This window comes from Gopherus evgoodei, chromosome 1 (genome assembly GCF_007399415.2).
Source record: "Gopherus evgoodei ecotype Sinaloan lineage chromosome 1, rGopEvg1_v1.p, whole genome shotgun sequence".
In the NCBI taxonomy this organism is placed as follows: Eukaryota; Metazoa; Chordata; order Testudines; family Testudinidae; genus Gopherus; species Gopherus evgoodei.
Genome location: NC_044322.1, coordinates 299539714 through 299791907, shown reverse-complemented (window position 1 = coordinate 299791907; position 252194 = coordinate 299539714). Strand labels below are relative to the sequence as shown.

The 252194-nt window shown below is 42.0% G+C and overlaps 2 protein-coding genes across 2 annotated transcripts; both read left to right on the top strand.

The window, feature by feature from the left end:
- The first annotated feature begins 30675 nt into the window (after window positions 1-30675).
- Window positions 30676-67564, top strand: RAB3IP (RAB3A interacting protein). The gene is made up of 12 exons (XM_030548750.1): window positions 30676-30790; window positions 35021-35296; window positions 35524-35785; window positions 42826-42921; window positions 44059-44063; window positions 46275-46347; window positions 46753-46956; window positions 50592-50714; window positions 54636-54748; window positions 57035-57134; window positions 57236-57305; window positions 67206-67564. Exons 2-12 carry the CDS (start codon window positions 35046-35048, stop codon window positions 67286-67288), a joined length of 1380 nt encoding a protein of 459 aa, XP_030404610.1. The 5' UTR covers window positions 30676-30790; window positions 35021-35045; the 3' UTR covers window positions 67289-67564.
- Window positions 67565-72359: 4795 nt separating this feature from the next.
- MYRFL (myelin regulatory factor like) lies at window positions 72360-142300 on the top strand. Its single transcript, XM_030549459.1, is given in 27 exon segments — window positions 72360-72430; window positions 76696-76768; window positions 78897-79039; window positions 82773-82803; window positions 82806-82842; window positions 82933-83194; window positions 84429-84511; window positions 86443-86593; window positions 92091-92286; window positions 101853-101929; window positions 103111-103221; window positions 104051-104141; window positions 108341-108541; window positions 108916-109024; window positions 110486-110595; window positions 121152-121315; window positions 121982-122045; window positions 124770-124855; window positions 125524-125595; window positions 125689-125735; window positions 125841-126002; window positions 132732-132791; window positions 136293-136380; window positions 136654-136728; window positions 138925-139033; window positions 141701-141775; window positions 141871-142300. Coding segments are annotated over 27 exon segments (2835 nt in total). The 3' UTR covers window positions 141958-142300.
- The last annotated feature ends 109894 nt before the right edge of the window (window positions 142301-252194 follow it).

The following is a 252194-nucleotide window of genomic DNA, read 5'->3' as shown; positions in this document are numbered from 1 at the left end:
TATTGCTCTCCCTCAGGGGTACCCTCCCCCAACCCCGCTCCTCCACACCTGAGAGAGGCAAAAAGAGCTCTGCAGGAACCCTGCTAGCCGAGGCTACTGAGGGGATACAATGATTCAGTGCATCCTCTACCAAGCTGACAATACCCTTTCCCAGACACTACTACTCATATTTTAGGCAAGGTTGGTCCCCTAAGGCCTTCCTGGTTCATGGGAGGTAGTGCCACTCCAAAATTCCTGCCTAGTGACCTTATCACCAGAAGCAAGCATGGTCCCTTCATGATTTAGCCTCATTATGCTAAATTTTAAAATATCTCGTATTGGATACAGCTTTTCTGCTTTAGATTATCTCAGTGATTTATACTCATGTCATTAACAGCAGATTTCAGGTGCTCACTAAAAGCTCACACACTATAGCAGGGCTGTGAAAGCAATCACAGCACCGTGACGATCCATCTGACCCTGTTCCCACCAAGGACTTGTTATAAAAGTTGACCAAAAGCATATTTAATATAATGTTAGGAAATGCCTTCAGCTTTCAATGGGTGAGGGACAAAGCCTGGGGCTTCAATGTGCGTTTTGCCTGAATAAGGGAGAAGGTGTCCCTCATTCAGTGAAAAAGTGCTGAGCCCACATAAGGATGCAGAACATAGTAGTTTGTTTATGGGTGGAATGTGAATAGTATGTGTAGTGATTTATCTATGCCCTCAAATTTGCAAGCGAGAGAAGGTGAAATTTCTGCAAGGGTTTTTCCTTTTGTTTTTTCATCTCTGATATGTGAATACCAGATTCTATGGTAAGCCACAAGGGTGGTCACAATTTATTAGGTTAAACCAAGTTTATAGTAAAATCTCAAAATCCCTCAATAGGGGACAAGGACCTCCAAACTACTGCCTTCCACACTGCAAAACACCTATAATGTAAACACAGAAATACTTTGCCTTAGTATCTAAGGACTGAAATAATGTCTCAGTTATCAGCAGCAGAATACCTTGTAGCCAATTAAAAACTTGTAGTCTTATTATTAGGGAGCGTTAGTTCAAATGAATGCAACATCAGGACATGACAGATTGGTAATACTTTGCTCAAGGTATTTACACCTCAGTATCACACTCAGTTATTTTTATAAGGTGTCAGTGGCCAGATAGGAATCAGGAATTCTATTCATATGCATTGTACTCCTGAAAGAGTAAATAGAAAGGTTGGATTTTGCTAAGTATATAAATTATTTCACATTTGCAATGAATATTTTAACTTTGTCCGTTCTCTGATATCCCTTGATAGACCTCCTCAGCTATTATAATTGCAATGATACCCTGGAGTGCACAGTATAAGCACTTCCTTTCCCGTGAGCTTACAAATGAGAGAAGTCCCACAAAGTTCTCATCTGGGTAATCCTCCTACTAGTGCACTGCCCTAAGGGCAGCTCAACTTGTATTAGCATCACTAGTGTACAGGACATGGAGATTTTACCATCAAGTGCTCTAACTGGCTCTGAACAAATCTAGACAGCACAGTGGTAAAAATGCCTGAGCCCATACTAGCATGGTCACTATTGTTACCAATGGGGGAGGTAAGAGAGGCACTGCATAGGGCACTAAACTGGGACCCTGAGGAACTCTGCCATGTGCCAGCTGTTGTGATCTTGGGTAAGTCATTTCTACTTCTACTGTCTTCCTCTTAAGTTCTTCAGGGCAGGAACTAATTCTTACTCTGTGTTTGTATAGAGTGCAATGGAGCCCCAGTCTTGGACTGAGTCTTGAGCTGTGAATGTAATACAAATAATGCATAATGATAATGTCCAAATTCATCCCAGTGTAAACAAGGCCAGTGGGTTTCTAAGTATCTGAGGTTTGAGAAACCTGAAAGAGTTTTCTCATTGGAAAGGAAAAGAAATGACTAAAATCTGGGGCAAATTGCAGTAGCAGAGAACAGCAGCTGCTGTTGATTTTTCTCTGAATAAAACATTTGGGTTTTTTTTTACATACAGTCACTTGCCATTGGGATTACTGGCTTTATAGAACTCTTAAACAAATTAACATAGGATAGCTGTATAATTAAGCTGTCCACTGACTCTTTAAAATGAATATGTAAAGAGCTGCCATGAAGTGTAGTAGTCTCTTCAGTGAGAGGGATTGAAATAATTAAAAGTAATTCCAGTAAGAGAGATATCGCAGTGCTTAGCACCACTCACTGTGGGTGGTAGGATATACTTCAAAGTAGGCTGCTTTATCTCCAGCAGTCATATGGTAAAATATGTCAGAGGATCACAAATGTACTCTGTATGCAGGATAAAGTCTGCTGTCTCAATACGGTAATTGCTAGGGTACTGTAACTCCACGTGAAGAAACTCTTTGATATGTGATGCCCTTTTAACAAAATACACTTCATTTTCTAGTCACCAGTGCTGACTTTGGTGCCTTGATAAACATTATGCTTTTAGCCAATAGCATTGTTGTCCATCATGACAACTCCTTTATTGCCCTAGGACACCCACATAGAGGAAACGCTACACTGGCATAAGAAGCTGACATATGGAATGTGATACCAGAGAGGCTCCTTCTGTCTCTGGTGATTCGCCACAGCAGAAGACAGGTGGGGAGCTTGGAGTGAAGAGAGTCATCCAGCTGACACAAAGCACTAGGGATTGACATCAGAGAAGCAGTGGCTCCCCTCTGTGCCAGCAGGAAGGGCAGCGTGCTTTGTCTGACTGCTGGGGAGAGACTGACTGGCTCCAAGACACTTCTGTGTCAGCTGAAATCTCCTAAATGAAATACTTTCTGGGGAGAGGACGGCATCCCTTTGGACTGAAGTTTGCCTCTGAGCTATTGTCCTCTGTAACTCCCAAGTGGCCAAGGTCCCCACTAGCTCTCTCTTGGCATACAGTTACTGCTCTGGAACTGTGAGATGGTAGTGTGTTGAGGCTACATGGGATTATTCAATTTACTCATTGGCTCCATACCTAGGGTGTCAGATGGTTTTGAAAACCTGGCCCCATTAACATCAAATAGGCATTTTGATTCTGACTTCAATGGGGCCAGAATTTCACTGCTGGTGTTTCCTCTCACCAGGCACATCTGTCTTCAGTATTGACTGAGTCTGGGCAAAATCAATATAAGCAGGAATAAAGGAGTAATATGCCCCATATGCCTACCCAATATATTTTTCACATGGTGTAGAAATATGTTACTTCTACTAAAATTCTTACATTGATTAATGGATCTCATTAGCGAGGATTTTTACTTCTGCTGAGTATGACTCCACCTTTGGTACACTCATTGTCTGTTCTCCTTTAACTTCTCCTTTTGTTATGGTCCCTAGCGGTCCAGCAAGGCAAAGATGGTTTGTCAGGGTGCAGAAGTAGACACTGACTCAGCTGGTCTGTCTCAATTGTTTACACTGTAATTGTTTGCAGGGCTGTCCCCAGGAGCCTCATGACTGCAAATGGAAGAGAATGTTTGATTTTGAAGAGAGAGTGGTGGGCATCCAGCCAGCCAAGGTAACAGCTTTACCATCTGCACCAAAGTTATACATCATAATAATCTTTCAAGGTTGATCTTGCATCTAAACAAAATAAATGAGGATCCTGGGTATGTGTGTGTGGGTGGGGGGGGGAGGGGAGGAGAATCCTGGTCCTGGTGAAGACAATGGCTAAATTCCCCTTGACTTCAATAGGGCCAGGATTTTCAGCCTATGTTTTCTGAGAACATCCAAATGCTATTAACAGTGCTTTCTTGTGCACTGACAGAAATAACATGAGCCTACATGCTCATGGCAATGAAAAACATCAGGAACAGCAAACACAAGCTCCAGATGACACTTACCTGTAAGGTCTTGTCTAGACTAGGATTTAAAGGTGTGATGTGAACGCATTAGCTAATTCGTGCTAACATGCTTTAAGTCTAGTGTAAAGAAGACATACTACCTTCACATGGGCGACACTGGTCAAGTTAAAGTGCAGGTAGCTGAAGCTTAGACTTTAATGTCTCCACTTTAGCATTTGTTTATATTTATCATGTCTACATTACACTTGGACTATGTTAGGTACCTCAGATGTGTAACAACACAGCTCTTACTGTGCTCTGGATAAAGCCTACAATACTGAACAGGCCACTGCAGAAGGAACTGTTTTGAATCCAGGGCTTGATTGTGCTCTCGTTTACACTGATGTCAATAGAGAGTAGCTCTGCTGACTTTGCAAGACAGCCAGGAATTCATGGATTATTGCTTATGAAAAGCATTCACTTTCTTTCATAAAAATGCAGCTAACTATCTACCCATTTGCCTAATATTACTCATTTGCATACTGGACCCTGCAAAATCTTTAAGCCACTACAATTCTGTTAACAGTATTTTGTATTGAACTATATTGAACCTTGATAACTATAGTTTAGGCTCCAAATATATATTTACTTTTCCCTAATATTCTCTTTATGATTCAGTAAACTGGGTTAGATTTGAAATAATAGAATATTTTTTCATCTCAGAAAATTTGTATTAGTATATTCTGTTATATGAATACCACTAGTGTATATTTATATTACAGTTAACAGTACTTTCCCAGTATTTTCTCAGTTAATATTTTGTGGGAGAAGTCTAACAGAGCCATAAATTGACAATCCTTTATGGCTAGGATGCTAGGTTTTTAGGGGGAACTATTAAAACTGTTGAAAATAACAAATATTAAGAGCTTGTTCATTTTATAGAAACCCCTAATAATTTACAACAGAAATAACAATAAATTGCAATGTTAACGGGTCACCTAGGCAAAACTAACAAATTATTAACTCTTTAACTTCTTCATTTTCTTTGGAGTACCTTTGATAGACAGGACAGTACATGAGTGTTAACAATGAGATGGTATACTTCCCATGTCATTCATAGTTGTTATACCATGTCTGGCATCTTTACATTTTGGTGAGATGCAGCAGCTTTTGCTGAATTGTGATTTATCTGTTTAAAGGCATTCAAAGAAAATACCCTTAAATTTGCTCTGTGTGTGAGAGAGTGGGTCTGCACTGAGCTGCACTCTCACATCTTGTTCCACTTCATAGCTAGTAAGTAGGGAAGAGAAGAAAGGGATCTGAGGAGAAACTATCAACTGGGAGAGAAAACAGGAGGAAGAGTGAACCAACACGCTCCAAATGCACCCCTTCTTTCTTTTTTCTACAGACAATCCAATCCATTTGCTTTCAGCATCTACTGCAAGCAATCAACCCTCTCCTATCCCCCCTCCATCCCATCTTCCTGCAACTCCCCTCTTCAAATAAAAGCTAAACAACATGACACTGTATTTTTAACATTGGGTCACAGCAAGGGAGAATGTAGTAACCCTAAACTCAGAAGTCTGAGTGCTACCTAAGAACTGAAATTTTAGTCTCTCAGCCTTTGTCTATATTAGGCGTTGGGCAAATAATTTCCATTGCTAACACTTTAGTTTCTGCTGTTTAGTATTAAATAATACTTATCAACTCCTTCAAAAGAAGCAATAGCATGATACATTTATAGGCACTGCCAAACAGTATCAGAGCAGTGCTTCATCTAGTTCATGTTCTGTCTCCAAGAGTGCTCAGTACCAGATACTTCAGAGGAACGTGTAAGAAACTCCATAGTGGACAATTGTGAACTGACCTGCTCAGAGAGAGGAAGTTTCTTTCTAATCCTGGTCAGGTAGTGATTTTTTTTATGCCCTGAACAATGAGAATTTATCTCCTTTATACTTTTTTTTATCCCTGCTCATCAATTTGGTTCTCTTATCCATATATGTCTAATCCTTTTTTAATCTTACTAAGCATGTGGACGCAGATCCCCAAAGTTATTTAGGCTTCTAACCTCTCTTTGAAGATCTGGGCCCAGACATCCATGATGTCTTGTGTCAATGAATTCTATAAGTTAATTATGCATTGTGTAAAAAGTATTTCCCTTCATCAGCTTAAAATTTGTTGCTCTTCAAGTCTTAACAGTTTGTTATAAACACATGAGATTCCATTGCTGGGCTAGACTGGGACAGACCTGTCACTTTTCTGAGACCATTTTAGCTTTCATTTTTTATGATGATTCCAAATGTTATTAAATGGAATCGCTGTTGAACAGAAGAGTGAGTCCTCTATCCATTCTTATCTTTTGCAAGAATGACTTCCATAGCTGATGAATGGATTCCATGGTTCCAGTGAAATGTAACTTTCACAGGTGGTTATAGTCACATTGGAAGAGGCTATCTCTTAGGATGTTAGATTGCATCCAACAGCTGAATATTAGAACAGAGACCTAGAACTAGATTTTATATTCAGTGAGAAGCTAGTGCAGAGAAAAGTGTGTTGGGGAATGTGCTCCCAGTGATGTGTGATGCTATGCAGACAGGCTGCTGCATTTTGTACTAAGGCATTTGATTCCTTTTCTAGACAGGAGTTGCAGTAATCCAGCCTGGCATGGCATCTGTGCGTGGCCACGGATGATAAGATGATAAGATTAGGCAGGATTATGTGGCCATTTGGAACTGGGAGTTGGTATTTTTTGCTTCCATGGCTATTTGGGCAATCAATAACACTGAGGAATCTAAAAGGACTGCAAAGGTGTGGGCTGACTTAACAAACCAGGTGTGAATATGTTATAGGGGGATAGCAATTATTGGTATCCATTGGGAGTAAGCAAGGTCTGAATGAGCTCTCCCCTGACATCTAGTTATGAGCTGTGGGGTGGCGGGGGTGGGGGGGCGTTAGGAGAGGAAGACTTCAGGGCCAGACTATATTTACCTGAACCTATTCTACTTAGATAAACAACAGACAGAGCTGTGTTGCCCAAATGATCAATTTTGGCTGGTGTTGGGTTATAATTCACCTTTGTATTGAATGCTGGGGTAATGAAATGTTGTTATCCTTATTGCACCAGTAAAGAGTAGCAAGACCATACTTAGCTTGTTCTGATTGAGGGGGTCACCCTCAACTGAACTGAACTCACTAAGCAGGGAGTTCAGATCCCAGATCCCGTGGAAAGGAGAGAGGGTGGGGACAGGAGGGGAAAGTGATCAGGAACAGTCAGCATGGATTCACCAAGGGCAAGTCATGCCTGACTAACTTAATTGCCTTCTACGATGAGATAACTGGCTCTGTGGATAAGGGAAAAGCAGTGGACATGTTATTCCTTGACTTTAGCAAAGCTTTTGATATGGTCTCCCATAGTATTCTTGTCAGAAAGTTAAAGAAGTATGGGCTGGATGAATGGACTATAAGGTGGATAGAAAGCTGGCTAGATTGTCAGGCTCAACAGGTAGTGATCAATGGCTCCATGTCTAGCTGGCAGCTGGTATCAAGCAGAGTGCTTCAAAGGTCAGTCCTGGGGCCGGCTTTGTTCAATATCTTCATTAATGATCTGGAGGATGGTGTGGATTGCACCCTCAGCAAGTTTGCAGATGACACTAATCTGGGAGGAGTGGTAGATAGGCTGGAGGGTAGGGATAAGATACAGAGAGACCTAGACAACTCAGAGAATTGGGCCAGAAGAAATGTGATGAGATTCAACAAGGACAAGTGCAGAGTCCTGCACTTAGGATGGAAGAATCCCATGCACTGCTATAGAGTAGGGACCGAGTGGCTAGGCGGCAGTTGTGCAGAAAAAGACCCAGGGGTTACAGTGGATGAGAAGCTGGATATGAGTCAACAGTGTGCCCTTGTTGCCAAAAAGGCTAATGGCATTTTGGGCTGTATAAGTAGGAGCATTGCCAGCAGATCGAGGGACATGATCATTCCTCTCTATTCGGCATTGGTGAGGCCTCATCTGGTGTACTGTGTCCAGTTTTGGGCCCTACACTACAAGAAGGATGTGGAAAAATTGGAAAGAGTCCAGCAGAGGGCAACAAAAATGATTAGGGGGCTGGAGCACATGACATGAGGAGAGGCTGAGGGAACTGGGATTATTTAGTCTGCAGAAGAGAAGAATGAGGGGGGATTTGATAGCTGCTTTCAAATACCTGAAAGCGGGTTCCAAAGAGGATGGATGTCAAGGTTCCTTCCCCACTCTGAACTTTAAGGTACAGATGTGGGGACCTGCATGGACACTTCTAAGCTTAATTACTAGCTTAGATCTGGTATCACTGCCACCATCCAGAATTTTCAGTGTCTGGATCATTCTCTTTCCCCCAAAAACCTTCCCCTCCCTGGTTAGCCTTGAGAGACTCCTTCACCAATTCCCTGGTGAGTCCAGATCCAATCCCTTGGATCTTAAAACAAGAAGAAATTAACCACCCCCCCTCCTTTCTCCCACCAATCCCTGGTGAGTCCAGATCCAATCCTCTTGGATCTAAAAACAAGGAAAAATCAATCAGGTATTAAGAAAAAGGCTTTTAATTAAAGAAAAGAAAGGTAAAAGAAAACTCTCTGGGAGAGATTAGCATATCAGTTACTCTCACAGACAACAGATTCAAAACACAGAGGATGTTCCCCGGGCACAAATTTAGTTACACAAAAAAATATCCAATTTGATTCTACCTCTAATTGCATAAGATAGGTTACAAAGAAATAAACATAAACCTATTTATTCCTTTCTAAAACTTACTACTCTGACAAGAGGCTGGTTCCTTGATCTTTTTCACTCCGGCTGAAACTGAAACTCTAAACAAAGGAAAAACTTCCCTCCCTCCTTTTGAAACATCTTGTTCCCCCATTAGTGCCTCTGGTCAGGTGTTAGCTAGACTAGGTGAACTTTTTAACCCTTTACAGGTAAAAGAGGCATTAACCCTTAACCATATGTTTATGAAAATGCATCTAGACTGTTCTCAGTGGTACCAGATGACAGAACAAGGAGTAATGGTCTCAAGTTGCTGTGGGGGAGGTTTAGGTTGGATATTAGGAAAAGCTTTTTCACTAGGAGGGTGGGGAAGCACTGGAATGGGTTACCTAGCGAGGTGGTGGAATCTACTTCCTTAGAGGTTTTTAAGGTCAGGCTTGACAAAGCTCTAGCTAGGATGAGTTAGTTGGGGATTGGTCCTGCTTTGAGCAGGGGGTTGGACTCCTGAGGTCCCTTCAAACCCTGATATTCTATGATTCTATTACAGGTATTTATGCCTGGCAGTGTGGGCTTTGCCTAAAAGACATAGGCATCATTTGACCCACCCCTCTCTACTGTTTAAAAACAGAGCTGATTAGGCTCAATTCAGAGTCTTTTGTTCAGTGATCGCTAGAGCAGAAATAACTGATAATCAGGTCTAAGTGCTGAAGCCTTAGACCTTCTGTGAGACAACATTTCTGTGGAAGAGACTGTCCAGCCTGCATTAGCAGTGAGGTTCCCCCTTTAGCTGCTGAAATCATTGAGCGGAACCACAAGAGATTGACTCACAGAGGTCACAGTAGAGAAGCAGGTGGCAGCAGAAGATGACTGGGCTGGACCATCTGTGGTGGAGTAGATGATGCCACTGGTGCTGGAACTATGGTCCCCCACCCTGCACCTCCTCTTCCCCTGGGCCCCTGCCTGCTGGGCAGTCCAGAAGCTGGTGCTGGCCATGGTGAAAGCTGCCCTGGGAGCCCAGGTTGCTGTGGGGAACCCTGGGAAGAGGGCTGTGGTGTCCCAGAGCAGCCCCCACCCCATGTCCCTGCCCCCTGTGGCATGCTGCCTAGGGCAGGTGGAGGGTCCTGGGCTCCCCAGGTGGCTCTTACCACAGCCTGGCTCCAGCTTCCAGCCTGGCCAGGGGCCAGGGCCTTCAGGGGAAGAGAAGGAGCAGGGAGTGAGGAGGTCCCATGGCAAGAGGGGGGCTAAGGCCCACCTCAGCCCCCAACTGGGGAGAGGCTGGCACTGCTTGCAGGCGCTACACTTCACCTGATCAGCTCCACAGCTGCGAAGTGTAGCCCCTGCTGCCACCCTCTGCATCTGCCCAAGGCTACTATGCCCATGTTAAACAATGGGCAGGCATGGCCCTCCCACTTTTAAAAGTAGGGGGCCGAAGCCCCCCTGGTTCTGTAACCTCTACCTCCCACCCCCAGGTGAACTCATGTGAACTCATGTGAACACACCTCTGAACTCTGGGTCTTCGATGACCAAGAACAGCAGCGGTAAGTGGGGTGTGGTGGAAGGAGAGGGGAGTGGCATGTTAAAGGAACATTTGGTTGTTGGACTTTCACATTGTAAGGTGAGAAATGGAGGCAAAGGACACTGCCTGATGTACTCTGGGTTGGGAGTTTTGCTCATGGTGAGATGTGTTGGATCATGATTGTGGTGTTTTTCCAAATTTCCAAATGCCAAAGTTTCCTTTCCACTTTTTATAAAAAGTTTTCTCTGCTATACACAGACTCAGTGCTTGCGAGAGGGGAAGTACGGCCTCTTAGAGGTGCCAAGAATGGTTTTTAATTTTCCCAGATTACTGGGTGGGGACTCGAGCCAGTTCTGTGTTGTATTGTTAAGAGGGACCCCTAGATTTTGAAGCTTGCATTTTTTGCTGCCAACCCCACCTGGCAGAAGGGTTACAGGAGTAATGCAGTTTGTGGGAAAAAACCCTGATTTATGGGCTGTACAGTTCTGTTGGGCAGTGGGGCTATACATTGTTACAGAGTCCACAATCAGGGAATACACCAGTCCAAGGTATATTGATAAACAGGTTCCTGTCAAGGTTGGTAGCTGCACCATCATTTTACCAGCAGCAGCAACTTGGCTGATTTCTGTTTACAATGAAATGTGTTAATAAACTTTAATCTTTCTGACTGTGCTGAGACTCAGCCTATGATGAAATCATATCACATAAGAGCTGTTTTTAAACAGATGTTTAAAAACAGTTACTGGCTAATTTATTTTAATTTGATAATGCATCAAGAAATGCATTCTTAGTAGTTTCAACTTTAACCACATTCATTACATGCTATGCAATATGTAACTGTCTGATTGTTTCTGAGGTGTGTATAGATAGCAAAATACAAGAGTTTATTTTTACCAAAAAATTCTGTTAGTGATTAATTTTTGCTCAGCCAAATATCTTCAGAACTGTATTGTCTTTTATTCTGTTTGCAAGCTAATTAATCTGGTTCAGACTGCAGATTATGGTGCCAATTATAGACATGTCAAAGGATTAAGGACTATAGGATTACTTCTAGTGACACTCAATAGATGAGAATGTAAGAAAGAAAGAGGTGGCTTGTACTTTCTACTAAGTATTCTGCTTCCACTGTGTAACATCTATTATACAACCATGTTTTTTTAATCAACTTTTCCCCTAATGTGCCCTCTATCTTGGCTGACCTATGTTCAAGAAGCATTGACTGGATTCTGTTCCAATTAATTAATATCAGTGAATGAGACTACTTGGTAAGGGTTTGCAGGATCAGGACCATGTACTTGTACTCTTAAAATCCAGTATCTCTTTCTCTGAGGCCCACCTTTTTGTAACCCTTACACCCCTTTGAAACCTACGGCTTAGCAAATACGTGTCTCCCGCCTTGCAGGATTTCAATAATTTGTAGATTAAAAAAGCTTAAGAATGTGACCCAAGTAGAGCCTAAAGACTCAGAAACTAGAGGGCAAATAAAAAGGCACCCCACCACCATTTTCCTTTTTTTAAGTCAATGTGTGCGGGTTAGCAGTGCACCTTCGGCACTGGGTCTCCCTGGGAGTCCAGGGGGCTTTGACTCTTTAGTCAGTAAGGGTTTGTCTACATTGCAATTTAAGCCCAGGCTCAGACTCAAGCTTGAATCCAGAGCCCCCTTCTGTCTATACACAGGGTATGTCTCCACTGCAGTGCAAAAGCCCAGGGTTAGTAGAACTCAAGTTAGCAGACCCTACATTTGTTAATTTAGGGTTTGAGCGTCTACAGTAGTTTCTAACCCCAGGTTAGGAATTGTTGAACTCTGGGTTCCAACCTGGGGCTCCAGCATCTACACTGCATTATGAGGGCCTGAGTCCAACCACCCATATTCCAGGCTTCCTAGTGTCCTCTCAAAATGTGGCCACTCTGCACCACAAACAAAGGGCTAGTGTGGGAAAACTTGACTGAGCAGATGACATAGAAAGTCAGCCCATGGGATTGTGGGATACTTTTGGCAGACTCCCAGAGCAGGAGTCCTGTGGGGCTGCATCTATACTGCAAAGAAATAGGGCTTGAACCCTCAGTTTCGAGTTGACTCAGGCTCAGAACCTCCACCCCTATGGGGTTCTGGGACTCAGGATCCAAGTGCTGGGTTAGCATGATTTGTGTGTAGACGGAAGGGGAGTTAGGCTGGGCTTACATTATAGTGTAGATATACCCACAAATATTTCAGACTGGGGCTCAGACCCTAGGACCCTGCAGGGCTGAAGGATCCAAGCCCAAGTCAAGCCATGATCCAGAGTTCAAGCTCTATTGCTTTGCAGTGTAGACACAGCCTGCTGCACTCCAACTCGGGTTCTGCGAGTGTGCCAAAAGTATCCCATAAGCCTGTGGGCCAACTTTCTTTGTCCTCTGTATCTCCACAATCTCCAGTTGACTCCAGTGAAAACTCTGGGCATACAGCCGCAGCTCGGTGAGTCAGCGTGAACCCTTCCATTGACTTCTGACCACTAAGTTGAAAATACACTATCCAAGAGCCGTCGGTGTTTGCAATGGAGACTGGACAGAAAACACTTCTTGCAAAGTGCACTGCTTCATATTCAGGAGCACAGCCAGATTTTGGTAAATGTTTGGCATGAGGCCAGCAAAACTGTGGACTTTAGTAAGAATACCAGCAATGACCACGCATACCAGCAGAAGAAATTGTCAGCACTGCAAATTTACTGGACTGGTGACCAGTGCAGTGAGTAAATCAAGCAGCTCAAGAGTGAGTGCAGAAAAACCAGGGACCAGAGCTGCACGCTGGGCAACTCGCCAACATTATGCTGATTTTATGAGGAGTTTGACTGGGTGCTGGGCACTGCTCCCTGTTTAAAGCCAAGAGTGGTACAGGATGACCTGGTCACCCAGGATGGGGCCTTTCTTTGGGACTGATGGGAGCCAGCAGCAGGCATCGACTGAGGACAGTGAAGTCACTCAGTTGCTGAAACAGATCCTGGAGTAGGCTTTGGAGCAGGAGGAGAAGCAGCAGCACATTCTGGGTCCAAACTCAGAGGAGCAATTTGATTCCCCCCACACCCCACCCATTCCTCCCTAAGGAACAACCTGCTGTGGAGCCTGCAGCAGACACAGAAGGGACAAAAGCTGGCCCGAGCCCAGTAAGTTTCTGGCTCCATTTTAATGTTTATTAATTCAGTAATAGGAGGAATTTCTGCTCTGTGAACCTATGCAAAATTTATGAGAAACTCCAGCTTAGTAGCATGTATCCACTAATGGCAGTTTGTATGCCAGCACCTTGGCACCTCCCTCTCCATCCCCCATCCCCCATGAAGTTCAAAATGGTGACTGGGAAATGCAAACAGTAAAGAACACACTGAAAAGGCACAGAGTTTAGATAGGGCCATTCCTGTTTCTTAAAAATAATAACCTTGTATTGCCATGCCTGTAAGTATGATTGCTCTGTAACCAATAAACGGTCTAGTGAGCTGCCTGGAATTAGTGAACCATACAGAGAAGTAGAAATGTGTTCCATTTACAAATCTAGTTCACTTCAGATAGAGGTAGTCCATGTAGTCCATAGGTGACAAAATCATTTGTGTAAAATATGACTGGGGTTTGGAATCTTGTCCAGAAATGTGCCAGGGAACAAGAGGAAGGCTGTGGAGTTCTGCATGTTTGCATTCAGCCATAACAAGGTAAGCCATGTGGAAGTTAATGCAGCATCCTCTTGATTCTTTCATGAAATCTGACCCAATCCAGGGTGCTAATAGCTTTTAGAAGCAAGAACTTCAGATAGGTAGTTACATTTCAGGAAAGGGTATATTCCCAGGGCTACCACCTTGGTCACTGACCAGCCCTCTCCACTCGTAGATGTGCTAATCAGTCACTATATGTTTGAATACTTTGGTTGCATAAACTGCATATTTCCTACCAGCAGCTTGGAAGAACATCTCTCTTTGCCAATTGGGCACCACAGGAACTGCTATATCCTCCAAAATGTGGAAGACCAGAAATAATAGAAGCAGCTTTTGTATCCTGATGCATGTCAACACCCATTGCCCCGTCCCAAAACCCAAATAATTCTGCTATTTTCTAAAATTAAAAAAACAACAAGCCAGCTTTGCGTTTTTAACTTACTGTTGCTTCTTTCACTGAGATTAACCAGGCTTTATCCAGGGAGCTTCTGTGGTCTGAAGCATCCCTCTCACAATATACTGAAGTTCAGTTTGTAAGAGTATAATTTTATATCCTTGAAATTTCACAGGGATTTTTTCTGTGCTCCTGCACTGAACTATTTGAGACAATAACACTCTGTATCTTGTCCTGTTCGGGTCCCTTGACCTCTTCTGGCTCCAGTACCTCCACAGCTTGCCCACACTGCAGCACAAGTCTGGGCCAAGGTACCTTCATGGATCATTACAAGAAGAAGCACTTCCTTGACGCACTTATGGTTGAAGTTCTGGGAAGGGCAAACAAGCAGGTCCAGTTCCAAAGTCAGAGGGACTTAAGCTAGGAAAAACATGCGAGAGGCAAGAGGAAAGACTCGGGCTGTTTGTACAGCTTGAGGACAGAGTTTCAGCACAAAAGCAAGCACTTGCTTCACAGTTCCTGGAACAGTGGCTATGGGACGAGGATAGAGCTCAGCAGAAAGAACTGTCTGAGCAGCTCATATAAGTAATGACTCCAAGAGTAGTGGCTCCTGCTGCTTCACCCACACCACAGTCCAAGTTCCTGCACACTACCCTGTGCTGCAGTCCAGAAGCAGTTTAGAAGATTCCATGGGTGGATGGCCCCTGGTGACCCTGAGTAGCTGGGCAGGGCAACCTTGCCCTATGCAGCTCTCCATATTGACTATCTTCTCTGTGGATGCCTCCAATCCTCCTGCCAAGGGAGTGGCAATCAGGGAAAGAAGAATGGTGGCCAGGAGATGTGCCAGGGTGGGAGGTTTCTGTCTTGTACATGGTTTCACTGTTTGCACTTGTTCATGAACTTTGGTGTTATTTTTTCTTTTCTGTAAAGATCTGTTATTGTTTTTTTGGTTGTTTTGGTGTATTGGTATTAATGGCAGCTGGCCTGCCTGGGAATGGGTGATTGCTGCACTTGGTTATAAATATAGTTTATTTAATCAAGAAAGTGTATTGCTATCACTGCTTCATATCATGCAGTGTATTCAAAATAATAAAGGTAAACACATGATCAGGGACAACTAGGAATTAGTATGCAAAGATTATCCCTCAATATAGTAATCTATAGCAATTCATACTTCAATCACTTCCTTACGTGAATCCATATTGTGAATAACCACCATTCTCCTTTGATAATTGGTCATGTCATTCATAAGTACATTGCATTGCATTAAACTCCCCCCCATCCTGAAGTACTGACAAAACACAAACAGTGAGCCCCTCCCCACACAAGCACATTTGTAAAGGTACTATTCCCCTCTTCCATCAGGCCATGCAAGTCCATAATGTGGGAGCACAAAGCAACCCTGACTTCTTTACCCTGGGTGCATCCAGCTCCAGCTGTGGTGGGTGCACTTTCTGGCTGAGGGTACCGATTCAGTGGCCCCTTGCTCTCTAGGTCCATTCAGGGGGAAATGGCTCACTTCTGACTTCACAAAGATTGTGAAGAGCACATCAACCCGCAATAATGCAGATAGCATTGATGACATCGGCATCCAAACGGGTCTGTAAACATCTCCAGTGGAATTTCAAGCTGCCAAAAGCAAATCTAACAACCATTCAACAATTGCCGAGAATGTAATTAAACTGTCTTTTACCAGGGCCTCTTAGATGAAGGTACAGTTTCATAAGCAAGGCAAAAGTTGGTATGTGGGAGCCCCCAGAATAACAGTGGGGATAGTAACTCCATTTATGGCAATGTCATTTGGTGGGAATAGTGTCCCAGTCAATTCATGAATGTAGACTCCTGATCAGAAAAAAACCCTGGCATCATGATCTTTCCTAGTGCAGCCCATGTTGACGTTCAGGAATCAACCTCTGTGGTCCATGAAGGCCTTCATAACAATGGAGTAGTACCCTCTGTGGTTTATGTACTCCTTGAGGAGGGCAACTATGGGTACATGAGTCCCATCAATGGCCCCAGCACAGTTTGAAAACCTCATTCTTTCAAAGCCAACAGGAATAAATTTTATGCCAGCCACTTGGGATAAAACCACAGTCCTGATTGCCTCAGAAAGTTCTGCCACCACTTTTCCCACAGTTGATTTCCCAACTCCAAACTGGTTGGTAACAAATCTGCACAATCTGAGATAGCCAGCTTCCAGACAGTTATAGCAACTTCTGGACCAGCAAGGGTGGCCTCCTGCAGGTGTCTTTACACTGGAGAGTGGAGGCAATCTACCAACAAAGTTCAGAAATGTGACTTTCTTTATGAGAAAGTTCTGGACACACTACTGGTCACATGATGATGTGAGCCTACCAGCCTCTGCTTATGGACCCACACCAGTCTATGTAGGGGGCATCAGTGGCTATACCAAATATCATGCGGAGCATCAGGGACTGCAAGTCTGCCATGTCAGGGGGTTCTTCTCTTCCTGCTGCATCATAAGTTATCAGATGCCTTCAATGAGTCAGAAAATGCCCCAACATGTCCACCATTGAATCTCATGGAAGCTATGCTCGTTTCCCAACAGGAGTGAAAGCACAAGCAAGAGAAGTTCTTCAAAAGGCGCCTCCTACACGTTTCTGGCTCTGGTAGCTGAGAGCACACACACCAAAATGACTGCGCAGTAGGATGTATTGGTGGCTGTTCAAAATTCCTGTCACATGCAAGGTGGACAGTCAAGTTTTCCCACAGTTCATCACAGTCAAAGGGCTAGAGCAGCCACATTTCAGGAGGGCTCCAGGGCCGGGTTGGGCAAACTATGGCCTGCAGGGCACATCCTGCCCACCAGCTGATTTTATCTGGCCCTCGAGCTCCCACTGGGGAGCGGGGTCTAGGGCTTGCCCTGCTCCTGCACTCCAGCCAGGTTCGGGTGCTGGTCTGCGTGTGCGTGCCGTGGCTCTATGCGGTTCCTGGAAGCAGTGGCATGTCCCCCCTCCGGCTCCTATGCGTAGGGGCAGCCAGGGGGCTTGGCACGCTGATCCCGCTTCAAGCGCAGCCCCCATAGCTCCCATTGGCCGGGAACTGTGGCCAATGTGAGCTTCCGGATGGTGCCTGTGGACGGGGCAGCACGCACTGTGCAGAGCCACCTGGCTGTGCCTCCACATGGGAGCTGGAGATTGAACATGCCGCTGCTCCTTGGAGCTGCTTGAGGTAAGCACCGCCCAGAGCCCACACCCCTGCCCCAGCCCTGATCCCCCTCCCACTAGCTCCATCCTCCTGGAGCTCCCCTGCTGACCAGCCTAGAGCCCTCAGCTGACGTGTCCTTCCTGCTTCCCAGACCCGGCAGGTCCTAAGGCACCAAGAAGAGACTCCACTGCAGTTTTGGTAGGTGGCACGTGAGGAGCCCAGCTGCCAGCACGTGGCTCAGTGCAGAATGGGACCGGGTACTGGCCAACTGGGCCAAGTCACGTCCCCCTCTGAACAAGGTTTTAAAGGGGGGACGGACGGTCGACACTGGACCTTTGGGTGCCGGAACCTTTGTAGACGTGTGTGTGGCCTGGCAAGATCAAAGTGGCGGAGGAATTAATAGTTAAATATCCCGCAGCGTGTGCACGGGTCTGCCGAAGCCCCAGAGAGAAAATGCTCAATGGAGGGTTAACAGTCACTCAGTGCAGCGGCTCCACCCCGCTAGCCCGGGCCCCGCCTGGCAGGACAGACAGAGCCTCGGGCACCAGAACGTCACAGTGGGCGGGTGGGGGAGGGGCGGCTGCTCTGGGCTGATCCCTGCCCCGCGCACCTGGCCCCTCCCTCCCTGGCCAGCCCCGTCGGGCGGTGTGTGCGCGCGCGTGTGGGAGGGGGCGGAGCAGGGGGAAACGGAGACTCCGCGCGCCTGCGCTCTCCGCGCGGACTCGGCGGAGCCCCGCCCAGCGCCAGCCGCTCGGTGTGGAGAAGCTGCGGCGCTGAGGAGCCTCCCGCGGCTCCCGCGAACGGCCTGGCGGGGCTCGGCAGGTAAGAGGCGGGAGTGGCTGGTCCCCGGTCTCTGTGCGCGGGCTCAGAGGGAACCGTCTCCCTTCCCTACCACCTCGCGCAGGCACCCAGAGTCCCTCCCCCCTTGACCCGCACAGATCCCCCTCGGGCACCCAGCGTCCGCCATCCACCCCCTGCCTCCCGCACAGCCCCCCCAGCACCCACCTCCTACACCCCAGCACCCACCCTTGCCCGCACAGCCCCCCAGCACCCACTCTTGCCCGCACAGCCCCCCAGCACCCATCTCCTGCACCCCAGCACCCACCCTCGCCCGCACAGCCCCCCAGCACCCACCTCCTGCATCCCAGCACCCACTCTTGCCCGCACAGCCCCCCCAGCACCCACCTCCTGCACCCCAGCACCCACCCTCGCCCGCACAGCCCCCCAGCACCCACCTCCTACACCCCAGCACCCACCCTCGCCCGCACAGCCCCCCAGCACCCACCTCCTACACCCCAGCACCCACTCTTGCCCGCACAGCCCCCCCAGCACCCACCCTCACAGCCCCCCAGCACCCACCCTCACAGCCCCCCAGCACCCACCCTCACAGCCCCCCAGCACCCACCTCCTGCACCCCAGCACCCACCTCCTGCACCCCAGCACCCACTCTTGCCCGCACAGCCCCCCCAGCACCCACCTCCTGCACCCCAGCACCCACCCTTGCCCGCACAGGTCCCCAGCACCCATCTCCTGCATCCCCAGCACCCACCCTTGCCCGCACAGCCCCCTAGCACCCACCTCCTGCACCCCAGCAGCCACTCTTGCCCGCACAGGTCCCCAGCACCCATCTCCTGCACCCCAGCACCCACCCTCGCCCGCACAGCCCCCCAGCACCCACCTTCTGCATCCCAGCACCCACTCTTGCCCGCACAGCCCCCCCAGCACCCACCTCCTGCACCCCAGCACCCACCCTCGCCCGCACAGCCCCCCAGCACCCACCTCCTACACCCCAGCACCCACCCTCGCCCGCACAGCCCCCCAGCACCCACCTCCTACACCCCAGCACCCACTCTTGCCCGCACAGCCCCCCCAGCACCCACCCTCACAGCCCCCCAGCACCCACCTCCTGCACCCCAGCACCCACCTCCTGCACCCCAGCACCCACTCTTGCCCGCACAGCCCCCCCAGCACCCACCTCCTGCACCCCAGCACCCACCCTTGCCCGCACAGGTCCCCAGCACCCATCTCCTGCATCCCCAGCACCCACCCTTGCCCGCACAGCCCCCTAGCACCCACCTCCTGCACCCCAGCAGCCACTCTTGCCCGCACAGGTCCCCAGCACCCATCTCCTGCATCCCCAGCACCCATCTCGCCCGCACAGCCCCCTAGCACCCACCTCCTGCATCCCCAGCACCCACCCTTGCCCGCACAGCCCCCTAGCACCCACCTCCTGCACCCCAGCACCCACTCTTGCCCGCACAGGTCCCCAGCACCCACCTCCTGCACCCCAGCACCCACCTCGCCCGTACAGCCCCCCAGCACCCACCTTCTGCATCTTCAGACACCCACCCTCACCCACACAGACCCATCCTCGCCCGCACAGCCCCTCGCCCCAGCACCCACCTTCACCCGCACAGTCCCGTTCCCCCCAGTACCCACCTCGCCCGCAGAGTCCCATCCCCCCAGCACCCACCTCCTGCATCCCCAGACACCAACCCTCGCCCGCACTGTCCCCCCTGCAGGCGTGCTCACTCCCCCCTTGCATCCTGTAGATACTCATCACCCACCATCCCCCTGGATACCCAGCACCTACTATCTATTCAGCCACTGGCATCCCCTAGACACCCAGTCCTCTGAACCCCCAGCATTGCCTACCTATCTGACACCCAGCACCCATTTCCCCTAGCCCCATGTATCCCTCAGACACCTGCCCCCATTTTTGATTCCTTCAGAGCTTCTTGTACAGAGTCCCACTGCGCCTGTACCAGGCACCCAGCAACCATAGCTTCCTGCAGCCCCCATTAGCCTGGCCATCACACTCAGCCCCCCACCCGCACCCTGGGCCCAGCAACAGCACTCCCATCAAAGCCCTGTACCTGTATAGATCCCCCTTCCACCCCTAAGCAACTCCGACTTGGCATCTACACAGAGTCCCTGCATGCAGAGAGAACTAAGGGGTTGTACTGAGTGCCCTGTCTTCCTCCCATCAATACCCATGACTTCTTCCCCAGCAGCATATGTGTGTCTAACCCAAGCCTCCTTTCTGAGACCCGCCTAGGCTCCTATACCTTATTCTCTCTGTATGACCCAAACAGACCCTTTCCTTTTCTTCTTCCTAAGCAACCCCTTGCAGACTCAGCACTCACATGACACGAGCAGCAACAGAGGCCTCTTTCTGCCCTTGAACACTGACTGCTTCTGTTCAGAAAACTGCAGTTCATACAAACACCTTTTCTCCCCCCTCAGTTAGAATGTTTCATTTATGCCTCTATTGTGCCATCAGTTATTCAGCAGAATTTCCTACTGGAAATCTGTAAGGAAGACTGCTTTAATACTGATTGCATGCTATAGCCCATAGCTCAGGTCTTACAATGAAATTGTGTTGTGTGTGTTTGGGGCTGGGAGGGATAACTATTCTCTAAAGAAACACATTATTTGCCTCTTTGCATTCCTATTTGGTGTCCTGTGGGTCTTTGCTGACAAGTTAGTTGATGAGTAAAGCTATCTTGTCAACTGGAAATCCAGTTTAAAAAAAAAAATTAAAAATAGTTTCAGGTGCAAGCACCGAAACTCTGTTATACACCTGTTGTATAAAAGATCAAACAAACAAGGAAAACTCAATCTGACTACAGAAAGAACTGTCAAATGTACAAAGTAAATAACCTGAAAAAATGAATGTTTTTCTCTAATATTAAAGTAATCATGCTACATTTAGCATGAAACCAGCCAGCCACTTTCTTTTAAGTTGATGGGGTTCCTTGAAGTTCTTGCATATTGTTTAACATTCCAGCAGAACAACAAAATCAAGACATAGAGGAAAATGAGTGAAATTAGAGGCTTAATTTTTGTTGTTTTTAACAGTAGATGAGATACGCATATAGTAGTAGTTCTGCTGAAATTGTTTTCAAGCATTAATTTCCGCAGCTACGTCTAGCATTAAAGCCAATATAGAAAGAGAGTTGCTGTTATAAAAAGTGAAAATCAGGCTTGTTGTTGTTCAATTTGGTACTGAAACTTTGTCCTTGAAATTCTGATCTGAAGCAGCTCCTGGCTTAAAGTGGCAATCTTGAGGTATTTAAAAAAGTGCATATCTGCTTTCTTGATATTTTCATTGTGTGTTGTGATAAAGATTGTTGAGTTGTTTACAAAGTGTTTTTGTTTGCAGAAGAGAATAGCTGCATGTGATATAGAGGTTAATACCATGTCACTATAAAATCCCCAGCACTATTAAATAGTGAGGATTTCAGTTAACCTCAATTTCATAATGCAGTTAAGTTGGCGCAAAAAGAACAAGGCACAGATTTTGATTAAACTTCTGTGTAGCTCACCACTTGCAATCAAATATTACAGTAAACCTTTCAAAACACTTTCTGATACTGTACTAGTTTCATAAGAATTATGACAAATATTCATTGGCAAACAGGCATCCTCCAAGGGGCAAAATCCTGAACCGTTCTGTAGATGGAAAATACACAAGCACAATAATATTTTTCTCAGTTTCAAAGTGTTGTCGTTTTGTTTAGTTCACAGTTGGCACGTTTTTGTTCACTTACCTTTTCTTTGTATTGTTTGATTTGTTTACTTTAGTCACATGATTGTGTCTCTTTACACAGTCTTAAGGATAGTGGCCTAAATGGCTAAACCAGCTCTAGAATTTGCAGTAATTATGCAATTAATAATCAGCCTCTTTTTAGAAGCAGAAGTAAACTTTGTTGTTTTTTCATTTAGAAGTTTCTATTGACAGAGATCACCTGCTCAATTGTATCCATATTACTTGACAAAGTAGGAGACTGGGACTATGGGGAAAAAACTGAAGCCTGGTTAAGTATTAATATCCTGTTAATACTATGTTGCATTTTATTACATGACACATACTGAAGTGTAGGTATTCTGAGTGTGGCCACATCATGCCTTTCATGTTTTTGTCTCATTTAGCAAGGTTACGCTTCCATTGCACTAGGTTAATGTTACCTTGTGTGCAAAGTAGACTAAATAATTTACCATTGTCATTATGCTTTTAAGAAATAATGTGCACACACCTTGCAGCTGACACCATAATACCCAGCATTCTTAAAATCTTGTTACAATATATTAAAGGGTATGTCTATACTGTCCGGGTTACAGCGCGGTTGTGGCAGCGCTGTGATGTGGACAGTGTAGACATGCTTTATGGCTGGGGGATAGCGCTCCTGGTGATGATAAACAACAAAAAAAATCCCACCCCAAACGAGCCTGTTGAAGTAAGTGACAAAAATTCCACTGACTTCAGTAGCAGTGGCATCAGGTCTAAAATCTAGAAAGTCGTGTAAAGTTGAGAGGAGAAATAAATTGGGGATTGGTCACATTACTTAAAATAAATGAGTATTCACAGTAAAAATTGAGTCAGTTTAGAGAAGGTTTCTTAAATCTTTGGCAGCTATATGTTAACTGAAAAACAAAAAAAATCAATTTGTAATAACATTTCAATTGATTATATCCAGCAAAGTACTGGTTTCCACTCTAACAAAAGATACAATAAACACCAAACTTTAATTTATGTGACAAAATATATATTTTAGGTTTCAGAAAAGCTTCGTGAGCATATAGGTGCCTGACAGTCCTAGAATCTTGCATGTTACCTGTAACTGTAGTATTCAACTTTTCCAGAATCAAATAAGATTTTTCAAGTTGTTCTTTTCACATCTTGTTTTTATTAAAACAATTCCATTAATAAGCTTTGTAAAATCTACTATTTTAAACAAAATCTTGTTTTGAAGGGTAAAAAACACCCAGTCTGTTTCTTCTAAAGAATGTGAAATATTAAGTGTTCAGAGACGCTACATAGAAAAATACATTAAAGAATATGATTATACATGTACTATGTGATGCAGGTAGCAGAAGAAATATCATTGCTGCCCCAAAATTGAAAGTATGTGTTTTTTCACTGGTCTTCAGAATAGTGTATTTTTTTCTAAAAGCTTCTTAGTCACCTATTCATTGGGCACTGTTATACAATCATTCTCAAAGTAAAAATGAAGAATTTGGAAATAAGTTCCCCTCGGCCCTTTCCTCACACCCTACCCTCCCAAAATCATTTCTGGAAAATATTTTGCTGCTACTTTTAGAAAAGGTGATGTGATAGAACTGAGTGTAAAAGGTAGTCTCTTCAAAATTTTATTGTCGCTAGAATATCTAGTAGCAGGATGTTTTTATATTGCAAACAATTGGGAGATAAAATGTCTCAGTAAGCGATCTTGAAAGTCTGACTTTTCCTAATTTGTTGTATCATGTGGTATTTAAGTAAGGACTTAAAATATAGCTGCAAGCCTTTTTAATTCCAGCAGCAGGAATTATATATATATATATATATATAATCTCATTGTTATATTATGAAATGGCAGTAGCTAACAAATTGCGTAGGGGGACTGAGGTAATGGCAGCCAGGAACTGTAATTTGGGGTGGATTCGGATGGATTGTAGGGAGATAAGGAAGTAGTGACCCAAACTTTGCTGGGACTTCTGCTACTGAAAAATTCTTAACCATTTAAAAAAATCTAAAGATATTCCCATGCAAAATCTTAAACTGGATTTGTAGAGAGAGTAAGTATTAGTTCCATTGTAGGTAATAAAAAAGAAATAGTTAGAAATCCAGGACATTCAGAGCTAAGTTTGAACTTAGAACCCAAGCATTTGAAAATACAGTGAAGGTCACCTTTACAATCTTATCTCTGCTCCGTAGTGACACCTTGAGAATTAAAGAAATAAAATAAAATAAACCGAGGCCGTGTCTGCATGAGCAATGGATAAATGTAACTTACATCCACTTTTAAACAGACTTAGGGTATGTCTACACTGGCAGAGTTACATCTCTGGCAGATACAGCACTGCTCAGAGAGCACAGAAGGAAAACCGCTGTTGTGTGTTCACATTGTCAGCTACCTGTGCAATAGTGTGTTCACACTTGTGGCACTTGCAGAGATATTCAGAGTGGTGCACTCTGGGCAGCTATCCCAAAGAGCATCTCTTCCTCTTCTGCCACTAGGAGTTGTGGGAAGGCGGAGGGGATTGTGGGGCATTCTGGGTCCTGTCCCAATGCCCTATGATGTATTGCATCGCATCCCAGCAAACCCTGTGCTTCTGTCCACATTTAACGCCATCTTTCAGCAGTTTCATGTACTGTGCATTCTGCCTCTTTGGTCTGCAGGAATGGATCCCGCTCTGTTGACCAATATGCTGCTCACTCTCACTAACACATCATGAGTGGCAGTGGAGTTATTCCTTAAACTGCAAAGGCAAGAGGAGTTTGACATTGATCCCGCCACACGTAGTAGCTATGATTCAAGATTGCTTGTGGCATTCATGGAGGTGCTGACCACAGTGGAATGTCACTTTTGGGGTTGGGGAAACAAGCACTGAGTGGTGGAATCACATCGTCACACACATCTGGGATGACAAGCAGTGGCTGCCGAACTTTTGGATGAGGAAAGCCATATTCATGGGACTGTGTGATGAGCTCACCCCAGCCATGCAGTGCAAGAACCTGAGAATGAGAGCTGCCCTATCCTTGGAGAAGCGAGTGGCGATTGCAGTGTGGAACCTGGCTACTCCAGACTGCTACCAGTTGGTTGGTAACCAGTTTGGAGTGGGAAAGATGACCGTTGAACTCATATTGATGGAAGTGTGCAGGGCCACTAATTGCATCCTACTCCGAAAGACCGTGACTCTGGGCAACGTGCGTGAGATTGTGGATGGCTTTGCACAAATGGGCTTTCCTAACTGAAGGGCAAGAGATGGCATGCATGTTGCAATTCTGGCACCAGACCACCTAGCACATTAATCGGAAGGGGTATTTCTCTGTGGTTCTCCAGGTGCCTGTGGATTTGCGTTTCATGGACTTTAACGCAGGCTGGTATGGAAAGGTGCATGACGCGCACTTCTTTCGGAGCACTGGCCTGTTCAGGAAGCTGCAAGCAGAGACTTTCTTCCCGAACAAGGAGATCACCATAGAGGAAGTTGAAATGCCCATTTTGATCCTGGGAGACCCTGCCTACTCCTTAATGTTGTGGCTTATGAAGACATACATGGGGCACCTTGATAGCAGTTCAAAGAGCGGTTCAAGAACAGGATGAGCAAGTGCAGAATGACTGTGTGTGCTTTTGGCTGTTTAAAGGCCTACTGGTGCTGCCTATAGGGGAGACTGGACCTGGCCAGTGACAATATTACTATGCTTATAGCCATGTGCTATTCACTCCATAATATTTGTGAAGGGAAGGGTAAAAGCTTCACTCAGGGCTGAACAGCTGAGGCTCAGCGCCTGGAAGTTGAATTTGAACAGCCAAAGATGAGGCTATTAGAGGGGTGCAGCGCAGGGCCATGGGGATCAGGGATTCCTTGAGGCAGCAATTTGAAGCTGAAATCAACTAATATTTGTTGTTATGCTTGGAAATGCAGTGCTTGTAATGCTAGGAGGTGATCGTGATTGGTGAAGACGATGCACTATGAAGGTTTAAGAAAATTCTGTTGCTTTGCAGGGCTCTGTTTGCCTTCAATTAATGGAATAAAGATTGTTTTGGTTTGAAAGCAGTTCTTTTATTAAAAAACCCAAGGAGAGAGACAAATATAAAAACACATCAGCATTGTGGGTGGTGAGGGAAGGGAGGGTCCCAGGATGGTTAAAGATTTTCTTCTGTCCAAGTATCATATGCAACCTTGCCCTTTAGAGTTCAGTGCAGTGGGTACTGTACTTTTGCAGGGCTAAACTGCAGAGGGATGGGTGTTGAGTGCAATGGGTACTGGAAGTTCGCAGGGCTGGTCTGTGATGGGGCAGGAGTGGAATGCAGCGGGTACAGACAAGCCAGGAGGTTTATAAGAGTGTGTTGGCAGTGTCTGGGGGTACATGGGAAAGAGTTTTGCAACAGCGTTTGTAGAGGAGGGCGGGCGCAGAGCTGCTCGGGTTGTAGAGCTAGTATTGCATGGCACGTGTGTGCTTGGCGCTCCATAACTTTTAAGAGCTACTCCATGGCTTCATTCTGGTGCGGTGCATTGCATTCTTCTTTTGGTCCCTCTTCTTACTGTCCCACCACTCCTTCAATTCTTGTTTTTCGGCCGTGGAGTGTATCATGACATCACGGAGAAAGTCCTCTTTAGTTCTTCGTGGCCGCTTTCTAATTCTGTGCAGCCATTCATCTGGCAATAACAGAGAGGGAGGCTGGGCTCCCAATTTCATACCTGTGAAGCCAAAATGCAACATTTTACAGAAGCAGTATTGTTTGCAACACACAGACCACTGATTTAGTGTTTTAAGACACAGCCCCTGTTCACATACCTGTCACTAACTGGCTGACCCCAAACAAGTACACATGAGCCACAAGACCCCCAAAATGGGAGTAACTGCAGGGGCTGGGGAAAGCAGTGTTCCAGGACCATACTGTGCACTGGGCACGTGGCTCTTGGGGACAGTCAGCACTGTAGGGGGCGGCCTTATAATCGTTACAGTCCCCACGTTTTCCGTAGGCTGTGTTCATTATGGAAGATACTCGCTGCTGAGGGTGAACAGGGAATCAAGGGAAGGTCTTGTCCAAGATTGTGGCTTCTGCCCTGGCCCTTATGTGGCTTGCCTGTGTGCAGCAATGGTCTCCCCCCCCCCCATGTGACGGCGGAGTGGCGTGGGGAAGTTACTCTTAATGGGACAATAATAAAGCAGCTGTGGCAAAGAACTTGCAGCAGCGGATTGCCTAGTATCTCCAGGAGAGTTTTGTGGAGATCTGAGGCAGATTCCCGTGAAGTGAGGGAGTCAATCAACACCCTGTTCTGCTGCTCAGACTAGGCATGTGGTGGTACATGCATCATACAGACACAAGCCTGCTTTCTGCAACCCTCCTGCCCCCAACAATTCGCTTCAGCAATTCCCAAAATCAAAGCCACTTACCAGAGGCCTCCTCTCCTGTTTGTGCTTTGCCAAGCTCTGACAGCTGTGACTTGCTAGCCTCCTTCAGGATAGAGAAGAGCTCCTGACTGCATGAATCTCTACCTCCGAGTTGTCCTCTGCCTCTGGATCTCCCTCCACATCCTCGTCCAAGATTTCCTCCTCCTGGCTCGGTCCACTCTCAACTGGCACGTGAGCCACCAAAGTATCCAGAATGTTCTTTGCAGTGGAGGTGGGGTCACCACTGAGTATCACATCCAGCTCTTTGTAGAACCAGCTGCTTGTGGGCACAGCACTTGAGTGGTGGTTTGCCTCCCGTGCCTGGTAGTAGGCATTCCGCAGCTCCTTCATTTTGACCGTTCACTGCAATGTGTCCTGGTCATGGCTCCTTTCTGTTGTGCATTGTGAAATATGTCTGTAGGTATCATAATTCCTACAGCTAGAGCGCAGCTGAGACTGGACAGCCTCCTCTCTCCAAATGCAGATTAGGTCCAACAGCTCGGCATTGCTCCAAGCGGGGGATCGCCTGGTGTGTGAAGCAGGCATGGTCACCTGGAAAGATGTGCTGAGACCACCACACGTGTCACTGAGCGAACAGGAAGGTGATTTTCAAAATTCCCAAGGAATTTAAGGGGTGGGGCTCATGACTGGTCACCTGAGGGCAGGGCAGTAGAGTTCAAAGTGATGACTAGAGTGGCAAGAACAGGCATTGTGGGACACTTCCTGGAGGCCAATTGCAGCACTATAATCGACCAAGGTGTCTACACTGGCACTGTAGCCCCAATGCAGAAAGCTGTATGCCTTTAATCGGAGTGTTTTTTTACAGCACTGCAACTGCGCAGTTTCTGCACACTAAAGTGGCTTGGCAGTGTGTACACCTCTGGAGTTACACTGCAGAAACGGCAAAGAGTCCTGTGGCACCTTATAGACTAACAGACGTATTGGAGCATGAGCTTTCATGGGTGAATACCCACTTCGTTGGATGCAGAAAGCTGCTTTACTGCACAGAAGCTTGCCAGTGTAGACAAGGCTTTAATTAAACAGTTGTAAATCCCTATCTGGACACTCTTACTTCAATTAAACTAAAGAAGAGAATGCCTGGTTTAAATTGAAATGAGAATGTCCCCATGGGGGTTTGTACTAGTTTAACTAAAAAATATATAAGTTTTAAACTAATTAAAAAAACCTATATAAATAAAATTTATGCAACTTTCTTGTGTAGATAAGGTCTGAGACATATTAACCTGTGTGTTCTGGACAATTAATCAGTGATCACAAAATCTTGAAGACCTTAATTGTACAGTATGTGCACTTAATTAGGCCACCTTCATGGCCATTCACAGTCCTCAGAAAACGACAAATTCTTGATTAGCCCATTAGAATACTGAAGACAGTCATTCCCCCTTCAATTCTTTGTGATAGAGCATAAAACGCATATTAATATCACTAATTATGCTAAATAGTGTTTGAAACCTTACTTGTTTAGCTTACCGAAAAGAGCATGCCTGTCTAATATAGGGCTAATTTCAGGCATGTTGAAAACTAGTTTTAGTGCAGAATAAAAAACCTTCCGGCAGAAATAAATTCTAACAAATTATCTCTCCAAGACATTATTACTTATGCAAAAGAAGAACCGTGTGGCAATAATTGTGCAATGCTTTTAAACATACACGTTTCTTTTTGAAAATGCTAACTAGAGTTGACTTTCCCTCACCAAAAGCATACTGAAGTGGTATTTTTTTTCTTCTCTCCTATATTTCTTTCAGTTAAATAGGTAGCAACAGTGTATGGTTTTTGCTGTTCTATAGGTGCTCCTGAGTGTTGCAGCTGGAATTTTTGAAATACATGGAATAAAGAGTGAGAGTTGTGGCTGTAGGGCTTCCTCCAATGTAAAGACACACATCTGAGGTCACTCTGGCTGGTACAGAAGCAGGTTGCTGTAATTGTCTGGAAACTGGCAACCCCAGACTGCTTCAGGTCCATTGCCTACCAGTTTGGGGTTGGAAAGTTGACTGTGGGTAAAGTGGTGGCAGAGGTAACTGAGGCCATCAGGCATGTGGTTTACCCCAAGGTGGCTGACGCAACATAATCCGGAAGTAATTGCTGGCTTTGAGAGAATGTGGTTTCCTAACTGTGCTGGGGCTATTGATGGGACTCATGTGCCCATAGTTTTCCCTCCTCAATGAGCATGTAAGCCTCAAAGGATACTACTCCATTGTTACCCAGGCACTAGTGGACCACAGATGCAGATTTATGAATGTCAGTTGGGGTTTTACTGGAAAAGTTTATGGTGCCAGAGTTCTTCACCACTTGGGAATCTACATTCATGGACAGGCTGGGATGCTAGTCACGTTAAATTACATTGGCTTAAACAATGTTGGCTGTCTCCAGTGTTGTTCTGTATTCTGGGGGACCCATTGTACCCTCTTTTGCCTTGGCTTATGAAACCATACCCTGATTTCAGAGCCCTTGGCCAAAAAAAAAAAAGGTTTAATTACTCTCAGCAGGTGTAAAATGGTTGTTGAATGTGCTTTCAGCAGATTTAAATCACATTGAATGTTTTGCAAACCCATTTGGATGCCAGTGTCATCAATGCTGTCCGCATTACTATGGCTTGCTGTGCTCTTCACAACCTTTGTCAAGTCTCAGGAGAGCCATTTCCCCCTGAATGGATATATTGCAGTGAGGGGATGCTGGATCAGTACCCTCAGCCAGAAAGTGTAGCTACCACTGTGGGAGCTGGTTGTATCTGGGCAGCACAAGTGGGGAATGCTTTGCATTCTCACAGTGTGGACTTGCATGGCCCAATGGAAGAGGGGGAATAGTACCTGTATGAATGTGTTAGTAGGGGAAAACTAGCTCATTTATTTTGGAAGAGTGGTATTTGGAAGGGGGATTGGGCTTGATTGCTATGCAATGTTAGTCTAAATGACATGATGAACAATGAATTTGGTTGGAGGGGACACAGTGGCTGTACAGGTGGAATTTATTGAAATGTGAATTGCTGTAAACACTAAATAGAGGAATACCATTTGCTTACTAATGCTTAATTGTTCCTGAACATGTTTTTAGTTTTATCATCACCCCTCTTCCCCCCCCCATGCGCGCACGCACACACTAAAGGGCAGGAAATAGTGAATACCAGACACAGTCCTCTTACTGCTACATGTCCCCATGCCCCACATTTTTCTTTCCCTTCTTTACATGTATTCCCCTCACTTAGTGGTGGGGGAGAGAGGTGGAGGTTTTCATCAAACTGAGGTGGAAGAAGGAAGACTGCATGGTGTTCAGTTGCCCTGCCCCAGCTACTCGTGAGTCCTAGATGCATGGGCTGCCCTGACATGGAATTGTTCAAGCTACTGCTGGAATGAGGGTATGTTGCAGGGTGATCATGCTGAGGTATGTGGGAAGTAGCAGGAGCTGGTGCTCTTGCAGCCATTATTGACAGGAGTTGGTGAAGCAGTTCTGTGTTGAACTCCTGTCTTCCTCCCTTACCATTGTTCCTGTTCCAGAAACTGCTTTGCAAGTGCTAGCTCCATTGCTGAAACACTGTCCTACACCTGGGTGACAAGCCTGAGCCTCTCCATCTGCCTGTCAGCATGCCATTGTTCTTGTCTCTTCGTCTTCTTCAGGTACTGGACCTGCTGGTCTGCCCTCTCAAGAACATTGACCATAACTTCATCACGGAAATGCTTCCTCTTGGAACAGTCCGTGAAGGTACATGGGGCAAGATTTTGAGTTCCTGAAGAACAGCAGGCAGTATAGATTGAGGGTCCTGAAATAGGACAAGAAACAGAGAGTCATTGTCTAAAGTAGCTCAGTGGAGCAGGACAGAATTATTGTGAAATTTCCAGGACATAAAATGTAACAGTTCTAAAGTGAACCAACACATTGTGAAGGGGATGCTTCGGTCCTCACACTGTCTCTGCATGCAGCCTTGTTAATTGCAGTTATAGAAGGGCAGAGACAATGGTAATTTTAGAATTATAACCTTTTTTCTGTTTCATAAATATTTCATAACTAATTACCATTTGGAGTGGGTGTGTGTGTATAGCACCCTTGCTGCCAAAGGCTTTTCCTTTCATTTCAGGCCTTTTATATTTTGGAAGACATAAGTATTCTTGTGGTGCCCTACTGGCAGTGGGAGATGTTATTCCAAGCTGCAGTGTGTGCAGCTGAAGTATTCAAATGAATAATAACTGAACAGCACATTTGAGTGGAGTGGGCTAGTCAGCTATATGGGGGCCTGAAAAATACACCTGTCCCTGCAATGTGACTGACTATCTGGAGTTCCTGCTTCAAGAAAAGTTTGCAGCTGTCAGCAGCCAGGATTGGGTCAGAATTCATGAGGGAATTAACATGAATTATCCTGTTATTGCTGCATAAAAACACACTGAAATCTGCGACTTTACTACATCCCACACCGAGCACAGTTCTGGGAAAAAACTGCCCCCACACCTGTACTTTGGAGAAATGATTTTGTGACCTGCAGAAATTGCATGGATCACCTCTAACTGAAATGGACTAGGTTTGGAAATGGAATCCTGTTTCCCAAACACACACATGCAGTTCACTAATTACTGGTGGCAGTATAGACCCAGGAAACATGATTGCAAAGTGGCAAATTTCTAAATAATGAAAGGAAAACAAGAATGACGCTAGCAAACCTTGGTGACTTAACAGTTAAAATAACCTTTACAGTTGTTTATGAATGTTTGAAATTCCAAGTCACTGTTTTAAACTCCACATGGTTGGAGGAAAGGGAAGAGGGAGAGGGAATGCCTTGGCATTGTGATACAGTCTGCCACTAATGGCCAAATGTTGGTAGCCAGGGCTTACCATTTTTGTTTCCCTCCCATTACTGTAATAAACTTTTTGAATCATACGTTTACCAAACTCTGGAGTGGCTTCTGTTTCCATTGGATTCTCTGCAGGCTCGGCAGCCAGTTGCTCCTCATGGGGTGGGGTGGGGTGGGGCAGGGCAGTGTCAAACAGCTCTTTTGAGTAGGGACCGAGAATTTGTTGTTGGTCCTGATCCACTGTCTGCTCTGGGACTGGTTTCATTAAAAGAGTCACTTCATGCTCCTGACTGGGAGCCTGCTGCTGGCTCCCATCAGTCCCCAGACTGGATTCAAGGGCCAGCGGGGCACCATCCTGGCTGACAGTTCGTCATGAAGCATGGTTGGCTCCCTGCTGGGTGCAGTGCCCAGGATCTGGTCAAAGTTGTCATAAAATGGGCACCTTGGCGAGTTGCCTGAGCTGCAGTTCTTGTCCCTGGTCTTCCAGCACTTGCTCTTCAGCATCTTAATATGCTCCCTGCACTGATCATCTGTCCAGAAAATCTTGGAGAGCTGGCAGTTTTTAGCTATCTGCTGGTTTGTGTGATAGTAGTTCCTTTACATTAAAGTTTTTCATACTTGATTAAATGGGAGTCATGGGGCAAGGGGATTGACATACAGAGGAACTGGCAGGACTGTTGCTCCCATTTCGCTCCTAGGCCATATTCTCCACTTGTCTGCCAATTGGGCATGTCATTCAGTCAATCGTTCTCCCTTTCAGTCATGCAGAGGACTTGCCTCCCTCCTTTTTCTGCTTATTGAAATAATTGGGATGCAAAGGAGAAGTGGGGAGGCAGAGTGTGCAGATGTGATTGTGGAAAGTTTAGATTGGCTTATTGAGGAAAGGGGGAACTGAACTGTGAAGTGGTGGGTAGGAGAAATTGAATTGACTTATCAGGGTGGGAGGCAGTGGCTTTGGGTATGTTGTGGACATCTTTCAACTGGTCTAGTAAGTTCCTTTGTATAGGTGCAGGGCAGATTTTTAGTCCCTATGTTTGAGCTTTTAAAACGTTATCAGAAATCCACTGTCACTCTAATGATTTCAGTAGCAGGAAGCTGAAAACATATTGTTGAAATTTAACCTTGAAGAAAATGGTCTGTACTTTTGTCAGCTTGCTCCTGCCCATCTTTTCATTCATTAATCAAACAGGCTTTATCCTCAAAGTACATTACTGGAATATTTTATGATCGTTCAGCATAAGTGTAGAAAAAAGAAGGTTTTTTTTTTTTTTGCCAAAGAAATTGCTTACATGGGAACTTAAAAATAAGCTGCTCATGTTTCTGGTACAGTAGAGAAGTTGTAGATTTATCGTTTACTCTGCTTACAAAAGGAACACTGTGCAAGTGAGGGGATACTACTATTGTAGGTAGCTCTAAATAACACATTTCTGCAGAAAACAGGAGTACAAAGAGGTCCCATTTAAGCCATACATGGTCCTTAGTGTGCATTGTGTCTGGGATTTCCTGCAAGACCTTTCTGTGAAGTAGCGAGGGCATACTTAACACAGAAACAGCACAGTGAAGCCTTTGTGTTCAGGTGCAGGAATGTTTTAGGGTTATTTTTTTGAAAACTTACCTGGCAATGTATTTAAATAGCTAGTCACATTAGGAAATTATCGATATACAAGCATCCAGCACAAATACAATACTGGAGGTAGAAAACAGTTTTTGAATGAAGTTTTAAGTTTTTTCTGTAGCATGTGAAGTTCCCTCCCTTTTAACTCTCTTTTTAGTAAATGGATCAAAAACTGATGCAGTAACTAAATTACTGCAAATGCAAATTGCTTATCTCCACCCTGGACACTGTCCTCACATTATAATAAGTATTTAAAAAAATTCACAAACTGGCTGCAAATGTAATAGTAAATATATCACATGATCTTTGACTGTTATAAACCTCATCTCTGTGTACTTCCTCTCTTGCACCATCCTTTATCATTTGTGGTGCTGTCTTTTTAAATTGTAAGATTTATACTGGGCAGATTTTTGTCTATAAAATGCCATATATGTCTGTTGTTTAAATGCTATAATTCTTTCCCATAGTGCTATGCAGCTACATGAAGAGACGTAATTTATATTGCATTTATTTATGCTTATAAACCATAGGAAAAATCTGTTTGCATTTCCACCACTTTCAGAGGTGGTCATGTAAGTACTTGGCACTTAGTTTTTCTCTCAAGTTTCCAAATTGAACCCTGAAATGTAGGACCCTGACTTTTACAAAGGATTTGGATACCCTGTGAAATTTCTATAAAACTGGAGTTACCTAGTTGTATAGGGCACATAGTCTCCCTGATTTTATGCTGAAAACAAATTGTCTTAGAACCTTTTCAATTCAGAATAGTGAATTTTCACCTTATGGTGAATGTGGGGAAAATGCAGAGATTTGTGCATGGCAGTTTTATTAGTATTTTACCACTTCATAGTATTACTATTTATTTTGTTTATCTTTGGGTTGATATCTTTAGCATATTATATAAATTTAAAGGTTCATTTGGCTGAGTAGTCCCATTGGCTGTTTTTGCCACTTGAGTGAGCTATTTCAGGAACAGGCCTGTAGTTTAACAAACCATGGAACTTTGGGAGACTTATTTAATGCTACACTGATTGGAAATACTTCAGACACTGGAATATGAGCTATCTTATGTTCCTTTCTATTTTATTGTGATCAAAAAGTAGACTACTGATCTAGGGTAGAAAAGAGAGGTTTTACCTAAAGCTTCCATTTTTCTCCTGTAACTTCTGTTCCCTACTCCACTACACACAACCTATGTGTTCAGCACATTTGTATAGCTTTACAAGACACCTGCAATCTAGTGCAAGCTGACTTCATTGTATAAAACAGAACACACATTCAAGTTCCCATCACTCTGGTAAGCAGGCACCTAAAGCTTACTTCTAAGCCACCTGCTTTTTCAGACATTCTGTCCAGTGTTTGAGTAAGAATGGATTGCTTGCATTTGAAGTTAATAATGTAATATATAAACTTTTATTCTTTACTAATTATTTGCTTATTTAATTCAGGGTTTCATATGATGAGGCTTTTATTATGGCCAGTGACCCATTGGAAGGCTTTCATGAAGTGAACCTAGCTTCTCCCACTACACCAGATCTTCTTGGAGTGTATGAGCCAGGGTCTCAGGAACCAACTACCTCACCCAGCATAATCTACCGCCCACATCCTTCTGCTGTGTGCTCTACACCTATCCAGCCCAATGCATTAAATGTTTCTGACCTTCCCACACAACCTGTTTATTCATCTCCAAGGCACCTAAATTGTGGGGAAACATCAGGCATCAAGTAGGTTATTGATGATGACTAACATCTGATTTATTTAAATGCAAATATTGTTAATTTATTTAAATGGTTTACATAGCATGTCTTCAGTAAAATATTATGATATCTTTAATATCTGTGTTAAATTATGCTTATAGTGGCCACATTTAACAGCAAAACTGACATTTCTAAAGACTTATTCCTCTTAATGTGTGTTCTTATTTAAATAAAGAAATGTCATTTCTTTCCAGCATCAATGTTACAGACACGGTTCCTTGTTCTACCTCTGGACCCCAGAGTGGGTCATCCAAACACAGTAATTCCAGAAAGGAGAGCAATAATGCAGAGAGAGAGTATTTGCAGGGTGCTACACTAACGGATGTTTCCGAAGGGAATGAAGATATTTTTGGGCTGAGTACAGACAGTCTATCTCACTTACGGAGCCCATCTGTACTGGAAGTAAGAGAGAAAGGCTATGAGAGATTGAAAGAGGAACTTGCAAAAGCTCAGAGGGTAAGATTTGTTTTGTTGTTTCTCTGATGATTTCTGCTTGCCGAATAGAGAGAGATTTGTACTGTCATGAAATTATGGATCAGAAATCAAACAGTCTGGGTCCCCCACGTTTTGCAGGATTATCACTACATTATTTTATGTAATCTGATTCTGAATATCTGCAGCGATAATGACTCAAACCTCCTCTGGTAGAGTGCTCCAGTATTGATTCTCTTCTTCTTCTTCTTCTGAAAATCTTTTTCTGTAATGTCTAAATTAAAACATTTTCTTTCCTTAAACTTAGGCCATTCCTCCCTTCTGAGAATAAGAATACTTCCCTTCTGTTCTAGTGTTAACTTGTAGATATTTATAGACACTGATAATGTACCTCCTTGAGGCTTCTGTCTCTCATAAATGTAGTGTGGGAGAGTGAAGTGGGTATTCACCCACATAAGCTCATGCTCCAATATGTCTGTTAGTCTATAAGGTGCCACAGGACACTCTGCTGCTTTTACAAATCCAGACTAACACGGCTGCCCCTCTGATACATAAACGTAGTAGATGCCATAGAAATAGAAATATTGTAGAATACAGGTTTTCACATACTACAATGATGTATCATAAGATGCATGTATATGAAAGAAGAATAAGAACACTAGTGGCATTCTTCACAGTACCATTATGCCATACTTTGAATGGAATGCTGTCTTCTGTCAGGTAGAATAGCCTTGTTGCTAAAGTGTGTGACTGGGAACCAGAACATCTGGTTTCATTTTCTTGTTCTTGCTGCACACTGACACGTAACCCAGAGCAAGTCCTTTAAATTCTGCTTCTGTTCCTTATCTGTAAAATGGAAGGAATACTTTTTTACCATGCAATATACAGAGAAGTAATTCATTAGTATTTGTAAAGGGCTTTGCCTTCATTGGATGGAAGGTGTGCTATATAAATGCAAAGTATTATTATTTATTGTATTAACGCCACTGTCTGTCTTAGCATTGCTAGTTTCCTGGTGGATGTTACCCAGTTTGTAGACGTGCTGTCTTTTCCCTCTCCATATTTATTTGTATTTAACCCATCTTGCGACATGTTTGGATCAGTCTTCCTGAATGCTTTTCCCTCTTCAGTGTTGGATGTTGTCATTAATTCTGTCAGGGCTGAATTTACCCCTTCATTGTGATGTTAATGTAAATTTTAAATATGGATTCTCATATGTTCCTAATATTGATATTTTTCTACTAAATAATCACTCTTAGTCAACTTTGCATTCTTTGCTATGGTGTTTTATTTTGTTGGAACTTGGCAAACAAACCAAAACCAAAAAAATGACTGTGGTTAAGTTTTTGGGGAAAGTCAATCACTGTCACCAACCGGTTCTCAATTCATTGTAGTTTTCTAAGTTTAAAGTGCCACTTTACAGAAAAACCCCAAAACACTTAAAAGTACACAGATGCATAGCTAGGGTTACCTAAACAACTTCAGCATAGCCCTGGTCACTATGAGAACAAGCAGAAAATCTGAGATAGTTTCCTCAATTTCAAAACTTCCCGGATAGGGCTAACATCAGCCTAACTATCTAACAGGGCCCAATATTCATGTATGTATTTGAATATACCTTCTCTCTCATCTTTTTGAGACACTGCTGGGGAAGTTATCACAGGAACAGGGCATGTACACTGTTAGTGTTTCTGGACATAGAAAATCTGTTATGCTCATGATTTGGATGGTGGTGGAAAACCCATTTCTTCCCTCATAGAGGCCAGACATTAGTCATTTCTCAAGATGCCTGGCACTATTAGCAAGGTTGCAAAAAGAAAATATCCTAGAATTTCTGGGGGTCTCAGTGACAGTTATGTTTACTTGCTTCCGTCTAAATGAGCCACCACATCCAAAGCTGCTTATAAGATTGGGGGGATGTTTGTATCTGACATAAGAGCCAGGGTTGCATTCAACTTTATTCTAGATATTTCTTGAATTCAGATATCCTAAAGCATCTCCTGTCCACAGATTTTTCCTCTTGCAAACTTAATTTTGTCTCAACTCTTTGTGAACCTCCTTTGAACTCATTCCTGCTGTTTCCACTTTCTCTTTCTAATAATCCTTAATTTTATTCCTAGTGGGTGTCTCCTGATAAGGAGTGTTGGAGTTGGTAGGAAGGTTGATTAAAGCTCTCTAGTTATTTATTGGAACTAGACTGTATCTTCTTAGATTTAAATGTCTCTGGCACCAATTTAGTGCTGCGATGTGGTGCATTCCATAAATAAAAAAATACATATAACATAGCAATATAAAGGACTGCCCATCCCTCCATGACAGATAAACAGTCACCAGCAAGTATAATAAGAATTATATAAAACACAAACCCTCAAACCCACCCTTTCCTAAAAGCTGCCTTAAAATAAATAACCATTTTGCAGCATATTCAGAAGGTCAGCGAAACCAGGCTCAGGTGGCCCAATGCAAAAAAGCAGTCTTGTAGTGAGAACTTGAGTTGACTCAGTCTCATCAACTTCATACTGAAGATAACGGGGATATGGGGTCAGTCAGTGCAAGTATGCTTTCACTTCAACCCCAATGGCATCTTTTGTGTGGGCTGTCCAAGTTTGCAACTCATCAGCCCATCTTCCTTCATTTAAAGCAGATATCAAGAAACTCAGATGATGGTTAACCGAGCATGGTCATTTCAAGACTCACTGACTCAGTAAACTTGTACCTAAGGCCTTTTGCAGTGATGTCTTTATACACGTATATTATTATATCTGCCAACCTCAGATAGAGGTGTTTGTCAAAAGCGGTTAAGAAAATAAGCCAACCACATTTAGATGTCATCCAGATGAATAGTGACCATGTCTTGATGTATTGCATTCCCTGACCTGTTGGAGAGCACCAGAGAATGGCTTCAACGGAGTTCCTTTTGTTTGTTCACCATCTTAAGTGATTCACATCTCAAAATTGTCTTTTGTTGGGAGCTTATCTGGAATATCTGATTATGCTGTAGCATTCCAAGGAAAACCAGACTTCCCATAAACAAATGAGCGCTGAGAGCAAGCCTCCTTGGTCCTTAAGCAATTAAAGGTGAAGTGCAGATCCTGGTGGACTATGCTGACATACTTTATCAGTAGTATATATGTGGTACTATATTAACACTTTGTTCATGAGGATCTAGTCAGGTAATAAAAACACTACCGTTGCTATCTATCTCCATAGGGAGACTATTTTTTTTGACTTTTGTTTTTTTGCATGCAGGTTAAAAGTTTGGGTGAAATAATTCCATAGTAATTTTGTGAGTTTTCAGGTTTAAATTAGTTGATTTTCTCTGAGGTAGCTTAACTTTTTTTTTTTTTTTTAAAGTAGCTACATGGGGACTGCCACTAAACCAGCTGTCTCAGCTTGTGCTTTTTATTTCTCATTACTCATAGCTGAGTATAGCTAAGTCTTCAGTAACAGCTTCAGACATAAGAAAAGCTTTAGCATCTGTCTCGATATCTTTGCTTTTTAAAGCACATAATGCAAAATATTTAGCTTGTTGACAATGTAATATATACTGTATATGTTCCTCCTAAATAACAGCCTGGAAACTTGCCCAACAGGATTTAAGATTTGACATGTCTAGCCAAACTTCTAAGAGCAATAGGCAATGTAGGGTGTCCTCTGATTTTTTGTGTATGTTTCAGTAACGTAGCCCAAAACTGAATTCATGCTTGGACAACTTTATTGTTTAAATAAGTTTACACCATAGTCTTATTACTTTGACAGCCTACACTGATTCTTAAAAAGGCAGTCTTTCCAATCACCACAAGCTGAACAGTTAAAAAAATAAAATAAAATAAAATAAATCCATGTACCTACACCACAATATTTTAAACTTTTAAAGTGACAGAATTAACATAAAAGTGGGCAAAACTAGTTTTACCTTTCAATGTGACTTTAAGATAATGCTTGACCTAATGTTATTTTAACTTCCTTTTGAGGCTTACTGATGCATGTAATGTTTCCTTTACAAACAGTGAAGTTGAAAACTAAGTGCTGGTATGTTCCTCTCCATTGTAGAAACATATGAGGCGTGAATATTCAACTCCGGATCAAACCTGCTTTTTCCCTTCTTCAACTCCCCTACTTTTCCTCGAGAAATACAGTTAAACAAAAAGGAACATGAGTAATATAGACTTGCTGACCTTCAGTGTTGTCTTCCCTTGGGTTTATTTTTCTGTTTAATTCCTTTATTGTACTTTGTTTCTCTCCTTTTATTTCCATGGTCTTCCTCTTCTTTTTCCTTTTTCTTTCTGTTCTCCCACCACAAGATGTGCATCCGTCTCCCTAGCCTCTTTCATTTTTCTACACATTCTCTTTGGGAAAGCTAGCTGCTTGTGTATGAAACAATAGATATTTAGTTGGGAGATACACCTTAATTGCTGTGCCTTTGCATGCATAGTACCTCTCAAATACAATCTTTCAAAAAAGTTAAAAGGCTACAGATCGGAAAAACAAAATGAAACTGTCACACAAACAAACCCAAATAAACACAGCTCCCAAATAAAATAAAATCTACAAATTCCAAACTAGGTGGGCTTATAAGTGTGCCCTGAGTTTGTCAACTTTAGTTTCCAGAAGCAGGATATTAGAAAATTTTGCTGCCAGTGTTCTCCTAGGAATTGAGACCAAGAGCTCAGTTTAATGCTACAAATGAGATGTGGTTTCCCATGACTATGTCCAAGGGTGTTTAAGCTTTTGAAGACAATTGAGAACACCTTCAGTTGCTTCCAGAACTGTATAGGAAGCCAATGCAGAGATTTGTGCATTGGTTCTATGTCGTCTTAGATTTTGGCCCCCAAGGGAGTGCGAGGGTGGGCAGCTGAATATTCTGGGTGATTTTCAAGGGAAGCCTTAAGTAGAGTATATTAGAGTATTCCCTTGTGGCAGTGGCAAAATTGTGACTGGCTGAGTTCTACATCATAGTGGAGTGACTGTAGCCTCGTGTCCCACTGTGGGAATGTAGGGTGCTAAGACCCAAAGCTGTAACTTGAGAATTCAGGAACAGTGATGGCTTCAAGAATACCCCCATTTTTAAATATCTGAAAAAACACATTACCGTGTATTCAGTGGTGCTTAATTTTATTGCTTTCATTGAATGTCATGAGTAGGGTAAGCTGATGATTCAAGCCTATTGAGTGTAAACCCCACCAAAATATCACACGCATATAAAGTGATGTACTGTGGAGTGCAGTGTCATATGCTCCTATTTGGAGACTGTGGGATACCTGGAGGCTTCAGTAAAAGTGGCTGCCAATGAGGTAGTCTAGCTCTATGTAACATGGCTGAGGGCAGCAGAGGGAGGCGGTATTACGTAGGGAATACAGGTATCAGTGGAGCTGTTTCAGTCACATGCACATCCTCCCTGCTACCTCTTCTGCTTTTCCAGACCCATCAACAAGTGGGGTGGAAGGATTTTTGAGCCTTGTGTTGGTGTTGGATGTCATAGAAGGGAAAAGAGTTCTGAACCTGGAGTCTTGGATAGGAGAGAGCTTAGAGCTGAGGTGGGGGTAGTTCTGAGCTATTGCAGGTTAAATAGGAAGATGAGGGCTTCTTGACTACGGAGATAAATTGTTTTGTCGGGGTGTATGTGGAGGTGCTTCTGAGTTGGTGAGAGTTGGTTTGGAGTGAGCTGATGTAGTCTGGCAGGCTGTGAGCTGGAAGGGGGCTGGGTTTGTTTGGCACAAACGAGTGCAAGGGAATTGAGAATCAATTGGTTAATGAGTTGGTGTACCTGGGGAATGGTAGATTGAAAGAGGAGAGATTGTGATAAAGACAACACCAAAGGCATTAAAGTGACATATATAGTGTTTTCTCCTCCCCCCGCCCTTTCATGTAAAAGATCCCAGGTTTTCATTTTGAAAGGGCCAAGCAGTGGGGGGGAAGGATGAGAGTGCTCCCCCTTTTTTTTCTTCCCATTTCCTCACCAACCTCCCGTATACCTATCAAAACTCCAAACGAAGTGTTTCAGTGTTTCACTTTGAAAACATGATCAACCTGGGCACTGTGGGAGGTTGCCACCTGCAGCACTACCACACTTGTTTTGGGCTCCAGCTGTCGCTGTTCCTAACTGTATGCAGTATTCTAATGTCAGGAAGGACTGGCAATAGGAGGACTCTCTTCTGAGCTTTTCCTTCCATTTATAAAGTATATTCAAGAAATTTTGGACCATATTATCATTTACACTAAGACTTCTTTACACTGCTTGGCCCAGTGTTAAGATCTTAAAGTAGGAGTAAATGTAATTTATGCCCACTTGACAATGTTCTGGAAGTGTAAAGGGGCCTATAGGGTCTTAGTGTAAATAAGATTAAGCTTCCCACTTGCCAAGTTTTAATGATATAGTAGACAGTTATAAGTAGCATTAAACTGATTTGCTTTGACTGCATATTGCTGCCTTTACAAGGAGCAGGGATATAACTAGAGTGTTTTGGAGTTAGCTAGAGCTGTACTGTAAGGCAGCTCTCTGGAGACAAAACTTTATATTAAAAATATATTTAAAAGATTCTGTGAGAACTGGGACTCTTCTTCAGACAAATTTTTTCTTTAAATGTAAAGAAAATAAAACATTTCTTTAAATTAAAATAAAAATTTTTGAAAGGTGTGTATTGACTATACAGCTATATCAAGCACCAGTAAAGGCAGTACTCGTATTGTCACAATACAAAAGTTGTGAATTACCAGACCTTATAGAATTCTTTTGTATATTCTCCTTTTGGTTTCTACATTCTGCTTCAGTGAATGTAGTCTTCTGTATTTCAGGAATGAAGCTTTTTGTACTTTAGAGTGTTTTGGAAACGCATATTTAGCTTAGTTGTATTTTTAGATCAGCCTGACAGGTTGCCATATAGAAGGAAGTACTAGGTATACATATACAGCATGAATGTTATTGCCTCTAGTGTTAAGTTCAATGTTTTGAAAGGTTTTATTTAGCAAAGGTTATCTGTTCCACTGATTTACTTGTGGCAGAGCTTTAAAAGCCCACAAACTACATCATTAAGTTAGAATAAATAATGTTCAATTTTCCATAGGAGCTGAAATTAAAAGATGAAGAATGTGAAAGACTTTCTAAAGTGCGAGATCAACTTGGACAGGAATTGGAAGAACTTACAGCTAGTCTGTTTGAGGTTTGTTTGAGTCTTTGCTGTGATATAATTAAAGAAGTCTGGGCAAGGTCTGTTATGTAGCATCAGTACATTGTACTGTGATACAGAAAAATCAAGCTTGCAAAAGAATTTGTGGTCTCAAGGCTTGGGCCTGTTGAAGTGGAGACTTGAGAGCAAGAAATTATATAGCTTTACATGTATCTGAGAGAGAGACCTCATTAGCCTTGTTAGTCTGCCTACTGCACCCAAATGAGGGATGTAAGAAAAAATAGACCAGAAAGCTTAAAATGTCATTCTTCTCTTTTGTATAACCATTTTCTGTCAAAGCCAGATTATCTGTGTAGAAGATTGCATAAAAAAAGTAAATTTGGGACCACAATGAGGGGGACAGAAAAATGAATGTTCCTGTTGGAAGTGCAGTATAACTCTTCATGCTTCCAGCTTTTAGATTTGCGGCCAGGTGCGTTCCTCCCCAAAATTTTGAAATAAACCTATTAAATATACACAGTTATTGTTTATGTGCATTTGTATAGCCAGTCAATATAGAATCTGGTTGCACAATCAGAAGCATAGGTATCAAAGGGGATCGATCTCTAAAGTTAAGATAAGAACAGTGGTGCCATCATAAAGAGATGAATTTGTGCTGTCTCAGGAAACCATTCTAAAGATATATTTATACTTAAGGCAGCAACCAGAGACTAGTATCATTTTCAAAAAAATGATTTTTAAAAAAATAAGTTTCAAAAGAATGAATAGATACTAGAAGAGTAAGGTAGGTGTGTGTGATGGCAACGAGAAAGGAGAGGGGAAAAAGAGAAATTGGGTAAGTATTTCGCATAAAAATAAATACCTCTGAAGCATTAAATTGATGCCATGTCACGGCATCATGAAAAAGTATATTACTTAATCTGTATTTGATGTGCAAACATGAAATGTAGGGCATTTAGTAACTATTCTGTAATGTGTTTAAGCTTTTAACACTCCCAAATGTTAACATACCACTGAAGTTTTACTTCTATGATTACTTCACTAGGGCCCAGGGCCCTGATCCTGCATTGGGATCCACAAGCCTGGACCTTTGTGTCTATGCAGAATCTCATTGGTTCCTTGGGTCATTGAATGGGCACAGGGGTTTGTACTAGTGTAACCTATGTAGAGGAGAGGTAAGTGAATCTACTTACCAATTCTATGCTAAGGCGTTCCTCTCTCTGACGTAAAGTATTTATATAGACCATGAATTCCTATCATTGCAAGAGACTATAGCTGGATTTTCTATAGGAACCATCTAAATACTAAAAGCGGAAATTATAAGAAGATTCACTTCTTTCTCATCTTGGGAATCCAGTACCAGTCTTTACCATCAGCCAGTTATGTGCGCGCACACAATTCATATTTTTAAATTCCTTTTTATGAATAACACTCCAAAGGATAAACGGTTACAGCACCGTGTTAAAATGCATCCTAGCTAGATGAATATCACCAACTAGAGATTTTGTTTCCTTGAAATGAAGAATATAACACAGGACCTAAACCTGAAGCTACATACATATATATAAATTCATACAAAATAAATGGGGATTCTGACAATCGGAGATCTTCTGCCTTCAGAGAGACTCACCCTGAGTATTATATTGACAAGTAGGTAAAAGTAACCAAGTAGGTAAAAGTTTAGTTATCCTATATAACCAACTATTTCAGCATCCAAGCTATTGCGCACATAAACTTCAAATAGAAAGAAAGAAAACTTGATAATTACCGCAGTTGTTAGGCTCACACACTGTCTTTGGTTCATTGATGTCCTGAAGACATTTGGCTTCCAGTCTACAATTCCTTCTTAATGGTGTTTTCCAGTCTAAATCTTTTTGACTTCTGTAAAATTACAGGAAATGGCACTGAGATTCAACCCAGAGATACAGTGTGGGTTACCCCGACAGCTCTATCTTCTCCCTGCAGGGCTGGGTGGGATCTGACTGGTGCTCCAAATGGCTGCGGGTTTTGTAACTCTAACAGAACTCACTACTGATTAGTTTGCCACCTTGTCTGGGAATGTTTCCATATCAACTCAGAGCGAGTAGAAGCAGCAGCTGTGTAATTACAGCAGTGAGTGTGTTTGGCTGAACACCATGATGTAAGAAAAATAAATGGGGGTTACCTTAGTGTATCCCAGTGCAGGATCCAGGATTTATTTTGTATAGTTGGGTGTGTGTGTTACATCCCAAATATTTAAATTGTAATAATATGACAAAACTTGGTTTGTGAGATGCATCCCTGCTTGGAAACGTTATGGTCAATGTTTATCTACCTGTACAGATTGTATAAATGTGTGTTCTTATTCCCGCATGTATCTGTTGTGATTTAAGGTAATCTTTTAAACTCATAACTAGAGCTCTCATGTAAGCCAAGGGGAGCTAAGTCATTCTTGCTTTAATGATGTATTATTTTTTCCTTTATTTATATAGCATCCAAAATGTGCTAGGTGCTCTACAGGTATAAGCTAGGTCCGTGTCCCAAATAATTTATAGTCTAAATCCTTTGTGTTGATTTTCCATGGCACCAGTCAGTCACAGCAGTTTACCCATGTGCAATAAATTGCTGAAATCAAGGCTTAAATAGAGGTATCATACAGACAAAACGATGGAAGGAATAGAGGAGAAGGATGTGGGTTTTTGTTTTTTTTTGTAAATCTTACCCCCTTAGCTCTCTTCTATTTCCCTTTATTAGCAGAATCTTGCTTTTTTACCTGGATTGTTTTTAACACGTTTGTATTTAAATTTTTAAAATGTAATTTATTAATCTCTAGCCTAATATATTTGTTTGGTTTTTGCATTCCCAATTTCCTGTTTAATTTATTAGACTTCATATATTCATTCAATGAGCCTTTTTCATGCGCAAATTAAGATTATTGAGGTTGGTTCTGCTGGCAGCAGGAGAGCAGAAGCAGGCGCCTTTGAGTTTGAAAGTGTGTCCATGTTGCTTCTCTTGTTGTGGTTGTCTCTTTCTCAAGAGAGGAGGGGGTCTTCAGTTGGCAGCCACCAGAGCTTGATTGGAGTTTTGAGGTCCTCCCAGGTATAGTGCTTAGGGATTGGCTGCTAGGGATTTCAGTTGCCCAGTGTCTGGTCAGGGCAATGATATGGGGCCAGCTGATCCCCTTTGTTATGCCATTACGGAAGTAATAGGTTTGTAGATATTTTGAGTTAACTATTTTATTTCAATTCCATGAGACATTACAAATCTTACTCTTTTTATATGTAATCTTCATGAAGAAATGGGGTATTATGTCATTATTTTTAAAGTTGACGTTTTTTCCTGGATTTTGTGGGGTGGCTATTTTATGTGAAACATGTACACTACAAAAACATTTGTTTTATAGGAAGCACACAAATGGTGAGAGAAGCTAATGTCAAACAAGCTACCGCGGAAAAACAATTAAAAGAAGCACAGGGAAAGGTGAGTTTGAAAAAAACTTATTTTCTGTGCATTTTATTATAGTGTTTAAATCCAGAATTGTTCATGGGTGAAAAATGTAAAGAGGATCCTCACTTGTGTAAACCTATGCTAATTACTGAATTGTTCTGTGCCATCTACATATACTATCTGTAAATGCTGTAGGGCTTGTCATTGGATTTTTCCAGCACAATGTTGAATAGTTGGCAGTGGACACAGCAAAACAGCATTGCTACTGCATATGGTGCTCTAAAGGTGTACATATTGCTGTTCTTTATGCAAATCAAGACAATTACTTTTAAAATATGGATACTGAATGTATCTAACTGTATTGCCAATTAACATTTATACCATGCCATAATGTGTGCCTAGGCTGCAAGTACTTAATTGTATTTTTTCATTTTCAAGATTGATGTCCTTCAGGCTGAAGTAGCAGCTTTGAAAACACTAGTACTGTCCACTTCACCAACATCGCCAACTAAGGAGCTTCAGTCTAGTGGAAAAGCTCCATTTAAAAAAGGACATGCAAGAAACAAGAGTACAAGTAGTGCTATCGGTGGCAGTCATCAAGACCTCACTGCAGTGCAGCCAATTGTGAAAGACTGCAAAGAGGTAACAGTTCAAAGATTGTGTTCTTTTTGGCTAGTGGGATGTTCATTAATGTTTACTGAATTAAAAGCAATTTTATTTTCATTCCCTATAAAATTGTGTATGGTTATGCTTGTGTTTGTAAAATCTTCGTGTAGCACTGATTGCTTTGAGAGATTTTTCTGTTAACTTCCGTTTCATCTTGGAGTTCCATATCAATAGCTGGTGAATTTCTGAATCTTCCTGTTTACCTTTAAATGCTTTCTTTGGGGAGAAGACTCTAAATATTTGAAATATTTTGAAAGATAGTTACCTCTAGTATTTTCTGCAAGAGTTTTTAGACTGTCAGCTTTTTTTGTTATACATTTGAAAATGTATGGGACTTGGTTATTTTCAGGCCTTTCTGCACTATTGGGCATAGAACTGGGGACAGTCAGACTAACACAAGGTAAAGTCAAACTATAACTCTGAAATCTAGTTAATCTAAAAAAAAGAGTTGAAAGTAGTTTCCTATACCTGCTTCTTAGTCTACTTGCCAATTTTAATTGTTTTGCAATTACTATAAAAATGTTTTTCTTTCCCTTGTTGCTGTGCAAGGGGATATACAAAATGCTGTTATTGCACCAGTATATTTTTAAATCGCTGTAGTAATATTCTCTAATCTTTCATATATTAATAATCTTAGGTGCTGTTTGTAAAAATGGAAAAAATATTCAAACAGAAGTGTAATTTAAATTGATTGGATCCCTTTTAAAATTTTGTTCCATTATAATTCACTGCTGACCGGATGAGCGAAAGAGTGGGGATAGAAGAGAGAGACACATTCAGCACCTAGAAAGGAAATGAATAAGGCACTAAAAGTACAAAGCAGAAAGCCAGATAAAAGAACCAAGTCAGGAGCATAATGAGCGCTTTTCAAGTCAACGCGGTTTCTTTTAAATATTGGATGAGGAGGGAAACTGAGCAAAATACAAAAAATAAATGCAGTGTAAATAATGACTGTTAGATTTTAAAAGTTTGAGTAAACACACACACAAATTATGCTTTTTTTTAAGCGCCTCCCCCCCCGTCCCCGTGTGACTCTTTAAGGTATTGATAAACCATTCGTTTTCTCATACCTGAGAATTTTTCTTTTGATTGAGGCTATGGGAAATGTTTCTTTAGGGAACAGAATACACTTACTGGGTTTCATTCGCACAATCAGATTGGTGGCTTAGCAACAAGGGTATTTACAACCTGGTTTAATTGAGATAGCTGGCTTTGATTATATCTAGGTGAAAGTCTAGTAGAAAATTAAATTGGCTTGCCTAAATTCTGTTGGTTTTTTTTTAAAATGGATTACAGGAAATGGTAAAATGGTTAAAGATCAAGGAAAACTCTGACACAAATGAATAGACTAGAATAGTGTACAAGAGGTTAATATACATAAACTAATCTTTTGAGTTTAGTCAATCAGGATTGTTCTAATGTGAATTATTTTTCCTCTGCAATGCCTCATTTACATAGAATATTTTACAATAAGGTTTAAATTGAGGTTTAATCATATTTGCTTTCTAACAAGCATACTATAAAATAAGCATCATTAAATTCTCAGTTGGGTGTGTCTGCTTGTCGAACATTACTTTCCTCTAGAACACCCACCGTATTCATATTTTCTGAACTCTTGCTCACTCCATCTCACTAAAACAGGTTCTCTGCTTTCACAGTCCCTAATTGTGAGGTGGCCCAGAAAGTACAGCATTGGGCTTCTCTTCTTTTTCTCTATTTCCAACTGTTCCTGTTTTCAGTCCCCTTCAAGTTTGTCAGTGAGGTTTGGTTTTGTTTTCTCAATCATAACTGTCATCTGCCATCCTGTAGATGGCCACATCCCCATCTTATTTATTTAAATAGCTTTCATCCTTCCTCACCTCACAATCCTCGACCCTCTTCAGCTTTCATGCTGTTAACCTACCAATCCAGCTCTTTACCTCCTGCTTCACATACACTGCTACCTCGATATAATGCCACCCGATATAACATGGTAAAGCAGTGTTCCGGGGGGCGGGGCTGCACACTCTGGTGGATCAAGCAAGTTCAATATAACACGTTTTCTCCTATAATGCAGTAAGATTTTTTGGCTCCCAAGGACAGCGCTATATCGAGGTAGAGGTGTACCTCCTCATTTGACCTTTGACTATGGATTAATTTACAGACAAAACCAAGACCATTCCCTTAATCTTCGTTTATATTATGAGAGTAGTGTGCAAGGCCCTATGGAGCTAGGCACTACACCAACCTATAGGAAGACATGGTTCTGGCCCCAAAGAGTTTACAATCTAATATGATGACACAAGTGAGTGTAACAAACAGTAGGAGGGAAAGGGGATGAGGGTAATGGTAATAAGATCACGAGGTTAATTTGGCTAGCTAGTGACATCTTCATAACTTCAAATCTAAAAGTGTTTTTTCTTTTCAAATAGAAGTAAGTAGTTAGACATCATCGGTCCTCTCTGGAACTCTGTGTATCTTTTTTAATTTCATTTTTCTGTAGGCATGTGTGGCTCTTGAAGGGTTTGTGAGGAGAAGGTAGTAGCTTGTGAATCAGTTCAGGGAGGGTATTCTGTGTGTTAGGGAAGACTGGTTTGTAGGACAAAAGGACAAGTGGTTGATCCATCCTCAACATCCAATTTATTTGTTTCGCTGCTTCTTCTGTCTCCTTTAGTGCTCCTGCCTGTCTATAAAATACCATTCCAATCCCACTTCATCAAGAAACTATCTTTCTCATTCAGAGCTCTCATAAGCATGTGCTCCATCAGTTCCACCAAGAAGTGAATTAATAATAAAAACTACACCAGCTCCCACCCTTTCCCCAAAATCTGATCAATTATTTCCCCCTCACACTTTCCCCATGCACCTTGTCTCCTCTCCCCTCAAAATCAGCCACTAACATGATCTCATATGGTTTGGCTCCATGCTCCAGTAATGCTGTGTGGTACCTGTGAAATCATAGCATGAGATATGCCTAGCGAAGTGAGTGAGAGAATGGAGGTTTTGAACTGTGAAAGACCTCAAATGAAGAATAACAGTGAGTTTAAAATGATAGGCTGAATTCTTCTTCTCTTACATTAAATTCTTTAGATATACAAAGGTATTTTTTATTTACTTTGCTTTTAAATATAACAACACACCACTTAGGGTTGGTCGCCTTACAAATTTTTCAAATTCAGAAAACAAGCAGTGGACAGACTGAAAGATGTAACAGATACACGGATGTAAAGGAATTAGTAACTTCTTCCCGTTAAACAGTTGATCTTGTGTTGCCAAGGGTATCCTGACTTCAAGACTTCAATGACTTGCCAATTTCCTCTCTTGTCTCATTTTTTAATATTTCAGTGCCCTAATACTGCAGTAAGTTCAAGGTACATGAAACAATACAACTTAAATTGCTTATTTTTGTATACTTAGGTAAAGTAGAGATTTAAAATTAAAGTATGGTTAATATGCAGGTGCTGGAGCTTTAGAATAATGTGTAATAATGGTATTGATTCTAATGCTTTTTGATTGAAATGCAGGTATTATAAACTGTTTAGTTTTAGCACAATTGCTGTAATCCATAAAATTTGTCACTAGATTATAACTTTTTTTTTTTTAAAAAGTATCTTTCTGGATTTGTTTGTTAGGCTGACTTATCTCTGTATAATGAATTCAGATCCTGGAAGGATGAGCCGACTATGGACAGAACATGCCCTTTCTTAGATAAAATCTATCAGGAAGATATCTTCCCATGTTTAACCTTCTCAAAAGTGAGGTAATATTTATTCTGTCTAAATGTTGATGCTGGCTTTGTGTAATGTACACAGGTACTTATGGAATAGTTGTTTGCACATGTTTTACTCAGTACCTGAAGGCTGTAAAAATTATTTCTTCACATAATTACATATTATTTAACTATTTGCCTCATTATAAAAAATTGCACTAGTCAAAATTAAGGGCTGAAGCCTAACTTAGAGTGGTGAGATGTTGTACAGCAGTGGTCACCAGCCGGTAGATCGTGATTGTCTGGTCGATCCTGGAGCCTCTGACAGTCAGTCACAATCTCCAGTCGCTAAAAGTTGAACAATGTAGTGGGGCTAAGGCAGGCTCCCTGTGGCGGCATGGAAAGGGATCTCCGCGCACTGCTCTTGTGTGCAGGCATCGCATTTGTAGCTCCCATTAGCTGGGAATGGGGAACTGTGGCTAATGGGAGCTGTGGGGACGGTGCCTGCAGAGAAAGTCAGCGTGCAGAGCCATTCCCCTGCCACAAGCACTGCAGGATGTGCTGACCACTTCCAGGAGCCTGCCTTAGCACTGCTGCACTACCACCCAAGGTAAGCACCGCCCCGTGGGAGCCCGCATCCCTGAGCCCACTCCCAGAACCTGCACCCCAGCCCCCAGTCCTGAGCCTCCTCCTGGAGCCAACACCCCAGACCCCCTCCTACACCCTGAATCCCTGTCCCAGCGCGGCTTCTCTCGGAGCTAGCACCCCATACCCCTTCCTGCATCCCAGCACTCTGCCCCAGCCTAGAGCCGCCTCCTGCACCCCAACTCCCTCCCCAGAGCCCACACACCCTCCTGCACCACAAAATTCTCCCCCCTACCCAGAGCCACCTCCTGCACCCAAACTCTCTCCCAGAGCTTGCACCCTCACCCCTTCCTGTGCCCTGCCCTAGGCTCAGCTCAGAGCTCTCTCCCACATTCTGAACCTCTCCGCCCTAGCCCAGAGCCCGCACCCCCTCCCACATCCCAAGCCCCTCCCCAGCCCTGTGAAAGTGAGTGAAGGTGGGGGAAAGTGAGCAGTAGAGGGAGAGGGGTGGAGTGAGCAGGGTGGAGCCTCGGAGAAGGGGCAGGGTAGATCCTGGTTTGCACTTCAATTCAAAAAGTGATCTTGCGTGTAAAAAGGTTGGAGACCTCTGTTGTTCAGGGTCCCCCTTCCCTACCACTGTCACCTTATCCAATACTAACTTGCAGTTCTCTTGCTATTCCGGATATGACTCTTTCAAGTAGAGACTCTCATTCTTCCCTCCCTCCTTCACACTCTAATGTCCTCAGGAGTTTGGGGATTGTGTGCTTCTTATCTTACCAGGAACCTTTTACTTTCTCTCTTACTTCTGCCTTTATGTAGATTGCCAGAAAGGCCACAGTACCCTTTACTTAGCAGACACATGTCTCTTCTCTCCCAGTCTGTCAGAGCAGCAAATAAAGTAAGGCTTTGGAGCAGGTAACCAGGGCTATGGTGCATTCTACTTTCTTTGAGGAGGGAACCTTAGACAGAAGGGCTAAGGTCAGAGAAAGGTGAAAGAGTTGGGAACATAATTGATTTTGGATTAAAACAGTTGTGTGAATTTCACCTTCGTTGATTTTTTTTCTACACTTTGAATTTTCATTTGTTGCTGTAAATATTTTCCTAGCCTGTCGCTTTGATCATGACATCCCTTCACTAGCATCCTCTTCTGTATCATATCAAACCTAAGCTACTTGTCAGTACTTTCAAAGCCCTTCATGGCCTATCCCCACCCTGTCATTCACTACCAAGCTGTAGATACTTACCTCTGATTGGCCTATGATGCCAACCTCCATAGCTCATTTGTTAATTTTCAAACAAGCACTTTTGAGCTTTCTCCAATCCTGCCCCATATGCTTGGGTTGTGCTCCCCGTAAACATCTGTAAAGCCATTTTACTGTTCTTGTTCAAATCATTCCTTAAAATGATCCACTGGTGATACCTATACTTGAAAATGGCTAGGCTAGGCTGCTGTTGTGCTGCCGCAGCGTACCATGCTGACCAACATTGTCTTGTTTCCTTGTATTTCCTGTTGGTTGGTCTGTATTCGTCTGTTATTTCCTGTCTTATGCCTAGTTTGTAAGCTTTGTCAAGGCACTGTCTTTTTTGTGCTGTGTTTGTACTGCAGTGGGGGCCTGGTCCATGGCTGGAGCTCCTAGGCACTATGATAATTTAAATAAGTAGAGAAGTTACCTTTTTATCATACAAACCATTTTTATTTTTCATCCACCAGATAATCTGTGTAGAACTGATAGCATGCTTCTCCCTTCTGTCAAACTGGGCTTTGCAGATCATGGCCAGATATATTTTCTCAGTGCCTTTTCTCCGGTTTCTGCCTATTTAACTTATTCCATCTAGAAGCCCCTAATACAGTTTAATTACAAATACTGTTAGTTGATTCACTGGACAGAGGAGACTGTACAAGGATAAAATATGCAATCCCTCCTGTCCCAAGCCTTTTCTATCAATTTTATAGAAAGATGGAGATACAAATAGTTCCAAATGAGTGTGGTGAGATCCAGAGTTTAAAAAGAGAGAAAAAGAAAAAAGGGTAATAATTCTCATGTCTCAAGTAGCAGAGGTATTTCTGCTTTGGAAATTTGTATGTTGTACAGTGAAGACATAAAAGGGACATACATTTTGATTCCTATCCTCCTCTTTCTCCTCTCACCCAAAGAAAGAAACACAATATTTAATAGTAAATTGTAAATGAGATCAAGGCCTCGGGTGGGACAAAAGGGATGGAAAGCTGTTGTAGCCGGTAAGCAGCCAGTGTGTGTTTGCTGTCATGGGGAAATTTAAGGCTGGTTCTGTGCATAAATTACACTGTACATGGAGTGACCCACTTTTATTTTCCTTTAAGTATAACCAGAATAACTGAATATATAAACTAAATGGTAACTAGATTAAGTTGTGATGTCTGCTTATTTGATTAATTGAAAATTGCACATACTTGAATAGTTCATGTTGTATAAATTCTTGCCTGTATAAATATACTGTGAACGTGAACTATTTTATTCCTTTCTTGGGGGAGGGGCAAACAAGGAATATTCTATTTAAACTAATTTAATACTGTATTCTGTGCGTTGATTTCTAAGATACCCAAAGCAGAATAACTATATATACACGGTAGCAAAGAACATTGATACAGAGTAATTTTAATAATACAATTAGGAGTTTAGTGGAAACCATTGAAGAATAATCCTTTAATGGACTGTATTAGCCAAATAGAACTGTTGTGTCTATTTAAACAATCATGTGGGCTGAGACTGAGTCACATGCAGTTTAGTTAGCATATCTCCAATATGTAAAAGCACTTTAAAACAATGAATCAGGAAAATGAGTTAGGAAAGAGGTATTTTAATCTCTGCTTTATTATGTTTCCGGAGGAAAATATAACCAAGCTTGCTTTGGCAACATTGATAATCTGTTGTTTTTTAGGTATTCTATACATTAATCAGTTTTTATTCCTTCCTGATAATCTTTTAAATAATAGTTGGCTTTAAAAAAAACGTAGAGTCAATGTCCAGATACTTGGACTGAAACACTCCTTGCTTAAAAGAATGTTTGATTTCAGCTGAAGAATAATTTCACTATTAGTCAGTGCTTGAAAAGAAAACAAACTAGACCTTCTATTTTGGTTGTTCTAAATGCAGTTACCTCACAGCTTGGAGTTCAGGGTTATTTGGAAAGGAGCCTAGGAGTTAGGACCTTTTGGTTTTATTTACATTGACATACAGGGCAAATTCTTAACCCATCTGTCATTCAGTTTACCTATCTGGGTAGGTGAATTTGCATGTATAGACTTTGCTTTGATTAAATTATATTTATATACATGTAAACCTCATATTACTTGGATAATGCCAGACTGCTTCTAATTAGTTTATTTGCTATGCTTTTGTAGTTGGCTTCAGCTGTTCTGGAGGCTGTTGAAAACAACACCCTGAGCATTGAACCAGTTGGCCTGCAGCCTGTTCGATTTGTGAAAGCTTCTGCAGTTGAATGTGGGGGACCAAAGTATGTTAAACCAAATACTTCAGTCATATGAGAGGCACAATATTTTTCATCTGGCTTTTGATGGAACTGTTGTAACTGTTACATGAGCCTAGTAAATTTGATTATCTGAACCTTTTGTTTATGGCCTCTGCATCTGGAATATTAGAATGCTATGCTGAACTTTGTTAGGGGAAAATAAATGAGGACAGGGACCATCTCTTTGTTCTGTTTGTACAACACCTAACGTAACGGTGTCCTGGTCCATGATTAAGTTTCCTAGGTACTATGGTGATGGTAATAATAATCCCACATGTAAAACACAAGCAGAATAACACTGCAGGAAAAGCCTATAAGAGGAATTTAAGAATCTTTTGGTACTTTACTTAAGTAAGACACATAAGGAAGAGTAATATTTAATTCATTAAAATGATCCAGTCCTTGACTTAAGGCTTCAGTTTTCTCTGCTGCTCTTTTGTGTTCTAAAGCACTATCTACACTTAAACAAAAATAACCGCCCCCCCAAGGACTCTTTCCTGAAGAGTGTTTGATCTAAAATCAGCTAGGTAAGTTACATGCAATAAGTTAAATTGCAAGAGCCTGTGAACGTGAACACCGTGACTACCCCCTGCAACTCCCTTTTGGGTTAGGACCCCCCAGTTTCAGAAACACTGGTCTCCCCCAGGAAATCTGTGTAGTATAGGGTAAAAGCAGAGAAAAGACCATATTTCATGGTGGGAGACCAGATTTCACAGTCAGACGCGTTTTTCATAACCGTTAATTTGTTGGGGCTTTTAAGTTTTAAATGAATTGTAGTGAATGCTCTTCTCTGTTATGTGACTTGATGTGTTTTATCACCATCAAAGGCTATCTCCTATTTCCATCAATGGAATACATGTCACAGTGGTTTATCTTTGTCCCAGAGCATTGGTTTGAGCTTCTAAATTATTTTTAGTATATTAAAAGGACTTGTATAACCATAAGAACATAGCAGGAGAAATTTTCTAGCTTTTGAAATCTTTCCTCCTCTCACCAAAAGCTTTGCCAAAATTGAGATCAGCTAGTCTGAACACTGAATGTATACTTTTTAGATAAACACAACAGAATATTTTAGCTATTATGCTTTTAGTTGGTTTTGTTTCATTTTTTAAAAGAGTGCGGTTCTTCTACTTCCTGATTTTGGATAATGTAGAATGGAAGGGAGAAGAGCAAAAACCTTCTCAGTCCACTACTCACCTTGCCATAGGAACCTAATTTACCTGTGAGATGTGCAGTTACTATGCTGGTAGATGCTGCAGAAAAACCTAAAACTTTTTTTCTAGTATCTATGTATATGTATATAGTATATATACATATATATATATATATATATATATAGTATATAATATATTATATAATATATATATATATATCAGTTTTTTCCATCAGATAAAGCTGAAGATGAATTATTCCAAATTGTAAATACCCCCTTTTCTGCTGCTAAGGAATGTGGGCGAGACTCCCTTTAAACTTAGTGCCTTCCCTTAATTGTTTAGCGGGATCACCATTGGCTAACATGACCCTTCCCCTGGGACTCAATGTGTTATATCTGTCAGCATGCTGATATTCAGATGCACACAAACAGTGGGCGGGGGAGGGGGAATGGACCTGGTCATTTAACCCTAGTTCTCTGTAGAGCAGCCCAAAACATTACTGTCAGGCTTTCACTTCAGTCCCTCTATTCAGGATTTTTATAGTACCTTGACTACAAAGTGCAATATAAACTTCAGCATAAAAGCAAAAATATACATCTTACACAAATGTTTCAGATTTGAGCAGTGTAACAACATAAAAGATCAGTGCTTTAGGACAAATAAATGTAATATCAAGCACAAATCTTTAACTGATTTTTAAATAATTGAGAATTCAAATATGATAGCATATTCCACAGATGAGGAGCTCTAGTGGACAAATCCTTAACTCATTGTTTCAAGTTACATTCGGCCAACTGAAATGTAGTGAATGAGGGAATATATGGCTAAGAATGATCAAGTTTGCTCAGCTTCTGTCTTAAGGGTCTTGAAGTTAAAATTAGTAAAATTTAATGGGGCACAAATGTAAAAACAGAATAGTCGTTGTACACCATAATAGTTGACAACGTAGAATAGTAATTGCAAACTACAAATCAAGAGGCTAGAAGGGGAACTTATGCAGCTATTACTACATATTTTTGTTTAAAACAACTAAAATAGCATCTTATGTCCTAAAACTTGCAAGCAGTCAAGTTTCCAAAATGCCATTTAAAGCAAAGTAAGCAAATTAATTTTACAGGAAATGTGCACTCAGTGGACAAAGTAAATCATGCAAGCATAGAATCAAGTTAGGGGACTCAAGCAGCTATTACTATATTTCTCCTTTTTGCCGATACAGGGTAAGTATCTACCTTTATCTTGATTTCATTTTGAGCTCACATTGTGTTTCCATGCAAATATGTAATACATGAGAATAACCTTTTATTTTCCATTTGTTTAGATCACTTCTGTGTGTAATTTTTTTACATACATTCGGTATATCCAACAAGGGCTTGTAAAGCAGCAGGATGGTAAGTGAAGAACTGTAGTTTGGTACAGATGTAAATATCCAGTTAAATGGTGCATCTGTGTCTAAAACATACCAAATATTCACTTATTAACAGCAATAGTGACATATTACAGAAAAGTCCTGTGCTGTTACCTGTATACTAGTCATTACATTTAGGTGTTCTCATACAGTATTTACATGAACAATGGTTGTTCTGTGCTTAGGGTGTAAAAATATGCAAGAGAAGAAGATTGCAATCTCTTAGCCAAATGCAGATAGCAGTGGCTAAAAGCATATTTTCTATCAGAACATCATGAAGCAGTCTGCTTAGACCCCCAGTTTACAATGTGGATGATAAACAATGGGTGAATTCTCCAGTAAAGGGAACTGATGATATTGCTGCCATTTCCTCAGGCTGTTTTCCCTGAACTGCCAGCTTCATTCTTGTCTGAACTGAGTTTTGGACAGCTAGCTCTCCATCCAAGCTCCTATCTAGGTTAGTAATTAGGAAAGCAGCTCATCTGAATTATTCAGTTCAAGTAAAATGGATACATTGTACTGGCTATGAAGACACTGCAGCCCACAGTTTAGATTTGTAAAATTTTAGAGAGAGATTTTGCAAACTTACTGCTTGTTTGGAGTAGGCTTTGAGCTTCATTTTTTAAGTGCACTAATCTTGCAAAGTTTCATGATTGATTTTTTTTTTTTTTGTCAGGAGGGAGAGTTATGATTATCTAATCTGACTTGCATAGCATAGATGTCACAAAATATCATCCAGTGATGCTTGCCTCCAGGCCAATAATTTGATTGAATTAGAGCATATCCCTTACAACAGTGGCCCCCAAACTGTGTGGCACGCCCCCCTAAGGGGATGTGGAGGAACGTTTAGGGGTGTGTAGTGGGGCCTGGGCCAGCTTCCACAGGGGGTGGGGAGGGGAGCTATATCCAACCCCACTCTGCTTCCAGCCCCAGCCCTGGCAACCAGCTCCCAGCCCTGTCTGTGGGCCTGTTCTCAGCCATTGGCTCCAACCATGGCCCCAAGTGCTGCAGTGCTGGCCCTGGTGCCCGACTGTGGCTCCCGGGAGTGCGCAGACTACGTGGGGAGGGGCGCAGACAAAAAAAGTTTGGGGACCACTGCCTTAGAAAGACACACAAACTTTATTTAAACACATCTGGTGATGGAGAATGTACTATATCCCTTAGTAAGTTCCAATGATTGATTATCCTCACTTAAAAATTTGCCCTCGCTGTTAAGTTTTGCTAATATGTTTGATGCATGCAACTTTTTTTAAATAAAAAAGTAAATAACATCATGGTTCAGGATTGTCTGCACCTTTTACCCTCTCTGTCTCTGAGTGGACCCCTTCAAGAGAGCGGTCTCTTGCCTTCCCCACTCTCAGGGTGGAATCTTGCAATTCTCCTACCTTCAGACTTGTTCCTGGGGCACAGTGTCAGCTGTGGTTCCTCAGAAGCCTGAGTGGATTTGAGCCCTAGTGATCTTCCTTTTGAGAGCTGTGACTACTGTGAGAATACACAAACAGCCTGTTCAAAACAAAGTACTGTTTAATCTTAACAGCAGGAATGAGGAATAACAAGAAAAAGGGTTTTCAGGACCAGTCTGCATGCATCTGTCTTATCTAAAACCTAAGTAGGTCCAGCTTCAGACACCCCCATCACTGCTCTGCACCCCTGCAGTCTCTTGCCTTCCTTTCTCCTGAACTTCAGGGCCTCAAGATTTGTAATCACTCCCAAGTTCTTTGTTTCTCTCTCTCACTTGGAGTCTCCCAGAGGTTTCAAGCTGAAACCTTCCCCACCAGCCAGACTGCTGATCCCAGTATGGTGGAGATAAAACTTGAGAGGATTTGACTCCTGCATTGTCTTTTTAAAATATCAGAAATGTTTGTCTGCTTTCCTGTCTGGGTACAAACTAACCCATACCTAAATTAATCCTTAGTAATCATATAGCAAACACAATAACAATCAAATCCATATATGTAATGTATAATAATCATAAAATATTACAGGCAGCCCCCACAACCTTCACAATCAATTAATTTTCTTTATCAGAGTAAACTTTGCCTTGTGCTTCAGCTGCTAAATGTTCATAGCTAATAATATAGATGCTTTTCAAGAAATTCCCATAATTGCTTGTTTCCATTCTTATCTCTAGAACATCAGTAATGTTGATTGCCACTTCAGTATATTGGCAGCAATATGTTGGATGTGTAAGTTGTCACTTCTTGTTTACAATGTGACCTGAAAGTGAGAACAGGGGTTCTTGTGGCACTGTTGTAGCTGGCGTTGCAAGATATTTACGTGCCAGATATGCTAAAGATTCATGTCCCTTCATTCAACCACCATTCTTGGGGGCATGTGTCCAGGCTGATGACGGGTTCTGCTCAATAACAATCCAAAGCAGTGTGGACTGACACATGGTTATTTTCATTATCTGAGTCAGATGCCACCAGCAGAAGGTTGATTTTCTTTTTTGGTGGTTCAGGTTCTATAGTTTCTGCATTGGACTGTTGCTCTTGTAAGACTTATAAAAGCAAGCTCCACACCTCATCCCTCAGATTTTGGAAGGGATTTTATTTTCTTAAACCTTGGGTTGAGTACCGTAGCTATCTTTCGAAATATCGCATTATTACCTTCTTTGCGTTTTGTGAACTCTGCTGCGAAAGTGTTCTTAAAATGAACAACGTGCTGAGTCATCATACGAGACTGCTATAACATGAAATATATGGCAGAATGCAGGTAAAACGGAGCAGGGGACATACAATTCTCCCTCAAGGAGTTCAGTCACAAATTTAATTAATGCATTTTTTTAATGAGTGTCATCAACATGGAAGCATGTCCTCTGGAGTGGTGGACGAAGCATGAAGGGACATACGAACGTTTAGCATATCTGGCATGTAAATACCTTGCAGTGCCAGCTACAAAAGTGCCATGCAAATGCCTGTTCTCACTTTCTGGTAACATTGTAAATAAGAGGAGGGCAGCATTATCTCCTGCAAATGTAAACAAACTTATTTGTCTTAGCGATTAGCTGAGCAAGAAGTAAGACTGAGTGGACTTGAAGGCTCTGAAGTTTTACATTGTTTTGTTTTTGAGTGCAGTTATGTAACCAAAAAAAAAATCTACATTTGTAAGTTGCACCACTTCAAGTGATTGCTCATGTGTATTCCACAGTAGGTGTGCGTGCTCGCCACGTGCACCAGTGCCGGAAGTTTTGTTTCCTTAGCAGTACCCATAGCGGGGGAGCACCGCTGTGACCTCTGGAGTGGCGCCTCTATATCGCGCTATAAGGGGAGCTGCGCACTCCCCCCATCCTCAGTTCTTTCTTGCCGCCAGCAAAGGTAGTCAGAACTTCGTGTTCCAGCATTGCTGCAGCTTCTCTAGTTACCCTTAGTAGTACAGTTCTTCAATAGTTAAATAGTTTCTCCTGTTATGCCCCAGGCTTCAGTCATGCGACTCCTGTCGCAGTTCTATGCCAAGAAGTGATCTGCACACGCAGTGTCTCTGCTGCTTGGGCGAGATCCATGTAAGTGAGCGCTGTAGGATCTGTAGATCTTTCAAACCACGGACTAAGAAGGAGAGGGACATTAGACTTATGCTCTCCTAATTGAATCAGCGCTGGCACCGGCACGCCGAATGGATTCGGCACCTGGCACTGCGTCTTCGGTATGGAGCAAAGTCCCCTCCACTAGCCGGCTCTGCTCCCCTTCTAAGAAACAAGAGAAGACTCAGTGGCGCCGAGAGAAAGATAGAGGTGAGGCCAGACCCAAGCCCCTGACTTGCGTTGAGCGGAGCAGCGCGGTCCTGTCTGCGCGTGCCTTCCCTGCAGAGAGAATGCCGTTGACGCTGGAGGTCGCGCGTGACATTTTAATCCTCCCGGTACCCGGGGCACTGCCTGAGACAGGACCCTGGTCTCAAGGGAAGCCGCCACTGGGAGAGCAACAACTCTCCCCGACGCGGCACACTCCCTGCTCTGAGGACCGTTCGCCGCCTCCCTTGATGCAGTCTTCCTGCACCTCATGCCAGCCCTCTACCTCGCTTAGGCTAACCAGCTCGTTGCCCATAGGGGAGCCTCGGTGCTTCTCTGCGCCCCGCAACAGGGAACACAGGCACTGGGATAAGCGCACCGCCACTTCTCCTCTCGTCAAAGATACCGAAGCCAATCCTGACGTCACCTACGTAGATGCTCCGGTTCGAGTTCCCGCTCTACCAGACATCACTCACGGGACTCCTTTTGTGATTCACTAGCACCAAAGCGTCATAGCTCCGGCCACCGGGGCGAATACAGGAGCAGCACCTCGGACAGGTTCCGATCTTCGTCCTCAAGGTCCAGGTCACGTGGACGGCACCGTTGCAGGCACCATCGCTCCTACGGTACTGTGCGGTTGTCGGCGACCTCTGCATCGGCACCCAGCCGCCTGTTTCCAAGTCGTGCGGCTCAGCGAGAGCAAACTGCACCGCCCGGCACCCAAGTTGGTCAGTGGTACGGGACACTGTGGCAAGGGCAGTGGTGTCAATGGGCACTGTGGCTGCGGATCCCCACCCAGGTGAGACCCCACTCGGTGGCCCGAGTGTCTCAGGCTCCTTCGGCCTCCCCTCCATGACAGAGGGAGAAAACAACATGTCCCGAACTGACGGCACCACGCCTGGACTCTGACCTGGGGATTGACCCACCGGTACCGTCCGACGTCCTAGGCTCTGTGCCAGTCCATTCGCTGGTGCCAGAGGATGCCATAGTGGCACTGCTGCCCGTCCCACAAGAGGACTTCAAAGATTACCAAGAGCTCCTCAAGCGGGTGGCGTCTAGTTTCCAGCTCCAGGTTGAGGAGATGGAGCAGCCATCTAACTCCCTTTTTAATGTACTGTCATACTCGGCACAAGGCCATGTGGCCCTACCTCTCCACCAAGGGGTAGCCAGTATTTCAGCTACCCCGTGGCAAACCACAGCTTCTTTGGCCCCCATCTCCAAGAAAGCAGAGAGGAAATACTTTGTGCCAGCTAAGGGTCACGAATACCTGTACTCCCACCCGGCACCTAACTCTCTGGTGGTAGAGTCAGTCAACCACTGGGGATATCACCATCAGGCCGCGCCCACTCCTAAGGACAAAGATACCAGGAGATTGGACATGTTTGGCAGGAAGGTTTATTCCTTGGCGAGTTTCCAGTTCAGGATGGCCAATCACCAAGCCCCTTCCAAGGGAGCTCAGGGCAATATGGTTAGTGTGCGTAGCTTTCAGGGGGCACCTTCACGGGAAGGTGGTCAGAGTCCTCACGGACAATAAAACTGCGATGTATTACATCAACCGGCAGGGAGGAACACGCTCCTCAGCCCTATGCCTGGAAGCCCTGAGCTTGTGGGAGTTCTGTATAGCCCACGATATCTCCCTGTCAGCCTTCCACATACCCGGCATCCGCAGTGTGTGAGCCGGTCACCTCATCAGGGTTTTTTCCCACCAGTACGAGTGGTCACTCCACTGGGAGGTTGTCCTACAGCTGTTCCGGGAGTGGGGGTTCCCCAGGTCGACCTCTTTGCAACCGACCAGAACCGATGCTACCCCCAGCTCTGTTCCAGGGGAGGGGCAAGAAGAGGGGCGATCGCGGACGCTTTCCTCCTTCAGTGGTCGGGACAACTTTTCTATGCCTTTCCACCTTTCCCCCTAATAGGCAAAGTCCTGCAAAAAGTAAAAGCAGACAGGACGTGGGTCATCCTCATAGCCCCAGATTGGGCCCAACAACACTGCTATGGGACCCTCCTGCAACTCCTAGCAGCTTTCCTGTGGAGGCTGCTGCTTCACGCGGATCTCCTCTTCCAGGAAGGGGGATGCCTCCATCCCAGCCTGGCTGCGCTTCATCTGACAGCATGCTTACTCCGTGATTAGATGAGGAGGAGGGGAGGTGTTCAGAGAATGTCAACGAGTTCGGTTGGAAAGCAGAAAGCCGTCCACATGACGGATGTACCTGGCCAAATGGTCTAGGTTCTCTAGGTGGGCGGAGGAGTGGGGAACTTCCCCATCATCTGCACTGCTCCAACTCATTCTTGATTACCTCCTGTCCCTTAGAACCCCAGGGCTAGCTCCTGCCTCCGTCAGGGTGCATTTGGTGGCCATATTGGCCTTCCACCCGCCAGTACAGGGCCACTCATTTTTTTTCCCCACAGTATGACCTCCCACTTTCTTAAGGGCCTGGATCATTCATTCCTGTGTGCTAGGTCCCCCATGCCGCAATGGTATCTAAATCTAGTGTTATCCTGCCTCATGGGTCCTCCCTTTGAACCCGTGGCCACGTGTTCCTGGTCTCACTTGTCATGGAAGGTAGCATTCCTTGTTGCTATCACATCAGCCAGACATGTCTCGGAGCTTAGGGCCTTGACCTCGGAACCCCCGTATACTGTCTTCCACAAGGATAAGGTCCAGTTTCGCCCACACCCCGCTTTTCTCTCAAAGGTGGTCTCCCCCTTCCATATGGATCAGGACCTTTTCCTACTGGTACTCTGTCCTAAGCCCCATTCCTCCAATGAGGAACGCTGCCTACGCACGCTAGATGTGCATAGGGTGCTGGCTTTTTACTTGGACCGAACCAGACCATTCCGGAAATCCTCACAACTGTTTGTTGCATTGGCTGAACAGATGAGGGGACAACCGATTTCCACTCAGTGCCTTTCCTGCTGGATCACCTCGTGCATACGTGTGTGATGATCTGCAGGGGTTCCCCCACCACCTATCGTTAAGGCGCATTCTATGAGAGCTCAGGCCTCGTCGGCTGTCTACGTAGCTCACATCCCTATCTAGGGCATATGCAGAGCTGCCACATGGTCCTCTGCCCACACTTTCTTTGCATTATGCGATCATCTCCCAGGCTCGGGATGACGCCAGGTTTGGTAGGGCGGTACTGTGTCCCAGAAACTCCTACCCACCTCCATCAGATATAGCTTGGAGTTACCTACTGTGGAATACAAATGAGCAATCACTCGAAGAAGAAAGGACAGTTACCTGTTTCATAATTGGTGTTCTTTGAGATGTGTTGCTTAGGTGTATTCCACATTCCGCCCTCCTTCCCCTCTGTTGGAGTTGTCTGGCAAGAAGGAACCGAGGGTTTGGGGGACTGCACAGCTCCTCTTATAGCGCTATATAGAGGTGCCACTCCAGGGGTCGCAGCAGTGTTTCCCCCCTACGGTTACGGCTAAGGGAAAACCTTCTGGCACCGGTGCATGTGGTGAGCACGCACATCTACTGTGGAATATATCTGAGCAACACATCTCGAACACCAGTTATGGAACAGGTAACTGTCTTTTTCACGACAAAGTGATTGCACTACAATACTTGTATGAGGTGAATTGAAAAATACATTTTCTTTTGTTTATAATTTTAACAATGCGAATATTTGTAATAAAAAAGCACTTTGACTTCAGTGACAACACTGACTTTAATATATATGAAAATATAGAAAAACATCCAAAAAAGTAATAAATTTCAATTGGCATTCTGTTTTAACAGTGCGATTAAAACTGCAATAAATCATGATTAATTTTTAAAATCGTTATACATTTTTTGAGTTAATCGCATGAGTTAATGGTGATTGATCAACAGCCCTAGTAAATTTACATGAAGACAACCTACTTCTGAGGCTATGGCTACACTAGAGAGCTTATAACAGCGTTGCTATAAGCTCTCTAGTGTAGCCATTCTAAGCCAGTGGGAGAGAGCTCACCCGTTGACTTAATTAATCCACCCTCAATCAGTGGTTGTAGTTATGCTGGCAGTAGAAGATCTACATAGTACTTTCTACACCAGTGCTTAGCACAGTGTAACTTATGTCACTTGGGGTGACTTATTCACACCCCTCGTGACATATGTTATACCAACAAGTGGTAGTGTAGACTTAGCTTAAGTATTGAACAGGTTCAGTGCAAATATATGTAATGCATATGTCACAGGTTTCTGGTAATAATAATTTAAGGAAATTGCAGGAAGTATACTTGGAAAATAATTGGCCTTAATTTTAAAGCAATTGAATTTAAGAGGAGGATATTGTTCTGCCCAAAAAAGCTTATATTTATCTCAGTTTGTGATATAATGCTTGCCACAATACTGTGAAGATTAAAAGACTGAAAACTATTTGAAGGGGAAAGATTATAATAGATAATATTGGAAACATGTTCCTGTTTACCTGAATTGTTAATGTTTAACAGCAGTTCTCTGAACTCAGTATTTTGGCTTGATGTTTCAGCTACATTACACTTTTAGGAAAAAAGTATTTATTTTTTATATAAATTGGAACTGTTGCTTTATGCAAATATTTTCTCAGATAATTTATACTATGAGTAAGGCGAATATAGGCTTTTATGGTGGTCATCCACATACTGTACTATATGCTTCTTTGAACTGGTGCTATTTTTTATTTTAGACAAAGCTATATCTTAAATTTCTTCAAGAATTTCTGAAAGATGGGGAAAACATTTTACTTAGTTTTTAGTCTTAATTTGAGCAACACCTTTATATTTACTTACAGTCAGGACTATGATCCTAAGGAAAATGATGTAACAGTGGTGTCTTTTTTGTTTAACCATATAATTAATTATGGTTGATTGTATTACAGTAGCGTGTAGGAGCCCTAGTCATTTACTGTACTGTCTTGTGGTAGGGGCTATACAACAGAACAAAGACTCATTTGCTAACATTTTTCATACATAATCGTACATTTTTGATGTTACTAGAACTGGTTGAAAAAGTGTGTCTGGGGGGGAGAGGAAGTTAGTTTAGTTTTCATTCCCACATTTTGAAAAGGAACACTTTTTAATTATCCAAAAACGTTGGTTTTCCTTCTTCCCGTCTGTTTCTCCACCTTCCTTTTTTCCATTTTGCCGCTAAAAAAGATCCCCTCTTTCAGAAGAAATAGGAAAGATGGAAATTGATTAAACTGAAAAAAGCAGCTCAGTTTTTGTTCCATAATTTTTTTTAAAAGGGTGGGGATTCCCCACAATTTTAATGGAAATTTCTGATTTTAAAGGCCATTTTTAGTGTGAAGATATTTTCATATGGAAAACTTCAACTTTAACATCCAGTAAAGTGAGAGAGAAGGTGGGTAGGATGATATCTTCTATTGGACCAACTTCTGTTGGTGGAAGAGGGAGACAAGCTTTTAAGCCACACAGAACTTTCTTCAGCTCTGTGTAGCTGGAAAGCTTGTGTCTCTCTTCCACCCATGTCTCTCATATCCTGGAACCAACACAGCAAACAGTATCCAGTAAAGTGACTAACACATACATATATGACTGCCAAACCTCCATGTTTTTATGGTCTGGTTGGGTACAGTGATGTCAGCAAGGTTGCTATAAGACTGTTTGTTTTAAAACTGTTCATAAGGATTCCCCAGAAGGAAAACCATTTCTGGCAATAGGCACTCCAGCAATTGAAGATGCAGAGGGGTTAATAGTTTTAAGCCCTTTATGTGGGGATTCAAGGTTTCCTCAATGTATTAGTATTGCACATAATGGCAAGGCCTCTGGACTAAATATTTTAAATTCTTGCCTTTTTACATCTCAGAATTCCAAAGATCACTTAAGAGCTCTAAAATGCCTTGTTTTCAGGCTGCCAGGTCTCTCAGATCTGCAGTTACAAAGTGAATAGAAAGCCCATTCCTGACTGGGATGACTTCTGTCGATTGAAAGGATGTTTAAAAAAAAATAAAAAAATGAAAAACATTGCATGTTCCTTTGTGCAAATAAAAGGATGGGATTTTGAAACTGGTGAAATTAGCTTTGAAATTATACCACTTTGTAAAATGTTTCTAAAGGTGAAACTTTTGTTTGGATGAGGTAGCCTACATATCTTAGTTAAAAATCATGAATAAATGAGGATGGAGATTTTGTTTCAGTTACTTTTTTCTACGCTTTTTCTATTTTGTACAGCGGATCAGATGTTCTGGGAAGTTATGCAGCTGAGAAAAGAGATGTCATTGGCAAAACTTGGATATTACAAGGAAGAGCTCTAATTCTTTACAGTCTGGCGCATGCGTGAACTTTGATATGGATAAACTCTAAAATGGCTGAAATTTTTTGTCACTTGATATTTATTTCCAACAAGTGGGTCCAAGATCTTTTCTCCTTTTTGCAAATTGCACTAAGTTCTGTGATTGTTTTAAATTCTCCTATGCTGTGTATGCTTAGATATGATACTTCAGTTGAACAAAATGTGGCAAGTACTAGTTATTGTAATTTACAATTGAAAACAAAACCTCTGATTAAATAAATGTTAGATTGAAGATGTTTTTATTTTCTGTTCTGTATAGTTTATAATGCAAAATGCCATGTGAACCATCACCCCCCATCCCCACCACCACCGTAGTCACTCTAAACTCTGTAGAGTTTGTATGGTACTGACCCTTAGAAAAGAGTTGGTTGAAATAATCAATTTTTTGAATAGGTGAGTAAATGTCTCTCATATACACTTCTAACTTTCCCATCACTGCAGTATCTGGGCATTTGATCATCAGTATAGAAGGAAATATCTAAGAGGATTTGGGGTTCTCCAAAATTTTTTTTAAATGTTGCCCTCTCCCTACATTTCTCATTTATAGATTTGTAGAGTTTAAGTCCAGAAAGGTCCATTAGATCATCTGGTCTGACCTGTGTATAACAGGCCTTTAGATTTCACCCCTTTTATTGAGCCAAGTAACTTGTTGATTAAATCCTAACTTGTATTTTTGTTAAAGCAAATCTTCCAGAAAGGCATCCAGTCTTGATATGAAGACATGAGAGATGATGCTTTCTCTCCTACACTAGAGACCTTTACTACCCAGTATAAATTCCTTGAGAAGGTACTTAGCCACTGTAATCAAGTCACCTCTCGATAAACTAAACAGATTGATGTCTTTAAGTCTCCCACAGAAGGCATTTATTTCAGTCCTCAAATCATTTTTGTGGTTCTCTTCTGCATCCTCCTCATTTTTTTAACCTCCTTTTAAAAATATGAACATCAGAACTGTATGCAGTATTCTATGATCTGTCTTCCCAATGCTATAGACCAGGGGTAGGTAACCTATGGCATGCGTACCACAGGCAGCACACAAGCTGATTTTAAGTGGCACTCACACTGCCTGGGTCCTGTCTGGAGGGCTCTGGATTTTAATTTAATTTTAAATTAAGCTTCCTAAGCATTTTTAAAACCTTATTTACTTTACATACAACAGTAGTTTAGTTGTATATTATAGACTTATAGAAAGAGACCCTCTAAAAACATTAATGTACTACTGGCATGCGAAACCTTAAATTAGAGTGAATAAGTGAAGACTCGGCACACCACTCCTGAAAGGTTGCTGACCCCTGCTATAGACAAAGGTAAAATCAACTCCCTTCTACTCACTATTTCCCTTTTTATACATCCAAGGTCTGATCTACACTGGGGGGAGGGATCCATCTAAGATCAGCTACACTTTTCTCATAGGTGAAGTTGCATAAGTTGATGCATCTTAGATCAAATTAAAATTACTTACTTTGCATCCTCGTGGCGCTGGATCGACAGGCTCCCCTGTCGACTTTGCTTCCATCTCTCGCACTGCTGGAGTTCAGCAGTCGACGGGAGAGTGATCGGAGATCAATTTATCGTGTCTACACTACACACAATAAATCGATTCCTGATAGATCTATTGCTACCCGCCAATCCGGGTACCCCAAGGATCACATTACCCCTTTTTGCCACAGCACTGCACTGGGAGCTTGTGTGTCCTTAAGACTAGTTGAGATGGAAAAACAATTGTACTGTGTAGTATTCTAATGGGGGATATGTTCAAGTAGCTCACCTCTAAACTTTACTGTGCCAATTCTGCTCAAAGAGACAGTGCTATGGTTATCAGTGTTAGATTTCTAATTTTTGTCCTACTCATAGCCACCTTCTGGTCATGCAGACTTTCTTCCCACCCTGTCCTTCATTCTCTCTGCATTTGTTTTTCCCTTTTTTCCCCTATATTAAGACCATCCAATCAGTAATTCTTTACACATCAGTTTCCATCAACTGGCATTGCACATGTAAATCATTTCTGCACTCCTTAGATGAAAAATTAAGATTAGCAAATTTCTTTCTGTTAATCTCCTCACATGTAGAACTGTTTGCAAAGGAAAACTGAAAAAAGATGATCATGGCTCCTTAAGAAAATGCTTCTTTGCTCAAGTGCCACTTTGCCTGCTTTTGCCAGCAGCAGACACCTGATCAGGATGCATGGAACATGGCCAGCACTGTATAGCAGGCTTACCACACATAAGCACTTTGGGAAAAACCGTAGCTTGTTTTTGATCCTGACAGCAGCTGTTCATTTACAAATAAAAGTATATTGGTGGGTAAATTGATTATCAAATTAAAATAGAGACAAAAAAGCTTATATTGCTCAAATTATAATAAGAGCACTGAAGTAGTAAATAGCTGTTTCATTTTATGAAATTCCAAATATACATAGTTTCCAGGTGATTTAATCACTAAATATATACTTGCAAAGATATAATTTTGCACAAAAGTAAACTGAATGAGTTGCAAGATTTAATGGAATAAATGTGCATAACAGTATTTCAGGAAGGGGTCTGTATGTGTGTTGATGTCATTCCAATAGTAAAATACCATTTTTTCCCAATCTCTCTCCATTGCCCAGCAACATTCTTTGAAACCATTGGAGAAAGGATATAAAAAGAATCCTACCACTGGTCTGTGGTTTTCACTGTAGAAAAGCTGGATGAATTGTAACATTCATGTCAAAAGGTTATACATATTCTGTTAAAGGCAATAATAGCCTAAAGTTCTCGTTTAGTTGTTGCTATTTTTCAGTAGTTATCACCCCCATTTCATGGGTTATCTTTCTGTGCTGTACACAGAAATGCTTGCGAAAGGCATCTTTGAACTATCATTTATTTCTTATTTTGAGTATTTGAAAGAGAAACTTTTCTGTTGAAATCAAACCAACCAATTTCCAGAATTCTTCTGTATTCTTGTAACTGAATTATACCTGATACCTAAAAATGCTAATTTACAAACTGATTAAAACTAATGCTCATACCAACAGAAACGCTGTTTTGGTATCTGGTACCTGTGTAGGCACAAAAGGAATTTTATCTCTGAAAGTTTATCCATGTGCACACTTTTTTTTTTGTAGCCAAGGACTACAAAGGTATACCCAATGGGTTCTTGCTTCCATGAGGGCAGTGACCCTGGCTATTAGTCTGGTCTCAATAAATACCACTCTTTTAACACTGATCTGCTATCTCTTGTCTTGAGTTTGCATTTCAACTTTAATATTCCAAGCCATGTGCCTCTTGGAGTTACCCACCATACATAGATATGGTCGATTTTCAATTAGTCTTTGGGGTGAGATGGAGCAAATCTTGGAGTGCATACAGTGTTTTTTCTATGTACATCAAATAAATGAGGAAAAGGTGGACTGGTGTCCGTGCCCTGTATTCAGGAAATCTTGGGTCAGTTCCCAGTTCTGATGCAGACTTCTGTGACTTGGGCATGTGGTTTAATTCTGTGCTTTAGTTTCATGATTGTAAAATGGGGATATACTTTCCCACAGGCATATGGTGAGGTAATTCATATTGATGAAACTCAAATATTATGCAGGGAGCCATAATGAAACATCCAGATAATGCACAATTACGGTAATCAGTGGTGTTTCCTATTACATTTGATCATATCAATTTTCATCTATAGTACTTACTCATTACACAAATGAACAGTTATACAGTGTGGAGGATGAATACAAGATAAGTAATTTTATTGCCGCCTTGCTTGGCTATGTGTAGCTAAGGGCATTACTGGGGGCAACGGTCCTTGAAACAAGGAAGAAATTAACTACTCTTACATAGTTTTCCCACATGAAGTAAGGAAAATATGCCTTCTACAGTTTCCTCCTAAAGTCTGTCAGGTTCTTCCCTGCATGCAGTAGGAAGCTTTGAGTCCATTGCCTAGCATAGTTTTGAAAGAATCACTTCCCTGGGGCAAAGACAATCTACTCAGACATGTTTTTAGCAGCAGAATGACCTGATTATGAACGTGTTCAAAATACATCAGCTGGAAAAGAGGACAGTGCAACTGTTTCACAGTCTGATGTCCCTAAACTTGTGAAGGAAAAAAAAGCTTCTACCTTCTTGTCATGGTGTGGTGGGAGAAATGAGGCTCTGCAGCAGTTCTTTGAAGGTAAGAGTACAGTTTCTAAGTAGCTCAACAATTCTGAAAAGTTATTGTCAAATGGCATGTGCGTCTTAAGACACTTAGTATTATTTTTTTATTTGAATTTTTAGTTTGGGGAAGAAAATATGTGGAAACACTAAATATCCGATATTTACACAGCAAGTTCCATTAACAGGATGCAAGAGTAAATGAGGACTAATGACATGAGCACTGGAAGGATTCCTCTATGCTCTCCTTTATACAGCAGAAATAGAAATAAAGGAAACCATGATCCCCAGGAGTTCCCAGTGATGAATGGCAGGGAGGAAAATACCAGGGAATGACTGGCTCTCCTAGCAAATGTCCAGAGCTGTTTGCCATATCCTGAGGCTTTACTTTAATGTCCATGGAGCTTGAGAACCATTTCTCCCACCACAGAGTAGGAGCCAAACCCTGCTCAGCATGATGTGTTCTATTGAAGCTGACTGAACATTTCTTGGTGTCTTTAGTCCTCTCCCTTGGACTCTTTTGGGAGGCTTTAATCTGACCTTCAACTTTGTCTAATTTTCTTTCAGTAAAAACTTCTTGCCAGATGTCACACTGATTCATCATCAGTCAAACCTCACTACAGTCTCCACCTTTCCTCTTCTCCATACAGTTAATATGCATTTTAATATGGCCAAATGTAAATGTATACCTCTAGGAACAAGAACACAGACAATACTTATAGGATGGGGGGCTTTATTTGGGGATGTAGTGACCCTGAAAAAGATTTGGGGGGGTCATGGTAGTTAGCTGAATGTGTGTTCCCAGTGCAATGCTGTGGCCAAAAGGGCTAATGTGATCCCTGGGATGCTAAATGGCAATTTGAAGTGTGAGTAGAGAGCTCATTTTGCCTCTGTTGGCCAACGATGCGACTGCTGCTGTATACTATGTCCAGTTCTGGTGCCCGTAATTCAAAAAGGATGTTAAGTGGGGAGAGGTCAGAAAAAACTACAAGAATGATTAAAGGATTAGAAAACATGTCTTATAGTGATGGGCTCAAAGAGCTTTGTCTATATGGCTTAACAAGAGTACTTACATGGGGAACAAATAGTTGGTAATGGACTCTTCAGTCTAGCAGAGAAAGATTTAACATGATCCAGTGGCTGGAAGTTGAAACTAGACAATTTCAGACTGGAAATAAAGGTCAATTTTTAACAGTCAGGGTAATTAACCATTGGAATAATTTACCAAGGGTAATGGTAAAGACTCCATCACTCAATTTCTAAATCAGATTGAATGTTTTCTAAAAGATACACTCTAGGAATTATTTTGGGGGAATGTAGACAAGTGGACTCACCCCTGTGGCACCTCCTGCTGGTGACTTTCTGGGAATTAGCTCGGTCCCAGCCCAGAGCCCCCTCTGCAGGCCGGTGATCCACTTGTCCTCTGCTGGCCCCCGTGTCCCTCCCTGGACCCTGGTGCCCCTTTAACTGGGTCTCCCCCCTCCCAGGGGAATCCCCACCCCATTATCCCCACTTTGCCTCAGTATTGGCTACTCTGCCCAGTTCATTGTCTAGCCCCCACGCCCTGGGGCAGACTGCAATATCAGCCACTCATCATAGGCAAAGGGGTTTGGCTTGGCTGCCTTTACCCACCCTCCAGCTGCCTCTCTGCAAGCCCAGTACCTCAGAGGCCTAGAATAAGGCCCTGCAGCCTGGGAGTTGCTGGCCTAGGGCTTCCCAGCTCCTAAGGTCTTTCCTCATCCCTGCCTTCCTCTAGGGTCCCCTGAGTGAGTTCCCAAGCAGCCAGACCTGTCTCCCTCTCCAGTCCATAGAGAGACTATCCTGGCCTTCTGGCTTCACTGCCTCTTATAGGGGCCTGCTGGGCCTGATTGGAGCATGGCCACAGCTGAGCCCACTTTCCCCAATCAGCCCAGGCTTCAGAACCCCAGCCTACAGGCTGCTTTCTCTAAGCCCAGCCCCCTTTCCCAGGGCTGCTTTTAACCCCTGCAGGGCAGGAGCAGGGATCCACCCTGCTACAGGGAAGTATTATGGCCTGTGTTATGCAGGAGGTCAGATGACATGATAACAGTACCCATTCTGGCCTTGGACTCTATGAATATATTTCCATTCTTTGATTTCTGTAATCCAATAAACCTAATTTCTCAAGTCTCCTAACACTGAATGCCACCTGTTCAAAATGGTGGTTCAATTTAGATGATAGACAAAAAACATGCTACTTCTTCCTTTTTTTTCCTTCCCTGATTTTTCACTTGTCAAAAAAATTGAATTTGAATGGCTGGGATATTTGTTCCTCCACTGCATAACTCAGATGTAAATACTCTTGATGTGAATTGGACCTTAGTGTACTATAAAAAAGCCTCATCCAATACATTAACTTATTTAATTAATAACTATAGATCTCCCGTTACCTCAGTTTATAAAAGGAACAAAGGAGTTCATACTATTAATGTGAATCTGAGAAAAAATATACTGCAAATGAAAGTTAAACTGTTTCTTCTTTGCTTTCAGAAAGATTTAATTTTGCATTAAACAGACTGGTGGATTTCTAACAACCTTGCATTGTACTGAGTAACTGTTAGATACTTTATGAAAATCAGGCATTTAATCTGGGAGGTCTGTTCAAAAACTATGTCTAAGCATGCTGGAAGTAACTGCAGAGCACCCTGTTAACATCACTTCCAAAGCAAGGATTTAGGAAGAACTATGAAGCACACACTCGGTGACTTCTGTGGAAATGATAATGCAAGCAATGGAATCTTACCCGGGCGAATTCCAGCAGCATTTTAGCAGGCGCCACTTCTCTAACTATAATCACTAAGAGTTTTAACCCTTTAAGTATACTGGATGTATAGCAGGTGTTCTGAGAACTAAATGAAAGCTTTATCTTACAATTAATGTCAGTAACAACACAAATTTGAAAGATGTTTCCTATACAATATTTGTTCTTATAAGTAGAGTGAGTTAATAGCATACCATTGTAATACAGGTGTCAGACAGAGCAGTGCTGTAAAAGGCTGAAAATCATTTTCTGGCCACAGTCACATAGTATGAGTCAAGGTTACAAACAGCTTAATAACCTTGCATATGACAAGAGTTGGTGGTTCAGAGGCCAGTGGCTAGTTTTAAAGCCACAGGTAAGCACAAATTATGTTAAACAATTAAAAAAAAAAACCACCAAAACAAGACACTCCAGTCCAAACATTTCTTTGGGGACAGCAAAAGAGGTCAAACACCAAGTGATAGATATGTAGTCTCTTTACACTACTAAAATTATCCTCAAATACTATGGTAATGGTTGCAGAATAGATACCTACAAAGCAAGTATGTTAGCTGGATTTGCTTCAATTTAGGGTAAGTTATCACACTCACTACATATGAGTCAACTACTATTCTGTTCTTTGTAGTATCTATTCTGCACCCATTACCATAGTATTTGAGATAATTTGAGTAGTGTAAAGAGACTACATATCTATCACTTGGTGTTTGTCCTCTTTGCTGTCCCCAAGAGAGAAATGTTTGAGTGGAGTGTCTTGTTTGGTGGTTTTTTTTTAAAAAATTGTTTAACATATCTGTTGTATGTGTGTGTTAGAGAAGGCAAGGTCAAGAAATACACCTTTCACTTGGCAAGGAAAATGGTGAAGTTTTTGATGGTCCTTAGTTCCTAGGGCAGTTCATTGCACAGGCTCAGACCACCTCCAGAGAAGGTCCTGTCTCCCGCAGACAGCTTTACGCTTACTGTTGAGAGTTCCACTGTGCCAGAGGAACTGCTGAATTGACCACTATCTTTGTCCAGAGCTATAGGGAGTTTTCAAGTTCGACCCTGGAGCACTTGAAGATAAAGACCGAGACCGTAAACTGGATTTGAAATTCTATAGGAGCCAGTAGAAGAGAGCGAGGACAGGTCTGATGTATTACAGCAGTCAGTCTGTGTTGCTCAAGAGAGTGCTGCAGCATTTTGACTATTGGAGTTTCCTAAGCGGTGAAGGTTTCATGCCCAAGCATCTCACATTGCTGTCGTCCAGCTGAGAAGTGAAGAAGACACGCATAACGGAAGCCTGGTCTTCATCTGCCAGAATGGGTCTGACTTCTGCCTAGGCAGGGCTGTGGGGTTTGGAACATGTGTTAATAATATCATCCGGGGGATCTTATAATTTCACATACAATGTTGCCACACACATTTTATTAGGACAATACTGACCAGCAAATTATGAGGTTTCCAATGATATTTTACAAGGCATACTTTTGTACAAAGATTATTACAATGGCATGTAGGGTGTGAACACATGTATTCCATCAAATGCAAACTTTTTTGTCACTAATGTAAGCAGATATTATTCCAAACACCTATGCACCATTTTTAGGTCTCTTCAGATCAGTGTTGTTTCACGATTGCTACAAGAGTGGAGTGGCAGAAATTTTAACACAATTTTTGCTAGGCACAAGTTTAAAGAGAAAATATTTCAGTGTTCACAGGTGGAAATAAAGAGCAATTTCGACTTGGATGAGAGATTGGAAAATGAAAAAACCAAAGGATGATTGAGGCAAATCTTTCCTCTAAACAAGGAAGTCTTATTTGGGACATATTAGAAAAGGAGATATCAGGTTCACCCTCTGAGAAAATACAGTTGAGGGCACAATAAGTCTGGGAGCAGGTACCTTAAGACCTTGTCTGTCCGTTTTAAAGGTTCATTTTTAACCTGTACAATGAAGAGGTCGTAAAAGGTTGGGGGTTTTTTTTTGGTTTTTTTTTTTGTTCTTTGAGTGTTTGCTCATGATGATTTCCATTTTAGGTATGTGCACGCCCATGTGCACAGTTGTTGGAGAACTTTTGCCTTAGCGGTAGCCATAGGACCAGCTGTGGCACCCCCTGGAGTGCCACGCTCATGCGTTGGTACATTAGATGCCAACCCTATGCCCTCTCAGTTCCTTTTACCGGCCGTGATGGTTGGTTGGAGTGCCTCATCTTGCCATTTGCAAGAGCATTAGCAGTTCTGCACAGATCTTTGCTATACCTAATCTGTACATAGTTAGTCTTTGTAGTGTTAAGTTAGAGTACTTAGAGACCTGTCTGGCACTTCGTCCCCAGCAGAGCATGCCCCACTCGCCTGGCTTCAAGTCTGTGCATCATGCAGCAGGCCGATGCCAATCAGTGACCCCTACGACAGCTGCCTGAAGTGTTTTGGGGGAAGCCCATAGGAGGACAAGTGTCATATTTGTAAAAACTTTCATCCTCGCACAGCTTGGAACTGCCCTATAAGGTCTTCAACAAGGACAAGGTCCAGCTGAGACCGCACCCGGCTTTCCTGCCCAAGGTAGGGTCTCAGTTTCATCCAAGCCAGGGACATTTACTTACCAGTCTTCTTTCCAAAGCCGTATAAGTCAGAAGAGGAGTGTAGACTGCATGCCTTGAACTTTAGGAGGTCACTAGCATTCTACATCGATGGAACCAAGCCATTCATAAGTCTGTGCAATCACAGTGGCTGACAGGGATGAAAGGTCACCCTGTATCCACCCAAAGAATTTCTTCTTGAATCACCACTGCATCATCTACTGCTGGCTGCTACAATCAGTGAAGGTGCCGCCCCAGCAATTGTCACCACCCACTTGACCAGAGCACAGGCCTCTTCAGTGGTTTTCTGGCCCAGGTGACTATCCAGGACATCTGTAGGGTGGCCACTTGGTTGTTCGTCTATATATTATGTCCCACTGCATACTTACCAGCAGGCCTGGGACAATGCCAGCTTCAGTAGGGCAGTACTGCAAGCCGCGAAACTGCACATTCTGATCCCAACTCTGTAGATACTGCTTGTGAGTCACCTAGAATGGAACTGACATGAGCAAACACTCAAAGAAGAGAAAAAAGAAAAATCTATCTTCATAGCTGTTCGTCAAGATATGTTGCTCACAGTCCATTCCATTACCTTCCTCCTCCCCTTCTGTCAGAGTTGCTGGCAAAAAGGAACTGAGAGGACGTAGGGTCAGTGGTGCCTAATATACTGACGCATGAGCGTGTCGTTCAAGGGGGCACCACAGCCAACCCTACAGATACTGTTAAGGCAAAAGTCTCCAATGACTGTGCACATGGGTGTGTACGCACCTAGAATAAGAATGGATGTGAGCAACACATCTTGAACAACAGTTATGAAAGGTAGGTAAATATATTTTCTGTGTGTTTACCATACTTGAAATGTTAATGATTCCCACTAGGGTTTTGCTTTTTAAAATTTGACTGTGGTGAAAGAGGGAATGTCGATCACACCTCTTCAAACTATTCAAACTCTTCCCTATTACCTGTTGTGCTGAGGACAGTAAAGCTGGGATTCTGTAGCAAACAGAGGTAACTCTATTTTGGTAATGAGCGAGTGATTCCTAAATACACATTTCATAAATTGCTTTGTGATCACGGAACATAGTAGTTGTTGGAAGTATGCTACAGCTGGGCGCTGGCAGGTACGTAGAAGGGAGTTGTGTAAACTGACAGACGCAGATTTGGGTGTTGGGCAGTTAAATGATGTCCAAAGTTACTAGCAGAAGTCATCTCAGGTTGAGAACAAAAAAAAGGTAGAGCAGAATGGAACTTAAGGCATAACCATTTACACATGCAGATGCCTAACGGTGTTGTCCATGCAGCCTTATTTACACTATATTATTATAAACCCAGAAAGGCCACAAGTATTTTTAAAAGTAAGATTGTTTATCGTTCTAGGGAGTTCCAGCTGACTTTTTGAAAAAGACCTTGTTAATGCTATAGACCTTATAATCATAAAATCCATTTATAGCATCCAGTTGCTAAGCAACGAAGGACAAAGTACTGAACCTTTTCCGCTCATTGCTAAATTCTATATGTTAGTGTTTTGGTTTTGTAAGGAAAATATCAGGAAGACAACACCTACCATCAGATTTCTGATATTTTGTTCTATTCTACAGTTAAACCAATTCAAAGGAAAGTGGATTTTATGTATTTCAAAGTGTTTCAAAACAGTTTGACAGCCCAAGACTAGTAAATGGAGTAAAATATTAGAACCCCTGATTTCTAAACTAGATGCTTTGTACTGATCCCAGCAAGCAGATGACTATGAAATGAAATAGTCTTCAATACCTGCATTTTAAGGTGCAAAATATGGACCTACATCTACCTACCTTACACTTACGTTTCATTGAATGATATATGCAAACAATGGTTCTCAAAGTGTGATGTGAAGAAAACTTCTCATGTCTAGGGCTGCTCTGTCATCTCCCACTACCTCTTTCATGCTGCCAACTGCTTTCCACTTTTCCCATCCCTCCTTTCCTACTGGGGCTAGATTTGCACATGCAAGCGTAGCCCTTCTATCATGTGCATGAGGGTTTTGTCTGAAGGCAGGGGTGATGTGGTTGTCTTTTATACACGTGAGGAAGGGGGCTACAGCATTCTGCATGTGCTGGAGTCTGGAGTATTAGATCTGGAGGAACCATGGGCTGAATATCAATCTTTCTTTGTTTTTAATTGAAGGGCAAGATGTGCATGGAGCCCTGGAGAATCCTATGGTGGATACAAGTATGTTGGAAGAATTCCTTGGCAGTGACTTGGAATTTGGAGCCTTGTATGTATTAGCAATGAGAACTGAACTTGTTAGCACATTTCTTGGGTTCTGTTATCACAACATTGCTACCATCTGAACACAGCAATCACACCTCAAATCTCATTCAAATCTGTGTTCTACAGAAAGTAACTTGATCAAACAGGAGCCCTGATCCTTTCTTGAAGCTATGTGTCTTGAAAATAGAGAAAGAGATGGCAATCGAAGCATGATTTTCTTATAGGTACAGTAGGTTTAAAAGGTGGATGATACTGAAGGATAAGCTCATTGATAACTTTCACACTAGTTATTGTGGTAATGTAAAGGTGTCAAACATATTACTTTTTTTGTGGATAAGAACAACTGCTTCCATCCTAATGTCCCTTTCATAATTAAGAAATGACTGATTGATCTTTTAAAAAATAATTTGTAAATTACAATGACACACCATCCAATATTGCATAACGGAGGACAACTTACTATGGACCACAAATCCATCAGACCGTAAAACACAGATAATTCATCCAAGCTGCCAAATGACTGTCATTTAATACAAAAGATTATTATTCAAAGCCTGAAACCTGCCAACCCCTGGTCAAAGAAAGTTTGGGGGGGGGGGCAGGACGGTAAAACCTCATGCCATTTCTCATTCTGGACATACACATGCACTGCACAGATTTACAGTGGGCTAAGTAGGCTATTACTGACTCATTTTCATTAATCAATTATGAATAAATTTTATCTTAGTTTGCAGGCTGAGAAAAAATAAGAATATAAGGAATGCTGCACTTGGACACGTCTCATCTTAGTTTTTAGTATCACTAAGCATATAGAAAGAACCAGATTACAAATTATTAAAATGCCTTTAAAATGAGACTTCACTTCTCATGACTATATTGTATTGCCAGTTAACAGGTTAAACAGGAAAAATCTACTACTACCACATATCTACTACATTAGATATAATATTATATACCTGTAGATAACTGCTGTATAATCATGTAACTCTTTGTTATATAATGTGCAAAATATCAAATTTATCAAAATAAAATGTATTGTATTTTGGGGGCTTAACTGATTTTGCACTATAATGAAGTGTAGTAACGTTTAATTATTAGATTAACAGTTCAATAACTATTCTTGTCAAATTTCTGTAACATTACAATTATCTGCATTGAAGCATAAAAAACAAAATGCAAAAAATTAAATCTTTCAGAGAAATCCATGTAAATCCACATAAAGATCCTTGGCATATTTAAAATACAGATAAAAGAAATTATACGCAATTCCAAGAAAAATAAAGTATATTATAATGTTTTCTGTTCTTTTTTAAAAAGAAGATATTAATATTAAGAAGGAGCAAGGATACAACATTAATACAAAAGACATCATGCATGATGCAGTGAATATAAACTTGAATCTACAGTAGTTTCCTTCCTCTTTCAATGACTGTTTACTTTCCTTCCTCTAGTAGTGTTTAAAATATGTTGTTGGACTTCCATCTGAAATATTTTAATCGAAAACAGAAATTAGGTGGGTACCTGAGGCACTGCTTCAAACCAGGAAACATGCATACAGTATATAGAAGGGAAGTTAAAGACTTTTATAGATTTACAGTTCAAATTTTGAGGCAAATCAGTTTCCTAACTCTAGTTTGTTAAAAGTTAGAAAACAATGTTTAAAACATTAAATAGTGTTTAAAAGCTCTAGAAATATATCCTTACTCTGAAGAAAACTTAAAATGTTCTTCATACACTCACTTATTAAAGGTCATTCACCAAGTCAAATCTAGCCCAAAATGTAGGTTTTATAAATGTGACATTTTATAAAACCAAGAGCAATAGAATGTGGAAATGCACCAGAACATGTAAATGAAATGGACTGCAAACAAAAGTGAAACTGACTTGTCTTTCAGAGTGTGCAAACTGCAAACTAAGACATAAAAATTTAAACAGTAAAAATAGTAGAATGTAAACTGGATCACTGAAACTCTATTTTAATCATAAAAGTGTTTGCAATAGAGGTAAGGGCATTTTTGTGTTAATATTTTTAACTTAACAGCATCCCTTTAAATAATTGCTTTCTATTTAACCTCCAAGAAGGGCAGCAGGTGTTGTACAAACAGTGCTCCTCCCCCACACCCACTAAAAAAACTCCTTTGCAATTAGCTTTCTTTTATTAACCTGTCTATTTATAAATCCTAAGCATCAATTTCTCAGGCAGTGTTTCAAAGTAGAGATTGAGGCTGAAATTTACAAAAGAGCCTATGGGAGTTAGGCACCCAACTCTAACTGAATTTCCATTTCTATTTGGATTTAAACAATTCCTACCTTTAAAAGAGGGTCTCTTCCAGTTCTGGGTAAATGATAATGTTATTGCATACGCAATTCCCTGTCTTGGGCTCCTTTGAAAGTCCCAGCCGGAGTGTTTGTGTGAGAGCTCCCTTTTGGCCAACATCACAAATTGAATGGGGGTGGGGGAGGCTTCTGCAGCTTGAAATGAAGAGACAACCTCTTAAGCTGAGAGCTGTAACAGACCTCATGTTGACTGGGCACACTGTAGACACACAATACACTGGCTAGTGGGTTACACATGCAGCTCTTATCTTTATAGAGGCTGGCCAGATAGCAAGTATGAAAAATTGGGATGGGTTTGGGGGGTAATAGGTGCCTATATAAGAAAAAGCCCCAAATATCGGGACTGTCCCTTGTGGAAGTAGAGAAAGGGATAAAGGGAATTTGAACATAGAGATCTTAGTCTCGCTTTATTAGAGTCAGTGTCAGCCTTACTTTGTTAGCCTGACTCTTGCTCTATTCCTAGCCTCTGGCTTGTTGGTCCAAACTCAGTGAGGACTCATTTTCTCCCACACTCTATAGAATCAGTACATCTGGTCACCCTCTCTTTACAGGCCATTTTTATGTAGTGTGATGTCAAAGACTGGCTTGCATGGTTATGAGTCTAACAAAAATATCATTTATAATGTATTTTAATTCATTCAGATTTCTAAAATGCAACCGTAGACACCAAGACTGTTCTGGGCAGCTACCCCTATGTCGAACAAAGTGGGAATAGGGTTTAATACATGGTATGAATAGCTGGTCTTAAATGATGAGGTTACACCGACTTTTGTGGTTTTGCCTCAGCAGGGCTATGTGCATTTAAAAAAAACCAAAAACCAAACCTCTGTATTCCTGAGCATTTTGGAGGCTAGCTATGAAAAATACAAATATTGGCCCCCCATTAAGGTCTTCCAAACTGAACTGAAAAATTATGTGGGGATGAAAAATGAGTCCAAATAGACTGCCTTGGGGCTCTGAGCAAAGCCCACATCTTGCCTGGAAACCCTACCCTGAACTCCCTCTTTCCCAATGAGCTTGCAAGGGCCTAGCTCTAGTGTCTATTTTAATCAGACAAATACAAATTCAATCTCCTTCCATTGTATCCCATGCCCTCTCCTCCCCACTCTTCCTACTTTGCATCTCTTAATTTCCACAGTGCTGAAGTTCTGGAGGCTAAAGCATAAACCAGAACAAATTGTCTAAAGCTGATGCCCAGTATCTTCATCAGCAGAAGGTATCTCCCATCCAGAGCCTAGAGAGAGAGGGAATTTTAAATTTTTATAGACAGGCCAAGCCTTTAAGGCTACCAGGTCCATATGTTATGAATTACTCATGTGGTTTGAGGTAGTTAAAGATTGGCTTATGGTTATTATGCATTTCTTTTCATAATGAAATAAAAATATCCTTTTCATCTCCAGGCAAAGTCAGTTACCAGAGTCCCCCGCCAGATTCAGGGATCAGAGCCATATTCTCCACCACAACTGAAGGGTGGGTTGTGTGAGTTCTAATCTTACTGTACTATTAGCATTCTTTCTATTCTCTTTATGATTGAACTGTTTCATTTGTTATTCCTTGCAGGTTTACATTATGATGCCTTTAGGGTCCACTGGACTGGCGGCCCGTCACTTTCCTTCCCTTCTGCGGGGGCACCCGATACATTTCCTTGTAGATACCCTAACAGTTTCTCTGACCTGAGCACCAATGGACATCCCGGCAGTGTTCCCCAAGACGCTCGTCTCAAGACAGATAATGCCGTGTCTCCCTGGAATACTTCTATATCCTCCAGCTGTCTGGGTTTAAATTGTTCCTACGTTCAGCCAAGAGCCTCTCATAGTTCTGGGTAAGGTATAATTTTATTATGTAGGAAGGAAGGCTGATACAGAAAAGGGAAGGTGGCGTAGCTACTTTTAAGAACTATATGGTTTCAGACTGGAAAGAACCACATGTAGGAAAAATCCCGAGGGGTTACAAGTTTCTCCACATGGTGGCTCTGTTTATACGTTTATGGGATCTTTATCAGCTATTCTTTAAGCACCATATTTTAAAGATTAAAAGTCAGATCATAGAATCATAGAATCATAGATTATTAGGGTTGAAAGGGACCTCAGAAGATCATCTAATCCAACCCCCTGCTCAAAGCAGGACCAATCCCCAACTAAATCCCCAAATAGCCCCCTCAAATCAGAACCAAAAGCAATCAATTCAAGATAAAAAGTTACAAGGTTAGAGAGAGGTTGTAAGCTAATGAGTAGCTGGGATGGCAGAAATATCTGTGGTATTTTACAAACACCCATTTAAGGGATTTTATTTTCATGAGTTAACATTCTGACATGAGGCATGAGAAAAACCAGCTCATTTTACTTGTGTGATAAAACCAAATACTCATTATATACTTGATATGATTTTCAGCCACCAAAATGCGTTGAGTGTTTAATAATAAAACAAATAAAGATTAAGGCAAAATTCCTTTCCCTCAGTCCCTAATCAAAATACCTTGGCAGGCGGAGGAAAGGGTAACCATCTCCCAGCTTGCGGATTGGAACCTATTTTGGCCCCCTACACCTGTCTAGGTGGCAAATAAAAGGTCTCAAAGATCCGTATAGTGTCAGATCCTCCAGCCCTGTCTCTTCCCACATGTAGAGCTAAACTCCATGCTGCACAAGAGGTGCAAACACCCTGAAGGGCTCTTCATCATATCCCCTCCTCCTTATATAGCAGAACCACTGCAAATGGCCTTTTTCCTTATCCACGGAGGAGGGAACAGAGTTTGCCCCTGCTTGACTAAACCCATTCAAGAATAAGGCTGGGATTTTAGTACAACTGGTCCAAAACAAATGCAATCTCTGTGGTTTGCTGTGTGTGTAAAACTTGCTTTAAAAAGGGTGAATTCCTTGGTCACATGGAATAAAAAGGATGCTGGTATTTAAGACCAAAAAGCACAAGTCACTTAATTCAGTAAAAATAAAGCAGAATCAGGACTCAGGTGAAAATTCTGTTAGAAATCAGGAACTTGGGTGTTATCTTATAACTTTCATTTTTCTATGGAGTAATAATGTACAATGCATTTTTTTAAGTATTTCCCTGGCATCAGCTAAAAAGAGAAGATTGTTAGACGATGCCACTGATTCTCCACCATGGACTAACAACTCGCAGCAGGGTAAGTGTTTCAAATTGTTGACAGGACATTTTAACAGTCACACTAATGCTGGCTCAGAAAAGATAACAGTATTAAACCTGGAACGCTCCTTCAAACAATTCTTTTTGCTGTTTTTTCAAAAGTGAGGAACTATCTGTTTTTGCAGGTTACAGATGAAGCTTTAAATGTTCACACTCACCGAGTGCACTCATCAGCCAAAGGGTTCTCCTTATATGCATGAGCCTGTGGAACATAGGAAATTCTGTACTCTCTTGACCTAGCTGACACAAAGTCATCTAGGACATGGAAACCATCTTGGGTTAGCTTAACAGGTGATTAATGAGGGGGGCAGAAGGAAGGAAGAGAATGCATTTCAGCTTCACTTGTCATCTGATTTGACAGCTCCCATTCTTCTGTAAAATGTATCCATATAGGGGTCTGACAAAAGCGCTTTATTGTTTTCTCCCCAACATTAATATAATTCAGGGTTTTATCATGATGAAAATGCTGAGTCTATAATAGTCCATATGTAACCAAAAGACTCATTGGGCTTCTACAGGAATTAATCAACATTGGCATATGAGGTTGTATGTGACCAAATAGTTAGTTCACAATGAACAATTTATCTGATGAATTGAAGCCTTTCAACGAGAAGCTTGTATTTAGCTGTGACACTGTTGCGTAGTTTGAAAGCTTGTCTCTCTCACCAGCAGAAGTTAGACCAATAAAAGATATTACCTCACCCACCTTGTCTCTCTAATATCCTGGGACTGAGACAGCTACAACAACACTGCATAGTCAGAAGCCTGTCACTCTTTCAGATTTATAAGTGATTAGAAATTATTTGATCAATTTTTGTGGTGATTTCTTCTGTCCACTAGTATATGGATAGACCAGAAAGCTTTCTTTAAGTATCTGTTATTTGAGCTGTGTTGGTAAATTGTGATTGGTCAGATGAGTCACACGGTATTGCTACTGTTCCTGATGGAATGGATAAACAAACAGTTGTGTATGCTTGCATATGTGAATTTAAAATGTGTTTTAATAATGGCGATACAGCTCTGAAATTTGCTCTCCTGCAAACATTTATGTCAGTAAAAATCAGTGGCTCAATTTTAGTGTACTGTGAGCATGCAAGGGGCTCAAATATGGCAGAAGGAAATTAGTTTAAAAATCGAAATGAGTAACCAGAGAACATTGTTTGTTTGTAGTATTTACCCAGCTGTCTGTCAAAAACACAGTTATTACAGCTAGGGGCTCTGGGCTGCAATTATTTCAACAGTGCTGTGCTCTTTCTGTCACACCATGGTGCCTCAGGCCACATATGGGTTCTTGGATTGCTTGCACACTGTAATGTACTCTATATTCTGGGCTGCACTCAATTTGTCTCCCACATGAAGTGCTCCTCAGCCTTCATGACATGTGGAATATCTCAAGCATCAGCGTTGACCCTGGCTGCTTCAAGCTGGTGTAATTGGCAGCCTGGGATGTTTCTCATTATAAAGCATTAAACAGTGATTTGGCCAGCCAATGAATGGCTGATTGTTGCTTTTATTTTTGCTGCGGAACTAAATATTTGTTTGTTTGGACTGGTGGATTAATTTAAGCTTATTGCAAGTGAGGTAACTGATAATTCTGGTATTTCTTCTTTCTTTGCTAACTTGTGTCACAAAATGATTATTTCAAAAGTTAAAATGCTTAGCGAACAAATGATTTTTTTTGCCATGTAACTTGTTTTGGTAGAAGACTTTTAAAAGCAGTGCTACCTGAGTGATATCTTACAGAGCATGAGAGGTAAAAAACCAAATGCTGTGTGACAATAAAATAAGACAGGCAAATATTTTTGGAATAGCTACAAAGGAAAACCATTATTTTTATTTACTGGTCTTCTGCAGTGTTATTGGCTAGCCCTGGCATGTAGCAAATAAACTATCACTTTTGTCTCTTCGCAGTGACAATAAAGGACTGTGGCACTGAAGTGCAAGAATATGACAGCGATGGACAGAATGTAGTGGCTGTGGACAAATGTTATCAGGCTCTAACGTGGCAGCCATATCAAACTTCTCACTGGAGTGATTTATTTAACTATAGTTACGAAAAACTGTAAGCACGGATGTTTACACTTGGATTTATTTTGGTTTGCATTGAGCTGCTGAAATGAATGGAACATGTAGTTTTCAGAATGAAATTGGAGGTGGGAGAGAGGGGGCATGTGACAGTCAGAAGTGAGGATGAAATTGCAGAGAGATCTGATAACCAGATTTTAAGGAATCACTGAATGTTCATGCCAAGCAGTCTGATATATTTTTTTTCAACACAGCAGATGGACCCTAAATCAGGTAGATTCAGGCATGAGAACACTTCCAAGCTAACTTAAATAGATTTGATTTTTTTCCCCTCCTTTTGGCAAAACAGACTGGAACAAGTAACCATTGTACATACTGCACATTGCCTTCCCATGGCTTAAGGCCTTGTTAATGTAGTTACTTTTGTTACTTTGTTATTGGCACATGGGTGCTTATAGCCTACCCTACAAGGTTTTAATATTGTGCACCTGTTTTAGAGTTTGCCTGTACAGACACAGAATTTTGCAGCAGCGACAAAAGGGGGGGAAAAAAACCTCCCCAACATCAGCACACCACCTTGGGAAAGGTCACTTCAAGTTCAATCCCCCCTCAATCCCCCGATTTCTGTGTTCTAGTATTCAGAGAACTTTTTTTTAGCAGAGGTCCTTCCATGTTAGCTTGTTTATCCCCCCAGGGTTGAAGTAAACAATTAGTCACTGTGCACAGTAGAGAAGCCTTTTAAGTGCTAGTGTTAGCTTGTATTTTCCTCCAACTCCACCCTCCTCTCTGCCTCCAAAAACTAAAAAACATTTGGCAAAAAGAACACTTTCCAAAAAAGGTTAATTTGGGTGTATCCTGTTCAGCCCTGAACACTAGTGTCTTCCATTTATGCACACACTGCACTGTAGCAGCAGTATGAGGTGTGGGTTTGGTTTTATTATTATTTTTTTTTAACACCACCCCACTCTGAAGGGACTATCTTAAGGGTGAGCCAATAGTTCAACGTCTCTGCCTTTCAAACCTTGGTGCCTTTGCTGGGAAAGCCTACAAGCCTCCCAGTCGGTTTGGAGAGGTGATTGTGGCCTGGATACCTCTCCATGTAGAAGTGGCCTGCCACATCCAATATATTGCATATCAGCTACTGATCAATGGCTACATTTCATTTGTGATTTAGAGGTGATAGTCTCTGAATGCAGTTTTTTAATCCCCGATATGTTCAAAACTTAAAACTGATGTTCTAGATGCACTTTTTTTGGAGCATTATATCAAGGAACAGATACTATGATGATTACCATAAAAGTACCCAAATAGATACATTAAGACCATTATTTGGAAAATGGATTATAGTATCACTTAGGGGAATTATCATCTTTTTTTTTTTTAGTATGGGTCCGTGTTAGTAGTCTTTCTCCCTAGATGCACTGTAATTATGATCTGCGTACAAAATTTCTCTGTTTCCTGATATTATATCCTGTTTGAGTCAAAAGAACATTAGTATTATCACTGCTAAGCCTAGATAGATTGTTATTGATCCTAAAAAAACTTAGTTTCCTCTTTTTTTTAGAATTTTGTTTCTAAGAAAAAATTACATATTCTTTTTACCATCACAGCAAATGGGATTCCATTCTGAAACATGTTGTCTCGAGTGCCAATTTGTTCTTGTTACAAAAGCGAAGATGAGTTGGAGCTAAAATTCTAGATCTGAAAATTCCCTTGTTCTGGGAAAGTTTAAATCTGAGCTGTGCGGCTTTGGCTTATTTCTATTAAAAAAAATTCTCATAAACTCTTAAGTCATGAGTTAAGATTTTCAAAAGTAACTGCTGATTTTTGTGGGCCTCGGTTTTGGGATATCCCATCTGAAACCCCTTAAAGTGGCCTGAGTTTTCAGTGGGTGGATACTTAGCACTTTCAGAAAAGATGGCCTCTTTATGGTGTCTCAGTTTGGACACCCAAAATTACTAATTATTTCTGAAAATTCTGGCCATTGAGAGTTAGTTTTTCAGTCTTCAGCAGTCAGAATATAAATGCTAATTAAAATAAAATCAGGTGGTGATCCTGCAAACACTTAAGAATGTGCTTAATATTATACACATTAGTAGTCACATTAAGTTCAATGGAGCTAGTCATGTGTGTAAAGTTAAGCACATACATACGTTTTTCCAGGATTCTGACCAGTATATATTCATGAGAAATCAACAGTCTTAACTGCAGGAACCCAGTTCATGTAATCTTAAGCTCACGTGATCTGTGAAATGAATAAACTGCCTGGAGACTTCAAATCAAGAAAATGAGAATAAATCTGTTTGTTTTTAATTCCTAACTACAAGTACAAAAATTAGGAGGAGGAAAAAATAATTCAGTATTTATTTAGGGCAGCCATTCTGAAACTGTGGGCTGGGACCCCAAAGTGGGTCACAACCTTGTTTTAATGGGGTCACCAGTGCTGGTGAGGCCCGGGGCCAAAGCATGAGTCCCACTGCCCAGGGCTGAAGCCCAAAGGCTTCCTGCCTGGGTGGTGGGGTCAGGCTTCAGCTTCAGCCCTGGGTGGCTGGACTCAGGTTCCAGGATCCTGCCTGGCACTTGACGCCCTTGGGCTTCAGCTTTTCCCCCCTGCAACTCAGGATGGTAGAGCTCGAGCTTTGGGTGGTAGAGCACCTCGCCTGGGTGGGCAGGGCTGAGTGGGCTCAGGTTTCAGTCCCCTCTCATGGGGTCATGTAGTAATTTTTGTTTTCAGAAGGGGGTTGTGATGCAATGAAGTTTGAGAACTCCTGATTTAGGGGAAACAGAATTATGTATTTATAGAAACAAAAACCCTAATATGTTTATTTTCTAGTGCAAAAATGTTTACAACTCCCTTTAAATATTTAAATCCATTAGTTAGCAAACTATCCCCCACTTGCTGTTTATCTATTTAATTTGCTGCTGCTGCTGCTGCTAAAGGATTTTTTTACAACTACATTTTAAATAGATGTATAAGGCATTGCTAGTCAGTGCACTAGAAATGGCCTCATGTCATGGCTGGTTGCCTTCATAACACATGTACAGGACGTGGGTCCTCCAATGTTTTATGTGCATGATTATCTTTTTTCACGTGAACAACTTTACTGACATTAGTTGGACATGTGTGGAGGACTTGAAGGATTGGGGCTCTCAGTCTGTGATTTAACTCTGTGGATCAGATTACACCTCCCCCTAGATGAGTGGGAAGAAAGGTATGAGAAAGCATTTCTCTTCCCCACCATACACCTTGGGCCAATGCAAGGCCCTCCCAGTGCTGTGAAAGAAATACTGTTGTGTTTGCTAGCAACCTAGGTACAGGTGTGCTGATGTCAAGTGGGTGAGCAGGGCCATGGCCCAGACCCCTCCCCTCCTCTCCTGTACTCCAGGAGAGTTGCACTGGAGGAGCACTGTCAACATTACAGAGACATAGACAAATGAAGCATGCTGTCTTCTCACACCAGCACACCAGCAGTCTGGCTCCTCCCCAACTGCACCGTGGCTCAGACTCATAAGAAACATAACGGAGCCCTAGTTAGGCAAAGGAAAAGGCTGACCACCCTCAAATCACAATAAAATTCTTTGCAAAATCAGGCCTAGATACTCCATGTGTTTCTTAACTGCTTTATGAAGATGTACCTGGATACAGTAGGTAAGAATCCAAATATGACAGTATTCTTCAGAATAACCTTCAACCCAAGTCATTCCTCTTGGGGAAGGGAGAGCTGTACTTCTATTTCTTAACCTGTGTCTGCATTTAAGCAAATATTCAGAAATTGCTTTAAATCATCAGCTTATAAATTGGCATTGCCCTAACATAGAAGGAATTTCAAAATTTATATAGAGGCTTAAGGAGTTTCTTCAGCGATGATGCTTTTAAGACCTGATATATTTGTTATGACTTACGTTAAAAAATAAGTGAATTCAGAAACAATATGATAGTTTAAGAAGCCTTTATAGCTTTGCTGTCTATGCTAGAAAAATCTATGATTAAAGTTTTTACAAAAGATAATAAAGTACTTTATAAATCTTTCGTAAAATCTTTATATTAAATCCTTCCAACTTATAATGAGCAAATGAATGGATTAGTCTTGAAAAGCTGTCATTAGTGGCTGTGTTGATGAGGGGATCCATAGTGGAATTTGATCATCATCATCAAATCTCTCATTAATGAAGAAAGTCTTTCTTCATATCAGGAAGATTTGCCATGTAGTCCTTCAAGCTTATCAATTACTTACATCAGCAAACTGCAACTATTGTCTGGGATGGTGATTTCGCTGGCTCTTTCTTGAAGATCTTTTGACCCCTTTGCCTGATGTTCCCTGAATCAGGGAATATAAGGACAGAGAACTTGTCTCTCTCTAGCTGATAAATTATCCCTTCCACTAAGTAGAATAGGGTTCCGTTACTTTTGCTATAAAACAGTGCTTTATAAAGATCTTTCCAGAGTGCATGTGTCAACAGTTGTATGTTTGGCCTGAGTAAAACCCTACTGCATTTCAAAAGCTACTGTGAAAGTGTTTGGCTGTAGGAATTCCAGAACAAAGCAAGATGTCTACTTGGCTCATCTGTATGTCAATAAACATAATACATTTTCAGCTCAGTTACTTATAGTGGTGCTTCTTGAGCTCTGGGAATAAATTTGTAAGCGAGAATTATGTAAACTTCCACCACTCTTAACCTTCATATATGTAAGGTGCCAGAGTAGAATTATGAGTCAATTTAAAAAGAATTCCTATTCCTACCCATATGAAGATAAAAGAAAAATACACATAGATCTGTTGCTCGAGATTACATATAATCCTACTTTAATTTCATCAGTAGGAATCACTGTTGCAAAAAAAAGTGAACATCATTCTGGGGATGTATTAGCAGGAGTGTTGTAAGCAAAACACGAAAAGTAATTCTTCTACTCTACTCCGCATTGATTAGGCCTCAGCTGGCTTATGGTGTCCAGTTCTGGGCAACACATTTCAGAAGAGATGTAGACGAACTGGAGAAAGTCTAAAGAAGAGCAACAAAAATGATTTAAGGTCTAGAAAACATGACCTGTGAGGGAAGACTGAAAAAAATTGGATTTGTTTAGTCTGGAAAAGAGAAGACTGAGAGGAGACATAAGTTTTCAAGTACATAAAATGTTACAGGGAGGAGGGAGAAAAATTGGTCTTGTCTTCTGAGAATAGGACAAGAAGCAATGGGCTTAAATTTCAGCAAGGGAGGTTTAGGTGTCGGACATTAGGAAAAACTTTCTAATTGTCAGGGTGGTTAAGCACTGGAATAAATTGCCTAGGGAGGTTGTGGAATCTCCATCCTTGGAGATTTTTAAGAGCAAGTTAAACAAACATCTGTCAGGAATGGTCTAGATAATACTTCGTCCTACCATGAGTGCAGGGGACTGGACTAGATGACCTCTTGAGGTCCCTTCCAGTCCTATGATTTTATTATGTATTTAACTCCACCCAAAGGAACATGAGCAAGGTTTGTCACTAAAATGTACATTTGCTTACTGCAGCTGTTCTTTATTCTTGTTTTTGTAGCCCTGATGTAGGATACCACATTGTCACAGACAAAGGATTTAATTTTTCAACAACAGATGATGCTTTTGTATGCCAGAAGAAGAACCATTTCCAGATCACAGTCCACATTAGTGTTGTTGGGAATCCAAAATATGTCAAAACCCAGCTGGGGTTGAAACCTATTGAAAAGTTTTACTTGAAAACTTTTGGAATTAAGGTAAGTCTCCCTGTGCTTTTAATTTCTCTTCATTATAAGTATGTGATTATCAATAGAGCAGAAGGAATAGTGCAAAAAGCATTTGCAATCATTTGAATAAAATACAGAATTAATTTAATTACTGTTCACCCTTTTTGTTAGTTTTTTGGTGATTGATGGGGTACGTCTACACTACGGGATTATTCCGATTTTACATAAACCGGTTTTATAAAACAGATTGTATAAAGTCGAGTGCACGCGGCCACACTAAGCACATTAATTCGCCGGTGTGCGTCCATGGTCCAAGGCTAGCGTCGATTTCCGGAGCATTGCACTGTGGGTAGCTATTCTATAGCTATCCCATAGTTCCCGCAGTCTCCCCCGCCCCTTAGAATTCTGGGTTGAGAGCCCAGTGGCTGATGGGGCAAAAATCATTGTCGTGGGTGGTTCTGGGTAAATGTCGTCAGTCATTCCTTCCTCTGGCAAAGCAACGGCAGACAATCATTTCTCGCCTTTTTTCCCTGAATTGCCCTGGCAGACGCCATAGCACGGCAACCATGGAGCCCGTTCAGCTTTTTTTTTTTACTGTCACCATATGTGTACTGGATGCCACGGACAGAGGCGATACTCCCGCGCTACACAGCAGCATTCATTTGCTTTTGCATGATAGCAGAGACGGTTATCAGTCGTTCTGTACCGTCTGCTGCCATTGTAAATTGGCAATGAGATGACGGTTATCTGTTGTTCTGTACTGTCTGCTTCTATCATGGGTGCCCCTGGCTGAGGTCAGCCAGGGGTGCAAAGGCAAAACTGGGAATGACTCCTCGAGTCAATCCCTCCTTTATGGTTTCTAAAAATAGAGTCAGTCCTGCCTAGAATATGAGGCAAGTGTGCTAGAGAACCAGTGTATCAGAGAGCACAGCTGCTCCGTGCCAGATCCCGCAGAAATGATGAGCTGCATGCCATTCACGGGGGGTGCCCCTGCAACAACCCCACCCATTGCTTCCCTCCTCCCCTGTGTCATGAAGTTATAAAGAATGCAGGAATAAGAAACAGTGACTTGTTAGTGAGATAAAATGAGGAGGAGGCAGCCTCCCACCACTATGTCAGTCCAGGCAGGACATTAAGCGATGCGGGGAAGAGGAGGCCAGCATGCTGCTGCTATAACAGTCCAGGCAGGACAGAATCTTTTCTTTACACAGGAAAAGGAGGGGGCTGATGGAGCTCAGCCCCCAGTTGCTATGATGAGGACGGTTACCAGCTGTTCTGTACCATCTACTGACTGGGAATGACCGAGAATCATTCCTATTTTCACCCAGGGGCCCCCGTCCAGCCTCACCTGAAGCCAGCCAGGAGCACTCACGGGTTGATAACAAGGACGGCTACCAGTCCTACTGCACCGTCTGCCACCGGGCAGGGTAGAGGAGTGGATACTGCTCTTCACTGCTGCAGCATCACGTCTACCACCAGCATTCAGTAGACATAGGGTGACATTGAAAGAAGTCAAGAAATGATTTCTTTCCCTTTTCTTTCACGTGGCAGGGGAAGTAAATTGACGATCTATTCCCTGAACCATGCTGGACAATGTGTTTGAACCTACAGGCACTGGGAGCTCAGCCAAGAATGCAAATACTTTTCGGAGACTGCTGGGGACTGTGGGATAGCTGGAGTCCTCAGTACCCCCTCCCTCCCTCCATGAGCGTCCATTTGATTCTTTGGCTTCCCGTTATGCTTGTCACGCAGCACTGTGTAGCCTGTAGATTTTTTTTTTCAAATGCTTTGGCATTTCGTCTTCTGTAACGGAGCTTTGATAGAACAGATTTGTCTCCCCATACAGCGATCAGATCCAGTATCTCCCATATGGTCCATGCTGGAGCTCTTTTTGGATTTGGAACTGCATTGCCACCCGTGCTGATCAGAGCTCCACGCTAGGCAAACAGGAAATTAAAATCAAAATTTCGCAGGGCTTTTCCTGTTTACCTCGCCACTGCATCCGAGTTCAGATTACTGTCCAGAGTGGTCACAGTGGTGCACTGTGGGATACCACCCAGAGGCCAATACCGTCGATTTGCAGCCACACTAACCCTAATCCGATATGGTAATACCGATTTTAACGCTACTCCTCTCGTTGGGGAGGAGTACAGAAACCGATTTAAAGAGCCCTTTATATCGAGATAAAGGGCCTCGTAGTGTGGACAGGTACAGCGTTAAATCGGTTTAACGCTGCTAAAATCGGTTTAAACGCGTAGTGTAGACCAAGCCATGGAACGAGCAACATTTTGTTCATCAGGATATGTTCAGATCATGAGATTCTTGAGCATACTTTGGCAGATGTGTGCTGAAGGGTGTAATGTTTGTACAGCTATCATGATAACACTCATTTCCTTCCTGTTGGTTTGTCATCCAATCAGGGAATGCAGACGGTACCATGTAACTTGGGTGGTCAATCTCAGACAATGAATTAGGATTAATTGAAAAAAGTAGTTCACAAAAATGATACAAATCGAATTCTATTCCCAGACAATCTACATACAGAAAAAGGGCTAACTTGGTCATTATAAACAATTTAGCCATCTTGATTGATCAAGTTTACTGTATACATAAACAGTGCAGGGGTGGAAGGAGGGTACATGGTTTGGGTGTGGAATGACAGTTTAGAGGAGAATTTCTGCAAAACAAAACAAAATTTAACCAAGGTCTCTCCAGTCACTCAAATGGGACCCAAAATTTCATCTCTCATCCTCAGATGCCTTTTGTGTATAGCAATGCTCTTGTATTCAAGTTCCCCTCTTTTTGGAAGATTTGCTCTAGCTTTTATTTACCAGAAGAGGGTAGTAGTTTGAAATATTTGTATAGGTATTTTTACAGCATAGTTAATAACTTTGCTTTGCTTCATGCTTCTTAGAATGCTAATGCATAGTTAACTGTGGAACTCACTGTCCCATGGCATTATTGGAAAAAGAGCTTGACAGGACTGGGAAAAAGTATAGGCATGTCTAAAAAGAATTTCTGGAATTTTCTGGTTAGTATAAATATTCATAAAAGATATCCACACTCATGCATCAGGACATAAACCAACCATTAACAACTTGGGATCAGGAAGAAACTTTCCCCTTGAAATATTATTGCATAATTTTCCATGATGGAGGCTTTACGCCTTCCTTTGAAATGTCTGTTCTTCTTCGAATGATTGCTCATATCCATTCCAGTTAGGTGTGCGCGTGCCACGTGCACGTTCGTCAGAAGATTTTTACCCTAGCAACACTCGGTGGGTCGGCTGGGCACCCCTGGAGTGGCGCCGCCATGGGGCCAGATATATATGCCTGCCGACCCAACCGCCCCTCAGTTCCTTCTTACCGCCTGTGTCGGTCGTTGGAACAGTGGAGCACGGCTTAGCTGATCTTCATCTCCCTAGCTTCTCGTAGTTCTTTCATCGTTATTGTATATATAGTTCAATTTTCTACATTTCTACTTAGTTTTATTAGTTCTTTAACATAGTTATTGTGTATAGTTAAGAGGGGTTGGAGATTAGCCCTTTCCCCTCACCCGGTGCCGGGGCCCATGCCCGGTTCACTGGGTTTCAAACCGTGCTTGGCTTGTCGCAAGCCGATGCCAACAGGAGATCCTCACGACTCCTGCTTTAAGTGCCTGGGGGAATCCCACCTCGCAGACAAGTGCTGCATCTGCAAGGCTTTCAAGCCGCGGACAAAAAAGGAGAGGGACTTTCGTCTCAAACAGCTCCTGATGGAGGCAGCCCTTACTCCTCCGCCCTCGGCACCAAGCGCCAGACAGTCTGCACCGGGGAGAAGTGCATCTTCAGCACCAGAGCGCACCGGCACCGTGAAGGCCCCTCGGCACCAACCGTCGCCGGCCCAGAAGCCTGCCCAGCACCGCTCTCTCTCCCCGTGGGTCAAGAGGCACAAGACTCCTGCGACTCTTGGGCCTACGTCGCAGTCAGAGCAGTCAGAGCACCTCCCTAAGTCGGACTGCTGCGGCACCGACAACTGCCGCGGCACCGACAACTTCAGCGCTGTTGATTCCGGCCTCACAAGAGCCGTCGAGTCCGGTGCCTGACAGCTTCCCGGCATGCGCCGTGGTTGAGCTTATTGTTCCCTCCACGCTGGAGACATTCTCTACGGCAAGGGAGCTGATTGCCCTGACAGAGCCTGCGCTACCTCAATCCCCGGAACCGCCAGTGCAGGTTATCCAATTAGTGGGCAAGCCTCCCCTGATGAGACCATCCTCGCTCGGCACCGCTGAAAGGCACTCGTCACGATCGAGGTCCCACTGGCGTTCTCGGTCCCGTCACCGATCTCAGTCCCAACGCCGCTCGCAATCCCAGTACCGATCTCCATCTCGGTACCGGTCGTACTCTTGGCACTGTTTGAGATCACGCTTTCCGATCCGATACTCTCGGCACCGATCCAGCTCCCAGCATTGTTCACAGCACCACACCTCTCGCAGCCGCTCTCGACGTAGAGCTTCGAGGTCCCCGTCGACCTCCCAGCACCGCTCCGGTCGCAGGTCCCGGTCTCATTCCTGGTACCTGTACGGCGCCCGGTACCGTTCTCCAGTGCCGCGTGGAGATGGATCAACCAGACGCAGAGACCCTTCCCAAGTGGTTTCAGCTCCTCCGTGGCCGTCTCGCCATACTTCAGTATCATCACACCCGGACAGTGCCTCCTACGCACACGACCATGATTCGGATACACACAGCTGAGTCTTCCAAGAGACCCATGGCCCAGACCAGGGACCTCATCAGTGGTCCTTCTGAACCCCTTGGGCATATCACCAAGCCCAAGGTAGACCCACAGTGACATCACGCTCCATTCCATCGGAACACCGAGTGCCAGAGGCCACTGTCAGCTGCCCCCCTCCTGTGGGTACGGACGAAGCTTCCATCCACGCACCGGACCCTCAGGTCCCACCGGTCCTTGACATCCCCCATGATCAGGAGACCATACAGGACCCACTCGTCCCGGGCCTTTCGTCTTCCTCTTCCCCGGATGAAGCGGTGGAGGCGGGCCCGATGAGGATGTCCCTGCTAATTGACCTCAGGGCACACCAGGACCTCCTGAGGCGTGTCACCCTGAATATGAATCTGCAGGTGGACGAGGTTCCGGAGGTTGAGGACCCCATGGTAGATATATTGTCGGCGGATGCACCAACTCGAGTGGCCTTACCGTTCATTCGATCGATTCAAGCTAAGGCAGATACCAACTGGCAGTCCCCAGCATTTATTCCGCCCATGGCCAGAGGAGTGGAACGGAAGTACATAGTGCCCTCTAAGGGGTACGAGTACTTATACGTGCCCCCTGCTTACTGGTTGTACAATCCGTAAATGAACGGGAGTGCCATGGCCAGCAAGCCCCTGCCCCAAAATCTAAGGAGTCTAGGCGTATGAATTTGTTGAGCCATAAAATCTACTCCACGGGGGGCCTCCAACTCAGGGTGGCGAACCAGCAAGCCCTATTTAGTAGGTATAATTACAACACATGGGAGGCGGTAGGGAAATTCATAGAGCTGGTCCCGCAAGACTCCCGCCAAGAATTTAAGGCACTATTGGAGGAAGGAAAGAAGGTGGCGAGAACCTCTCTCCAGGCCTCACTGGATGCTGCCGATTTGGCAGCCAGAACTGTGGCCTCTGGAATCGCCATGAGGTGTATATCATGGCTCCAGGTGTCGGGCCTGCCACCTGAACTTCAGCACACTATCCAAGACTTGCCATTTGATGGCCAGGGTCTATTCTCCGAGAAGACAGACCCTAGATTACAGAATCTGAAAGATAATCGGGTGATTATGCGTTCGCTCGGGATGCATACATCACAGACTCAACGAAGATCCTTCCGCACCCAACCTCAGCGCCCTTACCCCCCGCCTAGACCAAGACACGACTTTGGCAGGCGGCGAGGTCGTGGCAACAGCAGAGGACAGTCTGGACCTCAAGGGGGTCACAATAATGGTCCCTTCAAGCCAAAGACGGGATCCAAACCAAACTTTTGAAGGTGCGCCCAAGGGCGATGTACCAGTTGTCTCCCAGGATCCTTTTCAGTTTTACAACTGCCTTTCCCCTTTCCTCCCTGCGTGGACCCAATTAACCTCGGATCGTTGGGTCCTACGCACAGTAGAATTCGGATAGCACCTCCAGTGTATTTCGCCCCCCCAACCTCCCTCCTCGTCCCTCTTCAGGGACCCCTCTCACGAGCAATTCCTCTTGCAAGAGGTACGGACAGTCCTTGCCATGGGAGTTATAGAGGAGGTACCGAAGGACTTAAGGGGCAAGGGGTTCTAGTCCCGGTATTTCCTAATCCCCAAGGCGAAAGGAGGCCTCAGGCCTATCCTAGGCCTGCAAGGACTGAACAAGTTCATGAAAAAGTTGAAGTTCCGCATGGTATCCCTGGGGACAATCATCCCATCCTTGGATCCAGGAGACTGGTATGCCGCCCTCGACATGAAGGACACATATTTCCACATTGCCATTTACCCTCTGCACAGACGGTACCTCCGGTTTGTGATCAACCATCAGCATTTTCAGTTTACGGTCCTTCTGTTTGGCCTCTCAACAGCCCCTCGGGTATTCACAAAGTGCATGACTGTAGTCGCTGCGTCCCTCCATCATCGTTGAATACATGTCTTCCCATACCTCGACGATTGGCTCATTCGGGGGACCTCTGAGGCCCAAGTCACCAGTCCTGTCGGCATCATCAAGGACCTCTTCATGCGACTAGGCCTAATGATCAACATGGAGAAATCTACTCTGGTGCCCACACAAAGAATAGAGTTCATTGGGGCCATCCTGGACTCCAATCTCGCAAGGGCCAGTTTACCACGACCCCGATTTCAGGCAATAGTATCAATTATACAAAACCTTCAAAACTTCCCAACAACTTCGTCTTGCACTTCTCTCGGCCTCCTTGGTCACATGGCTGCCTGCACGTTCGTGACCAAGCATGCCAGACTATGTCTGCGTCCCCTTCAAACTTGGCTCGCCACAGTTTATCGCCCAGGCAGAGACGCCATAGACATGGTAGTCACCATTCCCCCAAGCATCCTAGGCTCCTTCGACTGGTGGCTGACGCCCTCCCTGGTGTGTGCAGGACTGCCGTTCCATCCACCACAGCCCTCCCTGTCCCTAACGACGGAGGCGTCATCTCTCGGCTAGGGTGCTCACCTCAGACATCTTCGCGCTCAAGGCCTTTGGTCATCTCAGGAGCTGGCTTTACACATAAATGTCCGAGAGCTAAGAGCAGTCCGCCTGGTTTGCCAGGCGTTCCAGCAACATCTACAGGGCCGTTGTGTCTCAGTGTTTACAGACAACACAACGGCCATGTACTACATAAACAAGCAGGGAGGGACACGATCTTCCCCCCTTTGTCGGGAGGTGATCAAACTATGGGACTTTTGCATAGCCCACTCGATAGACCCGGTAGCATCCTTTCTCCCAGGAGTTCGGAACACTCTCTGGCAGATCAACTCAGCAGATCCTTCCTGTCTCACGAGTGGTCGATTCGCCCGGACATTATACATTCTGTCTTCCGGAAGTGGGGATTTCCCCACATAGACCTCTTCGCTTCCCGTGAGAACAGGAAATGCCAGAGGTTCTGCTCCTTCCAAGGTCTCTCCCGGGGTTCGATCTCGGATGCCTTCCTGATTCCGTAGAAGAGCCAACTACTTTACGCCTTTCCACCATTCCCGTTGGTTCACAAGTCCTACTAAAGCTCCGCAGGGACACAGCTCGCCTAATCATGATCGCCCCTGCGTGGCCCAGGCAACACTGGTACACCACGTTGCTCGACCTGTCGATACCCAACCCAATCACCCTGCCTCGTCATCCAGACCTCATAACTCAGGACCACGGCAGACTTCACCACCCAGACCTGCAGTCACTTCACCTCATGGCATGGCTCCTGCGTGGTTAACCCAGTCAGAGTTACGTTGCTTTGCACCAGTGCAAGAAGTACTCCTGGGTAGCAGAAAACCTTCCACTCAGTCTACGTATCCGGCCAAGTGGAAGCGTTTCTCCTGCTGGTGCGAAACGCAAAATGTTACTCCCATCGAGGTCTCGATCCCCACCATTCTGAACTACCTCTGGTCTCTCAAACGGCAGGGCCTAGCGGTATCATCTTTGCAGGTGCACTTGGTGGCCATTTCTACCTTCCACCCAGGAGAAAGTGGCCACTCTGTGTTTTCACACCCTATGGTTTCCAGGTTCCTCAAGGGCTTGGAGCGCCTATACCCCCAAGTATGCCGCCCTTCCCCTACCTGGGACCTCAACCTAGTCTTAAACAGACTGACGTCGCCACCATTCGAGCCGTTGGCAACTTGCTCACTGCTATACCTGTCCTGGAAAACAGTTTTCCTCGTAGCTATTACATCAGCCAGACGAGTCTCCGAGCTTTGGGTGCTCACGGTGGACCCACAGTATACAGTCTTTCACAAGGACAAGGTGCAGTTGCGACCACACCCAGCGTTCCTCCCTAAAGTAGTATCGGCTTTCCGTACCAATCAGGACATCTTCCTTCCGGTCTTCTTCCCGACGCCGCACTCTTCATGACAGGAACAACAATTGCACTACCTAGATGTCCGTAGGGCACTCACATTTTATATCGAATGGACGCAGCCCTTTCGTAAATCGTCCCAACTCTTCGTTGCAGTGGCAAACCGAATGAAGGGCCTACCTGTCTCCTCCCAGAGGATCTCCTCTTGGGTGACGGCGTGCATCCGCACTTGCTATGACTTGGCTCATGTTCCCTCAGGCTATCTCATCGCACATTCTACCAGGGCTCAGGCTTCATCTGCTTCCTTCCTGGCCCATGTACCAGTCCAGGAAATATGTCATGCAGCTACCTGGTCCTTGGTCCACACCTTTGCGTCGCATTATGCTCTGGTTCAACAGTCTAGAGATGATGCAGCCCTTGGCTCAGCAGTTTTGCATTTTGCTACATCTCGCTCCAACTCCATCGCCTAGGTAAGGCTTGGGAATCACCTAACTGGAATGGATATGAGCAATCACTCGAAGAAGAAAAGACGGTTACTCACCTTTGTAACTGTTGTTCTTTGAGATGTGTTGCTCATATCCATTCCAAACCCGCCCTCCCTCCCCACTGTTGGAGTAGCCGGCAAGAAGGAACTGAGAGGCGGTTGGGTTGGCAGGCGTATATATCCGGTGCCATGGCGGCGCCACTCCAGGGGGCGCCCAGCCGACCCACCAAGTGTTGCTAGGGTAAAAATCTTCTGATGAACGTGCACGCGGCACGCGCACACCTAACTGGAATGGATATGAACAACACATCTCAAAGAACAACAGTTACAAAGGTGAGTAACCGTCTTTTATTACTAGCTATAGTGGGATCCATGAGTCTGGATTAGTGAAGCATTGCTCTGAACAGGTGGCAATTCCTGTCACTATATATGTGGTTCCACAACAATTGAGAGAGTTTGGTTTTCTAATTAATTTGCATATTGACTTTTGGTCTATTCTCACTACAACCCTTTATATTTATTTGTGAGAAAATTAACCTTTTAAAAGTGTAACCAGTCACGCTTTAAAATTTGTACTTGAAAAGGTTATTTCCTTTTAACTATAGGTGGACGCCCCAAATCAGATAATCACCATAGAACAGTCTCAGTCGGACCGAAGCAAAAAATCTTTCAATCCTGTAAAGTAAGAATTTTTTCCCCCTCCCCATTCCCCTCACCAGGTATTGTTGTTTCATGGCAAATAGATGGTAATTCTAGGCTTCTCTTACTAACAGAAGTTGGTCCAGTAAAAGATACTACCTTAATCACTTTTTCTCTAATATCCTCGGACCAATGTGGCTCCAAAAACACTGCATGTCATATAGATATGACATAGAGAAAAACTGCCACATTAAGTTTCAGAAAAAGTTACATCTCCTATTCAAAAATCCACAGCAGTGAACTCTGAATTGGGAAGTGGGGGACAGATTAGCTTGTAGCCTTTTCTGCCATGGTTCTTTTTCTAGCTACCAAGGGATAGATTCTCAACTGGTGTAACTTGATGTAGTGTCACTCACACTGAAGGAGTAACATTGATTTACACCAGATGAAAAGTGAATAGTTGGACTGTTCTTTGTCCATGAAAAAATGTTTGATCAGATCATCATTACATGCAATGGTGGACATGAAAATGCAAATTAGATATAGGTAAAAACAAACAGGAGAGAAATTATGGTTTAGTTAATCTGTTACTGTAGGTTGAATGATATATGGTAGTGCCCTATATTAGCAACAAATACCCATGTATGGTCAATGGGCCTACTATCTGTGGCTATTGGTGCAGAAATCATAGAATATCAGGTTTGGAAGGGACCTCAGGAGGTCATTTAGTCCAACCCCCTGCTCAAAGCAGGACCAATTCCAAATAGATTTTTACCCTAGTTCCCTAAATGGCACCCTCAAGGATTGAGCTCACAACCCTGTGTTTAGCAGGCCAATGCTCAAGCCACTGAGCTATCCCTTCACTTAGTAGATGAATGTTACTAAGACCCCAAATATTCCCACCGTTGGTTGGATACTGTACATGATTGACTACATTCACCCCCTTACTGACCTATCTGACAGGATGTTGTGATGTATTGGTTAATGTGAGGCTGACGCGCTTTGGCCCCTAAGTTGAAAAGTGCCATAAAAGAAGAAACTGTGAAATTTTTATAAGTTGGAGAGCATTCCACATGTACTGAGGTGCCTCTGCTGTCAGCTCAGTAATATGCTTCATTTTTCTGATTTAATATAATCAGCTTGAGCAAATCTGCAGGACAATTAGAAGTGATCCAGGTGAGGGTAGTTGTTTGCCCCATAACTTGTTTCCTTTTTCTTTTTTAGACTTGATCTACCAGCAGACCAGGTAACCAAAGTGACACTGGGAAGGTTACATTTCAGTGAAACAACAGCAAATAACATGAGAAAAAAGGGGAAACCTAATCCTGACCAAAGGTAGCGTGATGGTCCTCTGGGAGCGGGGGTGTAAAGGGGGAGTGACCTGACTTATAATGAGGTAGATATATTTAAGTCAGTGAAGGTTTGTGTTGCCAACTCATGATTTTATCCTGAGTTTCATGGTCTTTGGAGTCTTTCTTAAAGACCCAGCTCCTGAATAAAATTATGTGAGAGTCTGTTTTCATTTTACTACCAAAAAAAAAAAAGTTTCTTGTCCTCATGGTTGCATCACAAAGCTGGAAAATATCACCCAAGTTATACCTTAACACCTCAGAAACCAGAATGCAAATAAAAAGAAACCTAGATATAGAGTTTAAAAGCTTATTTATTTGTAGCCAATCTCATGAGTTTTGTGGGGGGGCCTGATTCGTGATTTCTTGAATGGTTGGAGTTGGAAATACCGAAGTCTTTCTGTTGACTTCAATGAGCACTGGGTCCAAAGCGTATTTAACAGAGAATGAACTAAACGGAGAGTAAGAAGTGTTAATTTTCCTCCCATACTTCAAAAAAAGTTATGTTTAAAATACAAGATTTAAAATACTGAATAATTTGGCCAGAAAAATAGTGACAGAGTCTGGACCCCGAGGGGACGGGAAACACGGGACTGGAAGGGTTGTAGGAGTAACCAAGCTGATTGAAGCCTGGGTGAGACCTTTATGTTGGTAGACTGGCTACTATTATCAGGGCTCTGAGCTATGGCAGCATACTATTAAGACACCCACAATTATAAGGCAGGCAGTGACAGAAGCCCTTGCTGGTCAGGGGGGTCCGCCTGTGAAATTATTTCAGCTTTCTTGTTAAATCGTTGAAATTAATTTCATATTAGATACTTCATGCTGGTGGTTGGACTATATGCTGTCAGTCAGGACCAGTCGTTTTTATTGTCTGCACATGTCTCTGAAAGGATCATTGTGAGGGTAGGTACACGTTTATTTGAGCCACATTCTTATTTTCTTTTCACAAAGGAGAATGTCTGGGTTACTGTTGGGCAGTGTGCATTTTATAATTGTTTGTAGTACACATGGTGATTTAGGGATCTTAATATTTTTGAGGGCTTATTGTGAGGCTATAAATAGTTCTGTATGTGCATGTGTGAAAGATGGACACGTTTTAAGAGGCGCACATGTTGAGAAGGGAGTGAGAAGACATGCAAAAATATGGGGAATTTTCGAAGGCTCTTGGATTGTTTTTAAATTATGCTCAGCTTGTAATCTACAATAGGCTCCTGATACTTTTGAACAATTAACTTCTGAAAAAGCGTGTGTGTGTTTCACATTTCTGAAAAGGAATTTAGAGTAAGGGACGTCTTTGGCTCTGTCTCTTGAATACAACATTTAGGCCAGATCCAGCTGGACCCAATTCTGCTCATTTTTACACATGTAAGGAATCCTTCTAAATAGGACTACCCATGCGAGAAATGTCTACAGGATTAGGCCCACAAGGGGTAGTGTCCCCATGATTTTTTGAGTGCAGTTCTATTTTCTGAAAAGTAACTCAAAATGGCATCCTGAAATTCCATATTTACTATCTCCTGATTATTTTTGTATCAGTTGTGCTCAGGTTACAAATAATAAGTTCTAGCTTCCAGGCCTGCAAACTTTCTGAGGTTGGGAGTCAAAAACTTCCCAGGCCATGCCTCATCCCCCACGTCAGATATTCTGCAGGCTAATTTATGCCCTTCATGACATCTGTGCAGTCCCATTGTTTTCAGCGGGCTTAATACTGGAACTTAGTAAACAACTGCCTTGATGAGGTGCAAGTTAGGATAGAACCCACAGCACATGTTGTAATTGTGTTGATTCTGCAGGGTTAAAAGGGGGGAAAACCAGTGAATCTTTATTTTCTCATTGTATTAAAATACATTTGACTCTGAATACACAAAAGGAGTAGATATGCTAAATAGAAGCTATTTTTTTATAATTACCATCGGACTGCACTTTAAAAGGAAAAGTTCATGTTCTCTTCTGTAGAAATATTGAGAATTAAGTAAGATGAAAGAGAACTGATGTGGAGCTGAAAAAATAATAGATTTTGCAGTTCACTGTCAATGCCAACAAAACAAAAACTGATTTTGGCTGAAATGGAAATTATTTATTTTTTAAGTTTTGATGAATTAAAAAAAATTCTGGTTGAACAAAACATTTTGTTTTGATTTGGAGCATTTGTAAACTTTTTACAAATTTTAAAATAAAATTAAAAGTAATTTCAGACAGAAAAATAGAATCATTTCATTAAACAAAAAGTCTAAGTGGAACATTTGATTTTTTCCTCCATTTTTTTTCAAAATGGACAACTTAGCAAAATCGATGTGAATTCACTAAATGTTTGTTTCGCTGAATCTTCATTTTTCACTGAAAAAAGTTTTCACTGAAAGATTTCACCCAGCTCTAATTACATGTGCCACTGACCTATTATCAGAAACATTTCATGTTTTTCTTTTTAATTACATGCCTACTTCTTATTTAGTGCTTTTCATCAGTAGATCTCAGAGTTGTAGAAATGAGATCATATACACAGCTTTTATAGTTTTGTAGTATTTTTGCTGTGTGATACATGTACTTCATAACAATTTAATAGTTTGTAATAACTAGGCCTAGGTCCTCCTGTTCCCCCTTTAGTTGTGTGTGTGGGGGGAAGGGGAGGTGTAATTGCTGGAGTCTGTTCATTTTTGTTATAAATATTTTTTTTAATTGCCCAGTTGTTGTGAGCTTGGGCTGGGTGCTTGCTTGTGGGTGGTTGGAGTATACATTTCTATACATCAACTAATGAGATCTATGCTACTGTGTCTCTCCTGCAGTCTCCGTTTTCAGTCCCCTGCTTCCATGAATAATTCCAGTACCTGCCTCTGTTACTGCTCATAGTTTTTCCAGGCAGTAGCAGCATGAAACTCATCTGAGTCTTGGCAGTTTTTCTGTTGCACAGATTATTTTGAATAGCAGCAGTAAAACTGACCCCAATTCTATAATTTCATTTTGCTGCTGCTTGGTAAGGCAGAGCTCTTGGTGCGGTCTGTTCACAGATTCAGGAAGACAACTTCTTTTTTGCATCCAATTCACGTTTAGATCATTATCTTACAAACCATAAGGACTAGTATCTTAATTTTTGCTTTAAATGAAAGCTTATGATCTGCAGAAGTTCATGATTTGGGCTCCCACACCCACCAGGGGAAGCATATCAGATGACACTAGTGAGTGTGAGTAGATTTTTTATTTTTTTTTTTTAGAACTTGTGCCTATAGTGCCAGTCAAATAAATAAATGATTGAATGGACAAAAGTAGAGGACTGAGAATCTAAACAGGGGCAATATCAGTAAAAGGGACTATATCAGTGTTCTGGTCTGATATGTTTGGAATGGAAGGCAGGGCCATGTATATAAAGACATCGCTTACTGCAGTGTGGCAAAACTTACTGAATGCATTGTGATGGGAAAAGCATACACTCTGGTCCTCCATACTGCAGAGTTAAAGATTAAAGAACTACAAACTGAGTAGTGGTTAACAGGCACATCAGATCATGCTCTAATTGTGACAGTTAGAAGTGCACAGTTCTCTGTATCACAGATGGTGTAGCCTTGCGAAAACACAAGGCCTTATAAATGAATGCTGAGTTTTTGGCACATTGGTATTTTATTTAGATCTACATTTTAATGTCTGAATTCAGTGTTAATTTTTCATTTTTAATAAGGAAATAAACCAAAAAAAAAGCATTAGGATTTTTGTTCATTGAGTTTTTTTCTCTGAGAGCAAGATTACTTTTATTTGATGTGTCTAATCTAAATTAATAGAGTTCAGACAAAGGGTAGTATTTTGTAGAATGTGTGGACATGCTTATTTAGGGGTTCCTCATTGAAAATGCCAGCTGACTTAACTTATGAGTGCAAAAGTTATATGTATTACAGATGGTGACTCCTCCAGGAACTATGCAAATATGTTTGAATATGATGGAAATTTCCATGTCTCAATTGATAAATGAAAGTGGAGTTCATCTAGTAGCTTTGATTTGTTGCAGCTGCTGTTACGAAGTCAATTTATCTATGCCCACTTTAGTCAGCAATGTTATTACCATAAAAAAAAGTTAAGCCGTTAGAAAATCTCATTGCTCTATTCTTTTCCTGAGGCATCTTAATAAGGTTTAGGTTGTTTAAAGCACATAGGGGTCTTGGATTCAATACATTGCTTAATTATTGGTTTTTTTTGTTTTGTTTCTGGAAACACCCACAAGATGCTAAGTGCTTTTCAGGTATAAAAGAAGGCTGAGTCTCGGTCACAAAGAGCTTATATTCTAAAAGACACAAGCAGGCAAAGGGAAGAGGAAATTGGTATAATGTTGTTGTTAAAATAGCACTTCAGAGCCCTAGTCCTGGTCCTGGACCCATTGTGCTGGATGCTGGACAAATACAGAACAAAAAGATAGTCCTTGCCCCAACCAGCTCACAGTAAAGAAGTAGTAATCGGTCATTTCAAAAAATATAGTTGTGGGAAAGTTTTGTAAATATAAAAGTTATTCCTAGGTACCCACAACATGGACAACCATGTACCTTCAGTCTGATTTACAGTCCAGAGTAGGTGCATGTTGGGAATGAAGAATGCATGAATTCAAGCCCAAACCCACCTCTTATCTGTTCAGCATGGACTTCGGACAAAATACAGGGAAAGCTTCTGAAAATGGATAAAAAAAAAAAGATAAATCTCTATGTTCAATAGGTTTTTTTAGGGAATGGGGAACCTTTCAAGTCAGATGTGTTAAAATCTGCCTTTTTTTCTCTTGTCCAACGTCCAGTCCTTAGTGAGCTAGTAGGCCAGAAGACAGTTTGTTGGCAAATCAGAAATGATTCTGAGGTCTGATCGCAAACCTAGTTACTTGAAATGCTTTGAAGTTGACCATCTTCCTTAAGGTTATAGTAAAATATAATACAAGAAAAGGCTTTGCGGGCACTGAAAATGTTCTAGGTGGGAAACATTTCTTTAGAGGTTATCCATTCTGATGTGTTAAAAAAGTTCAAAAATGTAGTTTAAATGTGGAAGATTTGTATGGCATTTCATATTCCTTTGGTAAATTGGATAAAGCAATAGTAAATCCGTGCTACTGTATCTTTGACTGTAACACATTTTTTTAGGCATCTAACCCTGGGCAGTTTGAGAATGACAGTGATATGTTGTGGCAGCGAGGACATGTTCCAGAGACTGTAGTCTGTCATGGTCTAGTAGGAATTAACACAGATGCACCAGATGAAGCACTGGTTGTCTGTGGAAATATGAAAGTGATGGGGACAGTCATGCATCCATCTGACAGTCGAGCAAAACAGAATATCCAGGAGGTGAGTGCTGTGGAGCTTTTAAGGCATTTACGTTTACACCACAGTGCATGTATGAATTATCATTCTGACACACATGAAGTAGATTCTGTTATCTTAGACACATCGGAATGTTGGCCTTAGGAAAATGAATGCATTGCTGTGCATTGTGGAGCCATCCTGTTTGAACTGGGGGGGACTTTGAACTTGGATGAGTATGTGTGTCTGTAAATGAAGTGGTTTGATTGAAATGTAACTGGGAATACAAGTAAAAATAACAGCTGGTTAATGATGAATTGGGAGATATCGGATGGCAGCTGTGTCATGCTAGTTAAACCTTTGACGTGACTTTGATCCTTAATATTGGAACAAGTAAAATCTGGTCTTTGTGCAATTAGGTTGACCCAACTGAGCAGCTGAGAAGAATAGCTCAAATGAGGTTGGTTGAGTATGACTACAAGCCTGAATTTGCATCTGTAATGGGAATAAACAGTACCCATGAAACAGGTATTCAATCAACTCTCCTTCTGTTCTAATGTCTCTCATTTTATATTTGTATGTTGTATCATAATGATTAATTCCCTGGCATTTCAACCTCATTTTTAGGATCCTAAGGCCTCTTGCAGTGTTTTTCTTTTAAAACTGGTGAGAGTATATAGGTATCTGATTATGTGTGTATATGTCTCCATTTTAGTAAGTGCAATCAGCTGACATTGTCCATGCTTGGTCTCAGTCCAAAAGGGATGCATCTTTTTAAAAGCTTTAGCCAAATTGTTTCCACCATTTTTTGTATATTTGAGCATTTAAAACAAATCCATTTGATTATTTACTTGTATTACTATGGTACCAAGGAGCCCTCATCATAGACCAGGATCTCGTTGTGCTACATGCTGCCATACACATGTGGGCTGAAAATTTGCACTTAAAACAAAACAAAAATGTCTATTAAGATTTGGCTTCTCTGGTAAATCTTGTGGAGCTCTAAGGTCCAAGATAGGTTGAATACCTTCATGTCTCTTTTCCTTTGTCTAGTGATAAGTAACAGTCAGCATGGATTTGTGAAGAACAAATCATGTCAAATCAACCTAATAGCTTTCTTTGACATGGTAACAAGCCTTGTGGATGGGGTGATGGTGTGGTGGGGGGAAAGTGGTAGATGTGGTATATCTTGACTTTAGTAAGGCTTTTGATATTGACCTGCATGGCCTTCTTATAAACAAACTAGAGAAATACAACCTAGACAGAGCTACTGTAAGATAGGTATATAACTGGTTGGAAAACCATTACATAAGAACATAAAAGTGGCCATACTGGGTCAGACCAAAGGTCCATCTAGCCCAGTATCCTATCTTCCTATAGTGGTTTAGGGTGGTGAAGACTAAAATAATAAAAACCTGTAACTAGTGCAGCTTGAAAATTTTCTGAGGGAATGTTTCTCCATCAGAAAATGCTATATTGTCAAAATTGAAACATTTTGTAGAAACATGCCTAGATATGGGAAAAACAAGCAAACCAGAAAGAAGTATTCTGATCAATTCTTTCAATTTTTAATTTTATATTTAGATAATATAAAATACAAAGTCAAAACGGGAATAGAACATTTAGATTTTATTAAATGTTTTGATTGACCTATAATAATAACAATAATAATTAACATATTTTAAATTTTGGTTCTCAGGAAATTTGTTTTGTTCCATTTTGGAATGGAAAAAAAATTAAAATAGCAGAATCTCCTACAAAAAGGAAAATCTGGTTTCTGCACAGTTCGACCTGTAACTTTTAGGATAGACACATTACAGAGAATACAAATTACAATCTGACAGTAACAAAGAGTCCTGTGGCACTTTATAGACTAACAGATGTATTGGAGCATAAGCTTTCGTGGGTGAATACCCACTTCATCAGATGCAATCTGAGAGTAAATTATGTTGTGTTTTTTAACACTAATTTTCATTATTTTGCAAACAGGAATAATAGCCCAGGAGGTGAAAGAGGTTTTACCGACAGCTGTAAAAGAAGTTGGAGATATTACCTGTGAAAATGGAGAAAAAGTAGAGAATTTCCTCATGGTTGATAAGGTACATTATTGGTTTACTGCCATTCACTTATACAGTGCTATGGTACTGGACATGAAACAGAGACTTTAAGACAAGCATTTGCTACTAAATTTTTTCAAAAATGCAAAGTGCTTTTTTGCCCAGAATCAGCCATATAAATTTTGGCATTCAGAACTACTTTGCTTTTTTTTCCTTTGGGGAAAGGAAGCTCTGCTCTTCAACCATATTTTATTTTATTAGTCCAGCTGTAGGACTTGGTGAAGATCCTGGCTGTCTAGTAAATCAGGTTCAGTTTAATTTTTGGCTGATCAGCAAAAATCAATTTCCTTTTACTTAATAATTTGATAATGTACTGCAGAAACATTTTTAAGGGTCTTGAGGCAAAATGCATTAAAAAGGAAATTACAATTAAAGCAAGTTGCAAGTAAATAGTTCATCTGGATTCTTTAAATACCTGTCTGTGTTAGTCACTGGTGGTCTCCGGTGTCTGATTCAAAATTGCTGCCTTCAGTTCTCATTAAGGAGTCGTGTGAAGAAGTCTATGTGGACAGTAAGGGCCTGATCCTGCATGATGTTGCATGCTTGCGGACCCCTGCCCCCATGTGGAGCCCCATTGAAGTCAGTGGGGTTCAACATAGGTGCAGGAGTCTGCCCACATGGAGCTAATATTCAGGCCAGAACCTAATTTCTCCTGCCTGTCAGGGAAATCTTAGTCAGCCAAGAGAGTGAAATCTCATCACACTAACTGGATCACTAATTCTAAGGCTCAAAAATAAGTAAGAAACTTCAGCTGGACCACATATTTTGTTTTTGTCAAGATGCAACATCAGTCTTTCAAATTTGAATTGATCTCCCCCGATAGGTATTTGACTAAGAATTTTTTCTAATTAATTGAAATCTCAATATAATATGTTAATTGAAAGATACTTAAAATGAAGCGTTGCCATGTAATATTTGGATAGAGATGTCTTAAGATTGGCTGTTCTAGCTCTACTGGTATCACAACAAAAGTCTTTTGCATCAGAAAGTTTGGATTCATTTAATGGCACCTAAGAAGAATTAAGCACTTGTGGTATTTTACTTCACAAACTGGTAACTTTCTTATTCTAATTCTGTTGCTTTACACAAAATGTAAAAGCTAATTCTCTGTGTGGTGTGTGAAATTTCTCTCTTAGACTATGATCATAACTTCAAAATCCTACAATATGGAATGTGTGTGGTACAGAGAAATTAACATGCTTTAATGATGAAGATAATGCTGTTAGGTTTGTACTAGATAGTGTCCTGCTATATTCTGATTTGTTGTGTTTCATAAATGTGTAGTCATAAGCTGAATGTTGAATAGTCACAGAACAGTCACCCTTAGAAATTAGTGTAATCTCTCACAGCCTCTAGAGTGACAATATTAAAAAGCAGATCTTACTGTAGAAGGTGCTTATGTTATAGATAAAGATTTGTTCACATAAACCTGGGATTTGAGCAAAACTTGATTTAACAGGAAAAATTCTGCCAAAGTGAAATGAAAATTAGTAGCGGGAAGAGAACACTTATGCATATTGGTTGTAGTTATATTTGATCTGCACGACAGCATGGCTATTATCCCATATTCATTGTTAAGTATGTCATTTCAATTTTTTGTTCTATATTTTACCGAAACCTCAGATTGTGTGTATGGAATCCTACCTACCATTAATCAAACCCACCCAGGACAATGATCACCCATATGAAAGATCCATCAGGATTATGAAATATTCAGTATTACACTTTAAACCTGACATAGGTGAAGTAGCAGCCTTCTTAGCCTGTATCCGCAAAAAGAACAGGAGTACTTGTGGCACCTTAGAGACTAACAAATTTATTAGAGCATAAGCTTTCATGGGCTACAACCAACTTCATTGGATGTATGCAATAGAAAATACAGTAAGAATATATACACACGCACGTGCACACACACAACATGAAACAATGGGTGTTGTTATACACACTATAAGGAGAGGAGTACTTGTGGCACCTTAGAGACTAACAAGTTTGAGCATAATTGGTTAGTCTCTAAGGTGCCGCAAGTACTCCTGTTGTTTTTGCGGATACAGACTAACATGGCTGCTACTATAAGGAGAGTGATCAGTTAAGGTGAGCTATTATCAACAGGAGAGAAAAAGAACTATTTGTAGTGGTAATGAAAGTGGCCCATTTCCAGCAATTGACAAGAAGATGTGAAGAGCTGGGTGGGGGAGGAAGAAATAAGCATGAGGAAATAGTTTTACTTTGTTTCACCTATTTATATACCATATTAAGAAATGAGTTTACAAAGACAAACTTGAAAACAAGCCCTTCTTGCCTATGCTGTGGTACATATAAATGAAGTATGTGTCAAACTCTTGTGATAGTGGTACCTGTATGCTCTATACCTATATTCATGAATAGTGCTGGGCAAAATTGTTTGTCTAAAACAGTTTTTCAGTGAAAAATGTGGATTCAGTGACACTGAAACATTTAGCAAACTTGTGTCATGAGCAACTTCAGTTTTCTAAAGGACCATGCAAAGAGGAGACAAGAGGCAGAAGACTCTCTCTGATTCTTATTAATTGTGGCTTAAGTTCTTATGTTCCTTCATCACAGTGGTGATGGAAGCTGTAAGAAGTTTCATTCTTGTCCTTCACTGTGTTTGTGAAGTTCAGGCCAGGCTGACAAATTCAGACCACTCAATACTCTCCCCTCCGTAACAAGCTAGAGAGCATGTTCCACTGTTCCATTCCATTTGCGACTTGAAAAGTATTCAATTTATTTTGCAGAATAAGATTGGATCTGAACTAGTTTGCCTGCTTCTGTGAAAGCAACAAGGAGAAGATGGACATACAGAGCCAGCTCTTCCATTTAGGTGACTTAGCCAGTCGCCTAGGGCACTAGGATTTGAGGGGGCGGCATTTTGCCACCCTTGGCAGCAATTCGGCGGCGGAGGGTCCTTCCGTGCTCCGGGTCTTCAGCAGCAATTCTGCGGCGGGTCCTTCACTCGCTCCGGGACCCACTGCTGAAGTGACCCAAAGACCGGGAGCCGTGGAAGGACCCCCCACCACAGAATTGCAGCCAACAACCAGAAGCGCAGAAGGACTGCCGCGTAGGGCGCCAAAAACCCTGGTGCCGCTCCTGTGGACACACCATCTTCACTGGTGGAGTTTCAACTAGTTTGGTGTTCAGGTAAAGCTGTGGACTACGACCTCATACCTGGTGAAAACTGGGAGGGAATGTTCTAGCTTTACTATTGAAATGAATTGTTAATGCATTTGCTCTATTAGTTCAAGATGCTAACAACTTGTGAGTGATTGGTTGGCCCTTGGTCAAAAGCCATTGTTTAATGTTAGTGATGGCACCAATCTAACTACTGCTCTATACCAAATGTTCCTATTTTAGCAATGTTCATGGCAAGGCAGCTGCATCTTCACCTGGATTTTCTAACTTCCTGGATTCCTAACCATCTGCTTTACAGCTGTGTCACAGACCTGGCTGGAGTCTCCTTTCCAGTCACCAGCTGGACTCCTGTAAGGGGAATCCACACTTCTGTGTCCTTGAATCCCCAGGTGCTCTAAGTCTGACCTGAACAGAGTCCAGCCGCTGCCCTAATCTTTGGGTCCCTAGGCACATCTCCAAGTACAGACCTGTAGTCTAACGCTCCCTCCTGAGAGCTGGAATGCTCTGGCAAGCTGCCTAGCCATTCTGGGTGCAAGGCCAACCCTTCAGACTCACTTGTGCTTAGACACATCCTCTCCCAGATATCCATACCAGGAATGTGAAGCTTCTGGTTTACAGTTTAACCCGCTTTGGAGAAGTGAAGTAGTTGTGAAGCAGTTAACATGCAGAAATCCCTTGGCTCTGCCTGAATCTCTGCAGTCTTCCCATCTTTAGTTTCTTCCCATCTCTCTGGCCTGGTGTACACTATGAGTTTAGTTTGAATTTAGCAGTGTTAAATCGAATTAACCCTGCACCCATCCACACAATGAAGCCATTTACTTCAACATAAAGGGCTCTTAAAATCAATTTATGTAGTCCTCCCAGATGAGGGGGTAGCGCTGAAATCGACATTGCCATTTCGATTTAGGGTTAATGTGGCCACAATTTGATGGTATTGGCCTCCAGAAGCTATCCCACAGTGCACCATTGTGACCACTCTGGACAGCAATCTGAACTCGGATGCACTGGCCAGGTAGACAGGAAAAACCCTGTGAACTTTTGAATTTCATTTCCTGTTTGCCCAGCGTGGAGAGCACAGGTGACCATGCAGAGCTCATCGGCACAGGTAACCATGCAGTCCGAGAATCTAAAAAGAGCACCAGCATGGACTGTACGGGAGGTACTGGATCTGATCACTATATGGGGAGAGGATTCTGTGCTAGCAGAACTACGTTCCAAAAGACGAAATGCCAAAACATTTGAAAAAATCTCCAAGGGCATGATGGAGAGAGGCCACAATAGGGGCTCACTACAGTGTTGTGTGAAAATTAAGGAGCTCTGGCAAGCCTCCCAGAAAACCAAAGATGCAAATGGAAGGCCCGGGGCAGAGCCGCAGACATGCCACTTCTACGCTGAGCTGCATGCATTTCCAGAGGGGCATGCCACCACTACCCAAACCCTGACCGTGGATTCCGAGGAGAGGGTAATCAGCCATGGCTGAGGATTTTATGGATGGGGAAGATGAGGAGGAGGAGGATGACGATGACGACAAGCTTGCGGAAAGCACACAGGACTCTGTTCTCCCCAACAATCAAGATCTTTTTTTCAGCCTGACTGAAGTACCCTCCGAAGGCATTATCCTAGACCATGAAGCCATGGAAGGGACCTCTGGTGAGTGTACCTTTTGTAAATATAAAACATGGTTTAAAAGCAAATGTTTTTAATGACTAATTTGCCCTGAGGACTTGGGATGCATTCACGGCCAGTACAGCTACTGGAAAGTCTGTTAACGTGTCTGGAGATGGAACAGAAATCCTCCAGGGACATCTCCGTGAAGCTCTCCTGGAGGTACTCCAGAAGCCTTCCCAGAAGGTTTCTGGGCAGTGCATGGTAGGACACTTGACCACGCCATGCTAGTAGCAAGTAATCTGGTCTCTGTGTTTGCCAGCATTCAAGCAACATCCGTTCTTTACCTCACTGTGTTATCCACAGGAGAGTGATATTGTTCATGGTAACCTGGTTGAAATTCAGGAATTTAATTAAAGGGACAGAGGTTGCCATTCCTACTGGGCTGTTTGCCTGTGGCTGAAAAGAAATCCTTCCCTGCAGTTAGCCAAGGGGGGAGGGGGCGGAATTGGCGCTGAGCTTTTTGCATTTGGCTAGCAGGGATCTTCCCTGATACCAGCCACGCAGTGGGGGGAGGGATAAAGCAATCATCCCAGAGAATTGGATGGGGGAGGATTAGTTTGGTTTCTGCTGCTGCACGTTAACAGGAAAACCGCAGCACTCGATGGGCTTTGCTTGGTATGTGGGAAAGGAAGGCAGTGCTTTTATGAAGGCTGCAGAAGTCAAAAGACAATGGCTTACCACAGCCGCATGCAAGCCGAATTCTGTTGCCCGGACCTGCGTCTGTGAGATCTCTAACACCAAAGCCGCAGGCACTCATTATTAAGATGCAAAATGTGACCTTGTATTGAAATCACATGTGCTATGTAATGTGAATAGTGTTGCTCCCCGTGAAAGAGTGTAAGCATTGTTCTGTAAAATGTATCTTTTTAAATGCTTCTCTCCCTTTTTTCCTCCCTCCCGCAGCTGCAAATTTTTCAAGCCTCTCTCCTCCGTCCTGAAGGCTAGCTCAGATAAGGTGGTGAGAAAAAAAGGATGCGAGACGAAATGTTCTCTGAAATCATGGAATCGACCGACAATGAAAGAGCTCATCTGAATGAGTGGAAAGACACGGTATCAAAGTACAGGAAAGATGCCAGTGAATGTGAGGACATGGGGGACCAACGTGAGGACATGGGGGACCAACATGAGGACATGGGGGACCAACGTGAGGACAGGAGAGATGCTTGAGATGAGAGGTGGCAGCAGGAAGATCAGAGGAGGCATGCTGCAATGCTGGGGCTGCTGCGTGATCAAACTGACATGCTCTGGCATCTGATGGAACTTCAGGAGCAGCAGCAGGATCACACAGAGTGCTGCTGCAGCCTCTGTAAAATCGCCCTCCCACCTCCCCAAGTTCCATAGCCTCCTCACCCAGATGTGTAAGAACGTGGGGGGGAGGCTCTGTGCACCCGCCCTCCACCCCAGTGGACAGCCCAAGCAAAAGGCTATAATTATTTTGAACTTTTGAAGTGGCCTTTTCCTTCCCTCCTATCCTCCTCCCAAACCCCACCCGGGCCACTTTGTCAGTTCTCTCCCTCTTTTTATAATCAATTAATAAAGAATACATGATTTTTAAATGATAATGACTTTATTTCCTTAGAAATCAAACTGTGATCGAAGGGGAGGGTGGGTTGCTTACAGGGAATGAATCAATCAAGGGGGCGTGTTTTCATCAAGGAGAAACAAACAGAACTTTCACACCGTAGCCTGGCCAGTCATGAAACTGGTTTTCAAAGCTTCTCTGATGCGCAACGCTTCCTGGTGTGCTCTTCTAATCGCCCTGGTGTCTGGCTGCACGTAATCAGTGACCAGGTGATTTGCCTCAGCCTCCCAATGCACCATAAAGGTCTCCCCCTTACTCTCACAGAGATTGTGGAGCACACAGCAAGCAGCAATAACAATGGGTATATTGGTTTGGCTGCGGTCTGAGCGAGTCAGTAACCTGCGCCAGTGCGCCTTTAAACGTCCAAATGCACATTCTACCACCATTCTGCACTTGGTCAACCTGTAGTTGAACAGCTCCTGACTACTGTCCAGGCTGCCTGTGTATGATTTCATGAGCCATGGCATTAAGGGGTAGGCTGAGTCCCTGAGGATAATATAGGCATTTCAACATCCCCAACTGTTATTTTCTGGGCTGGGAAGTAAATCCCTTGCTGTAGCTGTTTAAACAGATTAAACAGATGACACTCTGTCATGAACCCTTCCCAGACATCCCACGTTAATGTTGGTGAAACGTCCTCTGTGATCCACCAGTGCTTGCAGGACCATTGAAAAGTACCCCTTGCGGTTTATGTACTGGGGGCCCTAGAGCTCCGGTGCCAAAATAGCGATATGGGTTCCATCTATTGCCCCATCACAGTTAGGGAATCCCATTGCAGCAAAGCCATCCCCTATGACCTGCACATTTCCCAGAGTCACTACCTTTGGTAGCAGCAGCTCAGCGATTGCTTTGGCTACTTGCATCACAGCAGCCCCCACAGTAGATGTGCCCACTCCAAATTGATTCCCGACGGGTAGCTGTCTCGCTTTGCAAGCTTCCACAGGGCTATCGCCACTTGCTTTTCAACTGTGAGGGCTGCTCTCATCTTGGTATTATGGCACTTCAGGACAGGGGAAAGCAAGTCACAAAGTTCCATGAAAGTGCCCTTATGCATGTGAAAGTTTCACAGCCGCTGGGAATCGTCCCACACCTGCAACATTATGTGGTCCCACCAATCTGTGCTTGTTTCCTGGGCCCAGATTCGGCGTTCAATGGCTAGAACCTGCCCTATTACCAGCATGATCTCCAAGGCACCGAGACCCGCGGTTTGAGAGAATTCTGTATCCATGTCCTCATCACTCTCATTGCCGCCTCCTCCTCTCCTGGTTTTTCAGGTCCTGATTCAGCATAGACTGCATGATAATGCACGAGGTGTTTACAATGTTCATGGCTGCTGTCTTGAGCTGAGCGGGCTCCATGCTCGCCATGGTGTGGCGTCTGCACAGTTCACCCAGGAAAAAAGGCGCAAAACGGTTGTCTGCCATTGCTTTCACGGAGGGAGGGGTGAGGCTGTACCCAGAACCACCAGCGACAATGTTTTTTGCCCCATCAGGCATTGGGATCTCAACCCAGAATTCCAATGGGCAAAAGAAACTGTGGGAACTATGGGATAGCTACCCACAGTGCAACGCTCCAGAAGTCGACACTAGCCTCGGTACATGGACGCACACTTCTGAATTAGTGTGGCCACTTGCACTTGACCTTATACAATCAGTTGCCCAAAATCGATTTCTGTAAAATCAGAATAATCCCGTAGTGTAGACATACCCTCTGTCTCTAGCTCCCTCTCTTTCCCTCTGGCCCCTGCACTATCACTGTCCTTCCCCTGTGTCTTCCCCATTGTTCTGCCCTCTCTGCAAATCTCTTGAGCTCCAAACAGTTTTCCTTCTGCTCTATTTTTCTCTCTGGGTTTTTCCTCTCCCTAATATTTCCTCTCTGGCCTTCATCCTTTCCACCATCCTACTTATGTCCCTCACTGCACACTTTACTTCCCTTGACTCTCACTTTGAGTTCTTCTTCTATCTGAGGGGCACTCCTAAAACTCTTCCTTTCCCCTGTTTTTCTCAGGGTTTCTCTTCTTACAGAACTAGATAAGTTGATGGAGGATAGGTCTGTCAATGGTTATTAGAATCATAGAATATCAGGGTTGGAAGGGACCTCAGGAGGTCATCTAGTCCACCCCCCTGCTCAAAGCAGGACCAATCCCTAGGCAGATTTTTACCCCAGTTCCTTAATGGGCCCCTCAAGGATTGAACTCACAACCCTGGGTTTAGCAGGCCAATGCTCAAACCACTGAGCTATGCCTCACCCACCCCTAGGGTGACCAGACATCCCAATAAAATTGAGACCGTCCTGATATTTGGGTGGTTGTCCTGATACTTTGCTCTGCCAGCAGCACTCAGCTTTTTTTTATTTTATTTTATTTTATTTTGATTTACTGGTGGACCCCCCACATGTGTCCCAATATTTTCTTCATCTCATCTGGTCCCCCTACCCACCCCATTCTACTCCTCCATAACCCCCAATCTGTTCTCTGCTCCCTACTCATAAGATTTCCCCCTCCTCTATTTCCAGCCTAGCACACTTTCTACTGCCTCCTTTTCTGTCTCCCCTTCTGCCTAAGTCAAGACTGGAGCTGAGAGAATGCTTCAGAAGTGGTTACAACATTTGTTCAAAAACAAATAACTTTTACTCTAATGGTATCCATGACTCCTATTATTCTCTTTCAGCAAACATTAATATGTGAAAATGTATTTGTGTAGCTTTCAGTGACTTTAATAGGAGATGGGGGTCTAAGAATGCAATATAACATTTGACGGTATATTGAAATAAGAGATTTGAGGTGTTTTTGTGGGACCTTGAGACTCAGTACCTCATCTTCAGTGAGGCACTAAAACTTTCATCTGCCCTTTCTTCCAAAGAAAAGATTCCTTTATTTTGCCAGGTGATTCATTTTTCTCAGTTTCTTGAAGCTACCTAGGACAGAGTCATGCATGATTTGAAGAGCCCAGAAAAAGCAGCTGCTTCATATCTCTGATCTATGAACAAGAGATCACATAATTGATTTCATGGTTCCAAGCACATGACACTGTTTTGAAGTTACTTGTCAATAAACATACTATAGTAATAGTTCAGTATGTGACTTACCATCTCTATCCTATCTCTGGTACATGGTATTTTCAATGAAAAAGATGCATCTATGCATGTTTCTCATTTCTGCATGGCTTGAACATACTGCAACAACTCACAAATCTTTGGTAGAGTAATTGCTTCATCCAAGTCTTAATGGGAGCATTCAGATTATACATTAGCATGGGAAGGCATTTTTTTCAAACACAGCAACAAATAGCATACTGTCATCCCCGCTCTTAGCACAGATCAATGAAAATTTCAGCTTAGAAATGGAGATGTGCAGGTAGTGAAATAAATACGTGCTACCCAGATGAAGGTGGCGCTAACCTTCCTAACAGAACTTTGGTACCGACGATGAATTCCGAGTGCTGGGATAAAATAACCAAGGTGTTAGAACTGCTGGGTTGTGCAATGAGCCAGCTGAAATGTCTGGGAGTTTACAAGAAGGTCATGGGAGGCCTTCTGGCAGAGTCTATGTAGTAGCATTTATCCCGTTATAGCTAAATACTTTTCTATCTCTTCCCTAGAAGTAGCACCAGGGACTCTTTCCCATCTCTCTCTCTCTCGCTCTCGCTCTCTGACTCTCTTGGAAGTTCATGTTTGGTTCACAGGATAGGCATCTGAGCTAGTTAGCCCATCCCATAGCTAACTAAGTCAATGAGGACATAAATCCTGGAGACAGCGTTAAACTGCAATGACATAAATCAAAATGTAGATGCTTGCCATGACACTTCCAGTGGCTAAGTTTCAGCAAAGTGTGAATTCAAGACAAATTTTAGACTCAGGTCGGCACAGTTCTTCAGCTCATTCACTATCTTTCTTGTATAAGTGCTCATATCCAATTTACCACAAATCGAACACAAGCACTTTCTCAACATAGCTAGCAATCCAGCAAAAGGATTTTATAGTCCCAAGCAGCCTCACATTTATTTTGAATTAATTTGTGTTTGTATCTAAAATGCTCAAACCATCTTTGGATGGGTGAATTCTATACACATTCTTGGTTGTTACATCTCATTGATTTATACAGTACATCTCTCTCTCCTTTTTTTTTTCTTTCATTCCTCAGGATCAAATTTTTATGGAGAATGTTGGTGCAGTTAAGCAGCTTTGTAAACTAACTAACAACCTTGAAATCAGGATAGAAGAATTGGAAGCGTGGAATAGAAAACTGGCCAAGCTGAAACAGATAAGCAGTTTGAAGTCAACAGTCAGTGAAAAGAGCACATTCAGGTATCCCAGGATCAATTCGAGAGAATTGTCTGATGATTCTGATACCGGAGATGATAAAACAGCCTGGGTGATAAAAGTTAGAAGTAATTTAGTCTGGTGGGGGTTTCCTTTCATTTCCAGGTACTCTCTTACTTCTGAATGTTGTAATTATTTTTTAATTCAAATCATGTGCACTCAAGAAATAGAAAAGCTTTGTATTAAGTCACTTCTTTTTTCAAAATTGAGTATCTCCATGTTTGAAAAGTGGCAGCTCAGTAGCAATCATTTCTGGAAGCTCTGCAGCCTAATAAAATAAGGCCTGAATGACTCCAGTTATAAGCCTGTAATAGCAATTTCCAAGTTAAGGGAAATCTACAAAAACCTCTTTGATGAAGAAAATCTTCCTAACAATTTGTGTGAAATTGATGAGCATTTCATATTTCCAAATCTCTCTTTCAATTTTTCTTTGAAAATAAATGTAGCATTTAATAGCATGTACCTGAGCAAGTTGACTAGTGCCCTTTGTTCCTGAAAACAAAACTATGGCCCCTCTGACTTTTTTGTTCTTTTAAAATGTTGCTATCACAAAGGAATATAACATTAAAATCCTACTCAGAAAACATCCCTTTTCCATTTATTACTGCTGAAACACTTGAATGGTAATGAGGGTTTTTTTGTATTTTACAGCAAATATAGTCGAGCTCCTAGTCTTTTACCACCAAGAAAACCAGTCCCTATACAACACAGTAAGGTGAGTGAAATGTAATATTGTGTATGTGTGTGTGAGTTCTTTATGAGGCTTAGGCCTAGTCTACACTACAGAGTTAGGCTGATGTAAGGCAGCTTATGTTGACCTGACTCTGTAAGCAGATACACTAAAATGTGACTCACACCAGTGTAACTCACCCATTATCTCCACAAGAGATGTAGCACTGAAGTCGATGTAGTGAGGTTGATGCAGTTTCAGTGTAGACACTGTGTTGCTTACATCAACTGTTGCTGCCTTTCAGAAACCATCCCATAATACCCAACACTGGCAGTTAAATTGTTGCAAGCGCTTCTGGTGAGGATGCACACTGCCAACGGGAGGAGTGTAGTATGGATGTGTAAAACCAGTTCAGATACTGCAGTGGTTGTACATCAATGTAACCTTGGTAGACTTAATTTTTTAGTATAGCCTTGCCCTTAGACATAAGTGGAAATGGACAGTGGTGGAAATGTGGTTGTTTTTTTTTTTAAACATATGTTAAACCCCATTGAAATGCATTTTTTCAGATTGCATGAAAAATGGTATTCATGCCTCTAAAATAGAATTACGTGAAATTGGAATTCCATTACCCTGTTTGTTTAGTGCAATATGAATTGCTTATAACCAGGACAAAGTGCCACAGAAGAGCAAGAGAACAAATCTAAGTGAATGTATGTAACAAAACAGTTAATTCTGGGGGGAAAACTGTACCCCTTAAAAATCAGGAATAGTTCACCAATGCAAGAAAGACATGAGGGAAGTTCTTCCTGGGATCTGAAATTTGTGGCTCCAATAAGAAGGAAGTGTGTATGAAGCCTTGTAATAGATCCTACCAATATATTTGAGTCTTAGTCTATCATCGTTGTTTGTGATACCTACTTACCATTTCTCTATGGCTCAGTGGTTGAACCCCCTGTATTGTACTAGCAGCAAAGAGTCCTGTGGCACCTTACAGACTAACAGACTTTTTGGAGCATGAGCTTTCGTGGGTGAATACCCACTTCGTCGGATGCATGTAGTGGAAATTTCCAGGGGCAGGTATATATATGCAAGCAAGAAGCAGGCTACAGATAACGAGGTTAGTTCAGTCAGGGTGGATGAGGCCCTGTTCTAGCAGTTGAGATGTGAAAACCAAGGGAGGAGAAACTGGTTTTGTAATTGGCAAGCCATTCACAGTCTTTGTTTAATCCTGAGCTGATGGTGTCAAATTTGCAGATGAACTGAAGCTCAGCAGTTTCTCTTTGAAGTCTGGTCCTGAAGTTTTTTTGCTGAAGTATGGCCACCTTAAGATCTGCTATAGAATGGCTAGGGAGGGTGAAGTGTTCTCCTACAGGTTTTTGTATATTGCCATTCCTAATGTCTGATTTGTGTCCATTTATCCTTTTCCGTAGAGACTGTCCTGTTTGGCCAATGTACATAGTAGAGAGGCATTGCTGGCATATGATGGCATATATTACATTGGTGGACGTGCAGATGAATGAACTGGTAATGGTGTGGCTGATCTGGTTAGATCCTGTGATGGTGTCGCTGGTGTAGATATGTGGGCAGAGTTGGCATCGAGGTTTGTTGCATGGATTGGTTCCTGAGCTAGAGTTACTATGGGGCAGTGTGCAGTTACTGGTGAAAATATGGTTTAGGTTGGCAGGTTGTCTGTGGGCGAGGACTGGCCTGCCACCCAAGGCCTGTGAAAGTGTGGGATCGTTGTCCAGGATGGGTTGTAGATCCCTGATGATGTGTTGGAGGGGTTTTAGCTGGGGACTGTATGTGATGGCCAGTGGAGTCCTGTTGGTTTCTTTCTTGGGTTTGTCTTGCAGTAGGAGGCTTCTGGGTACACATCTGGGTCTGTTGATCTGTTTCCTTATTTCCTCGTGCGGGTATTGTAGTTTTGAGAATGCTTGGTGGAGATTTTGTAGATGTTGGTCTCTGTCTGAGGGGTTAGAGCAGATGCGGTTGTATTGTACTGTGTTTCCTCCTTCAGGTTCCAAAGCTATTGTGGTGGGAAAGTTAGAACATGCAAAGTGTGCAACAGGAAGTCACAGATATGGCCGGGGGGGACTCCCTCTGTAACAGCAATGTTCACTGTATTCTGATACAGAAAAGAAAGTTCCATTGCACATGCACTGAAAGGGTTAAAGGGCGTGTGTTGAACTACTTTGGCATGTTCTTCTCAGTCTGATCCCTCTAGTCCTGCCATTTCATATCACCCATCGCTATCACTGGTGACAATGTGCGCTCACAGGTGATGGGACAAAGCACTCTGTATCCAGCACTGATGATCCTCAATCTCCATATTCTGAGATCATTTTTCATCCTGATCCAAATGTGCTTTCTTTCCGTATTTATATCAGACTCAGTTAAACCTTATCCTGGGCACATCCTGGAGGTTCCTCCAGTCTTAGATGTGGTTGCCATCAATTAATTTCTTTGGTTTAAACAAAGGGATTTTATAGGCGTTTCCTCCAGGGGTGAATATAGCAGCCAAAGAAAGCAGTATTTTCTGTGATTATTACCAATGCTAATCCATTTTGGGGACAACATTCTTTCCCTTTTCCCCATCTTTCCATTTCCCTGAACTAGTGACTTCTGTGATATTCCTGCCACCAGTCCATCAGGAGACATGGGACTCTTTTTTAGGGAAAATTTATTTTATTAGTTATTTATCAACTGACAATTTGTTGGCTACATATTACTGGGTATTTCATGTCAGCTTAATGCTTTTTTTCCTAGGTTTGTTTTTCTGAGAAAAAACATTCATGGTCCAACAGGATTTTCCAGATCACTGTAATAGCTTTGATTGCTGTTATGGCACTATGGTAAGAAATACATTGTCCACACATTTTGTTTCTTCTGTTGCCCCCACCTCTTATCCTTTCAGAAATCAGATTCTGGTTGTCCATAAACATTGGCTCAAAAGAAACATTTTAAATTAGAATTTGGAGCTCCTTGCAGTAACAGTTGCAAAAAATGAGCACAGTGTTTTCTCTTCACTACTAATTCTCTGTGTATGGAATATGCTCAATTTAATAACTTGATAATACATGTGCCTCTAAATGTGGCAAAGTCAGAATATTGTTAGGGTTGCCTGTTCTGTTTTTTTAGTCTAGAAATATTCTGGTCATACACCCCTAGAAAAGGGACAAGAATATTATTACTGCAGTGTCCTCAGCTAATGCTATAGTACTTTTGATACGGGAAAGTTGAGCATATTTTCTACTGTATTTACAAATGTATTGTTGCTGTTACCTCAGAGGAGCTCTTTTCCCACAATACAATACTTCAACCCATATTTGGAAAGGAAAACACAAAAAACTGCTGGGTCCTTATACCAGCTAAAGGCCTGATCTAAATTGAGTCAATGAGAATCTTTCTATTAATGTCAGTGGGCTTTGGAAGAAGGTTGTGCTTGCTGTTGAGATCCTATTAATACTGTGTGTGCATCAGATGATGGGTATGAATGTACTGACTAATTATCTTTTTACAGTGCCTTGACAATATCCACCCTCTACATACTTAGCATAGAAGAGCAAGACATTAGTCAAAATCCCATTCACAGGCAAGTAGAAAACTATTATGACTTCTGTTTCAATAAACAACTTCTGCAGACATTTTGTAACTAATTGTTTTTCTTTTTCTTCTCCTTCACCAGCAATGCTACAAATTCCATTACGCAGCCTCCATACACCACCGTGGCAGGTACTGTATCTGTTACTCTTCCGTATGATATGACTTTAATTTCTGTGGTTCTGCAAAAAGTCAAGAGACAAAGAGCACTATTGAAGAGTTTGTTGTTCTTTGTAGCACTCAGTAACAGCACAGCTTCTCCAACCATGACACCCAGCATTACAATCCCTGAAGTGAATTTCTGTGGCATCTTGCCTTGTGACAAGACCTATTGCTGTTCAATTCATCAAACACACAGAAAAACCCCAAGGTACCAGACAACGACGACAAAGGAGGAGAGTAAGTTGAAATATGAATTGCTATTACTGTTAGAGCTGGGCTGGAAATGATTTTTTCCTTCCTAGAAATTTTTTTGAGATTTCAAAATCAGTTTCCTGTTGTGCCCCAGGACAAAACTGAAACCTTTTGAAAGTTTTCATTAAAAAAAACAGAGAGCGAGAGAAAGACACACCTCAGAATAGCCAATAGCCCAGTTGCATTCAGCTGGGATGCAGGATCAAGTCCCTGCTCTGAATCAAATAGAACAGGGGCTTGAACCTGGATACCCCATATCCAAGGTGAATGCCCTATCCACCAGACTATTCTGCGGTGGGTAAAAACTGTATTGAGAATAAGCACTTAGGATCAAATTTCTAACGGTATTTTGGCACCTAAAGATGCAAATAGGCACCTAGTGGAATTTTCAAATATGATTAGGTCATTTGAAAATCCCAGTGGTCATCTGTCTGCATATTAAGGCATTAGTCTATAATATCAAGTTGAGAGCACTTCTTACTAGCCAGTTATACTTAGTTAATGACCCAAGGTGAAACTAGGAGCAGCTAAATACTTTAATAAGCCATCAGATACTTTTGACAATGAATTGACTGGAAGTGGTGGAGGGTGAAGTAACTCGTGTTAAAAACTGATCAACATGGCACAGTTCCGATGTGATATTTTCTCAGGGCAAGCATAGTAATTTCACTGCCCCAAAAGTGAAATATAAAGTAATAAAAAAGAAGAGCTTTCTCACCAGGTAGGATTTTCCAAGCACTCTGATCTTAAGAGATGGCATTCAGAGACAGTGCGTTGTACAATAAAATACTTGTTACTAAAATATGTTTCTTCATATTCTCTCTACTATATATATGGACCATAGGTAGTAGCAGAAGGTGGCAATTGGTAGCTGATGGCATTGTAACATTAAATGAGGCCCAACCTGGCAAATGCTCAAGACTTGATTTTCTCTTTACTCTTAGGGTTAAAGTTACACTTAAAACTGAATGTTGGTACTTTTAATCCCAACATTCATTCTCCTTTGTTCCCTTTTTGTTGACCTGAGGATTGGGCACTAACCAGTCAGGCTGCCAGGGCATGAATGCTTGCAATGACCACAGTGGTGTAGTCCCTATGGCCTGAGTTAAATGGCATGACTTTCACAATGTCAAGGCAGGGCTAGTGCTGCATCTCACACTGGCCCTGAGAGACCCGTACAAGATCTTTATAGTACTTCACAAGGGAATTCAGTCAGGAGAAAAGATTCTGGGCCTTGAGGTAAGGAGAGTCTTGTATTTGTAATGATCTAAAAGGAGCAGCCAGTACTGAAGTCCAGGACCCAGATCTGCAAAGGTCCTGGGTAGGCAGCAGGCCTTGACTCTTCTCGGCACCTAGCAGAGAGACCTGGTAAATGTACATTTAAGTTGTCTATATGCTCCATGATCCTAATTCAACTTCTATGGATAGGCTATGAAAATCTTGCAACTCAATATGCAATTTCAGTGGTGGTGACTCCTTGACTGATATTTGTATAATAAAGCGCTGTCCTTTATTGTTTTCTAGGGCTGTCAATTAATCACAGTTAACTTACGCGATTAACTCAAAACAAATTAAAATAATTAATCTTGATTAATTGCAGTTTTAATCATACTGTTAAACAATAATAGAATACCAATTTAAATTTATTATAAATATTTTGGATGTTTTTCTACATTTTCAAATATATTGACTTAAATTACAACACAGAATACAAAGTGTACAGTGCTCACACTATATTTTTATTACAAATATTTGCATTGTAAAAAAGAAAAGAAATAGTATTTTTCAGTTCACCTCATATAAGTACTGTAGTGCAATCTCTTTATTGTGAAAGTGCAATTTACAAATGTAAATTATTTTTGTTATATAACTGCACTCAAAAACAAAACAATGTAAAACTTTTGAGCCTACAAGTCCACCCAATCCTATTCTTGTTCAGCCAATTACTAAAACAAACAAGTTTATTTACATTTGCAGGAGTTAATGCAGCCCACATCTTATTTACAATATCGCCTAAAGTGAGAACAGGCATTTGCATGGCAGTTTTGTAGCCAGTATTGCAGGGTATTTACATGTCAAATATGCTAAACAGTGTCTCCCGTAAATGTAAACAAACTAGTTTATCTTAGCCATTGGTTGAACAAGAAGTAGGGCTGAGTGGCTCTAAAATATTATATTGTTTTATTTTTGAGTGCCGTTTTGTTTAAAAAAAAAGTAGCTCTTTCATAAGAGATTGCAGTACAGTACTTGTATGAGGTGAACTGAAAAATACCATTTCTTTTGTTTCTTTTTTACCATGCAAATCTTTGTAATTACATTATTTTTTAAGTGAGCACTGTACACTTTGTATTCTGTGTTGCAACTGAACTCAGTATATTTGAAAATGTAGAAAACATCCAAAAATATTTAAATAAATGGTATTCTATTATTGTTTAACAGTGCAATTAAAGCTGATTAATTGTGATCTTTTTGAATATTGCGATTAATCAAGATCAATTTTTTTAATCATTTGACAGCACTATTATTTTCAAATCATTGCTGTTAGTAAGAAAGTAGTGGTTCTTCTGATTCCAGCTGAACTAAGTCCTTTAAGAGTCATAGCGCAGCACAATACATTAAAAAGGACAGCCCTGAATGATTTGTATTACTCTGAAACTTGAATGAGTATCAAGATTTTCTTAATTTAAAATACACTAATCTAATTAAATAAATGAGAGAACTCGAGGAAAAAGAAAAAGCTGTCATCTCCATCTGTCATCGCCATATTAGATGATGAAAGCACATTCTTATAGCAGGAAAAAAAGATACACAGAGCAATACCTACTATTGGAATCTCATGCTCTAAATAGCATGAAGTGTGGATCCAAGAGTGAAAATCTGCTCAGCACACAAGCTACTGAAATATCTCAAATCTACAGCAAGCTTAATGAAGCTGAATAGATCTCCCAAGCGGATGGTAATAATGTCAGTAATCAACCCAATCGCAGAGAAAATCAACAAGCAGCTTAATGTAGTTGTATCTAAAACAAATAAGAAGGACAAGGTTGAATAGACCAAAAAGCTGAAAACTAAACCCAGGGAAATAATCAGGACAAAGATGTATTTTAAGGAGTCAGTTGATCAGTCTAAGAAAATAGTCACTGAAGGTTACAGCTGTTTGCACATACAATGGAACTGAATGCAAAATCCAGAGCGCATTTCAGTGAGGCTTTTCCCTGATGCCCACGTACACTCACACTTTGTGGGTACCAACAGCAGTGCATACACTCTTGGGTGCGCAGATGCTTTCAGTGCAGATCCTATCTAGGTACATCTCAGGTTTCCTTAAAATGAACAGTTGTGCTAGTGAGACTCAATTGCTTCAATGTTCAAGCACAGCAGAAACAAAAGCATGTCCAAGCCAGGCCAAAGCAATTCATAAAAAAAAGTCAGCAGATTTTCAGAGATTACATTTTATAGCATTTGCCTCCCTCTAGTTGAACATGGTCCATTTTCCCATTATTTCCTTAAATAGGGCTATAGTTCTTTGTTTCCAGCCTAGTAGTCACTATGCCTTATCTATTCATGCTAACTGTCCTGGGGAGGAGGGACTGTCCTTATTTTTTTTAACTAAATGTTGCCATTTCCTCCATGTGCTTCCTGCCAAAATCACTGCTCCTCATAGAGCTCAATGAGGGATACAGGTGTATTACAATTTTTAACTGCACATGCACCTATTAGTTTCCTTCAAATGTTGTCATTTATGGATTCATAACAATGTGCACTCATTAGATCAACATAACATGAGGTTATGATCATATTCAGTGTCTTTTTTCCTAGAAATGTGTTGAATGCTTTGACATTTCAATGAATACCACTGCACTTCTTGGTAATTTCTGATCCTCTGGAATGATGTTCTGTGCCTCCAAACAAAAAGAACTTTAACTAGAATCTTTTTCTTGCATTTCATTTTGATCCCACCAACAGATAGGATAAAGCAGTAATTTGGATGGATGAGGTAATATTTTTTTATTGGACCAACTTCTGTTGGTGACAGACACAAGTTTTTGAGCTCCGTGGAGCCATTTCTCAGGTCTGTATATAACTAGGGTGAATCAGAGGAAAAGTAGAAGACATGGAAACTCAACCCCATGTACCACCCTCCTCAAAATAGTGAAATCGAAGTTAAATAAATTTACCTTCATCCTACTTCTATGCATCATTCACAGCCTCCCTGGCCACACTATAGCAGACCTTAAGGTGGCCATACTTCAGCAAAAAAACTTCAGGACCAGACTTCAAAGAGAAACTGCTGAGCTTCAGTTCATCTGCAAATTTGACACCATCAGCTCAGGATTAAACAAAGACTGTGAATGGCTTGCCAATTACAAAACCAGTTTCTCCTCCCTTGGTTTTCACACCTCAACTGGGAGAACAGGGCCTCATCCTCCCTGATTGAACTACCTCATTATCTCTAGCTTGCCTGCATATATATATACCTGTCCCTGGAAATTTCCACTACATGCATCTGACGAAGTGGGTATTCACCCACGAAAGCTCATGTTCCAAAACGTCTGTTAGTCTATAAGGAGCCACAGGATTCTTTGCTGCATTCACAGCTTGTTAACTGAAAAGCCTAACGCTTCTATCATCTTCCATCTAAAGAATCCATGGTGGAACCGCTCCAGTGTTTCAGCCTGTGTACTGAATTTTCCAGCGGAGTGCTCTAAAGTAGAAGTAGCAAGACTACAGGGAGAATGTTTGGTTTTCTAGTGAGCAATCTGTCAGCTTCAGCAGAGGACTGAGAACCACTTTCAGAAGTAGTCTTAATGTGCACACATGCTGCCAGGGAAGTTTGCAATGCACTATCTAGATTTTCCACTGCAAAGAACATCAAAGAGGAAAGAACAGGAAGGAGGGGTGGGGTGGGAGACACTACAGAGAGTTTGTAGATTTAAAAGAATGAATGAGGAATAAGGTAACTGTGGTAGGAGGCAAAACTGGCCACAGTTATTCTGAACAAAACTTAAATTTCGAGAGGTGTTTTCTTCCTTGCATTTCATTTCTGTCATCTTGGGTCCTTAAACTTAACCCTTAAGACTTGTCCTGTGCTGTGGGTTTGCCACAGCCAGCATGTCCACTGCACCTCAGTGGACAGATTCTGTGCCTTAGACTAAAAGCATGGCAGTGGTTTTGTATCTTTTCCGCAGAGGCTGAGGGATCCTTTGCCTGTCTTCAGGATGGACGATGTAGTGATTATACTGTAACCCTTGTACATTTCAAAAGTGTCCTTATTAGAAAACAGAGACACAAACAGTTCGCAAAACATACCTAGAATTCCTTAGTCTGGTGCTGATAGAGTCAATCCCTTGAACTTACAGAGCAATGATCAATCAAGACGATGATCCCATTTCTAAATTTCTCTGTCAGTTTCTCTGTCCACACTCCAGAGTTAGGTCAGTGTACATCGAGCAAACCCTGTAAGTGTCTACACTAAAATGTAGCTCCTAGCGATGTAATTTGCCCACTACACTGACTTAATAACTCCATTTCCACAAGAGATGTAGCACAGAAGTCAATGTAGTTAGGTCGATGCAGGGTCAGTGTCCATGCGGTGTCAGTTGCTTCCATCCACTGTTGCTGCCTTTCAGAAACCATCCCACAATGGCCCACGTTGGCCATTAAATCAATGTTAGCGCTCCAGATGAGGACACGCACAGGACCGGCGCTAGGGGTTTGAGTGCCCTAGGCGCACAGCCATTTCACCGCCCCGCGCGCTGGTCTCTTGGCTCCGCAGTCGTGCCTGTGGACGGTCGGCTGCTCCTGTGGCTCCGGTGGAGCTGCCGCAGTCTTGCCTGCGGGAGGTTCACCGCAGCCGCGCAAGCAGCCGACCGTCCACAGGCATGACAGCTGCAGCTCCAGCGGAGCCGCGGACCACCAGACCCTCCACAGGCACCACTGCGGCAGCTCCACCGGAGCCGCCTGCCGCCCCCTCCAGCAAAATGCTGCCCCCTAATAATGCTGGCACCCTAGGCGATTGCCTAAGCCGCCTAAATGCAAGCGCCGACCCTGGACATGCACCACCGACACAAGAAGCGTGGTGTGGATGTGTAAAACCGATGCAATTACTGTGGTGGCTGAACATTGACATAAGTTAGCTCGACTTAATTTTGTAGTGTAGACTTGCCCTCATCCTTCTGTCCCTGACATACTACATCTCAGCTCAGTCCTTGTCCTATTCCTTATGTTCAGAGGCCTTAGATATTCCCCTTGTCCATTTTTATGTAGCCAGGTATCCATTTAGTCATTGCCATACTAGCCAGGAGGGCATCCTTGCTAATGATATCTTTACAGTTAGATGTATGCAGGTGTATTATGTTGGGAAGTGAATTAATATCTTTTTCTTTCCCTTGTACAACAGCCAAATATATTCCATACTTACTGGGGAAAATCCTTTCTATTTGGTTGTTTAATTTTTTCTTATATACCGTAGCATTTCAAAAGCTCGTTTGATTTTGTTGTCCACAGTTCCCTTGCCTCTGTGTGCACCTTGGTCTGAATGTAGCTGGTTTGCATTTTAAATTAGTCGGTCACTCATGGTACATGTGCCTCTGTGGTGGTCTGTCATTTGAGATAGAACGTTTTGCTATCTGTCTTGTGTTGATATTTTTCTGTCCATTTTTAACATTAGAATAGTTTGTACAGGGAGATCAATAATGTTGTCCCCTCCCACAGGAAACAAAAATAAAGCGATACAAGAGAGATTGATGGAAAAACCTGATCTTGGAATTGACTGTAAGTCCTCCATTTAAAAGAAATACTTTAAATACATAATTTATAAAACTTTTGACTACTTTTGTTTCACTTTCTGGTGGCCTGGTTTGGGGAAATTGCCTTTTTAACTGGTAGGTATAGGAAATTGGAGTTTTGGAATCTGCTGAACACCTGTGGTCCACTATAATTTTCTTGTAGAATTAAATTGCACAGAAGTGTTCTTTAGACTTTTACAGATCTGCCTGCAACCCCCTCTAATGATTTCTTTGTCTTAGCCCTGGGGATGATCTGCATAAAGGTAGGACCGCATATGTTGAACTCATCTCAGCTGAACTTCTCTTACGCTTATTTTCTCAGTCTACTTATTGAGCCAAAGGACTTGACTTCAAGTCAAATTAATGGAAGGTGTGTTATATACAGTTGTTTACCCCTCCCCTCGGCCAAGGTAAATGACAGCTCTCAACAGAGGCTATATCCTGCATGATGCTGAGTACTCTAGGCTCAATCCAGCAAAGAGCTTAAGCCACTGAACAGGCTCAATAGCAGCAAAGGGACCATGCGTGCTTAAAGTTAAACACATGCTGAAATGTAGGTGAGCTGGATTGTCAGCTGTTTGATGGTCCATCTGTTCTAGGAATTCCAGCACTGATGGAGACTAACTTGTGTTAGAAATAGTAGGAATTTTTGCAAAACTTCCTGGTGCAGACAAGGCTCTGGGCTCTTAACGTAACTGAAGGCTTCTCTCTTCATAGGTTGCACAACACTATCAGATCCATTCTGGATGAACGAATCATTGTGCTTGCAACTCATGATTGCAGATAGTATGAGAGTGCTCTCTGCCATTGCTGAAGCATGAAGAGCATCAGTGTTTGTGTTTAAGTTAGAGGGTGTTTTGTTTCTAGCAGCAGCTTGTTTAATAGAAGTCAGTGTGATCCACTGGAGAGGGCACTGGTATTCCAGTCAGGAGACCTGGGTTCTATTTCCTGGTCTGCCCTGGACTAGCTGTTTGACTTTGGCAAATCCCTCAGCTCTCTGAGTCTGTTACCCTCCTATCCTATGGCTTGGCTGTTTAGTAGCAAGTTCTCTGGGGTACAGACAGTCTCCTATGTTCATGTACAGTGCCTGACACAATGAGGCCCTGATCTTGGTTGGGGCCTCCAGCACTGCTGTAATACAAATCCTAATAAAGTGATGTTGTCATGAAGGGAAGGTTGCTAATGTACTAGTTCTTTAAGGGACAAACATGGTCAATCAATCTAAGTTACTTATACCATCTATTGCCATAGTATCTGAGCACTTCATGATCTTAATCCTCATGACACCCCTGTGAGGTAAGGAAGTACTATTATCCCCATCTCACAGGTGGGGAGTTGAGGCACGATGGTGCTAAATGACTAGCCCAATGTCATACAAGAATCCTATGGTGGAGCAGGGAATTGAGCCCACGTCTCCCAAGTCCAAGGCTAGTGGCCTAACCGCTGACCTTCCTTCCAGTCTGGTAACAGCTTCCTTCCTTATCCTTTCTGGTAGTCATCACTGTCACAGCTCAGAGCAACTGCACCTGTGTTCCCCCCTCGATGGCCCCGCAAGGGCATCCACTGTAGGCTCCAGGATCCTCAGACTTCACCTCTCTTGAGTAGAGACCTGCGTGTGTCTTCCTCCTGGTATTTCCAGGCTGCACAGTTCCCTGCCTGTACTGTAACCTCCCCAACATAGTCAGGCTGCCTAAGCCACTGAGAGACAGTAAACAGTGTAATTGCTACAGTTAAAAGTTACCCATAGCTCTCTAAGCAAGTGCTTTACTCTTACAGTAAAAGCATTACTGAGAAAAGATATTAAAAACAAAAGAACCTACACACATGCTGAGAAGCTTATCAGAGATTACCCCCTACTCCAGTAGTTCTCAAACTTTTGCACTGGTGACCCCTTGCACACAGCAACCCTCTGAGAGCAACCCCCTCCCTTATAAATTAAAAACACTTTTATATATATTTAACACCATTATAAATACTGGAGGCAAAGCAGGGTCTGGGATGGGGGCTGACAGCTCGTGACCCCCTGAGGGGTCCCGACCCCCAGTTGGAGAACCCCTGTGCTACTCCACGAGGGCTCTGGGAGGGGATTAGTCATTAGTCATTTTTCCTGTGCTCACCAGTTCATAAGAGCTTTCACTCAGGGCTTAGCTCCCCTTACGAGTTGGTAAGTGCCTCCTTTATCCAGCCGGGGCTTTTGAAGAGATCAGGAATAGGTAATCAGCCAGACAATAGGTTTTTCTTCGAGGTGTAGCTTCAAAAGGCTGGCTCTGAAAATGAGTAATTTGTACGCTTCCTGTTCCCAAGTATTTTCTAGGAACCCAACTCAACTAAAAATTCTGACCTGAGTTGTCCATTGTTTTAAAAGAGTTCTTGGAAGCACGTAACATTTCCCAATGTTTATGTTAGTCCTGTCACCCCTAAAATATAAAAATCAGATACAGATCCTAAACCAAGTTCAAACATCCGCAAAGTCTGGAGAGGTGGGTTTGACCTGGTATTTGAGTTCAACACATCCTAAAGAGAAGGAAGAGTCTCACAAAGCTGAGATTTGAATTTCCCAAAATCTCAGGAGCTAGAGGTAGAGAGGGGGATATTCTAGTGTTCTGGTTTGTGCTAATTCTAGATTTTAGCTGATCTATTTCTAGAACCACAATTTAATTGGTATGTAAGTGTATATGTACCCATGTTATACAAATAGGTTATATATAGAATCAAATACTTTTACAGAATTAAACATTTTCTGCAGAGATTCTTAGAAAAGTAATTCCATTCCATTCTGAATTGTTTCTCTAGGAAAAGGCAATGATTTTCAAATAAAGGGCTGGTGTTTCTCAGGTGTATCTGTGCATGAGCAGCTCCTGTTAAGGAAAATAAATATACAGTTACGCTCAGCAACTCTTCCTTAGATGCTCTGTTCTAGGAAAATGTTTCAATATGAGATGCCCAATACGTTGCCCATGGGATTCTGACATGTGACTTTTAGTTTTGATTTCCCCTTTAACTGTGGAATGAGGATAAAGCTCATCAGCTGAAGGTTTCTATTGCTGGTGACATTAGACCTGCAACAACTTCTACCATAGATGATAATGGGCTGGGAACTATGGCGTTAACTGCAATGTAATTACTGTCTTACCCCAAACTCCCAGGGCCGCCCAGAGGATTCAGGGGAACTGGGGTCTTCAACGGCAGGGCCCCCCCCCACCAAATCGCTGCTGAAGACCCACCCCAGGACCCGCTGCCGAAATGCCAGAAGGACCCCTCACCGCGGGTCTTCGGGGCACTTTGGCAGTGAGTCCCAGAGCAGAAGGACCCACTGCCGCCAAATTAATGATGACGACCCAGAGCAGAAGAAGCTCCAGGGGCCCTGAAACACTGTCATGGGGGCTCCTGCAGGGCCTGGGGCAAATATCCCCTCTTGCCCTCCCGCCTAGGTGGCCCTGCAAACTCCTGAAGTAATCCAGAAAAAAATTATTCCTAATGTTTTTAGGGATTGATACAACAATCAGTTCCATGCAGATTTTGGAAACGCAGCAAAAAATTGACCGTCGCTATTGTAGTAAAGGTCTACAGTGCAGGTGAGTGAAATATTTTGTTACATTTTATTAGTGTGATGAGGTAAGAATGCCATTAAGGTGGCATTGGTGCTTGCCTGTCCTTTCATGTGTTTTGATAAATATCCATTCAATTTTTCAAAGTTAATTGCAAATATTATAGTTTAAATGAGACTTTTTACTGCATAGTCTATTAAACATTTTTTCTTAATTTAGATATAATTTTCATACTCGTGCAGATAAACTTCATGAACTCTTTGGTGTTAATGTTGTCCCTTTATTGTTGCCAACATTTAGGTCTGGAAATTACAGCTATGTTATTCCTGTTAACAAATACACACCCATCAATGTAATACTCTCATTGGAAATCAAGTAAGTACAATCAATGCAAGTATGTCTATAGAAATAATGTGCTCTGGACTTTATAATGAAGTTGCTTCTGCTTGATTTTTCTGGACCACAAATGAAACTCATTTCTGTGCAGAGGGCCAGGACTATGTCTAGGCATAACTTAAGTTTTTGAAATAACTCTGCAGTGGTATGTAATAAATTGGGCTAGTGCCACTGCCAGCACTCTGCACCAGGATGCATTCTACCCACTGAGAGAGATGTTAAAATGTGATAGTCTTAGGCCCAAATCCTAGAGATACTTAAGCCCATGTGTTACTTTACTCACTGTGCGTAAGCTTTTGAAGGATTAGGGCCTTCATTTATTGTGATTTTCCTTAATATAGACAATTTTAATGAAGAGACTAGAAAATAGTTCCTGTCCTTACCTATGAGGCAGAGCTAGCCAACAGCAAAGCTCTTAGTCAGCAAAGGCTTCTTGTCTTGAACATAGGTCTAGTTCCGTTCTGTTCTCTCAGAAGTAACTGGTTCTTCTGCTCCTCTTCTTCAGCGGAGGCTGATACCACTCAAAATATTGGGAATGTTTAGTTCTGCCTCATGACATTTCACTACTCCAAGGCTGAGTTTTATGAAGCGAACATAACATGCTTTAAAGGCAATCTACTGACCTCACATATTAACATTCTTGCTTTTAAGATTAGTGTGAACATAACAGGACTTCTACTGAAGTGGCTGTGTATCATCTGAAGCAGTAGAAAGAAACCGTTAGTTTAAGCATATGCCTTAATAAACAAATGTTGAAGCCCCCTTACATGGCTATGAATGTGTCATGCTCATCGTTTCAGAAAATAGGATACTGAATTTATTTTAGATGCTACAGCTGTGTTCTCAGGTTCTTTTGCTATAAATGTATTTCAATGAACTTTCACTTAAAAAACAAACCAACCAGAAATCCACGTACAATCCGCATTTAATTTTATTATGTCCAAATACTATGCTCTTATTTCCACTAAATAAAATCAAGTGAAGCCAACATACATCGTTACAACCTATCTAGGGCACAGTATGTGGTATATGTATTATACACTTGTACAATTGCTGGGTTGTACAAATGTCTGATTAAAACTGTACAATCATGCTTGCCAGGCAAGCTCTTTTCCTCCTCCAGAAAAAAAAAAAACAACCTAAATTTCATGCCACCTTGCTGATTCCATTTTTCTGTCTCCTGTTGCCCTATCCAGCTTCTTCTGAGTCTTTGTTTTTTTCTGACCCTCAAGTCTTGTCACAGCCATCCAGGCTGGCAGGATTGGAACAGCATTATCATCTTTAGATACTTTTGGAAGAGGAGGGGGGCAAGGTCTTTTCTGTTGAAGGCTTCTGACTGGAATTCTCTCCCTGGTTGACCTGTGACCTCAATCAGGGCAAAGCACAGGATGTGCTTGTTCTCTTTTTAATTGTGTGCATGTTTGTGGACAGTAGGATTGTAATTGTTTGTGATGGTTCCTATTCCAATGAGTGTTTTGGGCTTGTCTTCTGTAAAGTTTTGTTTCCTGTCTTGGTATGGTGCCCAAAGGTTTCTGGCCCTGGGAAATGATAAACATGTAGTTATCGTTATTTTGGAGAGATCGGAATATACTAAAGCCTTTGGTAGGAATATCCTTATGTGTTGGAGAAGTTTGTATGCGGACATGGATTTGGCTTTGCAGTTAGATGGGCTGAACCAAAACTTCAGATGCAAATTCCCCCAGGAAAGAGTCCAGATCATGATTAGAGTTTCTGAGCATCAGAAATGCTAATTTCCTTCATTTTGGCCACTAGGGGCGTGTCTACATTGCAGCTGGGAGTGTGAATGGCAGCTCCTGCGGACATGGCCACACTAGCTGTACTCTCGCTAGCTCATTAATAATACAAGTGAGGTTGCCATGGCATGGGCTGCACAAGTGAATGTATACTCAGGGGAGTAAGATGGGCTTGTGCAGCCTCTGCTGTGCCATGTCCTTGCTTCTATTTGTAGCACCCTAGCTAAAGGACAGCTAGTGTGGGCATGTCTACATGAGCTGCCATTCACACCCCCAGCTGCAATGAAGACACGACCCTTAAGAATGTGTTTTAGTTTTTTTCCAGTGTATCTTTCAGTTCCATTGTTTATATTTTGGGGGAGGGAGGTTATCTTTAAAAGCAGCAAATTAGAACCTTAGATACTTTTTCTTTTTCTTGAAGCACTACGGAGCCATTAATCGTCTTTCAATGCAAAGTCACTTTTGGAAATATATGTTCCCATCAGCCACGAAACCGAAACAGAAGGGAGGCTTTCCAGGAAACCACCCAGGTAACACTTTTCTGAATTGCAAAGCTAAAATAAAAATCCAGGCAAACCCAGGAATACGTGTTCAATGTCCCCATGAACTTGGCTCTGAGAGGTATTAAGCAAAGAAATCATTTGTAACTAGTCTCACCCTCTGTCAAATCATTTGGCACTTCTCAAAGACATCCCTGCATGCATCTTTTTAAGACAATCCTGATACCTGAATCACATGGGACTAAGGGTCTCAGTGATACATTTTGGGATGTCTTTAGGAAGTGCCAGTATATGTTCTAGATGATGCGATAAAACTTTGAAAAGGTTAGTCAGAACTCATGTACAGAAGAGCCTACACTCAAGAACTCCACGCAAATGAAAGGGCAGCAAATGCAAGCCAACAAATCTCTAGGCTCAGTCAACTCCGCATTTGTGGATGCTTGAAAAATATCAATGAAAAACCGATAAAGATTAACACCCTCAAATTATTTTGGCAAACACAATAGGCCAAATTCTGCTCATAGTATAATGGTGGAAATCCAAACTAAAATCCATATTTAATAGAGTTAGTCTGCATTTCCACTGGTGTAAATGAGAGTAGAACTTAACCTGTTAGTGCAAATCAGTTTGCTGCTGCATATTGCAAAAACTACATTAATGATGCTTTAAGGCTCCCATTGGGCTCTTGTGAGGGTGGCTTTTTCCTGTCTTCATTTCTCCTCTGGCCTCTGTAGACTCACTCAAATATAAAATGCACATTACATTACCACTTGGGGAGCATGGATCATCACGAGCTTCAGAGCTAAAACTCACCATTGGTGCAGCTCCACCGGTGGTAGAAACCTATGGAGGAAGATGCAACACGATAGGAAGCTGGAGTGTTTGCCACTGTGACCACATGGTGATGAAGTCCCCCACCTCCAAGCTCCTATCCATGCTACTGCTTCCACTGCTAGTGAATTATGATTTTAAGGTGAAATCCTGGCTCCATTGAAAACAAAGATAAAATTACCATTTATTCAGTGGGGCCAGGATTTAACCTATAAAGCAATATAGAAAGAAGCTTACTGTGTGTGAGTGAGAATTATTTTCATGTATTCTCTGGGATGTCTTGGAGGGGAACAGAAGTTGTCACAAACATACCTGAACTTTTCCCACCATCCTAGCCAGTTGGAGGTCTGATCCTGCCAGGTGCTGGGCACTCAGCTTCAGCAAAGAGATGAGTGCCCTAAACTCCTATTAACTTCAATAAGAATTGAGGCAGCTCAGTGCTTCATAGGAATGGGGTTTTAATCTTCATTATACCTGCCTGGAAGTGTGTCTGCTAGTTTTAAAAAATGGTGGAGGTGGGGAATAAAGGTGGTAGAAAATTTGAAAACAAAATTCTAGGGCAAACCTACATGTCATGAACACTTGGGAGTTGTGTTTGGCCCACTACACACCTGATTTTAGCCTGTGGAACATACATGATCCTCACACCCTGAATTCTTAAGTGTTGTTAAATTGCTTACTTGCTGCTATGCTGATCAGCTGGAACCCTGTCTTCCTCCTCCTGCCCAAGATGACTTTCAAATGTCATTGAAAAAGGTGTAGGTTGCTGTGATTACAGCAAAATCATCAGGTACAAGTGAATGAAAATCCTGGGAGCTCTAACCTCCAGCTGTAATTCCAGCAACCCCTGAGGCTCGGAGTCAAATCCGAGGCCCACGTACGCATGTCATTGAGACTGGCTGCCGGCAAAGCTAGTCAGGCTTCATGTGTCAACTTGAAATTCACATCAAAGGACTAAAGCTATCTAGTTTGACCCACAGGTAAGAAGCTGCTTCCAGCAGCTGTAACAGTGAGTCATTCAAGGTTGGCATGAGCTAGAATAAAAATACTGCTATTGAAGTCTTTGTTTTCAAGCATATTCTCCTGAGAGTACAGTGATTAGTAGCCCAGCAGTCAGCTGGCCTCTGACCAGTTTCTGCCTAAAATTTATATTGTGCATAATACATATTGAGGGGTAGCTGGGACTTTATTGATATTTGTGATGTCTGTGAGGTACTTGAACGAAATGTGAGTGCCAAGTCAAACCATCATAACATTGTTCTTTCTGGAAACAGTGGGGTTGAATGATCCCTATACGATTTCAAGGAAAAGTGTCAGAGCCAAAATACATTACTTGCATTTGTATCTGGTGGAGTGTTACATCACACACAAAACCAAATCTTGCATGCATACATCTTCTTGCAATAGTCCTGGAGTGAAGACGCTGCATTATGCCTTGGAATACATAGAAGCCTGTGCACACCCAGGGTATAAGTCCTGCTGCGGCTTGTTAATCAGCTGAATCACAATGTTTACCACTATTGCACTTTAAACTTTACAGAGCACTTTGGCACATCTGGAACAATTCTAGCTTCCTAAAGGAGTCTAGAGGGTGCTCCATTATTCACAGCCAGCCTAGAATGCTGGGAGCCAGATGTCTCTCAATTCCTGAGCTGATCGGAACAAACCCCATTCAGAACATTTAAAGTCAGCACTTTCCTTTTGTCTTTAAGTGTGCTGACTTCTCTCACTGTAGCTATCAAGTCTTGTTATCACAATGACTCGTACTGCATTTGGCAGTGAAATGCTTTCACAGCCTATCCTTCTCTCCAATTGAATGTAAAATGAAGTTATCAAATTCATTTCTCTTTATAATTCATTATCTAGGGATGTCAGCATATTTGGATTCTCCCTGTAACTTGGTGGTATGACAGCGCATACCATTTCCGCGTAGCTGCACCGGTAAGCCTTTTTGAAATGAGAAATAGACCAAAAGAAAAATGACATTTTAGTTGTGATTAGTTTCTATATTAATCTCCTTTATTTTTCTCCTACAGGATCTTGCAAACTGTTCAACAGATCCAAATTATGCTGGGATATTTTTTACTGATTACTACTTCTACTTCTATCGACAGTGTAACTAAAATATTGCTGATGATTCTGTTTATTGGCGGGAAAGAAGATAATACTCATGGTACTGAAAAGACTATCATCTTGGTAAAAGTGTGCAAATGAAATGAGATGTGCAGAATGTTTCCTAGTTTTTGTTTAACCACTAACTTTTAGAGACAAGTGGGCAAAAATATATTATTTGACTGTAGTCCAGGCTCTGCATGTCAAGTCATTACTTGTAAAAGGATGTGATTTCTGAAAATCAGTGGAGAGCTTGATGTGTAGATATTAAAGGGTTCCCCTGCTCTTAGCAACGCCATAAAATACAGTAGATGGGGAAAAAAATAGTGGCATTCTAATATGCTTCAGACTGTTCAGAAGACTTTGACATAATAAAAATATGAATTGCAGCTGAGACTTGTTTTTGTCCTACAAGCGTCTACCTTCCATTATTGTCTGCCTCCTTATTTATAGTATATATGATTTCTACCAAACAAAAGCTTTGTTATAGTGGAGGTTGTACAAGTACAAAATCTTATTGACATAATAGAAACCTCATTCCACACTGAATGTACCGGTAGTTATTTTTCTGTATCACGTGGGCCAACACACATCTGCTAACATCACACTCAACAACAAATGTGCAACTTTAACACCTGCAATGTTGATGCTAGAATGAAGTATATATTTCAGATATGATCTTTTGTTTTGATCTGTGCAGAAAAATATATCCTTGGATATTTTTTGGAGTGTGTCATGGCTCCACAAGGTCTGTGCTATGCCCCAGCTTTTAAACAGCATCTTGGAGAAACCACTTCAGTGGACCAACACCCTCCCTCCCAAGAGTTTCCCCTCTTTTACCGTGGCAGGCCATGCAGCCACAATGCTTCTGAGACTGAGCCGCTAGGCTCACATCATGAGCTCTGGCCAGCGAATCCAACTGAGAAAGACTCGGCATTCAGAGACTTTTTTCCCTCATCAGAGATCAATGCATGTCAGCAAGTATTTGAAGTGATAACAGGCAGCCTTTTCGAAACAGAGTAGGGTTATTAGTCAACTGGAATGCAGCATTGGGAAGTCTTTAGGTTAGCCTAGAGAAGCAAAGGTTAAGACATAGTCCATACTGGCTAAAGCCTTGGCTTCCTTGAGCCATGCTGCTCTAGGAACTATCTTGGATTTCTTTCTCTCTCTGTCCCTTTGTCTGTCAGTCCCAGGTTAGACCTGCTGTGCATCTCCAAGGCCAGCTGCTGGTCCCCTGCTGAGTTCACATGTTCTGCCTGCCAGAATTTCCCATTAATTGTTTATTCCCTGGAGTTATCATTCTCTTTCTTCCACTGATATGGATCAGGTTCAGCTAGTCATTGATGACCTCTTCATACCACTAATTTAACCCTTCTGTACCAAATGGGTAACAATCCCAAGTCAAGCCAGTCACTTTCATGCATATCATTCATTAAGGGGTTTTGGAAAATTCCCACTTCGTTACAATGTGTAAGGACATGTGTCTGTGTGCTGGAAGAGTGAGAGAACAGGAAAATGATAATGGGATCCTGTGCATAGTTTTGTAAGTTGGACATGTGTACTTGGAGGTATCTACATTCTTCTATGTTTAGGAAAATTGTTTTTTAAAGACAATTTTAGGGTGACTGTCACTTGAGTTATATGTTTGCTGTTGAGATAGAGGAAGTACATGGATTACGATGAGTAGTGGATGCTGTCAGTAAGTGAGTATAAGGAAAATTATTTGTATTGTGGAGGGAGGAGAAAAAGAAATATAATGGTGATATTCTAGATTTTGGGAGATTGTTGAGATGTACACATGAGCAATCTTAATCCTAAAATAAATCTGTTTGTTTTTTGGGAAATTTATCTGGTTTCTAAATACACATAACAGTGCTAATATATATTCAGATATTTAACCATGAGGGGAAAAGCTATGAAGAAAATCTTGCCTCTAAAAATTAATTTACTTTAATTTTTGACCACAAACACTAAAATGTCTTAATCATAATTGTATGGCTACTGCCTGACACCCCTATAGGGCAGAGTTAAGGTTGTCTGAATGCCTTAAATTTGTATTTCTTTAATGTAATCCTTAACTCTGAACTTCCTGGGTTTATAGAGATCTGGGGATAATTGAAACCTCCCTGTAATTTTTTTAACCCTCAAGTGACTAGTAGAAACTCTCAACCTTGACTCCATCTTAATCTAGTTGTTTGCCTGGGAATATGTAGTATAGATGACACAGTCTATAATAGTCTGGAAATGGGCTTGATATGGAAGTCTGGATCCAAAAGGACGCAGAATCTGGACAAAGCCAATTTCTGCTTTTAGGCTTCAGAGGAGAATGTCCTACATTTGTGGTTGTCTTCAAAATTACATATGCTCACCATCAAACACATGACAACACACATGCATTTTTAACAAAACTGTAGATAAGTAGGCCTATCTGCTTTTCATTGGATATTGCTCTGAGTAGATATATTGTTCTAACTGACCTGTAGCACTGCAGGAGATCATGGGTTTTCCACAGTTTAACTTCATCAAAACAAAACCTCTGGCTAATGCTAGTGGAAACCACCCACAATTTTTGTGAAACATTTTCATGGTGTATTTTGTACAAATTGAAATCTTGACAAATTTAGTTGAAAATTCTGTAAGTTTCAACCAACTCCACCAATGGCACATTTATCTAGCAACTCTCATTTTAGGACTTGATGCAGGTTCAAAGGAATGTCTGTTGTGCAGAGGCTCGTGTTCTAAGTTGTCCAATGTAACAAAAGTCCAACTCTTGTTAATTATTTATAAAGTAAGCAAAAGTTGGAAACTGAGTAGTACAAATTGGATAGTTTAAGTTAAAAGAATTATGATAATGGGTCTTCACAGCTTCTGGGTGTGACAAGCTGAGATTCTAGAAAGGGAGGAAATGTTTATAGTTAAATAACCATGTCTTATAGTTGGTTACTTGTAAATGGGATGACGCTGTCACTGATGCCTTCTTGGACATTGAACTTGCATTGAAATGTAGAGAAACAGGCTCAGGCTGAAGCCCAACCCCCTCTCCACCTCTTCCGTCCATGTAAGCTCTTAGGACCGGGCCCCAGGATCTGTTGGAGGATAAGTCCAACCCTAAATTCCTCTGGGACTTGGGTCCAAATGTTATCAGTTTGCAGTGTGGATGGAATGTGGACCTGGGTCCTCAAGATTCATGTCCTTAGAGACCACCTACACTGTCCCATAATCCCATGGGCCAGTGTTCCTAACCTTTCCATCCCAAAAGTAGCCTATTGACTCTCAGGAAATGGAAGCAACCTCTATGGTTCAAGTACAGCTGCTCAGCATTTAAACCTTCCATTTGATTCTGACCATTGAGCTGCAGACAGAGATAACTGTCTCCTGAATTAGCTATGGCCACTGACAGGAAGAAGTCCTTTGGCAAGTGTGCTGCTACTTGCCACTGAACCACAGTCAGATACTGGTAAATATCTAGTGTGAGATGAGCATGACGTTCAACTTAAGTCAGAGTCCCAGGATGACCATGTATACCAAGAAGCAGTGAACATGTTGACAGTATTGGAGATTGACTGGACCTATGACCAGTGCAGAGAGCAAGTTAAGCAACTTGAGAGAGAGTGCTGGAAAGTCAGGGATAAGAACAGCAGCTCTGAGAGCTCACCATCATCCTGCCTCTTTTATGACTGTGACCAGGGGCTTGATACTGCCAAACATGGATCCCACAGCAGTTCATGATAGCCTGGTAAGCCGGGATGGTGAGCTTCTGACCCCCAAATCTAATGTAGCACTGGAGGGGAGCCAGCGAACTGTGGATCAGGCTAGCAAGGTGACTCGGATGCTCATACCAGTCCCCAAGGAGGTTTTTCCAATGGAGCAGCTGCAGCATGTCCTGGATCCAAACCTGGAAGAACTGTTTGATGACCCCCAGGAGGAGCAGCTGGTCACAGAACAGGCAGCAGAAACAGAAGAGGCAGAAGTAGCTCCAAAGCCTGGTAATCTTCTGGCTCTGTTGTTGTTAATGTACAAATGGGACTGATTTCCAGTTTGATCCAATGCAATTTTTATTATAAGCCATGGGTAGCAGTGTCTATTTGGTAATAGAGAAGACTGCATGCCAGCCCCATGGCATCATCCTCCACACCACAATGTGGAATTCAAAATGGATACCGGGAAGTGAAAAAACAGTTAAGCATTTCATGTTAAATTTTTACCAGATATGCACACATTCTTACAAAGATGTGCTGTGTTGTTTAGAGTAAGAATTTTTTATTGCCTTCCTTTTCTGAGTACACAGCATTTTTGAGCCTTGACACTCCGAAGGCACTTTTCTCTGACGATGTTCTGAACCTTTTTTGAAGTACTGAGGCAATAATGCATTGTGATATGTCTACTTTCAGGCCCTTCCACCTTTGCAGTTCAGTCTCAGTCCAGCAGAAGCCTGGTTTTTCAAACCGTAAAAGTGGACCAAGAGGAAGCGTTTCCTCAATTACCTTAGGGTTGACATCCTGGACAGGCCAATCAGCTCCTCTAATACCAAAGGGAAAGGATTCATGACAAATGGAAATGCCTAGGCAGGCTGTGGCACATGAGGAGAACACGGCAGTGCATGAGGACAGACTTGCCATGCAGTTTCTGGCACAGGAATGTTGTTGAGGGAGGAAGATAGAGCACAGCAGCAAGACCTGTTTGAGAGGCTGCTTTCACTAATGGCCGCAAGATTTCAGGCTCCTGCTCCAAGTGCACCATGTCCTGAGTCCCCTTCATGGTACCACGTCCTCCAGACCAGGAATGCATTGGACAATATCGGGGTTGGGTGGCCCATGCAACCACGACTGAATGGTAGTTAGACAGCGAAAACATTCCCCCTGCAGTTCTTCACTCCTTTGCAGTGGCACCAAGTGTGTGCTAAACATGGTAGAAATGGAAAGGAGAAGGTAAACCAGGGGGTACACAGAAGTAGGTTTAATTATTTGCTGGGATAAAACATACCTGAAGATGTGTGATGCTGTGTATAACAAAGGTGATCATTTATATCACTGTTGTTACCACTGTTGCACAATTTCCACAAATCTTCTACAAAGTGTATCATGTAAGGTGTCAATGGAAAAGTTATGATTTGCTAAGTATGATTATCCTGTTTATGTATCAGAGGGTAGCCGTGTTAGTCTGGATCTGTAAAAGCAGCAAAGAATCCTGTGGCACCTTATAGACTAACAGACGTTTTGGAGCATGAGCTTTCGTGGGTGAATACCTGGTGGAAATATCCTGTTTATATGCATCTTTGGATCTGAAATTATGAATATTAGCTATGTACATGTATCTTACACATGTGTTGTATTCCTGGGTGACATCCCCCAGATAGAAGTTACATCAAGGCTAGACAGCTATGTGTTGATCACCTTGCCCATCAAGGACACTCAGCTCTCACAATGGGCCATTGAAGAATCCAGATGGCTCTTCCTCAGGATGCCTCAGTCAGGGAAAAGCCAATGGTCAATGGCCACTCCCTGTGAGTCACAAGCCCTGTAAGGACATGTGATATGCTCATGTGACCCTGGACTCCATTTTGGGCCAGTAACTTTCCAGAAACAGGGGTTCTGGGCTTTGTTTGGGACAGCAAACTTCTGTGCACAGTGCAGAGGATATAAAAAGGCATGTGTCATAAACAGATAGTTAAGGGTTAATAGAACAGGAGTACTTCACGTCTCTTTTGACTGTAAAGAGTTAACAAGTTCAGTGAGCCTGGCTGTCACCTGACCAGGTGACCAATCAGGGGACAGGATACTTTCAAATCTTGAGGGAGGAAAGTCTTTGTGTATGCTGTTAGATTTTGGTTGTTGTTCTCTCTGGGTTCTGAGAGTGACCAGACGTGCAACCACGTTTCTCTCCAAACTCCCTGATGCAGGTTCTTATAGATTCAAAATAGTAAGTACTAGCTGGAATAGGCGAGTTAGGCTTATGTTTGTTTTCTTTATTTGCAAATGTGTATTTGGCTGGGAGGAGTTCAAATGTGTATTTTGCTGAAAGGATTTTAATTTATACTTGAATACTTAGGATGGGAGGGTATTCCCAGTGTCTATAGCTGAAAGACCCTGTAACATAGTCCATCTTAAATTTACAACGATAATTTTTACTATTTTTCTTTAATTAAAAGCTTTTCTTGTTGAAGAACCTGATTGTGTGTTTTTTATGCTGGCATGAGATCCCAGGAATGGGGTCTGGATTCACCAGGGAATTGGTGGGGAGAAAGGAGGGAAGGGGGAGAGAGAGGTTAATTTCTCTCTGTGTTAGGATTACTTTCTCTCTCAGGGAGAGTCTGGGAGGGGGAAAGAGAAGGAAGGGGGAAGGTGAATTTTCTTCTCTGTTTAAGATTCAAGGAGTTTGAATCACAGTGATCTTCCAGGGTAACCCAGGGAGGAGAAGCCTGGGAGAGGCAACGGTGAGGGAAAGGGTTTACTTTCCTTGTGTTAAGATCCAGAGGATCTGGGTCTTGGGAGTCCCTGGGCAAGGTTTTGAGGGGGACCAGAGTGTACCAGGCACTGGAATTCCTCTTTGGTGGCAGAGCTACAAGTACTAAGCTGGTAATTGAGCTTAGAGGAATTCATGCTGGTACCCCATCTTTTGGACGCTAAGGTTCAGAATGGGGGATTATACCATGACAGCATGTGAGGTATCTTCATTTCCTGCTTCATTTCCCTGGACTGGATTTCTAACAAGGAAGCTCTAAACAAGGACTGATGACCCCCAATCTGTTTGGGTGATTCCAGAGAGACTTTTGCAAGATAGCAGTTTATTCCATCACTGCTACAAACCTGATATAAGGACTTTGCAACCACTTGTATGTATATGATTCTTTAACCATTCAATAACTCTCATCTTTTCTTTCTTTTTTATATTATTAAACCTTTAGTTTTTACTTACTAAAGGACTGACATCAGCATTATTATTGGATAAGAGTTAAGTTTTATATCAGCCTGGTTAAGTGGCTGATCCCTTGGGATTAGAAAGACTTTATAGCTGATGAAATTGGTTTTCAGTAACCACTCATCGTAAAGTCCAGTGGATGGGTGGTGAGCCAAGGCCTGGAAAGCCTAAGGAGACTGCATCTCTGACTTCTTGTTAACCTGGGTGGTGAGACAGAAATTCACTTTTGTTCCTGGCTTGGTATAATCTAATGAGAGAATAACCATTCGTTTGAGGTGAATCTTCCCCGTTTCTCAGCAGTCTGTCCTGAATTTGGCATTCTCAGCTGTGACACACTGAGGCATGGTATTAAGATGTACTTACAGTGAGCATTCAAAGGCTACAGTAGGCACTTTAGTACAGGGCTAAACTAGTCCTATTTAGTATGATCAGATCTGGATTTCAAACTACAGTGACATCCCATAATAATACTTGGGTGCTAACATTTTTTACTTGACATTCAAATAAACCACCTGGCCATCTCTCTTGACTCCTTCGAAAGAGACATCTTCAAAAACACTGTTGGAATTTCTCAGCTTTAAACACATTGATCCAGCCAGCAAGACCACTCTGTGTTACTGATTCAAAAGTGGATTTTGGCAAACTGCCCTGCACAGAACTGAAAGCAGATTGTACGTCCGAACAGTCACACATGTTCCCCTGAAATTGAGAACTACTGGGCATCATCTGCATAACCTAGACAAGATTGTCATAAGTCAATGCTTAATTACATCTTATCGGGTCTTCCCTCCTGATTCAGACAAGATTCCCATTGAACGTCATTGCCAGATTAAACTTTGAATTCAACACTTAAAAATGTGAGAAAACAGTCCACTGGGGATCAATCACTTCCTAGCTTACCAATATTCGTCACCTTATTTTTCCATCAGATAGGTGGAACTGGAACACTGTATCTATCAGTGCATAATCATCTTGCATGGCATAGAAGAAAGAGATGGTGCACATTAGTCCGTGAGCACAGAAGTGGCAGAGGAATGTTCACATGGCATAATAATTCTCTGTTTCACTCATGCATCTGAATCTTTTGCCCTCATATGTAAGGGAAGATGATGTGCATGAGTCCAGTGAGGAAACCAAGCAGCTGTCTGACTTGTACTCAGTTCCAGCCCCTCTACTCAAGTGTGGAGAGTGCATGGGGCAGAAAGAGTAAACCAAAGCAAGAGTTACTCACATGAGAGAGCAGATAGGATTGAATAGGAGAGTAGCTCTGTCTAGTGCCCAGAGGTGAATAACAGTCCCTCCCACATTTGTACCTCAGGCCTTTGGTTTCTCACTCTGGTTGTGGGAGCCATGGCCATTTACAATAATTGCTACCCTGTTCCTCTGCTGTGAGGTGTTTTATGGCTATTTGCTGTAAATGTTGTTTCTTACATACTTCTCGTGTTTCTCTAACGCGTCATGCATCTGGCTCTATGGACTTCCCTAGGCACACAATGTGCATTGCTTTTTTATGTGAGCTGTGCTATTATCATTGGAATACAGTAAGTTTCTCTGAAAAACGGTAGCACAATTGTGATCTGAATACCTAATCAATAAAGACACAACAAAATAAACACAATATAGAACTATCTATTTATCTGTGTAACTTAAAAATACATCAGCTACCCTGTACAGTAGCTTCTGCTTCAAGGTACACAGCGAAATAGTATGAGAGATCAGAACTGAGTTTCATACGGGGTGCAAGATTTTTGAGGCTGAATTTCAGGGTATTTGCTTCCTTATGTGAAGACCTCATTCTTGTTAAACATAGTGTTCTGTGATCATGAAGCAGTAGTACAGACATACCACGAAAACTCATATTATAGAAACCGGAAAGTCTTACACTGATTATGATCTTCATCTTGGACTAGCTCCATTGAATGGCACGTACGCAGCTAGCTACACTGGAAACATGTTGTAACTAAAGCCAAACTCTTCTAGCTTCCAACAGGGACAAGGGAGGTTGGCTTCCTAGAGGAGAGAATCCGAAATGGGGATTGCAGCCTGGGAAGATGCAGCAAAACCCTGCAGCTCGCCCTGTCATGTAGTTTTCTCCCACCTGCTGATTGGCAGCACTAATGCAGTTTGTTGTGCTTTTTAAGGTCTCCTGTAAAGTTGCTTCCAGTCTATTGTGGAAAAATGTATTTTCAAAAACTGTCTTAGGCATACCCAGCAGACAGTTTGCTCAGCCCTGTCTCCTCTTATTGTTCAAATCACCAGGAATAAACACATTCTGCTTGAAACCAGGATTTTGGAGCAACCAAAGTAAAGGTAGCCCTGATTGATCTATCCCAGCTTTTACAAAAGACCCAGACCCTTCTCAGACAAGATATTTGGGGCAGGTTTAGTCTGTGCTATGCAGGTTTGCAGTCCGGATGGCTGGTTTAAATTAAAAAAGCTGCAAACTTTTATCTTAAGTGGTTAGAGTGTGAGAGAATGAGTCATGGGGCTGCCAGCAAAGTCAGTGATAGCTGCCAGTGCTTAGCCCCTATAGAAATTAGGCTACTAAATAGCAGAGGAGACACTGTGTGAATTTAGGTGCCTAACTTTAGACCCCAGGTTTGAACATTTTGATCTTAACTTAAGGCACTCATTAATCTGGGACACAGCTGTCTACTATGTAAACACACATTTAGAATAAACGCAGTAAAAATCTTTATGAATAGTGGTTATTGAGCAATGTAAAGAACCGCTGTATTTCCACTGCTAAATACCTCTGTTGGTTAGCAGCCCTCTCTTTCTGCCCATCCGTCTCTCACTCACATGCCCACACACAGTCAGGCAGACAGCAAATCATGACCATGTTATGGATTTGTTTCTTGATAATTTTTTTAAGCTGATATTAGTGGTTTTGAGTTCTGAGTGGATTACTTGTTAAATTGATAGATTTATAAATATCTGTCTACTCTCACACAGTGGCAGTAATGGAATCTAACTCAAGGGCACTAAAATCAAGCTACCAAAACACTGGTGCTTCTTAAGAACAGGATATAAGGCATCCACACAGAAGGTACATACTTTATGCTTAAACACACAGATAAATGTTGCTGCTGCCTTTCAAGTCGAGCAACAGGGAATTCCAAAAAGTCTGTCATTATTAATAGCACTCAAATCACTAGCAGTATGCTTAACAAGACATTCAGGGAGTCATGATCCCAGCCTTGATGAGTTTACACTCTAAACATACAGATACAAATTGTACTACTGGCTGACCAGAAGATGAGTCTTTAATAGATGCCGGAAGATGTCAGCAGGTCACTGAGTAATGTGTGACCAGATTGGCAGTGAGTTTAAAAATGGCAACAAGGCAGTATGGTATGAAATATGTACATTTGGTACAGATTCAATGTAGACACAACCATTTTTAATGCTCTCACATAGCTTAAAATAGTCAAACTACCTTTTACAAGTGTAATCTCTCCCTCTCCCGCCAGGTTCCCAAACAGCTTGTTTTACTGGCCTTAGATTTCTTGCCCAAATTCCAGAAGGATTGGCATTTTCAGTCAAAGTACAAGCTGCTGATTTAAAATAGGTTTTATAATGGAAATCCTGACCAGCTTCCTTTGCTATAGTCCTGGGACAGGCTGGGGAGTCTACGCAGCGTCAGTCAATGTGATAGTGGAACAGAAGCCTTATATTACTATTTGGCCTGAATTCAGAGAGCCTGTTTTCCCTAACAGCTGGCCACAGCCACAGTTCTGGAGAGGAGCAGAAGTGAGGTTGCGTCCTCACTTGGTTATTTAAGAAGGTTAGTTCCTCAGATCAGGCATCTTTATTTGGCTTCTGCTATTCCCGTCCAGGGAGCTGCAAAAATTTTTATAGTGGGGCCATTGAACCAAACTGCAAATCCTGTATAGAATGGAAATCACTTCAAGCCAGAGGATATCCTGTTTAGAACTGAAATTCTTGTCAAATGCCTGCTCTGGCCATTTGGAAACACAATTGTCCGGAAATGGAATTACTTTGTGGCTACCTCCTTCCAGAGCCAGCACCTTAGGCTGCTGCAGAGTGTTCTGTAGGCCAGTGCTTCTCAAACTTTTTGATACCAGGGACTAGCCTGCTGCCTTCCTAAATTGTGTCAGGGAGATCTCAGGGACTTGTGCTGGTCCACAGACTGAGAAACGCCACTCTAGGACAAGTGTCTCATTTTCTAGAATGGTCTGGAATCTGCTGCATCTTAGTTATTCCACCCATGTTATCTTCCAAAATCCCCATTCTTTCTCCCATTTCAGGAAGTCTTGGGCCCAGAGAAGTCACTTCTGGCGTCCTTTTCCCAGTTCTGTTGTTTCAGCTGTAGCAGTGTCCATAATCATTTTTGAAAGATTTAATTTCTTTAGGCAGAGAAGCCTGCATTAGCTGGGTTGCCACGGTAACCATGTCACTGACTGGTGAGTGGTGACTGTATGGATCCCACAGGATCATGAGTACCCCTTTCATTTAAAAAAATGTTACTAGATATCAAGTTTTAATTTGTGCCGCACTGTTTTCGCTCAGACTGTCAGTAGCAGTGAGCTCTAGAGTTATGCATCCATTACTTTAAATGGTCATGTCACATCTCCGATGATTTATGTGTGCATCAGTATATCAACTGTATTTGGGATCATAATCTGGCCCATGGTATATAAAATTACCCAGAACTGCATGCAATGCAGAACCCACTGTGGCCCTCCTAAGTCCCAGCTTGTTTCCCTGTACTCCATCAAGAGCATGGCAATTCAAACCATGTTCTGTGTTCTAGTTCCTGTGGAATCCATTTGGCGTGACGTTTGAATCGCTCCTCTAGCTCTTTGTCTCCTCCCAAACCAAGTTCAGGAATTTTGTCCTCTTCAAGACTGTATAGCTGTGCCCCTGCCTGTGTTTCTGCTCTTGTCTCATCACATCCTTCATCACCGTCATTGGTAACTCCTTTTAATCCCTTAACTCACTTTTATCTGTGCCTTCTTTATCTTTATCTTTTATCTGTGCCACCGCTTTCCCAGGGGGCAAGCCTACTCCACTCTCTGTGTAAATTCCTCTTAAAACCCACTACTTCCCTAAGGCCCCCACACACTAACCCACATCAATATTAAGCCATTAAATGCTAAGCTAACAGAGGGCTTGCCCTGGGTCTCCAAGTGGGTTTGCACCTGATTTTTTTTGTCTTAGAGCCTAATCCTACAACTGCACCTGTGTGAATTGGCTCCAGTGCTTTGTATGGAGGCCTGTTGACTCCTCTGAGGCTCCATTCTGACAATAGGGTCCTCTCTTAAGATGCAATTGCAGAATCTTAGCCCTGGTCTACACTACAAGTTTAGGTCGAATTTAGCAGCGTTGGGTCAATTTAACCCTGCACCTGTCCACACGACAAAGCCGTTATTTTCTGCTTAAAGGGCTGCTAAAATTGATTTCAGTACTTCTCCTCCGACAAGAGGATTAGCGCTGAAATCGACCTTGCCAGGTTGAATTTGGGGTAGTGTGATCGCAATTTGATGGTATTGGCTTCCAGGAGCTATCCTAGAGTGCTCCATTGTGATCGCTCTGGACAGCTCTCTCAACTCCGATGCACTGGCCAGGTAGACAGGAAAAGGCCCACAAACTTTTGAATCTCATTTCCTGTTTGGCCAGCCTGGCGATCTGCAGGTGAGTGCAGATATCATCAGCAGAGGTGACCATGATGGTGTCCCAGAATTGCAAAAGAGTTCCAGCATGGACCGAACGGGAGGATCTGATTGCTGTATGGGGAGATGAATCTATGCTATCAGAACTCCATTCCAAAAGATGAAATGCCCAAACATTTGAAAAAATCTCAAAGGGCATGAAGGACAGAGGCTATAACAGGGACCCGCAGCAGTGAAACTTAAGGAGCTGAGGCAAGCCTACCAAAAAAAGAGAGGCAAACAGCCGCTCCAGGTCAGAGCCCCAGACATGCCACTTCTATGATGAGCTGCATGCCATTCTAGATCGTGCAGCCACCAATAGCCCATCCCTGTGTTTTGATTCCATCAATGGAGTAGCACACAACAGGGATGCAGGTTTTGGGGATGATGAAGCAAGCAAGGAAGCAGAGAAACCGTTTTCCCCGACAGCCAGGAACTGTTTCTAACCCTGGACCTGGAGTCAGTAACCCCCGAACCCACCTCCTGGACCTGCCAGGTGGAGAAGGGACCTCTGGTGAGTGTACCTTTGTAAATATTAGACATGGTTTAAAAGCAGGCGTGTTTAATGATTAATTTGCCCTGGCATTTGCGGCCAGTACAGCTACTGGAAAAGTCTGCTTATGTGTCTGGGGATGGAGCAGAAATCCTCCAGGGACATCTCCATAAAACTCTTCTGGATGTACTCCCAAAGCCTTTGCAAAAGTTTTCTGGGGAGGGTGGCCTTATTCCATCCTGCATGATTGTCTGCTGTAGGGAGGGGCAACTGACAACATGGCTTACAGAGTTGGCACACAGACTGGCCCCCTCAAGGATTGAACTTACAACCCTGGGTTTAGCAGGCCAATGCTCAAACCACTGAGCTATCCCTCCCCCTCTATTTATGGAGGGAGGGAGGGAGGGATGAAGGAAGCAAATGAATACAAAACAAATTTGGTCTCTTTATTGTTTTGATCCACTCCATCTCTCTTATACATCTTAGGCTGGCAGCAGACCGTGTAGTGCAACTGCTGGCCATTGTTGTCTCCTCGCTGCTCGCCAGAAGACAGTGCAGTACAACTGCTGGCCATTGTCATCTCCCATTTATGTCCAGGCACCCCCAACTGACCTCACTGAGGTTAGCTAAAAGAGCACCCAGGAGACAACGACAACGACTACCAGTCATAATGCACTATTTGCTGCCAAAAGGCAATGAGCTTTTGCTGTGTAGCAATGCAGTATTATGTCGGGCAGCACCCAGGAGACATACTGTGACAGTGAGCTGAGCGGGCTCCATGCTTGCCGTGGTATGGCGTCTGCATGGGTAAGCCAGGAAAAAAGGGGAGAAACGATTTATTGCTGTTGCTTTCATGATGACATTTACCTAGAATCACCCGCTACACTGTTTTTGCCCCATCAGGTATTGGGAGCTTGTAAGGTTCTTGGGAGGCTACGGGCCTACCCAGGGTGCTCTGCAAGAACGAGGCCCACACACACTGTGAGTTACTGGCTTTAATGAAGGTAAAGTGACACACTTGCAACGGGAACTCCTGGCATTGCTGTCACGGAGGCGAGGAACCCAGCATACCGAAGCTCGGCCTGGTATGGAGTCCACGGCAGGACCAGGACCATGCAACTATATATATAGAATACAAACACAACTCATACATAAGCAAGTAGGGGCTTTCCACAGGCTGTTTCCGCCCCTTGGCCCAAGGCTAGGGACTTTCCACAGGCGGTGTCCGCCCTTTGGCCGAGGGCCAAGCAAACTGGTCTTAACCAGTTAAAAGCAAGTTATAACTGGCATGCCGTGTCCTACAATGACTGGCCACTGAGAAAGCGGAACTACCCGAGCTAGGCTGTTACACAGTCTTCTGCGGTACCCTACAGAGCTCAACCTAGAATTCCAATGGGCGGCAGAGACTGCAGGAACTGTGGGATAGCTACCACAGTGCGAAGTTCCAGAAACTGATGCTAGCCTCGGTACTGTGGACGCATTCCACTGAGTTAATGGTCTTAAGTGGGGACATACACAATTGACTGTATAAAATAGATTTCTAAAAGATCGACTTCTATAAATTCGACCTAATTTTGTAGTGTAGACATACCCTTAGGTGCCTAACTACCACTGATTTCAATTTGATGGGAGTTAATATACTTAAATATCTTTGAGGATCTGGGCCAAAATTCCTCTGAGCTAGGTGTGTCCATATGTACCTATTACACAGCACCAGCAACACCTGTAACATTCAGTAAATAATATACATTCACTGGGGCAACTTAAGGCAAAGGAGCAGATTTAACTCAGAATTTTTGGGCAAAGGCTTTTGCCAGTTTATAGCATAATGTCAGTCAGGGGTGCTGGAACAATTTGAACAGTAGGGGTGCTGAGAGCCATTGAACCAAGCTGTAAACCTTGGATATGATGGAAAGCACTTCAAGCCAGGGGTGCAGCAGCACATCCAGTACCCCTAGTTCCACTGCCTATTATGTCATTTTAATGTGTCCTTTTTTTTTGTATTTATGAAAAAATAATTGGAAGTGCTCACCAATGCAACAAAAACATTTGGGCTTTGCAGATCTCTCTGAATTCCTCTGTATAGAAGACAGGGATCATTTGTTTTAATATAGTTTGCACTTTAAGCACTTCAGTACTGTGCTGCTTCTGTCTGTGTAGGTTTCAAGAGTCATTTCCCCTTGGTTTTAATTATTTGAATTGGTTTAGATTAGCTTGTTCTACAGGTCAGAACAGAAGCTGCATGTGTGCAAAGAATGATTGATTGTCAGTCCAGGTTAAATGCATATATAGAATTATTCCAGCCCACAGGATTAGCAAAAAGCATTTGAAAGTCAATTGCATCAAACTAGATGGCTCAGACCTACATACTGTACATAGTACACTGCTTCCTTCCTCCTCCATGTCTGTCATCTGGAAGATGAAAAATTATGAAGGCTGAAGCTGAAAGCATCATTAAATGTTAATCTGCTGGGGCTTCCTTAGTGCTACTGAGGTCAGTTTCTGTTTCTGAATATAGTGACAGATGGAGTGTCCTCTGTGAAATAACGCAGCTTTGCCAAAAGCCCTCAGGACACGAGCTATCTGTCATCCTGCACGTGATCCCACCATGTGCCCTATTAACAATGAATGTGAGCGATGTGTGTGTTTAAGATGGAAATGTTCAGAAATGTACTTAGGAGGATATGAATTCTCACTAAGAACAGATAGGTAGAAATACACAGGCATGAATATTATGTATTGACAATAAATTAGGGAAGATAGGCTTTAAAGAAGAGCCAGTCATGAGCTTTTGGCCAGTGTAGGTACATCTACATTGTGTTTTAAAGGCAGTGAGTCTAAGGGTATGTCTACACTACGAAATTAGATCGAATTTATAGAAGTTTTTTTAGAAATCATTTTTATATAGTCGATTGTGTGTGTCCCCACACAAAATGCTCTAAGTGCATTAAGTCAGAAGACTGCGTCCATGGTGCCGAGGCTAGCATCAACTTCCGGAGTGTTGCACTGTGGGTAGCTATCCCACAGTTCCTGAGTCTCTGCTGCCCATTGGAATTCTAGGTTGAGCTCTGTCATAAACAGATAGTTAAGGGTTAATGTCTCTTTTACCTGTAAAGGGTTAACAAGCTCAGTGAACCTGGCTGACACCTGACCAAAGGACCAGTCGGGGGACAAGATACTTTCAAATCTTGGTGGAGGGAAGTCTTTGTTTGTGCTGTTTGTGTCGTTCTTTGTTCTCTCTTGGAGCTAAGAGGGGCCAGACGTGCAACCAGGTTTCTCCAATCTTTCTGAAACAGTCTTTCATGTTCAAAATAGTAAGTACTAGCTAGAAGGCGGATTAGTCTTTTGTTTGTTTTTCTTTATTTACAAATGTGTATTTTGCTGGAAGGATATTTTACCTCTGTTTGCTGTAACTTGTAACTTGGGCTGGGGGGAGGGAGTCCCTCTAGTCTATATATAAGCTGAAGACCCTGTAAACATTTTCCATCTTGATTTTACAAAGAGAGTTTTTTACTTTTTTCTTTCTTTATTTAAAAGCTTTCTTTTTTAAGAACCTGATTGATTTTTTTCTTGTGTAAGACCCAAGGGGATCTGGGTCTGAACTCACCAGGGAGTGGTGGGGGGAAAGATGGGGGGGAAGGTTAATTCCTCTCTGTTTTAAGATTCAAGGAGTTTGGATCACAATGATCTCTCAGGATAACCCTGGAAGAGAGGAAAGGAGGGGGAATGGTTTATTTCTCTTTGTTTTAAGACCCAAGGGGTTTGGGTCTTGGGTCCCCTAGGGAAGGTTTTGGGGGACAGGAAGTGTACCAAACACTATATTTTTGGTTGGTGGCAGTGCTATCAAATCTAAGCTAGGAATTAAGCTTAGAAGGGTACATGCAGGTCCCCACTTTTTGGATGCTAAAGTTCAAAGTGGGAATAATACCTTGACAAGCTCCAATCCTGATGGGGCAAAAACAGTGTTGCAGGTGGTTCTGGGTACATGTCGTCAGGCCCTCCTCTCTCTCCCTCCCTCCCTCCATGAAAGCAATGGCAGACAATTGTTTTGCGCCTTTTTTCAGCACAGAACCAGAAGCTGCAAAAGCAAAACCATGCGAGGAGGAGATGGCAGCGCGGTGACGAGAGTGGTGAGGACATAGACATGGACATAGGCTTTTCACAAAGTACGGGCTGAGCAATGTGCCCCGGCAATGTGCACTTCATGCTGATGAGCTCTGCATGGTCACCTGTGCTGATCAGCTCACCACGTTGGCCAAACAGGAAATGAAATTCAAAAGTTCGCGGGCCTTTTTCTGTCTACCTGGCCAGTGCATCTTAGTTGAGAGTGCTGTCCAGAGCAGTCACAATGGAGCACTCTTGGATAGCTCCCGGAGGCCAATACCGTTGAATTGCGTCCACACTACCCCAAATTCGACCCGGCAAGGTCGATTTCAGTGCTAATCCCCTTGTCAGAGATGAAGTAAAGAAATCGATTGAAAGAGCCCTTGAAGTAGAAAAAAAGGGCTTCGTTGTGTGGACGTATCCAGGCTTAAATAGAGGTAACGCTGCTAAATTCGACCTAAAATCATAGTGTAGACCAGGCCTCAGAGCCCAGGTGTTCCAACCCAGGCTTGTGGAGCTTGCGCTAAGACACTTAGGGTATGTCTACGCTATGAAATTAGATCGATTTTATAGAAGTCAATTTTTATAAATCGATTTTATACAGTCAATTGCGTATGTCCACACCAAGTGCATTAAGTCGGTGGAGTGCATCCTCACTATCATGGCTACTGACTTACAGAGCAGTTCACTCTGGGTACCTATCCCACAGTTCTCAGTCTCCACCACCCATTGGAATTCTGGGTTAAGCTCCCAATGCCTGATGGGGCAAAAACCTTGTGGGTGGTTTTGGGTACATTTCATCAGTTGCCCCTCACTCCATGAAAGCAATGGCAGGCAATCGTTTTTCACCTTTTTTCCTGGGTTACCCATGCAGACACCATAGCATGGTAAGCATGGAGCCTGCTCAGCTCACCGTCACCGCTGCTGTTGTGGGAAAATCTACTGTGGGAACTACTGTGATCCCAGTAGCCAATGCAATCATTGACATTCTGTTATCAAGGGTAGTGACTCTGGGAAATGTGCAGGCTTTTTTAGATTCTAGGTGCATCATATTCTTGTTCTTTGTTGCTGGTGAAGAAGTCTTGCAGCCATACATTCCAGTTAGGTCGGCGCTGTAACACCCCATAGCACTTCTGTGGTTGACACATGTAAGAGCTCCAGGCCTCTTGCTCTTTTGCCTTGGCCAAGGTACCTTGTCCTACCCAGACCTCCAAGCATTCAACACAGAAGCACCTGCAGCAGTTTGCATTGCTACACAGCAGCAAGCTCCTTGCCTTAGCAGCAGACAGTGCAGTAGGACTGCTAAACATCATCATCCACTACTTCCACTGCAACTCTGCTCTCCTGCTCCCCAGCGACAAGCTCGGGGGATCTGTACTGGTCCTCCTGGGTGCTGCTGGCAGCAGACGGTGCAGTAGGACTGGTGACAGTTCTTGTTGGACATGTTGCTTAGCCAGGGACTCTGGGAAGGTTTTCCATGCCTGGCTCCTAGCAACCTCCAGGGCATGGTGTACAGCTCCATCACTTCCCCTGCAACTCTGCTCTCCTGCTCCCCAGCGAAGAGCTCAGGGGATCCGTTCATGAAGCTTGGACAGTAGTAAGGAGAAGTTCAACTATAGGCTGAGCAAGTGCAGAATGGTGGTAGAATGTGCCTTTGGACGTTTAAAAGCTCACTCATGCTGTTGGTCAGACCTCAGCGCAACCAACATTCTCACTGTTATTGCTGCTTGTTACGTGCTCCATAATATCTGTGAGAGTAAGTGGGAGATGTTTATGGCGGGTTGGGAGGTTGAGGCAAATCGCCTGGCATCCGATTTTGAACAGCCAGACCTCAGGGCGATTAGAAGAGCACAACAAGGTGCTCTGCGCATCAGAGAGGCTTTGAAAAACAATTTCATGACTGGCCTGGCTTCGGTGTGACAGTTGTGTGTGTTTTGCCCTAATGCAAACCCGCCCCCTTTGTTGATTTTAATTCCCTGTAAGCCAATCACCCTCCCCCCTTTGAAATAAAGTAACAATTGTTTTGAAACCATGCATTCTTTCTTTATTAATAAAAAAAATGAGATAACAGACAAGCTAGCCCAGGTGGGGTGGGGGAGGAGGGAAGGGACAAGGCCACATGGCTTATTGTAGCTAAACTAAAAATCAAACTGTTTGAATGACAGTCTTCTGTTGCTTGGGCCATCCTCTGGAGTGGAGTGGCTGGGTACGCAGAGCCTCCCCTTTCCCCTGCACTCTTGAGCCTCTGGGTGAGGAGGCTATAAAACATGGGGAGGAGGGAAGGGGGTTATATAGTGGATGCAGCAGGGGTCTGTGCTCTTGTTGACTTTCCTGCAGCTCCAACAGATGCTTCCTCATGTCCATTTGCTCCCCCATTAGCCTCAGCATCACGTCCTGCCTCCGCTCTTTGTGCTCACTTAATTCTTTCCTGGCCTCTGCCACTGAATGCCTCCATGCATTAAGCTGTGCCCTATCAGTGCGGGAGGACTGCATGAGCTAGGAAATCATGTCATTGCGAGTGCGTTTTTTTCGCCTTTTAATCTGCACTAACCTCAGGGACAGAGATGATAGGGGGAGCATAGAAACATTCTATGCTCTACAATTCTGGAGGGACTGCATGGTCACCTGTGCTGCTGAGTTCGCCACGCTGACCAAACAGGAAATGAAATTCAAAAGTTCCTGGGGCTTTTCCTGTGTACCTGGCTAGTGCATCAGAGTTCAAAGTGCTGTCCAGAGCGGTCACAATGGAGCACTCTGGGATAGCTCCTGGAGGCCAATACTGTCAATTTTCATCAGCACTACCCCAAATTTGACCCAGCAAAGTCGATTTTAGCTCTACTCCCCTCGCTAGGGAGAAGTACAGAAGTCAATTTTAAGAATCCTTTAGGTCGATGGAACGGGGTTGGTTGTGTGGATGCATTCATTTTTAAATCTACCTAATGTGGCTAAATTCAACCTAACCTCATAGCATAGACCAGGCCTTAGAAACAGCTGTGTAGATGTTCGAGCATGGGCTTTGAATCTCTCACATCCTGCAGCCTTCAAATGCATTTTTAAATTGGTTTATGCAGAAACATTAGGGTCTTTAAATTGTTGTTAAAGGTGATTTTCCTCAAGTTGAATGGTACCATGACTTTGCCACATTTGATTCAGGAATCAAACCTTGGAGGTTTACCCATTAGTACAAAATATTTGAGGTCACTAGCTGACAGTCTTGGGAATTTTACCTTAATGAAGGAGAGCTACATTGCTGTTTAGTTGGCTAAAATGTAGGAAAGGTGAACGGTCTTGCCTGGATCTGTAGATACACCTGTTCTGTAGTGTCTGTCTCGATTGCTATAACTTTTGCAGCATCCCTTTGTAATGGACTGTGGGGAGGCTGCAATGTGAAACAAACCAATGCAGGCCCTCTCCACACAGCATTACACAGCCTATTATTAGCAAGCCTGGACACAATTACTGCTTCAATTGCCACTTTGTTATACTTGTTTGCCACACTGAATGAGCTATGGCTGCCAAGCTAAGGTATTGCTCAGCACCTCCAGGCAGAGTTACTAGCACTGTGACCTAAAGCCTGCCTATTGGCAGATGAGATGAGAGAGAAATGAGTATTGTTAAAGCACTATGTGACTCCCTAGGCCAAAAGACGTCCTGCTATTTCACACAGTTATGTTGGAGAGCCTGCAAACCTGCTAGTTTCAGTATGTAAGGGGTGCTGTTCCTAATGCCCCTATGGAGTTCAGACAAGTTCCTCTGTTGCTTTAGATGGATAAGAGATGTCCTTCCCTTCCTGTCTCTAAACTCTTGTGTAGTGTTGCCAATGCTGTTGTAGTTGCTGCCTCCAGTCCAATCTTGAGCTGGCTGTGTTTTGATGGTGGGTGAAGGGTTACAGGTATCATTCTACAGAGAGTTCTGAGGCTTGCGAAAAGGACTCTATACATCAGCAAATAATAAAACTCCTTGAGTTTGCCACCCTGAGAGGACAGGCACACTCTGCTGAACTGACAAATAAGCCCAGCTGTTTCAACTCTGCCTGACCTTACTTAACTTCACTATCCTGCAGAGTATGCAATTTACAGGGCTGTGGTTATATTTGATAGGTTAATTGGGCACATCATTCTCTGGACTTGATTTTCTTTTAAGAGCACAAAATGCTTCAATGCTTGTATAATTGTATACTGTAAAAGTCAGCAAATCAGTCTAGAATGAACCTTTTTACTCTTTAAAATTGGTAACTTTTTATAGAAAGCATTTTTCCATACCAATAAGAATGAGCCTACATAGTCAGCCTCTTGTCTCCACTGAACTGAATAGCATCATGTCTGAAACAAATGGACTACCTAGCTGCACTTATGCACAAAGTCAGACTCTGAATGGATGTGGCCTTTCCACAACAGAAGCAGAGACTTGACTCCGAGAGGGAGGCTGTGTCGCAGAAGCTGCAAAAACTATAACAAAATTATTGAAATCATAGAACACATTGACTTCTAGGAACTGGAATTACAAAGAAAGTCTGACTGTGTGCGTAGCCAACAACGCTTATTGAAGCTGTTCTGTTTTCTCTCTATCTTGGTATGTATGTAGCCCTAGTTACTGTTGTATCTGAGTATCTCACAACTAATAACAGAATTCATGCTCACAACCCTGTGAGTAGGCAGGAAGAACTATTATTCTCATTGTACAGATGAGAAACTGAGACACAGAAAGACAAACTTGGCCAAGCTCACACAAGAAGTCTGTGGCAGTGGAGGGAAACCAGGACTTCTGAGTCTCAGGTAAGCCTGGCACCTAAACCACTGGATCATCTTTCCTCCCATAAAGACATACCTCTATCATGACTGTGTGAGCCTTGCAGGGACTGCTTTATGATCTGTACTGTGCAGTTCAGTTTTCAGGAGATCGAAATAAGCCGACTGAAACATGCTGCTTGGGAAATCCAGAGCTGTGAGCCACTGTGATGCCTCTCTGCTTCAGCAAGGGTGAGTTTTGCTGGTGATTAGACTGTCAGCTTCCTGCCAAACCAGTCTGTCATCCTCACCAGCAAACTCCTCAGCACTCTACCAGTCTTCACCTTGCCTGACACATAATAATCCATGAACTCTCCATTTTAATTGTAAGCATGGAGGGGAGCTGGAATGATTCCATGGGAAGGGGTTCTCTAGTGCCCCCTTCGTACTGTTAGGGTGTGTAGACGGGTTCCGCTGGGACTCGACCCCCCCTGAGGGGGAGGGGAGCCACACCGGCCTCGCTGTCTTCCCTGCAATTACAATCCGCTCTGGCCTTTCGGCAGGTCAGAGCAGTGGCAAAGTCAAAAGGGGCCCAGCCCTTGGTTCGGGCGGGGTCCCTTGGAGCAGGGCAGAGCAGTGGCAAAGTCAGACGGGGCCCAGCCCTTGGTTCGGGCAGGGCACCAAACACAGTTATTAACAGCTCTGGCCCTTTGGAGCAGGGCAGAGCAGTGGCAAAGTCACAGGGGGCCCAGCCCTTGGTTCAGGCGGGGCACCAAACACAGTTATAACCAGCTCTGGCTTCTTCAGCTGGGAAGAGGGGGAATCTGCCACCCAGTTACAGGTGGCAGGGGGAACGCAGGCCCACCCACTCCTCTGCGTTTCAGCCCGGGGCCCTGGTAGGGGCAAGGCAGCTCTGGCGGCTCCTCGTCGTAGTAGGGGCGAGGCAGCTCTGGCAGCTCCTGGTCTCGGCCTCTGGCTCGGGCAGGCTCCCAGTTACGGGCGTCAGCGGACACGTCTGCTCCCGCCGGTGGCAGACCTGCAACTGAAGGCTGGGGCCCGGCTTTTATTCTTCCGGGTCGCCGCCTGACCCTCTGAGGGGCAGGACTTCCGCTCAGCGGCCCTGCCCCCGTGGATGACTGACGGGGCTCGACCCCCCCCCCGAGGGGGAGGCAAGCCACACCGCCTCGCTACAGGGTGCAAGGCCCTCAGACTTTAAGGGGTGTATTTTGAGTCTCGTCTCTTAAACAATTTTTGCAACAAATATATATTTTGTTCAAAAATAACCGCCCCACTGGGGGCGTAGCGCCGATCCCGTGGATCTGTGACAACATCTCAGATGATCTGCTTATTCTTTGAAATATACAGCATATAGTTGCTCTTCTTTTCTTCACTGAAAATATCTGTACTTATGCAATTTATCATGAAATTTGCTAGATCTTTTAAAAATCCTTACACCATATTAATATAATCTAAGAAGTGAATCCAACAGGCTGACTCTCTTGGTATGATTTAATTATACATTTATCCAAATTATATATCACCAGCTTTTGTGCTGACCAATCTGTTTAAATCCAATTGTAGTTTCTCATAGTCTTCTGTAGCTTTTACTAACAAACAACTCAGGGCTTGTCTAGATTGCAAGTTACTGCATGGCAAGCCAGGGCATGAATCTATAGCGCCCCAGCTTGCTATGCAGTAATGTCCCATGTGCACCTTGCGACAGCACAGTGGAAGTCCCAGAGTGTGACTAGGCTTACTACTACTTGCACAGTGTGCTACTAGGCTGCTCTCCAGGACATTTGGTGCACTGTAGCAGTGTCCACACGGGGTATTACTGTATGGCAAACTGGTACTCCGTAGATTAATAGTTACTCTAGCTTGCTGAAAAAGTAACTCCTTGTGTAGAGAAGCCCTATTACTTGTCACCAACAAACTTATCATTTGATCTGCTTTTAATCTAGAACAAGAGTTTGTGCTTAACCTGCAGCTACTGATTTTCTTCAATAACCTCCTATAAAGAACTTTGTTTAAAAATAAAAGGTTTGAAAATCTCTTTGACTATGTAGAGTGTGCAAAGTCACACACGCAATTTTGCAGGATCAAAGTCTAAAAAGACAGAAAAGGGTGGGAAAAGGGATGCAACATACAAGCACAGTGAATTAGATAATAATTTTTGCCCATGTCTTGTTTACTCTCTAACATTTAAATGCGTGTTATTAGAATGTCCTCTGTTGCTCCTTTATACAGCTGTTATTAGCTCTTATTTTTCAAAGGCGTAGTGGTAGGATCAGGCTTTAAAGATGGATTTGAGTGTGGCAGAATGAATTATTACAGTATTCTACTATTTCACCTACATCTATCTGATCTATTTTTATTGTAATTTGGATTATAGTTTCCAGGTATCCAACATGACCAACATAACGAGTTACACTTTAAAAATATATTAGTGAATCCCTATTGGTAACCCTAACGTGACATTAAAATCATGGCAGGATGTGCTATTAACATTCATATGGAAATATAAAAGACAAAGGGTGAGTTCTAAAGTTCTGAATAAGCCTACAAAGTGGGGTAGAGTAGCTTTCCCTAATTTGAATAATTGTTGTGATGTATCAGAATTAAGAGATGTGACTAGCTAGGTTAAGAATCAACCATTCAAACACTGGGTAAAACTTGAACAAGACTATAGCTATTTAGAGTAATTGTTTGGCTAAAAAGACCAAGAGAGAGATACAGGATCTTTATATTATTTACATTATTGTATTTTCCAAATTTACAAGTGAAACATTTTTTTGTGAAATCTGGATACAAGATGACTCTATCCAGACCTTTAACCACACTGGAGGAGTTGACCCTGGAACAAAAGGTTTAATTTCTAAGATATATAGGATTCTGATTGAAAAAAGATGTTAATAAGAAAACAACCCAGATGAAAAGAGGGGAGAGGGATTTGAACAAAGAAGTTAATCTGGATGAATGGGTTTCTATATGAGAAAGGGAATATTCATCTTTAATCTGCTTAGCTCATAAAAACAATTGTTATAAGTTATTGTATAGATGGCATTTGACTCCAGTTAAGTTCCATCATATTTTTGCTACTAGGGAGGCACTCCATTGGAAGAGTTGCAGGGAAGGGAGAACATATTTTCACATCTGGTGGTTATATCCCGGAATCAGACAATTTTGGAAGGAAATTATTAGAGATTCATCTTATAATAAAATGCCAGCTTCCCACAGATCTCCTAAACTGCTCACTTGATGCTCCAGTAAAGGATCTAGATTTTAAACAGAACAATAAACTATTTGTTTTATTGTGCATTATTAGAAAAATCTGTCTCTTCCTCCTATGGAATTGTGGTATAGTCAAATATGGACAGTCCTTATAAAGTAAAATCTTTCACACCAAGTATGTACACAAGAGAAGTGCCAAAAAGAAGGGAGAGGTATTTAGAAATTTGGTCACCCAACAAAAAACAAATTAGGTTACATTTTATTGCAACTTTGCTTAATAAAAATTTTAATCTCCCATCCCCAATAATAATAATTAATAAATAAAAATCCATTAGTACAGAATCAGGGATCTAGATGTTGGAAGAAGAAATAAGGGCTTTCGTTACATCAGATGCAAGCTAGATGGTGCTAAAGCTTACTAATACGATGTTGTTCAACTAATGGCTGTTTGAAATTACCATCTTGATGGTCAGAAGGACCTGGGATAAAGGAGACTGTGGAGTTAGGATTTATTTTTTAGTTTTTTGTATACAACTTTTGACCTGATTGAATAACAAGAGATCCTGGTTCCCTAATCCTGTTAAAAGACCCTGTCAGGTAAATTTTTCAGTAAATAAATATATTGAGACTCTCATTTATAGCAGATTTACAGAGATGCTCCTGCTCCAACATGATTCTCAATAAAGCACGTTCATTTTTTAATTTATGTTAAAACACAAACATTTTTCAAAGTTGTTTCTTTGGTCTCTAACTGCTGTAATATAGCATAGGAAAACAAGGTTACATAGTGGTAATGGCTGGGACTAGTTAGTAGCCATTGCAGAAGTCTGAAGGATAAGAAAGTAGGGAGAGGAGGGATGGGAATCTGGACTTCTTAGGCAAGGGCAGCACCCCCTTTATTCAGATTCTGTGTAGGTTTAAAGGGGGTGATTTTAAGTAACTGAAGAGTAAAAGTCCTATTTAAAGGCTATGGGACTTCTACTTCAAAATCTCTTAGATTTTGAAAAACTTCCCCTGAGAATAGTTGGTTATATTTTTAAGCCCAGTACTTCCACACTATGTAGTCCTAATAAAATGTTAATCTTTGGTTGTAAATTCTCTCAACAAACATTTTAAGTCCAAACTAATAAAACAAGACAGCCACATATCTTTTGGTGGTTTTTTCCCTCCATTTTTGGATGTGCCTTTTTAGAGGTGCTAGATTCAAACAGTTAAACTTCTTTTATACCAATTCTGGGGGGCTGCATCGCACGACAGAATTATTTTCAAACAAGAATCTTTCTTTGCATGCTCCAGGCTTCAATATATTTAAAGTATGGTTTTACTTATTTAATATCCCTTGAAATAACCAGTGATTAAAGGGAAAAAGCATTTTGTAAAACTCCAGAGTTTAGAAAAACCCTGAATTTGTTTTAAAAGTTTTCACAAAACTCAAAATACCATCTGATTCTCCCATCCTTAGGAAAGAACTAACCTTGTGTTTAGAGTGTAACTTTACCCCTGTGAACAGTCCCATTGATCATGATCATGAGCGCCAGGTTTGTATAATTTTTGGTGGTGCCCAGAATGGGTCCAAACAGAGCAGTCCTGTCCATAGGATGGACCAGGGCAACCACCCTGGGCCACGCACTTTGGGGGTTCCTGTGCTTCAGGGGGTTTCAGAGTCCAGTGGGACCTGGGGGCTTTGCAGGGGGCCTGGTGCCAGCAAGAGCGAGTGACCTGGCCCCAGCCTGCTCTGCCCCACTGACTCCTGGCGTCGCTCTGGGGAGGGGGAGGAAGCCGGAAAGGAGCAAGGGTGGGTGTTTGGGGGAAGGGGTGGAATGAGAGCGGAGCAGGGTGGGCTGGGGCCAGGTCACTCGCAGTTGCTGGCACCAGGCCCCCCACTAACTCCCCAGGCTGCCCTGGACCAAACATCCCCCTGAAGCACTGGGCCCAGGGTGGTTTCCCTGGTCCGTCCTATAGCCAGGACGGCTCTGAAAATATAAGTCCAAACATTGGTGGAGCCAGGCCCACGTTCCTGAATATTGGTGGAGCACGGGCACCATGGGCCCATATAACTCGCTGCCTATACCATTGAGGGAATGAGACCACTAACTTCAGTAAAATCATGCATGCACTTAAGTGTGCAAGTTCAGGGCCTTTGTCTGAACTCAGGCAAATCTTGTTATCAGCATAAAGCAGGTACTGAAATTTTCCCTTTGGCTCCCTATAGCGAAATGTAGTCCTCCAGCGGAGAGGGCCCTGGGCTGTGAATCAGGGCTTGTCTTCACTACCATGCTACATGATGCAGTGCATCTGAGGAAGATGCACTATGTCGACAGGAGAGCGCTTTCCCGTCAACATAGTTGCTTCACTTCAAATACTTTTACATTTGTAAGTTGCACTTTCATGGTAGAGATCGCACTACAGTATTTGTATGAGGTGAATTGAAAATGTGCAAATATTTGTAATAAAAAATAATATAAACTGAGCACTGTACACTCTGTATTCTGTGTTGTAATTGAGATCAATATATTAGAAAATGTAGAAAAACATCCAAAAGTATTTATGATAAACGATATTCTATTATTAAACAGTGCAATTAAAACTGCGATTAATTGTGATTAATTTTTTTGATAGTTTGATAGCCCTGGGGGTAAGTATTATTAAATATATATAAAGGGTTTAAAAATAGCCTTGTGGAAAGCTCTGTACATTCAAAGTGTTTAAATATGCCTCCAGGTTAATGGTTTGACTGGCACAGAGCCCTATATTTATGTACAAGTCTGTTTCCTGGAGCTCCTACTGTATCAGTCTTACTGGTCTACTGTTTCACATGTGAAGATTGCATCTCTAGTTGTCTGAGGGTATGTCTACACTATGGGATTATTCCAATTTTACATAAACCGGTTTTGTAAAACAGATTGTGTAATGTCGAGTGCACACAGCCACACTAAGCACATTAATTCGGGATGTGCGTCCATGTACCAAGGCTAGCGTCTATTTCCAGAGCATTGCACTGTGGGTAGCTATCCCATAGTTCCCCCAGTCTCCCCCACCCATTAGAATTCTGGGTTGAGACCCCAATGCAAAAACAGTGTCGCGGGTGATTCTGGGTAAATGTCGTCAGTCATTCCTTCCTCCGTGAAAGCAACGGCAGACAATCATTTCGCGCCCTTTTTCCCTGGATTGCCCTGACAGACACCATAGCATGGCAACCATGGAGCCCGTTTGCCTTTTGTCACTGTCACTGTATGTGTACTGGATGCTGCTGACAGACATGGTACTGCAGTGCTACACAGCAGCATTCATTTGCCTTTGCAAGGTAGCAGAGATGGTTACCATCCCTATTGCACCATCTGCTATGCCATTGTAAATTGGAGATGAGATGACAGTTATCAGTCATTCTGTACCATCTGCTGCTCTCATGGGTGCTCCTGGCTGGCCTTGCTGAGGTCAGCCGGGGTCGCGTGGACAAAAATGGGTCATTCTCTTCTTTGTTTTGTCTAAAAATAGTCAGTTCTGCCTAGAATATGGGGCAAGAGAACCAGAGATCACAGCCACTTTGTGTCAGAGCCCCAGAGATCCCGCAGAAATGATGAGCTGCATGCCATTCTAGGGGGTGCCCCTGCAACAACCCCACCCGTTGCTTCCCTCCTCCCCCAACCCTCCTGGGCTACCGTTGCAGTGTCCCCCCATTTGTATGATGAAGTAATAAAGAATGCAGGAATAAGAAACACTGACTTTTTTCAGTGAGATAAAGTGAGGGGGAGGAAGTCTCCAGCTGTTATGATAGTCCAGGCAGGACAGAATCTTTTCTTTAGTCATGAAAGGGGGAGGCTGATAGAGCTCAGCCTCCAGTTGCTATGATGAAGATGGTTACCAGCCATTCCGTACCATCTGGCGGGGATGACTGGCAGTCATTCCCATTTTTACCAAGGCCAGCCAGGAGCACTCATGGGCTGATGATGATGATGGATAGCAGTCATATTCTACCATCTGCCATCGGGAAGAGGATGCTGGTGTTCAGCACTTCAGCACCCCGTCTACCAGCAGCATACAGTAGACATAGGGTGACATTGAAAAAAGGCGAGAAACATTTTTTTCCCTTTTCTTTCAGAGAGAGGGGAAGGGTGTAAATTGACGACATATACCCTGAAACACACGGGAAAATGTTTTTGACCCTTCAGGCATTGGGAGCTCAGCCAAGAATGCAAATACTTTTCAGAGACTGCGGGGACTGTGGGATAGCAGGAGTCCTCAGTACTCCCTCCCTCCCTCCATGAGCGTCCATTTGATTCTTTGGCTTTCCGTTATGCTTGTCACGCAGCACTGTGGTGTGGCCTCTGTCTATCACAGCCTGGAGATTTTTTCAAATGCTTTGTCATTTCATCTTCTGTAACGGAGCTCTGATAGAACAGATTTGTCTCCCCATACAGTGATCAGATCCAGTATCTCTTGTATGGTCCATGCTGGAGCTCTTTTTGGATTTGGGACTGCATCACCACCTGTGCTGATCAGAAATCAATGCTGGGCAAACAGGAAATGAAATTCAAAAGTTTGTGGGGCTTTTCCTGTCTACCTGGCCAGCACATCCAAGTTCAGATTGCTTTCCAGAGCGGTCACAATGGTGCACTGTGGGATACCGCCCGAAGGCCAATACCGTCGATTTGCGGCCACACTAACCCTAATCCGACATGGCAATACCAATTTCAGCACTACTCCTCTCGTCGGGGAGGAGTACAGAAACCGGTTTAAAGAGCCCTTTATATCGATATAAAGGGCCTCGTTGTGTGGACGGGTGCAGGGTTAAATCGGTTTAACGCTGCTAAATTCGATTTAAATGTGTAGTGTAGACCAGGCCTGAGACACTCCGCTCCATCTTATGCACTCTCCATAACATCCTGTACAGTTCAGCCTGAACTGAAAGAAAAACATTTCCTTTCAGCAAATCTATCTGAAGACTACACTGCAATGTAGTGACACCAACTTGCACTGGCTTTTGGCTCTCATCTCGTCTAAACTCTAGGCAGTACAAGAGCTGCTCCCTCTTGAAATCTGTGAGTGTGACTGACAAGCATAGCTGAAAATGGTTGTAATTAACAGAGGTCGGAACTACTGCTATGTATGCTACTCCTAAAGGCATATACACTCAAATGTATGTTCAGTTGAACACTGAAAGGAGTCATACAGGCATGAAAAATATATTTGGGTTGGTAATTCCATGGAGAACATTATCTTAATGGAATGTTAAGGTTAAGGAGTTCTGGCAGCTCGGGCAGGGATTTAAAGGGCCTGGAGCTCCGGACCCCGCAGCCAGGCTCCAGTGGGGATTTAAAAGGCCCAGGGCTCCCCACAGTGACAGGAGCACTGGGCCCTTTAAATCCCCGACAGCAGGGCTCAGGCGGTGCTGTAAAGGGCCCAGGGCTCCCCACAAGGACTAGAGCTCCGGGCCCTTTAAATTCCTGCCTAAGCCCAGATGCCAGAGACCCGGGGCCCCAGCAGCTGGGCTCTCACAGGGATTTAAAAGGCCTGGGGTTCCCCGCAGCGGCCAAAACCCTAGGCCCTTTAAATCACTGCCAGATCCCTGCCGCCACTATCCCACAGTGGCAGGAGCACTGGGCCCTTTAAATCCCCACCCGAACCTGGCTGCCAGAGTCCTGGGGCTCCAGAAGCCCAACTCTGGTGGGGATTTAAAGAGCTCGAGGCTCCGTGCAGCTGCGGGGACCCTGGGCCCTTTAAATCACTGCTGGAGCCCTGCCGCCACTACCCCAGGGCCCAGAGCTTCATGGTGGCCGGAGCCCCAGGCCCTCTAATTCGTCCCTGAGCCCTTGGGCTCCCAGCTGCCTCTGCAGCTGGTAGCTCTGGGGTGATTTAAAGGACCTGGGGCTCACAGCTGGAGCCCCAGGGTCTTTAAATCTTAGGATGCCTCGCCTCTTCTGGTTGAGGCCACACACCCTGCTCAGGACTCCAGCGTACCGGTAAGTCCTTAGTTACTTTCACCCCTGGAAGAACCTTTCATTTGATTAAATTGGTTGTAAAAAACCACTCATCTTAAAGGCTAGTCTTTTTAGTGGTGATTCAAGGACTGAAATGTGTAAAGAAACTGTTGTTCTGACTTCATGTTAGCCAGTGGGATGAAACAGAAGTTTACTTTTATTGTTGGATTGGTATATCTTAAGGGAGAATAACTGCCAGCTTTCTGGTGTATCTGCCGTATTTCTCAGCAGTTTATTCTCAATTTGGTCTCAGTTGTGACCCACAAAGGAAGGGTTACAGATGTTTACAGCTTTCTTTATTGCCCTATCTCAGATTCCCTGAGATTTGCAGCAGCAGGGTCACACCTTCCTACAGACCTCATGCAGACTGAGAAAGGACTGCTTGAGGAGAGAGGGTTTGGATAGTGTGAAGGTATATGGAAAGGGATACCATTCCTCTGGGGTCAGAGGCCTGCAGCTGGCTGATTAGCCCCATCTGTTGCACCTGAGAAACAGCTGAAACTTAGTTATCTGACACTTATAAAAGAGGGCAGCAGGAAATGGAGGGTGGAGAGGGCAACACTTTCCAGAAAGCTGAGGAGTCAGGAGCAGGGCCTGCTTTAGGGGCAGGTGACCGCTTGGGTGCCAGGCTCAGGGGTGCTGTTATTGTTGTTAGCGAGAAAAGGGAAAATAGAATGTTTGAAGTAAAATGTTTCAGGTATTCCGTATGTGGATTCACTTTTCATGAACTTCCTAGAATGTTCTGGACTTTTGTAGAATCTCGTGGAACCTTCCAGACTTTGAGCACTATATTTTCCTCCATTTTCCTCAAACCTTCTAGAATGTTGTCAGCCATCCTTTGTGGGTATATGAGGGGCAGGGTATAGCCAGTCAGTCATTGAGATATAAGAATGAATTCAAGTGACATGAGAGCCCAGCTGCTGCAATATTGCAATAGTACGATATTAAAAAGTTTAACAAATAGACGGGGGGGGGGGCACGCCAAAGATGCTTCTTGCTTGGGTTGCCATTTGGTCCAGGGCTGGCCCCAGCTAGTGGCCAAAAAAAAAAAGTGAGAATTTGGGAGTTGTGTAAGTATATCTATTTTAATATAACCTTTTATTTAGAAAGTAAAAACATTTTACAAATGATTACCACATAAGTACCAAAAATGCAATCTTACTAATTACTAATTTTGGATGTAATAATTCAGGAATCTGTTGGTCTCTTTCACTTCAGATTTTTTCCTAAAAATTTTATCTTTTTCCTGGATGTAACCTAGAAAGTTTTAGGTTGAGAAGTTGTGTTAGATCGAGCCCAAAACTCAGTGCCATCACCATCAGTTACACAAAAAAAGGGTGACTGTTAATCTTCCTAGAATCATGCCAGGGCCCTCCATGCATTGGCAGAAGGGGCATGCATGAGACCAAAGGGTTGTGTGCGCTGTCCCATACTACTCTCAGCTTCTGCCAATAAGAGAGAAATATTTGGACATTAAACTCTGATTCCACCATTGTGGCAGTGTGTTGTGTTGAGATCAGGCTGGCCACTACTGAGACTAATATTTTAACTCTTTTGCAGTACAAATTTTCCCCAGACTTACAAAACTTTTTGGGCGTTTGTGAAGTTTATGCAAAAATATCAAAATTTCTCAAAAACCTGCTCAGTAAACTGACAATTTCTGGGTATGCAGTAAAGGAATAAAAGTTGAGGTAAAAATGGTTTGGAAGAAGATGGGTTGTTTGCCTGAAATTTAATTCCCGGTGATTGATTTGCCAGGGATCAGCTACATGTTCCCAGCAAATCAACAAGAAATATTATACCAGTTTATCCCACTAGTAATTCAACTGCATACTACAACTGCAAGAAATTTTGGGCACAAAATCATCCTAGGTTTGAGTTCAAGAATCTCATTCCATGCTCGTGAAAGTTCAGGGTACATGCATAAAAATTTTTCATATAGATGTAAAGCTGGCAAACCTCCCTCATCACTGATGGCCTCCTTTGTTTCATCCCCATGAACATATGTAAGATGATGACATGCTGTATAAATTGAGGCTATGGGGATAAGAGCTGGTGGTTGTGAGTTCCCACTTGTTACCTAAACTTGAACCTGAAAGTGAAGTTGCAGGATAAGGTTCACTGTCAACCTTTGGAAATCAGCTTCTGGGTCTAGTTTCTGAATGTAACCATGTGAGACCATTACAGGGCTACTCCATATCTTTGCTTTACCACAAATCCTATTGCTTCATGTTACCACAATTAGGGTATTCATGGGTATTCATTTCCTGTCAGGAATGATAAGAATTCGCTCTACAAGGACTTTTCAGCCCAATGTTAGTTCTGTCTGGAACTGGGTTATATATGTGCTGACAAAAACTAAACCTGATACTATTGCCATGAAGGATTTTTCATTTGGGAATTTAAATTTTTTCCAACCTGGAAATTCAGCACTCATCATGTTCCTGCCAAAAATTATGTGTTTGGTCCCCTGAAGCTGTATCTTGTCTGTATTTGCCCCCGTCATTATTAAATATCTGGTTTTCTCCATTACATTTGTCCTGCTACTCAATGACTCTGTAAAGAGTCTCATAGATTTGCTGTATATGACCGTCCATTCTCTAAATCCTGCCAGGAATAATTTAGTGTAGTTCACTTGGAATTCAAAACAAGATTTTCCTTCTTATGAATTACGTGCATGTCTTGCCAGGAATCACATATGGTAAGTATATCTGGCTAAGATCCAAGCCATTCTGTATGTTTGTGCTGTCAAGAAGAGGCCATGTGGTCTAGCTCAAAGGGGTCAGGGGCCCCAAAGGACTCTGGGTACTAATCTACACTAAGATATTTGTACACTGAGTGACCTTAAGTAAATGTTTGACTTCCTTGTGCCTCAAGTCAGCCCTGCTAGAAAACAGCAAGTCAGGTAATAGGTCCTGCTGGATTAATTGTGTGTGTGTGTGTGTGTGTAAGTATTTAACTAACAAAATGATTCATGGATATTTGCTATGCTGTATAGTCAATTCCTTATGTATCCTACCAGAGAAATTTACAGTAGATTTATCTTGACAAGAGATCAATACTTTGTTGCTCAAAATCATATACTGCACTAATATTCTATTAGAAAATCAACCCCCACTCGCATGTCTGCCCTTCAGTCATTTGGATTCCATATTTTTGTCTTTTCTTCTTTTCAGATTGCTGTAACTTGTTTTTCTACTCTGAAATTCAACACTTAAAATACTATTCTTTATTATTATTATTATTATTATTTATTATTAAACATATGCCTTTTTTAAAGTAATCTGGTTTAACGATTGCTTTAAAAATTCAATGAGCTTTAGCAAACCTTTTTGTGGGATGGTGTACTTATATTTACAGATGGCTTAACTGAGCGTGATTTGCCCAAGGTAACCGGTCCGTGGTAGAGCTGGGAATAAACCCCAGTAGCCCTTCCTGTCATTTGCTGTAGCCATTATATAATATTTCCTCAGTGATTAATTTTTACTACTAATCATATATCTTTTTCTTACTGAGAATTTAGCCCCAGAGTTTGTTCCATCTGAAGTTTAACAGAATTCTTTTTTTCCCCATTTCTGAAATCATATGTTATACTACTGTGTCAGAGAAAAACTCAGTTCTCACTTTTTGGTTGGGTGCAGCAAAGTCAGATACTTTATTTCTCTAGCAATTGCTTGGAGGGAGACAGTGCACTAGGACACAGGGTTCCCCCCTCCTAGGCAGGTCTCTCCCTCCACGCAATTGCTAGAGAAATAAAGTATCTGACTTTGCTGCACCCAACCAAAGAGTGAGAACTGAGTTTTTCTCTGACAACTGGGTTCTTGTCTGAAATGTATAATCCTCTATCATTTTCAGACAGCAACCATTCCTAATAGTCCTGGGAGGAATTAATTTTATGTCCCTGCTAAAATGTCTATACACACTGGTAGGGATGAAATGAATAAGGTTAGCCAGCCAGGATTGAGGATGTGGTAATAGTCTGGTAACGTTATTGTAGATTTGTCCTATGCATGACTGAAGGGCTTATTCTGCTGGGAAAATTTGATATACTGATCCCTATTGGAACTCCATTTTTTCCTTTTTTATTCTATATTTCAGGTATAAAAGATTAATGGTGTTATGCTAGGAGGTAAAACAAAAATGTATTGCCAATATGACTCTTACTCACTTATTGTTCTTAGTTGAATGTATGGAATTTGCTGGCAGGAGTTCCTGGTTACCAGAGTTCTGAGAGTTGCAAGTGCCAGAATAACTACAAAAAGCTCCCCCCACACCTTTTGTCCTAGAATTTAAAAAAAGACCCACAAGATTCTCGTGGCACTAGTCCTGAGCTTGTGTAACCAGGTCAAAATGGTGGTTTCTGGTGCTACTCAAAACACTGTTCAATGTGAGGGAATAGAAGCAGTAATTTTATTCTGAGCCAAACTCTCTGTAAAATATGACAGAGTATTTGTTTGAGGGTGATGACTATTGAGCTACTTGGGCCTAAAAATGTACCCTTCTTCTGAGCCCAACTGTAAGGAGTGTGGGCAAATCATAAGATGCCATAGTAACTGATAACAACAAATGTTATTGAGAGAAGTTGCAAAAGGGAGACAGACTAAATTAGTTCAAACAAAAAAGCCCACTGATGTAATTCAAGGACTGTGTTAAGATCATGTCTGATAGACAAGAGAAATGTGGAACCAGAAATAAGTGAATCAAAACTGGTGTGTCAGAAACAAGCCTAATTGATGGACAAAATAATGAGGGGATGGGTTATTCTCCCCATTACTCCCTTTTGGGGTCCTTAAAAAAAGAGAGACACACTTTGGGGGTGGAGGGAAATTGGCTACGGGAGTGAGCATCATGGCTACTACCCACACTCTCCTGGGACATTGGACCTTCATCATCCTAATCCTGAGAGATGTCCTGATCAGACCAGGTCAGAAAGAGTGAGACCTAGACAGAGCTGCCTGGGGGGGGGAGTGGGGCAATTTGCCCCAGGCCTTGGGCCCCACAGGGGCCCCCACAAGAGTTTTTCCACTTCTTCTTCTGCTCCAAGTCTTCGGTGGCAATTCGGCGGCAGGGGGTCCTTCCACTCCCAGACCCGCCACCGAAGTGCCCCGAAGATCCATGGCAGGGGGTCCTTCCGCCCTGGGACCCGCGCTGAAGTGCCAGGTCTTTGGTGGCAGTTCGGCAGCGGGGAGCCCCCGCTGCGGGTCTTTGGGGCACTTTTGCAGTGGGTACCGGAGCAGAAGGACCCCACTGCTGTCAAATTACTGCCGAAGTGGGGGCCCTTCACCGCCAAAGACCCCAGGCCCCCTGAATCCTCTGGGCAGCCCTGGACCTAGATGACATTACCATGTCTACTGGCTCTGGTTGACTCCCAGTCTTTCTCTCTCTCCCAGCCCTGACATGTTCACCACTTTAGTCCTTCTCTTTCCTATCCCTCTCTGCTTTCCTTCTGTCTAGTAAGAGTCTGGTTTAGCTGACCAAGACTGCATATTTTGCAACTCTGATGTAAGCCTATGACCAGGAAGAAGGAACTCAAAGCAATGCCTCAAAGAACCCAATGCTGGTATAAGTTTTCTAGGTCTCTGAGTGGCTGATCAGAACATGTGCTCTGCCTGTGTTTCCCCAGCAGCAAGATTGCACGTAAGAATCCTCACCAGAGACAGAAGCTGCATTTTCTATCTTTTCTCTCCCCTTTTTGTGTTTCTCAGGGTTGTATTCTAGGAAGTGAAACTGGACTTTAACAGCAGCAACAATGATGTCTTCAGCCAAGCTCAGCTAACTTCTCTTTTCCCCCAAAAGCAGTTACCATCTTTGATGCCATCTAAAAGACTGTTAAACAAGGGCTTTTTCCTTCTAAAAACTCTCCATCTAAGGAGGGTGGGTCAAGAGATGTTAAAATGAAAACCTTACTTCACATTTCAAATGCTTTAACTGTTTATCCTTTTCTGTATCTTTTTAATAGACTAAAAGCATGTTTAATGGTATGTCTGTGATACTAAGAAAGATAAGGTCTCTATACACCAAACCTCCGTATACTTGTTTAAAACTGTTTAAAGTTGGACAATGATTGGGATATGTTAGTACCTTTGACCCATATATTCCATCTAAATTAATATAACAAGACTCAGTCCCAAAATTATTGGAGAAAGTACAAAGGATATTTGCATGGACAAGTCTCTACAACCATTGCGAAAGATCTGTGTATGCTTCACAGTCAGTGCTAACTGGCTTTACATTTAGCTTTGATGTGGGAATTATATTTGAATTTCAGCCTGGTTGTGCTAACGTAATACTGCCAGATGAGATTTATCCAGTGTGTGTTTAGAATTTCATTAGAAGTAATTCATTTTATCCTATGGGCACAAACTAGCTACTGACTAACCTGACATTTTTCCTTTAATCCACATGCTAGGGTTAGTCTGCTGAAAATAAAGATAATGCCTTCACTCTCCAGTGATATCACCTCATCCTTCTCTTTGTTTCTTTATCCTTTTCCAATTTATGGGGCTGATCTTCCATCTGGGGAAGTCATTGTCAAAGGTCCCATTCATAGTGCAGGATCAGGTCATTTTGGTCGTCTTTCATGCTGACTCATGCCTGGAACAAATTGCTTATAAAAATGCACCAGTCTCCCACTCTATTAATCTTTCCTGAAAATCTATTCAGCTATGAAGCCCGTAAAAACTAGCATATATCACTGTAATGTCATCAAAACTAAGGTAGAGTGTATGTGCGTGTATATGTACTAAATATTAAATAAATGTTATAATTGTTTTCTGAGTTCTCTAGTCTTGTCTGATTTTTGGAAATACATTTCTGGGACCAATCCTGCAACTGACTGTTTATAGGTGGACTGTTAATTGAAGGACTGGGTGTTTGGATTGTAAACCACTGATCCTGCATACACTTACTCATGCTCAAATTTAAATTTATGCATAAGGCTTTTTAGGACTGGGGCCCATGTTTTGTTTGCACTTTGTACAGCAGGAAGCCTACTGTTAGTGTTTCACTAATAATATATAATCCCCCAAATGTAGTCAGATTTCAATCAAGATACATTTGTTGGAACGATTGTTAAATATATATGGCTTGCTGGATCCTATTTTATAGCATTTACAAGAAACTCTGTCTCATAATTTTATAAATTAAAATACTCAGAATAAATACTAAATAGAAATATTTTAAATTAAATAAAAAAATCTGCTGAAATTATCAGTAGCCTTATTTATAACACAGCAATAAACCTACAATGAAGTGAGAAAAAAAAATTAAAATTAAGCATCAGAGCATGTTCTCTCTTTTGCATATTCCAGGGACATCAAGGAATAAAGTCATGTGGGGTGACATTTCTGAGAGTCTGTCCCTTTGTTATGGCTAGTGCTCTAGCAGGCTGGATATTTCTGTCACATTGGTGCTCAGGTAAGTACTGTTGTTCACACCAGACATGAAATGAAACTGGTACATACCTAAACTGGTAATCCTGAACATTTTATCAAAAACTGCACTTCCAAGCATCTAGCTGTAGAAGTTCTGTGAGATTCTTTGGTTCAGCTGCCACTAAAAGCCTGGACCTGAAATTCAATGATAAAAATTATATTTGTATTAGGCTCTTGACTTTGTGGACAGCCTTGAACTCTTGTGAAAGATGAAGCCCGTATGGGTAAACATGGGAAGTGTTTCAGACAATATGAGGGCTACATGAACAAACAATGAGGAGAAAGGGTATGTAGAGGCAGACCGATAACAACCCTGCAGCCAGCTGCTCTAAGCAGGAAACGCATGACCTTCTGTAAATGCCTGTCATGGTTCTGGTAGTATATATTCTGGTTATGAGGGTAACAGAAGGTTGTCTTCCTACTTCTTATCTGGTTGAATCTAAAAGCAAGTTGCTTTCTCTTCCTGCCCTAACCTTTATCAATATTTCAGAAAACCACAGCATAGGTAAAAGGTATGGTTCTCAAGTTTGATTATATATTCTGAGTGGATTTCTCCAGTAAAAGAACATTGTTGACAAGCTGTGGGATTATGAGCCTTTGGCTTTTTGCCTGGTTCTCAGGGTAAATGTACAGCTTTTTTTCCCCCTCCATCCATCAACATACTAACACTGTCAGTCTGCAATTGACTTGCCTTCTTACAGTAAATACAAGTAGTACTTGAAGCACATATTGTCACTTTCACAGCCCATATGTTCTTAGCAGGTTTCTCAGGTGCCTAGTGCACTGTAAAGAGAGGTTATTCACCAGTAACTGTAGTTACTGCTGCTCAGGAGGACTGGTGAAGAAGAGGAAATATCCAGCCCCAAGACTGGAATGTATTAACCCATGATTGCCTAATTGGCTGCAAAGATCACCGAGATAAGAGAGAGATAAAAATTAGTTTCTCTGACAACATAAGAAATTATTTGTAAACTTAGTAGATTTTAATGCCAGAAGGGACCACTAGACTATCTGGTCTGACTTGCTGCATAGCACAGTCCATAGAATTTCACCCAGTTATTCCTGTATTGGGGCTGGTGGTCCACAGAAGAGGGAAATGAGATGTTCCAGTGAAAGCTTTTCAGCCTGTTAGCGCTGTTCTGTTTGGGGAAATGCCTTTACAAGTGAATGTTGGAATAAAACTAGGAGATTGGATTTTTTTGTGTCTTTGTTTCTTTGTTTTTTTAGATTTGGCTGAATTTCTGCCAATATGTCAAATTAATCCAGGCATATCTCCATTGAAATAAATAACAAATACCACTATAAAAGGCTCTTACTATTAACTCTGTTAAAAATATTATCAGAATAACAGGCCAAATATCCAGAGAAATCCAGTTTAATTCCCTAGTTCTGGTAGAGCTAGTCCAAGCCATTATGTCTCCAGCCCAAAGGTTTGTCTTCCTAAGGTTCTTTGACATTGACTTAGTCTTGTAACATATCTCACTTTTTAATTTTCTTGATTTGTCTGTCAATTTGATATTTAATAGAAGTACCTACTTGAATCATATTGTAAATAAATTAAACAACTCGAGATAAACATAATTGGGACAGGGCAGACCACCAAATACTTGCCCAGACTGAATAAAATCCAATGAAATCAATAAGGGATTTAAATAATTTAAGAATCATGGAGACACTGGGGTAGTTTTTAATTTTATTTTTAAAATGGCATTTTCAAAAGGGACTTGAAAATCAAAGTCCCAGTAACTTTCAATAAGAGTTAGGTTTCTAAGTGGCTAAGTCACTTTTGAAAATGAGGCTTCTGACCATGGCAAGATAGTTGCAGTTCTGGGGAGCTGCGGGGGAGGACGGATAGGGATTGGTTGGTGCCTTTCTCTGTGTGATTCGTGAGTGGCTTAGGGAGCATTCATACAATTTGGCTGGGTGTGGGGCTCCACATGCCGTTGTACTGAGGGATAGCAGCACCCGGAGGGGGTTGTTGTTTTTTACTGGCAAAGCATTGTAAGAGAGAGGCCAGGCTGGAGAGCTAAGAGGGCACAGTGATACCCCAGTTCCAGGCTGTACCCAGGGGATCTAAAAAAACTTTCAAAATGTTAAGACTCACAGTGCTCCTGAGAGGAAGCCAAGTATTACAACACCGATTTTATAAATGAAGAAACTGTGGCTCAGAGAGGTTGATTTTCCCAGTGTCACTTGTGGTTAGTCTAGGTTAGGAAAGCAGGGCATCCTGCTTAGCTAATACATATTAGCTAACCTTAGCCTAACCATGACCTTTCCTTAATATGTGAACGTAATCTGAACTGTGTTGGAGAAAAGGCTGGGGTTAGCTAACCCAAACTTAACCTCAATTTATCTTTCTAATCTACACAGTATCAGTGACAGAGCTGGCAATAGAATTCAACTCTCCTCTGCTCTATCAACTGAACAATGGAAACCTGCAGATGAGAAAATCTATGTCATACCATACTTGAAAAGACTAAGATCTGGGCCTCAATAATTAAGGTAAACTAATCAAGTTAGGTACAAAATGTAAATCCATTCTATCCTGACGTACAGTATCTGAGCAAGCTTTCTGTCCCCAAAGTATTTACTATTGATCCAGGTCAGCTTCGTGTACCACCAGTATATTTTGTTATAACCAGAGGTAAAAACACAAAAAATGTTTACACACAACAACTGGCTCTTGTTTGAGGTATGCTGTATTTGCCTTTATTAAATCTTTCTGCTGGTATTTTTTTTGCATTTCAAGCTCACATATTGTTTATTTTGTGCTGGGTTTGAATTGTATTTGACCGGTTACTTGGTTTTGTTTGGACAACGATCAGGGTTTTCCTTTATATTTAAAGTTATGCTAAGGCTATTTTTTTCAGAAAAATAGTATCAGGGCATCAAGCTAGAATATGAATGCCAGGAAGTAGCAGTAGAATTAAAATGAAGGCTGCACCAATTTTGCTTATTATCAGTTATTTATTTTACTATTAATTATTTTTTTGTGCTCGGGTATGCTAGGCACTCCTTAGAAGACTAGAGACACAATCCTTGCCAGAAAGAGTTTACAATCCTATAAAAATGTGTATAACTCTTATGATATTTCTTATGCAACTTTTTCAATATTTGGTGGTTTTCTAAAAGCCCCAGATGCTAGGATAATGTGATTTCATGGCAATCTCAGATTTCATTTTAAAAAGATAAATTCCTAGTGGTTGTGGTTAAAGGTTGAAATATGACCAAAATACACCTGAAAGGCTCAAGAGTCATAAGGCAAATAAAAAGAACCAAAAATATTGCTTTAAAAAAAATTAAGCTAATTTCATGATTTTGAGTAAGCGTGACTCATGAGGTTTGAACACTCAAGAGTGGTAATGGCGCACGTGAGTAGCCCTATTGACCTCCATGGGTTATTCACCTGAATAAAGTTAAACCCATGCATAAGTCTGTGCAAGATTGAGGCCTGCGTTTTAGATAAGAGACATGAGTTACAAACAGTAGTGGAGGGATAGGGTGAAGAGGGCTGAGTTGAAATAGCAGTGCCATAACATGGTTACCCAATTTGGGCATATGCACAGCATAGTGCTTCAGTTAAGGGTTTGTTTTTTAGGAAAAAATGTTACCTTTCTCAGTATAGAGCATTCAGATAAGACAGTGAATGTTAATGATTCACTTATTCTGGGCATCCTGAAAGAGATGAAGTTTTGAGAGTGATTGATTTAAAATGAAGAACGTGTGGTGTCATGCTGGACCAGAGTAGGGTGGGCATCCTCATTGTGTGTAGGCTGAACGACCTTGTAGTTTAAAGATCATGTGGTGTCAACTGGATCTGTAAACCTTCCCAGCTGATCTCCTTGGCCCACCCCACTCTCAAATGGGCCATCACTGGCCTGAAGATCAACACCATGAGGTCTGGGCAAGGCAAGAAATTAGACCTCAAGACTCTTGGTACACATACAGGAAAGAGTTATTCTTGTGTGCAATGAGAAGTCCCTTCTTCCATAGCTCAAAGGCTGTCAAGGAGGTGGGCCTGAAGGGAAGAAGATGAGGCTGCTGTTACCTCACCCTGATGGGTAAGAGGGGTGACACTAACAGCTCTGTGGCTACTCCAAAGAGTTACACAGGCATTTCTTCCTGAAGCTGCTTCCCACTGTCCACTAGCTGGTGCTGGATGCACTACATATGGCCATACACATTTACATGGCACCAAATCCAAACAACTCTAAAAGTGAGGGAATATTGGCTATGCCCCTGGTTTGGGTGCATCTCAATCGATAAGTGTTTTTGTTGCCTAAATGTTCTGATTTTTATCAGTGCTAAGTTTTTGTCTATAATTCTACTGCTGTGTGTGTGTGTGTGTGTGTGTGTGTGTGTGTGTGTGTGTGTGTGTGTGTGTGTATACATATATATTGGTGAGTTATATAGCACACCATAAATCAGTGCTCTGGGAAGTGTTTTCCTTTGCTTTTTAATTCTCTAGTAGCTTCATAAGACACAAAATGATTAACAGACATCTGTGAGGGATGCTATGTATAGGGATGTCATTGTTTTATTAACTCAGAAACTGCATTCCAGAATAGATTGATGGTCCACATGTAGGTCAGTATGCAATGTTACTGCTTCAAAAGACTGAATAAAACACCCACAAATCACTTATTAGTGCACTGCACTCACATTTCCTCCAACTCACACTGTCTTATGGGCTGATGCATGAGGATCAATAGCCCTTGTAATTTTTTTTCACAATAAACTCTAGTTTGTTAGGTGCAAAACAACCTTTTGGAGAAAATACTTGCAGATTTTATTTCAAGAGAGAGTTTGGCTGGTGGCTTTATAATGCTCTTAGGTTTTCTCTGAGCTGTAACACTATAAAGTGTTTATACACAGGTTTCAGTTACAGTTACATCCGTGACTGATTCTGGCTGACGTTAAGTACATAGTAAAGCATTTCAGTGCTTTAGCATTTTCTAGATATTTGGGCCACACATCTCTCCTATTCTACTTCACATCTGTGCACTTGCTATCCATGGTGTCCATCATGTATTGATGCCATCTCACCCTGCTTAGCTTGTGAGGACTGACAAAATCAGAGCCTAAGTGTAGCTCCAAGCAATAGGAAAAATTATATTGGGCCCAATTCTCTCACTGCCTTGCACCTTATTACACCTATGAAAAGTGTGTGTAAAACCCTACAAGTTTACATTTTTACAGTTTACAGTTCATTTTGCAAAGTTTAAATGATAACTCTTGGTGCTAACACAAATAACATGCGAGATCACGCTCACTGGAAGAAAGGAATGTTCTTCAGCTTTTTTGCCTCTTTATCCTTTCCTCCCCATTAAATAGAATTGTAGCCAATTAGTTCATTTTATCATCCACTGATCATTGTATTATGTGATGTTATGGTCAAATTATATGCTATTTCATATATAATCAATGTATGCTAAATTGATTTAAGTTGTAGGATTATCGAAGTTTAGAACTGATAAGTATTTAGGAGTGAAGAGTGTGTATTAGGTGTATAAGTAAAGCGTGTCTGATATGCATGGCCTAGAAGCTGAGATCTGTAAGATTTTAGCTTAACCGTATTAGGCCATAGGCTTACAAATGCTTGTATGAGTGGGTGACCTAGGAATAACCCAATGCCTCAAAGGTCTCATGATTACTGTAAAGATGCGCGGATAGGCAATTGCAATCGACTGTAAGGTATTGTCCAAGACCACAAGACATCTGATTGTAACATCTTTGAATGTCTGTGTTGACCACATGATATAAGTTGTGTGTAGATGCAAATGAGTGTAAGAGGAACTATTAACAACCTATGAAAAATGGGCACTCCTATATTCATGGTGTGGATGTATAGATAAGGAAAAAAGGGTTGACAGCTTCGTGTATCCACATACGGTGTTAGGTGTAGTTAGAATTACAATATATAAAGGGTTCCCTGGTTGGGTAAAAGTGAGAATACTCATGGGAAAAACCCCAGCAGGAACTATCCCTCTACTGATGATCAGTTGGCAAGAAGTTCATCAGACCCTAGAATATCAGTGAGGATGTGAGTATGACTACAGTTATTATTAATGCGTAGGCTTATGTAGGATCTCTATATGCATGGGTAATTGTAACTTTACTTATTGCTTTAATAAAACTTGTAGTACAGATAAGACTTTGTCCTTGTGATTGTGTCAGTGGTCGTTATCCTTGGGCTTCATGTGTTCCTAGAGCCTCCAAATTTGAGAGAAGCCCCAGAGGCAATTTTATTCTGTTGAGTTTGAATCTATAGCAGCCAGAGCCAAACCCATGGTGCTATAATACATCACTAATTCATTTTAAATAAAATAAAAGGCTACAGAATACAGTGAAACATATCGAAAATGTGTGAGAGGATTATCCATAGGAAAAATTGTCGAAAGGAGACCCAATCCTACATACTGTCACTGAGATATTCTTTCATCCCACTCATATATAGAGACGCAGTCCGTTGAACTTTTTGAAATTCACTAATTAAAAAACACAATTGTCTAATTTCAAGGTCTCTAAACAGTATATCCTGTTTTTTTGTTTTTTGTTTTGTTTTTTAATTCCTCGAAGAAAATTTTTGTAAAGAGGTTTTCTACTTGCTGGCTGTTTTATAAGGGTTCCTCCATCCCCTGACTTTCATGCTAGCTGCAGATTGAGTGTTGGTCCTCAGATCAGCCCTTGGATAGTAGCTACATTACCTGACCACGGTGAATTTACATTTCCAGTCTTATTTTTGCAGTTTGAATTGTTCCTATTAAATGAGAGAAAAAATAGATTGAGAAAGGATGGCTGTTACCTTTGCATATAACAAATAGTACATTGAAATATAATACATTTTTATACAATGTGAATGAATGTGTGATTCATATGAGATTCATAGATGAAGTCAGAAGATTTTAATTTAGTAGGGTACCATCTCAAGCACATGGAGGTCACCTCATATAGAATAGACCTGGGGGATATTCACCTAGTCATCTCTTTTGAATGTGTAATATGCAAAAACTTACATTTTTGTACATCTTTAAGGAAAAGGCCATATAAGATTGCTCCTGTTCGGTACTGTACTCACAAGCCCTTTCCTAGGGATCGTCTTAAGGATCTTCAGATGAGGCAATGCATTAGGAACTGCCAGATACATGTATGATCAAATTTTTATGTGGAATATAATGAGTGTGGTGAGTTAAGGAAAATACATGAAATGAGTCACACAGTGCACCCTTCATGTGACACACTTCATTCTAATATCTCATGCATTGCAGTACCCTTCTCAAATTCCTGCTGAAATTCTTTAGCTGACAATACTGGATCACACTGATGCCTGGTGTTGTGGATTAGGATTATTGCCGAAACACTGACTCCTACCTTATTTGAAACTGGCTTTGTATTTCACTGCTATATTTTGTGCTGCAGAGATGTTCCTAATTGGCCCATATGAAAGTATATGCAGATATCTTACCTGACATTGATTTATCAGTGTTATGAGTTGTTGTTTAATGTTGTACTGTGACACTATTTATTCATAAGGTGAAATCCAACTGCTTAATTTGCATGTTTTTACTTTTCAGTAGACAGAGTAGAGAGAATGAGATGGTTCGTTACAAGTGAATTGGGTCTCTGCAACAGTGAAGAACGGTAATGAAAATTCTCCTCCTGTGCAAGAGAGATTCTACCAAGATGAAAACAAATTTAGATTAACAGTAACTTTAACATGGTCAGTATTGGAACAGTTTCCATAACATGGTATGTGTTCAGTTCAGGAATACAATGTGCTTCCAGGAAGCCCTATTAGTGAATATAGACTTGGAGGTTTATCATGAGTTTTAAGACATTAAATTAAATGTTCTAAATACATTTAGTTTTTTATTTTGTGGGACAACCGTGTAAAGTTAATTAAATACCAATTCATTATCACAAACATATTGAGCAATAGGAATTATGAAATACATAATTTGTGACCATTCTTAACCCTTCATTTTTTTTAATCAAGTGACTTTATTAACCTACAACAGTTGTACTGTAACTAAACAGAAGCATTTATTGTAATGTTTGGATTCTAATTATATTACAGTTGATTACTTAAAATAGATTAAGATCAAAATCTTCTCAGAGATCCACTTTGCATAGTTCTTAAAGTATAGTTTTTGATAGCATCATCATCACTCCATTGCTCATTGGGACACCGTAATTTATGAGCAACCAACCAGTTGTCTCCACCCCTGATGATTGTGTGTCAGTGCTTGAGTATCCACAAAGTCCATTCCTGTCCACTCTTTTCTGTTGTCACTCCATCTCTTCTTCTGTCTACCACTTCTTCTCTTCCCCTTTACTGTCCCTTGGAGGATGATCTTGGATAGGCCAGCTGATCTTGTTACATGGCCATACTACTTCAGCTTGCGCTTCTTCACAGTCATCAGGAGGTCTTTATGTGACCCAGCGCATTGGGTGATGATGTTGCAGACCTCTTCATTAGTGAAGTGGTCAAAGTAGGAGATGCCCAAGTGTCATAAACAGATAGCTAAGGGTTAATGTCTCTTTCACCTGGAAAGGGGTAACAAACAACACCTGACCAGAGGACCAATCAGGAAACAAGACTCTTTCAAATCTGGGTGGAGGGAAGTTTTGGGTGTGAGTCCTTTGTTCTTGGTCTGTTCTCTTTCTGGGCTCTGAGAGTGACCACAGGAATCTCCAGGCTTTCTAATCTTCTGTTTCCAAGTTGTAAGTACAAGGATAGTAAGACAATAGGTTCATATTGTTTTTTTGTATTTACATGTGTGTAGTTGCTGGAATGAGTTAAATTGTATTCTTTTTGGATAAGGCTGTTTATTCATTTTTTTTCTTTTAAGCAATTGACCCTGTATATTGTCACCTTGATACAGAAACCATTTTGTGTCTTTTTCTTTCTTTTTATATAAAGCTTTCTTTTTAAGACCTGTTGGATTTTTTTTTTAGTGGGGACTCAAGGAGATTGAGTCTGCAGCTCACCAGGGAATTGGTGGGAGGAAGAAGACGGGGGGAAGAGAGAATCTCTTTGTATTAGATTTACTAAGCCTGAATTTGCATAACCTCTGGGTGAGGGGAGAGAAATATTTGATTTCTCGATGTGGTGTTTCAAGGACTTGAAGCAGGGGATCTCCTAGAGTACCCAGGGCAGGGATATCTGGGAAGAGGTAAAGAGGGAGAAGGGAAGTGGGTTATTTCCCTTTGTGGTGAGACTCAGGACATCTGAGTCTTGGGGTGCCCCAGGGAAGGTTTTGGGGAGACCAGAGTGAGCCAGACACTGGAATTCTGGCTGGTGGCAGCGATATCAGATCCAAGCTGGTAATTAAGTTTGGAGGTTTCATGCTAGCTTCTCATGTTCTGAACTCTAAGGTTCAGATCTGAGTAGGAGAGTTAAGACACCAGGATTTTACGGAAGTATCTCATCTCTATTTACCTGTATTTTCCATTCAAGTTCTGCCGTAAGGGCCCATGTCTCACACGCTTACAGAAAAATGGAGATGCGTGAGACCAGTGCATGCAACAGTTTGTTTGGATTCCAGGGAGATGTTCTTGTTCCTCCACATTGGCTTTAGCTTTGCCACTGCTGCTTTTTGCACAGTTCTTGCCAGAATTTCTGCCTTTGATCTTTCATCAGTGATGATTGCCCCCAAATAACTCTGTCACTGTGTCCAGCTCTTGTCCACTGACCATGGTATGTGAGCTGATATGCGAACAAACCACATTTGTTTATCATTAGCTTCGTTTTCTCTGCACTGATTTCCATACCATATTTTGCGGAAGTTTCATCCAAATGTTTCACAAGATTGGCAAGTTCATCTTCACTACCCTAACAGGCCATCAATGTCATCAGCAAACCGAAGATTTGAAATTGTTCACCCCCAATGCTGACTCTGCATATGTGATCTTCTAGGTCATCAGTCCATTATGTGCTCCAAGTAGATGTTGAACAGTGTGGGCAGAAGAAGATAGACTTGCTGGACTCCAACAGTGGTGCAAAACCACTCTCCTATTGTCCCATTGATGAGAACTACACTGCTGGCCTTGGCATACAGTAGTTTAATGGTAAAAATAAGCTTATGACCAACATTGTACTACCTCATGGCTGCCCAGAGAGCTTCATGCCATACTGTCAAACGCCTTCTTGAAGTCAACAAAACCATGGTAGATGTCCAGCTGATGTTGTAAGTACTTCTCACATAGAACATGAAGATTGAAAATCTGTTCTGTGGTACTTCTTCCAGCATGAAAGCCAGCCTGTTCTTCAGCAATGATATTCTCCACTTGTGGCTTCAATCTCTTCAATATCACTTTCAATATCACTTTTCTGAGATGGCTAATTAAGCTTATGGTCCAGTAATTTTGACACAATTTCAGGTTGTCTTTCTTCGGCAGAGTGATGATTAGTGACTGTGTCCACATGGAGGGCCACTCACCAGTCTGCCAGATCTTATTGCGGATCTTGGTGAGTACATCTATTACTCTTTATCATCAGTTCAGCTGGGATGTTGTCAATACCTGTAGCCTTTCCGTTCTTGAGTGATTTCACAGCTCTCTCCACTTCACACAGTATTGGAAAGTCATCCTCCTCTGTTGAATCTGGGCTGTCTAGGACCCTAGGATCTCCATTTGTTGAGTGATTGTATAGATTAAAGTAGTAATTTGTCCACCTGTTGATGATGTCCTTTTCTTCTGTAAGACTGTTCTCTTCTTTGTCTTGATTTGCATTAGCTTTAGTCCATCTTTCCTTTATCAGAACTTTAACAATCTAGAAGGTTCATTTGCTATTTTTATTATTGATACGCTCTTCAGTTTTAGAGCATTATTTTTTGATCCATATCTCCTTTGCCACCATCATTCCTTTCTTGATCTTTTTGCCAATCACTCTGTATTTATCAGCTCCCTCATTACTGTTCTTGTCTCTCATGAGTTCTCTTCTAATGTCTTCTATTTTAGAGCTTGTCTACACTTGAAAATTAATCCAGAATCAGGTAAAGTGTGAATTAAAAGCCAATTAATTATTCCTGATTAACTCCATATGTGGATGCTGTTATTCTGAATTAGGTACCTTATTCTGAATTAAGATATGGAGTTAATCAGGAATAGTTAATCAGCTTTAAATTTACACCCTACCTTATTCTGAATTAAACAGGAATAACTATACCAGAGTAACATGTAGAAAAGGCCTTACACTTGTTTAGGGTTTTATCTAATTTACCTCACTGGCCAACTGAAAATGTTTTTTTTTTTTGTTTTTGGTCACTAAAGCAAGCAGTTATCACTCTGAATATACACAGAGAGCATATCTTTTGAATACCATGATGCGTTTTTACAGTCACTTTTCAGTGTAGAACTCCACTTGAATGTGGCACCGTGAAACTGCAATTTGGTTTACACTACTGACCTTAGAATTTTTTCCTCCCCTTGATTTTTTTTAATATGTATGTGTAACCATAATTACTGGAGGGACCACGCTGAGATTGCTCAAATCAGGGCAAACTGCAAAGAATGGGGAAGACAATCCTCAGTTCTGGTGGTTTATTCTAATAATTAGCTTTACCTAGTCAGCTACAAAGCGGCTTCTACAATACCTTACTTGTTATCCAGAAGCTAAAAATACAGCTCTCTTAAAGCAATCCAGCCCTGGGCTCCCATTCAGACAGCCAAGTCAGATATGGTGAGGATTACTTAAAATCTCATTCACCATATGTAAAGTTCTGCCAATCACAAGAAATTGGACACATTACCCATCAAGTAAATGAATATTTCAAATCTTACTGAAATATATGCTTACAGCTAATTCTTAGTTAACTATTCTAAGATTTATTTTAAAAAAAAGTGAGTACTATGGTTATAAGATCGTTATACACACAGATATGAATAACATTCTTAGGTCACTTTCATAGCAGAGATGGTGAGCTGCTGTGTTGCAAAAAGTTCTTCCAGAATCAATTCCATAGGATATAGTCCAATAGGCATTCCATGTTCAGAATCTGTTTAAATTCTTCCATGAGAAATTTCACAGTAATCCAAAATGGCGCTAGAGTGCTCAGTCTTGCAATTTAAACTTCCCCTGACCAAGCTTAAGCAGATCTGAAATGACAGGATCAGGCCCTAGTGTTCTTTTATAGCTGTCTGCCAGGCTATGATAGCCTCTTGACACAGATAATACAGTGGGCATTCCTTGAGTGAAGAATAGGTAATATATATTGGTGCTTTTGAAGTCAATTCTTATTTCCTATGCATACACAGATAATTGGTTGCATTTATTAGCATAAGGCATTTTACCATCACATGTAGTTTACTACAAACTTCAAAGAGAAATAAAAACAATGATATTAGTACACCACACATTTAATCTAATTGCTAATATTCCTTTTTGATCTCTGAATCAATAGACCATAGTAACAGATAGGAAAAGAAATTTATCATCTTACCAGCTAATGAGATCACACTATGAAGCTACTAACAGATATAGGTAAACACAAATGTAATTAGTATTTACTTCTAATTCTCTGACCCTACAGACTTACATTTACATGACTTTGTTAGCGGTTTACAAGAGATGGCCCTGTTTACCATTTCAGTACTTCCCTAATATGTTCTTAAAGGTTGAGCTGGGTCACTTTAGCCTGTTGGTTGCTTAACCCTTCCAGGAACAGTGTCACAATATGTATTTATTTATTTATTGATGTACCATTATAAATACAGCAGCGAGCCTGGAATAATAAATCTTTGAAGTGCTATGTGCACTTCAGTTTTCCACTCAAAATCTTTCCTAAAATACGTCAAATATTTAACTATTAATTATTACAGTTATGCTTGTCAAAGTTATCTAAATTTGGCTTTATTTTACCAAGAGCCAGTCTTCACTAGCTAGGAAGTTGGTTATGAACAATAAAATGTTTAAATATCCTGTCCATCATACATTACACTTAGAATTCTCAAAATATTCCTGCTTCAGTATTTATACTGAAACTACAATTACTCTATGAATATTTCATAACACTGAACAAAAATACCATATGTTTAAAATAATATTAAATGACATATTTAAAATGCCTTATTTTTGTATACTAACTGGATAATTGTTACATTAATTTCAGGCTTTGTGCCAATGAGAAAATTAATCTGTGCACTGCAGAAATTAGTTGTTGGATTTTTTTCAACAAATTATTTCAGACAGTAACTGAGCTTAGCAATGAATGGAAGTTACTTAATCAGGTGGCTAAAGGCAACTTGCTTTCAATCAGTGTAACGGCATCCTTACTACAAGCAAAGGTATGTGTGATGTCAACAGCATGAGACAAAATATTTAGAGCTGTGCTCATATATTGTAAAAGAATATGCTTTAAGATGAAATGTTTCTTGGTTTTTGTTATAACCCTTTCTGAACTCGAATAGCTTAGCAGGGATGCCAGCATCAGTCACTAATAATATAACACTTAGCCAGGCATTGGACAGACCAATGTCATGAATTGACATAATTAATGGCTAATTTTCAATGGGGGCAATTTTTAAAAAAGCTCATTACAGCTTCCTCCTTCCCAAATTAGTGCATTGCAATAAATGTCTCTACTACATTAGATTCCAAAGGAGGTAATAGTGGTGATGCTGTCTATGGTAAGTGTTTTCTATAGTATACGTTGCCAATTAAAACAATTGTAGGAACTCTGTCTAGAACTAAATATCCAAAACTGCATGATGACTTTGGATCCTCCATACACAAATATGAATGCTCCTTTCTTTCACATTTAAAACTCTTTCCCATGGGTATCGCTGTTGGAATAAGTGATGAATTCAGTTTTTATAAAGAAATTCTGCTGACTGTTCACACACATTGGAGCATTATTGGCTTTCAATTGAAAGAGAGTTTAGCTCCCTTAGAACTTGTAACTCAGGCTACGCTAGTCTATAATGAGAAAGGGATTTGAAAGTATAGATTGAAAATCTAAAGGACTCCACTTCAGCTGGTTTTGGTTTTGATGCCAGAGGCAGAAAGAAAAGTGCCTTATAAAGAATAGATTTGTGACACTTAGAAGTGGTTGGGAAATATTTGATGAATTTTTTTTTTCAAAAAATGCATTTCTCAGGTGCAGGATGGAATTTCTGGTCACGAGCGGAGAAAGTGAGGGATAACCCCCATTAGCCAATATCCTGGTAGTTGGGGCATTCAGCTGGGATGAAGCAAACCCAGGGTCAAGTTCCTGTTCCAAATCAGCAAGAGCAGAGAGCCGTCTCCCCCATCCCAGGTGAGTACCCTAATGACAAGGCAGTTGGCTATTTTGGAATGATATTAGTCAATGTCTCCCTTCCTCCTTCCCAAGTAAATGCTCCAACCACTATTCAGGTGTGGGTGTCTCCCTCCCTCCCTCCCTTCCTTTCTCTCCAAAGTGGAATGAAACAAGGACTGAATTATGGAATAACCAACACATTCATCAAACATATTATAACTGGTGGAGGAGGTATTTTGTAGTAATGCCATATACGGTTTGTAAGAGGAGTACTGTATAGCTTTAACTTTCCAAAATGAATACTGGAAAAGCTTTTTTCTTTTTTTATTTGATAGATCCAACTCTGCTCTCATACTGGTACAGATGTGGAGTAAATCCATTGAAGAGTGACGTTACACTGTTGTAAAATGTGTCTGACCAGATGGCTCATGCTGTATCTTTTACTCCTTTTCATACATTAAAATGTTCTCTTACATTTTTTTCTCCCTAAAACCAAGCTTAACCTGAACAGACAAAATACAAGTTTTGGGGGTGATTTTTTCTCTTTTGGAAGAATGTCTCATTTGAATAAGAAGTGATACTAAAGCACATTGAATACTGGAACTAAAAAAGCCACAGAGCAGTAAGAAATAATTACCATCACTAACAAGTGTACAAGTAAAATAAACAAACCTTTATCTTCCACTTCTTAAATTATCTGGGTGTTTTGTCTCATTTAGATGCTTGTTATACACAGAGCTATAGAAAGCTTTCTAATAATAGGACAAGGATATAAGCCACTGTTCTAAAATAACAATAGCAACAAATTAGGTTCCTTGTTTTATCTTGTTAATGGATTCATCACTTTTCTTGAATCAGTGATTACTTTAATGAACCTCTTACCCATAATTACCATAAAAAGATATGCAGGGCTGTTGTCTTCTCATGGGAAAGGCTTTGGAGAATATAAGTTGTTCAGAATGTGGACATTTTTGGTATTTATAACTATCACATTTCATAGGCAATAACTTTCAAAGATATTCAGGCACAACATATATCAAACTTTAGGTAAAGGGAATGCTCATCTGAAAGTCCCCAAATGCTCTTCAGTTTCACATACTCAAACTCCTCTAATTAGTAATACTATCCACTCTGCAGGTGTCACATAAAGACAGGTAGTTGAAAAGGAAACATGATCACTTTTGTAGAGGGAATGAGGATGAAACCAGGCACCGGAAACACTAAACCTTTGTGTGGCAACTCTACCATGTTATCTAGGCCTAACAAGTTCTCTCAGCCTTCTCCTACCTTCCTGGTTTCCCCCCTCTCTGGGCCCACCAGCCTCCCAATTCCTTCCTTTCAGGGATAACTGTGGACTTGCCTTTAGCTCCTAACATGCCTACTTCCCTGTAGCCCTTTTGTGTTGCCTTCCCTTGGGCTTTATACAGGCCCCCCCGTTCCTGTCCAGCTCAGCCTGCTCCCAATCAATTCCCTGCTTACAGTGTCTTAAGATACTTTTTCAGGCTCCCAATCACATATATCTCTAAATAATGAACTTTGTTAATAAACAACAACAAAGCCCCCTAAACGTTAGTCTGAAAATGCATAGCTAAAGTTTGCAGCCACTTCCCCTCAGTTAAAGTACTTGAAAAAAAGGGCTGTGTCTCTAGATCATCCTCAGAGGCTGAGAATCAATTAAATATCTACACTACAGTGGCATAGGTACGGCACTGTAGCTATTCTTCTGTAGCCCCTAGTGTGGGCGCTTCCTCCATTGACAGAAGGGGTTTTTCTGTCAATCTAGTTAATCCACATCTCCGAGACATGGTAACCAGATCAACAGACTAATTGTTCCATTGATCTAACTGCATCTAAACACAAAGTTAAGTCAACCTAATTACACTGCAGAAGGCATGACATTTTTCACAGCCCTGAGCAACATAGCTAGTTAGATCTAACTGTTAAGTGTAGACCAGACCACAGTCTTTGAAAACCTTAATAGTAAAATTCAGACTGATAGACTCAAGCACATCAGGCATCAGCTAGGAAGGGTCAGAAACGTGGAGTTTCAAGGAGGACAGTCTATAAATCCCATCGTTTTTTGTGGTTTCTATCATATGTAGTGGTTGGGTAGGCCCAGGTACCAAGTTCCCCCTCAAAATAGAAAATTCCCCTAACTGAACTAATTTTTTTTTCAATTTAAAACTCACTAATAAAACTATATTACAATAACTGCTCTTCACTAAAGATCAGGATGGCAATGGCCAAAAAGCTACACGAAATGGAGGGAATTCTGACATGCGGATCAGTGGCTAGAAGGGTGTGTAGAGGCCATGTCTCTTTACGTAACCTTGCATGGATTGTTCCATGACATGAGGTAGAGTCCAGGTGGCCCCACAAGGGTCAGAACCTTGAGGTTTTTGGGCTCTGTGTGACATGAGCAAGCACATCCCTATAAGGTGGGATCTGTACGGACCATACTTGAAGGGGAAGAAATAATACAGCTCCTGGCAGAAGTATCCTTTGTGTAGAGACCTTCATCCCTGGGCTGTGTCCTGGGCTGTCTCCAGGACACTAAGCCTAGGAGAGACCCTGGCAGGGCAGCTCCATTGGCGTCTCTTTGCCAGGGAATGGAGTTGTCATGGGATAATTCCCGACTCTGAACCTTAGCGTCCAAAAGATGGGGTACCAGCATGAATTCCTCTAAGCTCAATTACCAGCTTAGAACCTGTAGCGCTGCCACCAACCAGGAATTCCAGTGCCTGGTACACTCTGGTCCCCCCAAAACCTTGCCCGGGGACCCCCAAGACCCAGACCCTCTGGATCTTAACACAAGGAAAGTAAACCCTTTCCCTCACCGTTGCCTCTCCCAGGCTTCCCCTCCCTGGGTTACCCTGGAAGATCACTGTGATTCAAACTTCTTGAATCTTAAAACAGAGAGGAAAATGCACCTTCCCCACTCCTTCTCTCTTCCCCTTCCAGATTCTCCCTGAGAGAGACAGTAATCCTAACACAGAGAGAAATTAGCCTCTCTCTCCCCCTTCCCTCCTTTCTCCCCACCAATTCCCTGGTGAATCCAGATCCCGTCCCTTGGAGTCTCTCACCAGAATAAAAAACAATCAGGTTCTTAAACAAGAAACTTTTAATTAAAGAGAGAAAAACAGTAAAAATTATCTTTGTAAATTTAAAATGGAATAGGTACAGGGTCTTTCAGCTATAGACACTGGGAATACCGTCCCAGACTAAGTATTCAAGTACAAATTAAAATCCTTTCAGCAAAATATAAATTTGAACTCCTTCCAGCCAAATACACATTTGCAAATAAAGAAAATAAACATAAGCCTAACTCGCTTTATCTACCTAGTATTCACTATCCTGAACTTATAAGAGCCTGTATCAGAGAGATTGGAGAGAAACCTGGTTGCACATCTGGTCCCTCTGAACCCCCAGAGTGAACAACAACCAAAAACTAACAGCACATACAAAAACTTCCCTCCCTCAAGATTTGAAAGTATCCTGTCCCCTGATTGATCCTCTGGTCAAGTGACAGCCAGGCTCACTGCTCTTGTTAACCCTTTACAGGCAAAAAAGATATGAAGTACTTCTGTTCTATTAACTCTTACTTATCTGTTTATGACAGGAGTATTAGGACTGGATGGCCAGAATATGTGCAACTGCATCATTCACTGAACCCCAGCCATCCTCTGCAATGAATGAGGCAGGGGTCCTCTGGAAAAACTAGTATGTACTTATATAATATGACTCTGTGTCCTATAATGCATAAGCAGTGCTTAATTTGTAAAGAAAGAGATGCTGGGGATCAAGTAATTGTTTTACAGTCATAACTGGTGCAGCAGGCCCAGAAGTGGCAGGGCTATGAACTGCCAAGCCTAGAGGTGCCAGGGCTCGGTCCTGACAAGCCCTGGTACAAATTAAGCACTATGCATAAGGGGTTGGAATTCAGGTTGGCTCAAGCAGGTTGTCTAGTGATCCGTTGGGCTGTAGTGGGTAGAAATGTGACTCAGTCTAGCATGGGCAGCCTTGCTCTCTATGGAGTAATTTAAAAGAAATGCAGTAGGGAATTTCTTGAAGTTTTTCTGCCCATTTCTTAGTGTGGGGGAGGTTAATCAGGGCCCTGGAAATGTAACTTCAGTTTGCAATATGCTCCTTTAAAGATCTGAGCCTATTTTCAGTGTAATCCATGGGAGTTTTGCTATTAACTTTATTAGAACAGGACTGAGTACTGAGAGATGTATTATTAAATTGGCCTCTCATCTACACAATGAAACATCCAGAAGATTAAACCCTGATCCTATCTTTGCCTCTTATGCCATTCCAGACAAATACACACACTGGCTTAATTCTTTCAAGCTACTTCTTCGTCTTCCCATTTTTGAATGTTCAGAACTCATTACATATTTTTATAGTTTTTACCTATTGATTCGTAAGCTTATCCATTATTCACCATGTGTGTTTTAAGTTAATTTGTTAATAAGACCCAGCAAAAAGCTTTGCAATAGTGCAGAACCGATGCGCAAATCATTAGGTCTGGCTGCTTGCTACTTATTTTTGCAATTATTATTTCCAGAAAAACCTGGTCAATCTATCCCCTCTTTAACCATATATAATTACTGCTTGACTGACTAATAAGATCTGGTTTAGAATCGACAACTGGGGAAGCCTCATTTTTAGACACAAGAGAAACATTGTTTTTGTAGTTCTTTTGCAGAATTTGGGTCCCATTTAAATGAATAAGAAAACTGCTGGCTGTCTCCTTTAGAAAAGTATAGATGGTTGCCTCTCAAATTGAAACATTCAGCATTAGTTTTATGCCTTTCCCGTTGTGACAATGTACAGCTTCGCTGTAGGCTGATATAAACTCCAATGGGAGCACACTGAAAATAGTGAACTAATGAGACATTTAAAAAAAATTGATTATTATTTTACAGTAACATTTTGAAATATAACTTGGCGGCAAAACTTTCTTCCATTGCGAATATGTGTGAGTCAGAAATACTGGGACATTCTGATGGCAGAGAGAGAGAGAGATTTAACTAGCTGCAGTGATCCAGTGTCTTATGTAGTTTGCTATTTTTGACTCATGGTTAGGGCTCCGTGTCTGTCACAGAGGTCGCGGAAGTCACAGATTCCCTGACTTTCTGTGACCTCCATGACTTCTGCAGTGGCCACTGTGGCTGACCCAAAGGCTCAGGAGACCCTGGGACACCTGCTCAGGCGGTCCTGGGGATAGCCACACCAGCCACTGCTGGAACAACTCTGCAGCCAGACGCTCGGGTGGCCCCGCAGCTAGTCGCACTGGCTGCTGCTGGAGTGGACCTAGGGCCAGCTGCATTGGTCACTTCTTGGGCAATCCTGGGCAGCTAGCCCAGGGGACAATCCAAGCAGCAGCTGGAGCAGCTGGCCCCAGGGACCACCTGGTCAGTGCGCGGTGCAGTGGGCCCTAGGGACCACTGGAGCAGCTAGCTCTGGGGCAGCAGGAGCAGCAGCAGGTGGGCAGTCCTGGGGGTGGCCAGAGCAGCTGCTGCTTGGCGGCCCCCAGCAGCTCGTGCCACTAGTCCCAGGGTCCCCCCCACCAGGGTTTCCTATGAGCAGCAGCCCCCATCAGTTAAGATTTAGTCAGAGGCATTTATAATACGAGTCATGGATAGGTCTTGGGCCCAGGAATTTTTGTTTATTGCCTATGACCCATCCATGACTTGTACGAAAAATACCCATGACTAAACCGTAGCCTTACTTACTCATGGTTAGATACTGAGTGAAATTCACCCCTGTGCAAACAGGCAACAAAAGGTCATTGCACCACTTACACCATGTTTTATGCTCTCAGTGAGACTTAAGTCATGCCTACCCTTGTGCTAGTCCGCTACAAAGGAGCAAATTTCACACAGTCAGAGTACTCGGAATATCAGACTCCTTTCAGGCTTTGTCCTACTGTGGGGATTTGCCAGCCATCAATGGCCAGATACCAGTGCAAATACCTAATATAGGAAGGGTAAACTGCTCTAAGCTCTGACTAGCACCCATGCAGTTCACAAAGGTTTCAAATAGGGACAACATCCACTGGTACAAAGCCAAAATTTTCACTGGGGATTTTCAGCTATACTATTGATTGGTATTAAGACAAATCCCCAAGAGAGTGAACATGGCCTCGGTACCCACAGATCTGCCAACAGGATTACAAAATGGACTGGAGATGGGGATAGCAACTTCTGCCTCAGAAGTGGTACCTTTTTCTTCTGTCACCTTCACCCTAGTTTCAAACAGGACTGGAAAAATACTCTCAAAGGGACAGCTTTGGATTACATTTACACTGTTGTGAATCTGTAGTAACTCCACTGACTCCCTGGAGTTACTCCAAATATACACCTGTCTAAATAGGATCAGGATTTGATCTGAAGACTTTGCCGCTTTATCATATAAGGATGTGCAGAAACAATTTACAGCAGGGACCAAAGATTTTCTTTTTAACCAACAATGGTGCAAACAAGCCTTTTATATGCGATGACACAGACTTCTGAAATGAAACATAGCAGGCACAGCAGAAGTATCCTGCACAGATTGTAAATAAGACCTGATGTCTGTTTGCTCTGTCGTTTTTGTTTTGTTTTAAAGCTCTGGTTTCAAAACCATTCTCTAAACAATAAATCCAAGGCAAATCTCTATGGTAGGTTATAATGAAGGCTCTGATGTCAAAAACTGTACTCCCAGAATAAATCATTTAAACTAAAATAAACACTAATGCTACTTTTAAAGGGTGCATAGAACCTTTTACATTAAAGGATCATTGCTACTGTTTTAAATTTTAAATAATGTTTTAAATTTTGCATGTTTGTAAGCATATATGAAATGTAAGTATGAAATTCACAGCCATTCCAGTAAAAGGCATGCAACAACGTAACTGAATTGTTCCCTCTCTCAGAGCACCCCCTCTAATGCTTATCTAAGGAAGAGAATGACTCGAGCTGGCTGGGGAAAAGAGGACATCTTTTTTCACAAATTTTTTGACCAAAAAGTCCCCTTTTTTCATCAATTTCTAAATTAATTTTTTTGCCTGGCTCTAGAACTGGCCCATTCTCAGGAGTGGGAGGTGGGACTCCTGGGAAGATGTACAAGGAACCTCCCCTCTCCTTTGTTCTCTGTCACTCAAGGGCTTGTTGTGTTGCAGTCTCTCCACTTGGGAAGGTCCAGTGACTCCCTAATCCTTGTGCCTCTAGGGTATACCTTGCCTCAAAGGGACCAGGAAGAGGGGCCGCTATCAGAGGCACCAACTCCCTGGGTGCTGTGGGGCCGGAACACCCATAGGGAAAAATTAGTGCATGCTCTGCATCCACTGGCAGCCAAACTCTCCGCCCCATCCCCAGTGCAAGGCATTGTCTGCAAGGTGCAACTCAGCCCTGAATGAATACCCATGTGCGATGTTTAATAAGGACTCAAAAGTCTGGCTTTTCTGGAAAGAAGGTGCAGTACTTTATCAACTGCATTAGCACTCACTTTGGATTGAGTCTACTAGAAACAACCAATTCACATTATCCATGCTCAGAACATTAACACATCTGTTAGCACAGTGTTGCCCCTTTGGCCTGAGTGGTTAGTGCATATCTAGGGCCTTGCCAGGTTGCTTCCATGAGTGGAGAAATGAATGATAATCTTTGGTGCACCTTGGTTTATCGATAAAGAATGTACATAGAGTCCTGTTCTGCTGAACACAGTAAGAATAAACAACAGCAGACAATTTCCTTGCTCACAATTTCCAAGTCTGCCTTTCCAGTCAGTTCTGTGTCCGAGGAGCTGCTCCTTCTCAGGCCACGTTAGCAACCGTTTCTCTCATGATCTTCCAGCTTCTCTGCCTCTAATACACACAGTTTGCCAAACCAGCCCCTAGTCCTTGCATTTTCACCCAGGGAAACCCTCAATCCACAGGATGCGGCAGCTGATCAGGCCTTGTCATTCAGCCCATTGTCTTGGATGGTGACTTCCGCAGTTTCCCAGCTATCTCACTCCAAAATGGACTTAATTGCTCCTTTCATTTAGTCTGACAGAAGGGTGTTTAGCATACCCATCAGCTTTAACCTGGTCTGTGATTATCTGTAGATCAAAGACTTACTTGATGACAACCATTAACACCTTCAAGCATAACAATCACTCCTATGCTAGCATTAGATCCTCTCATTAGCTTAGTTATTTCCAAATTATTAGATATATAGCTATATTTCTGCTATCAACTGATTGTAGCTAATTCAGACCATTACTGGCTATCAGTCTTAAACATCTTTTGTAGTTTTGTGTAGGTGGTGTATGCTTCGTTTCCTGTTCTAAACATTGTGCAGTGTTGTGCACTGTTAAGCATCTGCTATATTTCACTAGAGAGAGTGCTGCATTTCAGTACTTGGTGAATTTATACCTATTTGTAGTTTTTATATCAGTTGAAAGGTCTGATTCTCTAGTGCTTTTTACCTTGGGTGTGAGCTGTTACCATCAATTTAATTGAAGGCTGAATTCTGATTTGGTAGCATTTTAAACCCACTTTGGCTAGGTGTGAATAATTTATGTAATGTGCAAGGCAGTGAAAAATAAGGCCCTAATTGTGTAAAAGGTTTTTGGATGAATGGCACTATACACATGTAAAAAAAAAATATTATACATATTGGAAAAAATAAAATATAGTACAATACAATGGCTCGGTGTAATCCAAGTGATTAGCAACAAATAAAGACTCAAGTAATTACATACAAATGTTGGACTAACCTCAGCCATTTGTACCCTGTAAAAACCAAGTGTTAGCAAATAAACTACCATTTTGTTAATCTCAAATCCTATCATTATCCCAGTTTGTTTGAAAACCTCCAGGTATTAAGCCTGCTAATTATGATAATAGATGCAGTGGCAGTTGAGAGATTGGATTTTAATTTTCAGTGTAGGTGCAAAACCAGCAAAAATTTGTAGTTAGCAATGATTTTCTGAACTTTTATATTTACTGACAATAGTAATCAATTCACTGGCCAGAACTGTTTAGGCACACACAATGAGATCAGTGCCTGATATGAAGGGAGGGCGATGTATTGCATTGCCATCAACATAAAGTTAGTTAAGGTAACTAGCAGTTGCAAACAGAAAGTCTGTGTACAAAGTGGTAAAAATACTAAAAAGAATTCCTGCTTTTGTGTTCCTAATTGATACAAAATACTACTTGAGAAAAGAATTCAAACTGGTGTGGATCAAGGAGTTCACACCCACAACGTGTGTAATTTTAAGAGCTGCCATCTTAATGATGTATAGGAGACACCTATTGCCCATGGATGAGAAAGAGCTTAAGGATCCAGAGGTCACACTAGATCAAGTATCTTATGAAACTACTGCTAAGGCACCTATGTTCCATGGTAATGTCCATTCCTATGCATTCATGACCGGGAGCAAGTGCAAGAATTTAAGGAAGAGAATGAGAGGGAAAGTAGATGAAAATATGAGTAAGGGAAGAATGATGTCAGTAAAGAGGTGCAGAGAGAGAGGGAATTCAGTGGAACCTTGTTAATTAATGACTGGGAGTCCTGCTGAGGATAACTGAGCTCTGCAAATTAAGCAAACAAATCCTATTAAAAACATAATTACATTGCTTCACAAAATGTACTTTGTTCATTTATTCTGAGGAGTGTAGTTTAGTTTTAATTAATGATATCTTATGCTGTATAAGTAAATGTTCTACAGAACATTTTGTAAAAATAATGAGCCATCATTAGTGAATCTTTGGGCTTTTTCCCACTACAGAGAGAACTTTTATAACTCTCATACCAGCAAGGTTAACTCATTGCAACAGCAGTCTAGACCTATCTATAGACCAGAGGTCCCCAAACTGTGGGGCACGCCCCTCAAGGGGGGTACGGAGGAATATTTGGGGAGGTGCAGCGAGGCCCAGGCCAGGCCCCATGGAGACCGGGGAGGAAGCACCACCCATGGGGCCTGGCCTGGGCCCCGCTGCACCTCATACAGAGAACATGAAAAGATGGAAGTATGCATACCAACAAGCCATCACCTACAGCCCCCAACTAAAACCTCTCCAGCGCATCATCAAAGATCTACAACCTATCCTTAAAGATGATCCCTCACTCTCACAGATCCTGGGAGACAGGCCAGTCCTCACTTACAGACAGCCTCCCAACCTGAAACAAATACTCACCAGCAGCCACACACCATACAACATAAACACTAACCCAGGAACCTATCCTTGCAACAAAGCCCAATGCCAGCTCTGTTCACATATTGATTCAAGTGACACCATCAGGGCCGGCTTTAGGAAGTGCGGGGCCCAATTCGAACATTTTCGGTGGGGCCCTGGCAGGGATGACTTAAAAAAAAAAGGTAGAAAAAAAAGCCTTTCATTTCTTTCATGTATTATTTACTTTCTATAACTATATGAATCATAAAATTATATATTATATACATTGCATCATATATGCTGTTGATTGGCTATTAATGACAGCCATTTCATGTGTGGGTCCCCGCCACTCCCTGGGAGTGTGCACATGTGTTGGTCCCAGCTGCTCCCTGCCCCCCTCATTGAAGCAGGTGTGCAGGGTTACTGCCCTGGAAACTGCAGGGCAGCAGTGGACATGGGGCTGGCTGGAGGCAGGGCAGGGGCTGACTGGAGGTAGGGTCTGGCTGCAGGCAGGGTAAGGGGTGTGGGGTGGGCTGGCTTCAGCCAGGGCTGCAGGGGGGTGCAGCAGGGGTTTGCAGGTCTGGAGACAGCGGAGTGTGGAACTGGTTGGCTTCAGGCAGTGGGGTGCAGCAGGGGTTGACTGGAGACAGGGCAGAGGGTACAGGTTGGGCAGGGTATGCAGGGCTGGTGCGGGCAGCAGTGTGTGTGGGGCTGGCTGGCTTTGGGCAGGGCTGCAGGGGTGTGTGGCAGGGGTTGGCTGGAGACAGGAAAGGGGGTTTGGCAGGGGCTGGCTGTGGGCACGGGGTGCAGAGCTGGCTGCAGGCAGGGGGGGCCAGACTGGTGTGGGCAGGTCAGGGGGTGCAGCAGAGGCAGCTGGAAGCCCAGCCCTTTAAGTAGCCCCAAACCCCCTTCTACCCTGCCCCGGACCTTTTAAATAGCCGCGGGAGCGCTGGGGAATGCATGGGGGAGGTGGGGCTCCGGCAGCTATTTAAAGGACCAGGGTGGCAAAGGCAGTTGGAGCCCTGGCCCTTTAAATAACCCCTGGAGCCCCTCACTGCCCCAGGGCTCTGGGGGCTATTTAAAGGGCCCAGAGCTCCAGCCGGGGTCGCGGGGCTTGCCACACTCTGGCCGGAGCTCCAGCCGGAGTCGCGGAGCTTGCCGCACTCCAGCCGGAGCCGCCAGGATTGCCACACTCCGGCTGGAGAGTGGCAAGGCCCACAGCCTCGCTCTCCTGGCCGGAGCGCGGCAAGCCCCACCGCCCTGCTCTGCCAGCTGGAGCCCCGGCCGGAGCGCGGCAAGCCCCGCTGCCCAGGCTGGAGCTCTAGCTGGGAGAGCTGGGTCGCGCCGTGCTCCTGCTGGTGCTTCACTCAAAGGAGTGGGACCATGGAAGACCCCAGAGCAGACAGCAGCCGGGGACCGAGGTAAGTTTAAAAAAAAAATTAAAAAGGTGCCTAAGGCGCAGGGCCCTCTTAGGCACGGGGCCCGATTCCCTGGAATCGTCGAATCGGCCGAAAGCCGGCCCTGGACACCATCATAGGACCTAATCACATCAGCCACACCATCAGGGGTTCGTTCACCTGCACATCTACCAACGTGATATATGCCATCATGTGCCAGCAATGCCCCTCTGCCACGTACATTGGCCAAACCGGACAGTCTCTTCGCAAAAGAATAAATGGACACAAATCTGACATCAGGAATCATAACATTCAAAAACCAGTGGGAGAACACTTCAACCTCTCTAACCACTCAGTGACAGACTTGAAGGTGGCAGTTTTGCAACAGAAAAACTTCAAAAACAGACTCCAAAGAGAGACTGCTGAACTTGAATTAATATGCAAATTAGACACAATTAACTCAGGCCTTAACAGAGGCTGGGAATAGCTGGGTCATTACACTAATTGAATCTATTTCCCTATGTTAAGTTCTCCTCACACCTTCTATGGGTCATCTTAATTATCACTTCAAAAGGTTTTTTCCCCCTGCTGACGATAGCTCATCTCAATTGATTAGACTCTTCCTGTTGGTATGCATACTTCCACCTTTTCATGTTCTCTGTATGTATAAATATCTCCTGTCTGTGTGTTCCATTCTGTGCATCTGAAGAAGTGAGCTGTAGCTCACGAAAGCTCATGCTGAAATAAATTTGTTAGTCTCTAAGGTGCCACAAGTACTCTTGTTCTTTTTGTAAAGGGGTAAATAACTCTTTTTCTCATAAACATATAGATCTAATCATATTCCCCTTACTTGTCTCTTTTCAAAGCTGAACAATCCATCTTTTTAATCTCTTCTCATAGGGAAGCTGTTCCATACTCTTAATCATTTTTGTTGCCCTTCTCTGTACATTCTACAATTCTAATTTTTTTGACATGGGGCAAACAGAACTGCATATAGTATTCAAGGTGTGGGCATGCCAGGAATGTATGTGGTGGCTTTATATTTTCTGTCTTATTATCTATCCTTTTCCTAATGGTTTCTAACACTGTTAGCTTTTTTGACTGCTGCTGCACATTTCATGTTTTCAGAGAACTATCCACAATGATTTTAAGATCTCTTTCTTGAGTGTTAACAGCTAATTTAGACCCCATTGTTTTGTATGTATATTTGGGATTATATTTTCCAATATGCATTACTTTTTTCATTTTGTAACAATGAATTTCATCTGCCATTCTGTTGCCCAGTCACCCAGTGTTGTGAGATCCCTTTGCAACTCTCTGAAGTCTGCTTTGGATTTAACTATATTGAGTTATTTTGTATCATCTGTAAGGCCCTAATTAATTTGCAATATTGTAGAAATTGCAGATCCTGCAATATTAAGTTTCCACTGCATTTTTGATTTTAATTAGCTTACTTTGCACAGTCCACAATTTTGCATACATTTTGAGGTTTGCAACAGACATTTCCCCCCATTAGTACAGTAAAATCCCTTTTATCCAAGATGATAGCAGCTGAGACTTGAGCTGTCAGCCCCATGTACAGCAGGGCTCCTGCTGTCAGCCCCGCACATTAATGACTATAATTTAGTAGCAGCAAAATGTCTGGTTATCAAAAAAATTAGCAAGTGTAACATAATACTTGAGCAAAATTTTCTCAAACAAATAGGTCTTCTCTGGCTTTTCCAAATTACCACAATTAATAAAGGTCCATTATCAATTTTCTGCGATTTTCCATGTCTTGTCTGCAACTCAGCTGCAATTATTTGACAATCATCCCATAATTCAAGCAGAGTCTTAATTATCTGCAAATTTTGCCACCTCACTGTTTATCCCTTTTTCCATATAATTTATGAATCTGTTTTATAGCACTGGTCCCAGAACAGATCCCTGGGGAGCACCACTATTTACTTCTCTCCATTCTGAAAAGTGAACATTTATTCCTGTCTCTTAACCAGTTACTGATCCATGAGAGGACCTTCCCTCTTATTCCATGGCTGCTTAGTTTACTTAAGAGCCACATTTGAGTTCCTTCAGAACTCCTGGGTGAATATCATCTGGTCCTGGTGATTTACTATTGTTTAATTTACCAGTTTGTTCCAAAGGCGCCTCTATTGACATTCAATCTGGGACATTTCCTCAAATTTGTCACCTAAACAGAATGGCTCAGATGTAGGAAACTCTCTCACATCCTCTGCAGTGAAGACTAATGCAAAGAATTCATTTAGCTTTTCCACAATGGCCTTGTCTTCCTCGAGTGCTCCTTTAGCACTGTGATCACCCGGCGGCCCAACTGATGGTTTATTGGGCTGGCTTTCTGCTTCTGATGTACTTAAAAAAGAAATTCTGTTAGTTTGCGTCTTTTGCTAGTTGCTTCAAATTCTTTTTAGGCCTGCCTGATTATACTTTTATACTTGCTTTGCCCTTGTTTATGTTCCTTTCTATTTTCCTCACTAGGATTTGACTTCCAATTTTTTAACAGATGTCTTTTTCTGCCTCTTTTACTCTGAGTAACCATGGTGGCATTTTTGGTGCTTTTACTTTTTCTTATTAATTTTATTTTTATATGGGCTACACCTATCATTTGAGCCTCTATTATGATGTTTTTATAGTTTCCATGCAGCTTCCAGGCATTTCATTAGTGAATGTTCCTTTTAATTTCTGTTTAACTAGCCTCCTCATTTTTGAGTAGATTGTCTTTTTGAAGTTAAATGCTACTGTGGAGGAATTGTTTGGTATTTTTCCCTCCGACAAGGATGTTACATTTAATTACCTTATGGTTGCTATTACTGAGTGGTTCAGCTATATTCACATCTTGGACCAGATCCTGTGCTTCACTGAGGACTAAATGAAGAATTGCCTCTCCTCTTGTGGGCTCCAGGACTAGCTGGTCCAAGAAGCAGTCATTAACAGTGGCTAGAAATTTTATCTCTGCATCCTGTCCTGGGGTGACAGGTTCCCAGTCAATCTCAGGATAGGTGAAATTATTGCCTTTTCTGTTTTTATAGCCTCTCTAATCTCCCTGAGCATTTCACCATCACCATCACCATCCTGGTCAGGTAATCAGTAGTATATTCCTACTTCCATATACTTATTAATCAAGCATGGAATTTCTATCCAGAGAGATTCTAGGTGGTGTTTGGTTCATTTAAGATTTTCACTATATTTGACTCTATGCATTCTTTCACATATGGTATCACTCCCCCATCAGCACCACCTACTGTCATTCCCATATATTTTGTACCCTGTATTATATCCCATTCCACCAAGTTTCTGTGATGACTATTATATCAATATCCTCGTTTAATACTAGATACTCAAGTTCACCCCACTAATTATTTAGACTTCTTGTATTTGTATACAAACACTTCTAAATTTTGTCAATATTTCATTGTCTGCCGTTATGTGATTGAACGGGGTTCTTTTTCACTTGACTGTTTCTCTTCAGTTGCTCCCTGTACTTTATCAACTTTCCTTTTTATCTGGATAGAGAGTATTCCCTTTAGTCAATATTCCCTTAAGGGACGTGTCTGTCTGGACTATGTGCTCCTCTGCACCTGTCAGCTTTCCTCCAGTCCTTAGTTTAAAAACACTTTCATTTTACATGCCAGTAGTCTAGTTCCATGTTGGTTTAGGAGGAGCCCATCCTTCCTGTATGGACCACTCCGTTCCCCAAAAGGATCCCAGTTACTAATAAACCTAAATCCCTCCTCTGAACATCATTTCAATCTGTCAGGATTCCAACAAAGGCATTCGGGATCAAAGGTCACAGCAGGAGCAAACCTGTGGTGGGAAGTAGCAGAGGAATGCATAGTTAGGTTCCAGGCCAATACAAAGGGTCAGAGTCTTAGTCAAGTTTCAGGATCTGAGTCAGGAGGCAAAGTCCAAATCAAGCTGAGTTCAAAGCCAGGAGTTCAGCAGCAAGGAGCAGGAATGGTTGTGGTAGCTACTGGAGATCCACACTGGTTACAGCTGCCACAGGGTGGCAGAATAGAGATGCCAACTGCCTGCCAGTGCTGCCAGCCTGGGTTCTTAGACCTGTGGGGCCTTACACATCCACACATTGGGGCTCTGCAGTTCTGCCTGTCCAACTGGTCCTGCAGTGGAACACTGGAAGGTTGCACCGAATGCACACACGAACCTCTTCCCTACCAGGCATGTAATCATACATGCTGCATTCAGTGCAATAAAGTGGATAAGCCTCTCTCTGGTGCTGAGCCTCTGCCTTCATTACTTTTGTTCTTGCAGGAGTCTCTTCATATCTTCTTTGTGAGGTTTTACTGGGGAAACTATAAAGGTAGGTTGGATTCTGAGAGAGAAAACAGTGCTCAAACCATTTTACTAACACTTTCTGTTGTCTGATTGCTGGAACAGCAAGGATATTCAAGTTTAAAAAATATAAATGCCCCCCCCCCCTTTTTTTGAGTGGAGGGTGGAAGTTGAAGGCAGAGAATTTAACCCTTTGATTTCTCTGGTCGGTAAGCCCTCTGGACCTAACTGATTTACTCAGGACTGGCGCCAGGGTTTCTCGCACCCTAGGCGCACGGCCATTTAGCCGCCCTCCACGCTGATCCCGCGGCTCTGGTGGAGCTGCCGCAGGCATACCTGCGGGCGGTCCACTGGAGCCACGCAAGAAGCTGACCGTCCGCAGCCACAACTGCGGCTGCTCCACCAGAGCTGCGAACCAACAGACCCTCCGCAGGTATGCCTGTGGCAGGTCAACCAGAGCCGCCAGCCGCCCCCCCGGCAAAATACCGCCCCCTGAATAATCCTGGCGCCCTAGGCAATTGCCTAGGCTGCCTAAATGCTAGCGCCGGCCCTTGGTTTATTGCAATACTGAAACTCCAGGGGAACGTGCATATTCGGCATGGTGCATAGGGCCATGAAAGGGCCACTCATTTGATGATGTGTTGAATGTTTTCAGGATACCGTATTAGTAAACCTAAAAGTAGTCACTGATGTCCTTTTGAGTTATATTTAGAACCAAGATTTGTATTCAGTTTATCAAACATTCCCACTCTCATGCACACTGATATTGTCTTCATGATGGGGTGTGGTGCCTGACAGGGGACAGGGACTGACTAGATCGTGGACAGGTGAGAGAGTGCCGGGGGGTTCAGCGTGGGAAGGCAAGAGTTAACAGTGGCTTGGGAAGGGAAGCTAGTTGTTGGCGGCCACTGAGAGTAGGAAAGCAGTCCTGCGTGCCTGGACTGGGAAAAATGTGTTCCTTGAGAGGAAAACACTGCTAACTATAAGAAGTAATAATGTTTGATGTATAGCTTGTCTGGAAAAGCTTTAATCTGAAGAGCAGTGAAAACACCAGAGACTGATTTTGAAGCAGCCTGCTTCCAAGCGTTGTTTGGAGGGGAGAAAAGGAACTTCAAAGACTGTCTTTCCTAGCAGCTTGCTCACCAGCTTTGCTTTGTTCTGGAAACAAGAAAAAACTCCATTTCCTTATCTGTTTATAGCCCGGCTGTGTTTCCTTTGCTCTGCTCTGAAGTGGGAAGGAATCCTTAGGACTACTTATAGCCCTCACTTTACTTTGCACAGAGAGAGAGAGAGCAGTGGGAACAATAGGAGGGCATCTGGGAAGCTAGCCCAGCCTTCTTCCTTGTCTGTTCCAAGGTGCTTTTCTCTCCCCGTATCACTGAGGCTTTGTCTACACTGCGCTTTCATCGTTATAACTTTTGTGGCTCAGGGGTGTGAAAAAAACCACACACTTGAACAACAAAAGTTTTAATGACGAATAACACCGGTGTGGACAGCATTTCATCAGCGAGAGAGCCACTCTGGGCAATGAAGCTATCGCCTCTCATTGTGGGGTGGTTTTATTTTGTTGCTGAAAAAGTGGCTACACTGCCGCATTTACAATGGTGCGGCTGCAGAGGCGTGGCTGTGCCATTGTAAAGTGTGCAGTACAGACATACCCTTAGAAACTGCTGTAGGAGTTGCTCAGTACAGTCAGCATCAACATCTTGATCAACATGCCTCTCAGACATAGGTTACAACTTGCCCATTACTCATATAGCATTGTCAGCTCTCTTGATCTTACCATGAGTCTTGTGACATTTGATATAATAGCTCCAGTTCCAGGAGTTAAATGATTGTGAGAATCTCAGCTTTATTTCTTTTCTTTTTTTCTTAAGTATGTTTCTAGCCCTCTTGGTTGTGGAGAAAATTTTGAAAATATTACTCTATAATAAAGGCTCAGAAACTAGAATGCAAAGAAAAAGAATCCCCATTTTTTATTTTTTTTAAAAACTCATTCAGAATGGAAATAAGATGTATATTTTTATCAGTGAGGGTAATTAATAGGGATCTCAATTATTCAGGGTTAACTACGTGATTAACTCAAAAAAAATCCTGATTAAAAAAATTAATTGTGATTAATCACAGTTTAATGGCACTGTTTAACAATAGACTATCAATTGAAATTTATTACATATTTTAGATGTTTTCTACATTTTCAAATTTCAATTACAACACAGAATACAAAGTGTACAGTACTCACTTTATTGCACTGTAAAATGTAAAAAGTGTACAGTACTCACTTTATTGCACTGTAAAATGATAAAAGAAATAGTGTTTTTCAATTCACCTCATACAAGTACTGTAGTGCAACCTCTTTATTGTGAAAGTGCAACTTACAAATGTAGAATATTTTTTGTTATATGACTGCATTCAAAAATCAAACAACGTAAAACTTTAGAACCTACAAGTTCACTCAGTCCTACTTCTTGTTCAGCCAATCACTAAGACAAACAAGATTGTTTACATTTACAGGAGATAATGCTGCCCAGTTCTTATTTACAATGTCACCAGAAAATACAAATAGGCATTCGCATGGCACTTTTGCAGCAGCATTGCAAGGTATTTACATTCCAGGTATGCCCCTTCATGCTTCAGCCACCATTCCGATGTGGGCTACAATAGTGCCATGCGAAAATCTGTTCTCACTTTCAAGTGACACTGTAAACAAGAAGCAAGCAGCATTATCTCTTGCAAATGTAAACAATCATCTGTCTGAACAAGAAGTAGGACTGTTTCCATGCTGACTATGCTAAAAGAGAAAAAGTGGTAATTAAATTTGTGACTGAATTTCTTGGGGGAGAATTGTATGTCTCTTGTTCTGTTTTACCCACATTCTTCCATATATTTCATGTTATAGCAGTCTCAGATGAAGACCCAGCAAGTTGTTCGTTTTAAGAACACTTTCACTGCAGATTTGACAAGGAAGGTACCAATGTGAGATTTCTAAAGATAGCTACAGCACTCAACCCAAGGTTTAAGAATCTGAAGTGCCTTTCAAAATCTGAGAGGGGTGAGGTGTGGAGCATGCTTTCAGAAGTCTTAAAAGAGCAACATTCTGATGCGGAAATTGCAGAACCCGAACAACCAAAAATGAAAATCAGCCTTCGGCTGGTGGCATCTGACTCAGATGATGAAAATGGACATGTCAGTCGACACTGCTTTGGATTGTTATTGGGCAGAACCCATCATCAGCCTGGACGCATGTCCTCTGGACCGGTGGTTGAAGCATGAAGGAACGTGTGAAACTTTAGCACATCTGGCATGTAAATATTTTGAGACGTCGGCTACAACAGTGCCATGAGAACACTTGTTCTCACTTTCAGGTGACATTTTAAACAAGAAGCAGGCAGCATTATTTCCTGCAAATGTAAATAAACTTATTTGTCTGAGCGATTGGCTGAACAAGAAGTAGAATGGAGTGGACTTTGTTTTATTTTTGAACGCAGATTTTTGTACATAATTCTATAGTTGTAAGTTCAACTTTCATGATAAAGAGATTGCACTACAGTACTGGTATTAGGTGAATTGAAAAATACTATTTGTTTTTTACAGTGCAAAGATTTGTAATAAAAAATAAATATAATGTGAGCACTGTACACTTTATATTCTGTGTTGTAAGTGAAATCAATATACTTGAGAGTGTAGAAAACATTCAACAATATTTAAATAAGTGGCATTCTATTATTTAATGGTGTGATTGATCACTGTTTTAATCACTTGACAGCCCTAGTAATTAACCAAGGATTGTGGTGGATTTTTCATTACTGACAATTTTAAAATCAGCAGTGTATATTTTTCTAAAAGATAGCTCTAGGAATTATTCAAGGAAGTTCTCTGGCCTGTTTTATACAGGAGGTTAGATTACATGATCACAGTGGTCCCTTCTGGCCTTGGAATCCGATTTTTTTAATTTGTTTTTTTATTTTTTTACCAGAGACATTCTTTAACACTTAAAGCCAGCTAAGCAGAGCACATTGTCCAAAATTCCACAAGAACAATACCAAAAAACCAAGCACATTCCTGGGAATAATTCACTTTAGATTGTAGGGCATGTCCACACCATGCCTCAGTACCTCTTGGAGTGAAGTTAGCACCCATTTAGTCCCCTTATTCTCTAGTGAACAGTGGGGAAAATGTTCAACCACTGATATTTAACATAGGTTTTTGATTGGTTCAATGATACTTATCTACTATTGGTACAGAGCATTCCCTGAGTAGGTATTTGACATTAAGCTATAATTATAAATTATATACAGAACTCTCCACTTTATATACCCTTATTAATGTTCTAGGAATATATTTCAAACCCACTGTGTTTATTTCCAAAAAAATGAATATCTAATTATATGTACAAATAGTACAAACTATGAACATTTTCAATTTCCCCGGGCTCAGAAGAAGGGAGGCTTAATGCCAGTTGTCCTGGCTAATCAATCAAATGATAGTTAATATGTCACCCTAAATGCTGGCTCCTGCTTCTTTTATTCAATCTTGGTTTGAGATAATTGTCTGGCAAATGGGCAACTTCAGCTGAGCCAAAAATGGGTGGATGTAGTTTCTTGTCTACAAAGTATACTCGGAATCTGCTGCAGTGGAAATGTGTTTCCATGTCTGTTCCAGAGCTTGGAATAAGTTAACTGAATATAATGTCTTCTTGAGGCTGAAATCTTAAATCTGTGATCTCCAAGAGATTTTATTTTAATTGTTTCAGTCTGAATTACTGATTACTAACCTGCAAAGAACTACGCTGCTGAATTATTATTGTTAAAGAGCAGCATTCTGACATGTTCCTTCCCCAAAAATATGCTCAGAAGTGCTTCTCTTCATTTCTGCGGTGTTTTTCTGTAATTGTCACTTTTAAATGGGTGTATGACTCGTACCAGATGTCATATCTGGGATAAACTCGGGAGAAAGTTTCTGTTTAGAAAGTTAGATCACTACAATGGCAAGAGGAAAAAATACTAAGTAATTGTGAAAGCAGATGTCAAAATCAGGTTTAGCTCTGCTAGCATATCATCCAAAGTAACTTCATTTGTAGTCTGAATGTTGATACCTTTTGGATGTTCCAACCCATTCAGACAAATGAAAAACTAATAATGGTATCTATGTGGTAGTATCAACATAGTATTTACTTTAAGTAAACTATTTCCAGAATTAAGGATTGTTTTATATTTAACCTTAGCATAGTCTGTTGGGTGGCTTAGAAAACCTCATATAAGCTGCTATTGATGGAATATATACAATATGTATATACTAAACAATGCCAACTCTAAAAAGAATGTACTATTATTAGTGAAGGAATCCTTAGACAAATGACTGCAGATGTAAACAAACATAAGAGGTTCTTTCAGCATCAGTATTTTGCTTCTGTATGAACCAATTAAAGGTGAAATCGTGTCCCCACTGATATCAATGAGAGTTTTGCCTTTGAATTCAGTAAAGCAAGGACTGTACCTCAGAACTTTAATTTGTATACATATTGGAAGGCTAGGGTTCATTTAGTGCCACTGAACATGTTTATGTTGCATCTAGAGGCCTCAGTTCTGCCCTCAGTTGAGTGTAACTCCTTTAGATCCCAGTGAGAACTACTCCCATGTAAGTGTGGAAGAGGTAAACTGGGCATATGTACAATCACAGACTGATCATCTGTTATCATTAATAGGAATTATAGTAGTGGAACCAAGATTAGTGATCAGATAGTTTAAAGCAATATCTCCTGCAAATAATTCAAAGGGTTTTGGATGCAGATACAAAAATATCACTCAGAGTTCCGCAATTATTCTGAACATAACAGCAAACTAGTAAGGGATCTTTGATGTTTTTTCCTATGGAAAGGGCTGCGGATGGATAAAAATAAAACACAAAAGAAGCTCCCATTTATTTGTAAAGAATCTGAATGTCCTTTAGCAGTTAATATTTCTGGATGCCACAATGGCAAGCTTAGTGGGTGTCTGTAAAATGAATGTAAACTCTCAGCTACTGATTAATGGGAATCAGATGCTATCCAACAAAACTGACAAGTGTACATGTAATTCTATGCTTTTGGGCCCAGATCCTCCATGATATCAAGGTGCCTCACAGTCATTCATTTGAGACTCTAAGCCATGGTTACTGCACAAAGGTTGATACATCGATAGCTGAAAGGACCTGCACATTCATAACGAGAGAAAGAAGCCTATTATGTGGTGGCAGTTTTTTCTTAAAGTCCCTGTCACGCTGTCTGGAGTGACTCATAACCATGAGTGCCTACCTCTGAGCAGACTGTCACAAGCAGGGCAGACACCCCAAACTGGTGATATGTTCTATAATTAGATTTCACCAACCTGGTATCAAATGTGAACTCTCAAAGTACTGAAGTAGTCTTATAATGGATTCACAGACAGTCCCCTTAGACACTCCTGTCTATCTTGCCACCCAGGCAGGCTGGCCTATGTGGTAAATAGTTGCACCAAAAATCACATATATTCCAGGTTGCACTCAGGCTCAAGAGACCAGTCACTCACTCAGGTGGAATTGCATCCTAGATCTCACACCAAAGACAACGTTGGCAGCCAATTCTGTAGTAAACTAACTAATGGTTTAGTAGCTAAGAAAAAGAAATGAGAGTTATTGAGAAGTTAAAGCAGGCAAAATATCTGTACAGGTGAGGCATGGCGTATAGTTCCAAATGGTAGCAGAGATGTAGTAATCTGCCTGTTTCCAAAATGTCTTTCAGGGCTATGCAGAATAACTCTGGTGATCTCCATCTTCTCATTCAGTTATTCTGCCCTGTTTGAACCCAGACAGTCTGGAGATGAAGGGTTTTCTTTGGCATTCATATTTGTATTCATTCTCTTAGAACAATCTGATAGGACAGCTATCCAGTGGTTGTTTCTTTGATGGCCAAGAAAGAGGGATGCTTTTAGAGACTTTGAACTCTGAATGCCCTACACAGTGACCACTCACTTTGAAGTGCCCAAGATGCATTACCTTTCTGATAAGAGTCCTTCATTTGCATTACACAAGGCTTCTTTCATGTTTGGAGGGTTACTTAGATATTGGGGTCATATACAATGCACTATATTAACAAGATACAGATAAGTGAAAAAAAATCTCATTCATTATACGAACTTTAAACATCAAACACATTCACACAGTCTCTTTTGATCTTCTGCTAGTACACAAGTGAATTGGCCTGTGAAGTTTTATGCTAAATCGACAGATTTGATCAGAGCTGGCATCAGTTTCCCAGTCCCTTATAGTATTTTTGAGTTAAGATATGTTCATTCCTTCAACAAACAACTTTTATTTTATTTAAATAAAAGTTGTTGCTAGTACTTTGTCTTCAAAATTAGAAGCGGGTCACAGTCTGGAACCTCACAAGTAGCTACAAGAATCAGTAAACTTCAAGCTCAATCCTTCTGTGGAGAGCTGAATGCCTTCTTCACTGTCTTCAGTGAGTCATGACTGTGAGTGCTCTGCACCCTGGAGGATTGGGCCTTTATATTGAAACGGTGCAAGATTATTAAATACAGCTATGATGTGATGTTTCTTACCAGATTATTATACATGGCATGGCATGTGGCATCTTGCATTGTATCATATTCTATGACAATGAGACACTGCCAGTTTGAAACGGCGATAGAGCATGAATGAAGGAACCTAAAGAAGCTTGGGTTATGCCTACCCTGCAGCTGAGAGTGAGCCTCCCAGCCCAGGGAAAATAGACACATGCTAGTTCCTCTTGAGTTACTGTGCTAAAAGAAAGCAGTGTGGACATTGTTGTGTGGGCAGCAGCTTGCAGTCTTCAGCCCATCCAGCTCCCTGGGTCTGAGTTCAAGTGGCTAGCCCAAGTGTCTGCTGGAGCCACAATGACTATAATGTTATTTTTAGCATGCTAGCTCCAGAGAAGTTAGTATAAGTTTGTCTATCCAGGCTGGAGGACTCACTCCCAACTGCCTTGTAGACATACCTTGGGTGGCCTATTGGCCGATCAGGTTCCTAAAGAAACTATCATCAACAATTAACCTCTTTCTGATACAGACAGGTGTGTCTATATGTCATATCTTAGGGGAGGAGGGAAGGACTAGGCCACCTGCTGTACATTTTCACTGGAATTCTTCCCCAAAACAATGTAACAAAGTCTCATTGACCTACACACCAGAAATACTTGGTGTGGGTGATGCACATGAGCCAAATATTTATTTCCATATTAAATTTATATTGGGTAAATAACCTTCCCAGTATTATGTTGCATTGTGAGTGCTGCAAATTCCTCTGATATTCAGCTGATATTTTTGTTCTTAAGAAAATGTTGAGCCTTCTATTTGAATCTTTCTGAACTGAAATTGACCAGTCAGTTCAGGCCCTTTTCTGTTGCTCATGCTCACTGTTTTGTATTGATTGTTAATGCTTCATTTAAGTATAGGAAATGTGATTGATGGCTCACTTGGGACCCTCACAAATATGAGAAGCGTATTTTATGAACAATCTGATACCAAAATGAAGAGAAAATAGGTTAACAGGAGCAGAAATTCTTTGCAATCTTCAGCAGAAATTCAGAAATCTTTGATTTCAGTGACAAAACATAGTCTTCACAAATGTCAGTTGAATTTGTTTAGCCATTGTAATCTCGCATTATAATGGCATCATCAGAAGGCATCATATTCAAGATCCAATTACATGTATGCTAGAATCTTTCTGCCATTGCAATGACACAATAATGGGGTTTTTTTCCTAGGATTTCATTGTTTTTTTGTTTTGGTTTGGGTTTTTTTAATCAAGAATAGTAATGATATTTTAATGGCATAATCAGTCAGATTAAAAAGATTGGCAATAAAAACAATAACAGAAAATGTGGAAATGACAGAAGTGCTAAATGACTTTTATGTTTCAGTTTTCACCAAAAACTTTAGTAACAATTGGACCTCTAACTTAATGAATATAAGTGAAAATAAGGTAGGATCAGAGGCTAAAATAGGGAAAGAACAAGTTAAAATTACTTAGACAAGTTAGATAGCTTCAGGTCACCTGGTCCTGAATACTAGATGCACCCTAGAATACTCAAGGAGCTGACTGAGGAGATATCTGAAAAATTGGCTATTATCTTCTAAAAGTCAAGGAAGAGGGGAGAAATTTCAGAGGACTGGAAAAGGGCAAATATAGTGCCCATCTATAAAAAGAGGAATAAGGATAACCCATGAAATTACAGACCAGTCACCTTAATTTCAGTGCCAGGAAAAAGAATAAAGCAAATAATTAAGCAATCAATTTGCGAACACCTAGAAGATAAAAACATGGGGGGGAAATGGGTTTGTGTAGTCTGGAGAAGAGAAGTCTGAGGGGGGAAATAACAGTTTTCAATTACATAAAAGGTTGTTACAAAGAGGAGAAAAATTGTTCTCTTTAACTCTGAGGATAGGACAAGAAGCAACCAACTTAAATTGTAGCAAGAGTTGTTTAGGTTGGACAATAGGAAATAATTCCTTACTGTCAAGATGGTTAAGCACTGGAATGAATTGCCTAGGAATGCTGTGGAATCTCCATCACTGGAAATTTTTAAGAGCAGGTTGGACAAACACCTGTCAAGGGTGGTCTAGATAATACTTAGCCCTGCGTTGAGGGCAAGAGACTGGACTAGATAACCTCTTGAGGTCCCTTCCAGTCCTACTATTCTATAATTCTATGACTATGAAATTATACCATTAGAATTTTACATATTAAAGTCTTGATAGTAGGATTTAATTATATTTATTTATCTCTCTAGCTATATTGTAATAGCACTGAAAGGTCCTTCTTAGGATCAGGGCCACATTATGCTAGGGGCTATAAAAACAAATAGGAAGACAATCCCTGCTCCAAAAAATAGGGGGAAAGGATGAGTGAAAAGGATTGAACATAAATGCAAAGGCCTCAGTCCTGCAATTGAGTTTGCCTGTGTGGATCTGATTTCAGGTTTGAGGCCAAAGCGATCAGGGCAGTGAATGGCCCCAGTGCTTTAGATGTGCTGTATTTTAAGTTTATTAATCTAAGTAATCTCCTATGTTATAGGTTTGCGTCTGTTATGTTTACTTAGTTTTCTTTTTTAAAAGTATATTTATTATGATTTTTGTCTTCAAATGAACATTAACACTTGCCTACTTTCTCATTTTGTATGTTATTTTGATCATTTTAAGTCATTGCCTATTTATATGGATGACTGATATTAATTTATGTTTTGTTTTTAACCCCATTATGTTTTGTAATGGTCTTTTTATTGAAAAACTAACATTTGCCTGCTGACTTTCTCTCCTTGCATGTCCACCCGAAGGTCATTTCTACCCCTGAGTACCAACTCAAATCCTTCTGTACTCCAGTTTTTAGTTACTTGGGTACTTCACTTCTGAGTTTGGCTGACAACATAGGTTTCTTAACATAGTCAGAGTCCCAAAATGTGGTGCTGCTCCATCCCATCATTGCCCAGTACTTAAGGGCTGTCTGCTTGAGATGTAGTTTGTTGGCTCCAGATACTGTGCCTAGTAGGGTGTGTCAGATGAGAGCTTAAGGGAATGGATGGGCGTAAGTTGATTGTGGATGCACATTAAACATGTCAGCTATTTAAAATCATTTTGTTCCCCAGAATCATAAAGACTGCAGTAGAAACTTTATATATATATATATCACATATATAAAAACTGTGTTAAAAGAACATTATTAAAGTTGCATAATCAAGCATTTTAAAATTAGCAAATGATAGAATTAAGATCATCTGTGCCACGCTAAATCAACAACTTCTTTTGAAGTGTAAGATGTGTGCACTGAATAATATGGAGGGACAGCATCAGTCAGGGTGTATCTTGCTATTGATTGCATTTGTGATCGCAAGGTAAGTTATTTTCAAAGCAAGATGCAATTAGACATTCTCAAGAGAAATCAGTCCTCTTTCTTCCTAGTAAATTCTTTTGCCACAGTAAGGGCAGAATATGCCCTCTGAATACTGGCCTTGCCCCACAAGAGAGACTGTAGAGACTGAATTCATCCCTGCTGTAACTCAGCTGAAGTCAACGGAGTTAAAAAAGAAATGAATTTGGCCCTAAATAGTTATCCTACTGCCATATATGACTGATCAGCTAAAATTCTCTCTGCTGCTCCTGCTTCAGTTGAATATGCTATTACTGGCTCCTCTAACAGGCCCAGTTTTCTTCTACCAGAATTGTGGTGCTCTCTTGAGGAGAGGAAGATGGTGGTTGTTGGTTGGATGGCCTACTCCATAGTCTCATGCTCAAAGAGTAGTCAGTTGGTTCACTGTTCTGTATTCAAGCCATACTCTGAAGACCCGTGGCATCTCCAACTTGATTGCTGGATTGTTCCTTTCCTCCCTTTCTGTTCTTCTTTTCATTGTTTTTATTTTTTAGGAGTGAATAGTTATGAAGTGGTCACTTAAGCCAGTGCCCTCTCTCGTGTGCATTTCACACTTCCTTCTGCATCATTATTCACATAATTGCAGATGTTTCCTTTTACAGTAAGTGCACTTCACTCTCCCAAAAGTGAAATTCCATTTCAGGTGAGTTACATGAGGAGACTGCTTTCCTTCTAGGTAATGTGTTGTATCATAATTCTGAAATGCACACACCTAGCAAAAAAACAGCTTGAGGGGACAGACCCTAACAAGCTGGGAAATGGGCAGGATTCTACCATCTCTTGCTTTTTATTATTATTTTATTTTATTTTATTTTATTCTTGTCTTCCTTTTTCAAATTAGCCTCTTCTCTCATAACCATAAATCTGTGATCTGATATTCAGAATGCCAACCTGTAAGAGAAATAACAGTGATTTCTTTAAACTGTGAGTGAGGCCTTCTCATAGGATGCAGCAGATACTTCACAGCTCATCCCAGAGGACTTCACTAAATGCCCCAAGAAAGACAGTTTTGCCAAGGAGCTGGAGGGCAGGATACATCTTAAAGGCATTAGGTTGCAGCTTCACATTTGCTTTGGTACAAAAAAAAGGGACAGCAATCATCAGGAAGTCTTCCCACCACAGAGATGCAAAGCAGCAGTGTGCAGCAATGTCGAGAAAGAATTGAACCCAAAATGTGGAACAAAGATGGACGAGGGTAGAGCTGAGTACTGACTGCCTGCTTGGGAAATGTAAACAAACAGAAAGAAGATTGGAAGGGGTGAAGAACTGGGCAGGGATCCAGAATATCCATTTGTTAAGTGAGTCCTGGCTGTGCCAGATTTTCCAGCAATAGTGGAGCTGATTTCCTCTCATTTCATCCCAAATATTTAATGTGGGTTTTAAAATACAGAATAAGTGGAGAAGCACAACAGAGAACCCAAAAGCTGATACAGTGAGAAAAGAGAAAAATCAAAAAAGGATTAACAGTGTTATTGGATCTTAATGATTGGAAGCAGATTTAAACAGCTGCCAGAACAAAGTCATTTCTGTTCTTTAAGTGTTACAGTTCTCTTTCTAGGCACCAGCTCTGCTATTCAGAGCCTCAGGGCTTGTCCATGAACAGGATCAGTTACACTGATATACCAATGCAGCACAATTGAAACAACTCTTTTGGTAGATTGCTTTCACATTGTGTCACTTGCCCCCATGTTGCTATGCACACAGCAGCACACTGTCCTGATGACAGCATGGTGCTCGGTGGGTAGTAGATGTTCCCATGTCCTTTGCACTGTCTGCATGCTCCCGGCCGTGTGGGCAATTTTTTCATGTATTTCAAACAAAACAGAAAAAACCTTATGAAGAGAACCTGTCTATGGACCCTGTGGTTTGAGCATTGGCCTGCTAAACCCAGGGTTGTGAGTTCAATCCTAGAGGTGGCCATTTAGGGATCTGTTGCAAAAATGTGTCTGGGGATTGGTCCTGCTTTGAGCAGGGGATTGGACTAGATGACCTCCTGAGGTCCCTTCCAACCCTGATATTCTATGAAGTGAAGATCAGTGGTCCAGTCTGGTATATCTATGTACTGATGAAAAGCACTATAGAATCACAGAAATGTAGGACTCAAAGGGACCTTGACAGGTCATCTAAACCAGTTCCCTGCACTGAGGCAGTACTAAGTATTATCTAGAAAATCCCTGTCAGGTGATTATCTAATCTATTCTTAAAAACCTCAAATGACAGAGATTCCACAACCTCTCTTGATGATTTGTGCCAGTGCTTAACTACCCTGACACTTAGGAAGTTTTTCCTAATGTGTAAGCTAAATCTTCCTTGCTGCAATTTTAGTTCATTACTTCTTGTCCTGTCCTCAGTGGCTCATTTATCATTGTCTTCTTTAGAACAACCTTTTACAAACTTGAAGACTGTCATCATGTCCCCCTCAGTCTTCTCTTCTCCAACCTAAACAAACCCAGTTTTTTCAATCTTTCCTCATAGGTCATGTTTTATAGACCTTTAATCATTGTTGTTGCTCTCCTCTGGACTTTCTCCAGTTTGTCCACTTCTTTCCCAAAGTCTGATGCCCAGAACTGGATATAGTAATCCAGCAGAGGCCTTATCAGTGCTGAGTAGAATGGAAGAATTGCTTCTTGAGTCTTGCTTACAACACTCTTGCTAATATCTCCCAGAATAATGTTTTTTGCAACAGTATTACATTTTTGGCTCATAATTAGTTGGTGATCCACTATAACCCCCAGATCCTTTTCTGCAGTTCCTTCTTCCTAGGCAGTTATTTCCCATTTTGTATTTGTGCAATTGATTGTTCCTTCCTTCTAGATCATTTTGAATGCTAATTCTATCCTCCAAAGCACTTGCAACCCCTCCCAGCTTGGTATCATCTGCAAACTGTATCAGTGTACTGTCTGTGCCATTATCCAAATCATTTGTGAAGATATTGAATACAACCAGAGCCAGGACACATCCCTGCAGGACTCCGCTTGATATGCCCTTCCAGCTTGCCTGTGAACTATTGATAACTACTCTCTGAATACAGTTTTCTAACCATTTGTGCACTCACCTTATAGTAGTTTTGTCTAGCCTATATTTCCCTATTTGTTTAGGAAGTTATGGGAGACAGTATGAAAAACCTTCCAAAAGTCAACTTAGAGCACATCGTCTGCTTTCCACGCCCTCCATTCACAAAGCTTGTTACCCTGTTAAAGATATTAGGTTGATTTGACAGGATTTGTTCTTGACAAGAAGTGCTAGGTATTATTATTTAATAAAAAGAGGAAATTAATTCTTAAATTATTAAAATAAATTCATCACAGTTGGTAATACTATCATAAATATAATTTTTGAAATACAGCATATTCCAAAGGGATAATGCCAAGAGGGAAAACAATTAAATATAGATACTTGGTACTAATGTATTTTAATTCAATTGTCATACCTTCAGAATTCAATTGGAGGGAGGATGCCCCTATAAATGTTACATGTGAATGTGCTAGTAAGATTATACGCTTAGATCATCAGCCACTGGAAAGCTGATTTTTATTTTTATTGAGGTCTCATCTCTCTCTTGCCAAGCTCACAAAGGCCTTTTAGAGTTATTTATGTTGTGTATTTTTCCTGACAAGCCAGAAATGAATCATGAGGCTAGTTTGCAGAGTACTGTTGCCCCTTTTTTAACCCAAGCAGCTAGTCAAAATCCGGAGCCCTGGAGATGTTCGAGTTGGGAGTAGAAATTGACGATGAAGACTGGTATTCTCTTTGATGCAGTGTTGTTTTCTTTACAAGGAATGTACAAAGTTCTGCTTCTCTCAGTGCAGGAAGAACCAGATACTGGAGATAGCTTCTTTGCTTAAAGTGCCAAGCTCCTTTAGCCAGCACACAAAAAACTCTGTAGATTTTTTAGGGTCGCCCTGTCCTTATAGGCTGTAGCTTGGCTTTCTAGATCTCCTTGGAGTCTGACCCACTTTCTTCTCTGGCCTCACAACTAGATTTTTCCCCCATGCTAGTTTCCAATCTGAGCAGACTCTATAATGCCTTGTTTGAGATATGGCCCCTCAACTGTCTCTTACAACTATCTTAAGTGAAGGGTGTGCTCACACACCCATTTCAATGAGGTTTTAACTCAAAGCTTTTCAAGATTTAACCCAGCTCATAACAGTACTTTGACATTTAATTCGGGCATTTAATTCGAGGTATGAATGTGAAGAGTTCTTCCCTGTTAGTTTTTCTGTCAATTCCAGATTTATTTAAAGTGTGCTTTCACAAGGTCTTCAGGGAGAAGAGGTTTTTTGAGACTGCAACACACTATCCTAGCTTCTATATTGAGGGGCAGAGTTACTCTATTTATGGATTCACCTGGATAGCAGCCAAGTGCAGGTGTTTCATTAGCCTCACACTCATCCGATATACAAGGCTGAGAGCTTCCCTAAAGAAGAAAACTAGAGGCACAGACAACCTTGCTATGGGGAAGCTTTCACAAGAGGCATTTTAGGAGAAAGTATGGACCAAGTTTATGCTGATCTCTTTCAAAGTTTGTCCTGCCTCAGGACTTCATTGTTGAACTAAATCACTGAGGCCTGGTCTACACTACGTGTTTATACCGATTTTAGCAGCATTAAACCGATTTAATGCTGCACCTGTCCACACAACGAGGCCCTTTATATTGATATAAAGGCCTCTTTAAACCGGTTCCTGTACTCCTCCCCAACGAGAAGAGTAGCGCTGAAATCAGTATTACCATATCGGATTAGGGTTAGTGTGGCCGCAAATAGAGGGGATTGGCCTCCGGGCGGTATCCCACAGTGCACCACTGTGACCGCTCTGGACAGCAATCTGAACTCGGATGCACTGGCCAGGTAGACAAGAAAAGCCTTGCGAACTTTTGAATTTCATTTCCTGTTTGCCCAGCGTGGAGCTCTGATCAGCACGGGTGGCGATGCAGTCCCAAATCCAAAAAGAGCTCCAGCATGGACCGTACGGGAGATACTGGATCTGATCGCTGTATGGGGAGACAAATCTGTTCTATCAGAGCTCCGTTCCAGAAGACGAAATGTCAAAGCATTTGAAAAAATATCCAGACAGAGGCCACAGCAGGGACTCAGCATAGTGTTGCGTGACAAGTGTAACGGAAAGCCAAAGAATCAAATGGATGCTCATGGAGGGAGGGAGGGGGTACTGAGGACTCCAGCTATCCCACAGTCCCCACAGTCTCTGAAAAGTATTTGCATTATTGGCTGAGCTCCAAATACCTGTAGGGTCAAACACATTGTCCGGGGTGGTTCAGGGTATAGCTCATCAATCTACCCCCTCTCCCACCCTTGAAAGAAAAATGAAAAAAATTGTTACTTGACTTTTTTATATGTCATCGTATGTCTACTGCATGCTGCTGGTAGACACGGTGCTGGGGCAATGAACAGCAGCACCGTTTCCCCTCCCCTCCTCGTTGGCAGATGGTACAATATGACTGCTATCCATCATCGTTATCAGCCCGTGAGTGCTCCTGGCTGGCCTCAGGTGAGGTCGGCAGGGGGCGCCTGGGTAACAATAGGAATGTCTCCCGGTCATTCCCAGCAGATGGTACAGAACGTCTTCATCATAGCAACTGGGGGCTGAGCTCCATTAGCCCCCTCCCTTTCATGTCTAAATAAAAGATTCTGTACTGCCTGGACTTGCATAGCAGTGGGATGCTGGGCTCCTCTCCCCTGCACCGTTTAATGTCCTGCCTGGACTATCATAGCAGCTGGAGGCTGCCTCCCCCTCATTTTATCTCATTAACAAGTCAGTGTTTCTTATTCCTGCATTCTTTATTACTTCATCACACAAATGGGGGGGACACTGCAACGGTAGCCCAGGAGGGCTGGGGGAGCAGGGAAGCAATGGGTGTGGTTGTTGCAGGGGCACCCCCTAGAATGGCATGCAGCTCATCATTTCTGCGGGATCTGACACGGAGCGGCTGTGCTCTCTGGTACACTGGTTATCTAGCATACTTGCCCCATATTCTAGGCAGGACTGACTCTATTTTTAGATAAACCATAAAGGAGGGAATGACCCCCTGGGTCATTCCCATTTTTGTCTTTGCACCCCCGGCCGACCTCAGCCAGGAGCACCCATGACAGCAGCAGACGATACAAAACGACTGATAACCATCATCTCATTGCCAATTTACAATGGCATGGCAGACGGTACAGAACAACTGATAACTGTCTCTGCTATCTTGCAAAGGCAAATGAATGCTGCTGTGTAGCGCTGCAGTACTGCCTCTGTCAGTGGCATCCAGTACACATATGGTGGCAGTGACAAAAGGCAAAACGGGCTCCAAGGTTGCCATGCTATGGCGTCTGCCAGGGCAATCCAGGGAAAAAGGGCGCGAAATGATTGTCTGCCATTGCTTTCATGGAGGAAGGAATGAGTAACGACATTTACCCAGAATCACCTTCGACACTATATTTGCACCATCCTGCATTGGGATCTCAACCCAGAATTCTAATGGGCAGGCGAGACTGCGGGAAATATGGGATAGCTACGGGATAGCTACCCACAGTGCAACGCTCTGGAAATCGATGCTAGCCTCGGTACATGGACGCACACCACCGAATTAATGTGCTTAGTGTGGCCGTGTGCACTCGACTTTATACAATCTGTTTTACAAAACCAGTTTATGTAAAATTGGAATAATCCCGTAGTGTAGAAGTACCCTGAGAGAGCTGAATAAGGGAAATCACCTAAAAAAAGGTGAACTACATTTAAAAAAGACTTCTCCTTATGTATACAAATATCTGATCTTGTATTCTCCATTGAAAACCCAAAACACTTCAAAGTCACTGCGAGAAGCAGTAGGATTTCGACAAGTACTGGAGATTATTCTGGCATACTTTTTAAAAATAAGAACTGGGTTTGTTTGAAGTGAGAAACTGGGAGACAAGATACAGTAAAATCTCAAAAGCAAACTATGGAATGAAACATTTGCTTCTATGTTCAAAATATAAAAATAAAGTGCATGGCAGAAATAGCCTCATGGTGTGTTACAGCCAGATTTTGCTCTCATTGAAATTTAGTAGCAAAAGTCTCATTGACTTAAGTGGGAGCAAGATCAGGCACTCAGATATTTTAACATACTCTATGGGGCCATTTCTGCCATGCACTTCCTTTTCTTCCGGAGTCATACAATTTCTCTCCTTCCTTTTTTAGTCTTACTATTCCTGGTAGTCTGTGAAGTATCATCCTTGTATTTTTTTATTTTGAACATACAAGAAAATGTCTCAGTTCCATAGTTTGGGTTTGGGTTTCCATTGTATCGTATGTCTTCCAGTTTCCAATTTACTTAAAATGAGCTAGTCTCTGTGAGAAGACACCTACTGAAGGGTAACTTATGCCAGTGACTTCGACTTATCTGATGATATGATAGTTACTACAGAAGAAACAGAATTTGTGCTCCAGTTAAGGATTGGCTGAGAAACTGTAGATTCATTGCAATGCATTATTTAGTAACTTGGTTGCCCATAAGGCACAGCTACATCAGAAAGCAAGTGTAGATACTGTATGCAGAGAGAGTAGATGAAAGCGACAAACACATCGTTACAGGACAGGAAGAAAAGGACTTTAGGAAGAGTAAAGAAGGAAAAAGGAAAACTGATAAGGTAAAATCCTAATAGCATAGTTTGCTTTTAATTCTGGAATAATAAAAATGATGGTCATATTATGCTGGTGGTGAGCTGCTGATGTCCTGAGTAGTTTCTCAACATGGCATTTTGGGGTATGACAAATAGATGAGTAAATGAAAAGAAATAATCAAACTGGCATACTATTAAAAACCTGATTAATGATTATTCAACTGTCACATTTTTAAAAATAATTATTCTGTACTGCAGATATAATAATCAAATTGATTTGGTAACAAAGAAAAGGTAATAAAATGTTGAAATTGTTTTCCATCTCAGTAAAAAGCTAAATATTGCTGTAGGACTAACTGGTTTTCTGACCACTGTTTTTACACTACCTTATCTAATATTTGGATACTGTAACTGTACTTCTTTCTTCTGAAAAACTTTACATTTTGCATAAAATCCATCGCATCTTCTCTTTCAGGAGGTTTAATTTTCACAATGTGTGTGTTATTTATGATCCTTGTTCTTAAAAATTTTTAGTCAAGGTAATGTAACCAATTAGTTTTGCTTCAGCTACGACTACAGTAACTTTTGTGTATTTCTCAGCACTTCTTCACAAATGCAGATAATTTTTTTCATTGTTTATGATGAGTTATTGTTGTGTCAAAAACAGCAGAGAGGAAAATTGGTGTTTCTTCCAAACATATCATTATACACACTAAAGGAATGAAGATACTATCAGATATTTTTAGATTTTTTTTGTCAGCAGAAATAGCAGCCCTTTAGAATAAGTTGGAAATAATTATCATTTCCATTGGGAATCACTGTGATAACACTCAATATGATGAATTCATGTGGTACTCATGCAGTTACAAATAATTAATTTCAAAGAAATTCATTATAGATCACCATGGGCTAGATTGTCCCCCTGCCCTGGAGAAACCCACAGGATGAACCAGAGCATTAAAAATTTGGTCTTTCAGATATTCTAGATTATTATTTCCTCAATTATGATGTGTTTTGGGGAGCATAAAATAGGCAAGGAGTAAAATGTTGGCCTTCTGAAGTCAATGTCAAAACTCCCATTGACTTTAATGGAGCCAGGATATCACCCAGGTGTACAGTCTCCTACGTTTATGGATCGAGAGAGCTGTTGGAAAGAGAGGATGGATGGTCTAGTGGTTAACGCATTAGCCTGGGATTCTGGAGACCTGGTTTTAATTTCCTGTGTGACCCTGGGCAGTCATTGAGGGCTTGTCTACATGGGGACACACAGGAAAGCTAATCTGAAGCAACTAAAGGTGTGAATTTAAAGCATGTTAGTTTAAAATCTGCATTAAACCCCAGTGCAGACAATCTCAGACCTAAAGTGGCCTAATGTGAATTAAGATAAAACAAATTAAAACTATTTTAACTCTGAATTAGCTTCTACATGGGGATTTCATTCAGTATAATTAATGTGCTTTAAATTTACACATTAAGTTAAATGGATTCACTTTCTTGAGTGTCCCCATGTCAACAAGTCCTGAGTCTCTGTGCCTCAGTTCCCAATAACACTCCTCTCCCTCATGGGGTGTTACTTAGTTTTGCCATGAGTGCAGGGGACTGGACTAGATGACCTCTCAAGGTCCCTTCCAGTCCTGTGGGTCTATGATTCTATGTTGTGAGGATAAATACATTAAACATTGTGAGGTACTCAGATACTATGGAAATTGGGCCATAGAAGTACTTACTGTACCTAGATTGATAGAAAGGGAATTCCCAGTTGCACTCAGATACTGACTATCTTCCCTCTCACAACATGTATCCAGAGGGCACACTTTGGTGGTACAGCAGTATTAACTCCCATTTATTCCTTTTCACATGGAAATTCAGCTGATCTGTTGCTTCACATTTTTCCTCCTTCACTGCCCTCAAAGTCACTGGACTCAAGAAGATCAAGCAGAGGAGCATCCATGGGTTTCCAAACACACTTCCTCTACTTCTCTTCCTAAGTCCCTTTGATTTATATTTTTTTTAATTTATCCTGAAATGTATCCACTTTGTAGCAGAATAAAAAAAAGTATTAACATAAATTGAATTTCTGCTTCTCCCCACTTTTTTAAGATAAAGGAATATTTTATAATAGATGCATCATGGCTGGATGAGCAATAGAAATGATCAAAGGTATGTTTATTTCATGAGTGAAATGGAATTTTAAGTTAAAGATTTGCTGTGAAATATTTTGTTTTTGCCATGACAATATTGAAAAAGAAAGTTTTAACTTTTTTCAACTGAAAAAATTGTGTTCCCCCACTGAAATGAAACAATTTTTATTAAAAAAATTAATTTTGCCAACAAATGATTTGTTTTACCCAAAATGAATTTTTTGTTGTTTTCACACACAAATTAACAGATGATTTTAGTATCAACATTTCAATGGAAAATTTTCAACCAGCTTTAAAGAATAGCCAATTTATGTAGTCTCTGAGGCAGCTTAAGAGGTCACCCTTCAAAAATGATGTGGTAATTTTAAACAATTGGAAACCAATTGAAAAGTAGAAATATCATTCAATTTAAAACATTTCTTTATCAGGAGATAGCAAGATTAACATTATTTTCTGAGTGTGACTGCTATTTTTCAATTATAAAATGGTAACTGATTTTTTGATGTAGGTGGTATTCTTTTGTGAACATTACAAATGTCTAACTGAGCTCATCATTTTAGAATTAATACTTTGGCATTAATTGAACCCAACAGCTCAGAGAGATTTATTTCATATTTATTTCATTTATTTTGATTTAACAGGGGGTTGGACTAGATGACTTCCTGAGGTCCCTTCCAACCTTGATATTCTATGAGTCTATGATTCATATCATAGCCTTAGATTTTTTAGGAGTTTAATAGACTGAGATGGAAACAATAAAACAATAAAAAAGTGTTAGGCTTCATTCAGTGCTTAAAAGGCAATTCTGAGCATTACAGCAAATAAAGGATACAATGTGCTAAATGAGTCCTGAGAAAAAATTATTCTTCAATTTGAATAAATAGCAATTAAACAATAGCAAAGAGAGAAATGGAACATGTCAAAATTAACTTTCTTTTTCAGTACTGACTTCATTTTACACATGCACATTTTCATCCCACAAAATGCCAAGTTGTTTAAAGTACTATGAAGCCATCAAATGGAAATGTCATGAATAAAAACTCAGCTACTGTCATTTACCTGCCTGTATTTTAAATTGAATGGTAATTGCAAATATGTGCATGTTTAGTAATTGTTTCCTTTTTTATGTTACTTACGACCAAGACATGACATACTTGACAGAAGATACTAGTGTAAATAACTTCAAGCCTAATGAGGGAATGCAGGGGTCATATTGCAGGATATGAGAGCAATCAGAAAATTAGGATAGATTTCATTACTGCAGACAATGGTCATAGAAGTAAACTGAGATGCTGCTGATACAACTTAACTTGACACACCAGATTAATTTTATAAATGATTCATTTCGTTGTCCATTGAATGACCCCTCTCCCTGGCACCCCCCTTAAAGTTCAATATTCAGAACCTCTGGAGACCCCAGCAGGTGCCCGTTTGCATACTAGAGACCCAGACCTGCTCTCACTGAAGCCATGGGCAAAATTCCAATGAATTGTACAGGTTTAAGTCTTCTGAAAGTGGCAACCACATTATGGAAATGACAAGAATTAACTGATTTGAACTGGATTTACATTTCCCTCTTAATTCAGTAGTTATACCCCCTAATACCACATATTCCTTCACTTTGTTCACTCATAGGTACAATGGTAACACTCTCACTGCTTGGCTAGAGAGTTGAAAGTTAAATTTCCTCACCAGGATTTAGGCCCTTACCTAAGGTTCTCACTGTTCTGTCCAGTAGGTTAGCATTTAGATACTATCAATGCTCTAGAAACACCTTGACAGAGAGTCTAAAAATGAGGTTTTGTTTAAGCACTGAATAGTTTTGTTCATATTCCACAGGATTAGGCAGAATGGCTAAACTTCCATGAGAATCAGCCAGTTATCCCTAATGAAGGTTCGAATGAAGCCAGGAAAACTTGAAGAAAGATCAACAATAGCTTATCGAAGCAGGTAGGAATCAACATGGACATAATAAATATATTAAATTATCATAGTTGTATAGCTTTCAGGTACACTGACTCCTGATGATTTCAATGTAAATTGTGATGTAAAAGCTCTGTGCAAAGGTTTGAAATGTAGAGAAGTGTATGTCTCACTAAAGTGATTTTGAGCAAATAATAATGATGATAACACTGTCTCTTTGAAGAAAAGTTTATGTTTTGATTCAAAGAAAAACACCTTTTTGGTCTTCCTTGTATTTAGCTTGGGTGGGATTTTCAAAAGCTTGAATGTTTTCATGGAACTTTCAAGCATGACTTTCATTGGGATTTGTGCTCCTAAATCACACTAGTACTTTTGAAAATCCTACCCTGAGGGATTGTGACATCTAAAGCACACTAATGTGTTTGCACATTAATTGGTCTTTGTAGACTTTGCTGGTGTATATTAAATGGTCTCTAGTGTGTTTTAACTTAATGTTAAAGTGCACGAGGGAATATTAGTGCACACCGGTAGGGTCTGCATGGACCAATTAATGTGCAACACATTAGTGCACTTTAGAAATCGAAGTGCTTGTAGTGTGCATTACCTCACGATGTAGACAAGGCCTTAGTCTTTAGGTCTGGTTGTTTCACTAGGAGACATGGAGAATCGGTATGAATAATAATGGTAGCATAATGATTCACCTCATTGTCCATAACTCAAAAGGCTTCTGTACTCCATAGGGATGCTGCAGCTGGAGACAAAGTACTCAGTTCTTGGTGTCTGCTGGAGCTGCCATAAAAGATGCTAATCAGTGCCATTTGCAGTATAGACACTTGTTCATGATACACTAGACTGAGACCATAAGGCCTTTCATATAGGTCCCACTGAATAAGTGTTAGATTATAACAGTTTTCACTAATTACTCACCTGGGGTGATACAGAACCAGTGATCTACACATAAAAGAACATTGCCAATTCTTTCAGTATCCACATGACTCCACTCACAGTATCTAATTATTTTTTAGCTTCAGAAATGCACAATATTCAAGCAAAAATTAGAACAAAGTGAATTTAATTGTAAATAGAATGTTATGTTCCTAATAACAGCACAAATAAGACCACATCCATATTAGAAGAATATGCATATAAGATAAATTTAAAAAAAAAGGAGCAACCCTCAAATAAGTATCCAGTATTGAGGAATTCCCAGCATTTAATGAAGCTTTCTCTCCTTTCTCCTCTCAAAGGGTTGTTCCATAAGGGGAAACCTGGATGAAAACAATGTTGGTCATTAAAAAGCCATTTACAAGTATCAGGGCAGGTGACAAGGAATGAAAAATGGAGAAGTTTTAAAAGGTATAGGGTAAATGAGGTAGGAAATTCTGGAGACTTAATCTTTTTCTAATATATGAATTTAATACACAATTTTGACTCTTGTTCATTCAGAAGTACTCAGGAGGCCAATGACAGACTCTTCTTCCCTGTCCCTCATAAAATAAAAGACTGTTTAGCACTGTCCTTATTGAATCTGATACATTCCACTAGTTTTTTTCTAAGCTATTCTGTCAATGAAAACCATGGCCCTCTTAACAAATGTCTCCTATCCAGGAATCTTGCATATCTATGTTAAGCTAAAAATATTTAGAAATGTACAGCTTTGGTGTACATGCACTGTCTAAATCTCTTAGCCCTCCAAGTGGTGGAGCGTAGTCCAAAAAAAATTTGGTAGAAAGACTATCTGTAACAGACAATATGGCAGAAGAACCATGAGAGTAAACTCCTGACCCCATTGACACCAATAGGAGTATTGCCATTTACTTCGATGGGGCCAGGACAACATGCTCTCGTCTCTTGATACTGCTTTCATACATTGTTTGTCTGATGAGTTTATCTGCAACACTAATTTTCTCTTAATTTTTTAAGCATCCATTGACTCTTCTTCCATTTATTATAAGTTGAGTAGCAAATGCCAACAAGACTTTTTGCTTTTTTGTAGCAACTGAAGATCTCCAAAGTGCTTTAAAGCATTAATGTTCTTTGGGGCAGGGACCTGTTCGGTGCTTGTACAGTGCCTAGTACCCTGGGGTCCTGGTCAGTGGTGGGAACTCTTAGGTGCTACAGTAATATAACAAATAATGACAAACTGTAATGATTTAAGCCTCATAACTGTCTGTTACAGCTATCCCCCTATTCCATTTTGTTTCTTACAGCTGTCCCCATACTCCATTTTGTTTTTGTTCTCCTCCTGTGGCCTCCCTTCCCTGGCTGTTAAGTTGTTTACCAGGGCCACTGCCCTTCTCAAAGGGAGGGCCCCTTAAGTTGTTTACCAAGAGCCATTGCCCTTCTCAAAGGGATGGCCACTTGTGCTGCATGCTAAGTGGGACCACTGCCCTGTTCAAAGGGTTAGTCCTGTTATCACCTTGTTGAACCTGGGCTTGGTGTAGGGCAGGCAATGTCTAGAGCTGCAAGACCTATTGTGTTTTTAAGATCCTGGGCATGAGTCATAGGCCTCATGTGCTTTTGAGTCACCTATTGCACAGGACTCTGCCCAGGCATGTCTCTGTGCTCACCTGCAGTTTTTTTTCCTGTGCCTCCTCCCTTGTGACAGAGGGAGCCTATCAGGATTACTGGTGGGAAACTGCCTAAATTTGCCTTTAAAAACAGGCATTTTTTAAACAAACATCAGAAAGGTTCCTGCATTGCTGCCTGGTCTGATCAGCCAGGGGTTTGGGGGGGTCCATTCTCCACTCTCGTTTTATTTTTGAGCGTACCCCCAGTTTTTAAACATCCCCCCCACGAAGAACGAATTGCTGCCTGAGAGATCTTCTGATTATCGAGACCCTACCGAGCCCTCCTTGCTTCTTCTGATGTTGCTGCTGCTTCTGCCTTTGCTGCTGCCTTGGGGACTGGTAAGAAGCCCTCTGTGAAACTTTCCATACTTTTATTTTATTACTTTAGCTGCTGGCTCTATTTCCCTAGCACACAGACTCAAGCTAAACCTTGGTCTGTGTCTTAAAACCTCTCTTAAACTCTGCGGTGCTTTGCTGCTAAAAATAAGCTTGTACCGCTGCTAAGCTCTGCTCCCTGCTTTCAGCTGTAGCCACTGCTGCAGCCACCATCCCTTGGCTTCCTTGGGGGCTACCTTGGGAGCTGTATCCTGGGCACATACCACTCTGCCCTCTGTGACTTCCCCATAGCATAAGGTGCACCGTAGGTTTTGCTTTTTAGTTTAATAAGTCATAGTTTGCAAAGATTGTAGAGCTTGTAAGTTTCACCCGCCTTGTTATAGTTTGCTGTTTTGTTGCTCTGTATAGTTGCTTGTTATAGTTTGCTTAGAATTGTAATATTTGTTGTTTTGCCTAGTCGTTGATTAAGATAGATTTAAAAGAGCCATTGCCTGGTTGTATTCTGTACCTGTTTTATTACTTTGTATAAGCTGCTTGTAATTTATGTAAGTTTGATTAAGTTAGAGAATAGATAAGGTTTTTACTGCTTGAATTCATCTTCCCGCTGTCCCAACCTCTCCCTGAACTTTCCCGCTCCAATCTCCCCCTCTGTATACTTCTTCGTGTCTCCCTGTTGTAACCCCTTGCTGCTTCCCACCCCCCCCATGTAACTTCCCAAACCCTTTGCCGCTTCTTTCCTTTTTTTGGGGGGGGTGTCCCTCTAGCCCTTCTTTACACCTCTCTGCTGCCTCTCCCTGTATCCCCTGTGTTCGTGCCCCCGCTCCTCCGCTGCCCCTCTTCTACTGAAGATCACCATCACACTGCTCCGTTTGTCTTCACCCCGCTGCTCCGCAACTTCCCTGAAGTGCTTTCCGCTGCTGCAGCCTGTTTCTTCCCTCAGCCATCTCCCCCATTCTCCACGTGCCTTCTCATCGCTTACACGTTCAGCGCCCTCCCCTCTTGCTGCTCCCAGACTCCCCTTAAGTGCGCTCCAGCTGCTCTTGTCTCTCGTACCTCCAGCCCGCAGGCTCCTGAAGACTGCTGCTCTGGGCTTCAGAGTCTCTAGCTGCTTGCAGCTGCACTCTCCTCTCGTCAGATACCACTAATCACTCACTCCCCTTTCCCCTCCTGTTTCTTGACCCAGCTTTTAGGTACACTCTTGCTATCACAGCCTCACAAATTAAGTCAGTAATTTTCTACATTGCATAATTTCACTTATCACCCATATTGTATTATTGCACTGTGACTCACATTTTACTTGTGGTTATAACACCTCATTAGTTGCCTCCATTTTTCTAATATACTTTGTATACCATTTTTATATAGAAGCTACCATTTTATTTTGTATTTTCTTTTGGGTACGTTTTGCATTCCACACTGTATCTAGAGTTGTTCCTATACAAAGTTAAGTTGCTTATTGACTGTACTGTATCCCATTGTACTGAACCCCACTTACTGTATCCCACTGTTAAAACTCCCTACACTGTTCAATAAGAAGAACCGCCCCCATCATTGTCTATTGTAAACACCTTATACACCCCATCCCATCGCATTTCATTGTTAAATTCCCACCACTTCCTTTTCCCTTTAATAAAGAAATTAATTGGCACCCCACCTGTAGGGTAATTGCTCCCCAAGATCCCATATACCTGCAGGCAGGAACAATAACATCCTTGTGAGGTACTGTAGGGAGTATGATCATCTCCATTTTAAATAGACCGAGACTGAGCCACAGATATGTTAAGTGACCTATTCAGGGTCTTGCAGATGGTCATTGACACAGCCCAGATACAAATCTCAGGAGCCCTGACTCCTCACCTTCTATTTCAACTTTCTGAATGCTGTGTCTCCTCTATTGCATGGACCATAATTCACTGGATAGATATGGCAATGTAGATTTGTATTAATTTGTAGATCCTGTAAAAGTAGAATGAATTATATTGTGAAAATAGAAAGGATTAAAGAAATGCTGTCTGTACCTTTAAGCAAAATTGTTGGAATGCTGCAATCCAGGTGTCAGGAATACAGACATTAACATAGAACAATTGCACCATTTAAGGGCAATTGGTGAAGTATTAGCCTTAGATCGATAAGAGTTGGTAAGGAAGTAGGATATGCATGCTGTGCCTCAGGTAAATTTTACTGTTTTGCTTTCTTTGTCCCTTTGTCTAATTCCCGCTCTTTTATCTGTATAAATAAGATAGTTTGTGTCTTGCACGGTGCTCACATTATCTGGGTGTATTAGCAGAGCCCTGTGCTAACAAAACAGAGTGGTCTGACAAACTGTGAGTCCTGAGTCTAACTTTGACAATTTGGAGGTTCTACTGAGATGGCAACCATCTTCACTGGGGCTGTGTGATTCCTGACTGTTTTTGTAGGATGACCATGGCACCCGGCACCTGGGCACTTGGCCCGAGCGGTCCTCCACTAGAACAGAAAGGCGCACAACCACAGTGAAGGCTACGCCATTGAACCTATTGGTTCCCACTCTGTTCTGGTAGGGATCCCGGGATCTAACATCAGGAATCTGGTCAGGTAATTATTTCTGTGTTTTGTCTGGACTGAGTACTGTCCTGTCTCTGTGTCTATCCGTCCTCTTGTGGAGTGTTTGAGTCTGGGTGCCGTCTCTGTCCGGGGATCGGCTGACCAAGGGGTTCCTGTCCCTGCCATCTGAGTGAGTGGAATCTGCACAACTGCAGCCGCACCGCACTTTGAGTAAAACCCCTGGTGTGAAAGCAAGGGTGATTGAGGCAGTAGCCTGTGGGCTCCTTTTGTGTGTTGCACTGGGCATCGCTCTGACAAACCCGAATTTCCTTCTTGTGTGATTGGTGTGTGAAATCCTCCTGTACTGGTAACCAGACGTCTAAGTCGGGACAGTTCCCTAAATAAACGCCGGCTCATTTTATGTATTTAGGATGGGTCTGGACTCCTGTAAAAAGGGTCCAGACTCCAGCAAATTTCTGGAAAAATGGTCTAGGCTAACTCAGGGGATTCCCAAAAAACTCAGTGGCCATTGTTAAAATCTTGGAACAAAGACTGAGTGCACGTCTTAAAGGACAAACTCAGCCAACCTAAAACTAAATTGGCTAAAGGAGAGGTTAATTGTTTCATGCAGTGGTGGGAAGAGGCAAATCATAGGTGGACAAAATCAAAACTCGCCTCTCTCAATTATTCAAATAATAAGTTAAAAGCTTTATTAAAAGACTTCTCTCCACCACCAGACCGAGCGCTCCTCTTTACCCCATTCTCCAAACCCAGGATCGATCCAACCACCTTCATACTCCCATCTCATTGTAAAAAGGACAAAAAGCCCCTTCTTCTGTTCCCCTTTGTTGTCTGCCTCAAAAACTGATTCTTTAGTGTTCCACTACCAATTCAGCAAGGAGGGTGGGCTCCTCAACTAGCCCCCACCCTTCCTGGACAAGCAGGCAAGCAACAGATAAAGAAACTGAAAAACAGGTTGAGAGCTCTAAGGGCATAGTGTCAGGAGTAAGAAAAGCAGTAAGTGTAAGCATGAACCTCTGGAACAATACTTAAAATGGTGAAATCTGAGGTGATAAAGGTGTCATTTTGGGACATAAACAAGTGATTTAAGGAAAGAGAGTGAAAAGTTAACTTTACAGAGGCTGGAGAGAATTAAGCAGTTAAACTTTGTGGAAAATGTTAAAAAGGATCATGTTAAAGAGAGAATTCTTGGTTTCTTTGCAGCCATTCTGAAAGGAAAATGGGCCCTTTTCCAGAAGAATGCCTGTAAATAATCCAAATATATATACAGCTATGTAAAAACAAAGCAGTGTAAAGGGATGTTAAGGAAAAGAAAATGTGTATGTATCTGTCTGAAAATATGTAAAGTTCTAAGAATCTAAACCAACACATCTGGTTTGTAAAACTCCTGTTTTCTAGGTGTGAGATAAATTGGTTTTGTTTTTGTTTTTAATGCCACTAAAAATTCATTTGACTCTTTAATTCAAAGTTGCAAAACTGACAGACCTTTTTGCGAGACACAAGTAATTAGTGCTGTTTGGCTTTGGGATTTAGCATTTAACCCTTAAGGGGTAACTTGATTCTTTACAAAATTTAAAATGTTTTAAAATAAAGACCAAGTCATGGCTGCAATAGGGCAGCCAAAATCAGGAGAATAGAGAGAGATTCTGAAGTCTTTTTGTTTGGTTGGTTGTTTTTTTTGTAACAATAGCAGAAAGAAATGACCCCCTGGGACTATAAGATTCTGTTTTCCCATATGCATTACAAATTGGGCCCTCTCTAACTCTTTGTTTTAAGATTTAGGTAGTAAGAGACAGGATTCTCTATTGTGTCTGTGTTAAGTAAATTAGAGAAACATTGAAGGCCTGGGTCTCAATGTAAATTGTCTTGGTTATTAATTGTAAAACTTAGCAAGGTTTAATTTACAATGCTTTTTTGCTCGATATAAAATACTACTGTTTATATTCTCAATCTGTTTGTGTGAATGAGGAATGTATGCATCAGGAAAAGATAAGGTGTGAAGGCCATTGTTATAGCCAGAGTCAAGGAAGAAGTAGTAAAGAGACTTAGGGTATGGCTACATTTGGAATTTCAAAGCGCTGCCGCGGCAGCGCTTTGAAGTGCGAGTATAGTCAGAGCGGCAGTGCTAGGAGAGAGCTCTCCCAGCACTGCATGTAAACCACATCCCTTACGGGTGTAGCGTGCAGCGCTGGGAGCCGCGCTCCCAGCGCTGCTGCCCTGATTACACTGACGCTTTACAGCGCTGTATCTTGCAGCTCTCAGGGGTGTGTTTTTTCACACCCCAGTTGCAGCGCTGTAAAGTGTGAGTGTAGCCAAGGCCTTAAAGAACATCAGAGAATCATCAGGCAGTGCTTACTACCCCGACTGCTGTTAAACCGTCTGGCATTTCAGAGCAGATACATGCTTCACAGTGTAAGAATGCACCACCCCCAGTGAACCAATCATCACCTCAGGACCACACAGAGTCAATTGTGACTCCAGAAGAAGACGTAGAGGAACAGCCTGCAATACCTTACAATCTACGCTCTCATAAGGGTTGCCAGAAGCAGACGACAACATAAAGCAAGGCCCAAGAAGAAGCAGTAGTGAGCCTAGCGCCTGCTGCCTGGTGGACATAAAACTGTGACTGCAGTTCCTTCAATTGAGGTTGTCAGAACCAGAAGGGCCCTGCCTCCAACATGCACCTCTGGTGGTGCCTGTTCCTTGGCTGTTGGTGTCTTAAGGTCTGGGGAGACCACAATGACAATTCTTTTGTCCAGCAGCAAGTGTGGCTAGCTCAGACCCTTAATATTTCTAAATGCTAGGTCTGCAGCCATATCCCAGCCCACTCTCAAACTGGTGTTCCTGTCCTGGCTACCCATTCAATTCCCCAGATCTCACTGGAGGACCTTGTCTATTTAACACAATATGGAACAGTAATGACACCTGGGAAAAGGCTATTGGCAGTTCCTTTATCCCATTTGGGGAAGTAATAAACCATGCAAAAAGCTCCTGAGGTTACAAGCAATAGTTAAAATAATGGCAAATAAAACTGGAGAAAGTTTAAGAGCCCTGGCCAAAGAAACCGGGGCCATCCAACAGGTGGCCCTCCAAAACTGTCAGGCATTGAATATAGTGCTGGCGGCCAAAGGAGGGTACTGTGCTCTCATTGGAGAACAACACCAATGAGATAATAGATCGTGCTAGCCACTTAGAACAAATAGCATATCTTCCCCATGTAGAGCCGAGTTCTTTATGGAAGTGGCTAAGTAACCTGTTCAATTTCTCTGGCATAGGAAATTGGTTGTTTCAGGGAGCCCTAACTATCCTGTTTGGAATCTTAGTAATTTTTGTATGCTTTCAGTTAATCTCCTGTTGTATCTAGAATTGTGTCACCCAGGTGATTGCCCCAAAACAGAGTGCTAATATGATGATTTTGAATATCGCTGATGAACAAAGAGATAAGGAACGGTTAATTCGTGGAACCCAGTAATTGTTGGTCATGGAGTGCGCTTGACCAAAAGGAGGGATTGTGAAAGTAGAATGAATTATATTGTGAAAATAGAAAGGATTAAAGAAATGTTGTCTGTACCTTTAAGCAAAATTGTTGGAATGCTGCAATCCAGGTGTCAGGAATACAGACATTAACATAGAACAATTGCACCGTTTAAGGGCAATTGGTGAAGTATTAGCCTTAGATCGATAAGAGTTAGTAAGGAAGTAGGATATGCATGCTGTGCCCCAGGTGAATTTTACTGTTTTGCTTTCTTTGTCCCTTTGCCTAATTCCCGCTCTTTTATCTGTATAAATAAGATTGTTTGTGTCTTGCATGGTGCTCACATTATCTGGGTGTATTAGCAGAGCGCTATGCTAATAAAACAGTGGTCTGACAAACTGTGAGTCCTGAGTCTAACTTTGACAATCCCTAGGCCCAGCTTTTCAGCTGGTGTAAATCAGCACAGATCCACTGACTCCAATGGAGATGCACCAATTAACGCCAGCTGAAGATCTAGCCTTTAGCTTGTAGATTGAATTGAAATGTTGTTCTCCAGTTTATGTATCTTAGTACTGTACGTACAAAAAATATGCAACTTGGTTTTGTTAGCTTGGTGCAGCAAGAGTGCGACTGTTCACAAGAAATGGACCCATCTCGCTCAGCTAAAGCTACTGCTGTATTTTCTCTTCTCCCAACCCCTGTTCGGAACAGAAGGAAAACAGGAAGGCTTGCGTCCCTTAGAGGAGCAAAGGCAGCAAGAAGAATACAGTTTGCTAATGGAGGTATAAGAGAAAAGTAAATTACACCTTTTCATTTTATTAAGTACTAATTAAGGCTTGCAAATCTGACATGCTGCCACCAGACCTGGAGCCCTGTGTTGTCATGAAAGCAGCTACCAGTACGTGTCTGGAGGTTGATTGCTATCCTGTGATTATATTGAATCTGATCATGGTCTTTTTCTTCTCTGACTAATGCTGTCATTTGAACAATAGATCATGAGTACATCTCACTTGGATAATCTATTATTCAAAAGAAGTCATTGTCCAAGGAAGGTTTGATGCTGCCTCACAGAGCAGAGTCAGTTTAATTCAGGCGACAGGAAAGAGCAGCGAAGTACTGCACAGAAATAAACTTTGTGACCCTACGTCCATGCCTGGCTGCTTGGGGGATGGAAGGTGGTGAAGTGGAATGGAAATATCATGACCCAGAGGAAAGAGTGCTTGACAGTCCAAAGGAGGTAGGAGGAATGAGCTAATCTCTTGTACTATTCGACATTTTCTCTTTCGCCCTAAAAGGAGGCTGCTATTTCTGGATATGAGACTGTGCATCTTGGAGCAGCTTCTAGGGCAGTGCATGAGTTTATTTGAATCCTCTTCAGCCAGAATATGCAGCAAAATGGTGTGGCCAAAATTAACAGATGTGACAGCACTAAAACTATAGTAATCTAGCTGTATGCACAAAATAAAGTGTTAGCAACAAGTGGATTTGAGCTAAACAGTCAGCCATTTTAATGGTAAAACATGATCTTTAAAAGCCAAAGACACACATTAGCAAGGGATTGGCAGGGAAGGGGAAACTGCATCTGCAGCTGTTCCCAGAAGCTTTCTGCAAAAGTTACCAAGAACACTGGGGGAGCACACAGAGGAGTGGCAACAACCTTTCTCAAGTGAACCCTGAACCAGTGCCCTTATCTACACTTGCCTCCACTTGCAGCAGCATATAGGGTACGTGTAGCTACATGTGGCATACTCATTGTGGTGTGTGGCTATACACAGCAGTGAAAGGCTCTGGCAGGAGGGAGGCAGCAGGGAAAGGACCTGGCAGGGTGGAACTTCCAGAGTTTTTTCCCCACAGCCAGAGTCTTTCACTGTGGCCAAGAAAGGCTCCAGCAGTGGGACGCTACTCAGCTAAAAATAGCAGTGTAGAAGTGGGAGGCACTGCTTGGGCGTGTAAAGAGCTATGGAGGGTATATACCCTAGTGTTTAGGTGTGTAGGGCACTTTACTCCACTCACCTAAGCAATACCTCACCATCTATGCCACTATTTATATATTATAAATGTATATAAATAATATATAATAAACATGTATATATTTATGTATTAGCTGGACTTACAGGCTCTACTCATCAGCACAAACCTAGACCTGTTAGTTCCACGGAAGGTGCTACTAAGATGACCCATGTTGATTGACTGACTGACTGAAGCACTTGGAGGAGAGGAAGGTGATCAGGAACAGTCAACATGGATTCACCCAGGGCAATCTGATTGCCTTCTATGATAAGATAACTGGCCCTGTGGATATGGGGAAAGCAGTGGGTGAGATATGCCTTCATTTAGCAAAGCTTTTGATAAGGTCTCCCACAGTATTCTTGCAAGCAAGTTAAAGAAGTATGGATTGGATGAATGGACTATAAGGTGAATAGAAAGCTGGCTAGATTGTCGGGCTCAACAAGTAGTGATCAATGGCTCAATGTCTAGTTGGCAGCTGGTATCAAGCTTAGTGCCCCAAGGGTCGGCCCTGGGGCCGGTTTTGTTCAATATCTTCATTAATGTTCTGGATGATGGGATAGATTGCACTCTCAGCAAATTTGCTGATGGCACCAAGTTAGTGGAAGAGGTAGATAGGCTAGACGGTAGGGATAGGGTCCAGAGTGACCTAGACAAATTGGAAGATTGGGCCAAAAGAAATCTGATGAGGTTCAACAAGGACAAATGCAAAGTCCTGCACTTAGAACAGAAGAATCCCATGCATTGCTACAGTTTGGGGACCGACTAGCTAAGAGGCAGTTCTGCAGACAAGGACCTGGGGATTACGGTGGACAAGAAGCTGGATATGGTCAACAGTGTGCCCTTGTTGCCAAGAAAGTTAACGGCCTATTGGGCTACTTTAGTGGGAGCATTGCCAGCAGATAGAACGAAGTGATTATTCCCCTCTATTCAACACTGGTGAGGCCACATCTGGAGAATTGCTTCCAGTTTTGGGTCCCCCACTACAGAAACGATGTGGACAAATTGGAGAGAGTCCAGCAGAGGGCAACAAAAATGATTAGGGGGTTGTGGCACATGACTTCTGAGGAGAGGCTGAGGGAACTGGGCTTATTTAGTCTGCAGAAGAGAAAAATGAGGGGGGATTTGATAGCAGCCTTCAACTACCTGAAAGAGGGTTCCACAGAGGATGGAGCTAAGCTGTTCTCAGTGGTAGCAGATGACTGAACAAAGAGCAATGGTCTCAAGTTGAAGTGAGGGAGGTCTAGGCTGGATATTAGGAAAAACTATTTCACTAGGAGGGTGGTGAAGCACTGGAATGGGTTACCTAGGGAAGTCGTAGAATCTCCATCCTTGGAGACTTTTAAGGCCTGGCTTGACAAAGCCCTGAGTGGATTTAGTTGGGGTTGGTCCTGCTTTGAGCAAGGGGTTGAACTAGATGACTTCCTGAGGTCTTTTCCAACCCTAAACTTCTATGATTCTATGAAGGTTTTCCTCTTTCCTCCCACAACCCAAACATCCAGAATTCTTACTGCCCTTGCACCAGTTCACAAAAGCAGGGAAACCAGAATCTGACCCTATGCATCTCTGCATTGTGTCAAAGTCTTAAATTGTCCAAAATGGGGGGAAAGGTAGAATTAAGGGAATTTTAATTCATAAACAGATTAGGTAGAATTGAGGAGAGGTGATGGTTAAAGAAATGATGGGCAATGTATGTTTAGACCAGAATCTTAAAATAAGAAGATGTGACTGTGTATGCATTATTAGACATTTGCTTGGAGCACTATTGATGTCACAAGGTTGCCACCTTTTGGACATTTTTTTCTGAGGAGCACTTATCTATTGATGGGTGGAAGAGTGGCAGGAAATTTGGGAAGCAGCATCTTCATCGCATTAACCAGCATTGACACTCTGGTTGCCACTATCACCACCAAAGATGGACAGATTTACACTTACATCAGTGGGATTTATTTTTCCTAATCCTATTAAACATTCTCACCAAACCAGACGAGGAAAGGGACTTGGACAACCTCACCACCTCCATGGCTGGGTCTTGAGCAACACTTTCCTCTTATTCCTCCTCCCTCCTTTCTGACTTTTTTGTCTTTAGTCTAATAAAAGTCCATCTTAACCAGCTGGAGCTTATCTAATCTTGCAATAAAATCTTTTCTGCCCACACTCTGAGCAGAAGAAAATAAGAATAATACAGCCAAAACTTTTTTAGTGTCAGGGGAGTAAAGCTGAGATCCAGGAGTGACTTAAGGGTCAAATACCATGTCATCTGCAAGCATCAGAAGCTGATTTTTCTTATCTTTTGCTGTTCTTTTCTCTCTGTGTGTCTCGCATGCAAGTAGTTGTCTTGTTCTGTCATAAAAAAAGAAGTCTGGTCAAACAACAAATGAGAGCTGCCACCCAAGGCTAACTCTAATGGCTAGTCTACATTAGCAGCTGCACTGCTGTAGTGCATCTGGTGAAGAGAGCTCTCCCGTTGGCATAATTACTCCACCTCCACGAGAGGCTCTCCCGCTGACATCGAGCTGTCCACACAAGCACTTAGGTTGGTGTAACTTGTGTCACTTATGGGGTGGCTTTTTCACACCCCTGGGTGACATAAGTTATATCAACCTAAGCAGTAGTGTAGACCTGCCCTCATATCTGATTCTATTTAACAGAATTTCAAATTATTTTGGTTGCCTTAAATTCATTAGACAAATAGAGAGAAGAAATAAAGACGTTAGCTCAAATGCACACTGAGCTATTTATCTTTTAAAATATTTTGATTTTCCCATCTATATTGATAAATATTAAAAAGAATATCTTGCCTGGTGGTTTACAACAAGTAAAACTAACTTCACAGCAAGAGAATCCAAAACCTACATTATTTTTAATGGAATAGGAAGAAAAGTAGGAATTGGGAATTTTAAAAAATGGTAACATGCTAAAAACCCTCTGTGGTTCTCACGTTTGGGGAAATGGCTTACCAGGAAGTCAAAGCACAGAAATAATATCAATCTAACTGTAAAATATTTGGGGGTGAGGGGGTTGGAATTGCGTCTGCATGAACATAAATAAGTTGAATTCATCTATCTATTGCAAAGGGTACAGATAGTCACATGCTTTTTTTTCTTGCTTCAGGTGATGAAGGTATTATTTACATGTATATAAAAGTAATATGAGGGCACAAATAATCTTGTTCCTACTTGATCTATTTGTTTAATATACCGATGTACTGTGGGTCACAGAAAAAAGCAAATTGCCTGCTCACACATGTTTACCAAAGCTTGTAATTGAGGAATTATGAATTTAATTGTCCAAGAGACACTTGCCTCTTGAATAATGGGTGTATCTCTGGCACAGCTTATTCACTTTGAATCAGAAATCCAGGAAAGGACAAGGAAACAACAGCATCAGCAGAAAGAACAAGCAAAGCTGCAAAAGGAAGAAAACAGAGACAGATGGAGGAACCTGTGTTACAAACACTTCAGCAAGTAAGGATATTAATTGCTCAGTACATATACACAATGACAAACAGCAGCTTATTCAGAGTAAAGATGGACTGTTCCCCTAATGCGTCCTGTGGGATGGCTATAGATTGCACTCCTAGCTGCCGCTATTCAGTTTGAGCTCTGCTGACCAAACCTCTTTAGAGTTGCGTGAAAAATGAGGGATTAACCCTTAATTTTCTCATCACGTTGGCTTTCAAAGCAACTAATCTTAAAATATCACCTGTCTCTGCTTCCAGCTCAGGCTGTCCCAGATACTCTACCACCCTACAAGGTTCTCTCTTTTCCTGAGCAGGAAGTTTTAGGATTTAGGATCCTTTTTTTTTTTTTAAAAGAGATTTACTAAGGAAGATCATCTTAGAGAGAACCTTGATATGAGGACTGAACCTAAAAAGAAAGATTTTATTTAGGAAGGCTGAGATTTTGTCTGCTCCCACTTAGGCATTACAGTCTGCCCGAGTGTGCTCCTTGAATGATGCTCTGAATCAGGGAGACCATACTTAGACTTACGGCAATCATACATGTAATCAGAAATGATTGTTCTACAGAACCTTGAGTCACCTCTTACATTCACCAATTCTACATCTATATAACTCCATTATCTTCAGTGGAGCTACAACAGGGTAAATAAGGGGACAATCAGACCCTAGATGTCTTCAATAAAATGATTATTGTGAGATAGGACACTAAAGTTGTTGTAAATTGCAGCATCCACTATTTCAGTACTTAAATTATTCTTCCAGGTCCAGAAACTTCTGAGAAAAAAAGGCACTTCTCCAGAATAGTGGTGGGCAACCTGTGGCCTGCAGGCTGCATGCGACCCACCAGGGTAATCTGATTGCAGGCCGCAAGACATTTTGCTGATGCTGACCGTCTGCAGGCACAGCCCCCTACAGCTTCCAGTGACCACAGTTCGCCATTCCCAGCCAGTGGGAGCTGCAGGAAGCGGTAGGCCACAGGGACGTGCTGGATTATGTTGCATTAAAAATGTAAATATCAAAAGGGGGAAAGCAAAGTGGTTAGGGACGTGGATAAATTAGAGAGGGTTCTATGAAGAGCCACGAGAATGACTAAAGGATTAGAAAACCTGCCTTATAGTGATTGACTCAGGAGCTTAATCTATTTACCTTAAGAAAGAAGATTAAGGTGTGACTTGATTACAGGCTATAAGTGTCTACATGGAGAACAAATATTTAATAATGGCCTCTTCAATCTTGCAAAGTCAGATATAAGATGATCCAATGGTGGGAAGTTGAAGCTAGACAAATTCAGACTAGAAATAAGGCATACATTTTTAACAATAATAATAAACCACTGCAACAATTTACCAAGGGTCATGGTGGATCCTCCATGACTGAAAATTTTAAAATCAAGATTGGGTGTTTTCTAAGAGATCTGCTCTAGGAATTATTTTGGAGAAGTTCTGTGGCCTGTGTTATACAGGAAGTCAGACTAGATTATCACAATGGTCCCTTCTGGCTTTGGAATCTACAACCTTCTAGGGCCAAATTCTCCTGCTTGCTGTATACTACTTTGAATGTTCTTACTAAGAAAATGATTCCTTGTTTCTAGGCCGCTGACACGTATAAAGAATTGCTAACCTACTACACATGACATCTATTAAAATATGAACCTGCACTGAATATCTTATGTTAAATACCTGAAGTAACAATCACATTACAAAAACTAACACTTAATTCTATTAAAATGTGTCTACATTAGTCAGAGTAATTACACAAAAATAATTGACTTGATCTGCATGTCCTGCATAATCCCTGCGGGTCAGGTTCTTCTACCCTTACATGTGCTGAATAGCATCTTGCTCCACGAGTGGTCCAGTTGAGTTCAGTAAGGTGACTCCAGGGCATAAGGTATTGTTCAGCATGACCAAGGGGATCTGGCCCCAAGGACTCCATACTCCCTCAGTTGCATGTATGCTGCAGGAGGAAGCAAAAGCACTTAGACATAACCCTGATGCAAACACCATCTACTCAGCCCATCTTTAATATTTAGTAAATTATTTAATTTTATATCATTATTTTAGAAAGGCTTTTGATACAGTCCAACACATCACATTCTCATAAACAAACTAAAAATATGGCCTAGATGAAATTACTCTAGGTGGGTGCACAACTGGTTGAAAGACAGTACTCAAAGAGTAATTATCAATGGTTCTCTGTCAATCTGGGAGGGTGTATCTAGTGGGCTACTGCAGAGGTCAGTTCTGGGTCTGATAGTATTCAATATGTTCATTAATGACTTGGATAATAGAGTGGAGAATATGCTTATAAAATTTGCAAATGACACCAAGCTGGGAAGGGTTGCAAGGACCTAGAAGGACAGAATTAGAATTCAAAATGACCTTAAATTGGAGAATTGGTCTGAAATCAACAAGATGAAATTAAATAAAGACAAGTACAAAATACTAAACTTAGGAAATAAAAATTAAATGCACAACTACAAAATTGGGTATAACTGGCTAGGCAGTCATACTGCTGAAAAAGATCTGAGAGTCCAGAGGAGAGCAATAAAAAATGATAGGGTTAGAAAACCTGACTTATGAGAAAAGTTTTTAAAAACTGGGCATGTTTAGTCTTGAGAAAAGAAGACTGAGGGGAGACCTGATAACATGGGTGCAGACTTCCCGTCTTTCCTATGGGTGCTTGACCCCCACCATCTCTGCCCCCACTCCACCCCTTTCCCAAACTCCCCACCCCTACTCCGCCCCCTCCCTGCCCCTATTGCAACTCCTTTCCCAAATCCGCATCCCAGCCCTGCCTCTTCCCCGCCTCCTCTCATGAGCGCACCACATTCCTGCTCCTGCCCTCCCTCCCAGAGCATGCTGACGGTGCCAAACAGCTGTTTGGTGGCAGCAGGGTAGGAATCGCTGGGAGGTAGGCAGAGGAGTGGGGACGCAGTGCACTCAGGGGAGGTGGGGGGGTGAGGGGAGCTTGGCCGCCAGTGGGTGCAAAGCACCCACTAATTTTTCCCCGTGGGCTGTAACAAAGAGAATGAAGATAGGACTGAAGGTAGGACTGAAAATAAGGGTCTTAATCCTGCATCAAGAGAGATTTAGGTTAGATATTAGGAAAAACTTTCTAACTATAAGGGTAGTTAAGCTCTGGAATAAGCTTCCAAGGGAGGATGTGGCATCCCCATCTGTCAGGGTTCTCTCCCCACTCTGAACTCTGGGGTACAGGTATGGGGACCCACATGAAAGACCCCCTAAGCTTATTTCTACTAGCTTAGGTTAAAAACTTCCCCAAGGCACAAATCCTTTCCTTGTCCTTGGATGGTATTGCTGCCACCACCAAGTGATTTAGACAAAAATTCAGGAAATGGACCACTTGGAGTTTCTATTTCTCCCAAAATGTCCCCCCAAGTCCCTTCACCCCCTTTCCTGGGGAGGCTTGAGAATAATATACTAACCAATTGGTAACAATGTGAGCACAAACAAAACCCCTTGGTTTTTAGGACACTGAAAATCAACCAGGCTCTTAAAAGAAGAACTTCATTATAAAAAAAAAAAAGGTAAAAGAATCACCTCTGCAAAATCAGAATGGAAGGTAACTTTACCAGGTAATAAAAAGTTTTAAAACACAGGTGATTCCCCTCTAGGCTCAGCTTCAGAGTTACAAAAACAGGATAGGGCAAATTCACAAGCTAAAACAACAGATAATATAGCGCATTTCCTTGCCTTGCTTACAATATTTGTAATCGTAGATGCTCATTTTAGGTATGTTTTTAGAAGATGTTTTTTTCCTGCCCTGGTCTCTCTCTCTGTCCCAATAGGGAAAAAAACAAAGAGAGCACACACACACACACAAAAACCATTCCCTCCCCCTCTCCAGATTTGAAAGTATCTTCTTTCCTTATTGGTCTTTTTGGTCAAATGCCAACAAGGTTGTTTGAGCTTCTTAACCCCTTACAGATAAAGTGATTCTGTATCTCTGGGCAGGAGGCATTATATGTTACTGCATACATAAAGGTTGTTATCCTTCCCTTTATATTTATGACACCATTGTTAGGGGGCTTATTCCTTCACCCTCCTACTTCCCTGGTTCTTCCCGCATGAACAGAGAGCAAGAATACCTGAAGTCCAAAGGTGCAAACAATTTGATGTTTATTGGGGTGAACTTCCAGCAAGCATGATTCCAGTTTCCTTCCTTAGTGTCCCCCTTCCCAGCTCTGACACCACAGAGCCTTGCCTGTGTCCCTGTTCTTGTTCCCACCCCCTGTTCCCATTTGCCCTTTAGCAAAACATGATCCCAATTCCCCCATCCGCAGTCCCTGTTACCATTCCCCCCCCCACTTCCTGATTGACTTCAGATTATATAGCAAAACCTGAGTTTTGCTTAGCTATTCCTTAACCAATCATTTTACTGAAATTTAACTAACCAATCCTAACATACTGTAACATGGTTATTTAACCAATTATACCCCACCACCTTAATAGGTTTACACCCAACAAAATTAATTATACAGTAGACAAAAACAATTACAGAACCAGACAGAGACCATGCAAATAAACATACAAAACAATACAGAAGTGAGGATTTCACAACTACGTCTATACAGACATAAGGGTTCTCCAGCTG

What these genes read in the sequence shown, in the direction of transcription:
- RAB3IP (XM_030548750.1), top strand. Translation starts at nt 35,046, where the DNA reads ATGGCCAGTGACCCATTGGAAGGCTTTCATGAAGTGAACCTAGCTTCT. An exon ending in TTGTGAAAGACTGCAAAGAG is followed by an intron (nt 46,957 to 50,591) that starts GTAACAGTTCAA and finishes TTTGTTTGTTAG; the next exon opens with GCTGACTTATCTCTGTATAA. An exon ending in GTTGAATGTGGGGGACCAAA is followed by an intron (nt 54,749 to 57,034) that starts GTATGTTAAACC and finishes TTAATTTTACAG; the next exon opens with GAAATGTGCACTCAGTGGAC.